Source organism: Pristiophorus japonicus, chromosome 1, assembly GCF_044704955.1.
Source record: "Pristiophorus japonicus isolate sPriJap1 chromosome 1, sPriJap1.hap1, whole genome shotgun sequence".
NCBI classification, from domain to species: Eukaryota; Metazoa; Chordata; class Chondrichthyes; family Pristiophoridae; genus Pristiophorus; species Pristiophorus japonicus.
In genome coordinates, this window is record NC_091977.1 from 202,248,606 (window position 1) to 202,536,963 (window position 288,358).

A 288,358-nucleotide genomic window follows, 5' to 3' on the forward strand; every position below is an offset into this window, starting at 1 on the left:
TCCAATAAATGAAACCCAGATCCCCATTGCTCACCACTTCCCCACCTTACCAGCCCTATATCATGGAACATCAGTGTCCTCTTCCTGGGCACAAAGCTGAAATAAGAGCCAACACAAAAGAAACATAATTTATAAATTTATCTATTCAAATTCAACATAACAAAGTCAACTGTGCATTCAGTTAGTGACTGTCTTTCATGTTCCTATTCCTACTCTAGTGCTCCTACACAGTGCTACTCCAGTGGCTGCAGCATGACTGGTAGAAGGCTGCTGACTTTCAATGGGGGAAAATACAGATGGCCTTGCAGGACAACCTTGAGCAGCTCTGGGCCTAGAAGGCCAGGCTGCAGACTGCACCACCTTGCATGGGCGGCAGCAGTCTGGGCTGGCTGAATGACAGGCAACAGCAAGGGCACTGGTGGAGTGGCAGTGGTGGGAGTAGGAATGCTGTCATCCTGAGAGAGGTCACCAGGTTCTTGCTCCACGGAGTCACTGCCGCTCACCTGGGGCGGCACCTCAGTATTCCTAGCCATCTGTTGAAGGAGAGATTGCTGGACTGTTGAGACACCCTGCAAGCCCTTTCCACAATCGTAAACCCAGCCACGATGACAGCTTCCCCTACAGTACTGGGACATTGGGTCACTTCTGCCTGTGCTGTAATGGAAGCTGCAAGATCGCCCATCACACGCAATATCATGATTGGGCCCACAAGTGTTCTAATGGAGTTACCCATCATTTCCATCCTGGAAAACATGGGCTCCAAGCTCTGCGGAAAACCCCGTGGAATGTTGGAGCCGGACTCCTCCATGCTCCTTGACACTGACATAAGACTCGCTGGCAGGTTTGCCATTGCACCAAGCATTTCCGTGTGCATGCCCATCACCCTTCTTCTGAAGGCCACCTGATCGAGGTCATCATCTGAGTCCTGTGCAGCAAAACTTATGCGCAAACTTGCTCTCCAGGGAGCTGGCATGCAAGCTACACTTGCCCCCTGGCATGCTGCAGCCCACTCATAACCAGTGACTTACTACATACAGATCCCACCTTTATACTACTCTCTAAAATCTGTGCTATGCCATTTTCTGAGCTGGTACCTGGGAGTGTCAGATCGAGTGACAGTGCCTCTTCTTCTCCTTCATTCTCCTCCTCCATAACATCAGGGACAGGTTTAGCTGGTGGAGGCTTCTTGGGTACCTGAAAGGAGAAAAGCACAAGATTCGGGTTGTGGTGAGTGGAGGTTGTGGGAGAAACAAGATGTGCATGCTTACACCATCAGCAGCTTGTAAGTGAGAAGAGATTGTGCCATGAAGAGGAATTGAGATGTGAGAAGAAGGATTAGGTATGCGCATACTGTCATCATCAACAATGCTTTCAACTTTGCCACTCGCAACAAACTTAGCAATGGCCCTCCAATTATCTCCAGCATTGTGTCCTCCAGCTCCAGGAGGTTCTGCAGTTGGGCTTCCCCTGCACCCCCTCAGATCAGTAGTCAAGGTCAGTGAATGCATCTTCAAAAGTCGTCTCTTACCAACTGTACCACTAGCCTCACACACTGTTCATTGCATGACTTTCCCACCCACCCCATCACTCACCTACAAACAATCTGTACCAAGCACAAGGCACATCTCCCATTCTTTGTTTCTCCTCACCTGCTTGGAGGACACGGTTCAGGCCATTCTTTTCAGTGGCATGGCTGAGCCCTTGGCCAGCGGCGAGGCTGAAACAATACAAGATGCTGGTTGGTATCTTCATACTTTATCTTCCTTCTCACATCCCACTTTCCCCTCATCCCACAATAACTTCTGATTTACAAGCTGCACATGGTGTAAACCTGCAGCTCTTGCTTCCCTGGCCTCCCCTCACCACAACCCTACCCCTTGTACCTTCCTCATTTCAGACACCCAAGAAATGCAGCCTACCCAGCCTGCGGGTGACCAAGAAGAGGGAGAGGAGAGTAAAGACGAAGAAGAAACAGCATCACTCGATTTAACACTCCCAGCTACCAGCTCCTTGAGGTCGTCCTGCAATCTTTCCCATTGAAAGTCAGCAGCCTTCCTCCAGCCATGCTGCAGCCACTGGGTTAGCACTGCTGACTAGGGTAGGCAAAGGCACATACAAGATATTTACTAAAAGAATGCATAAGGGTGATTAGTTGATTTCTTGATGTTATATTGGATAGATAGATGTATAAAGTTGGATTGAAAAGTTTGCTTTGTGGTGGCTTTTATTTTAGCATTGTGGCCAAGAGGACGCTGTGATGGTCAGTAACAGAGGGAAGGTAAGGTGTGGGACAAATGTTGAAAGGGGATTTGGGGTTGTGTTCACTGGTACAGCAGGCAGATGATTCAATCCTGGATATCTTGGCCAGAAAGAGGCTGTATGGGTTGCATCCTTCCTTCCATTTCATTCCCTTCTACTGCTTCCTCTTCTGCTTCTTCCTTTTCCCTCTGCTTCCTTGACAAGGTTCACTAATTACATGGCATTGGTTTAGATGAGCATAATAATTGATCATGTAGCATTAGCTTTTATCTTCCAAGCTTGAAATATTCCAATCATCTATAAGAAGCAATAAATAGTTAAGAATTGTTCTGCAAATCCATCAAGAGGTGTACCTAGTCTTTAAGGTCAGCATCATGCAGCTTCTGAATAGCTTGATCTATCCTTTTTTTTAAAATCACATTTGTTGTGTATCTGTAACGCATGCACTTCCATGTTCCGCCACCAGGGAGCGCATCCCCTGAAGTACCAAGGGATCCCAGCATCCCTTGGGAGCACTGTATATAAGCCGGAACCTAAAGCCTGTCCCTCACTCTGGAATGTCTTATTAAAGACTGAGGTCACTGTTACTTTAACCTCCCTGTGTGCAGCCTCATCTGTGTTAGGAACACAATAACTGGCGACGAGTATGCGAATCCAACGCAAAGATGCAACAAATTGTGGGCATCCTAGAGAAGTTCTCGGAGGGTTAGGACTGGGAAGCCTACGTCAAACGGCTAGACCAGTACTTTGTAGCCAACGAGCTGGACGGAGAAGGAAGCGTTGCAAAAAGGAGAGCGGTCCTCCTCACGGTCTGCGAGGCACTGACCTACAGCCCCATGAAGAATCTTCTGGCTCTGGTGAAACCCACAGATAAGTCGTATGAGGAGCTGTGTACACTGGTTCGGGAGAATTTTAACCCGAGGGAGAGTGTGCTGATGGCGAGATATCGGTTCTACACATGCCAGCGATCTGAAGGTCAGGAAGTGGCGAGCTACGTCGCCGAGCTAAGGCGACTTGCAGGACAATGTGAGTTTGATGGCTACCTGGAGCAAATGCTCAGAGACTTTTTTGTACTGGGCATTGGCCATGAGGCCATCCTATGAAAACTTTTGACTGTAGAGACACCGACCCTCAGTAAGTCCATTGCGACAGCATGGGCGTTTATATCATCAGTGATAACACCAAACAAATCTCTCAGCACACAAGTGCTAGCAATTTTCATAAATTAACTAGAACTGTGTTTGCGAGCAGAAATGTACAGGGCAGAAACCACAAGTCTGCAACTGCCAGCAGGCCTCAGGTGACCCAGATGACTCAGAGTCCGCAACAAAGGATGAATGCAAGGCAATTCACACCTTGTTGGTGTTGTGGAGGTTTCCATTCAGCCTATTCATGCCGCTTCAAAGGGTATGTTTGCAAGAGCTGTGGAACAATGGGGCACCTCCAACGAGCTTGAAAATGAGCTGCAAGCTCTGCAAAACCTGCTAACCACCACGTGGCAGAGGAAGATCGGTCCATGGTCGATCAAAGCAATTTCGAGCCTCAGAGAGAGGAGGCAGATGCTGAAGTACACAGGGTGCACACATTTTCAACGAAATGTCCACCTATAATGATAAATGTAAAATTGAATGGCTTACCCGTAGCCATGGAACTGAACACTGGCGCTAGCCAATCCATCATGAGTAAAAAGATGTTTGAGAGACTGTGGTGCAACAAGGCACTCAGACCAGCCCTGAGCCCTATCCACACGAAACTGAGAACGTACACCAAAGAGTTCATCACTGTCCTGGGCAGCGCCATGGTCAAGGTCACCAACAAGGGCACGGTGCATGAACTGCCACTCTGGATTATCCCGGGCGATGGCCCCACACTGCTTGGAAGGAGTTGGCTGGGCAAAATCCGCTGGAACTGGGATGACGTCCGAGTGCTATCACATGTCGATGTACCCAGGTTCTTAACAAATTTCCTTCCCTTTTTGAGCCAGGCATTAGAAACTTTTCCGGGGCAAAGGTGCGGATCCATTTGGTCCCAGAGTCACGAACCAGTCACCATAAGGCGCGAGCGGTACCTCACATGATGAGGAGAGAGTGGAAATCGAGCTGGGCAGGCTGCAACGTGAGGGCATCATCTCCCCAGCAGAATCCAGCGAGTGGGCCAGCCCGATTGTTCCTGTATTCAAAAGTGATGGCATGGTCAGGATTTGCAGCGATTATAAAGTAACTATTAATCGTTTCTCACTACAGGACCAATATCTGCTAACTAAGGCAGACGACCTATTTGCGACTCTGGCAGGAGGCAAGACGTTCACCAAGCTCGACCTGACTTCGGCCTACATGACGCAGGAGCTGGAGGAGCCTTCGAAGGGCTTCACCTGCTTCAACACACACAAGGGACTGTTCATCTATAACAGATGCCCGTTTGGAATTCGGTCGGCTGTAGCGATCTTCCAGAGAAACATGGAGAACCTACTCAAGTCGGTACCACGCACGTGGTTTTTCAGGACGACATATTGGTCAGGGGTCGGGGCACTGTCGAGCACCTACAAAACCTGGAGGAGGTCCTCCAGCGACTGGATCGCGTAGGGCTGCGGCTGAAGAGGTCGAAATTTGTCTTCATGGCAACTGAAGTGGAGTTTTGGGGGAGAAAGATCGTGATGGACGGCATTCGGCTCACAGACACCAAGACAGAGGCTATCAGGAACGCGCCCAGGCCACAGAATGGCACGGAGCTGTGGTCGTTCCTGGACTCCTCAACTATTTTGGTAACTTCCTACTGGGCACCCTCTTAGAGCCCCTATATGTGTTATTGCGTAAAGGTGAGAACTGGGTATGGGGAAAAAAACAAGTAATTGCTTTTGAGAAAGCCAGAAATATTTTATGCTCCAACAAGTTGTTTGTATTTTATAACCCGTGTAAAAGACTTGTGCTAGCATGTGATGCGTCGGCGTACGGAGTCGGGTGTGTGTTACAACAAGTTAACGTTGCGAGGAAGTTGCAACCTGTCGCCTATGCCTCCAGGAGCTTGTCTAAAGCCGAGAGGGCCTTCAGCATGTTTAAGAAAGAGGCATTAGCGTGTGTGTTCAGGGTAAAGAAAATGCATCAGTACCTGTTTGGCCTCAAATTTGAGCTGGAAACTGATCACAAGCCCCTCATATCGCTGTTCACTGAAAACAAGGGGATAAATAATAATGCCTCAGCCCACATACAAAGGTGGGCACTCGCGCTATCAGCGTATAACTATACCATCTGCCACAGGCCAGGCACCGAGAACTGTGCAGATGCTCTCAGTCGGCTACCATTGCCTACCACGGGGATGGAAATGGCGCAGCCTCCAAATTTGTTGATGGTGGCACAGCCCACAGACTTGTTGATGGTCATGGAAGTGTTTGAAAATGATAAATCAACTGTCACGGCCCGCCAGATTAGGACTTGGACCAGCCAAGATCCTCTGCTGTCCCTAGTAAAAAACTGTGTACTGCATGGGAGCTGGGCCAGCATCCCCGTTGAAATGCAAGAAATAATCAAGCCATTCCCGCAGTGAAAGGACGAGCTGTCCATTCAGGCAGACTGCCTGTTGTGGGGTAACCGCGCAGTGCTACCCAAAAAATGCAGGGAGACGTTCATCTCGGATCTCCACAGCACACACCCGGGTACAGTAATGATGAAAGCGATAGCCAGATCCCACGTGTGGTGGCCCGGTATCGACTCTGACTTAGAGTCCTGTGTACGGCAATGCAGCGTGTGTTCTCAGTTGAACAACGTGCCCAGAGAGGCACCACTAAGTTTGTGGTCCTGGCCCTCCAGACCATGGTCAAGGATCCATGTCGACTATGCGGGCCCGTTTCTCGGTAAAATGTTCCTGGTGGTGGTGGATGCTTTTTCAAAATGGATTGAATATGAAATAATGTCGGGAAGCACCGCCACCGCCACCATTGGAAGCCTGAGGGCCATGTTTGCCACCCACGGCCTGCCTGACACACTGGTCAGTGACAACGGGCCATGTTTTACCAGTGTCGAATTTAAAGAATTCTTGACCCACAATTGGATCAAACATGTCGCCTCGGCCCCGTTTAAAGCAGGCGGGCAGTACAAACAATCAAACAGAGCCTTAAACGAATCACAGAAAGCTCACTCCAAACCCGCCTATCCCGAGTACTGCTCAGCTACCGCACGAGATCCCACTCGCTCACAGGGGTGCCCCCGGCTAAACTATTCATGAAAAGGACACTTAAAACCAGACTCTCGCTGGTTCACCCCAACCTGCATGATCAGGTAGAGAGCAGGCGGCAGCAACAAAATGTAAACGATGGTCGCGCCACTGTGTCACGGGAAATTGATCTGAATGACCCTGTGTATGTGTTAAACTATGGACATGGTCCCAAGTGGATCGCGGGCACGGTGATAGCTAAAGAAGGGAGTAGGGTGTTTGTAGTCAAACTAGACAATGGACAAATTTGCAGAAAGCACCTGGACCAAACGAGGCTGCGGTTCACAGACTGCCCTGAACAACCCACAGCAGACACCACCTTTTTCGAGCCCACAACACACACCCAAAGGATCAACGACACCACCCAGGACCATGAAATCGAACCCATCACGCCCAACAGCCCAGCAAGGCCAGGCTCACCCATCAGCCCAGCAAGACCAACAACACGCCAGCCCAGCGAGGGCACATCCAACACACCAGAACAGACATTTGTACCGAGGCGGTTCATCAGGGAAAGAAAGGCTCCTGACCGCCTCACCCTGTAAATAGTTTTCACTTTGACTTTGGGGGGAGTGATGTTGTGTATCTGTAAAGCATGCACTCCCATGTTCCGCCACCAGCATCCTTTGGAAGCACTGTATATAAGCCAGCCCCTAAGGCCTGTTCCTCACTCTGGAGTGTCTTAATAAAGACTGAGGTCACTGTTACTTTAACCTACCTGTGTACAGTCTCATCTGTGTTTGGAACACAATAACATTGTGCAATGGGACTGGAAAATTGTGGACCAATGGCCAGTTACCTATCTTGTCAAGAGGACATCTCTTAGCTGCCTTGGACAAGATCCTGTCCTTGCAATGAATGTTAACTGTTAAGTTGGAGTGGCCAGCAGCCTCTGAGCTACGAGTGATCGGGCCGAATCGCTCACCCACAAGAAGGAAATTACCACCCACAATCCATGAAGCAAGGAGGCTTTTAAAGATTCAGAGAGAGGAAGTGAGACAGAGCAATTTAGAATCATAGAATGGTTACAGCACAGAAGGAGGCCATTCGGCCTCTCCATCAAAGCTCTTCTGCTAGTCCCACTCCCCGTCCTTTCTCCATAGCCCTACAGATATTTTTCCTTCTGATACTTATCCAACTCCCCATTGAAGGGTAAAATTGAGTTTGCCGCCACCACCCTTTCAGGCAATGCATTCCAGATCCTAACCACTCGCTGTATAAAACATTATTCCTCATGTCGCCTTTGATTCTTTTGACAATCACCTTAAATCTGTGTCCTCTGGTTCTTGACCCTTCTGCTAAGGGGAACAGTTTCTCTCTATCTACTCTGTCTAGACCCATCATGATTTTGAACACTTCTATCAAATCTCCTCTGCTCTGAGGAGAACAACCCAGCTTCTCCAGTCTATCCATGTAACTGAAGTCCCTCATCAATAGAATCATTCTCATAAATCTTTTCTGCACCCTCTCTAAGACCTGCACATCCTTCCTGAAGTGCGGTGCCCAGAATTGGACTCAATACTGTAGTTGAGGCCAAACCAATGATTTATAAAGGTTAATCATAACGTCCTTGCTTTTGTATGCCTCTAATTATGAAGCCCAGGATCCTGTATATCTTTTTAACTGCTTTTTCTACCTGCCCTGCTGTAGTGTCTCTACACTGTACTATAAAGTCACACAAGGCATGTACTGCAGACAAGGTCACTACATGACCTGCACCTTTATTCCCTGGACCAAGGAGTGCTGAGCCTGCGTGGAACCTCCCTTTAAGTACCTGGCTGACCAGGTGAGGAGTGTCTCCCACAAGTTCACCCCCTGTGGTCAAGGTGTGTATTTCACAGTTGTATACAGTGTACAGTGTTGTTACATATTGGTTACAGTTGTGTGAAGGTTACAAACATGACATCACCTCCCCCCTAATGTCTTTGGGTCAAAGATTGAGTCTTTCAGGCGGTCAACACTCTCTCGTGGAGCGCCGCAGTTGTGGCTCTGGTGGTTGAGCCGTTACTTGCGTCTCTGTGGCCTGAGTTGGTTCCGGCCTGTCCGGGCTCGCCACAGGGACTGTGCGTGCTGTTGACTGTCCTTGTTGCTCGTTCACTGGCAGTGGTGTGGTTGACATCCCATGGTCTATTTCAGGTACCTCAGTGTCCATGCTGAACCTTTTCCTTACCTGGTCCGGATGTTTGCGGCATATCTGCCCATTGTTTAGTATGAACCTATTCCCCTCTTTGCCTATTACAGTGCCCTCAAACCACTTGGGTCCCAATGCGTGATTGAGAACAAATACAGGGTCATTGATTTCTATGCATCTGCCCACTGAGTTGTGATCATGGCACTCAATTTGGGACTGGCGATGGCCCTCAACAATGTCTGACAGAGCAGGATGAATGAGGGACAGCCGCGTTTTAAGCGTGCATTTCATGAGTAGTTCCGCGGGTGGGACTCCCGTGAGCAAATGCGGTCTGGACCTATAGGCCAGCAGGAGGCGCGATAGGCGGTACTGAAGAGAGGGTCCTTGAATCCGGAGCATGCCCTGTTTTATGACTTGAACCGCACGTTCCGTCTGGCCATTGGAAGCCGGCTTGAAAGGCGCTGTCCTGACGTGTTTGATAGCATTACCCGACATAAACTCCTGGAATTCATAGCTAGTAAAACATGAACCATTGTCACTAACTAGGATATCTGGCAAGAATGTGGGTCGCGAATACCATGCGCAGACTCTCCACAGTGGTGGATGTCGTGCACGAATTCAATATGATGCATTCGATCCATTTCGAGTACGCATCAACAACAATCAGGAACATTTTTCCCATAAACGGGCCCGTGTAGTCTACGTGAATGCGTGACCATGGCTTGGTGGGCCAGGGCCACGGGCTGAGTGGGGCCTCCCGCGGGGCATTTCCCAGCTGAGCACACGTCGTGCACCTACAAACACTGTGTTCCAAGTCTGAGTCAATTTCCGGCCACCATACTTGGAGTTACCTGATGAAAGCTTTCCTTCCTTTCTGGGGCATGACTACCCGGCTGCCCCATAGTAGGCAGTTGGCTTGGATGGAGAGCTCGTCCATCCGTCTGTGAAACGGCCTGACCGCCTCGGGGCACGCTCCGTGTGCGGGCGCCCAATCCCCAGTCAGGACACATTTCTTTATCAGGGATAGGAGGGGATCTCTGTTGGTCCAGATTTTGATCTGGCGGGCTGTGATGGGGGAGCCTGCGGTGTCGAAAGCCTCAATGGCCATGACCATCTCCGCGCTTTGCTCTGACGCCCCCTCAGTGGTCGCCAGTGGGAGCCTGCTGAGCGCATCAGCACAATTTTCGGTGCCTGGCCGGTGCCGTATGGTGTAATCATACGCAGCCAGTGTGAGAGCCCATCGCTGTATGCGAGCTGACGCATTGGCATTGACAGCCTTGCTGTCGGACAACAAGGATGTTAACAGCTTGTGGTCCGTTTCTAACTCGAACCTTCTGCCAAAAAGGTACTGGTGCATCTTTTTTACCCCATAGACACATGCGAGTGCTTCCTTTTCAACCATTCCATATCCCCGTTCTGCCTGGGAGAGCGACCTGGAAGCAAATGCCACAGGTTGAAGTTGGCCCTCATCATTACTCTGCTGCAACACACACCCAACCCCATAGGATGATGCATCACACATTAAAACCAGTTTCTTACAGGGGTTGTACAAGGTCAACAGCTTATTAGAACAAAGCAGGTTCCACGCCCGATTGAAAGCCCGCTCTTGACAGTCCCCCCAAAACCATTCGCAAACCTTACGCAAGAGCACGTGTAGTGGCTCCAACAATGTACTTAAGTTCGGCAGAAAGTTCCCAAAGTAGTTTAAGAGTCCCAGGAATGATCGCAACTCCGATGTGTTGCCGGGCCGGGGCACACGACGGATCGCCTCTGTTTTGGATTCGGTAGGCCGGATCCCGTCTGCGGCAACCCTCCTGCCCAAAAATTTAACCTCTGGGGCCAAAAACACACACTTGGACTTCTTTAGTCGCAAGCCTACTCGGCCCAGTCGGCGTAGCACCTCCTCCAGGTTGTGGAGGTGCTCCTCGGTGTCTCGACCCGTGATTAGGATGTCATCTTGGAATACGATTGTGCCAGGAATGGATTTAAGCAAGCTTTCAATGTTCCTCTGGAAGATAGCGGCCGCTGAACGAATGCCAAACGGACACCTGTTGTAAACAAACAGCTCCTTGTGCGTAGTGATGGTGGTTAGTAGCTTGGATTCTTCGGCCAGTTCCTGAGTCATGTAGGCTGAAGTGAGGTCCAACTTGGTGAACAGCTTGCCACCTGCCAGCGTGGCAAAAAGGTCCTCTGCTCTCGGAAGCGGGTATTGGTCCTGCAGTGACACTCGGTTGATGGTGGCCTTGTAGTCGCCACAAATCCTGACCGAGCCATCCGCTTTAAGGACAGGGACGATGGGGCTTGCCCAGTCACTGAATTCAATAGGCAATATTATGCCCTCTCTTAGCAGCCTGTCCAACTCACTCTCAATTTTCTCACGCATCATATACTGGCACAGCTCTGGCTTTGTGGTGCACTGGTCTGGTATCCAGGGTGATGCGTATCACTACTTTGGTGCCCTTGAAAATCCCAACCCCAGGTTGAAATAGTGATTTGAATTTCTGTAGGACCTGTGAGCATGAACTTCGCTCCACAGATGAAATGGCGTGCACATCCCCCCATTTACAGTTCATCTCGGCTAGCCAGCTCCTCCCCAAAAATGCGGGACCATTCCCCGGGACAATCCAGAATGGCAGTCGGTTCTCTGATCCATTATGTGTGACCACCAAATTTGCACTGCCGAGCACTGGGATGATCTCTTTGGTGTACATTCATAATTGCGTCTCAATGTGTTCTAGTTGGGTCTGCTAGCATTGAGTGGCCATAGTCTTTCGAATTGTTGGACACTCATAAGTGACTGGCTAGCTCCTGTGTCCAGCTCCATGCGTACCGGGATGCCATTTAATAGAACTTTCATCATCATAAGCGGCGTTTTAGTGTATGAGCTGTGGATGTCTGCCACGTGAACCCGCTGGACTTCAGCATCCATGGCTGTGCCCCAAGCATCCAACTGCCTTGCAGACTCTTCATCTGGTTCCTCTGCCTCGTAAACTAACCTCGCTTCGGGTTTTCTGCACATTCCGGCCAAATGTCCCTTGAAATTGCAGCTTCTGCAGATAAATTGTTGAACCCTGCAGGTTTTCGCAGTGTGTCTGCCACCACACCTCCAGCATGAGCTGAGACTGTTGTGGACAAAGGGACTGTTACCAGGCATTCCTCTCTGATTGTCTCTTTGATTTCTCCTGATCACTCTGTTGCTGTGTGTCAATGGTCCCATCCCGGGACGCATTGTCCCTTATGATGGTGTGAATTGCTGATCCTTCTGCCATTGTCTCTGTTGCTGTCCCACCCTGGAATCTGTTGCTGCCTTGGCAGTGTCGAATTGCCCTTGCCTGCCTGCCTGGGCGGTGTCGAATTGCCCTTGCCTGCCTGCGGGGTTCTGTGTCGCTTTTACAACATTTACTTCCTGATTCATCGCCACGTTGGAACCAGGGCTGCGCATGTAAATTATCTTGGTCTCCTCTTCCCCTGCCAAGAAGGTCTGAGCTATCAAAGCTGCCCTTTCCAAAGTCAAGTCCTTGGTCTCAATAAGCTTCCTGAAAATCCCAGCATGACCAATGCCCTCAATGAAGAAATCCCTTAACATCTCCCCGCTGCAGGCATCTGTGAACTTACAGAGGCTGGCCAAACGCCGAAGGTCCGCAACGAAGTCCGGTATGCTTTGTCCCTCCCGACGTCTGTATGAATAGAATTGGTGTCAGGCCATGTGTACGCTGCTCGCCGGTTTGAGGTGCTCACTGATCAGTTTACTGAGCTCCTCAAAGGTTTTGTCCGCCGGCTTCTCAGGTGCGAGCAGGTCTTTCATCAGCGCGTACGTCTTAGGCCCACAGCTGGTCAGTAGGTGCCCCCTTCGCTTGTCGGCTGCTGCATCACCCAGCCAGTCCTTTGTGACAAAGCTCTGCTGGAGCCTCTCAACCAAATTGTCCCAGTCTTCACCAACACAGTACCTTTCATCTGTGCTACCGATGGCCATTCTCGTGAGTCGTTGATTCCCGTTTCCCGTCGCCAAACGTAGTGTCTCTGCACTGTACTATAAAGTCACACGAGGCATGTACTGCAGACAAGGTCACTCCATGACCTGCACCTTTATTCCCAGGACCAAGGAGTGTTTAGCCTGCGTGGAACCTCCCTTTAAGTACCTGGCTGACCAGGTGAGGAGTGTCTCCCACAAGTTCACCCCCTGTGATCAAGGTGTGTATTTCACAGTTGTATACAGTGTACATATTGTTACATATTGGTTACAGTTATGTGAAGGTTACATACATGACACCTGCCAGCTTCAACTGATAGAGAATGCATTTAGACAGGCTGTGAAAATTCACAGACAACAAGTCAGAGATGCTACATGAGTGGTAGCATGTTGCATTAAGTCATCAATCAACTTGACATTTTAGGACCCTTGGGTAGTGAGCCAATTAAAAGGTTAAAAGACTATTAATTGAGCCAATAAGGTCAAAGAAGGCGTGTTCTTTTCTGTAAATTGATCCAGGTATAAGTACAGCCATTTTGACCATGTGGTCTCAGAAGGACAAAGACCTGGCTTAAAGCCAGAAGCTTGTTGCTCTCTGCCAGAAATAAAGTTACATTAAAACTACAATCGGAGTTCGTATTTCATTGGAAATTAAGAGATCTAACAATTTTGGCGTCACAAACAGGATCGCTGAGGAAAGAAACTGAATTTTGGACATCGGACCGACATACTGAGGTAAGGACTCCTCTTTATAAAAATCGGTCAAAAGTCTAAATTCGCCTCTCCTTCTATGCGATTCCGAAAGCCTCCGGTTTGCGAATCCTCCGGTTGGTAGTCAGCTCGAGGTCCCATAGACGTCTAAACTTCGGCGGTGTGTTAGTTAATTAATCACCGACCTATTGATCGGCTGGAAAGCCTACGACTCGAGACCCCAGTAAATAAATCAGTATTATGGCAGTAGGAGATAAGAGCAAAGAATTGGCTACAACTGTTAAAGGTGGGCAGGCACCATCTGAAGTTTCGCTAGAGTTAATTCTCGAACAGTTGAAAGAATACATAGAGCAACAATTCAATTTATCTAAAACCTATATTAAGATCGAACAAAAGTACGGAACCTCCAAAGGACAATGGTCCTTGGACGAGATTAAAAAGGTCTGGGGAAAAACGACTCGTATGAAAAATAAGGAGCGAACTAGATGGTCCCTAGCGGTTATGGGAAAGATCCGAAACTGGAATGAAATTATAATGCCTTCCCAGCATGATTGAGAACTGACCAGTACAAAGGATCAATTGCAAGCTGTTTGTGCACAACTGCGACAGAAAAAACTTGAACTTGAAAAGCTGGAAGCGGAAGTTAAAGATATTAAAGGTGAAATTAAAGAATGGAAAAAATCATTAGGTCAAGAGACAGTAATAGGAAAAGGAAAATGTATCGGTCAATTCCCAGGGTACCCATGTTTGGATAAATTAAAAGCGCAAACCCGAAGACACGACCGAGGAATAGATACGGATTCTGAATCCTCCGACGATACAGGGTCGGAGGATGAAGAATTAGGGGTGCGCTTTGCCCCGTTTAAAAAAAGATGAGTTGTAGTCAAATCAGAAGAGACTGCAGATGAGGACGGAACCAAAAAAACGAAGAAAAGGGTGGATGCAGAATACTTATTTCATGATCCGGCAGACCCAGAGAAAATTGATAAATGGTCCAAGGAGTTGCCCAATCCAAAGAAAGGGGGAGTAAAAACGTGGGACTGATTGGACCGCTTAAGAAATATATATCAACTTCATCCCTGGGACGGAGTGCAAATTTTGACCATAATGGTGCCAAAAACACAGGGAAGAAAATTGCACGACAAGGTAGAAGAAGCTTTGGGGCAGGATGAGCAAGAATTAGATGCAGGATGGGAGGTGATTAAACACTGGCTGCAAGCCTTCAGTCCAGCTAAGACAGACTGGGGAAAAATTGCAGCCTGCCAACAGAAAGGAACAGAGGAGGTCCTGGAGTATGACGAGCGGTTTAGATGCACGCGGCTAGAACATTCGGGTATGAATAATACGGATGAGGAAATAGATGAACAAGTGTTTGGACCCCTGAAAGCAGCTTTCGTGGCAGGTCTAAAGCCAGAACTGTCCAAAATGCTTAAGGTAGTGTTAACGGACTGGGAAGGTAGAGGATGTGGACTGTGTTTTAGACACAGGGGCGGAATTAATATGCTTACCCCTACAATATGGAGACTTTTTGCCGTTGGATGGTAGGGCACGTACAGCCTATGGAGTTGGGGGCCATAAAATGGAAATTAAAAGGACAACCGGTACTTATAGGGCTGGGTCCAATGAACTAACCACGCCGGTCTGGATAGGCCCAGTAGATCAACCCCTTTTGGGAATGGACGTTCTAATCCAAGTAGATTCATCATTGCATTTCGAGAATGGTCGGGTGACATGGTCAATTAGAACTTTGAAGAAAGAAGAATTGAAGGAACACCCGATATGGGCTAAAGATAAGAACGATGGTGGCCAACTCCAAATGGAGCCTGCGTCATTTACCGGGACCAAGCCTCCATGCACTAAACAGTTAGAGCCCACCCTGGCCCCCCTCCTCACCTGAGGAAGGACATTCTTGCTATTGAGGGAGTGCAGCGAAGGTTCACCAGACTGATTCCTGGGATGGCGGGACTGACCTATCAAGAAAGACTGGATCAACTGGGCTTGTATTCACTGGAGTTCAGAAGAATGAGAGGGGACCTCATAGAAACATATAAAATTCTGACGGGGTTAGACAGGTTAGATGCAGGAAGAATGTTCCCAATGTTGGGGAAGTCCAGAACCAGAGGTCACAGTCTAAGGATAAGGGGTAAGCCATTTAGGACCGAGATGCGGAGGAACTTCTTCACCCAGAGAGTGGTGAACCTGTGGAATTCTCTACCACAGAAAGTTGTTGAGGCCAATTCACTAAATATATTCAAAAAGGAGTTAGATGAGGTCCTTATTACTAGGGAGATCAAGGGGTATGGCGAGAAAGCAGGAATGGGGTACTGAAGTTGAATGTTCAGCCATGAACTCATTGAATGGCGGTGCAGGCTAGAAGGGCCGAATGGCCTACTCCTGCACCTATTTTCTATGTTTCTATGTTTCTATGTTTCTAACAGTATCCCATCAGTCCAACTGCCATCGCGGGAATCTTACCGGTTGTTCAGCAATTGGAGAAACAAGGGGTGCTTATTAAAACGCATAGCTCCTCCAATAGCCCCGTGTGGCCGGTATAGAAATCTAATGAGGCTTGGCGATTATAGGAAAGCTAACCAGTGTATTGATCAAAAAGCTCCTTTGGTCGCAGATCCCTCCACCATTTTTAATGCCCTCAAACCGGAACATAAATATTTCTCGGTTATAGATATGGCCAACGGATTTTGGTCGGTGTCTCTGGCACCGGAGGTTCGACAGTGGTTTGCTTTCACGGTCCAAGGACAACAGTATACTTGGACCCGGTTACCGCAGGGTTTCCACAACAGCCCTACGGTATTCCACATGGCTTTACAAAGCCATTTGCGAGAATTACCTCCCCTGTCATCCACAGTCATCCAACATGTAGACGATATCCTGCTAGCTTCAAACACGGAAGACCAGCATGAACAAGATTTACGAGCTTTGCTGGACCACCTTCGGCTGAAAGGACATGAAGCCAGCATCGACAAAGCACAAATATCCCAAGAAGAGGTTGTGTACCTGGGACAAAAGATTTCACAAGGAAAGAGAGAACTTAGCCAGGATAGAACTGCAGCCATTCGGGCTGCTAAAAAACCCACCACTATTCAGGAACTAAGGTCTTTTTTGGGATTGTGTAACTTTAACAGAAATTGGATTGACTCCTTCACACAGCTTGCTCAGCCACTGAATGATATTTTAAAGGGGAAATGTGCCTCTAAAGAAGCCATCACCCTCACTAAAGAACAGCAAGAGGCCTTCCTGAGTTTGAAAAAGGTTTTGTGTTCGGCACCGGCTCTGGGAATCTCCGATAGTGGTAAGCCATTTGCCCTGTTTGTCCATGAGAAAGAAGGATATATGACAGCTATACTGACACAAGAACACGGGGATCGGCAAAGACCTATTGGCTATTATTCGGCAAAACTGGATGCGGTAGCCCTCGGATGGGGAAGTTACCGAGCGGTAATGTCAAGCGGTAATGACCACTGCGGGTCTAGTCCTCGACCAAAAGCTGATTGTCAAGTGTCCCCACACCGTACAAGCTTTGCTGTCTATGAATAGAATGTCTCAGGTGACGGCAGCAAGATGGACCCGCTGGACAGCAGTTTTGGAAGATCCTAATTTCCATATCTTCCGGGCCAGCCCGGTTAATCCCGCAACTATGCTCCCGATGTCAGAATCGAGGGAGCAAGAGGGGGGAGAATGTGAAGAGCATGACTGCGTGGAGATTTTAAAAGAAACAGAAGAAGCAGCATGAGCAGCAGAGGAGCCTCTACACAACCCAGACCTCATCCTGTTTACAGATGGTTCCTCCTTTGTTGACAATAGTACCAGAAAAGCAGGATGGGCAGTTACAACCTTATATGAGGTAGTGGCAAAAGGATGTTTACCCTCAGGAACGTCAGCACAACAGGCCAAGTTACGGGCCCTGTCAGAAGCATGTCGAATAGCAGAAGGACAGACAGTTAATGTCTACACAGATTCGCGTTATGCTTTTGGAGGCGCTCACGACTTTGGTCTGTTATGGCGGAAAAGAGGATTCCTCACTGCTGCTGGTACACCTATCCGAAATGGAAAAGAAGTCCGAGACTTACTGGAGGCCATACAATTACCTCAGGAAGTGTCCATCCTGAAGTGTAAGGCCCATACCAAGGAAAATACCACAGAAGCACAGGGAAATGCCCTAGCCGACCAGGCAGCTAAAGATGCCGCCTCACAGCGCGTTCCTCCAGAAGAACCAACACAGATGTGCAGATTGAAAGCACTCAGGACTCTGACACGAGACCTTCAAACAATGCAAGGCGAGTGCTCCCGAGAGGAAAAATGGACATGGATTGAGGCAGGAATTAAGCTATGTGAAGATGGTATCTGGAGACAAAGAGTTACGGACAAGCCAGTCACGCCACAAGCGCTTATGCCTTTTTTAGCCCAACAGATCCACTCGTGGGGACACTTGGCCTCACAACAGATGACGGCACGGTTCCAGAAAAGCTGGTGGGGTCGGGGATTTAAAAAACATGCCCAGCTGGTAGTAGACCGCTGTGTGGTCTGCCAGAAAAATAATTCTGGACCCATCACGGTAATGCCCCAACTGAGGCCCCCTGCCCCTGTCGGACCATTCCAGCATCTGCAGGTTGATTATATATCTCTTCCTTCATGCCAAGGATACACTAACATTCTTGTCATGGTCGACAGATTCTCCCAACTAAAAGAGCCACAGCCAATCACACTGCAAAGGTCTTGTGCAAGGATTACATTCCCCAATGGGGAGTCCCGAGAAGCATTGACTCCGATCAGGGAACACACTTCACAGGTGCTGTCTGCCAAGAAGTCTGTAGGTTACTGAACATTACGTGGGATTTACACTGTCCTTATCATCCACAATCATCAGGACAAGTAGAGCAAATGAATCGAACTCTGAAACAACGGCTTGCCAAATATTACCAAGAAGGAACACCATGGCCCCAGGCACTACCAATAGTGCTATGTGGCATTAGGGCAACCCCGAACAGAACTACAGGTCTAAGCCCATTTGAAATTATAACAGGAAGACCCATGTCGCTGCCAGGAACTATCGATTTATGGAAAGCTGATGTTCACTTAATGAGTGACACTTTGTTATCATACTGTCAGAACTTAACCAATGCTATTAGTTCTGTTTCCCGACAGGTATCGGCAGCTTGGGGTAATCCACCCGAAGGAGGACACAACATCATCCCGGGAGTCTGGGTGTATGTGAAAAAGTTGCATAAAGAACCTTTGGGTGCCAAGTGGGAGGGACCTTATCAAGTGTTATTAACCACCCAGGCAGCTGTTAAAGTCCAAGGAAAGAAAGCCTGGATCCACGCTTCACACGTTAAACGAGCACCCGTAACTGAAGCTGAAATCTAATAAGGACAATTACTTTTTGCGAAAATGTATAAATTTACTGTATTATTGATTGTAGGTATTCTAGGCATAGGCCTACTTCTTACTAGCCGACCCTCTGCACCAACGGGAAATAGTAGAGTAGCAAGGGAATTACATGTAAATACCTTTTTATATATGTCATACATTTATGCCAAACAAGGTAACATTTCTAGTTGTTGGGTGTGTGCGCATATTCCTATTCACTCAAAGGGAGGGATTCCCTGAGGCCAGTTCCCTTGAATATCTCGGAAATGGCTGAGTGGATAATTAATCAAAACAAAACAGGCAATGCGTTTCAGGATACGGAAAACTGGGCACGTAAATGGAAGTCAGCAGGTTACAATCTGACTACCTTTGAAGGGGGATACCAACCATGCTACAATAATTCCAAACGGCCCCCATTTTTTGTTATCACTAGTACAACGGGAATAGGAAGACCGGGGGAATCGGTCTGTCTGATTAGAAACATCAAAGGAGGCCAAAATATGGGGTATAGTAACTGCTCCCGGAATTATAACATAATCAAGCCACGGAACCGTCCAAACTGGGCTGATGTGGGAATTCTTAACGTAACGGGGATTCTGAATAAAACAGATGGAAAAGCCTGGACAGGCCCCGGAGTGTTGCTGACAAAGAAACAGCTAACATTCATTGCCTATAATGGCACCTATTGGGTGTGTGGCCACAAGGCCCACCCTTGGCTGCCCCAGAATTGGACGGGATCCTGCTATTTAGCCGATATTGTGCCATATATGTATCATATAAAGTCACTGTCGGAATATTTACACCGTCCTAAGAGAGTTATCACAGAATCAGAGAGGTTATTTGCCATTCTGATCCCCAGGTATGGGACCGCCAGACTGGCAAGGGAATCCATTAACATGGCATCCGTTGTGGAACGGGTAGCCAATGATACCTCAGAGGCCCTAGTTAAAATCAATGCAGAAATGGTAGCAATCCGCACAGTAGCCCTACAGAATAGACTGGCCCTTGATTACATCCTGGCTGAAAAGGGAGGTACTTGCACCCTACTCGGAACCGAGTGTTGCACATATATCCCAGATAGCTCCGAAGAAATTACCCACTTAGCGGAGCATATCCAAAAGGAGGTAGAAAAACTTAAGCAACCCCCATCATTCACTTTGTGGAGTGGAGCCACTGAATGGCTAGGTTCAATAAGAACTTCATTGGTGGAAGGTTTAATTCTATTTGTTGTAATTGTTTTACTTTTATATTGTTTGTTTATGTTGATTAAATGTTGTTGCAACCAGGCGGCTGTAGCTGCTGTCCCGAGGTGAGACACCTTGCAGGTCCCAGCATACCATCTGTACATGGCACAGGGGTATGTTATGCTTAAGGGAAGTTTGTTTACTGGTTGAACTAAGATATTGATTTGGATTAAATTGGAATAAGGTTAATTAACCTACTAAAACCAGACTTCCATTGTGGCCACGATGGAACTCGGGTTGGTGTAAATTTGTGTGGAAGCTACTAGTCCGGACATGTAGCGAAACACATCAACAAATTTTAGAAGGAAACTATATTAACATGTATGAAATTATTTTGTAGAATGTTTAACCAGTGATACCTGATGTTTTATGATTCAGTTTGTGAAAGAATCAAAGGGGGGATTGATAGAGAATTAAAACAGGCTGCATTTAGACAGGCTGTGAAAATTCACAGACAACAAGTCAGAGATGCTACGTGAGTGGTAGCATGTTGCATTAAGTCATCAATCAACTTGACATTTTAGGACCCTTGGGTAGCGAGCCAATTAAAAGGTTAAAAGACTATTAATTGAGCCAATAAGGTCAAAGAAGGCGAGTTCTTTTCTGTAAATTGATCCAGTTATAAGTACAGCCATTTTGACCATGTGGTCTCAGAAGGACAAAGACCTGGCTTAAAGCCAGAAGCTTGTTGCTCTCTGCCAGAAATAAAGTTACATTAAAACTACAATCGGAGTTCGTATTTAATTGGAAATTAAGAGATCTAACAATTTCCAGGACCAAGGAGTGTTGAGCCTGTGTGGAACCTTCCTTTAAGTACCTGGCTGACCAGGTGAGGAGTGTCTCCCACAAGTTCACCCCCTGTGGTCAAGGTGTGTATTTCACAGTTGTATACAGTGTACATATTGTTACATATTGGTTACAGTTATGTGAAGGTTACATACATGACACCTGCCAGCTTCAACGATTTATGCACACATACCCCCAGGTTTCTCTGTTCATGCACCCCCTTTAAGATTGTACCCTTTAGTTTATATTGCCTCTCCTCGTTCTTCCTACTAAAATGTATCAATTCCATGGGAGTCTAGCGACGCCGGTAACCAGTAATGCCCCACTCCGCTACGCCGGCGACGGCAATGTCATCACTGTGCGCAGCGACCCATTTTTGCCCCGGAGCAAAAATTCAGTAACACCCCCTGAAGATGCCATGGCTGATGCCTGCGACAGCTTCACGAGGCACATACCGGGCTGTAGGCTGCTCGTGGAGCAATATTTAAAGGGAAAGTGCTGAAGGAAAAAGAATGGCCAACTTACCAGTGGCGGCCCTCTTGATAGTAGATCGTGGGATCCGTGCCGTGATCTTGCAGCCCAACACTCCACCTGTGAGCCGGGCTGCTGCCACGGCACCCCGCTGCCTGGTGGTCCAGTGATGGCCCCTCATTTCCTGCCTGCAGAGTCGGCAGCTTGGCCCTCCCCTTTAATAAAGTGGGGGGAGGCCCTGTCCCATTGCATAACGTTGCAAACTTTGTGGAGGCTTTGCACCCCACTCCCGCCCCCAATATTTTACGCTACACTTCCTCTTGGGGGTGGTAACCTGAATATAGGTCACGGTGCGGGACTTCCACTGCTGACGCAGGAACTCCCGCCTCGCGGCTAGGGGCAGTACCAAATTTTGCGCCACAAGATTTCGGACCGGAAGCACATTCCACTCTCCATAATTACACAAATGATTAGCACTGTCCTCATCAGAATCAAATGGCAAACTTTCAGTCCATTTAAAGAGATTGCTTTGCTGTGTTGATATTTTATTAACATGAGCAGATCTCCCTCAACATTACTCATGTTAAGCTGTTGTGAATGCATTCTGTCGTGAGCAGTTTGTCCGCGATCTCCCAATACATGTGACTGATGGAATGACTCTTCCCCCCTGAACAAAGTGCATTTTTTAAATCGACCCTTGTAAGTGGAGCCAATACACCTATTACTTTAAGTTCTGTTCTCTGTGAGCCTGTCCAGCACGCATGTGGTACATGCTGTCCTCTAGTGGCAATTACAGTTTCAGTATCTTTATTTGTTTTGTGCCCAAGCCTTCTCAGGAAAAGCGACACCTTCAGTACTAGCTCTGTGACCTCGAGATCAAGCACAAAATACACTGGAACATTAATAATAGATAAGATAATAGATACCTCTCAAACAAAACTGCAAGATACTGAATACATTGATGGGTTTAAGTGGCATTTAATGGCTGATAATCATTGTCTGCATTTTGAGATTGTTTTGTAGTCACTGAGAAGTTTGCTATCATTTATTATATTTGTATTAGATTATATATATATATTCATTAAACCTCTGGGAACTTATTCTAAATAAGAGAGTTTAATTTTCTTTAAGCTTACTTGGTAAGAGCTATCAAATTTTAAAACAATGATTCCTTGGGATGTGGGCGTCGCTGGCAAGGCTGGCATTTAGGAACACAGCAACAGGACTGGGCCATTCAGCCCTTCAAGCCCATTCCATTATTCAATAATGTCATGGCTGATCTGTATCCGAACACCATCCACCTGTCTTAGCTCTATATCCCTTGATATCCTTGGCTAGTAAAAATCTATCAATCTCAGATGTAACATTATTAATTGAGCTAGCATCTATTGCTTTCTGTGGGAGAGAGTTCCATACTTCTACCATCCTTTGTGTGAAGGAGCTAGGAGCTAAATTAAAAAGTAGGACCTCAAAAGTAGTAATCTCGGGATTGCTACCAGTGCCACGTGCTAGTCAGAGTAGGAATCGCAGGATAGCGCAGATGAATATGTGGCTTGAGCAGTGGTGCAGCAGGGAGGGATTCAAATTCCTGGGGCATTGGAACTGGTTCTGGGGGAGGTGGGACCAGTACAAACCGGACGGTCTGCACCTGGGCAGGACCAGAACCAATGTCCAAGGGGGAGTGTTTGCTAGTGCTGTTGAGGAGGAGTTAAACTAATATTGCAGGGGGATGGGAACCAATGCAGGGAGACAGAGGGAAACAAAAAGGAGGCAAAAGCAAAAGACAGAAAGGAGATGAGGAAAAGTGGAGGGCAGAGAAACCCAAGGCAAAGAACAAAAAGGGCCACTGGACAGCAAAATTCTAAAAGGACAAAGGGTGTTAAAAAAACAAGCCTGAAGGCTTTGTGTCTTAATGCAAGGAGTATCCGCAATAAGATGGATGAATTAACTGTGCAAATAGATGTTAACAAATATGATGTGATTGGGATTACGGAGACGTGGCTCCAGGATGATCAGGGCTTGGAACTCAACATCCAGGGGTATTCAACATTCAGGAAGGATAGAATAAAAGGAAAAGGAGGTGAGGTAGCATTGCTGGTTAAAGAGGAGATTAATGCAATAGTTAGGAAGGACATTAGCTTGGATGATGTGGAATCTATGTGGGTAGAGCTGCAGAACACCAAAGGGCAAAAAACGTTAGTGGGAGTTGTGTACAGACCTGCAAATAGTAGTAGTGATATTGGGGAGGGCATCAAACAGGAAATTAGGGGTGCATGCAATAAGGGTGCAGCAGTTATAATGGGTGACTTTGATATGCACATAGATTGGGCTAGCCAAACTGGAAGCAATACGGTGGAGGAGGATTTCCTGGAGTGCATAAGGGATGGTTTTCTAGACCAATATGTCAAGGAACCAACTCGGGGGGAGGCCATCTTAGACTGGGTGTTGTGTAATGAGAGAGGATTAATTAGCAATCTCATTGTGCGAGGCCCCTTGGGGAAGAGTGACCATAATATGGTGGAATTCTGCATTAGGATGGAGAATGAAACAGTTAATTCAGAGACCATGGTCCAGAACTTAAAGAAGGGTAACTTTGAAGGTATGAGGCGTGAATTGGCTAGGATAGATTGGCGAATGATACTTAAGGGGTTGACTGTGGATGGGCAATGGCAAACATTTAGAGACCGCATGGATGAACTACAACAATTGTACATTCCTGTCTGGCGTAAAAATAAAAAAGGGAAGGCGGCTCAACCGTGGCTATCAAGGGAAATCAGGGATAGTCTTCAAGCCAAGGAAGTGGCAGACAAACTGGCCAGAAATAGCAGCGAACCTGGGGACTGGGAGAAATTTAGAACTCAGCAGAGGAGGACAAAGGGTTTGATTAGGGCAGGGAAAATGGAGTACGAGAAGAAGCTTGCAGGGAACATTAAGGTGGATTGCAAAAGTTTCTATAGATATGTAAAGAGAAAAAGGTTAGTAAAGACAAACGTAGGTCCCCTGCAGTCAGAATCAGGGGAAGTCATAACGGGGAACAAAGAAATGGCAGACCAATTGAACAAGTACTTTGGTTCGGTATTCACTAAGGAGGACACAAACAACCTTCCGGATATAAAAGGGGTCAGAGGGTCTAGTAAGGAGGAGGAACTGAGGGAAATCCTTATTAGTCGGGAAATTGTGTTGGGGAAATTGATGGGATTGAAGGCCAATAAATCCCCAGGGCCTGATGGACTGCATCCCAGAGTATTAAGGAGGTGGCCTTGGAAATAGCGGATGCATTGACAGTCATTTTCCAACATTCCATTGACTCTGGATCAGTTCCTATCGGGTGGAGGGTAGCCAATGTAACCCCACTTTTTAAAAAAGGAGGAAGAGAGAAAAAAAGGGAATTATAGACCGGTCAGCCTGACCTCAGTAGTGGGTAAAATGATGGAATCAATTATTAAGGATGTCATAGCAGCGCATTTAGAAAAAGGTGACATGATAGGTCCAAGTCAGCATGGATTTGTGAAAGGGAAATCAGGCTTGACAAATCTTCTGGAATTTTTTGAGGATGTTTCCAGTAAAGTGGACAAGGGAGAACCAGTTGATGTGGTATATTTGGACTTTCAGAAGGCTTTCGACAAGGTCCCACACAAGAGATTAATGTGCAAAGTTAAAGCACATGGGATTGGGGGTAGTGTGCTGACATGGATTGAGAACTGGTTGTCAGACAGGAAGCAAAGAGTAGGAGTAAATGGGTACTTTTCAGAATGGCAGGCAGTGACTAGTGGGGTACCGCAAGGTTCTGTGCTGGGGCCCCAGCTGTTTACATTGTACATTAATGATTTAGACGAGGGGATTAAATGTAGTATCTCCAAATTTGCAGATGACACTAAGTTGGGTGGCAGTGTGAGCTGTGAGGAGGATGCTATGAGGCTGCAGAGTGACTTGGATCGGTTAGGTGAGTGGGCAAATGCATGGCAGATGAAGTATAATGTGGATAAATGTGAGGTTATCCACTTTGGTGGTAAAAACAGAGAGACAGACTATTATCTGAATGGTGACAGATTAGGAAAAGGGGAGGTGCAACGAGACCTGGGTGTCATGGTACATCAGTCATTGAAGGTTGGCATGCAGGTACAGCAGGCGGTTAAGAAAGCAAATGGCATATTGGCCTTCATAGCGAGGGGATTTGAGTACAGGAACAGGAACGTGTTGCTACAGTTGTACAGGGCCTTGGTGAGGCCACACCTGGAGTATTGTGTACAGTTTTGGTCTCCTAACTTGAGGAAGGACATTCTTGCTATTGAGGGAGTGCAGCGAAGATTCACCAGACTGATTCCCGGGATGGTGGGACTGACCTATCAAGAAAGACTGGATCAACTGGGCTTGTATTCACTGGAGTTCAGAAGAATGAGAGGGGACCTCATAGAAACGTTTAAAATTCTGACGGGTTTAGACAGGTTAGATGCAGGAAGAATGTTCCCAATGTTGGGGAAGTCCAGAACCAGGGGTCACAGTCTAAGGATAAGGGGTAAGCCATTTAGGACCGAGATGAGGAGAAACTTCTTCACCCAGAGAGTGGTGAACCTGTGGAATTCTCTACCACAGAAAGTAGTTGAGGCCAATTCACTAAATATATTTAAAAGGGAGTTAGATGAAGTCCTTACTACTAGGGGGATCAAGGGGTATGGCGAGAAAGCAGGAAGGGGTTACTGAAGTTGCATGTTCAGCCATGAACTCATTGAATGGCGATGCAGGCTAGAAGGGCCGAATGTCCTACTCCTGCACCTATTTTCTATGTTTCTATGTCTGTTTCCTAACTTCTCTCTTGGATGGCCTGGCTCTGATTTTAAGGTTATTTTACCTTGTCCTAGACTTCCCCACCAGCAGAAAAAGTTTCTCTCTATCTATCCTATTAATTAATTTCAAAATCCTAACAACTTCAATTAAATTACCCCTTGACCTTCTATATTTCAGGAAATACCAGCCTATTTTATGCAATATCTCCCCTTGATCTAACCATTGGAGCCCTAGTAACATTCTGGTGAATCTTCGCTGCACTCCTTCAAAGGCCATTATATCCTTTCTAACGTGTGGTTCCCAGAACTTTGCACAGTACTCCAGATGTGGTCATCAGGGCTTTGATATTCTGCAGCAAAACATCTTCCCTTTTATATTCTAGCCTTCTAGTTATAAAGGCTAACATTCCATTAGCCTTTTTGACTATATTTGTACTGGACCACTACATTTTAGTGATTTGTGTGCATTGACCCTTAAATCTCTTTGAACTCCACTGTTCCTAGCTTATCACCATCTAAAAGATACTCCGATCTAACCTTTTTTAGGTCCAAAATGGATGACCTCATATTTACTTGCATTGAAATCCATCTGTCACAGTTTTACTCACTCACTGAATCTATCAATGTATCTTTGTAATTTTATTCTCCTTTCTTCACTATTTACTGTGCCACCAATTATTTGAATGGGGAGAAATTACAACATGCTGCGGTGCAGAGGGACCTGGAGGTCCTTGTGCATGAATCCCAAAAGTTAGTTTGCAGGTGCAGCAGGTAATCAGGAAGGCGAATAGAATGTTGGCCTTCATTGCGAGAGGGATGGAGTACAAAAGCAGGGAGGTCCTGCTGCAACTGTACAGGGTATTGGCGAGGCCGCACCTGGAGTACCTGGAGTACTGCGTGCAGTTTTGGTCACCTTATTAAGGAAGGATATACTAGCTTTGGAGGGGATACAGAGACGATTCACTAAGCTGATTCCGGAGATGAGGGGGTTACCTTATGATGATAGATTGAGTAGACTGGGTCTTTACTCGTTGGAGTTCAGAAGGATGAGGGGTGATCTTATAGAAACATTTAAAATAATGAAAGGGATAGACAAGATAGAGGCAGAGAGATTGTTTCCATTGGTCGGGGAGACAAGAACTAGGGGGCACAGCCTCAAAATACGGGGGAGCCAATTTAAAACCGAGTTGAGAAGGAATTTCTTCTCCCAGAGGGTTGTGAATCTGTGGAATTCTCTGCCCAGGGAAGCAGTTGAGGCTAACTCATTGAATGTATTCAAATCACAGATAGATAGATTTTTAACCAATAAGGGAATTAAGGGTTATGGGGAGCAGGCAGGTAAGTGGAGCTGAGTCCACGGCCAGATCAGCCATGATCTTGTTGAGTGGCAGAGCAGGCTCGAGGGGCTAGATGGCCTACTCCTGTTCCTAATTCTTATGTTCTTATGTATGTTCTTATGTTCTTATGTTCAATCAGCAAACTTGGACATATAGCTCTCTATTCTGGTATCTAAATAATAAATAAATATAGTGAATAGTTGAGGCCCAGCACAGATCCTTGTGGGACACACTAGGCACTTCCTTCCAATCTCCTAACCAGGTCAATAATTGGCCTTCAATTCCATGAGCTCTAATTTTACCGAACATTCTCTTATGTGGAGCCTTATGGGTAATAAAATAATCTTGTGGGCATTTAATTTTGATGTAGACTGGGCAACCAAATTTGCAGTAAGAGTGTGGAAGATGAGTTCATGGAATGCATTCAAGATTTTTTTTAGATTAAGATGTCGAGGAACCAACTAGGGAACAGGCTATTTTAGATCTAGTGTTGTGCAATGAGAGAGGGTTAATTAATAACCTTGTCGTGAAGAAGCCTCTGGGAAAGAGAGACACCATCCAGGACAAAGCAGCCCACTTGATTGGCACCCCATCCAGCACCTTCAACATTCGCTTCCTACATCACTGGTCTATTGTGGCTGCAGTGTGTACCATCTACAAGATGCACTGCAGCAACTCGCCAAGGCTTCTTCGGCAGCACCTCACAAACCTGTAACCTCTACCACCTAGAAGTACAAGGGCAGCAGACGCATGGTAACACCTTCACTTGCAAGTTCCCCTCCAAGTCACGCACCATCCTGACTTAGAAATATATTGCCATTCCTTCATCGTCGCTGGGTTAAAATCCTGGAACTCCCTCCCTAACAGCACTGTGGGAGTACCTTCACCACACGGATTGCAGTGGTTAATGAAGGCGACTCACCACCACCTTCTCAAGAGAAATTAAGGATGGGCAATAAATGCTGGCCTTACCAGTAATGCCCACATTCCAGGAACAAAAAAAAAAATTATAATAGAATTTTATATCGAGTTTGAGAGTGATTTAATTGAATCCAAAACTAGGGCCTTAAATCTGAACAAGGCAGATTGGGAAACTAGATTAAAATATATTACAGGCGATAAGTAATGGTAAACATTTAAAAAACATTATTCATAATTCTCAATGAATATACATTCCCTTAAGGAATAAAAACCCCACAGGAAAAGTCATCATCATAGGCAGTCCCTCAGAATCGAGGAAGACTAGCTTCCACTCCTAAAATGAGTCCTTTGGTGGCTGAACAGTCCAATGCGAGAGCCACAGACCCTGTCACAGGTGGGACAGACATTCGTTGGGAGGAGGAGGGGGGGTGGGACTGATTTGCCGCACATTCCTTTCGCTGCCCGCACCTGACCTCTTCACGCTCGCGGCGTTGAGATTCGAAGAGCTCAATGCCCTCCCGGATGCACTTTCTCCACCGAGGGCGTTTTTTGGCCAGGAACTCCCAGGTGTCAGTGGTGATGTCTCACTTTACCAGGGAAACTTTGAGGGTGTCCTTGTAACGTTTCCACTGTCCACCTTTGGCTCGTTTGCCGTGAAGGAGCTCTGCATAGAGCAATTGCTTAGGGAGCCTCGTGTCTGGCATGCGAACTATGTGGCCTGCCCAGCGAAGCTGATCGAGTGTGGTCAGTGCTTCAATGCTGGGGATGTCAGCCAGGCTGAGGACACTGATGTTGGTGCACCTGTCCTCCCAGGGGATTAGGGGATTTGCAGGATCTTGCGGAGACATTGTTGGTGATATATCTCCAGCGACTTGAGGTGTCTTCTGCCTCTGATCCATACAGGAGGGTGGGTATTACAACAGCCCTATAGACCTTGAGCTTGGTGGTAGATTTGAGGACCTGGTCTTCGAACACTCTTTTCCTCAGGCGGCTGAAGGCTGCACTGGCGTACTGGAGGCGATGCTGAATCTCCGCATCAATGTCTGCCTTTGTTGATAAAAGGCTCCCGAGGTATGGGAAGTGGTCCACGTTGTCGAGGGCCGCGCCGTGAATCTTGACTGGGGGCCAGTGCTGTGCGGCGAGGACAGGCTGACAGAGTATCTTTACTTACAATGTTAAGCGTAAGGCCCATGCTTTCATATGCCTCAGTGAATGCATCAACTATATCCTGGCGTTCAGCCTCAGAATGTGCACAGACACAGGCGTCGTCCGCGTACTGCAGCTCAACGACAGAGGTTGGGGTGATCTTGGACCTGGCCTGGAGGTGGCGTAGGTTAAACAGCTTCCCACTAGTTCAGTAGTTTATTTCCACTCCAGCGGGGAGCTTGTTGATTGTGAGGTGGAGTATGGCAGCGAGGAAGATTGAGAAGAGGGTTGGAGCGATGACGCAGCCCTGTTTGACCCCGGTCCGGATGTGGATTGGGTCTGTAATGGAACCGCTGGTAAGGATCACGGCCTGCATGTCAATGTGGAGCAGGTGAGGGATATTGACAAACCTCTGGGGGCATCCAAAATGGAGGAGGAAGCTCCATAAGCCCTCACGGTTGACAATGTCAAAGGCCTTTGTAAGATCAAAAAAGGCCATGTATAAGGGCTGGCGCTGCTCCCTGCAGTTTTCCTTGCAGCTGTCGCGCTGCAAAGATCATATATCCGTTGTGACATGTAGGGGATGAAATCCGCACTGTGATTCCAGGAGGAGCTCCTCGGCCACAGGGAGAAGGAGAACTCTAGCGACAACCATCCCAGTGGCTGATAGCAGGGAGATTTCCCTGTAAACATAGAAACATAGAAACATAGAAAATAGGTGCAGGAGTAGACCATTCAGCCCTTCGAGCCTGCACCACCATTCAATAAGATCATAGCTGATCATTCACCTCAGTACCCCTTTCCTGCTTTCTCTCCATACCCTTGATCCCTTTAGTCATAAGGGCCATATCTAACTCCCTCTTGAATATATCCAACGAACTGGCATCAACAACTCTCTGCGGTAGAGAATTCCACAGGTTAACAACTCTCTGAGTGAAGAAGTTTCTCCTCATCTCAGTCCTAAATGGCTTACCCCTTATCCTTAGACTGTGTCCCCTGGTTCTGGACTTCCTCAACATCGGGAACATTTTTCCTGCATCTAACCTGTCCAATCCCGTCAGAATTTTATATGTTTCTATTAGATCCCCTCTCATCCTTCTAAACTCGAGTGAATACAGGCCCAGCCGATCCAGTCTCTCCTCATATGTCAGCCCTGCCATCTTGGGAATCAGTCTGGTGAAGCCTCACTGCACTCCCTCAATAGCAAGAACGACCTTCCTCAGATGAGGAGACCAAAACTGAACACAATATTCCAGGTGAGGCCTCACCAAGACCCTGTACAGCTGCAGTAAGACCTCCCTGCTCCGATACTCAAATCCCCTAGTCGTAGTCGAATTTGTCCCCCTTTTTAAAGATGGTCATGATCACTGCATCCCTGAGATCTCCCGGCATGCTTTCCTCCCTCCAGATGAGAGAGATGAGGTCATGTATCCGCGCCAACCGCGCCTCTCCGCCAAACTTTACTGCCTCAGCAGGGATTCCATCCGCTCCCGTAGCCTTGTTATTCTTGAGCTGTTTTATGGCTTTTAGGGCCACATCTAACACCTTTTTGAATATATACAATGTATTTTTTGATTTTGACAAAGGAATTGAATGTAATATCTCCCAAGTTTGCAGATGACACTAAGCTGGGTGGCAGTGTGAACTGTGAAGAGGATGCTAAGAGGCTGCAGGGTGACTTGGATAGGTTAGGTGAGTGGGCAAATGCATGGCAGATGCAGCATAATGTAGATAAATGTGAGGTTATCCACTTTGGTGGCAAAAACAGTAAGGCAGAATATTATCTGAATGGTGATAGATTAGGAAAAGGGGAGGTGCAACAAGACCTGAGTGTCATGGTACATCAGTCATTGAAATTTGGCATGCAGATACAGCAGGCGGTGAAGAAGGCAAATGGCATGTTGGCCTTCATAGCGAGAGGATTTGAGTATAGGAGCAGGGAGGTCTTACTGCAGTTGTACAGAGCCTTGTGAGGCCATACCTTGAATATTCTGTACAGTTTTGGTCTCCTAATCTGAGGAACGACATTCTTGCTATTGGGGGAGTGCAGCGAAGGTTCACCAGACTGATTCCCGGGATGGCAAGACTGACATATGAAGAAAGATTAGATCGACTAGGCTTATATTCACTGGAATTTAGAAGAATGAGAGGGGATCTCATAGAAACATATAAAATTCTGACGGGATTGGACAGGTTAGATGCAGGAAGAATGATCCCGATGTTGGGGAAGTCCAAAACCAGGGGTCACAGTTTAAGGATAAGGGGTAAGCCATTTAGGACAGAGATGAGAAGAAACTTCTTCACTCAGAGAATTGTGAACCTGTGGAATTCTCTACCACAGAAAGTTGTTGAGGCCAGTTCATTAGATATATTCAAAAGGGAGTTAGATGTGGCCCTTACGGCTAAAGGGATCGAGGGGTATGGAGAGAAAGCAGGAATGGGGTACTGAAGTTGTATGATGATCAGCCATGATTATATTGAATGGTGGTGCAAGCTCGAAGGACTGAATGATCTACTCCTGCACTTATTTTCTATGTTTCTATATTCTATGACTGACAGTAACACAGGTGCAGTCCCCAGTCATAGGTTATAAGGTTGTGTATTTCCACAAAGGATGTGTTTAAGGTTATTCAATTAGTTCCGCCCTCAATGAATGATTTCTTTTTTACTGAAGCAAAGCCTATTTGTTCATAAACAGAGCACCTTATGCAGGTCTATGGGATATGGTTTGGGGGCCTTTTGCTGGTGAGGTATGTGTCATGTATGTAACCTTCATGTAAGAACACAGCAATATTGTATATACTTGAGAAATGTACACCTTGACCACAGGGGGTGAACTTGTGGGAGACACTCCTCACCTGGTCATCCAGGTATATAAAAAGGGAGGTCCCACACAGGATCAGCACTTCTTGGTCCTGTGAATAAAGGTGCAGGGAACAGAGTGACCTCATCCATAGAATGTGCCTTGTGTGGATTTGTGGTATTGTGTAAGAACTTTACAGTGGCGACGAGAAACGGGAATCAACGACCTACGAGAATGGCCACCGGTAGCACAGAGGAACGGTACTGTGTTGGTGAGGACTGGGACGATTTCATTGAGAGACTTCAGCAGAGCTTTGTCACGAAGGACTGGCTGGGAGATGCAGCGGCCGACAAGCGAAGGGCTCATCTACTGACCAGCTGTGGATCTAAGACTTACGCGCTCATGAAAGACCTGCTAGCACCCGAGAAGCCAGCGGACAAAACCTTTGAAGAGCTCAGCAAGCTAATCAGTGAGCACCTCAAACCGGCGAGCAGCATACACATGGCCCGACAGATTTTATACCCACCGACGTCGGGAAGGACAGAGCATACCGGACTTCGTTGTGGACCTCCGGCGATTGGCCAGCCTCTGTAAGTTCACAGATGCCTTCAGGGGGAAGATGCTAAGGGATTTCTTTATTGAGGGCATCGGTCATGCCGGGATTTTCAGAAAGTTAATCGAGACCAAGGACTTGACCTTGGAAGCGGCAACGTTGCTGGCTCAGACTTTTATGGCGAGGGAGGAGGAAACCAAGATAATATACGCACGCAACTCTGACTCCAACGTGGTGATGGATCAGAGGGTCAATATCATAAACGCGACTCAGAGCCCAGCAGGCAGGCAAGGGCAGTTCGACACACCCCAGGCAGCAATAGACCCCAGAACAGGTTTTCAACACAGACAATGGCAGGCTGAACGGACATTTACGCCATCCCAGTGGACAATGCAGCCCGGGATGGAGTCATTGACACCCACTAACAGGGTGCTCAAGAGCAGTCAAAAGGACAATCAGCGAGGAATGCCTGGTAACAGCTCTTTTGTTCACAACAATGGGAATTTCAGTCATGCTGAAGGTGTGGGGGCAGACATGCTGCCAGGACTTGCAGGTTTCAACAGTTCGCCTGCAGAAATTGTAACCTCACTGGCCATTTAGCTAGAATGTGCAGGAAGCCTGTGACCAGGCTAATTTATGAGGCGGATGGACCAGAAAAGGGGTCTGCGAGGCAGGATGACACGTGGGGCAAATCAATGGATGCTGAAGTTCAGCAGGTTCATGTAGCAAACATTCACAGCTCATATACCAAAACGCCACCTATGATGATGAAGGTCCTATTAAACAGCATCCCGGTATGCATGGAGCTGGACACAGGGGCCAGCCAGTCACTCATGAGCATTCAACAATTCGAAAAGCTATGGCCACTCAAAGCCAGCGGACCCAAACTAGAATGCACTGAGACTCAATTATGGACGTACACCAAATAAATCATTCCAGTGCTAGGCGGTGCAATGTTGGCTGTCACACACAATAGATCTGGATTGTCCCAGGCAATGGTCCCGCACTGTTGGGGAGGAGCTGGTTAGCTGAGATGAACTAGAAATGGGGGATTGTGCACGCAGTGTCATCTGTGGAGCGAAGTTCATGCTCACAGGTCCTACAGCAATTTGAGTCGCTATTCCAACCTGGCGTTGGGATGCTCAAAGGTACCAAAGTAATGATTCGCATCACCCCGGATGCCAGATCAGTGCACCACAAAGCCAGAGCTGTGCCGTATGTGATGCAGGAGAAAATTGAAAGCGAATTGGACCATTTGCTGAGAGAGGGCATCATCTCACCCGTTGAATTCAGCGACTGGGCGAGCCCCATTGTTCCTGTCCTAAAAGCGGATGGCTCGGTCAGGATCTATGGCGACTACAAGGCCACTATCAACCAGGTGTCCCTACAAGACCAATACCCGCTTCCAAGAGCGGAGGATCTTTTTGCCACGCTGGCAGGTGGCAAGCTGTTCACCAAGTTGGACCTCACTTCAGCCTATATGACCCAAGAACTGGCCGACAAATTCAAGCTACTGACCACAATCACCACGCACAAGGGACTGTTTGTTTACAACAGGTGCCCGTTTGGCATTCGATCAGCGGCCGTGATCTTTCAAAGAAACATGGAAAGCCTGCTCAAATCCATTCCTGGAATGATCGTATTCCAGGATGATATCCTCATCACGGGTCGGGACACCGAGGAATACCTCCACAACCTGGAGGAGGTGCTACGCCGACTGAACCGGTTAGGCCTGCGACTCAAGAAACCTAAATTTGTGCTTTTGGCTCCCGAAGTCAAGTTTCTGGACAGGAGGGTTGCTGCAGATGGGATTCAGCCTACCGAATCCAAAACAGAGGCGATTCGACGAACGCTCAGGTCCTGCAACACATCAGAGTTGCATTCATTTCTGGGACTCTTAAACTATTTCGGGAACTTTCTGCCGAACTTAAGCACATTGTTGGAGCCGCTGCACGTGCTCCTGCATAAGGGTTGCGATTGGTTTTGGGGGGACTGTCAAGAACGGGCTTTCAATCGGGTGCATAACCCACTCTGTTCAAATAAGTTGTTGACCCTGTACAACCCCTGTAAGAAATTGGTTCTGACATGTGATGCATCGTCCTATGGGGTTGGGTGCGTGTTGCAGCAGTGCAATGCTGAGGGGCAACTCCAACCTGTGGCTTATGCCTCCAGGTCGCTCTCTCAAGCAGAACATGGATATGGGATGGTTGAGAAGGAAGCACTCGCATGTGTCTATGGGGTGAAAAAAATGCACCAGTAACTTTTTGGCAGGAAGTTCGAATTAGAAACGGACCACAAGCCATTAACATCCCTGTTGTCAGGCAGCAAGGCTGTCAATGCCAATGCATCAGCTTGCATACAGCAATGGGCTCTCAAGCTGGCTGCGTATGACTACACCATCCGGCACCGGCCTGGCACTGAAAATTGCGCTGATGCGCTCAGCAGGCTTCCATTGGCCACCACTAAGGGGGCAGCGGAGCAAAGCGCTGAGATGGTCATGGCCGTTGATGCCTTTGATAGCACAGGCTCCCCCCTCACAGCCCGCCAGATCAAAATCTGGACCAACAGAGATCCCCTCCAATCTTTGATTAAGAAATGTGTCCTGACTGGGGATTGGGCGCCCGCACACGGAGCATGCCCTGAGGAGGTCAGACCATTTCACAGGCGGATGGATGAGCTCTCCATCCAAGCCGACTGCCTACTATGGGGCAGCCAGGTAGTCATGCCCCAGAGGGGCAGGGAAGCTTTCATCAGGGAACTCCACAGCGAGCACCCAGGCATCGTGCTGATGAAGGCCATTGCCCGGTCACACTTTTGGTGGCTGGGAATTGATTCAAACCTGGAACACTGTGTTCGCAGGTGCACGACGTGTGCTCAGCTGGGAAATGCCCCCAGGGATGCCCCGCTCAGCCCGTGGCCCTGGCCCACCAGGCCATGGTCACGTATTCACGTAGACTACGCAGGCCCGTTCATGGGGAAAATGTTTCTCATCGTGGTTGATGCATACTCGAAATGGATCGAGTGCATCATTTTGAATTCGTGCACGACATCCACCACTGTGGAGAGTCTACGTGCGGTCTTTGCGACCCACGGTTTGCCGGATATCCTTGTTAGCGATAATGGCCCATGTTTCACGAGCTACGAATTCCGGGAGTTCATGTCAGGTAATGGCATCAACCATATCAGGACAGCACCGTTCAAGCCGGCCTCCAATGGCCAGGCGGAACGTGCGGTCCAAATCATAAAACAAGGCATGCTCAGGATTCAAGGTCCCTCCCTTCAATGCCGCCTATCGTGTCTCCTGCTGGCCTACAGGTCCCGCCCGCGGAGCTCCTTATGAAATGTACACTCAAAACTCGGCTGTCCGTCATTCATCCTGGCTTGTCCGACATTGTTGAGGGCAAGCGCCAGTCCCAAAATGAGTACCATGATCGTAATTCAAGGGGGAGATGTATAGAAATTGGTGACCTCATATTTGTTCTCAATCACGCTTTGGGGCCCAAATGGCTTGAAGGTACTGTAATAGACAAAGAGGGGAAGAGGGCCATCGTGGTTAAACTTAACAATGGGCAGATATACCGCAAGCATCTGGCCCAAGTAAAAAAAAGGTTCAGCATGGACACTGAGGAACCTGAGGAAGATCATGAGATGGTATTCACACCACCGCCAGTGAACGAGCAACAAGAACATTCAGCAGTATGCACAGTCCCTGCGGTCAGCCCGGACAGGCCGGAATCACCACAGAGGACAGACACGCAGGCCAAGGCTCAACAGCCAGAGCCCCAACTGCAGCGCTCCATGAGGGAGCGCAGACCACCCGAAAGGCTTAACCTGCAATCCCAATAAGACGTTGGGGGGGGGGGGGGGGAAGGTGATGTCATGTATGTAACCTTCTTGTAACAACACTGCAATACTGTATATACTTGAGAAATGCACACCTTGACCACAGGGGGTGAACTTGTGGGAGACACTCCTCACCTGGTCATCTAGGTATATAAAAAGGGAGGTCCCACACAGGATCAGCACTTCTTGGTCCTGTGAATAAAGGTGCAGGTCACAGAGTGACCTCGTCCATAGAATGTGCCTCGTGTGGATTTTTGGTATTGTGTAAGGACTTTACAGTATTTAATAAGCTCACTTAACAAATTAACAATTTTATCTCTGCGTACTCCCAAAAAATAGACTAAACTCTTTTGTGGACCAACAGAAACATCCAAATATGTGGTTGTCATATAAATATGAGGCTATTAGTATAAACCATAAACATCATAATGTTTACAGGAGAATTGTCTATTATATGTAACATTTTATAGAACAGTATGTAATGATGGAATTTACTATTCTATTCAAGCCCATTGTTGCACTCCAGGAGTTTATATCTTTGCTCCGATACCTCTCCACCTATCTGTCCTGATGATCCTATTCTGCTGTTACATTGACCCAGCAAAAGATGCTGCATAATTTAAAGTGATTGTGACAACTGTGCCAGAGGTGATTGTGCATAGTGTGATACAGTCAGTCATTGTTTAGTGCACAGTATGATACAGTCAGTCAGTGTTTAGTGCGCCGTGTGATACACTCATAAGGGGTCAGCAGGCAGTGACTGTTGATTATGTGCATAATGGTATCGTTACCCATTCTTAAATATAATATTTCTAAATCATCTCTTTATTCTCCCAAACATCCAACAAGAGCCCCCCCCTCCCCCCCCTCCCATTGTCCAGCCAGAGGCGAAAGATGGCTCCTCAGAGGAGCCTCCCAGCCTCTGAGGGTGCAGCGTTATCAGACCCAAGTGCATCCAGCACCAATGCAGATAAGTGCACTTCGGTGGATCCTATGCGAGATGGATATAGTTGTCACCTGGTATCTTACACTTCACAAGTGAGCAAGAGCAGATTGAGTTGACAGGAACATCAGTGGAGACTCCTCACCAGAGGGCACAAGACTCCTCAAGCTCTGCTCAGCTGCATCATCATCATCATAGGCAGTCCCTCGGAATCGAGGAAGACTTGCTTCCACTCTTAAAATGAGTCCTTAGGTGGCTGAACAGTCCAATACGAGAGCCACAGCCTCTGCTAGAGGTGGGACAGATAGTCGTGGTAAAGGGTGGATGAGGCAGATTTGCCGCATGCTCTTTCCGCTGCCTGCGCTTGATTTCTGAATGCTCTCAGCAATGAGACTCGAGGTGTTCTGCGCCCTCCCGGATGCACTTCCTCCACTTCGGGCGGTCTTTGGCCAAGGACTCTCAGGTGTCAGTGGGGATGTTGCACTTTTTCAGGGAGGCTTTGAGGGTGTCCTGTAACGTTTCCTCTGCCCACCTTTGGCTCGTTTGCCATGAAGGAGTTCCGAGTAGAGCGCTTGCTTTGGGAGTCTCGTGTCTGGCATGTGAACAATGTGGCCTGCCCAGCGGAGCTGATCAAGTGTGGTCAGTGCTTCAATGCTGGGGATGTTGGCCTGGTCGTGGATGCTATTGTTGGTGCATCTGTCCTCCCAGGGGATTTGTAGGATCTTGCGAAGACATCATTGGTGGTATTTCTCCAGCAATTTGAGGTGTCTACTGTACATGGTCCATGTCTCTGAGCCACACAGGAGGGTGGGTATTACTACAGCCTTGTAGACCATGAGCTTGGTGGCAGTGTTGAGGGCCTGATCGTCAAACACTCTTTTCCTCAGGCGGTCGAAGGCTGCACTGATGCTCTGGCGCATGCAGACACTGAGCCTCAAGAAAGAGGGTGATCCTGGAGGGGCAGCAGGAAATGCAGGAGGCTCTGGAAGGTTTTGCAGCTGTGATGGCTGCAAATGCACAGCAAATGGAGGATATCTCCAATATGAGCAGCACCAAGTCGTAATCGATGATGACCATGTGATGTTGCATGGACAGGATGGCCACCTGCATGAAGCAGCTAATGTGCCACTCACATGAGCACATGCTTATTATGGAGAAGAGATGGCAGAGGCTCATCGACCTCCTCTATAGGAGGAATATAAATGTATACTTGTGCTCTCAATGTCCCTACTGCTGTGCACCAAGGTACTCTCCAGCTCCTTGCTAGCAGGGAAGTGTGTGTGGCCCATGAGAGATATGATGGTGAGAGGGAACATGGAAGTGGGGGCTCTTCTCAAAGCACTTCCACTTCTCCCCAGTTGCCTCCCCCTCAGTTAAAAGCCCTACATGCTTCCTCGGATCGCGATGGCCGAGTCTGCCCCTGCACAGTCGCAGGAGGAGCAGTCTTCGTCCGGGCCATCACAGGCTCCAAAACCCAGAGGACGTCCGGAAAAAGTGTTGAAGCAGTTGCAGCAGGGAAGTGAGCAAGGCTGCCTCTACCTCTGCTGAAGCCACAGGCGTTGCACCCTGTAGAAGCACATGGAAAAGAAAAATGACACCATCCTAGATGCACAAGGGTATGCAGATGGGTGTATGAAAAACATTTATTGTAAAGGTTTCGTTATTGTTATGGAACATATAAATGTCTTTATTTTCATTAATTTCTGGTCTTCTCCATTTTTGGCTACTACTTTGGAAGTGGCTTTGTGACTTGTAGTGAATGGTGCGGCATTACGTGACCTCGAGCAATTGGGCTTTGGGTGAAAGTAACGAGTTGGTCATTGTAGGGATGCTTTATGGTGTTGTTGGGGGTGGTGGACTTAGCACAGCATATGGCAGCCATATGGGTGAATTGGAGGAAGTTAAATAAATCTGGCCATGATGAGGCCATCCCTAACTTCCCAGGCAGCAATATGTACCGCTGCTGGTGCCATCTCCACCTCAGGTTGCTGCTCCTCCTCCTTTTCATCTTCCAGCTGTTGCTCCTCCTCCTCCTCCTCTGAAGAGGCTGTGCGATGTGAGCCTTGCTCCTCCTGCAGCTCCAATCCTCACTGCTGTGTTATGTTGTGCAGGGCGCAGCAAACACAGCATATGTGTTGAACTGTACAACATGGCTTCCAGTAAGAACTGCACTCTCCATGAATGTTATTGTTATATACATTAGCAGCCGCCAGGTGGCGCTATTACACTTCTCCCTCCTTATTGAATAAGTTAATCATAGCCTCAGCATTACTGTGATCACTGATCATCTGTACTTAATGTCATACGTATACACTGACAGAATCAGAGCCGATCTCTGCATTCGAGCTGCAGCTAAGGTTGGGACTGGGGACCATGGATGAAGGATTACTGTCAGGGGCTTATGGTAAGTAACTATGGTAAACTTATGACCAAATAAGTATTTGTGAAACTTCTTGACCCCAAAAATCAAAGTCAAAGCTTCCCTTTCGATCTGTGCATAATTACGCTCACCGGCACTGAGAGTGCATGAAGCAAAAGCGATCGGTCTCTCCTCCTCACTATGTAATACATGAGAGATCACTGCCCCAACTCCATATGGAGAGGCATCACATGCTCGCTTGATCTCCATAGATTCGTCATAGTGAACTAACATGGTACTCTCGACTAACTGGCTTTTACACTCCTTGAATGCTGCATCACCTGCTTCTGACCACTTCCAAAGAACCTGTTTTCTCAACAGCTCATTGAGTGGAAGTAAAAATGTAGCCAAGCTTTGGAGGAACTTTATGCAATAATTCAAATGATCCCAAAATGATCAAAGTTCAGAGACATTCTTGGGAGTGGGTGCATTTCTGATTGCAGCCAGCTTTCCCTTGGTTGAATGTAAACCAGCATTATCTGCTCTGTGTCCTAAATACTCCACTGAGCTTTGAAACATCTCACACTTGTGTGCAATCACTCATACTCCATGCTTCTCTAGTTGTTTGAGCACCTCATCATGGATTTGCCTGTTTGGTATTGAAATGATTATGTCATCTAAATAACACACTATCCCTTCAATCCATTTCAAAATTTGTTTCATCACTCCCTGGAATATGTCAGGGGCAGAAGACACTCCAAATGATAGCCTATTGAACTGATATAGGCCTATTTATAGTCAAGCATGACTTGGACTCTTCATCTAACTCAATTTGTAGATAGCCGTTTGTTAGATCTAACTTTGAAAAGATCTGGCCACCTGTCAGCGTTGTCAACAAATCTTTCACATTTAACAATGTATTGGGTAGATTACGTTCTACACAACCTTACCTGAACATTTGACTTAGGTACAACAACAATGGGTGTAGCCCAATTACTTAGATCTACCTTGGAGATAATGGGCTGGATTTGGGGCTTTTTGGGGGATTTCGGGGCGTTAATCGCTGTGGATTTTTAAGTTTTCTGCCAAATGAAGAACATCTAACAGTCCCTCCGTTGGTTGGCAGGATTATCCTCCAACAAAAATTTCAGCTAAGGAATCTGCAATGCCATCCTCGTTGACAATTCTGTGATATATTGAGACACAGCATATATATAGAACTGTATTGCCCATGAGCTTTATTATTATATACATCAGTAGTCACCAGGTGGCTCTATTACATTGGAGACCCTGGCTGATGCGTTCCGAAGGGTTCCTCCAGATATGTCAATACATCTGAAGCGCATCTTGAGCATGTCTATTGTTTGCTCTATAACACATCTGGTGGACATGTGACTTTCATTGTAATGCATGTTGGCCTCATACTTAGCCTCCTCAAGGGTGTCATGAAAAAATCAAAGAGCAAGTTATTATTTAAATGGAGAAAGATTGCAAAGTGCCGCAGTACAGCAGGACCTGGGGGTACTTGTGCATGAAACACAAAAGGATAGTTTGCAGGTACAGCAAGTGATCAGGAAGGCCAATGGTATCTTGGCCTTTATTGCAAAGGGGATGGAATATAAAAGCAGGGAAGTCTTACTACAGCTAAATAAGGTATTGGTTAGGCCACACCTGGAATACTGCGTGCAGTTTTGGTTTCCATATTTACGAAAGGATATACTTGCTTTGGAGGCAGTTCAGAGAAGGTTCACTAGGTCGATTCCGGGGATGAGGGGGTTGACTTATGAGGAAAGGTTGAGTCGGTTGGGCCTCTACTCATTGGAATTCAGAAGAATGAGAGGTGATCTTATCGAAACGTATAAGATTATGAGGGGGCTTGACAAGGTGGATGCAGAGAGGATGTTTCCACTGATGGGGGAGACTAGAACTCGAGGGCATGGTCTTAGAATAAGGGGCCACCCATTTAAAACAAAGAGGAGGAGAAATTTCTTCTCTCAGATGGTTGTAAATCTGTGGAATTCGCTGTCTCAGAGAGCTGTAGAAGCTGGGACATTGAATAAATTTAAGAAAGAAATAGACTATTTCTTAAACGATAAGGGGATAAGGTGTTATGGGGAGCGGGCGGGGAAGTGGAGCTGAATCCATGATCGGATCAGCCACAATCTTATTGAATGGCGGAGCAGGCTCGAGGGGCCGTATGGCCTACTCCTGTTCATATTTCTTATGTTCTTATGTTCTTATGAGCCACATCTTTAGTGGATAGCCCTTGTCTCCAAGCAGCCAGGTGATAAGTCTGTTTGGATGTGTGAGGAGCTGAGGGTGGATGGACTGGCGCATCACGAAAGTGTCATGACACCTGCCGAGGAATCTGACACACACATGCATGATCATCTTCCTATGGTTGCAGACGAGCTGCACCTTGAGGGAGTGGAAGTCTTTGCGGTTCACAAATACACCTGGGTGATGTGGGGGTGCCCTGATGGCCACATGTGTGCAGTCAATGATGCCCTGCACCTGTGGGAAGCCAGCCAGAGCCACAAAGCTGAGCACCCACTCAGTAACACTGGCTTTAGCAGTGGCAAAGTTCACATAATTGGCTGACTTGTTAAACATGGCATCGGTGATCTGTGTGATGCATCTGTCGGTGGCCAACTGCGAGATCCCGCAAATATCTGCTGCAGATCCCTGGAAGGAGCCTGAGGCAAAGAAGTTGAGGCTGCTGGTGACCTTTACAGACACTGATAAGGCATGTCCACCATGTCCTCTGGGCTGCAGGTCTGATTCCAGTAAACTGAAAATGTCTGCTACAACCTAGTGTTATAGCCTAAGCCTGCTTTGACACTGCTGCTCAGTTATGTCGTGGAAGCTCATCCTCTGCCTGTGTACCCTGTGTTGGGGGTATCGTCTCCATTGCGGTGCAGTCCTGCGCTGATTCCCTCTCTCCTGTGGAGCATCAGGTAGTTGAATCGAAGGCTGCTGTTATGGCTGCTGCTGCTGGTATGGGTTGCTGCTGGTGTGGCTGCTATTGTTGGTAGTGCGATTTATCGTGGTCTGATTCTGAGGACCAAGCTGAGACAGTATAAGCGGCACCCATGCTGATGTCATAGATAGCAGGTCAAGTAGCAATCAGAGGGCCAATCCCTCAATGTTCAAATACTGACTAACAATGTGCTGAGAGTGACTTCCAAGATTGCAGAAATGACCTGCAAACTCCAGAAACCTAAATCTGTGCACAGAATGGAGTCAGCAAGAGCCTTCCCCTTAGGTAATTAATGAGGTGTAAGGTGTGTGTATTTATGTGGTTTCCCCAGCTGTCAATTAATGCCCACATATAATGACCACTGAGCTTCCACCTCCCCATCACAGGCGAGGTTCCCGAGCTGCGTGTGTCCCGTGTTCATGCTGTTAAATTCAGAAGCTGCATTTAAAAAACTTGTTAATGGTCAGATAACAAGCAGTTAATGAGTTGAAATAGTTTGCCCGGCTCTGCCGATCGGGCCCATGGCATGCTGGGAAACACGCTCCAGTTAAAGGTGCGAGAAGGCGGGATGATGGCGGGTTCCCAACGCGCTGCCTAGTTCCCCAATTTTTACAGCCGGCCCATCACCAAACCACACACACAGCAATGGGAAAATTCTGTTCTTTGTACCTGTCTTCACGGTACAAGACACAACAAACATTCCAGAAATAATGGGGAACCAAGGACTACTGAGAATGAGGAACGTAAAGAAATTAGTGTTAATAAAGAAATAGTACTGGAGTAATTAATGGGACAAAACACCAACAAATCCACTGGACCCGATGGCCTACATCCGAGGGTTTTTAAAAAAGATGCAGAGATAGTGGGGCCAAAATTCACCGTCCCTGAAGGGATGGCTACAGCGGGGTTTGGGCGGCCGATCGAAAAAATTGATCGGTTGCCACGGTCCACTGATTTTCTCTCCCCGAGCCATATTCAGCTTGGGAGGGGTTTGAGTGGTGCACACTTCCACCAGAAACGGTGGGGTGAATCCACTGCAAAAGTAGATTTCCAGCGTGGAGGTCTGCATAATACGAGTTGCTGAAAAGCGGCCAAGATGGCAATTTTCACCTCCAAAAAGGTAGGACTTCTTCAGGCAGTGCCACCGCGAGCTATTCGAGTCAGTGCTCGAACGGGACACCATTGGGGTTTTGACGCAATCGGAGCTCTTTGGTAGGGAAATAGTTTTATTAATTTTAATGTTTTTATGTCATATCCCATCATTTGCAGTATTTAGCTTTTCATATAGTTTTATTAATAGAGTTTTTATGTCAGATTACATCATCTGAGGCATTTTACTTTTTAAATTGTTTAATGAATTATTTTGGCACCATTCAACTTGCTGAGTGCTGCTCAGAGGTTTGCACATACTTTTGTACAACTTTCAGGTCCGACTCATTAGTGGAGGCCTGTGGGCTGCAGAGACCTGCTTGTCAGGGTTCACCCTGAGGATGGGAGGAGTGTTGGGAGGGCGACACCAGTTACACCTGGTCAGAAGCAGGGCGGCCGCAGGAGAAGGTGTCGCCGTCAGCACCGTGCAGAGAAGCAGCAGGCAAGGGAGGCAGTAGCCATGATTCATTCATACTGCGACAGACCAGTGTGCTCGCTGCCTTCACCGGCCCGAATCAGGATTGCTGTTGGCTGCTTGGGGATAAGGGATATCCCCTGTCCACTTGGCTGCTCACTCCACTGTGGAACCCCAGGATAGTGTCAGAGCATGCATACAATGACGCTCATTGTGCCACCAGGTGCATCATCGAGCAGTGCATAGGCATTCTGAAACAGAGGTTCCAGTGCCTGGACTGCTCTGGTGGCACCTTGCAGTACTCTCCTCAACGGGTCTCCATAATCATCGTGGTCAGCTGCATGCTGCATAACCTGGCCATCATGAGGGGACAGCCGCTGGAGGTCGAGCCAGTAGTACCACCTGAGGAGGAGGAGGAGGAGAAGGAGGAGGAGAAGAAGGAGGCGAGGTAGGAGGAGGAGGAAGTGCAGGCGGAGGAGGGGGATCCCCGTCGCCCCAGAGCTAGGAGGCGTCGACCCATCGCCACCCTGGAAGGGTCGGATGCAGACTGGTCAGCACCCTCCTGAGAGGGTGCGTCCTCACATACATGGAGGTGCCTGACACCTCCCCTGCAATCTCCCTCCATGCATTATGTATTGGCAGTCTGCCAGGTCTCCCCACGTCAGGAAACAGTATTCTTCTTCTGTCCTCCACACCGTCCATCAGTGTCTCCAGCTCCATATCAGTGAACCTGTTGGCTCTCCTTGCATCTCTTACACCAGCCCTCCTTCCAGACTCCTTCCCCCCTCAGGGCCTTGCTGCAAACCCTGGTCTTTAAAAACACCAGGTAGCAGCTGGTTCATTAGAAACCCTTACCTACATGCTGAATTTCTCGGTGGTGATAACATTCAAATTAAGACAGCCACACCGCTGAAAAATCCACTTTGGGAGGGTTCATTAGCACTGGAACCCATTTGTTCACTTTTGGAGCTGAATATGGGATGGCCCAACCACGAAAAAATATTGCCGCTATTGGCCCCAAAAAGGTGGGGGCAGCACCAGCTTTCCAGCGGTACTGAATTTCAGGCCCAGTGGATGCATTGGTTTTGATCTTCCAGAATTACCTAGATTTTAAAATGGATTCCGCGGACTAGAAAGTAGCAAAGTAATTCTGCTATTCAAAAAAGGAGGGAGAGAGAAAACAGGGAACTATAAACCAATTAGCCTGACATCAGTAGTAGGCAAAATGTTATTATTAGGGATGTGGTAACAGGGCACTTAGAAAATCATAATATGATTGATCAAAGTCAGCACGCATTATTAAAGGGAAATTGTGTTTGACAAATCTGTTCAAGTTTTTTAAGGTTGTAACTAGCAGGGTAGATAAAGTGGAATCAGTGGATGGGGTGTATTTAGATTTTCAAAAAGCATTCAATGAGGTGCCACACAAGAGGTTAGTACACAAAACTATGGCTCATGGTGTTGGGGGTAATATATTAGCATGGATTGAAAACGGACAGAAAACAGAGAGTAGGATTAAATGGGTAATTTCCGAGTTGACAGCCTGTAACTAGTGGGGTACCGCAAGGATCAGTGCTGGGGTCTCAGCTATTTACAATCTATATCAATGTCTTAGATAAGCGGACCGAGTGTAATGTATCCAAATTTGCTGATGATACAAAGCTGGGTGGGAAAGTAAGTTGTGAGGAGTAGGCAAAGAGGCTGCAAAGCAATGTACCCTCTAAATTTTCTTTATACTGGGAGTATTATGTCCGTAATTTACTTATGAATGACTCCACGAGGCAATGTGTTGTACTCAAACTGTAGTGACCTTGGTCCTTTATTTCAAACTCCAGAGTGAGGCACAAGCATGGTGTGCAGCCTTTTATACTGGGCCCTGCCACCAGGGCAGGAAACCCCCGGTCTCCACCAGTTGCACCCTCTAGTGGTGCCAGCATGTATATACACAGTGTAAACCTTATTGATGGTACACCAGGTAAACAAGTCTCCATCTTATGCAACCGCACAGTGACTACACAGAGAATACATCCATAGTCTGCATATACAAAATCACTCTCCCCCAATTCCTTTGTGCCAATTACCTTTGCACTATGTGCTCTGGCTTAGCTCTCCCCAGACTTAAGTGCCAATAGACCTTGCACCTTGGCTGTGCTTTGGCTTGGCTCGCTCCTTGTTAACCCCCAAGCCCTTTTGCCACAACGTTGGGTAGTGGTTACCAGTTTGGATGGTTCGATGATGCAGTGGAGGTTCCAGTCGGTTCTAGGTGTGATCTATGTGTGTGTCCATGGTTACATACGTTCATTTCCTCCCCCTACCCCATCCTCCCACAGCGAGGTAATGCAGCTAGCTCGTTACATTAACATACAGGATCAGACACAGTGCAAGTAGAAAGGAAGAAGAAAAATGTTTGCAGTTTGTATTGTGACACCTTGGTTCAGCGACTTACATTCGTTACGTTTTACGGTCGTGCGCCAGGATTGGGTAGATTGCATTCATGGTTCAGTCATGGTCAATGCTGAGGTAGCAGTACAGATATGCGAGGACGCTAGTTCCAGAGCAACCAGACGTGTCCTAGTCGTCTGATGGTGGCGCTGCACCCTCTGCTAGCGGGGTGGGCTTGGTTCGTTCACCTAGCCAGGACTCAGGGCCTTTGCCGTTGCCTCATGGTGGGCAGAGCCACAGATGTGTGTGGCCTCCTTGTCCTCCTTTGAAGGCTGCAGAGTCTTCTGCCTGCTCTCTAACGGTGTTGGAAACCTGGATATTCCAGGTCCCGTTTGGAGAACTCATTCATTCTGACCTTTTGCTCCCGGACATGGCCGAGTTAGCGACTGGGTCTGGGGGCTGCGCCGTCACCACCCAGGTGGTGGACAACGACGGCTGACTGTGCGTATTCATTTCCGGGTCCATGGCGAATAGTGCCATCGGGCCTGCAGCGTGGGATAGACCTGGGGCAGGGTATCAGCATCAGTGCCTTCACCCTTCTAAGGTCACTCACTTGCTACTTTTGGGCTCATTCTATTCCCGACATCTCGCAACAACATTTTGTTCTTTACATTAGGAATAGTACCGACAATTCGCAACAACAATCTTAATCGGTTCGTTACGTTGATTGCCATGCATACAATGCCTCTTTAAGTTCAGTTGTTTGCAGGTCTCCTTTAAGAGAACCCTGCTGGCTTTACCCCAATCAAATCCTTTGTTAGACACCACGTGTTGGTCCCTGAGCATTGCACCTCGTGATATTGCCGTGGCCATCTTTTTTTTCAGCCAAGCTGCACCTCGCTGCAGCAGGGATGCCATCTTGCCCTGTCCCCGAGGTTGACTGCCTTGATCCTTCTCTCCCGCGATTCTGCCACAAAAGCTGGAAGAGTGCCTGTGAATTAGATCTTCCTCCCTAGCAGTCCTGCCACTGGGGCCGGGAATGTACTTTTAGGTCGTTCCGGTCGGATCATTGCCACGCAGTCGTGATAGATGGTCTGTTCTCTGGTGCCTGGCCCAAGCGAAGGTGAGGTTTTGCTCTGCCTCTGAGCATGGGGGACATCGATTGCTGGAGTGAAGAGGTCTTCCCATTTCCGCTGGATCTTCCCCATCCACCTTCTTCCGAGTAACGTTGGACCATCACCTGCAACAATCCACAGAGGTAACTTGTGCACCGCGCCATTATGGATTACACTTACATCCGCACTATCAAGGACTGGGATCAGCTCCTTGGTGTAGGTGCGCAACTTTTCCTGTACTGGAACCAGCTCGGGTCGTTTTGCATTCCATAGCCTCTGAAAGGCATCTTGGCTCATCACTGACTGGCTCGCTCCTGTGTCCACTTCCATGAAGACTGGAACGCCGTTTATCTCGACTTCCATCTTCATTGGAGGACAATTGGTGGTGCAGATATACACTCCATACACTTCTTCTTGGGACTGAGCTGCCTCTCTGGCCAAATCATCACACTCCCCGCTGGATTCAAAGTCATCTACCGACTCCTCTGCTAGATGGTGAGTCGTATTTCTTTTACACATACGCTGGAGGTGGCCCTTCGTGTTACAGGCTTTGCATACGTACTCTGCAAACCGACACTGGTGAGCCCTATGGTTTCCTCCACAACGTCAGCATGGTGCTACTCAATTAGCATCCCTCGGCAGACTCGCAGTTCTGGAACCCTGAGGTCTGTGCTCTCTGCCCTGAGCAGAGCCACGTTCTACAGTCTTGCCTGTGAAAGGCACCATTCTGTGTACAGTACTTGCTGGGTTTGAGTCCAAAGGATAAATAATTTGCTTGTTGCTGCAGGTCAAGGTCATGAACGCCTGACTGATGCTGATGGCCTTCTGCAGGTTGACTGTGGTGTCGGCAGATAATAGCTTGTGAAGGAGGCCCTCGTGGCCAATACCTATAACGAAGATGTCTCGGAATGCTTCGTTGAGGTGCGTGCCGAAATCACACGGTGCTGCAAGTCTCCTGAGGTCGGCAGCATATTTTTCAATCTTCTGGCCCTCATGTCTGCGGTGTGTGTAGAATCTGTGCCTGGCCGTGAGGATGCTCTCTTTTGGTTTCAGTTGGTCATGAATTAGTTCAGTCAGCTCATTGTATATCTTATCCTTGGCCTTCCTGGGTGCCAGCAAGTCCCTGACGAGGCGGTAGACCTCGGTCCCACAACTGGTCAGCAGTATAGCCTTGTGCTTCTCTGCCGATGCGTCCGTCTCCCCTGCCAGGTCATTTGCCACGAAATATAGTTTGAGCCTTTCCATGAAAGCATCCCAATCATCACCCTCTGCGAAGTCTTTTAGTGTACCTAAGGTAGCCATAATCGCGTGAAAGTCCATATTCTCGTCGCCAGTTATTATGTCCGTAATGTACTTTTGAATGACTCCACGAGGCAATGTGTTATACTCAAACTGCAGTGACCTTGTTCCTTTATTCCTCACTCCAGAGTGAGGCACACGCATGGTATGCAGCCTTTTATACTGGGCCCTGCCACCAGGGCAGGAAACCCCCCAGTTTCCACCAGTTGCACCCTCTAGTGGTGCCAGCATGTATATACCTTAGTGTAAACCTTATTGACGGTACATCAGTAAACAAGTCTCCATCTTATGCAACCACACAGTGACTACACAGAGAGTACATCCATAGTCTGCATATTACAACAGGGAGGGTTACAAACTCCTCTGAGCACTACTTTTTTGCCATGGGCAGTTTACATTTAAATGTCACTGAACTCCTGGGTTGCTACAATTGTATAAATGAATTGAAGATACTTTACAGTATAAAAAGTTGACTTTACTTAGGTGAAATGTTACACATACACCACTAGTTAAAGATTAAAAAACAGAAGGACATAATCTGCATTACAATGATAACCACTTAAAGCTTATATAGAACACGCTGCTCCCTCTAATGACCCGGCTTGCTGATGGTCTTGCAGGCTGGGACCTGGAAATCGGCACTGTCCCGGCCTGCAAGACCATCAGCAGGCCGGGTCATTAGCGGGAGCAGCGTGCGGCGGCATGCTACCGCAGGCAGCAGCGTGTGCTGCTGCAGGAGGGTGACGGCTGCGAAGCGGACGACTGGATTTGATGTCTCCCAAATCCAGGTCGCTGATTGCAGTGCGGGCAGGTACAGCAGGAGCGGCGAGGTCGGGGTGAAGGAGCGGCAAGAGTTCATAGAGGGATGTGATCAGAGCCCAGGAGAGGCGTGAGTTCGGGGCCCAGAAGAGGCAAGGGCCCAGGCACAGCACGGGCCAGCACACACTGCGTTATGTGTGCACTCTAGGTCCGTGCAGCAGAGCTGGTTTCCAGTCATCTTGGTTAATCCTTGCCACTGGAACAAGACCTAGCTCTGTCAAGCACGAGTGGTGGCTGGTGTGCAACGGCCACCACACATTAAAAAAATCCACCCACAGGCATCTTCCACCCTTCAAGATGTGGTTCGGGATCTGGAATATTAGGTCCTTTTTTGAAACACATGTGAACTCATCCCTTTTTCGCATGGAAGCAAGTCATCCTCGTTTCAAGGGACTGCCTATGACAATACAAAGATGGAGGAAAGCAATGTGTGAGAAGGACACAAAAAATCTGCGAAAGGACATAGACAGGCTAAGTGAGTGGGCAAAAATTTGGCAGATGGAGTATAATGTTGGAAAGTGTGAGGTCATGCAGTTTGGCACATCTCCAGTAAATGTTGGACAATGATACACAAGACACCAATGGCAAAGGATGAATCTTAAATTTCACTGCAAAAAAGTAACAAAAACTCCCCCCATCAAAATAAACCCAGACAACATACAACGTTATGTCGCAGGGCACTGAACAACAATGCAGTTCCTTAAATCAACAAAACTTTTTTAATGCCACGATTTTCGGCTGGGGTGCAAAAACTTCCTTATGTAATGCCTGATTTTGCACCCCTGATCATGGAACCTCAATTTTTGCCCAATTTTGCAGACGAGGGTGCAAACTTTCCACCATTACCACCCCAAAATCTCAAAAGCTGAAAATCCAGCCCCAAGAGTTTTAAAAAACAGAAAAATAGAATTTTATCAATCATTTATACATTAAAAACCTTTTCCATTATGCTAAGTTTATTTGTAGCCCCGTTAAAACATGTAAATTTATTTTTCAAAAAATTATATTTTTGTTTTTAATATTTAATTAAATGCCATTTTAATTCATTTTAAATATGTCATGTTTTTTTTATGCATTTGATGTTTAGAGGTATTTTTTATGTGATCCCCATTCATACTTATGGGAGTTCCATACATACGGAATCCCCGTAAGCATGATTGGGGATTCCCTTCTTTGATTGATTGAGCAAGACTACGTGATCCCAGGGGCGCTTGTGAACCACATGCATCCCTGGGATACGTGGGCCTTGACCCAGGCCTACGCATAGATGCTCGGTGCCTGAACCTCTGGGACTTTCAGGTAAGTTTGTAGATTTTTTGCTGGTCGGAGGCATCCGCCCACGGGAAGCCTCCAACTGCAAATTCAGCCCCACTGACACCGTGCCACATAAGGAGATATTGTAGAGCACTTAGTGTGTAGGTTTATTCCAACCATGCCATGGAGTTCCTAATCTGTGTTGTCCCACGAGAAGGCCCAGCAACTCCTTATTGTAAGAGAAGTTTTAAAATGTTCATCCTTGTTTTCAAATCTCTCCATGGCCTCGCCCCTCCCTATCTCTGTAACCCCCTCTAGCCTTACAACCCTTTGAGATCTTTGCGCTCCCCCAATTCTGGCCTCTTGTGTATCCCCAATTTTATTCGTTCCACCATTGGCGGCCATGCCTTCAGCTGCCTAGACCCTAAGCTCTGTAATTCCCTCCCTAAACCTCTCCGACTGTCTGCTTCTCTCTCCTCATTTAAGATGTTCCTTAAAACCTACTTCTTATGTTCTTATGAATATCCTGACTGGGCAGAGCAGTTTTCGCCGCAGAGGGTCAAAACGTGGCGAAAACCCCGGTCGCAAATCCCTCGATAATCTAGCCGCATATACGTACCTCCTGTGGGTTATATTTTTCACTATTTACTAGTTGTAAGAATATAAAGCCAGGTGCCCAGCATAGCATGTGTTATTTTAATATCGATATTTTCTGTCAGGACTCAGCTCAAGTTAATAGGGAATAAAAGACCAGTATGATATATGAGAAAATGTGGACAATGGGTGTTAACCTATTGATGTAATCTTGTTGACATATGTCTGAATTGCAAATGGTTGTGTGGGCTACAGTTTGGCAGACTTCTCCTCCCTCCCTTTCTTGTGTTGCTGCTCTATTTCCAGCCTTCCAACTGGTTGCATTTCCCCCCCCTTCTTTATTCTCACATTGGAGATCTAGAGGTACACCCTCTCCATTAAAGGGGGACACCACTAAAATGTTGGAGATTTCTTCCCTAAACCTCTCTACCTCTCTCTCACCCTTTAAGATGCATATGACTGCTTCTCTGGCTTGATGGCAATTTTTGTCTGATTTCCCGAACATTAGGGGGCTGAAATTCACCTCTGCCGGAAACGAGTGTGCACCTACTGTTTTTGATGTGTTTTGACCACCACGATAGATGCGGGGGCCTATCTTGAGAAACTGAGCACTTTGTCGGTTTATTTTGAACGGGGCGGCAGTCGGTCATAAGCGTGGTGGGACCGAATCTCCGCCGTTGTTAGTCATCAGCGTCGGGCTGGTGACTTCATCGCACTGGCACGTTAAAATGTCTCTCTCCTTCAGTTAAAGGGGAGGGCCACTGCTCAAGAGGGAGTGCCAGGGGCGGCCCGGGGGCATATTTGTCAGGCGGACCTGACAGTCGGCCGACACAAAAAAATAAAATGGTGGCCACGGCTGTGCACCCTCCCGCCATTTCAAACTCAGTGCATCGACAGAAAAAGTTATTGGCGGCACTGGCCGGTGGCCAAAAGACTTTCTCAGCTGAATTTCGCTTCTGGGACGGGACATATTTCACAGTGCTTTGGCTATTAAAATGATGTAGTGACAAAGGTATTTCTCCCCAGATTGCTAATCATTGTTGCCTGGTATAAGCATGCTCTCTCTTTTTTTTGGCACATAAATTTGATAATCTACCTTCCTCATTGAACAATTTCCTCATTCCTGCTGCATTCCAATTTACAGTAAGTGTATGAGAAGGAGGCAGAGCTTTCTATTGACTGTCGTAAACCTACTTTTCTTTCGGTTTCTCAATGCAGGTTTAACACAGATCTGTGATATAACAGATAGCAGCATGGTGGCACTGTGTCTGTGGATCTCGATTGCTTCACTTCTTTGTTAATACATAACAGTGACCTGGCTAGTTGATCAACAGAAATGGCTGCCTCTAGAACAAACCTGAGGTTAGTCTTTCAAAGACGTGAAAAGATTACCTCTTTGCCTTTGTATTATGCTGGGGTCCTATGGAAAAAAAGCACAAGGGATAAGGTAGGTGATAACCGTGTTTCTCTAACAAATGGACTATGAACGTGGTTTTCATTTTTCTTTTACATATTGTTCTGTAGTGTGAAGTAAGTGGTGTGCGTCAGAAAATACTGAAGTATTTTGTTTTAAATCTTGTGGATTGTAATATGCTGCTATGAATTCTTAAGCAAATACATTATACCTGTCATCTTCATATTTTGAGCTGAAAATTAAAGAATGAAAACTACTTGTGGAGTAGGGAGAAACTTAAGTACTGTCAAAACTTGTTAAGGCCACATCAGGACAAAAATATTATGATAAAAGTACTTTTATCTTGTAATGGCACTGCAGATTGTTTTATAGCACAGATTTAAGTAGTTCCATTTTAACTCCAGCACCTTAGTATAATTGGGGAGAGGGAACAAGTCTATTGTGTACTGCTTTAGATAGATACCATTTCACTGCCCATGAACTTGAACTGCTTAAAGTTCAAATTAAAACTAATATGATAGGTGTGAAACACCGAGCCATATAAAGAGATATTAAGACAGATGACCGAAAGCTTGGTGAAAGAAGCAGGTTTTAAGGAATATCTTAAATGAGGAGAGAGAGGTAGACAGTCGGAGAGGTTTAGGGAGAGAATTACAGAGCTTAGGGTCTAGGCAGCTGAAAGAACGGCCGCCAATGGTGGAGTGAATAAAATTGGGGATACACAAGAGGCCAGAATTGGGGGAGTGCAAAGATCTCAAAGAGTTGTAAGGCTAGAGGGGGTTACAAAGATAGGGAGGGGAGCGGCCATGGAGGGATTTGAAAACAAGGATGAAAATTTTAAAACTTCTCTTACAATAAGGAGTTGCTGGGCCTTCTCGTGGGACAATACAGATTAGGAACTCCATGGCATAGTTGGAATAAACCTGCACACTAAGTGCTCTACAATATCTCCTTATGTGGCACGGTGTCAGTGGGGTTGCATTTGCAGTTGGAGGCTTGGTGTGGGCGGATGCCTCCGACCAGCAAAAAACGCACAAACTTACCTGAAAGTCCGAGAGGTTCGGACACTGAGCCTCTATGCGTAGGCCTGCGTCAAGGCCCACATATCCCAGGGGTACATGTGGTTCACAAGCGCCCCTGGGATCACGTAGGCTTGCTCAACCAATCAAAGAAGGGAATCCCCATGTATGGAACTCCCATAAGTATGAATGGGGATCACATAAAAAATACCTCTAAACATCAAATACATTTTTAAAAAATGACATTTAAAATGAATTAAAATGGCATTTAATTAAATATTAATAACAAAATTGTAATTTTTTGAAAAATAACTGTATCTGTTTTAATGTGGCTACAAATAAACTTAGCTTAATGGACAAGGTTTTTAATGTATAAATGATTGATAAAATTCTATTTTTCTGTTTTTTAAAACTCTTGGGACTGGGTTTTCAGCTTTTGAGATTTTGGGGCGGTAATGGTGGAAAGTTTGCACCCTCGTCTGCAAAATTGGGCAAAAATTGAGGTTCCATGATCAGGGGTGCAAAATCAGGCATTACATAAGGAAGTTTTTGCACCCCAGCCGAAAATCGTGGCATTAAAAAAGTTTTGTTGATTTAAGGAACTGCATTGTTGTTCAGTGCCCTGCGACATAACGTTGTATATTGTCTGGGTTTATTTTGATGGGGGGAGTTTTTTGTTACTTTGTTGCAGTGAAATTTAAGATTCATCCTTTGCCATTGGTGTCTTGTGTATCATTGTCCAACATTTACTGGAGATGTGCCTTTATGGAGGCACATAGCAATTCCAGTAATAGTTCCATCCCTCAGTTTCCTCCATTTAGGAGAGCTCGTCCATTATGAGCTGGTAACATGCGATTCTTGGTCTGGCAGCATCTCCACGCTGCCTCCCTCGTGGATGGGGTGGCTATCCAATGGGGGCCTCACCAGGCTTGTCTTCGTCATCCGCCTCCTCCTGAGATGGGCATGTAACCCCACTGGCAATGCCTGGCCCCTCATGATGGCCAGGTTGTGCAACATACAGCACACCACAATGAATTGGGATACCTGTTGAGGGGAGTATTGAAGGTTGCCTCCAGAGCAGTGCAGGCATTGGTTTGCCTGCAGGTGATGGCATATCTCTGTCAGCACTTCCTTTCGGAGGCGCAGCTTTCTCACACACTGCTCCTCAGAGAGCTGGAGGTAAGAGCGTTGGTGCCTGTAAACCCGTGGGGAGGTAAGCCCTCCTCCACAAACATCTTCGGCCTCTCCTCATCTGTGGGCCAACATGGCCAAGAGCCTTTCCTCTAGCTTGATGCCACCTGGCAATAGCATGGAGCATGATACGCTGTCGAACTAGTAATGCCCCCATTAAATTCTCTCACTGAAGTAAAGGCACTGTCATGGCAGATAAAAGTGCCGTTTGCGAGTTGGAGTTGCATGCAGCCTGCTGTACTCAACCATTGCAGTCAATGTGACCTGCGATGTGGTATCCTCATCCCTCCATTTAAATACGCTGCTAATACCAGCTGCTGCACGCTGGGAACGTCTGGCGTTAACTGAGGCGTTACACTGGTAAAAGCAAGCCTTCCGCATGCTTTTATCAGACGTAAAAATTTCATGGGTATTCGCTGGGCAGAAGTTGGGCAAATAACCCAACTCTCCGCCAGTGAATACCCTTTTTCCAGGGATTCATATCATCTGTCAAGAGAATTCTTGACAGGTCGCAAGTTTCGGGTTTTAGCGCATGCCCAAACCCAGAACCTGCGCAGCCCCTACGGCGGTGTGCACACCTTGTACGCACCCATAGGGTCACAAATTATGGCCCATTATCTACAAAAAAGCTTTTATCTGTCAGTTTAAATATTGACTCTTTCACTACTCATGGAGATTGAGAAGAGACTTTTCACTCGAGATGTTAGCTTAACTCAGTGGTGGCACTCTGACCTCTAAGTCAGTAGGTCGTAGGTTCAAGACCCACTCCGAGGACTTGAGCACATAATCTAGGCTGACACTTTGATGCAGTGCTGAGGGAGTGCTGCACTGTCAGAGGTACCATCTTTCCGATGAGATGTTAAACTGAGGTCTGTTCAGATGGATGTAAATGATCACATGCCACTATTTTAGGCAGAGTAGGATAATTATCACTCAATCAATATCACCTTGCTGTATATAAATTAGTTGCCATATTCACCTATAAAACAATGGTGACTATACTTCAAAAGTAATTAATTGATTGTGAAGTTTTTGGGATGTCCTGAGGATGTGAAAAGGACTATAGGGATGCAACATTTTTCTTTTCTTTCCTTAAATCATAAGGTTAAAGTCCAGAGAATCATCTATTTCAAGGCTGGTCAGGTTCAGCAAATATGCAAAAGAAAATCTGGTTTTGCCTGGCAATGCTCTGGTGAAGTGCCTTGGGTCATTTTACAGTGTTAAAGGCGCTCTATAAATGCAAGTTGTTGTTGAACTTTGATGTGTGATGCTGCACAGCAGAAGAAACCATCTGTAATCTCAGTGATGTAGCAGTGTTACTGGCTGATGTGAGTGATTTCTTTAGTTGTTGCCTGGAAACACCCAACAGTCACTTCCCTTCAGCTGAGCTTGGCGTCCTGATATAGCTGGAGGTCTGGCTCCAGAAATTGAGACAAGTCTAAAATTGCCTCCCCATCAAGCTACATCTTCCTTGCAGATTATGTAAATTGGGCTGGAAAAGAGAATGTTGAGAGGTGATATGATAGATGTTCATCATTCTGGAGGTCCTGCGTGGCTGCCTCACTTCTGCCCACTTCCTGCGAGTCCCGCGGTGACCACCACTTTAGGCAGGTCGGCAGCGTGGCCATTGCCTGTGCGTGCTGGAGAAATGGTAATGAGGCAGAGTATGACGTCAATCAGTGCGCAACATTGATTTGACACATGACCTGCCATTTTTGAAGCCGTCGCTCCATTCAATGTCCTCTTCAAAACACAACCAGCTGAACATGCATTCAGCAGCAGGAACAACCCCCACCAGCGCTACTTAAAGGATCAGCAACAACTTGCAGCTGACTTACTTTTTGTGATGGTGCCTCTTTCTCTCCTTTACTATCCTCCTCCATAATGTTGGGGACAGGCTGGGCTGCTGGGACTTCTTGGGTGTCTGAAAGAAAAAAGGCCCAATGGTTGGGTTGTGGTGAGGGGAGTGGGGGAAAGAAAGGTGTGCATGTTTACATCAGCAGTTTGTAAGTGAGAAGAGATTGTGGGATGAGGGGTAAGTGGGATGTGAGGAGAAGAGTTGGGTATGAGCATACCATCATCAGCAGCAATGTTTTCAACCTTGCCGCTCGCTACAGCCTCAGTGATGGCTCCTCCAATTATCTCCATCATTGTGTCCTCCAGCTCCATGAGGTTGTAAATTTGGGCTTCCCCTTCGCCTTTTCCTGCAAGAGAAAAGGATATTTTGTCAGTGAGTGTGGTGCGATGTGTTTGGGTGATGTGCCTGCCATGGTTGAATAGCTGGAAGTATGTGAAAGTTTGGAAATGTAGGTGTGAATCTTGCAGCAATGGTAAGTATGTGAGGGTGAGGTGAAGCTATGATTGTGAGGTATGAATGGTGATTGCTAGAGATTGTTAGTAGGTGAGTAATGGGGATGTGGTGTATTGAGCAGTGTGTGAGAATAGTGGTGCAGTTGGTGGGATATAGCATTTGAAGATGCATTCACTCACCTTGACCACAAACGTGTAGTCATTAAACTTCTTGCAGCATTGGATAGGACCTGGGGACAACATTTTTAGCACTGTCAGCTTGAGCTATTTCCTCCCACAGCCTTCTGGCATGCTTCCTGGAAGGCCTCCAGTCCCCCTGTGGGTAGAGGGCCTCATGTCGTCTGTGAACCCCCAGACTAAGGCCTCCAGTGCAGCAACAGAAAGCGGCCTTGCCCTCTCGCTTCCCTGTTGGGTCATCGCTTTATCCAGAGTGATAATGAAGTGTTTCTGCAACAAAGCACCTCCCCTTTATGCAGTGCAGAGAGCCTAGGCCAAATTTTATTAGACAGTAGACTGCACCCGATATTGGCCCCTCTGGTCAGCGCTAAGGCAAACAGCTTTATGTTTAGCGTTGAGATCAGTGCTCCAATCATTATAATGAGTGGGCAGCATTAATTTAGTGTGCTGCCTGCACCACTTTGAACGAGCGCAGGCGCATCATGCTTTGTGCTCCCCGTGCACATTTTTAGGCTTTATCCAATTTCACTCCCTTACTCTCAGCAGCAAATATGGGCGCATGGGCTAAAGATGTGATGATGCTCTGTTAAAGCTAATGCACAATATCACTGCCCCTTTACACGGTCCACATGCCAACTTACATGGAAATAAAATCCCCCCACAAAAAACTGATGTACAGTGTGAAATGAAACATGAGTGTCATCCCTGGATGGCAAATACCATACAGGGCAATAGCCATATCATATAAACTTGCTGTACTAGAAAGGCACAATCACTGTATATCGTAATACTGGGAGACAGATATACAAAACTGATTTTCACTTCTCTAATTGTGGTAAGCTTGTTTCATATTTAGATCGGGAATATTGTGGGTTGTCAGAATATTCAAAGCAGAAACAAAACTGGTTTGCTTTGTGGTTGAAATCCATATCAACATTCTAATTTGCGCACTCATTGTAATGTCAGGGGGCCAGAGCTCACTATATAGTGTATGCTATTCCTTCTCAGTTCCTCCACAGTTCATACACTGCATTTTTGCCTATGAACGATGCAACACATTGGATTTAAAACCTTTGCCCTCATCTCTAACCCCCTCCACACCTTGCCCCACATTATCTTTGCAGTCTTCTCCAGCCTTACATTCCCTCCTGCCCCTTTTGGTCTTCCAACTCTAGCTTTGTATGTGTTTGCCATCCACCTCCCCCTCCCACCCCGCCCTTTGATACACCATTGATAGAGGAGTCTTCAGCCCCCTCCAGCCTTTCTCCCTAAACACATCCGTTGCTGCATTCCCTACATTACAAGTGACTACATTGGCTGTAAAGTGCTTTGGGGCATCTTGAGGTGAAAGGCACAATAGGAATACAAGTTCTTTCTTTCTTTCCAACACTTCACCTTTAAAAACTTATCTTCTCAACCAAACCTTTGGCCGCCTCTTCGAGCTCTGCCGCCATAGCTCAGTGTTGTTCCTGTCTTCTTGGGATGATTTCTATGTTAAAGACACTAAAAAGAAAGACTTGCATTTATTCGGCGCCTTTCATTACCTCATGATGTCCCACAGCCAATGAAGTACTTTTGAAGTTGTAATGTAGGAAACATGGCAACCATTTTGCACACAGCAAGGTCCCACAAACAGCAAGGAGATAATTACATAATATTTACAGCACAGAAACAGGCCAATTGGATCCAAAAGGTTCATGCCGCTGTTTATGCTCCATACGAGCCTCCTTCCATCCTCTTTCATCTAACTCGATCAACATATCCTCCTATTCCTTTCTCCTTCAAGTGTTTATCTAGCTTCAGCTTAAATTCAACTATACTAGTCGCCTCATCGTCTACCTTATGGTAGAGAGTTCCACATTCTAACCACTCTCTAGGCAAAGAATTTTCTCCTTAATTCCCTACTGATTTATTAGTGGTTATCTTTTATTTATGGTACCTAGTTCTAGTCTCCCCACAAGATGAAACATTTTCTCTATGTCGACCTTATCAAACCCATTCATAATCTTAAAGACCTCTATTAGGTCACCCCTCAGCCTTCTCTTTTTCTAGAGAAAAAAGTCCTAGTCTGTTAACTATTTTCTGATAGGTATAGCTTATCAATTTTGGTATCATCCTAGTAAATCGTTTTTGCACCTTCTCCAGTGCCTCTATGCCCTTTTTATAATATGGAGACCAGGCCAAAATTCGGCGTCCCTGAAGGGATGGCTACCGCGGGGTTAGGTGACCTGGCTGCCACGGTCGGGTGATTTACCCTCCCCAAGCCACATTCAGCTCGGGGTGGGGGGGATTTGAGCAGTGCACACGTTCACCAGAAACAGCGGAATGAAGCCACTGTAAAGGTAGGTTTCCAGCTTTGAGATCAGCAGCGTGCGGGTTGCTGAAAAGAGGCCAGGGCAGCGATTTTTACCTACTAAATGGTAGGACTTCTTCAGGCAGTGCCCCTGCCAGGTATTCAAGTTGGTGCTCAAACGTGACACCGCTGGTGTTTTGCCGCGATCTGGGCCCTTTGGTAGGGAAATAGTTGTTTTAATTTGAGTGTTTTTATTTCATATCCCATCATCCGCAGTATTTAGCTTTTCATACAATTTTATTAATTATTAGCGTTTTTATGTCAGATTCCATAATCTGCAGTATTTAGCTTTTAATGTAGTTTTATTAATTATTAGTGTTTAATGTCAGATTCCATCATCTGCAATATTTAGCTTTTCATATAGTTTTATTCATTGTTTTGGCTCCATTAAACTTGCTGAGTGCTGCTCAGAGGTTTGTACATACTTTTGTACAACTTTCAGGTCTGACTCTTTAGTGGAGTCCTGTGGGCTGCAGGGACCTGCTTGGCAGGGTTCACCCTGAGGATGGGAGGAGTGTTGGGAGGGCGACACCTGGTACACCTGGTCAGAAGCAGGGTGGCACACAGAGAAGGCGTCAGCACTGTACAGGGAGGCAGCAGCCATGATTCATTCATTCTGTGCCAGACCAGTGTCCAGCCCAAATCAGGATTTGAATTGGCTGCTTGGGGATAAGGGATATCCCCTGTCCACTTGGCTGCTCACTCCACTGCAGAACCCCAGGACAGCGCCAGAGCATGCATACAATGATGCTCATCATCGAGCAGTGCATAGGCATCCTTAATCAGAGGTTCCGGTGGTGATAACGCTTAAATTAAGACAGCCACACCACTGAAAAATCCACTTTGGGAGGGTTCATTAGCGCTGGAACCCATTTGTTCACTTTTGGGGCTGAATATGGGGTGGCCCAGCCACGAAAAATGTCGACGCTAATGGCCCCAAAAAAGTGGGGGGAGCACCAGCTTTCCAGTGGTACTGAATTTTGGGCCCCAGAACTGTTCACAGTACTCCAAGTTTGGTCTAACTCGGGTTCTATACAAGTTTATACAAGTTTCTATATAACTTCAATTCTATCCCTCTAGAAATGAACCGAAATGCTTTGTTTGCTTTTTTATGGCCTTATTAACCTGCATCACTATTTTTCGTGATTTGTGTGTCTGTACCCCCTAACACACCCACCCCCACTCCCACTTTCCTCCAGCCTATTTAGTTTCTTATTTTCCACATATTATGTGGCCTCCTTATTCTTCCTATCAAAATGTACAACCACACACTTAACTATATTGAAGTTCATTTGGCAATTACACGCCCATTCTGCAAGTTTATTAATGTCCACATCTATTTTGTTGCAGTCCTCCTCTGAATTAACTACACCCCCAATTTGGTGTCATCAGCAAATTTTGAAATTGTACTTTTGATACCTGAATCCAAATGGTATGTAAATGGTGATCCCTCTGCTCCTCTATCCCATTTAGACACTTATTTTACTAGATAATCTGCTTATAATGATGAGGGATAATTGCTGGCAAGGGCACCTGGGAAGATGCCACTGCTCTTGAATTCAAAATAATGCAGTGGGATGTTTTACACCCACTTGAGAGGGCAGATGGTTTAACATCTCATCTGAAAGATAGTACCTCAGACAGTACCGCACTCCCTCAGTACTGCACTAGAGTGTCAGCAAAGATTTTGTGCTCAAGTCTCTGGAGAGGGACATGAACCCAAAACCTCAGACTTAGAAGCAAGGGTGCTACCAGATGATCCATGGCTGACACAACACGAAGGCACCAAATGATTAGTCACAGACAGACAAATTTCACAGACTCTTGAAAATGAAACTCCAGTTTATGGTCACATAGCAGGAAACTGAAATATAGCAGTATGATTAACAGACTAATCATTCGCAACTTAATGGGAGTTGGACAAATATCCAACAATAAATTTAAAGGAGGCACATTCCTTTCTGGGGTCTTTAGGTCCTTTTAATAAAACCTACTTAAGATCAAAAGCCAATTTAAATGCAAACATTATCACTGTGTAAGGGGATAGGTGCAATTATTTGTAACTACTATGATTTCATGCACAGTTGCACTTCACCTGCAATAACACATTTCTGAGCTAGTCTCGTTGTTTTGGTAACCAGTCTGTAAATACTCTGTGGATCGAGATTTTATCAGCTAAAGGAGAACTGTGCTGTGTTTCCCAATACTGAACATTGGAGGAAATTAAAAACTTGTTTGGCAAGTAAAATTCCACAAAGTCAGTTTCATGCCACTGCTGAGCTGGGGTGATAATTTGTCCCAATACCACAGCAAAATACTGTGGATGCTGGAACCTGAACTAAAAACAGAAAATGCTGGACATGTCAGTGGGTCAGGCAGCATCTGTGGAAAGAAAAACAGAGTTAACGTTTCAGAACTGAGTTCTGACGAAAGTTTATTGACCTGAAACGTTAACTCTGTTTTTCTCTCCACAGATGCTGCCTGACCCATTGAGATTCCCAGCATTTTCTGTGTTTATATATGATAATTAGTCCCAATTGAGGGAGGGGCGAGGGGGCAGATGGGAGTGGACTGTGTAAAGTCCTTACTCTACAGTATGAAACCACACGAGGCACATTCTGTGGACAAGGTCACTCTGTGACCTTAACTCTTTATTCACAGGACTCCAAAGACGCTGACCCTGCATGGGACCTCCCTTTTTATACCTGTGTGATCAGGTAAGGAGTGTCTCCCACAAGTTCATCCCTTGTGGTCAAGGTGTGCATCTAGGTTGAGTGTATACAGTAATGCAGTGGTGTTACATTCTGGTTACATACATGACATCACCTCCCCCCCACAGTCTTATTGGGATCAGAGGTTCAGTCTTTCGGTGGTCTATGCTCCCTCGTGGAGTGCCACAGTTGGGGGTCTGGTTGTTGGACACTGACGTGAGTGTCTGTCACCTGTGGTGATTCCAGCCTGTCCGGGCTCACCGCAGGGACTGTGTATTCTTCTGATTGCTCTTGTTGCTCGTTCACTGGCGGTGTTGTGAGCTCCATCTCATGGTCTTCTTCAGGTTCCTCCGTGTCGATGCTGAACCTTTTTTTTACTTGGTCCAGATGCTTATGGCATATCTGATCATTGTTGAGTTTTACCACGGTGACCCTATTCCCCTCTTTATCAATTACAGTGCCCTCAAGCAATTTGGGCCCCATGGCATGATTGAGGACGAATGCAGGATCATTTATTTCTATACATCTCTGCCTCGAATTACGGTCATGGTACTCGTTTTGTGACTTGCACTTGCCCTCAACTATGTCGGTCAGGACTGGGTGAATGAGGGACAACCGAATTTTGAGTGTCCGTTTCATTAGTAGCTCTACGGGTGGGACCCCCGTGAGCAAGTGCGGTCGGGATCGATAGGCCAGCAGGAGACGTGATAGGTGGCATTGTAGGGAGGGTCCTTGAATCCTGAGCATACCTTGCTTAATGATTTGGACCGCACGTTCCACCTGGCCACGTGGTTGATGCCATTGCCCGACATAAACTCTCGGAATTCGTAGCTTGTGAAACATGGGCCATTATCACGAACCAGGATGTCCTGCAAGCCATGGGTTGCAAAGATCGCATGTAGGCTTTCCACTGTGGTGGATGATGTGCATGAATTCAGAATGATGCACTCGATCCATTTCGAGTACATATCTATCACAATAAGGAACATCTTACCCATGAACGGACCCGCGTAGTCAATATGAATGCGTGACCATGGCCTGGTGGGCCAGGTCCACGTGCTGAGCGGGGCCTCCCTGAGGTCATTACCCAGCTGGGTACATGTCGTGCACCTGCGAACACAGTGTTCCAGGTCTGAATAAATTCCAGGCCACCCAACGTGTAACTGGGCAATGGCCTTCATCAGCACAGTGCCTGGGTGCTCACTGTGGAGTTCCCTGATGAATGCCTCCCTGTCCTTCTGGGGCATAACTACCCGGCTGCCCCATGGTAGGCAGTCGGCTTGGATGGAGAGCTCATCCATCCGTCTGTGGAACGGTCTGACCTCCTCAGGGCATGCGCCGTGTGCGGGCGCCCAATCGCCAGTCAGGACACATTTCTTAATCAGGGATAGGAGGGGATCTCTGTTTGTCCAGATTTTGATCGTGGGCTGTGATGGGGGAGCCTGCGCTGTCAAAGGCATCGACAGCCATGACCATCTCGGCGCTTTGCTCCGCTGCCCCCTCAGTGGTGGCCAGTGGAAACCTGCTGAGTGCATCAGCGCAATTTTCAGTGCCGGGCTGGTGCCGGATGGAGTAGTCATAAGCAGCCAGCGTGAGAGCCCATCGCTGTATGCGAGCTGATGCGTTGGCATTGACAGCCTTGCTGTCTGACAACAGGAATGTTAATGGCTTGTGGTCTGTCTCTAATTCAAACTTCATACCAAAGAGTTACTGATGCATTTTTTTTACGCCATAGACACATGCAAACGCTTCCTTCTCGACCATCCCATATCCCCGTTCTGCTTGAGAGCGACATGGAGGCATAAGCCACAGGTTGTAGTTGACCCTCAGCATTGCCCTGCTGCAATCCGCACCCGACCTCATAGGACGATGCATCACATGTCAGAATCAATTTTTTACAGGGGTTGTACAGGGTCAAGAACTTGTTTGAACAAAGCAGGTTTCGCGCCTGATCAAAAGCCCGTTCCTGACAGTCCCCCCAAAACCAATCGCAACCCTTACGCAGGCGCACATGTAACGGCTTCAACAACGTGCTCAGGTTCGGCAGAAAGTTCCCGAAATAGTTCAACAGTCCCAGGAATGAACGCAACTCCTATGTGTTGCAGGGCCTGGATGCTTGTCGAATCGCCTCTGTTTTGGTTTCGGTGGGCCGAATCCCATCTGCAGCAACCCTCCTGCCCAGAAACTCAACCTCAGGAGCTAAGAACACACATTTAGAACAAATCGTTCCAGGAATGGATTTGAGCAGGCTTTCCATGTTTCGTTGAAAAATCGCGGCCACTGATCAAATGCCAAACGGGCACCTGTTATAAACGAACAGTCCCTTGTGCGTGGTGATGGTGGTCAGTAGTTTAGATTCGTCGGCCAATTCCTGGGTCACATAGGCTGAAGTGAGGTCCAACTTGGTAAACAGCTTGCCTCCTGTCAGCGTGACGAAGAGGTCCTCTGCTCTCGGGAGCGGGTATTGATCTTGTAGGGACACCCGATTGATGGTGGCCTTGTAGTCACCACAGATCCTGACAGAGCCATCCGCTTTTAGGACAGGAACGATGGTGCTCGCCCAGTCGCTGAATTCAACAGGTGAGATGATGCCCTCTCTCAACAGCCGGTCCAATTCGCTCTCGATCTTTTCCCGCATCACATACGGCACCGCTCTGGCTTTGTGGTGCACTGGCCTGGCATCCGGGGTGATGTGTATCACTACTTTAGTGCCTTTGAAAGTCCCGACGCCAGGTTGGAATAGTGAATCGAATTGTTGTAGGACTTGTGAGCACGAACTTCGCTCCACAGATGACATTATGTAAACATCCCCCCATTTCCAGTTCATCTTGGCTAATCAACTCCTCCCCAACAGTGCGGGACCGTTGCCCGGGACAATCCAGAGCGGCAGCCATTTCACTAACCCATTGTATGTGACAGCCAACATTGCACTGCCTAGCACCGGAATGATTTATTTAGTGTAAGTCCGTAATTGTGTCTCAATACGTGCTAATTTGGGTCTACTGGTGTTAAGTGGCCATAGCTTCTCAAATTGCTGAATGCCCATAAGTGACTGGCTGGCCCCAGTGTCCAGCTCCATGCGTACTGCGATACCGTTTAATAAAACCTTCATCATCATTGGTGGCGTTTTGGTGTATGAACTGTGAATATTCACCACATGGACCCGCTGAACCTTGGCATGCATCGATTTGCCCCAAAAGTCATCCTGCCTCAAAGAACCCTCTTCTGGTCCATCCGCCTCATATTTTAGTCTGGTTGCAGACTTCTTACACATTTGAGCTAAGTGGCCACTAAGATTGCAGTTCCTGCAGACAAACTGTTGAAATCTGCAAGATCTAGCTGAGTGTTTTCCCCCACACCTCCAGCATGAGTTAAAGTTTCCATTGTTGGGAACAAAGGGACTATGGCCAGGCATTCCGCGCTGACTCTTAAGTACCCTATTAGTGGGTGTCAATGGCCCCATCCCGGGCCGCATTGTCCACTGTGATGGCATGAATGTCCGTTCAGCCTGCCATTGTCTCTGTTGAAGTCCTACTCTGGGGTCTATTGCTGCCTGGGGAATGTCGGACTGCCCCTGCCTGCCTGCGGGGCTCTGAGTCGCATTGATGATGTTGACTCCCTGATCCATCGCCGCGTTAGAGGCAGAATTGCGCGCATATATTATTTTTGTCTCTTCCTCCCCCGCCATGAAGGTTTGAGCTATCAACGCCGCCGCTTCCAAGGTCAAATCCTTGGTCTCCATTAATTTGCGGAAAATTCCTGCATGACCGATGCCCGCGATAAAGAAGTCCCTTAGCATCTCCCCCCTGCAGGCATCTGTGAACTTACAGAGGCTGGCCAAACGCCGGAGGTCCGCTACAAAGTCCAGTATGCTCTGTCCTTCACGACATCGGTGGGTGTAGAATCTGTGTCGGGCCATATGTATGCTACTTGCCGGTTTGAGGTGCTCCCCGATCAATTTGCTAAGTTCTTCAAAGGTTTTGTCTGCTGGCTTTTCGAGTGCTAGTAAGTCCTTCATGAGCGCGTAAGTCTTTGGTCCGTAGCTGGTCAAAAGATGAGCCCTTCGCTTGTCGGCCACTGCATCCCCCAGCCATTCTTTCATAACGAAGCTTTGCTGAAGCCTCTCGACAAAATCGTCCCAGTCTTCCCCAACACAATACCATTCCTCTGTGTTACCGGTGACCATTCTCGTGGTCGTGAATTCCCGTTTCTCGTCGCCAATGTAAAGTCCTTACTCTACAGTATGAAACCACACGAGGCACATTCTGGGGACAAGGTCACTCTGTGACCTTAACTCTTTATTCACAGGACTCCAAAGACACTGACCCTGCATGGGACCTCCCTTTTTATACCTGTGTGATCAGGTAAGGAGTGTCTCCCACAAGTTCACCCCTTGTGGTCAAGGTGTGCATCTAGGTTGAGTGTATACAGTAATACAGTGGTGTTACATTGTGGTTACATACATGACACTTACAACTTGAACAAGATGAAGAGTCCAAGTCATGCTTGACTATAAATACTCATTTAGGCCTATGTCAATTTAATAGGCTACCATTTGGAGTGTCTTCCAACCCCGCCATATTTCAAGGGGTGATGAACCAGATTTTGCAAGGTATTGAAGGGGTAGTATGTTATTTAGATGACATACTAATTTCAGCACCAAATAGGCAAATTCATAATAACATATTGAATGAAGTCCTCAAACGGCTAGAGAAGGACAGCGTATGAGTGACTGCTTGCAAGCGTAAGTTATTTCAAAACTCAGTGGAGTACTTAGGGTACAGAGTAGACAAAGATGGTTTACATCCAACCAAGGGAAAGCTGGATGCAATCAGAAATGCACCCACTCCCAAGAATGTCACTGAACTCGATCATTTTTGGGACTTTTGAACTATTATGGGAAGTTCCTACCAAATGTGGCTACAGTATTACATCCATTGAATGAACTACTGAAAAAACAGGTCCATTGGAACTGGTCAAAAGAATGCGATACAGCATTCAAGGAGTGTAAAAGCCAATTGGTAGAGAGCACCATGTTAGTTCACTATGACGTATCTAAGGAGATCAAGCTAGCATGTGATGCCTCTCCATATGGAGTTGGAGCAGTGATCTACATAGTGGGGAGGCCAGACCAGTTGCTTTTGCTTCACATACTCTCAGTGCCAGTGAGCATAATTATGCGCAAATCAAAAGGGAAGCTTTGGCATAAATTTTTGGTGTCAAGAAGTTCCACAAATACTTGTTTACCATCGTTATGGACCATAAGCCCCTGACAGCAATCCTCCATCCAAAGTCCGCAGTTCCAACATTAGTTGCAGCCCGAAAGCAAAGATGGGCTTTGATTTTGTCAGCATATACATATAAAGAATAGACGATCAGCTAATCACAGTTATGCTGATGCTATGTTTAGATTGCCTTCCCCATCACGAGTTACATCCGATAGGGAAGAAGTGTTCTATTTTACATACATTGATGAACTACCAGTCACAGCTGAAGTGATTGGTAGAGCAACCAAAATGTGTTATGTCAAAGGTATATGATTACATCACAAATGGCTGGCCAAACCAAATAGCAGACAAAGATATTCATCCATTCTTCATTTGTAGGAATGAATTATCAGTCGATAAAGATTGTATCATGTGGGCTGCAAGAGTGGTTATACCAAATAAATTCAGGTCCAAATTATTAAGCGATCTTCAAGACCAGCACCTGGAAATGTGTTTGATCAAAAGTTTTGCACGCAGTTACTTATGTTGGCCAGGTCTAGATAAAGGTATAAAGTACATCATCAGTCAGTGTTCGACATGTCAATTGGTAAGCAAGAAACTACCATCAGTACCATTACAGCCATGGAAATGGCCTCCCAGGGTGTGGCAAAGGTTACATATCAATTTTGTTGAGCTAGAAGGACAACAATTGTTTAATGTGATTGATAGCCATTCGAAGTGGGTCGAGGTGTTTCCAATGCGGAAAATAACAACAAGTAAAACATTAGACATTTTGTGAAGATTATTTTCTTCATTTGGCCTCCCAGAAGAAATTGTTTCTGACAATGGCCCACAATTTTGTTCAGAAGAATTTGCATAGTTCACGAGCAAAAAAGAGTATAGGACAATCGGATAACCTAACTGAAATTTTTGGAGGTGGATGATTCAGCCATCTGATAGAGAGACTTTGAGAGCTTCTCTTTTGATTAACAGCTAAAAATCCAAGGTAAATTACAAGCACACTTGGCTAAACTGCCAGAGTGCAGATGGCCATGCCTATGGGAACAATAGGGCACTTGAGGGAGTTTCGACGTGACCGTGAAAGTTTTGGAGCGTATGTGGAGCGGCTAGAAATGTTTTTCACCGCAAATAGTATCATTGAAGTCTCCGATGATGAAAACCATAACCGGGTGCTGTTGAAAAGAAAATAGGCTATTTTCTTATCTGAAGCAGGGCCAGAAGTGCATGAAACCCTGGAAAATTTGCTTGTGCCTGTCAAGCCAAAGGACACATCACTTAAGCAGACAGTACTACAGTCCCGAGCCCCTGGAAATTGCTGAAAGTTATCGTTTCAGAATATGAGATCAGTTAACCAACGAAAGTATCAGTGAGTACATTATAGCAATAAAAAAGCTATCTATTCACTGTCATTTCAGAAACTTTCAGGACCGAGCATTGCGTGACCGCTTTGTTTGTGGGATGAAAAATGATGCGATCAGAGAAAGTTATTGACAACTTCTAACTTGACTTTTGATTTAGCTTGTCAGAAAGCTATGTCAATGGACATGGCCGACCGATATTCCTGAGAATTTTGTACCATTTCCAGTCATCAGACAACTGAGGTGAATCGCCTGCAGGTTAAAAGTAAAAGGCAGTTTTGCATGCAGTTACTTATGTTGGCCAGGTCTAGATAAAGGTATAGAGTGCATTGTCAGTCAGTGTACGACATATCAATTGGTAAGCAAGAAACTACCATCAGTACCATTACAGCCATGGAAATATCCTCCCAGGGTGTGGCAAAGGTTACATATCGATTTTTTTGACCTAGAAGGACAACAATTGTTTGTTATGATTGATAGCCATTCGAAGTGGGTCGAGGTGTTTCCAATGTGGAAAATAACAATTAAAACATTAGACATTTTGCGAAGATTATTTTCTTCATTTGACCTCCCAGAAGAAATTGTTTCTGGTAATGGACCACAATTTTGTTCAGAAGAATTTGCATAGTTCACGAGCAAAAATGTGAAACATACCAAGGTTTCACCGTACCACTCTGCTTCAAATGCTGCAGCAGAGCGCACAGTACAAATTGTAAAATGTACCCTCATCAAACAGATGTTGGATCCAAATCCAAAGAAATGACAGTTGTCATTGGATCACAAATTGGCTAATTATGACAGAAAGAGAATCATGATAGAGATCGAGTAAAAGAGAGAAGTGTGAAATTAAATCAGAAGGTGAGAGTGAAGAACCATCACCATAAATGGTTAAAATGGTTACCAGGAAGAGTGGTGAAGATATGTGGTCCTCACACAAAGGTTAGGTTTGTTCACATTGATCATATTTTACCTACAGATGTGGAAGGAGTTGAAAGTTTGAATGATTCGATTATTTCCGCCATAATGGAGAATTAGAAGGCTGTTAAGTGCCTGAAAAAAGGGCACTGCGTAATCAAATGTTTAGGCCTTATTTTGTTTCATGTCAGTCCTGTGTCAGCTGTGGTTCAGTGGGTAGCACCCTCATGTCTAAGTCATAAGGTTGTGGGTACAAGTCCCACTCCAGGAACTTGAGTACATAAATCTAGGCTGACACTCCAGATGTGGAAGGAGTTGAAGATTGGAATGATTTGATAATTTATGACTCATCAGATAGTTTTGATACAAGTAAAGTACTAGTAGCATATCCTACATGAAATGTACTGCAAATAAGTCCAAGACAAAGTCAAAATTTAAATCTGAGTCCGAGTCAGGCAGACAAACAGTCTGAAGTTGTAAAGTGTTCAAATGAAAATTAAGGGCATCCCTTGGAGGAAAACTTTCCTCAGGATCAACCTAGAATGAGTTTAAGTTCAATACCATGTTTAGAAGGTTCTGTTCAAGAGCGAAGGTATCCTCTTCAAAACAGAAAACAAGTGGTTAAGCTTGATTTGTAAATATGGCAAAATAAGTCCCTATCTTTTGTTGTGTATAACCATGCAAGTTATGTATGATGATTGTTTGTTATAATTACTTCTTCATTAAGGAGGGAGGTGTAATAGATATAGCTCCATCCAGTGGACTATTGTGGCATTGCAGCCATTGCTGTTTACAACAATAAAGAGGAAACAAGTCATGTGACTGGGTTCCTGAAGTGATCAGCCATCTTAAGCCTGTGTTTGTTTGTGAGGTCATACTGAAAACATAACAGGTGCATACTGATCTCCCTGACGCTGCATACCATGAAATACTTTATTTAGGATGTGTCAAACACCCATCATCAACGTTTCCATTAATTACCATCCACTGTGCACTCCCATGCAACTTGATATATGAAGAACTCTTTTCCTATGCCTTCTTTTTTCATCAGTTCCTAATCTGCTGAAGCCCTGCAAATACTTCACTCATAGTCTGATTTCCGGTGAATTAGTGGACAATAATGGATATAATAAAAGCATGATCTAATTGAATGGCAGAGCAGGCTCAAGGGGCTGAATGGTCAACTCCTGCTTCTATGTTCCTATGTTCAAACTTATTGTGACAAGTTAACAGAAATTGTTCCACAGAATTTTTTTCTCCAAAATGCATATTATTAATAACATTTCAGATATGAAATATACAAATTGAGCCAAAATCCTTTTTTTCCAGAATGAATGTACAGGAGTTTGGAATTTAAATGGGAACTTGTACATAATTCCTTGGGGGTTAAATGTTAGGGCTGTGAGCAAAGCAGAGCCGACATCAATCGCAGTCAAACAATTCTGGGTTTAGAAGTTTAAGATGCGATCAGATAGATGTAAAAACTTCTAACAGAGCCTGAAAGTTTTTCAATAAACATAGAATATAGGAACAGGAGTAGGCCATTCAGCACCTCGGGCCTGTTGCGGCGTTGAATTAGATTAGGATGGATCTGTAATTCAACACCATTTACTCGCCTTAGCTCCATATCCCTGGATTCTCTTACCTAACAAAAATCCACTGATCTCAGTCTTTCAATTGATCCACAGCCTTTTGGGGGAGAACATTTGTGATTTCTACTGCTCTTAGTGTGTAAAATGATTCCTGATTTCACTCCAAATGGCCTAGCTTTACTTTTAAGATTTTGGGAGTGAAAGTCCGTTCCGCCTGTTTGTGGGCAGTAACATCTGGGAGGCAGGACATTTTGTGTCAGCCTTGGAAGCCCCTCCCCACTCGAAAAGTTCCGGTTACCGCCCCCGAAAGGATGTGGAGCGCAAAATGATGCACTCCACTTCCTTTCTGGGGCAGGATTGCGGCGGACGCATCGGGAGCAAGGCACAGCACCAAGCATTGGGCCACATAGTGCTACTGTGTAGGAGGGCCTCTTCCCTTCATTAAAGGGAAGGGCCCAAGCTGTAAACTCCACAGGGCTGAAAAGGGCCTCCATGGACCATCAGGGAGAAGGGATGCCGTGCCAACAGCCCGCGTTCAAGCAGAGTGCCAGGCTGAATGATCATGGCACGGACCCTGTGATTGAGGCGCCAATGGGGCACTGAAGAAAAATGGCAGATTTTATTTTAACATGGCCACCACCTCCCCTTTAATTATCGCCCCACGAGCGGCCTGCCGCCCAGTTCAAGTCCCCTGAATATGTCGTTGGCATTGCCCAGCGCAGCTTATGGGGCCGATACCCAATTTAGGGTAAGGGCGATAACGGGGCACTGTGCACAGTGATGACATCATCATTTTACGGCGCCATGGAGCGTGGCGCTATGGGTTACCGCCGCCGTTAAAACCCCGCAGAATTTAGCGGGAGTTGCTAGTGGTGCCGTGCCCAGGTGAAGAGTCCTGAATTTTTAGGCCTATGTTTCCTTGATTTTGATTCTTCCACCAGAGGAAATAGTTTCTCTGCATCTACCCTTTTAACTGAATCCTTTTAACAATATAAACACCTCAATCATATTATCCCTCAATCTTCCATACTCATAGAAACATAGAAACATAGAAAATAGGAGTATTAGTAGGCCATTCGGCCCTTCGAGTCTGCACCGCCATTCAATATGATCATGACTGATCATCTATTTCAACACCATATTCCCACTTTTTCCCCATACCCCTTGATGCCTTTTGTTTCTAGAAATCTATCGATCGCCCTCTTAAATATATTCAGTGACTTGGCCTCCACAGCCTTCTTTGGTAGAGAATTCCACAGGTTCACCAGCCTCTGAGTGAAAAAATTCCTCCTCGTCTCAGTCCTAAATTTTCTACACCGTATCCTGAGACTGTAATCCCTTGTTCTAGACTTCCCAGCCAATGGAAACATCCTCCCCACATCCAGTCTATCCAACACAGTCAGAATTTTATACATTTTAATGAGATCCCCTCTCATTCTTCCAAACTCTAGTCAATTCAGGCCCAGTCGACCCAATCTCTCCTCATACGACAGTCCTGCCATCCCAGGAATCAGACTGGTGAACCTTTGCTGCATTCCCTCTATGGCAAGTATATCTTTTCTTAGGTAAGGAGACCAAAACTGCATACAATACTCCGGGTGCAGTCTCACCAAGGCCCTGTATAACTGTAGTAAGACATCCTTGCTCCTGTACTCAAATTCTCTTGCAATGAAGCCCAACATACCATCTGCCTTCCTAACTGCTTGCTGCAGCTGCATGTTTGCTTTCAATGACTGGTGTACAAGGACACCCAGGTCCCTCTGTACATCGACACTTCCCAAGCCATCACCATTTAAATAATAGTTTGTCCTTAAGTTTTTCCTACTAAAGTGGATAACTTCACATTTATCCACGTTATACTGCATCTGCCATGTGTTTGCCCACTCACTCAACTTATCTAAATCGCCTTGTAGCATCTTTGCATCCTCCTCACAACTCACAATCCCACCTAGTTTTGTGTCGTCAGCAAACTTGAAAATATTACATTTGGTTCCCTCATCCAAATCATTTATATATATTGTGAATCGCTGGAGCCCAAGCACTGATCCCTGTGGTACCCCACTAGTCACTGCCCGCCACCCCGAAAAAGACCCGTTTATGCCTACTCTCTGTTTCCTGTTAGTTAACCAATTTTCAATCCATGCCAATACATTACCCCCAATCCCTATGTGCTTTAATTTTGCACACTAACCTCTTATGTGGGACTTTATCAAAGGCCTTCTGAAAATCCAAATACACTACATCCACTGGTTCTCCCTTATCTATTCTATTAGTTACATCCTCAAAAAACTCCAGGAGGTTGGTCAAACATGATTTTCCTTTCATAAATCCATGTTGACTTTGTTTCATCTCATTGATATTATCTAAGTGTGCCATTATCACATCCTTTATAATAGACTCCAGCATTTTCCCTATTACTGATGTTAGGCTAACCAGTCTGTAGTTCCCTGTTTTCTTTCTCCTTCCTTTTTTAAATAGTGGGGTTACATTTGCCACCCTCCAATCTGCAGGAACTGTTCCATAATCTATAGAATTTTGGAAGATGACAACCAATGCTTCTACTATTTCCATAGTTACCTCTTTTAGTACTGTGGGATGCAGATCATCAGGCCCTGGGGATTTATCTGCCTTCAGTCCCATTAGTTTCTCCAGAATTATTTTCTTATTAATAATCATTTCCTTTAATTCCTCTTGCTCACTAGACCCTTGGTGAAGACAGAACCGAAGTATTTATTTAATTGTTCTGCCATTTCCTTGTTCCCCGTTACAAATTCTCCCGTTTCTGCTTGTAAAGGACCTACATTTGCCTTCACGAATCTTTTTCTTTTTACGTACTTGTAGAAACTTTTGCAGTCGGTTTTTATGTTCCTTGCAAGTTTACTCTCATACTCTATTTTTCCCCTCTTAATCAATCTCTTGGTCCTTTTTTGCTGAATTCTAAACTGCTCCCAATCCTCAGGCTTGCTACTTTTTCTGGCAACTTTGTATAACTCCTCTTTGGATCTAATACTATCCTTAATTTCTTTTGTTAGCCATGGTTGGGCCACTTTTCCTTTTGTGTTTTTACGCCAAAAAGGAATGTATAACTGTTGCAATTCATGCATTCATTCCTTAAATATTTGCCGTTGCCTATCCAGCGTCATGCCTTTTAATGATTCTTCCCAATCTATCACAGCCAATTCATTCGTCATACCTTCGTAGTTTCCTTTGTTTAAATTTAGGACCCTCGTTTCGGATTGGACTACTTCACTTTCCATCTTAATAAGAAATTCATTCATGTTATGGTCACTCTTCTCTAAAGGCCCCCGCACAACAAGACTGTTAATTAATCCCTTTTCATTACACAATACCCAATCTAAGTTAGCCGGTTCCCAAGCAGACTCAAGGAAATACAAGCCAAGTTTATGCAGCTTGTTCTCATAATTTAACCCTCTAAGTCCCCATATAATTCTGGCAAATATATCCTTCCTGAGATGCGGTGGCCAAAACTGAATGGCTTGTCAGCTGTGGCTCATTGGGTAGCACTCTGGCCTCTCAGTCATGAAAGTTGTAGGTTCAAGTCCCTCTCCAGAGACTTGAGCACAAAAATCTAGGCTGACATTCTAGTGCAGTACGAAGGGAGTGCTGCACTGCCAAAGGTGCTGTATAGCGCTTTGGGACATCCTAAGGTCACAGAAGACACTATTTTAATGCAAGTTCTTTCTCAGTTAGCCTCCGCATGGAAGAGAAATATCATGTTCCTGTTACTGATTGTAATCTGGCTATGTTTTCTAGAAACTGCAGTTGTGTGGGTATCAGGTGGAAACAAGATTACATTTAGTTCCAATTCCTTGCCCCATCATCAAATAGCTGGACAATGGCTCACTGTGCAGACTCAGTTGGGAAATATATTGGGGCTTTCCGGCTCCAATGGATCTAGCAACCCAGCCTGAAGCAGCAGCTCCAGAAGAAAACAGTAAAACGCTACCAAATATAGTGAGTTAGCAGTGTTTTGTGAGGCCTTTTTTCTTTCCTCCCTTTGATATGTTTTCTTGTATCTACTTAACAGGACTTCCAAAGATACTGGTCAGAAGTACGAGGCTCTTCAATTTTCTTTTACTGTGATGAAAACGAAGTGGTGGTAAGGAAGCAGCTGACGCATACTGGGATCTTCTGGTTTGCAAATGTAGTCACTGTTGTAATGTAGGAAATGTGGCAGCCAATTTGCACACAAGTAAGCTTCCACAAACAGCAACGTGATAATGACCAGATAATCTATTTTTTTTGTTATGTTGATTGAGGGATAAATATTGGCCAGGACACCGGGGATAACTCCTCTGCTCTTCTTCGAAATAGTGCCATGGGATCTTTTACGTCCATTTGAGAGAGCAGACGGGGCCTCGATTTAACGTCTCATCTGAAAGATGGAGGTTACTGGCTCTTCGCATACATGTGGCAGGTCCTGATATCGGCCCACAGGGCAGGAGATTGTGAACTCCCACCTAATACAGGAGAATGGTTGACTTGGGAAAAGAATCATCCATCGAGGATGGCTTGGCTTCATGTACAAGTTGATTGAGTTCCCTCACACAGTCAGCTTCTGTAATTCGTGTATGTTACTGCTTAAACAAAAACAGTAAAACATCAACAGAAGTATAAAAACAAGCTAAAGGGCCCAAAATTCCACATTGCCTTTTTTGGCACTATTTCAGATTAACAGCCGATTTTTTAAGCCGAAGTAGCGGCAAAAAAAGTCCGAAGTTTCGCCATTTTTCTCTTTGAATTTGGTGCAGCTCAGAAAGACCTTCGCTTCTGTGGGTGGAGCTTAACTTCTGCACCAAAAAACTGAGGTCCAGTTCTGCGCATGTTCAAACATTTAGGTTTAGAAACATAGAAAATAGGTGCAGGAGTAGGCCATTCGGCTCTTCGAGTTTGCACCACCATTCAACATGATCATAGCTGATCATGCAACTTTAGTATCCCACGCCTGCCTTCTCTCCATACCCCCTGATCCCTTTAGCTGTAAGTGCCACATCTAACTCCCTTTTGAATATATCCAACGAACTGGACTCAACAACTTTCTGTGGTAGAGAATTCCACAGGTTCACAATTCTCTGGGTGAAAAAGTTTCTCCTCATCTTGGTCCTATATGGCTTACCCCTTATCCTTAGACTGTGACTCCTGGTTCTGGACTTCCCCAACATCGGGAACATTCTTCCTGCAATCAACCTGTCCAATCCCATCAGTTTTATATGCTTCGATGAGATCCCCCTCATTCTTCTAAATTCCAGTGAATAGAAGCCTAGTCGATCCAGTCTTTTTTCATATGTCAGTCCTGCCATTCTGGGAATCAGTCTGATGAACCTTCGCTGCACTCCCTCAATAGCAAGAATGTCCTTCCTCAGATTAGGAGACCAAAACTGCACACTATATTCAAGGTGTGGTCTCACCGAGGCCCTGTACAACTGCAGTAAGACCTCCCTGCTCCAATACTCAAATCCTCTTGCTATGAAAGCCAACATACCATTCGCTTTCTTTACTGCCTGCTGTACCTGTATACCTACTTTCAATAACTGATGCAGCATGACACCCAGGTCTCATTGCACCTCCCCTTTTACTAATCTGTCACCATTCAGATAATAATCTACCTTCCTGTTTTTGCCATCAAAGTGGATAACCTCACATTTATCCACATTATACTGCATCTGCCATGCATTTGCCCACTCACCTAACCTGTCCAAGTCACCCTGCAGCCTCCTAGCATCCTCTTCACAGCTCACAATGCCACCCAGCTTAATGTCATCTGCAAACTTGGAGATATTACACTCAATTCCGTCATCCAAATTGTTTATATATATTATAAATAGCTGGGGTCCCAGCACTGAACCTTGCGGCACCCCACTAGTCACTGCCTGCCATTCTGAAAAGGACCCGTTTATTCCCACTCTCTGCTTCCTGTCAGCCAACCAGTTCTCTATCCACGTCAATACATTACCCCCAATCCCATGTGCTTTAATTTTGCGCACTAATCTCTTATGTGGGACCTTGTCAAAAGCCTTTTGAAAGTCCAAATACACCACATCCATTGGTTTTCCCTTATCCACTCTACTGGTTATATCCTCAAAAAATTCCAGAAGATTTGTCAAGCATGATTTCCCTTTCATATATCCATGCTGACTTGGACCGATCCTGTCACTGCTTTCCAAATGCGTTGCTATTACATCTTTAATAATTGATTCCAAAATTTTCCCCACCTCCGATGTCAGGCTGGGCGGTCTCTAATTCCCTGTTTTCTCTCTCCCTCCTTTTTAAAAAAGTGGGGTTACATTAGCTACCCTCCAATCCATGGGAACTGATCAAGAGTCCATGGAATGTTGGAAAATGACTACCAATGCATCCACTATTTCCAGGGACACTTCCTTAAGTACTCTGGGATGCAGCCTATCAGGCCCTGGGGATTTATCAGCCTTCAATCCCATCAATTTTCCTAATACCATTTCCTGACTAATAAGGATTTCCCTCAGTTCCTTCTTCTCTCTGGACCCTCGGTCCCCTAGTATTTTCGGGAGGTTATTCGTGTCTTCCTTAGTGAAGACAGAACCAAAGTATTTGTTCAATTGGTCTGCCATTTCCTTGTTCCCCACTATAAATACACCTGATTCTGATTCTGACTGTAAGGGACCTACATTAGTCTTCACTAATCTTTTTCTCTTCACGTATCTATAGAAGCTTTTGCAGTCAGCTTTTATGTTCCCTGCAAGCTTCCTCTCATACTCTATTTCCCCCCTCCTAATTAAACCCTTTGTCCTCCTCTGCTGAATTCTAAATTTCTCCCAGTCCTCAGGTTTGCTGCTTTTTCTGGCCAATTTATATGCCTCTTCCTTGGATTTAACACTATCCCTAATTTCCCTTGTTAGCCACGGTTGAGCCACCTTCCTTGTTTTATTTTTACGTCAGACAGGGATGTTCAGCTGGTGTAGCTTAATCAGGGTAACGTGTAATTGTAGAGCTTTACTCTGTAGCTAACCCATTCTGATTTTTCCCATGCCGACCCGCTGAGATTTCCAGCATTTTCTGTTTTTATTCCATATTCCAGCATCCAGTATTTTGCTTTTGTGTCCGTGCTGTACCTGCTCTGGGAGTGTTTTGATGCTGAAACTCCCCGTCCCAGCTGACGGCTCACAAATGGCCCCCCACTGCTGCCCCTATCCCTGGCCGAATGCCCCCCGCTGCCACCCCTATCACTGGCCGAATGGCCCCCCCTGCCGCCTCTATCCCTGGCCGAATGCCCCCCCGTCGCCGCCCCTATCACTGGCCGAATGGCCCCCCCTGCCGCCTCTATCACTGGCCGAATGGCCCCCCTGCCATCCCTATCACTGGCCGAATGGCCCCCCTGCTGCCCCTATCACTGGCCGAATGCCCGCCCCCCCCACCGTTGCCGCCCCTCTCACCGGCCGAATGGCCCCCCCTGCCACCTCTATCCCTGGCCGAATGCCCCCCCCCCCCACCACCGTTGCCGCCCCTATCTCTGGCTGAATGGCCCCTGCTGCCACTCCTCTCCCCGAATTGGCTTCCAGCTCTCACCCGGGTTTCTTTGAAAGCCGAACGCCGAGCTCCTGTGTCCGGCCGAGGGAGCGATTCTGCTGGCCGGTGCTCCGACCCTGTGTGCCCCGAGCCTGATGAGCAGCGATTTGGTGGTTGAACTTCAACTCGCAATTTACTGCAATAAATAAAGTTTTTATTTTTCCTCCGCACAAACAAACATTTTTAATTTGTTTGGATATAATATAAGTCTTGTTCCCTCCCTTCAAAACCTGTAACTCTGCTCCGATAAACAAGATGGCGCCTGCAACGTCCATTTCTATCTGACTTCGACTTGGTAAAGTAAGGTTTTATAAAGCGGTCCCGACTGCCGTTTTATTAAAAAATCCTTATAGGCGAAACTCGCAAAATGGCCAAAAATGGCGTCATGGATGGGTTTGATCCCGAGTGACGTCATAAAAACGTTAACTAAAAAAAATCGGCCGTTGTCTGTTAAGGACGGCGTTATAACATTGGCGAAACGTGCAAAATTAAGTTAGCTCCAAAAAACACTCTTAACTCCAAACAAATGGAGCTAAATGTTGGTGAATTTTGGGCCCAAAAGATGTTAATCAGCTTTCATTGTACTTTAAAAAAAATTTCTGATTTGGACCTCCTTCAAATAGAGGAGGCTCCAATTACATGCAGAGGGAATGTGGAACTAAACTCACTTGCATTACAGGTATAAGAAAGAGGAATCAGAAAACAAGAGCACCTGAAAAAATCTTTCAGACTCCGTTAATCAATGAAAAGAAGAGCAGGACTATAACTGAATAGAGGCTCTGCGAAGCTGACCAGGTTTTGTAACCAGGGAGATGTGTGTTAACTAGTCAAGCCAATTATCACACTTTTCTAGGTAGCCCCATTATATATGTTTACATACATCCTTTCCATTATATACTGCATGTTTAACATTGCACCATTAAAATTCAGAATAATAGCTACCTAGGAGTAATGAAAATAACAAGGTGCAGATTACATTGCGAACCACAAGAGCAAACCTTGCATAATTTAAAACTTTCTTTGGAGCTCAAGATTATTTGACAGTACGCAATGTTTTTGCTAATTACTGCATTAAACACATGCAAGCCTTTATCACCTTTGAGACTCAATTTCTCCCACACTGTTCTTGTTGGCATCTCTGCCTTCTCAAACTAAAACCTCTTCAATGCCCGTATTTTGCCATGCTTTGTAAAGTGCTTTGAGCTGTCTTTTTGTACTATGAGAAGCACTATAGGAAGCTAAGTTGTTAAGTGTACTGATGCCTTGATAATATATCCTTGTTCTGAAGATTGCTTTTAGTTTGACTTTGTTTTCTTCATTGACAATAACAACTTTTCAAGTAACATGGCCATATGATCAATACTCCAATTTTTAGAAGCCATCCCAGACTTCTATGGGGCTGGCTGGTAGACAGGCAGTGACAAATGTAATGGTGGAGTGGCAGTGGCGGGATCAGGAATGCTGTCATCCTGAGAGAGGACAGCAGGTTCCTGCTCCACTGACCCACTACCACTCCCCCCTGGGGCAGAACCTCATCATCCATACCAATCTGCTGGAGCACAGATTGGTGTCCTGCATCGACACGGTGAGATCCCCGGTGGACTGTGGTGGACCCAGCAGTCAGAGCACACGTGGCATCCAGCTGAGACTGCATGAGAACAGTCTGAGACGCGATGCCACCAACCATTGACTGCATGACAGCACTAAAACATTGCGTTGCTTCCGCCTGTGCTGCAGTGAATGCTGCCACATCAGCCACGACATGCGTATAAAATATAAAATATAAGATATATAAAACGGAAAAGAGTGACTAAAGTAAATGTTGGTCCCTTAGAAGATGAAAAGGGGGATTTAATAATGGGAAATGTGGAAATGGCTGAGACCTTAAAGAATTATTTTGCTTCCGTCTTCACAGTGGGAGACACAAAAACCATGCCAAAATTTGCAGGCCACATGAATGTGGGAAGGGAGGACCTTGAGACAATCGCTATCACTAGGGGGGTAGTGCTGGACAGGCTAATGGGACTCAAGGTAGACAAGTCCCCTGGTCCTGATGAAATGCATCGCAGGGTATTAAAAGAGATGGCGGAAGTTATAGCAGATGCATTCGTTATAATCTACCAAAATTCTCTGGACTCTGGGGAGGTACCAGCGGATTGGAAAGCAGCTAATGTAACGCCTCTGTTTAAAAAAGGGGGCAGGCAAAAGGCAGGTAACTACAGGCCGGTTAGTTTAACATCTGTCGTGGGGAAAATGCTTGAAACTATCATTAAGGAAGAAATAGCGGGACATCTAGATAGGAATAGTGCAATCAAGCAGACGCAGCATGGATTCATGAAGGGGAAATCATGTTTAACTAATTTACTGGAATTCTTTGAGGATATAACGAGCATGGTGGATAGAGGTGTACCGATGGATGTGGTGTATTTAGATTTCCAAAAGGCATTCGATAAGGTGCCACACAAAAGGTTACTGCAGAAGATAAAGGTACGCGGAGTCAGAGGAAATGTATTAGCATGGATAGAGAATTGGCTGGCGAACAGAAAGCAGAGAGTCGAGATAAATGGGTCCTTTTCCGGTTGGAAATCAGTGGTTAGTGGTGTGCCACAGGGATCAGTGCTGGGACCACAACTGTTTACAATATACATAGATGACCTAGAAGAGGGGACAGAGTGTAGTGCAACAAAATTTGCAGATGACACTAAGATTAGTGGGAAAGCGGGTTGTGTAGAGGACTCAGAGAGGCTGCAAGGAGATTTGGATAGGTTAAGCGAATGGGCTAAGGTTTGGCAGATGGAATACAATGTCAGAAAGTGTGAGGTCATCCACCTTGGGAAAAAAAACAGTAAAAGGGAATATTATTTGAATGGGGAGAAATTACAACATGCTGCGGTGCAGAGGGACCTGGGGCTCCTTGTGCATGAATCCCAAAAGGTTAGTTTGCAGGTGCAGCAGGTAATCAGGAAGGCGAATGGAATGTTGGCCTTCATTGCGAGAGGGATGGAGTACAAAAGCAGGGAGGTCTTGCTGCAACTGTATAAGGTATTGGTAAGGCCGCACCTGGAGTACTGCGTACAGTTTTGGTCACCTTACTTAAGGAAGGATATACTAGCTTTGGAGGGGGTACAGAGACGATTCACTAGGCTGATTCCAGAAATGAGGGGGTTACCTAATGATGATAGATTGAGTAGACTGGGTCTTTACTCGTTGGAGTTCAGAAGGATGAGGGGTGATCTTATAGAAACATTTAAAATAATGAAAGGGATAGACAAGATAGAGGCAGAGAGGTTGTTTCCACTGGTCGGGGAGACTAGAACTAGGGGGCACTGCCTCAAAATACGGAGGAGCCAATTTAAAACCGAGTTGAGAAGGAATTTCTTCTCCCAGAGGGTTGTGAATCTGTGGAATTCTCTGCCCAAGGAAGCAGTTAAGGCGAGCTCATTGAATGTTTTCAAGTCAAAGATAGATAGATTTTTAACCAATAAGGGAATTAAGGGTTACGGGGAGAGGGCGGGTAAGTGGAGCTGAGTCCACGACCAGATCAGCCATGATTTTATTGAATGGCGGAGCAGGCTCGAGGGGCTAGATGGCCTACTCCTGCTTCTCTTCTCCCACCTCATTCTCATTGGGACAGGCTGGTTATCTACTTGCTAATTATCTGAAAGCATAATTGGCACAAGACTCGCATTAAGGTGAGGGTAGGGTGTCAGAAAGGGAGCAAGGAATGCAGACAATATCAGGAGCTGGGAAGTGAGATAGGTTTCTGGTGTGAGGGGAAAGTGGGATGAGGGAAGGAGAAGGGATGAAGATACCGTTATTGGCCCCAAGGGGGTCGACATCGCCGACGGCCATGGCGCCCACCACCTGGTGCCAAATGAGTCAAAGCACTCGCTCCTCCAAGTCTGTAAGTTGCTGCATCTATGCATCACCCCTGCCTGTTCTCTGCTGCTCCCTCCGATTGTGGGCCATCTTAGCCGGCAAGAGAAACGAATGTGTGTGAGTGAGAATGCAGCAATGTGTTTGAGAGACGTGCGTACCATAGCTGTAATTTTAGGCAAGGCGTGAGATGTGGATGTGAGTTTTAGTAGGTGGCGATGCTTTGTGGATGAGTGGTGGAGATGTGCTGGTTTGTGCAGTGTGTACAGATGAGGTTCAGATGCTGGTATATAGGACCTGCTGAAGCAAACACTCACCCTGATCACCAGAGTGAGGTCGTTGAATTTCTTGCGACACTGTGTCAGGCTCCGGACGACCACACTGCTGGCCGAGACCTCCTGGGCCACTTCCCTCCACATTGCTCTGAAGTCCTGGGGCAATGGCCTCTTTCCAGTGGCCGGGAGCAGCACTGCCCTCCTTCATTCCACTCCCACGACCAATGCCTCTAATGCCTGGTTGCTGAAATGGCAAGGTCTCTCCCTGGGACTGGAATCGGCCATGAGAATTACTGGATTCAGTTGCTTGCAGGTCACCTTCACAGCCAGCAATGTTGATAATGAGGATCTACAGAATGATGGATCCTCCCTATTGTGTATTTGTAAAGCATGCACTCCCATGTTCTGCCACCAGGGAGCTCATCCCCTGAAGTCCCAAGGGATCCCAGCATCCCTTGAGAGCACTGTATATAAGCCGGCCCCTAAGGCCTGTCCTCACTCTGGAGTGTCGTATTAAAGACTGAGGTCACTGCTACTTTAACCGCCCTGTGTGCAGCCTCATCTGTGTTAGGAACACAATAACTGTCGATGAGAATACGAATCCAATGCAAAGATGCAGCAAACTGTGGGCATCCTAGAGAAGTTCTCAGCGGGTGATGACTGGAAAGCCTATGTCGAACGGCTAGACCAGTACTTTGTAGCCAACGAGCTGGACGGAGAAGGAAGCGCTGCAAAAAGGAGAGCTGTCCTTCTCACAGTCTGCAGGGCACCGACCCACAGCCTCATGAAGAATCTTCTGGCTCCGGTGAAACCCACAGATAAGTTGTATGAGGAGCTGTGTACACTGGTTCGGGAGCATCTTAACCTGAGGGAGAGCGTGCTGATGGCGAGATATCGGTTCTACACGTGCCAGCGATCTGAAGGTCAGGAAGTGGCGAGCTATGTCGCCGAGCTAAGGCGACTTGCAGGACAATGTGAGTTTGATGGCTACCTGGAGCAAATGCTCAGAGACTTTTTTGTACTGCGCATTGGCCATGAGACCATCCTATGAAAACTTTTGACTGTAGAGACACCGATGCTCAGTAAGGCCATTGCGATAGCACAGGCATTTATGTCCACCAGTGATAACACCAAACAAATCTCTCAGCACACAAGTGCTAGCAATCTTCATAAATTAACTGGAACTGTGTTTGCGAGCAGAAATGTACAGGGCAGAACCCACGAGACTGCAACTGCCAGCAGGCCTCAGGTGACCCGGATGACTCAGAGTCCCCAACAAAGGATGAATGCAAGGCAATTGACACCTTGTTGGCATTGTGGAGGCTTCCATTCAGCCTATTCATGCCACTTCAAAGGGTATGTTTGCAAGAGCTGTGGAACAATGGGGCACCCGCAACCAGCTGCAAGCTCTGCAAAACCTGCTAACCACCACGTGGCAGAGGAAGATCGGTCCATGGTGGATCAAAGTAATTTCGAGCCTTAGAGAGAGGAGACAGATGCTGAAGTACACAGGGTGCACACATTTTCAATGAAATGTCCACCTGTAATGCTAAATGTAAAATTGAATGGCTTACCCATAGCCATGGAACTGTACACTGGCGCTAGCCAATCCATCATGAGTAAAAAGATGTTGAGAGACTGTGATGCAACAAGGCATTCAGACCAGCCCTGAGCCCCATCCACACGAAAGTGAGAATGTACACCAAAGAGCTTATCACTGTCCTGGGCAGCGCCATGGTCAAGGTCACCTACGAGGGCACAGTGCATGAACTGCCACTCTGGATTGGCCCGGGCGATGGCCCCACACTGCTTGGAAGGAGCTGGCTGGGCAAAATCTGCTGGAACTGGGATGACATCTGAGCGCTATCACATGTCGATGAGGCCTCATGTACCCAGGTTCTTAACAAATTTCCTTCCCTTTTTGAATCAGGCATTGGAAACTTTTCCGGGGCAAAGGATCCACTTGGTCCCAGAGGCACGACCCATTCACCACAAGGCGCGAGCGGTACCTCACATGATGAGGGAGAGAGTGGAAATCGAGCTGGACAGGCTGCAATGCTAGGGCATCATCTCCCCAGTGGAGTTCAGCGAGTGGGCCAGCCCGATTGTTCCAGTACTCAAAAGTGATGGCACGGTCAGGATTTGCGGCGATTATAAAGTAACTATTAATCGTTTCTCGCTACAGGACCAATACCCGCTACCTAAGGCAGACGACCTACTTGCGATGCTGGCAGGAGGCAAGACGTTCACCAAGCTCGACCTGACTTCGGCCGACATGACGCAGGAGCTGGAGGAGTCTTCGAAGGGCCTCACCTGCATCAACACGCACAAAGGACTGTTCATCTACAACAGATGCCCGTTTGGAATTCAGTCGGCTGCAACGATCTTCCAGAGAAACATGGAGAGCCTACTCAAGTCGGTAAATGCATCTTCATGGCAAGAGACGTGGAGTTTTTGGGGAGAAAGATCACTGCGGACGGCATTCGGCCCACAGAGGCCAAGACAGAGGCTATCTGGAACGCGCCCAGGCCACAGAACATCACGGAGCTGCGGTCGTTCCTGGGACTCCTCAACTATTTTGGTAACTTCCTACTGGGGTTAAGCACCCTTTTTGAGCCCCTACATGTATTATTGCGCAAAGGTGAGAACTGGGTATGGGGAAAAAAACAAGTAATTGCTTTTGAGAAAGCCAGAAACATTTTATGCTCCAATAAGCTTCTTGTATTGTATAACCCATGTAAAAGACTTGTGCTATCATGTGACGTGTCGTCGTACGGAGTCGGGAGTGTTGCAACCTGTCGCCTATGCTTCCAGGAGCTTGTCTAAGGCCGAGAGGACCAACAGCATGATTGAGAAAGAGGCATTAGCGTGTGTGTGTTCGGGGTAAAGAAAATGCATCAGTACCTGTTTGGCCTCAAATTTGAGCTGGAAACCGATCACAAGCCCCTCACATCCCTGTTCACTGAAAACAAGGGGATAAATACTAATGCCTCAGCCTGCATACAAAGGTGGGCACTCGCGCTATCAGCGTATAAACTATACCATCCGCCACAGGCCAGGCATCAAGAGCTGTGCGGATGATCTCAGTCGGCTACCATTGCCCACCACGGGGGTGGAAATGGCGCAGCCTGCAAACTTGTTGATGGTGGCGCAGCCCGCCGACTTGTTGATGGTCATGGAAGCGTTTAAAAATGATAAATCACCTGTCACGGCCCGCCAGATTAGAACTTGGACCAGCCAAGATCCTCTGCTGTCCCTAGTAAAAAACTGTGTACTGCATGGGAGCTGGGCCAGCATCCCCGTTGAAATGCAAAAGCCAATCAAGCCGTTCCAGCGGCGAAAGGACGAGCTGTCCATTCAGGCAGACTGCCTTTTGTGGGGTAACCGTGCAGTGCTGCCAAAAAGAGGCAGGGAGACGTTCATCTCGGATTTCCACAGCACACACCCGGGTATAGTAATGATGAAAGTGCTAGCCAGATCCCATGTGTGGTGGCCTGGTATTGACTCTGACTTAGAATCCTGTGTACGGCAATGCAGTGTATGTGCTCAAGGATCCACGTCGACTATGCAGGCCCGTTTCTCGGTAAAATGTTGCTGGTGGTGGTGGATGCTTTTTCAAAATAGATTGAATGTGAAATAATGTCGGGAAGCACCGCCACCGCCACCATTGAAAGCCTGAGGGCCATGTTTGCCACCCACGGCCTGCCTGACATACTGGTCAGTGACAACGGGCTATGTTTCACCAGTGCCGAATTTAAAGAATTCATGACCCGCAATGGGATCAAACATGTCACCTCGGCCCCGTTTAAACCAGCCTCCAATGGGCAGGCAGAGCGGGCAGTACAAACAATCAAACAGAGCCTTAAACGAGTCACAGAAGGCTCACTCCAAACCCGCCTGTCCCGAGTACTGCTCAGCTACCGCACGAGACCCCTCTCACTCACAGGGGTGCCCCCGGCTGAGCTACTCATGAAAAGGACACTTAAAACCAGACTCTCGCTGGTTCACCCCAACCTGCATGATCAGGTAGAGAGCAGACAGCAGCAACAAAATGTGAACGATGGTTGCACCACTGTGTCACGGGAAATTGATCTGAATGACCCTGTGTATGTGCTAAACTATGGACATTGTCCCAAGTGGATCGCGGGTACGGTGATAGCTAAAGAAGGGAGTAGGGTGTTTGTAGTCAAACTAGACAATGGGCAAATTTGCAGAAAGCACCTGGACCAAACGAGGCTGCGGTTCACAGACTGCCCTGAACAACCCACAGCAGACACCACCTTTTTCGAGCCCACAACACACACGCAAAGGATCAACGACACCACACCGAACCAGGAAATCGAATCCATCATGCCCAACAGCCCAGCAAGGCCAGGCTCACCTAGCAGCCCTGCAGGGCCAACAACACGCCAGCCCAGCGAGGGCACAGCCAACACACCAGAACAGACATTTGTACCGAGACAGTCCAGAAAGAAAGGTTCCTGACCGCCTCAGCTTATAAATAGTTTTCACTTTGACTTTGGGGGGGGGCGTGCGGGGAAGTGATGTTGTGTATCTGTAAAGCATGCACTCCCATGTTCCGCCACCAGGGAACTCATCCCCTGAAGTCCCAAGGGATCCCAGCATCCCTTGGGAGCACTGTATATAAGTTGGCCCCTAAGGCCTATTCCTCAATCTGGAGTGTCTTATTAAAGACTGAGGTCACTGTTACTTTAACCTCCCTGTGTGCAGCCTCATCTGTGTTAGGAACACAATACTCCCCTTTAAGAGCTGGAAGGAGGCAGAGTGAATAGTGATTCCTGATGGCATTGCATCTGAAATTCATTATCACTCTGCTGGTGGAGCCCCTGTAGAGCCCTAGTGAGGTCATTAGCGCTGGATTTAGCACTTCAGTTCTTTCCTGGAGTGCTAACAGCCAATTTAGTGGAAGCTCAGAATCATTAGCATTTCAAAGTTAACGCCCCAAATGGGACGCTGACGAATTTCTAGCCCAATGAGGCAGATGAGGGATCCCTGAATGTATCATAGAATACTGATGATGAATAGACAATGGCTTCTGGGGACACAGCTGTAGGATGGAGGTCCTGTCTAACCCTCGTGAGGTATCTCAGCCTGCACTGCCAACAGCTTCTGCTTTCCAAGTGAGGATGTTGCAACATCTTGACCATGTTGCGGGAACATTTGAGACGAGGTCCACCATACTTCAGAGGATAGATTACTCGGTTCGAGTCTGGGATGGCCAGGAGGCACTAACGGGAAGTGCAAATGCCCCGAATTTCTCCCCCATGAAGTCTATGCGAAGTTTGCCTACATAAAAACAGTCAGTGTATTCCAATGATAATGCATTGTGCAAAACACTTTGAGACATTTAACGTAATTAGGCGCGTCAGATGCAAATATTTATTAAAAACTGTTCATAAGTGGGAGCCCCTTTCTGTGTTACATAAAATACAGACCTTTTAACAAAAATAAACCATTCAAAACTGTCCTTTACAACTCGATTAGGTTTGGTGTGACTTTCAAAGAACGTTATTTGAAATTGGACAGCAATTTACCAGATGGCAAATGCCGTTGAATTAAAGAACTATTTTTCAAAACATATGTAAATTATTTCATTGAAACAGTAAAAAGAAGCAATTATCTTGCAATAAGTGCGTTGAATTGTACTTAGGTTCAGGAGTTCATTGTGAGCAGTGAAAATGTTACGGTGCAACAGTATGCTTTTGACATATATATATATAAGTGCTAATTTTTCCATTCATCATTTCTCTATATTTTATATTTTCCCAATGTCGACAAGTTAACAATAAACTTTAATTTGTGCTACACATTGTATCCAACTAATAAGAACAAAAAAAAGCATGAAATGAGAACAGGCCAGTTGTCCCATCAAGGCCATTCTTTCCACAAATGTCAGCCATTGTTTAGTGGTAGCACTCATGCCTCTGAGTCAAAAGGTTGTGGGTTCGAGTCCCTCTCCGGAGATTTGAGCATATAATCTAAGCTGACACTTCAGTGCAGTGCTGACGGAATGCTGCACTGTTGGAGGTGCTGTCTATTAGTTGAGATGTTAAACCGAGGCCCATCTGCCCTCTCAGGTGGACGTGAAAGATCTCATGGCACGATTCGAAGAAAAGCAAGGGAGCTCTCCACGGTTTCTTAGCCAACATCTATGTCTAAAATATATAACAACTTGTATTTATATAATGCCTTTAAGAAACATAAAAACATAGAAAATAGGTGCAGGAGTAGGCCATTCGGCTCTTCGAGCCTGCACCACCATTCAATATGATCATGGCTGATCATGCAACTTCAGTACCCCATTCCTGCTTTCTCTCCATACCCCTTGATCCCTTTAGCCGTAAGGACCACACCTAATTCTCTTTCGAATATATCTAACGAACTGGCCTCAACAACTTTCTGTGGTAGAGAATTCCACAGGTTCACAACTCCCTGAGTGAAGAAGTTTCTCCTCATTTCGGTCCTAAGTGGTTTACCCCTTATCCTTAGACTGTGACCCCTGGCTCTGGACTTCCCCAACATCGGGAACATTCTTCCTGCATCTAACCTGTCCAGTCCCGTCAGAATTTTATATGTTTCTGTGAGATCCCCTCTCATTCTTCTAAATTCCAGTGAATATAAGCCTAGTCGATCCAGTCTTTCTTCATATGTCAGTCCTGCCATCCCAGGAATCAATCTGGTAAACCTTTGCTACACTCCCTCAATAACAAGAACGTCCTTCCTCAGATTAGGAGACAAAAACTAAACACAATATTCAAGGTGTGGCCTCACCAAGGCCCTGTGCAACTGCAGTAACTCCTCCCTGCTCCTATACTTAAATCCTCTCGCTATGAAGGCCAACATGCCATTTGCCTTCTTCACCGCCTGCTGTAAGGCCTGTCTATACCACTTGCTCCCAGTCATGAGGGCTTGACTTGCAGTACCGCTCGTGCTGCAACATATTTGACACCGAGCCACATTCATTACGGTAGATGATCAAAAGCTTAGTCAAAGAAATGCAGAGTTTAGTGAGGGAATTCTAGAGCTTAGGGCCTTGGCACCTGAAAGCATGGCCACCAATGGTGGAGCAATTAAAAGCAGGGCTGCTCAAGAGTGGAAATAGGCATGTCCAGCTGAGAGCCCTTCTCCCTCTGCGAGCAGCTTGTTTTCTTTGCTGCCTCTGCTGCATCTTCCTATCATGTTGCAGCGCGAGTGGGACTGCAAGTCGAGCCCACATGACTGGGAGCAAGTGGTGTAGACAGAGGCCTTACAGTAGGAGCTAACACCTTCCCATCATCCAGCAACACTCCCTGCACACTTTGACAATGTTATAAATGTCTTCCAGCAAGCCAGTATTCATCTAAACTCTGCAAGAGCCAGTGGGTCCCTCGTGCAGCTGTGTGTGTTTAGGACAGGGCGGTGATTGGAACATCTGTGTCCAAAATGGCAGATCGTGCACCAAATCAGTGTTACATACTGACTAACACCACAATCTGCCATACTGCACATTCCTCCCGCACAATCACCCTTACCAAGATGGCGGTCAGCGTGGGCCACATAGGAACTGGTCGTAAGCGAGGCGACCACCATTTTCTTCTTCAAACTGACCTTAACTATCGGCACTAAGGTGCCAAATTTCACAGCCATGATCTGGTCATTATCACATTGTGTGCACAAATTGTACCATGTTTCCCTACGTTACAACAGGGACAACACTTCAAAAGTACTTCATTGGCTGTAAAGCGTTTTGGGATGGCCTGAGGCTGTGAAAAGCACTTTAGAAGTGTAAATTCTTTCTTTCCTTTATAATATGCCTCTCTCTGTAACCTCCTCCAGCCCTACAACCATCTGAGGACTCTCCGTTGTTCCAGCTCTGGCCTCTTGTGCATCTCCCACTTTCCAGGCTCCACCATTGGCAGCTGTGACTTCATCCGCCTAGGCCCTAAGCTCTGAAATTCCCTTCCTACATCTCTCCACCTCTCTGTCTTCCTTTAAGATGCTCCTTAAAAACTACTGTTTGACCAACTTTTGGTCACCTGTCCTAATGTCCCCTTCTTTGGCTCAGTGTCAGTTTTTGTCTGATTTTGCCTCTGTGAAGCGCCCTAGGACACTTTACTATGTTAAAGGCAATATAGAAATGCAAGTTGTTGTTGACATTGTTGGATTTGTAATGATTTAATAATCAGGGAGGAATTTCCCTGTGGGATTACCTGATAATGGCGGAAGAAGCAAGTTGTTGTTGTTAGCTCTAGATGTCCAGTTTAAACCAGTCCTTGAAGAAGGAACATATTAATTGGCATCCCTCATTATAATCAAACAGTTGGAGGGAGAAATTCGGTTGCACCTCTGTTGTGGTGTTGTCCTGGGCGGAGCGGTAAATTTTACACCGGCAAATGGTTTGCATCTGCCGCTGCAAAATGTAATCAGCTGGGCCCTGAGTTTGGAGTGGAGCACTAAGGGAGGCATTGCACACTTCTTTTAGGGTGCTAGGCCAGCTGAACAAGTGAAAATCCTGAGCTAAACAGCTGGCCTCAGAGCTACCTGAGAGCGGCCTCAGAGGAAAAAAAAATCTGAAAAAAACACCAAAAACATTCCTAATAAATAACTCACACCACCATAACATTAATCGCAAAAAAAGAAGTTAAGCACACTTACCTCAGGTCGACATTACTTACCTCACCAGGGTGCTCTATGGAGAGCTATGGGTCAGGCGTGATCCAAATATTGAGCCAGTGTTGTAACCAGGGGCGTTGCACACCTGCTCGCCACTTCCAGGCGGTAATGCTCTGCGCCCCCACAAACATGGCACTGAATATCCCAGCGGGGCGCTGGAAACTGGCCGTCCGCCCGGAAGTGCTTACCATCACCATTGCCGCCCCTCCGGGCGGTAACAGGGGCGGCAGAAGACCGAAAATCCAGCTCTAAAAGTTTTGTTTAATTTTAATATTTAGTACTGATGACATAAATAAACAAAATGGCTTGAAAGTGTGAGATAGCTGAGTAACATCAGCCAGTTCTGCTAATAACCTAGGGACTTAAACTGTTGTTATCTATTTATCCTATGTATGTTTAAAGAGAAGATAATGCTACACATGCTACAGTAACAAGAATGGAATCTGTTCAATGATGAGCAATTAATCATTTGAAATATAATCAGGCTCTGCTAGTGTTAATGCAGCTCAACTGAGGAAATGCTTCTTTTGGTGAAACTCAAGGGGACAAAAGATGTCTTGTTGAAAATGATAATAATACACAAGGGAAGGTCAAAAGATTATGATTAAAATGAGACTCATCATAAAAACAGCTCACTCAAATGAAATAAAAAGTGTAATTAAATCACAGAATCATTAGAATCTTATCATACAGAAATGGGGGGCGGGGGATTTGGCTGATCCATGCCTGTGCCGGCTCTTTGAAGACCTATCCAATTACTCCCACTCTCCAGCTCTTTCCTCATAGCCCTGCAATGTTTTCCTAAATTGAAGAGCTTCATTTCTGACTGTAGATTTAATTTGAATATTATCATATAAACAGTGAGGGAATTGAATTAAAAGAGAAAGCAACTCTCTGGGTAAATTCCTTTGCGATCAGGTACTTACCGATTAATCTCCTCCAGGGGCTGAATTTGTTTTGTATTTGTTGCAACACCCCTGCCCTGTGTGGAACGTACAGTTTGCTTTGGTGTTGGCATTGTTTTAATTTGGTCTCCGGGACACCAGCTCCTAATGTTTACTTTACCCAGTCTTCTTCCCTTATCCTGGCAGCAGGCTCACAGGTTCACACTAAACCAGATCTGTGATTCTGCCACTGGGAGCTGGATTTAGCACTATAAGCACCAGGATAAGAACTGTGAATTAAAGGAAGGCCAATATAAAAGCAGTTCATAATTATGCATCTCACCAAGCCTGTGGAGGTTGCTTGTCAGCTGTGGGTGAACGACCTTCAATGGGGTAGAAATTCATCCTGGACGGTGGCGCAAAGCGGGCAGTATGCCATCGTCTGCCTGTTATACGTCACTCCGCTATTCAGTTCTACTGCAGTCAATGGAATTAGATATCAGGCATGGAATATAATGGGTGGCTGATACAATACCGCCCATATTGCGATACCATATAAGAAGAATTACTTCCCCATCGTGTCCATTCCACAGAACTTTGTCAGTCTCCTAACGATTAATTGCCTCTGTGTTTTGTTGTTGTTTCTTCAAACACTACCTGAGTACTGGGCAGTCCTTCAGGGAGACTTCTAAAAAAAGGAATCAAACATCATGCTGACAAATCTCTGCTCATGCTGGTCTAGGTATATTGAAGTGAGGCAGGGCCAGCTGCTGGTTTCTGGTCCTCCAGAGAATTAGCTACAGTTGGCAGCCCTGACCCTGGCACTCGCACTGTCATATGAATGAGGTGGTGGGGCTGAGGCCACAAGAGAATGGCACCAACTGAAGATCCACCTGTTCTCCTGGAGGCAGCACAGGCTGGGAATTTCCTTGGAGCTGCTCCCACTCCAGCGCTGTAACTTCGCTGGAAGTGTGGTGTAAACCCTGCTCCCTGGTGCAAGGGTCAAGGATGTCTCGGAGCGGTTGCAGGATATTTTGGTATTTTGGAGGGGGAGGGTGAACAGCCAGTTGTCGTGGTGCATGTAGGAACCAACGATATAGGTAAAAAATGGGATGAGGTCCTACAAGACGAATTTAGGGAGCTAGGCGTTAAATTAAAAAGTAGGACCTCAAAGGTAGTAATCTCAAGATTGCTACCAGTGCCACGTGCTAGTCAGAGTAGGAATTGCAGGATAGCTAAGATGAATATGTGGCTTGAGGAGTGGTGCAGAAGGGAGGGATTCAAATTCCTGGGACATTGGAACCAGTTCTGGGGGAGGTGGGACCAGTACAAACCGTACAGTCTGCACCTGGGCAGGACCAGAACCAATGTCCATGGGGGAGTGTTTGCTAGTGCTGTTGGGGAGGGGTTAAACTAATATGGCAGGGGGATGGGAACCTATACAGGGAGGCAGAGGGAAGTAGAATGGCGACAGAAGCAAAAGATAGAAAGAAGAAAAGTAAAAGTGGAGGGCAGAGAAACCCGGCAAAAATTAAAAAGGGCCACATTACAGCAAAATTCTAAAGGGGCAAAGTGTGTTAAAAAGACAAGCCTGAAGGCTCTGTGCCTTAATGCGAGGAGTATTCATAATAAGGTGGACGAATTAACTGTACAGGCAGCAATTAATTAATATGATATAATTGTCATCACGGAGACAAGGCTCCAGGGTGACCAAGGCTGGGAACTCAACATCCAGGTGTATTCAACATTCAGGAAGGATAGACAGAAAGGAAAAGAAGGTGGGGTAGCGTTGCTGGTTAAAGAGGAAATTAACGCAATAGTAAGGAAAGACATTAGCTTGGATGATATGGAATCTGTATGGGTGGAGCTGCAGAATACCAAAGGGCAGAAAACGCTAATGGGAGTTGTGTACAGACCACCAAACAGTAGTAGTGAGGTTGGGGACAGCATCAAACAAGAAATTAGGGATGCGTGCAATAAAGGTACAGTAGTTATCATGGGCATATTTAATCTACATATAGATTGGGCTAACCAAACTGGTAGCAATACGGTGGAGGAGGATTTCTTGGAGTGTATTAGAGATGGTTGTCTAGACCAATATGTCGAGGAACCAACTAGAGGGCTGGCCAGCCTAGACTGGGTGATGTGTAATGAGAAAGGATTAATTAGCAATCTTGCTGTGTGAGGCCCCTTGGGGAAGAGTGACCATAATATGGTAGAATTCTTTAGTACGATGGAGAGTGACACAGTTAATTCAGAGACTAGGGTCCTGAACTTAAGGAAAGGGAACTTCGATGGTATGAGATGTGAATTGGCTAGAATCGGCTGGCAAATGATACTTAAAGGGTTGACGGTGGATAGGCAATGGCAAACATTTAAAGATCACATGGATGAACTTCAACAATTGTACATTTCTGTCTGGAGTAAAAATAAAACGGTGAAGGTGGCTCAACCGTGACTAACAAGGGAAATTAAGGATAGTGTTAAATCCAAGGAAGAGGCATATAAATTGGCCAGAAAAAGCAGCAAACCTGAGGACTGGGAGAAATTTAGAATTCAGCAGAGGAGGACAAAGGGTTTAATTAGGAGGGGGAAAATAGAGTATGAGAGGAAGCTTGCAGGGAACATAAAAACTGACTGCAAAAGCTTCTATAGATATGTGAAGAGAAAAAGATTAGTGAAGCCAAACATACGCCCCTTGCAGTCAGATTCAGATGAATTTAATTTGGGGAACAAAGAAATGGCAGACCAGTTGAACAAATACTTTGGTTCTGTCTTCACAAAGGAAGACACAAATAACCTTCCGGAAATACTAGGGGACCGAGAGTCTAGTGAGAAAGAGGAACTGAAGAAAATCCTTATTAGGCAGAAAATTGTGTTAGGGAAATTGATGGGATTAAAGGCCGATAAATCCCCGGGGCCTGATAGTCTGCATCCCAGAGTACTTATGGAAGTGGCCCTAGAAATAGTGGATGCATTGGTGATCATTTCCCAACAATCTATCGACTCCAGATCAGTTCCTATGACTGGAGGGTAGCTAATGTAACACCATTTTTTTAAAAAGGAGGGAGAGAGAAAACGGGTAATTATAAACCAGTTAGCCTGACATCAGTAGTGGGGAAAATGTTGGAATCAATTATTAAAGATGAAATAGCAGCACATTTGGAAAGCAGGATCGGTCCAAGTCAGCATGGATTTATAAAAGGGAAATCATGCGTGACAAATCTTCTAGAATTTTTTGAGGATGTAACTAGTAGAGTGGACAAGGGAGAACTGGTGGATGTGGTGTATTTGGAGTTTCAAAAGGCTTTTGACAAGGTCCCACACAAGAGATTGATGTGAAAAATTAAAGCACATAGTATTGGGGGTAATGTAGTGACGTGGACAGAGAACTAGTTGGAAGACAGGAAGCAGAGAGTCGGGATAAATGGGTCCTTTTCAGAATGGCTGGCAGTGACTAGTGGGATGCTGCAGGGATCAGTGCTGGGACCCCAGCTATTTACAATATACATTAATGAATTAGATGAAGGAGTTGAGTGTAATATCTCCAAGCTTGCAGATGACACTAAACTGGGTAGCGGTGTGAGCTGTGAGGAGGACGCTAAGAGGCTGCAGGGTGACTTGGACAGGTTAGGTGAGTGGGCAAATGCATGGCAGATGCAGTATAATGTGGATAAATGTGAGGTTATCCACTTTGGTGGCAAAAACAGGAAGACAGAATATTATCTGAACGGCGGCAGATTAGGAAAAGGGGAGGTGCAACGAGACCTGGGTATCAGTCATTGAAAGTTGACATGCAGGTACAGCAGGTGGCGAAGAAGGCAAAAGGTATGTTGGCCTTCATAGCTAGGGGATTTGAGTATAGGAGCAGGGAGATCTTACTGCAGTTGTATAGGGCCTTGGTGAGGCCTCACCTGGAATATTGTGTTCAGGTTTGGTCTCCTAATCTGAGGAAGGATGTTCTTGCTATTGAGGGAGTGCAGCAAAGGTTCACCAGTTTGATTCCCGGGATGGCAGGACTGACATATAAGGAGAGATTGGATCAACTGGGCCTTTATACCTTGGAGTTTAGAAGGATTAGAGGGGATCTCATGGAAACATACAAGATTCTGATAGGACGGGACAGGTTAGATGCAGGAAGAATGTTCCCTATGTTGGGGAAGTCCAGAACCAGGGGACACAGTCTTAGGATAAGGGGTAGGCCATTTAGGACTGAGATGAGGAGAAACTTCTTCACTCAGAGAGTTGTTAACCTGTGGAATTCCCTGCCGCAGAGAGTTGTTGATGCCAGTTCATTGGATATATTCAAGAGGGAGTTAGATATGGCCCTTACGGCTAAGGGGATCAAGGGGTATGGAGAGAAAGCAGGAAAGGGGTACTGAGGGAATAATCAGCCATGATCTTATTGAATGGTGGTGCAGGCTCGAAGGGCCGAATGGCCTACTCCTGCACCTATTTTCTATGTTTCTATGCTCACGCACCTAAACAGTAGTCTCCACCTCACTTCCATCGAAGTTCCGTCAGAGGAGCAGGAGAAGCTTGGGGGACATTCACCTCCATGGTTATTAACAGAGTAATGTAATGGTCATTGAGCACAGAATGCAAGCTGACATGCCAGTGCAGTACTGAAGGAGAGCTGCAGTGTTGGAGGTGTTGTTTTTTGTCTTTAAACTGAGGTCTGTCTGCTCTTATAGGTGGACGTGAAAAATCCCATGGCTCTATTTCGAAGAAAAGCAGGGAGTTTCCCCAATGTCCAGACCAATATATATCCCTCAACCAACATCACTATAATACAGATTATCTGGCCATAATCACATTGATGTTTGTGGGACCTTGCCGTGTGCAAATTGGTTGCCACATTTCCTACTTTACAAGTGACTATGCTTCAAAAGTACTTCGTTGATTGTGAAGTGCTTTGGAACATCCTCATGTTATTCTTTCTATATTCAAATAGTTTACCAACTCTCAGAATTTGCACCTTCCATTACACCTGCATATAATAATTATCTGCACTCAATAAATATTAAAAGCAAATTTAAAAAGAATGACTACAGAAGTAGCAAGCATTTCTCAGGGTCTGGTTCTGTGCTAAAAGCTGCCAGACCCCAATAATATCATCATTCTGTATATGGTCCTCCCTCCTTATAACTGTTTACCTTCCTTTTCAGTACACAGAAAAACTGGACCTGCAGAAATTTGTGTCAATAGGAGATGACAACAGCAGAGATAAAAGCTCTCAGGTAGTTAACTTCCGACTGCAACTAGCCAATGAGGAGGTGAAGCTGAAGGTATCCCAACTAGAGTACTTATCTAAGCCTAGAAATTAATATTACTGTTTGTAGTAGATGAACTTTTAACCCATTTGTTTGAGATTCCTCACTCCGCTATTTTAATACAGGCATTTATATGAAATGAGTTAACTCCGTTGCTAAAATAGTGGACAAAAGGAATACAGGTGCAACGTCCTGAATCTGGACTTCTGAAAACCGGAATTGTCCGAAAACCGGACATTCCGGTGCATGACGAGGAGCGGAGGATCAGCGGACGGCGAGGTCTGAAATCCCACAAAACCCAAAATCTGGCACGGATTCGGTCCCAAGGATCCCGGATTTCAGACGTTGTACCTGTATCATAGACTGTTACCACAAAGAAGCAGGCCATCAAGTCTGTACTAGTGTTTTTCTTCACATGACCCACCTAGTCTAATCCCACTCTTACTTGTTCCCCATACCCTTTAATATTACTCTTTTTCAGGCAAATATCTATGTTCCTTTTGAAAGTACTTATGGCTTCAACAGCTGTCCAAGGCACAGAGTTCCACATTCCTGTGTTATTTCTTTCTGGTCTTTTTAATTCTATTTGTGATTATCTTTAAAGTTGTGCTCTCTTGTTATTATTCTCTGACCAATGGAAACCACCTATAATTTTTAAATTTTCATCCTTGTTTTCAAATCCCTCTGCGGCCTTACACCTTATCTCTGTAACCACCTCCAGCCCCACAACCTCCCGAGATATCTGCACCCCTCCAATTCTGGACCGATTCCCGATTTTAATTGCTCAACCATTGGCATCAGTGCCATCAGCTACAATGGCCTTAATCTCTGGAATTCCCTCCCTGAACCTTTCCGTCTCTCCACCTCTCTCTCCTCCTTTAAGACGTTCCTTAAAACCTACCTCTTTGACCAAGCTTTTGGTCATCTACCCTAATATCTTCTTCTCTGGTTCGGTATCAAATATGATTTGATGACACTCCTGTGTAGTTCCTAAGGATGTTTTACTATGTTAAAGGCACTATATAAATGCAAGTTGTTGGTGTTGTTATCATGATTTATCCTCTCATAACTGTTCAAGTCACCCTCAATCTTTTCAGCTCCAGTTAAAAAAATAGCTTCAACTACTCAAGTCTTTATTCATAACTTTAACCCCTCATCCCCAGTAACATCCTAGTGAATCTATACTTCATGTGTTCCATTACTTTTAAATCCTTCTTATACTGGGGAATCTAAAACTGCACACAATACTCCAACTACTCTAAATAACATTATCTCCTTGCATTTGTATTCTCTGCTTCTGGATAATAAATCAAGGATCCTGTGCTTGCTTACCTCCATTGGCACCCAGTCTACTACTGCCTCAAATTTAAATTCTAATCCTTGTATTCAACTCCCTCCATAGTCTCACCTCTCCCTATCTCTGTAACTTCCTTCGAGAACTCTGTGTTCCTCCAGTTCTGGCCTCTTGTACATCCCGCACTTCCTCTACCCCATCATTCTTGACCCTAAATCTGGACCTAAAAAGTTAACTTTGTTTCTCTCTCCACAGATGCTACCTGACTTGCTGAGTATTTCCAGCATTTTCAGTTTTTTATTTCAGATTTCGAACATCCGCAGTATTTCGCTTTTGTATTCAAATTGTAACCCCTGGTCCTCCCTAATCTATTTAATTGGCACAAACTGTCAACTCGAGCACAATCTAATCCCTTCATCATCTTATAAACCTCAATCAGATTATCATTAAGTCTATGCTTCTCTAAAGTTTAGTCTCAACTCTTTTAGATAAATAAGATGCTTTAAACTAGGAATTAGTCTAGTGGCCCTCCTCTGCACCCTTTCCAAAGCCTCAATATCACGCAGCAGATGAGGAGACCAAAACTGGAAACAGCATTCCAAGTGAGGCCTGACCCAAGTCCTGAACCTAAGTTCTTTTCACTCATCACCCCTGCACTCGTTGACCTATATTGCCTCCCAGTCCAGGAATGCTTCAATTTAAAAATTCTCATTCATGTTTTCAATCCCTCCCTGCCTTCGCTCCTCCCTATCTCTGTTACCTCCTACAACTCTACAAGCCTCCGAGATCTCTGCATTTATCCAAGTCTGGCCTCTTGCGTGTCACTGATTTTTGTTGCTCCACCATTGGCGGCCGTGCCTTCATCTGTCTAGGCCTTAAACTATGAAATTTCCTCTCCACCTCTCTCTCCTCCTTTAATATGTTCCTTAAAACCTAATTATTTGACCAAGCTTTTAGTCATCTGTCCTAATATCTCTTTATGTGACTCGGTGTAAATATTTATTTGCTAACACTCCTGCAAAATGCCTTGGTCTGTTTAACTACTTTAAGAATGCTATATAAAGGCAAATGCAAGTTGGGATCACCTGCTAGATCCTCTCCATGTCCCACACCATCCTAACTTGGATAAACATCAATGTTTGTTCATTATTCCTGGGTCAAAGTCCTGGAGTTCTCTACCTAACACCATTGTGGGATACTATCAGTGCTAGGACTGAAGCAGTTCAAGAAGAAGGCCCACCAAACATTTTCAGAACACCGAGGGATGGGCAACAAAGACAAGCTTGTTAGCGTCGCCACCACCTTCAGAACACATCAAAACATTTCTGAGTGAATTTTTCTGAGACCCTGCTCCACCAGTGAGGCCTCCCATGGGATCGGCAGCTTGTTGCAAAATAATGGGTGCACTGTCTGTAAATTTCCATTCATTTGAAGTCAATAGATTGAAAATAATGGGTTGCACACATGATTTTCCAATAAGACATCTGCTGCGAATATGGTCTCCATTGAAGGCGTGAAGTTGCAGAAAAGTTACCCCAATGACTGTTAACAGCATCCTAGAATCATGGAATCATATCCCTGATATGTACTCGGGGCCATGAAGAGAGGAGGGGGAGGATTTCTGGGCAGGACACCCAAAAGTACAGGTTTCTCTGGACGTCCTGCTGAAATTAACCACAGCACGTCTTTCCAGGTTTTCCACTGCAGGTGGGAGGAATTGGGGATCACAGTGGGATTTGGGTATCGCAGTAATATTTGAAGATCATTTGGGATTTGGAGATCGCGGGGGGGTGGGGGTCTTGAAGTAGGAGATCGCAGGGTGATTTGGAGATTGTGGGGGGAGGGGGAAAGATGTGGAAAGTTGGAGATTGCGGAAGGATTTGGAGATTGTGTGGGGAGGAGTCGGAGATCATGGCGGGAGGTGGAAATCGTGGAGTGGGGGCTTGGGAAATAGAGATTGCGGGCCAGTCGGAGCTCACGGAGGGATGGGGTGTTGGAGATCTCAGAATAATTTTGAGCTCGTGGAGGGTGCCGGGAATCGGAGATTATGGCGGGATTTAGAGATCATGGGGAACATTTGGAAGCCGTGGGGTAGGCGGGGAGTCGCAGATCGGGAGGGTGGGGGAGTTCAGCCGATCACAGGATCTGTTAAGAGGTTAGCTTGTTGGGCCTGGAGGAAATGCCCCTGTTCCTCCTGGCCTACAAGCAATGTTATAAATGCTAATGGATCCGCCCCTTTTTGCTTCCTTTTGTCTGCAGGAATCCTGAGTCCCGGGGAACCCGGCGTCCATGGGTTAAAAATAAAAATCCTGTTATAATGGAGGCACGCAGCCTCCTTAAAATATATTACTGACCTGAGAGCAGACTGGTCACTCGCCCCCGACTATCCTCCCTTTGAAAACAGAAGTGGACGGGTTGGGGCCGGTTTTGAGATTTCATTTTTTTACCTCCCAAGCGCCCCCAATCCAGCCAGTCTTGGGGCTGGGGGTGGTTAAAATTCCACCCATATAATCTTACAGTACAGAAAGAGGTCGTTTGGCCCATTTTGCTTGTGCTAGATCTTTGAAAGGGCTATACAACTAGTTCCACTTCCTTGCTCTTTCACCATAGCCCTGCAAATTTTTCCTTTTGCAAGTATTTATTCAATTCCCTTTTGAAAGTTACTATTGAATCTGCTCCCTCTACAATTTCAGGCAGTGCATTCCCGATCATAACAACTTGCTGTGTAAAAAACATTCTTCTCATTTTCCCCTCTGCTTCTTTCGCCAATTATCTTAAATCTTTGTCCTCTGGTTACCAACTCTCCTGAAACAGTTTCTCCTTATTCTATCAACCCTTCATAATTTCTAACACTTCTATTGAATCCTCCTTTAACCTTCTCTGCTTTAAGAAGAGCAATTCCAGCATCTCTCGTCACTCAAGGCTGCTCACTGCAGTTTCTGTTATAAGCTGATGGTACTATTTAGTCTTATCATAGTAGTATGACGTTGCTGAAAAGATAATGGCGATAATGATGTACGAGCGGTACATATACGGTTTCAAGCTGGATTACACATCTTCAGTTACTACAACACGAGGCAATTTAATTAAGCATTTATCAACAATATCTACTCTGTAATGATGTACACATAATGTGATTTTCCTTTCCCATTATCTCCAGGCTGAAGACCTTGAAACCAGAGAAGAATGGAAAGGTTATATTAGTGTGGTCTCTCAGGTATGAATTTTGCTTTTATATCTTGTTTCTGTATTAAATGTTGGCAATGTAATATTATGAGAATAATAGAATTTTAAATGAAGTATCGTTTACTTGGCAAAAATTATATTTTCACAAGAGTAAACTTTACCGGTGGACTGGTAGCTTTCTGGGAGCCCCAATAGTCTAGTGCTGACTGCTGGCATCATGACTGGACTACAGCATGGAAATTACTATTGGTGTTTGTAATGACTCAAGAATCTTGTTACTGTAAGCTGCCTTAAGTGCAAACGTGATCCAACTTTATTCGTGCCCAAAGTACCCATGTGACATAGTACCCGCGCTTATATACCAGTGACCGCGCACACATGCATACAGCCCGATGACCACCGACAGTGGCGCCCTCTGGTGTCTGGTGACTCCAAGCATCAGTACATAACAACATCCCCCTTTTAAGATCTTAATATCAGTCTCTTTACAAATTAAGACGGTCTGGGAATTTCCGCTCACAAGTTGATCGTCTCAGTTCAACTTTAATTCTGGGCGAACGTTCTGAGTCAGTTGTGACTGAAGGCTGAGTAATCAATCTGATGGGAGTGGCAATGAGCATGTCAGAGACTGTAGGTCCAGGTTCAGTAATGGCAGCAGAGTCCTTTGATGAATGAACATTGGTTGGTTGGTCACTGACTGCATCTTCCTCAATCGGTTCCAGTTCATCCATGTGCTGCAGTTTAACCTGATCAACACGTTTCCTGCATGTTTGCCCATTCTTGAGCACGACAATAAACACTCTGTTACCCTCCTTGGCTATAACAGTACTGTCGATCCACTTTGGACCTTGACCATAGTTCAGTACATAAACCGGATCGTTGACAGAGATGTCACGTGACACAGCAGCTCGATCATGATACCATTGCTGACTTTGACGTCTGTTTTCAACACGATCATTCAAATCAGGATGAACAAGAGAAAGCTTGGTCTTGAGATTTCTCTTCATCGGTAGTTCAGCAGGGGAAACCCCAGTAAGCGTATGAGGTCTTGTCCTGTAACTAAGCAATATACATGACAAGCGAGTCTGCAGTGAACCCTGAGTTACACGTTTCATACTTTGCTTGATCGTTTGAACAGCACGCTCTGCTTGACCATTAGAAGCAGGTTTGAATGGAGCTGACCTCACATGTCTAATACCATTGAAACTCAAGACTTGTGAAGCAAGATCCGTTATCACTCACAAAAATGTCAGGCTAACCATGAGTAGCAAACATGACATGAAGACTCTCAATAGTAGCTGTAGATGTGCTGGATGACATAATAATACACTCTATCCACTTTGAATATGCATCCACCACAACAAAAATATCTTTCCCAGGAAAGGGTCCGAAAAATCGATGTGGATCCTCGACTATCGTTTAGATGGCTACGACCAAAGATTCAGCGGGGATTCCGCTGGTACATTAATTAGCTACATGCAAGTATTGCACTGATGCACACATGATTCCAGATCAGAGTCAATTCCAGGCCACCATAGATGAGACCTAGCAATGACTTTCATCATGACAATACCAGGATAAGTGCTATGTAGTTCATGTACAAAATTTTCTCTACCTTTCTTAGGCATGATGACACGATTACTCCACAGTAAACAATCTGACTGAATAGACAGCTCATCTTTGTGACGGTTGTATGGTTTGGTCTCATCACACATCTCCATAGGTATTGCAGACCAATCACCACTGAGGACACAACATTTCACAACCGATAAAATAGGGTCATGTCAGGTCCAGATCCTGACTTGTTGAGCAGTGACAGAAACATAGAAAATAGGTGCAGGAGTAGGCCATTCAGCCCTTCAAGCCTGCACCACCATTCAATAAGATCATGGCTGATCATCATCTCAGTACATCTTTCCTGCTTTCTCTCCATACCCCTTGATCCCTTTAGCTGTAAGGGCCATATCTAATTCCCTCATGAATATATCCAATGAACTGGCATCAACAACTCTCTGCGGTAGGGAATTCCACAGGTTAACAACTCTCTGGGTGAAGAAGTTTCTCCTCATCTCAGTCCTAAATGGCTTACCCCTTATCCTTAGACTGTGTTCCCTGGTTCTGGACTTCCACAACATTGGGAACATTCTTCCTGCATCTAATCTGTCCAGTCCCGTCAGAATTTTATTTGTTTTTATGAGATCCCCTCTCATCCTTCTAAACTCCAGTGAATACAGGCCCAGTCGATTCAATCTCTCCTCATATATCAGTCCTGCCATCCCGGGAATCAGTCTGGTGAACCTTCGCTGCACTCCCTCAATAGCAAGAACATCCTTCCTCAGATTAGGAGACCAAAACTGAATACAATATTCCAGGTGAGGCCTCACCAAGGCCCTATACAACTGCAGTAAGACCTCCCTGCTCCTATACTCAAATTCCCTAGCTATGAAGGCCAACATACCATTTGCCTTCTTCACTGCTTGCTGTACCTGCATGCCAACTTTCAATGACTGATGCACCATGACACTCAGGTCTCGTTGCACCTCCCCTTTTCCTAATGTGCCACCATTCAGATAATATTCTGCCTTCGTGTTTTTGCCACAAAAGTGGATAACCTCACATTTATCCATATTATACTGCATCTGCCATGCATTTGCCCACTCACCCAACCTGTCCAAGTCACCCTGCAGCCTCTTAGCGTCATCCTCACAGCTCACACTGCCACCCAGCTTTGTGTCATCTGCAAACATGGAGATATTACACTCAATTCCTTCATCTAAATCATTCATGTATATTGTAAAGAGCGGCGGTCCCAACACTGAGCCCTGTGGCACCCCACTAGTCACTGCCAGCCATTCTGAAAAGTACCCATTTATCCCGACTCTCTGCTTCCTGTCTGCCAACCAGTTCTCTATCCACGTCAGTACATTACCCCCAAGACCATGTGCTCCGATTTTGCACACCAATCTCTTGTGTGGGACCTTGTCAAAAGCCTTTTGAAAGTCCAAATACATCACATCCACTGGTTCTCCCTTGTCCACTCTACTAGTTACATCCTCAAAAAATTCCAGAAGATTTGTCAAGCATGATTTCCCTTTCATAAATCCATGCTGACTTGGACCGATCCTGTCACTGCTTTCCAAATGCACTGCTATTCCATCTTTAATAATTGATTCCAGCATTTTCCCCACTACCGATGTCAGGCTAACTGGTCTATAATTCTCTGTTTTCTCTCTCCCTACTTTTTTACTGCCTTAAGTACTCTGGGATGCAGACTATCAAGGACCGGGGATTTATCGGCCTTCAATCCCATCAATTTTCCTAATACAATTTCCTGCCTAATAAGGATTTCCTTCAGTTCCTCCTTCTCACTCGACCCTCGGTCCCCTAGTATTTCCGGGAGGTTATTTGTGTCTTCCTTTGTGAAGACAGAACCAAAGTATTTGTTCAACTGGTCTGCCATTTCTTTATTCCCCATTATAAATTCACCTGAATCTGACTGCAAGGGACCTACATTTGTCTTCACTAATCTTTTTCTCTTCACATATCTATAGAAGCTTTTGCAGTCAGTTTTTATGATCCCAGCAAGTTCCTTCACTCTCAAAAGCATCCATTACTAACAGTAGATCTGCAGGTTGAGGCATCTCCATATCAGGTGTGCGCAAAGGCAGACGTCTCAGTGCATCGGCACAATTCTCAGGACTGGGTCTATGATGAATAGATATAATCATAGGCAGACAATGTCAACGCCCATCTCTGAATTCGGGACAATGCATTGGTATTAATACCTTTGTTTTCCAAAAACAATGAATTGAATGGCTTGTGATCCATTTTGTGTTCAAAATGAAGACCAAACAGGTACTGATGCATCTTTTTGACCCCATACTCACAGGCCAAAGCTTCTTTTTCTACCATGCTGTAAGCTCTTTCTGCTTTTGACAAACTTCTCGAAGCATATGCAAAAGGTTATAGCTTACCTGACTCATTTGCTTGTTGGAGTACACAGCCAACCCCATATTATGAAGCGTCACAGGCCAAAACAAGACACTTACACGGATCATAATGAACAAGCAACTTGTTTGAACAGAGCAGGTTCTTAGCTTTCTAAAAGGCTCTATCTTGAGACACACCCCAGACCCAGTTGTCGCCTTTTCTGAGTAGCATGTGCAGTGGCTCTAATAAAGTGCTCAGTCTGGGTAAGAAATTACCGAAGTAGTTGAGTAGCCCAAGGAATAAACGCAACTCCGTCACTTTCTGAGGCCTGGGTGCATTTTTGATGGCCTTGGTTTTCGAATCAGTAGGCCTGATGCCATCAGAAGCAATCTTCCGTCCCAGGAATTCAACTTCAGGTGCCATGAAGACACACTTCGAACATTTCAGCCTGATTCCCACTTTGTCCAGACGATGTAAGACTTCTTCAAGATTGTTCAGATGTTCAGCAGTGTCACGACCTGTGACCAGAATGTCATCTTGAAACACGACAGTTCTAGGAACGGACTTCAGTCCATATTCCTCTGAAATATGGTTGTAGCCGAACGAATTCCAAAAGGACACCTGTTGTAGACAAACAGTCCTTTATGGGTGTTGATGCAGGTGAGTTTCTTTGAAGTGCCGACAAGCTCCTGTGTCAGATCTAGTTTAGTGAATGACTTTCAACCAGCTAGCGTGGCGAACAGGTCATCAGTCTTCAGCAATGGATACTGATCTTGTTTTGAAAATCAGTTAATTGTAACCTTGTAGTCTCCACAAATTCTGACAGTGCCATCACTCTTCAACACAGGAACAATGGGGCTGGCCCACTCATTAAACTCGACCGGTGATATGATCCCTTCACGTTGGAGTCTGTCAAGCTCAATTTCAACCTTCTCCCTCATCATGTAAAGAACAGACCGAGCTTTATGATAGACAGGCCTTGCATCAGAATCCAGGTGAATCTGCAACTTGGCTCCAGTAACATTACCAATACCCGGTTCAAACAAAGAAGGAAACTTCTTCAACACTTGAGCACACGAAGTGTCATCCACCGAGGACCATGCTTTGATATCATTCCAGTTCCACTTGATTTTCTCGAGCCAATTCCTGCCAAACAGCATTGGACCATTACCTGGGATGATCCTTAATGGTAGATCTTGAACCACAGCATCATATGACACCTTGACTACTGCACTACCAATCACCGGTATGAGTTCCTTAGTGTAGGTACGCAACTTGGTATTGATTGGACTCAGCTTAGGCTTCACAGACTCAGTGTCCCACAGCTTGTCAAATGTCCTTTGGCTCATTATCGACTGACTCGCACCCGTGTCCAGCTCCATTGATACAGGCACGACATTCAGCTTCACGTTAACAATTATCGGCTGGCTCTTTGCCAAGAACAAATACAGATTATACACTTCCTCCTCGGGTTATGTATCCAGGCCAGCACTAGACTGGTCATCATCAACAATGTGATGAGCGGCAGCACGCTTATTCAGTTGTGGGCACATTCTCTGAAGATGCCCCACTTTCAAACAGCCATTACATGAGTACTGTTTAAACCGACACTGATGAGGCCGATGATTGCTCCCACAACGCCAACAGGGTGAAATCGGATTCGTACCAGTTGGCAGACTCTGAGCAGCTACAGGTTTCACATAAGCAGTCGAGTAGGCCCTGCCATAAGCAGCTCTGCCAGAAGACAACATAAACTTGTTTACAGTACCTGCCATGGAGCTCCGATTCTTCGATGATATCTGTCTCAAATTATTATCAGTCGTTATGCTTGCCTGGGCAGTCGCGATGGCCTTTCGCAAATCCAGCTTCTCTTTGGCCAATAACTTCTGGAGAATCACATCATGGTTGATGCCTATCACGAAGAAATCTCGCAACATGTCTTCCAACATATTCCTGAACTTACAAAGCTCAGCGAGACATCGTAGGTCGGTGACGAATCCCGACACATCCTGGCCCTCAGCACGGACATGCGTATAGAAGCAATAGAGTGAGATGATGATTCCCCTCTTTTGGCTTAAGATGGTCACACACCAACGCACACAAATCCTCGTACTCTTTGTCAGTTGAACCTAAAGGTGAGAGAAGGTTCTTCATGAGGCCGGAAATTTTTGGACCACAAACAGTGAGGAAAACCGCCCTGCGCCGAACTGCGTCAGCCTCTCCCTCCATTTTGTTGGTCACAAAATACTGATCCAGGCAGTCGATAAAATCAGCCCAATCCTCACCCTCCGCGAATCTCTCCAGAATTCCAATAGTGCCCATTGTACATGCGAAGGTTCTTAAGTTATCTCGTCACCAAATGTAATGACTCAAGAGTCTTGTTATTGTAAACTGCCTCAGGTTCAAACCTGATCCAACTTTATTCGTGCCCAAAATACCTGCGTGACTTAGTACCCGCGCTTATATACCAGTGACCGCGCACATGCGCATACAGCCCAATGACCTCCGACAGTGGCGCCCTCTGGTGTCTGGTGACCCCAAGCATCAATACATAACAGTGTTACTATTGAAGCCTGCACTAATGGGGCTGAATCTTCAGGCTGTTCGTGCAGCAGAAACAGGGAGGGGTTCAACCAGTGTTGCGAAAATAACTTATCGCCATGTCCCACTGTTGCTGTGGCTGCAGCAATCTTACCCCGAGGACAACCACTGGGTAACCGGAACGGCCCCTGAGTCAGGCAGTAGGCCCATTTAAAATGCTAATCGGGGTGCAATGGCATACATAGGATCCCAATTATAATTTTTGGATTGAATTTGGCAGAGTGCATCCCGTGCTTACTCCCGAAGGTAAGTTCTTCTTTCTTTTTGTGGGGCTGGGAGGAGTGGGGGTGCACCTTCTGAGTCCACAAATCCAGCCTGGGCCGCTGCTGTTCCAGTCCCCCTTACCCGCTAAACGTTGCCCCCACGGATCTACCTTCTTCGGGCCTAGAGGCCGGCCTGGCCGCCTGATATCGCTAGTGGGTTGCCCAAGGGTGGAGCGCTCCATCTCCAGCCACAACCAGCCATTCTGACGCTAATGAGGCCCGGTCCTCAAATTTCCTATTGGAGGTACAATTCCCACCACTTACACTGTCCTTGCTTATCACGGACAGCCACCTATATTGGACAAATGGCACAAATCATTTGTCATTTTCACTGGTCAATTACAAAGGCGCTGCTTATCATACACTAAGCACCCCGGCTACTTCGGGCAGATTTTGTCATGGAATCCTTCTTTCAACAGATTTTTCTGCTTCAGTGACAGCAGGATTTCATCCCTTATCTATTTCATGTCTTCTGGCAGCTGGTTGAGCATTTATTTTTCTTCTTCTCTCGCTTTCCTTTCTCGGTGTGCTCTCCGGTACGGTTGGATAAAAGGTCAGTGCTGCAGTCCCCCACGAAGTCACATGGATGGACAGAGTAGTTTTAATCAGCTTTGCTTCTGATATGTTCACAGAGCAAAAGAGCAGTGGTTAAAAATGCCATGGATGTTTCTAAGATTTTAAACGTCTGCTGTTTGTTGGATTTGCCTCCTGCCTTTCTGCTGCTGTACTTGTCATAACGTCCACTGTCAACAGTGGGCAAATTGTACTTGTCATAACGTCCACTGTCTACAGTGGGCAAATTGTACTTGTCATAACGCCCACTGCCTACAGTGGGCAAATTGTACTTATAACGTTCACTGTCTACAGTGGGCAAATTGTACTTGTCATAACGTCCACTGTCTACAGTGGGCAAATTGTACTTGTCATAATGTCCACTGTCAACAGTGGGCAAATTGTACTTGTCATAACGTCCACTGTCTACAGTGGGCAAATTGTACTTGTCATAACGCCCACTGCCTACAGTGGGCAAATTGTACTTATAACGTTCACTGTCTACAGTGGGCAAATTGTACTTGTCATAACGTCCACTGTCTACAGTGGGCAAATTGTACTTGTCATAACGTCCACTGTCTACAGTGGGCAAATTGTACTTGTCATAACGTCCACTGTCTACAGTGGGCAAATTGTGTCAACACCAACGTGCCTGTTATAAGCAGTGGGGACTGTATTAAGTATGATGTTTAGCTGCAAGGATTTACTGCTAGCTTGCTGGGATTATGGTGGCCCCTGCATATATGTCTAAAGCAGTTCTGGCTGTCTGGTCCTACAGTCTTTCTGGCACATCAATCTCACTTGTGTTGGGCTGCTTGACATCCTGAATGTGGCACTAACATGAGAACCAGCAAGCTGACCAGTGTAAGCTACTAACATGCTGGACAATCACTGAACATGACCAGAGCAGAATTCTGGAGAATTTTTGAGATCTGTGAATTTCTAGCTCTAGATTGTTTTATATCCATTTCCCAAGCATTTTGAAACTGACAAAGAGGCTGGGCCCAAAAGGGAGCACTTGTAAGAGATGTTCCTACTGAGCCTATGATTTGAGGGCTACAAAGGTCACTGAATTTGGCATCCACTCCTTGACAGATTGTAATGCAGACAGTCATTCGTTCATGACCATAGACCTGGATAGTGGATTCTTCCGCAATCCTCCCTAGGTCTTGCAGTGCATGCTCCATGCACACAAGGGATTCATGGGCATAATGTTGCTCAGATAGCAATCTCTGTTTTCAAGCACGCCCTGTGAGGTTGGAATCCGCAAGTGCCATTGCAGAGCTGATCCTCTGGCCAACAGATGCCAGGCCTTGAGTGGCCAACACCACTTGATGTTCCATATCTGGGACCCCTGACTCGTCCAATGCTCCCTCCTCAACTCACTATCTGCATCATTTGAGCTGTCTGGGCTGAAAGAGGTGATGATTGAGTCCTGAGAATTATGAGTTTGTTCCTGGACCCTGGTTGCTGCTTGCTGTGGAGTATGACAAAGACACTCAACACTGGCCTGTTATGGAGAAAATAATTGTTTAATTGCTTGATCAAGGGAGACACGGTCTACACCAGTTCCTTAACTGGATACCTTCCCAACCGTTCTCGTCTAACACATTGGAGCTGTTTCTTTTATACAGAATTCTTTGCAAAGTCATCATTTATATTATCATTGGTCAGTCTTTCTACCATGTGACAACTCTTTTCACTTTGTTACAGATTATTTCATTTCAACTTTGTTAATTGTTTCACATCCTCCTTGGGTATGAACATATGTATCCTGCATCCTGCCACACAGGAATTTAGTTCTAAGTTCTGAATACAACAGGAAGTCACTTCCTAGACCTATGACCTTAGCTCTGAATAACAGGAACTGTACCATTGTCCTACAGTTGCACCTGCTAATTCTGCCACTTCAGCAAATTGTGTTTTTGCCTTCCTAATCTAAAACGTGTTTAACTCCTTAATTCCCGCTTCAATCCCCACTTTGGTCACATGATTATTCTATTAACCCACCGTGACCAATTTTTTTACCTCACTAGACTCGTGTGTCTCCTGCCCCGATTTTGTTGATCAGGCGATAGGATTGGGACACTCACGACTCATATCAGGTATTCATGTTGGTTAGGTTGATCTCCCCTGTTACCTACTTTCAATGAAGGCTTCCTTTCGTATTTCTGAGTGGCTTTTACCAGCGCTTTCATCCTTCTCCTCCTACATCTAAAGCACCATTCAAACAGTAACATAAGTATAACCAACATCTGCACTATCACTAATACATGTGACATAATTTTTATCCAAGGGTGTACATGAACATTAAGTCAAAAACCCCATAGTTGTGTATACCAGGGTTGATGGACCAGCACTTTCTTTGTGCCCTTTTGCAGCTCAACAATCTCTTTCATCAGGATGATGTATTTTTGTCATTGCTCACAGACACTCTTCTCCAACACTGTTTGTTCCTCACTTAGTTTGGGAATAGGTTTTCCCTGAGGTGCTTCGAAGCCCTCCACTCCACTGATAGTTTCTTCTTTTAATTGTGGGTATATATGTCCCTGAATGTTAACCTCTTCTCTGGTCATAAAGCAAAAGTCGGTGGTAGTGATGGGGCAGTGCGTTACTCCTCCCACAGTCATGTTAGTGGCTGTGGTGCTGACACACCATTGCCCGTTACTTTGTGGTGCTGCTGTTGTCTCGAAATCCAGCACCAGCGGGGTTATGCTCAGGATACATCCTTCTGTGCGGCTGTATCCATAGTCATCTTGATCAAATTTGGGATGTTCTTGGCACAAAACAATATGGTTATTCTTATAACAATCTTTAATGCACATACTCTTGGTATCATTTCCCTTCTTAATAACGTATTGGTGCAGTTTGTGGTATCTGACCCGTGTTTGGTTTCTTATTTCTCCTATATTGTCAACTTTATACAGGAGGTTTCCCTTGGTCACATCATATTGTGGTATTGACAGTACAAATCGATTATATTCTGATGACCAGTTACACATTTAGTTTTAGGAACCCATGCATGGCTGTTTCGCCTGATTTCACAGGCGTCTATTTCCCTGTTTCTCAAGGTCCATTCCCTGAATACATCATTGGTTATCCAATCTGGGACCTCCCAATTTTGTAGCTGTTCGAAGTTATGTTCTACTGTACTTATCATCCATGCTCCATACCCGGCACATACCGCGGCATTTCGTCCGCTTTCGCTATTGTACTTTTGGTTTGCGTTTATTAAGTTAATTGTCTTGGCATGATCCCTTAGTGTGTGGGCCACTTGTAACAATTCTCGTTCGGCCCCATCTCCCAATTGGGCCTGCATTTTCTCATTATCATTTCCCCTTTCCAGCAACCCTCTTAGGGTTTGGTGAATGTGTCAACCTGCTCTTCTACCATCTGGAGATCTATAGCGTTTACCGTGGCTACGCCCGCCGCATATCCCGTGCCTATCATTTCTAATATCCCCCTTTTTCGTCTAACCTTCCCCTTTAATGTGATAAACCTCAGGGTCTTAGACTCGGGTCCATCTAAGGCCCACAGTGTCAGATTTTTATACATGCTTATTGTTTTTGACCCACAGGCACTGGGGATCGTTAGATCGGTCAGATTTAGAAATATCGTGATTATCTTCTGGCGTATTCCAAAGTGTATTTTTTCCTTCGTGTATTTCATTACTAACCCCCCTTTGGCCCACTTTGTTATATGAGGGCACCTTGGAGTTCTCCTCATACAGTGGGACATCGTTCCCCCTCATGTATGATTGTCACAACTTGGGGCAGGTGATGGGCTACCAGTTTCTTCCTTGTCCTTGTAGAATTATGAGGGCGGTGGTGATCACGTTTATATACATTCTGTTGATAAAACACATCCTGAATATTCCAGGATTTTAGTTAGATTCTTACCATTTCTACTTCTACCGGATTGTTTGCACCGTTTCTCCGGGCATGTGACCTTTTCCAGGTCCATTTTATTATGGCAAGTACCCCTAGTATTGCAAATATTAATCCTAGTCCCCCGAAAAGTCCATCTATCAATGTATCCCTCCACTCCTTATATTCTTTCAGCTGGGACCAATGTTTCCATCGGCCCCCACCTTTCATATTGACACATGCACACGTGTCTCCGCTAATCTGTACCTCATAGGGTCCGCTCTGTCGAGGGGTGAATCCAGGTTTTTCTGGTAATACCCTAACCATTACCCTTGCCCCCACCTCGGGCACTACCGCCGGGGGTTTTGTTCCTTTATCCTCATCTTCCTCTTCCTGCTTATCTCGCACTTCCTGTTGCATACCTTTCAACTGCCTACTCAGTTCCATCACATACTTCCTAATTCTATCGCGGAAAGGTCCTAACTCTACTCCTCCTGTAACTATTCCCTAAGAGAGTTTCATTGCTCGTCCAGTCATTAGTTCATAAGGGGTGAGTCCTGTTGTGCGGTTCGGTGTAGTATGCAGTCTCATCAATATGGTGGGCAGGAGTTCTGGCCATGCCTGTCCGGTTCCCTGGATTGCTTTACTCAGGGAGGTTTTGAGAGTTCTATTCATTCTTTCTACCATTCCCGAACTCTGGGGATGGTAGGGGATGTGGAATTTCTGCTTAATGTTCAGTATTTTACAAGTTTCCTTCCTTACCTTTCCTGTGAAATGAGTCCCTTGATCCGAATCTATCTGAATGGGAATCCCCCATCTAGGAATTACCTCTTCCGCTAGTATACGGGTTACCATGGTTGCGGTGCAATTGTGGATGGCGAATGCTTCCACCCACCTTGTAAACTGGTCAATAATCACCAAGCAGTACTTCCTTCCCCTGGAGTTTATTAGGGGCCCAGTAAAATCAATCTGTATGTTTTCCCATGGTCACCGTGGGCGGGGTTGGTGCGCCATCCTTGTTTTTAGCACTTTTCCCGGATTATGTTGGGCGCACGTAACACAGTGCTGACAATGTTTAGCAACGTCGCGCCCAATTCCCGGCCACCACCAATCCTGTGAGATATTGGATATCATGGCGTTACGCCAGCATGGTTAACTCCAAGATCATTTGCCAAATGCAGGAAGGGGCCAACACCTTTCCGTCTGTTCTCCATATGGCGTCTATACCAGGTGATCCTCCCTTCCTCTCCCATTCTGCTCTTTCTTCCTCGTTCGTATCTGCGTGCAGTTTAACTATGTTTATGTCCACCTCTGTGGTAATGCTACAGACTAACTCTATCTTTATGTCTGCGGAAGTGGCCGCTTCTCGAGCGGCATTGTCCGCAGCCTCATTTCCACGCTGTATTTCGTCCACTACTCGTTGCTGGGCCTTTACCTTTACCACTGCTGGTTTAGCTGGTTTGCTGGCTACTTCTAACAGTAATTTTATACGTTCATCCTGTTTGATGGCCTCGCCGCCAGAGGTAACAAACCCTCTCCTTCTCCATGGTACCATGTCGTCATGTACTACTCCAAAGGCATACCTGCTATCTGTATATATATTCACTGTATTTCCCTCTGCCAGTAATAAGGCTTCTGACAGTGCAGTTAATTCTGTTACTTGGGCCGAAAGGCCTCCGTCCAGCGCTCCCTGCATCACTACCTCAAGATGCTGGTTTAATACCGTCCATCCCGTACGTGGATGGCCGTCAACGTACTGTCGGGACCCGTCCACATACAATGTGAGGTCTGGGTTTTCGAGAGCTACCTCACTTACATTCTTGTTAAGAACATTATGAACAACAGGCCTGCTTTGCCATTCAATTAGATCATGGCTGATCTGCATCTGAACTCCATTTACCTGTCTTTGCTCCATATCCCTTGCTATCCTTACATAATAAAAATGTATCTATCTCAGTCTTGAAAGCTCCAATTGTCCCAGCATCCACACCCGTTTGGGGAATGCATTCCAAATTTCTCCTACCTTACATTCACCCTCTCCCACTACTGATCAGTATCCAGTTATTTTGTTTCCGTGAAGCACTTTGGGACACTTGATTATGTTGAAGGCATTATAAAGCACAAGTTGTTGGCGTTGCTATGGAAACAACTGGATTAGACTCATGGGAACTTTTTCAACATTTTAAGAGGCTGCTTAGAACTGTTAAAAGATTCTGCACATGGAAGAGTCATGTCAGCTGCCAGGGAATTGGGTGCACACATGCACGGTGATCTTCCTATGGTTGCAGACCAGCTGCACCTTGAGGGAGTGGAAGCTCTTGCGATTGACAAAGACTCCTGGGCTATGATGGTGTGCCCTGATAGCCACATGTGCGCACTCGATGCTGCCCTGCGCCTGTGGGAAGTCGGCCAGAGCATCAAAGCTGAACACCCACTCACTGGGCCCAATTTTGGCCATGACTTGCTCCAATTTTTTTGGAGTGAGTTGGTTTTTCTGGCGTAAGTTAAAAAACGCCATTTTCCCCAATAAACTTGCTCCAGAGTAACTCAGTTAGGTACGATTTTTTTTAGTTGAGTTTTTCTTTTTCCCAGACACTTACGCCAGTTTTGGCCATTTATGCCTCTTTGGCAAGCTAAAACTTATTCCAAATTGACTTAAGTCGGTGTATGTGGCCAGCTCTGAAAAACATTGTGGACAGTTAAGAATTTGGTGCAGGTTAGTACATTTAAAACACCAAGACTTACAAAGCACTAAACAAAGCACAAAAATAAGCATTCAACAACAAATAAAAAATACAAGGAAGCTGAGAGGACCTGCACCAAGACTTACAAAGCACCAAACAAACCACAAAAAGTAATAAGCAATCAATCAATAACAAATAAAAAACAGAAGTCCTACATTTAAGCCAGAACCAAGTTTTTTTTTTAAAGATCCCCCCCTCCCCCCGCATCAAAACACTCTTCCCCCCCCCATCAAACCACTTCCCCCCGCCCCATCAAAACTCTCCTCCTCCGCCCCCCTCCAATCAAAACTCTCCTCCTCCGCCCCCCTCCAATCAAAACTCTCCTCACTAAACAAAGCACAACCATCAATAAATAAAAAATAAAATTCAAGTCCTATCTCGGCCCGGGAAATCAGCGGGCTGGCCGGCCAGAGTGGGAGGCCACTCGGCCGGGGATAAGGTGCAGCGAACATCGGGAAGTCCCTTCGGCCAGGGATAGGGGCTGCGAGTATCGGATCCTCACAGCCCGCAGGACACGCTGGGAGGCCGAGGAGCATGCACGCAGACCCCACTACGCATGCGCGCAGCTGCCGGCAGTGTTTTCTGCGCTGGGCTGTTGCTCCGCCCCCCCCCATTTCACTATCTACGCCACGCTGGGATACCGGAGAGTCGGCAGAGCGGGCAGGATGGGGCCACTTTTTTCAGCGCCGTTTCTAGTGTGCAAATTCGGCGCATTTAAGGTAAGTGCGCCGAAAAAAGGATTTGGGGAAAATTGTGCCCATCAACACTGGCTTCATCAGTGGCAATGTTGATATAATTGGTTGACTTGTCAAAGAAGGCATCAGTACCCTGTGTGACGCATCTGTGGGGGCTGAATGCAAGATGCCGTAAATGTCTGCTGCAGATCCCTGGAAGGAGTCTGAGGTGAAGAAGCTGAGGGTGGTGGTGACTTTGACAGCCACTGGTAAGGCATATCCACCAGGTTCTCTGGGCTGTAGGTCTTGCTCCAGCAATCTGCAAATGTATATGACGACCTCACAGCCACGTTAGCCTGAGCCTCCTTTGGCACTGCTGCTCCGTCATGTTGAGGGAGCTCATCTATAGCCTGTATACCCTGCATTGGGGGTATCACCTGCAGCATGGTGCAGCCCCGCGCTAATGTCCTCTGTCCTTTGCAGCATCAGGTGGTTGATGAGAAGATTGGTGGTGTGCTTAGTACTGCAGGGGTTGGGGATCATCGTGGTCCAATTCTGAGGACCAACGTGAGAGTATAAACGGCACCCATGCTGATGTAATGGATGGCAGGTCAAGAAGAGATGAGAGAAGCAGCCTCTAGAAAGCTAAATCTGTGCTGACAATGCCCTCAGCAACTGCATCTGCCTTAGGAAAGTGACCAGCTGTCAGGTGGGAGTTTTATTGTACTTTTCATATTGTGCATTAATGAGCTAGATCATAGGCCACTCAACTCCCACCTCAGGTTCACAGATGTAGTTCCCAAGCTGCGTGATTCCCATGCTCATCCAGGGAAATTTGAAAGGTAAGGTTAAAAAGATGCTTAAGGGTCTGACAAGTACCTCTTGATGATCTAAATTACCTCGACCACCTCTGCCGTTCGGGTCACTGATGCACTGGCAAACGCGCCCGAGGGGAAGGCACGTGGGGAAGGGTTTCCGACCCGCTCCAAGGTTTTTACATTTCTCTCCCGACCCGCCTCCTACTGCACCCAGACGGACCTCAGAAAACTTTGTCGAAAGAGTGTGTTTACTTATACTGAATAGTAAAGGCAAGAACTATCTTATCTAATTTATCACACCCTTCACATTTAGACTTTGCAATGGCTTTCGAAGAACCTTAGTTTGGACCCTTCAAGCCCAGTTTGAATACAAAGTCCGAGTTTAGCAGACAGTTTATGCCTAGCATGCACTGCGTTTAGTTAATAATAAATAGTTGAATGTGTTCCTTTTAGCTTTTCAATCATGCTCATTCATCCATTTCAACTACTTCCCTACTGACATGAGCTACATTGTAACGGCTCTATGCACATTATGGAGCAATCATTTTCCAAGTCTTCTCAATTCACAAAGGCTCATTTTTTAATTTTGTTTAGATAGTCTCTAAATCCAAATAGGTGAAATTAAAACAATGCCCCTGCGTGCATCTGAGGATAAAATAGTGTGTGAATCCTGTGGGTTGTGTGAGTGTTATTGTTCTCTCTCGATGACTCAAATCTCCCCCACAGGCAAAAAAGTCCATCTGTGTCTTGTCAAGGAACCGATCCGTTTGCAGCCCATTTAACTACTATTCCTTATTGAGAAGCACAGTAAAGTGGAGTTGAGTTAGGGCTGCATTATCCCAGAAATCAATGGACAAAACAGAACCCCACTGAAAGGAGAAGGGGGTGCTTTATCATTTTAGCAAAGGCACTTTGCCCCCCGCCCCCACTGTTCCGGCCTCTGGAACTTGTGTGTGCATTTTGGGTGAAACAGGATTGGGCTTGACAGTGATGCATACCATAGTTGAATAGCTTGCTTATTGCCACTTGGGTGAGGTAGTGGAGGGCAGCACACATGGAACTATATCAGAGCATGAGCCAGTTCAGCTCTGATACTCAGGCAAGTACAGAATAATTCTTCACTCTTGTCAAGCAAAAAGTACTTATTGTAAGGTTTTAAGCTGGAACTATGGAAGTTTTCAGCGCAGTGTTTCAGCTCATCATGTCGATAATTTGATTCACAAGCTTGTTTTTTTTCAATTTTTCCAGCTGAAGGTGCCCAGTAACTTGTCACTGCTGCCTGGGCAGATGCTCCGCCTGAACGAGGTGGCAGAACAAGAAAAAGAACGTCAGTCAACCTCACCAGTGAGACCAGAATCAGAGAGTTATTTGGTGCAGAAGCCTGATCCAGCGATGTACGACAATATGTTGAGCACAATGCCAGCGTACGTAGAATCGATTCACTGGAATGATACCTAGACTTAAAGGGTTAAATTATGAGGACAGGTTCCATAAACTTAGCTTGTATTCCCTTGAGTTAGAAGGTTGAGGCGTGATCTGATCGATGTGTTTAAGATGATACAAGCATTCGATAGGGTAGATACAGAGAAATTATTTCCTCTGATGGGGGAATCCAGAACAAGGGGCACAGTCTTAAAATTAGAGCTAAGCCATTCAGGAGTGAAATCAGGGAGTACTTTTTCCACCAAAGCGTAGAAGACATGTGAAACTCTCTATCCCATAAGGCTGTGAATGTGGAATTTAATGGCAGGAGAGGCTCGAAGGGCTGACAAGCATCTGTGTCAAATATCTCAGGAAAAAAAAACACGGCAGATGCTGGAAATCTGAAACAAAAACTGAAAATGCTGGAAACAATCAGCAAGTCAGGCAGCTTCTGTGAAGAAAGGAAAATGTTGCCGTCTCAGGCCTGGCCCTTCATTTAGAGTCCTGATGAAGAGCTAGGGTTGAAACGTCAATCTTTTCCTTTCTTCACTGCTTGACTTGTTGATTGTCTGCTCTTGTTTCAAATATCCCAGGTTCAGATATAGCACCAAAAGCTCCCTCGATCCTGCCCCAACAAAGACCAACCTCAGAAGAGCAACCCCTACTGCACCAAGGTGGCATTTCCATTTATCACATCAGCTGTCCTCGTGATGCCTGACTGAGATTGACATTTTGTACCAAATTATGGTGTGGTCTCAAACCAACTTGGAACTGGGTTGGGTTTACTGAACTCATTTCACTTTGGATCTTTATAGACATCGAAGTGCTTTAGTTTTGGAAAAGTCACAAGTGCTTGATTTATGTGTAATGTAAGTTTGTTTTGTTTAAGTAAATTGTTTTTAATGATGTATGCATTGAAGTGCACTTACAAAGAGCCGACAGACGCACGATCTGCGGAATGGCCTCCTTCTGTGCTGTATGGAGCACAGAAAGCAAATGGCATGTTGGCCTTCATAGCGAGGGGATTTGAGTACAGGGGCAGGGAGGTGTTGCTACAGTTGTACAGGGCCTTGGTGAGGCCACATCTGGAGTATTGTGTACAGTTTTGGTCTCCTAACCTGAGGAAGGACATTCTTGCTATTGAGGGAGTGCAGCGAAGGTTCACCAGACTGATTCCCGGGATGGCGGGACTGACCTATCAAGAAAGACTGGATCAACTGGGCTTGTATTCACTGGAGTTCAGAAGAATGAGAGGGGACCTCATAGAAACGTTTAAAATTCTGATGGGTTTAGACAGGTTAGATGCAGGAAGAATGTTCCCAATGTTGGGGAAGTCCAGAACCAGGGGTCACAGTCTAAGGATAAGGGGTAAGCCATTTAGGACCGAGATGAGGAGAAACTTCTTTACCCAGAGAGTGGTGAACCTGTGGAATTCTCTACCACAGAAAGTTGTTGAGGCCAATTCACTAAATATATTCAAAAAAGAGTTAGATGAAGTCCTTACTACTCGGGGGATCAAGGGGTATGGCGAGAAAGCAGGAATGGGGTACTGAAGTTGCATGTTCAGCCATGAACTCATTGAATGGCGGTGCAGGCTAGAAGGGCCAAATGGCCTACTCCTGCACCTATTTTCTATGTTTCTATGTTTCTAGTTTCTATGTATGGTTCTATGATCTAGCCCATCTCCACTCCGTAGCCGTGCTCCTTGAAAGGATGCACATGTTACCAGTGTATGGTTGAAATAAATGACCTGTACTCACGGCTCACCTTTACTGTTTCTGCAGGTGTTTCTACAAAATTTCTCGGAATGAAGCTGAATCTATGCTGGAAAGGCACCCTGAGAATGGCAGCCTAATAATAAGGCCTTCCACTGAGAACACAAACTACTCAGTCACTACTCTGACCACACAAAACAGGTAGATTTAGTATGAGGGGAGGTAATATAAACTAAATGGTACAATTTTAAAGGGGGTGCAGGAACGGCAAGAATTGTGGATTTCACATCTTGGAAGTGGCAGAACAAGTTGAAAAAGCTGTTAAAAAATATTGGATCTATGTCATTATAAATAAAGTCATAGTGTACAAAAGCAAGGAAGTTATGCTATCTTTACAAATCACTGGTTAGTCCTCAGTTATCAGAGTATTGTGTTGAATTCTAGACATGGTACTTTAGGAAGGATGTCAAGGACTTGGACAGAGTGCAGAGGAAATGTATTAGAATTATACCGGGGATGAGGGACTTTAGTTGTGTGGAGAGACAAGAGAAACTGGAATTGTTCTGCTTAGAGCAGCCAAGGTTAGGGGGAGATTTAATAGAGGTGTTCAAAATACTGAGGGGTTTTGATAGAGTAGATAGGAAGTCTGTTGATTGCCTCATTTACTATGTGCAGTGATATTCAGAGCAATAAAAGGAAATGAGCATTGGAATTTCTAGACGATAAAACCCAAGGTCTGTCGAGTTTGCCTTCTACCTTCCTGGTAACTGCAAGAAACAATGAAAATGGAGTTGTTGACTAATCATTGCAATAAATCTTTATCAATTCGTCCACAACAGACTTAGATATAATACGAGGAAAATCTCAGTGGTGGAGAGCTTTCGGAACCATAGGTCCAAAGTCACCAAAATAATATTGCATGTGCAAATGTTATGAATCCTGGTCCATCATAGATGTCATCTCGGGTTCAATGGAGTAAGTCATTCCCATAAATGGTCTGAGCACCTTACCTTTATAGGATTTTGAGGGGCGGGGTAATTAACTCTGTTGTGTATGCTATAACTCAATAGACTGAATACTGTAAACACCGAACAGGTACAAACCTGGCTCTACTTTATTAGGGCCCAAAGTGATTACATTACAAGATGGCTTGCCTTTTATACCTGGGCCGCACACACGTGCGCACAGCCTAATAACCTCCGACAGTGGCGCCACCTGGTGGCTAGTAAAGCCAAGCATACATACATGACAATATCCCCCTTTAAGATGTTAGTAACGGTCTTTTTACAAATTGAGATGGTCCGGGGCTTTCCGCTCCCGAGTTGAATGTCTCAGTTCAACTCCAGCCTTGGGCGAGCATTCTGCGTCTGTTATGACTAGGGGCTGGGTAGCCGATCTTATGGGAGTGGCAATGACCACATCAGGGATTGAAAGTCCAAATTCGTTGACCATGTCAGTGATTGAAAGTCCAGATTCATTGGTGACAGCGGAGTCCTCTGAAGACTGAGGGTAGGTTGGTTGGTCACTGATTGTGTCTTCCTCAGACTGTTCCAGTTCATCCGTGTGCCACAGCTTTATCTGATCGACATGTTTCCTGCATGTCTGCCTATTCTTGAGCTTAAAGATAAACACTCTGTTAGCCTCCTTGGCCGTAACAGTACCGGCGATCCATTTGGGATCTTGACCATAATTCAATACATACACAGGATCATTGATAGAAATGTCGCGTGACACAGTAGCGAGATCATGATACCCTTGCTGACTTTGACATCTGTATTCGACATGATTATTCAAGTCAGGATGGACAAGAGAGAGCCTGGTCTTGAGACCTCTCTTCATCAATAGTTCAGCAGGGGAGACCCCGGTAAGCGTATGGGGTCTTGTCCTGTAACTAAGCAATATGCGTGACAAGCGAGTTTGCAATGAACCTTGAGTTACACATTTCATACTCTGCTTGATGGTTTGGACCGCACGCTCTGCTTATCCATTGGATGCGGGTTTGAATGGTGCTGACCTCACATGTTTGATACCATTGAGTTTCATGATCTCTTGAAACTCCATACTGGTGAAGCAAGATCCGTTGTCGCTTACAACGATGTCAGGCAGACCATGCGTAGCAAACATGATACAAAGGCTCTTAATGGTAGCTGTGGATGTGCTGGATGACATGATTGTACACTCTATCCACTTGGAATAAGCATCCACCACAACTAAGAACACCTTTCCCAGGAAGGGACCTGCAAAGTCGATGTGGATCCTGGACCATGGTTTAGATGGCCGCGACCACAGACTCAGCGGCGATTCCGCTGGTGCTTTACTAAGCTGCATGCAAGTGTTGCACTGATGCACATATGATTGTAGATCAAAATCAATTTCAGGCCACCATACATGAGACCTGGCAATGGCTTTCATCATGACAATACCGGGATGCGTGCTATGTAGATCATACACAAATTTCTCTCTGCCTTTCTTGGGTATAACAACATGATTACCCCACAGTATACAATCTGATGAATGGATAGGTCGTCTTTGCAACGGATGTAATGTTTGGTCTCCTCACACATTTGCTTGGGTATGGCAGACCAATCACCACTAAGGATACAACATTTCACAACCGATAATATCGGGTCCTGGCTGAACCAGGTCTTAAATTGTTGGGCCGTAACAGGGATTCCTTCACTTTCAAAAGCATCCATGACTAACAGTAGGTCTGCCGGTTGTGGCGTTTCCACCTCCAGTTTGGGCAATGGCAGACGGCTCAATGCATCGGCACAATTCTCAGTGCCAGGTCTATGGTGAATAATCATAGGCAGATAATGTCAGCGCCCACCTCTGGATGCGGGACGATGCATTGGTATTGATACCTTTGTTTTCCGAAAACAATGAAGAGTGGCTTGTGATCTGTTTCCAGTTCAAACCGAAGACCAAACAGGTACTGATGCATCTTTTTAACCCCATACACACAGGCTAATGCTTCTTTCTCTAACATGCTGTAGGCTCTTTTCACCTTTGACAAATTTTTTGAAGCATATGCAACAGGTTGTAATTTGCCCGACTCATTAGCTTGTTGGAGCATGCAACCAACTCCATATGACGAAGCATTACAGGCCAATACTAGACAATGTAAGTGGATCATAATGTACCAGCAGCTTGTTAGAGCAAAGCAGATTAGTAGCTTTCTCAAAAGCTCTATCTTGAGATGCACCCCAAATCCAGTTGTCGCCTTTTCTTAGCAGCATGTGCAGTGGCTCTAATAAGGTGCTCAATCTGGGTAAGAAATTACCGAAGTAGTTGAGTAGACCAAGGAACAAACGCAGCTCCATCACATTCTGAGGCTTGGGTGCATTTTTGATGGCCTTGGTTTGAGTCCGTAGCCCTGATACCGTCAGCAGCAATTTTCCTCCCCAAGATTTCGACTTCCGGCGCCATGAAGGCGCACTTCGAGCGTTTCAGTCTGAGTCCCACTTTGTCCAAATGATGTAGAACCTCTTCCAGGTTGTTCAGATGTTCAGCGGAGTCATGACCTGTGACCAATATGTCACCTTGGAATATGACGGTTCTGGGTACGGACTTCAGTAGACTCTCCATGTTCCTCTGAAATATGGCTGCAGCCGAGCGAATTCCAAAAGGGCACCTGTTGTAGATAAACAGTCCTTTATGAGTGTTGATGCATGTAAGTTTCTTTGACGTGTCGACCAGCTCCTGTGTCATGTAGGCTGACGTCAAATCCAGTTTTGTGAATGACTTCCCTCCGGCTAGCATTGCAAACAGGTCATCAGCCTTTGGTAACGGGTATTGATCCTGTTTTGAAACTCGGTTGATCGTAACCTTGTAGTCTCCACAAATCCTGACAGTGCCATCACTTTTCAATAATGGGGCTGGCCCATTCGTTAAATTCAACCGGTGATATGATCCCTTCACACTGTCCAGTTCGGTTTTGACCTTCTCCCTCATCATGTATGGAACTGCCTGAGCTTTATGATGGACGGGTCTTGCATCCGAGTCCACGTGGATCCGCACTTTGGCTCCCGTGAAATTGCCGATGCCTGGTTCAAACAGCGAGGGGAACTTGCTCAGCACTTGAGCACATGGAGTGATCTCGTTCCAGTTCCATTTGATTTTTTCTAACTAGTTCCTGCCCAATAGCATTGGACCATTGCCTGGAACAATCCATAACGGTAAATTATGAACCGCACCATCATACAGCAGCTTGACTACTGCATTGCCAATCATCATTTTGAGTTCTTTAGTGTACGTACACAACTTGGCATTGACTGGACTTAGCTTAGACCTCACAGCCTTAGTATCTCATAGCCTGTCGAATGTCCTCTGGCTCATTATTAATTGACTCGCACCCATGCCCAATTCCATCGATACCGGCACACCATTAAGTTTGACATTAATCATTATCGGTCGGCTCTTTGTTAGGAGCGAATATAGTCCATACACTTCCTCCTCTGGTATCTCGGATTGCATATCCGGATCCATGCTATACTGGTCATGATCCTCCACGTGGTGTGTTGCAGCACACTTGCTCAGTTGCGGACACATGCACTGCAGAAGCCCCACTCTCGAACAGCATTTACAAAGATACTGTTTAAACCAAACTGATGATTGCCCCCACAAAGCCAACATGGTGATGTCGGATTCATTCCCGTTGGCGGATTTTGAGCAGCCACAGGTTTCGCGTACGCAGTTGGGTAGGCCCTGCATATGCAGCTCTGCCAAACGACGATACTATCTTGTTTACAGTACTTGCCGAGTTCCGATTTTTCAATGATATCTGCTTTAAACTTTTGTCCGTCATCATGCATGATTGGGCAATCATGATGGCCTTGCTCAAATCCATCGTTTCCGCCGCCAGTAGCTTACGCAGGATCACCTCGTGGTTGATGCCGATTACAAAGAAGTCCCGCAGCATGTCTGCCAATGCAGTTTCGAACTTACATGGTCCAGCTAGACGTCTTAGGTCAGCAACAAATTCCGATACATCCTGGCCCTCAAAACGAACGTGCGTATAGAATCGATATCTTGAGATGATGATGCCTTCATCTGGTTTGAGATGGTTATGTAGTCCATAGATTTTCGGACCGCAAACCGTGAGGAGGACCGCCTGGCGCCGAACTGCGTCTGCCTCTTTCTCCATTTTGTTGGCCACGAAGCACTGGTTCAAGCGGGCTACAAAGTCTGCCCAATCTTCTCCCTCCACGATTCGCTCCATAATTCCAATCATACTTATTTTTGCATGCGAAGGTTCTTGTTACCTCATTGCCAAATGTTGTGTATGCAATAACTCAACAGACTGGATACTGTTAACTCCGAACTGGTACAAACCTGGCTCTACTTTATTCGGGCCCAAGGTGATTACATTACAAGATGGCTGGCCTTTTATACCTGGGCCGCACACAGGTGCGCACAGCCCAATGGCGCCACCTGATGGCTAATAAACCCAAGCATACATAGATGACAGACACCCACTTCCCGATATCTGCTTGTACTGTAGTGGGACTTAGGAGTGTAACAATGAAACTCCCTTGTGATCTGGATCAGATCTCCATGTTTCTCAGGAAACGTGTACTTCTTCAATCTCCCCAAAGCTCTGCTCTACTATCCATGTCCCATCCTATTTCCAAATACCAGGCTGCCTTCCTTAGTGTCAGTGTTTAAAGCATCCCATCATGTGACTGTGGAGCTCCTAATCAAACCCTGGAGCACATCAGTGAACACTGCCCTTAGAGGAAATTTGTAGGCAGCCTACAAGATATCCACGCTGTTACACGAGATGCTTTGGCCTGGATATCCAACTTAGATATTGATATTTGATACGCTTTGCTACTAGAATACAAAAGCAAGAGGGGGCAAAATTCTCCACCTGTGCATTTCCCATTAGCACCTCCGGCGGGTGCTACCAGCTCCCGCAAAATTGCGCGGGAGTTAGCAGAGGTGCAAAACTGGTCGCGCTATTCACCCAATAGTAACACCCTGGGCCGATGACGTCATCATCGTGTGTGGCGGCCCATTTTCGCCCATGGCAGAATTTATGCAGCGCCTCATGAGGCTGCCACAGATGATGTCAGCGCCAGCCTCGCACGCCACAAACCGGGTCGCACTTCTCTCGCGGGGTGAAATTTAAAGGGACGGTACGTGCCGCCATTTTGTGCCGCCCTCCGACTTACCAGTGCAGCCTCGGAGTCGATTTTCGCACGGTCTGTGCCGCAATTGTGCAGCCCAGCACTCCGTTTCGGTGCCGGGCTGCGTCCACCTGCATCACCGGTGGCTTCCCTCCCCTTTAACGGAAGGGGAGTGCCCTTGGAACACGTCGGTGCTACACGTAGTGTAGCGCTCTGACGTTCGCCTGGGTAGCGCCCCCAAGCATGCCCCAAGAGGAAGTGGAGCATCCGAAATTGCGCTCCACTTCCTGTTGGGGGCATTAAGCCCAATTTCACTTCCAGGCCGGGACTTCTGCGCCGGGCACAGAATTTCTGGCCTCGGAAAGGTTACCGCCCCCCAACGGAGTGATACATGATTTCGGCCCCAGAGTGTCTGCATTCAGGAAGATATACAAAACTCTGCCAATACAGTGGTTATAAGGTGTTTCTTTCATCTCTCCAAAGGCAAACACTAGATGAAGTGAATCATAGAATCATAGAAATTTACAGGACAGAAGGAGGTCATTTGGCCCGTTGTGTCCATGCCGACCGACAAAGAGCTATCCAGCCTAATCCCACATTCCAGCTCTTGGTCCATAGCCTTAAGTTTAGTTTGAATTACAAGATGCTTTATTCCAAAGTAAGGAAATCACACCGAGAAATAGATAGATTCATTGCCCAATCGCTGCAACTTATATTTTTGTAATGATATAAAGAATAGAACACCAAATGCTATCCCACTCCGCTGGGTCACTTTATTTAACTTAAACAGAATAATCTCTCTGCATTCAGTCCCACAAATCTAGGAGAGAAACACTCTTCCTTCAAAAAAAAGCACAAATTAGTTGTATGTAGAAGCTACTTGATTATCATCTAATATGTTGACAGTTAGAAAATGTTGGCATGTTGGGGTGTTAATCCAAAGCTAGAAGAAACGCGATTAATATGCTAATCGAAAATGTTTTGTCATAGAGACCAAACTATCAACAATTCGGTGTCTCTTCTCTGTCAGGGCTGAAACACCTTGCACCCATTGTGTTGGCAGGGTTATGTTGCTGAACACTGACACTAAGGTGGGCAGTCTGGTATTTGGAAAGAGAATGGAGCATGGGTAGGAGAGCAGAGCTTTGGAGAGACTGAACAATATAATAATAATAACTTTTATTTATATAGCGCCTTTAATGCAGTAAAATGTCCCAAGGCACTTCACAACAGTGTTACAGACTAACAGATAAATTTGACACCGAGCCACAGAAGAAATTAAGGCAGATGATCAAATGCTGGTTTAATGAGGTAGGTTTTAACGAGTATCTTGTCCTGGTTTAGGGAGAGAACATATGAAACAATGATGTACAGGTAATGAGCCTCTGGTCCATTGAGCCTGTCGCACACAATTGCGATACCTTGTGTATCACAATATATACTCTCCACCAATGTTCCCTGTAAGCTGTGCTTTGTTATTCGCAGCCTGTCTCTTTCAATGTGCGGTCCTTTTAAGTTTCTATCTTTGCACGGTTTTTGCAATGGAAAAGCTTGTGAGCAGCCTGCGCGGGACCTTGCAGATCACTGCATGGCTGCGCAAAAGTGCAGTTTAGAGGGAACATTGCTCTTCACCCCACCCAAAACCTTGTGATCTCCTGGGAGAGGTGAAAAAACAGATTTTTAAAAACCCAGGCCAATTGGGGTTCCATGTGCTGATAAACAAATTCCTGAGAAACAAAATTCAATTACAGCAAGCGTTAATTCAAAACACGTTTAAAACAATTCATATCTAGACTCTTTCTGTGGAAAAATGGCCAAAGAATCCTGAAATGTGAGCACTCATTAAAGATTGTGATGGCAGCTTCCATATTCTTGCAGTGAACTTTCCTTAATAGCTGGGCATAATAATTTGTGCAGACTATCAATGTGAAATGCAAACAGACAATGCAGAAAATACATGGCAGGACAGTCAGCATCTGTAAAGAAAAAAGACAGGCAATTGGTGCTTTAGGTGTGTAAACCTTCATCACAATGGTGAAAGTTTACACTCCTGAAACATTAACCTGTCTCTGAGCTGGGATAGGGGGTTTGAGTCTAATCCAAGACTTTCTGCTCATTGAGGGGTCAGTTCACAATTCCTGCTTAGTGAAGGACAATGGGAGTTCATCATTCCTACTCATCTGGAGAAGGGTCTTGGCCAGAGGGAGAGATGCACGTCATTTGAGGAGTTTTCTTTGTTGCTTATTTCAATCAAATGCTAGCGGTGCTTCTACTTCTATAGGGCGTAACATAATTTTTTCGCGTTAGAAGTGCTTTTTTGTTCTTAAAATGAAATGGTCAAAATTCCCCAAACCTTAAGAATGGCGTTTTTAAAATATCGACAAAAAGCGGATCGCCCTGGTGCAACACGAAATTAAAATGCGCCGCCTAAGTTTGACCATTCGGCGAACCCGTTTTTGGATGAAAAAAAAACGTACGAAAAAAGCAGGCATTGCACCCTCAGAAAGGTCAGTAAGTAGGACCTGCAAAAATGGTAAGTTAAAGTTTTTATTTTTTAATTCTTTTACAGCGATTACTTAGTTAAGGGTTTTGTGATTTTTGATTTTTTGTTTTTTGCAATTTTTTTTTTGTGTTTTCTGCCCTCCCAGGGCTTGTATTTTTGTCATTGATAGGCCTCGGGCTAAGGTTGGTGGCATCGCCGTTTTTAACGTGAATCATTGTGGACAAATTTACCCCCTTAAAAATGGCAAAATGTTTATTCTTATTTAATCACTAAAACAACGTTATTTATCAAATAACGACAGGCTGGGGAATTTCTAGACTGATATATGTTTCCTATGGTATGCTGAGTGTAACTATTGCTTTGAATACACACCACCACTAACTGCATATGAAAAAGAAACCACAGCCTCACATTTTGTCATGATCAGCACCCCTCCAATGGCTTAAAGATCCATTCCCTCCACTATCAGCGCACCGTGGCTGCAATGTGTACTATCTACAGGATGCACTGCAGCAACTCACCAAGACCACTTCGGCAGCACCTCCCAAATCCACAGCCTTCACCACCTAGAAGGACAGAAGCAATAGGTGCATAGGAATACCATCAACTCCAGGTCACATATCATCCTGACTTGGATATATATTGCCGCTCCTTCATTGCACAGGGTCAATGAATAAGTTTGCTAGTATTTACATTTAATCAAAGTTCAAACTTATCTTTCAGTAAAGGAGTCATAAAGCACTACAGGGTGACCTGTGAGGATAGTGAATTTATCATCTGGCTGGAATATCCGGTAAGTTTCTTCCTCTATTTAAGCTATAATCCTATAGTTTAAGATCTTCTGTATAGTTAATGGGCTCAATTTTCCCCGTTCATTGGCACCATTTTTTTGGCGTGCGCTGCTTTTTTTGGCGTATCTATTTTTTAAAGTTTCCCCTGCGATCTGCACGGGCGTAACTGACTTAGTTACGATCTTTCTAGGACAGTTTTTTTTAACGTCATAGGCAGCGTTCCCTCATGTCTGCGCCGTCTTTTTCAATTGTTTACAGTTTGGCCAACATTTTTTTCTCTTAGGTCGGCGTATCTAGCTACTCCCGAAAAACCTTCTGGTGAGTTAAGAAAACCAGCACACATTCACAAATTTGCGCTGAAAGACGCCATTGTTTTTAAATCGAAGATTTTGGAACGAGTTAAGAAAACTGTCAAATCAATAATAAAAAACTTTTTTTTACCTGTAAACATAGAAGTGTAAATTTGTTGGATTTCAGAAGTTCTCTCATTTTTTTACTCACTCACACGCCACCGACGAACGACTTGAAGCAGGGCTGGAGGGTCGTAGGTTTGGTCAGCAGAATCGGCCCTGTGCCCGGATACAGTGGCTCGGGGTTCGGCTACAAAACAAGCCATACGGGGCGGGAGAAAGGGGAGAGAGAGAGAGCGAGGTGCTGATCGGAAGGCTTGGAGCCCGGGGAAGGGGAGGGAGAGAGAGAAGTCACAAGACTCCAATTGGAGGGGGGGGGGAGGGTGGAAAGAGAGAGAAGCCACAAGATCTTTGGGTGTGGTCCATTCATACAGACCTGGAGAGACACAACTGAGAACCTGTGCTGCCTGCTTTCCTGCCATTTTGAGCTTCTTTGAAAGGTTAAATTTAAGCATGGGGCAATACTGACAATACTATACCTTGTGCGAGCCTTCTGCATCATGGTGCTACGTAGGAGACAATTGATTCGACTTCATCGCATCAAGAACATCAGAGCCCGTAGGATGCTGGGCAGGAGGCCTTACCCACGTCGGGTATATCAAGACAGGCATTTGTACCTCCCCCTGAGTGATGCAGACAGTGTCAGAAGGCTGCGTATCTGCAAAGAAGTTGTAAATGAAATCTGTGAGTTGGTCAAAGCAGACCTGCAACCTAGAAGCTTCAGGAGGCCTGCTTTTTCAGTTGAAGTGAAGGCTATAGCTGCACTTTCATTCTATGCCTCCGGATCGTTTCAAGTTACAACTTGGGATGTGTGCATCATCTCTCAACATGCAACACATGTCTCCATTCGCCAGGTCAGGCTGCACTGTACGTGCGTAGGAATGACTTCATAGAAATATAAAAACATAGAAAATAGGTGCAGGAGTAGGCCATTCGGCCCTTCGAGCCTGCACCACCATTCAATATGATCATGGCTGATCATGCAACTTCAGTACCCCATTCCTGCTTTCTCTCCATACCCCTTGATCCCTTTAGCCATAAGGGTCACATCTAACTCCCTTTTGAATATATCTAACGAACTGGCCTCAACAATTTCCTGTGGTAGAGAATTCCACAGGTTCACAATTCTCTGAGTGAAGAAGTTTCTCCTCATCTCAGTCCTAAATGGCTTACCTCTTATCCTTAGACTGTGACCCCTGGTTCTGGACTTCCCCAACATCGGGAACATTCTTCCTGCATCTAGCCTGTCCAATCCCGTCAGAATTTTATATGTTTCGATGAGATCCTTTCTCATTCTTCTTAATTCCAGTGAATATAAGCCTAGTCAATCCAGTCTTTCTTCATATGTCAGTCCTGTCATCCTGGGAATAAGTCTGGTGAACCTTCGCTGCACTCCCTCAATAGCAAGAATGTTCTTCCTCAGATTAGGAGACCAAAACTGTACACAATATTCAAGGTGTGGCCTCATCAAGGCCCTGTACAACTGTAATAAGACCTCCCTGCTCCTATACTCAAATCCTCTCGCTATGAAGGCCAACATGCCATTTACCTTCTTCACCGCCTGCTGTACCTGCATGCCAACTTTCAATGACTGATGTGCCATGACACCTAGCTCTCGTTACACCTCCCCTTTTCCTAATCTGTCACCAGTCAGATAATATTCTGCCTTCATGTTTTTTCCACCAAAGTAGATAGCCTCAAATTTTTGACATTATACTGCATCTGCCATGCATTTGCCCACTCATCTAACCTATCCAAGTCACCCTGCAGCCTCTTAGCTTGCTCCTCACAGCTCACACTGCCACCCAGCATAGTGTCATCTGCAAACTTGGAGATATTACATTCAATTCCTTTGTCGAAATCATTCATGTATATTGTAAATAGCTGGGGTCCTAACACTGAGACTTGCGGTACCCCACTAGTCACTACCTGCCATTCTGAAAAGGACCCGGTTATCCTTACTCTTTGCTTCCTGTCTGCCAACCAGTTCTCTATCCACGTCAATACATTACCCCCAATACCATGTGTTTTAATTTTGCACACTAATCTCTTGTGTGGGACCTTGTCAAAAACACCACATCCACTGGTTCTCCCTTATCCACTCTACTAGTTACATCCTCAAAAAATTCGAGAAGATTTGTCAAGCATGATTTCCCTTTCATAAATCCATGCTGACTTGGACCGGTCCTGGCACTGCTTTCCAAATGCGCTGCTGTTACATCTTTAATAATTGATTCCAACATTTTCCCCACTACTGATGTCAGGCTAACCGGTCTATAATCCGTCTTTTCTCTCATCTCCTTTTTTAAAAAGTGCGGTTACATTAGCTACCCTCCAATCCATAGGAACTGTTTCAGAATCTATAGAATGTTGGAAAATGACCACCAATGCATCCACTATTTCTAGGGCCACTTCCTTAAGTACTTTGTGATGCAGACTCTCAGGCCATCGGGATTTATCGGCCTTCAATCCCATCAATTTCCCTAACACAATTTCCTGACTAATAAGGATTTCCCTCAGTTCCTCCTTCTCGCTATTTTCGGGAGGTTATTCGTGTCTTCCTTAGTGAAGACAGAACCAAAGTATTTGTTCAATTGGTCTGCCATTTCCTTGTTCCCCATCATGAATTCTCCTTATTCTGACTGCAAGGGACCTACATTAGTCTTTACTAATCTTTTTCTCTTCACATATCTATTGAAGCTTTTGCAGTCAGTTTTTATGTTCCCTGCAAGCTTACTCTCATACTCTATTTTCCCCCTCCTAATTAATCCCTTTGTCCTCCTCTACTGCATTCTAAATTTCTCCCAGTCCTCAGGTTGCTGCTTTTTCTGGCCAATTTATAAGCCGTTTCCTTGGATTTAACACTCTCTCTAATTTCCCTTGTTAGCCACGGTTGAGCCACCTTCCCCTTTTTATTTTTCACCAGACAGGGATGTACAATTGTTGTAGTTCATCCAGTTGATCTTTAAATGTCTGCCATTGTCTCTCCACCGTCAACCCTTTAAGTATCATTCGTCAGTCTATCCTAGCCAATTCACGTCTCATAGCATCGAATTTACCTTTCTTTAAGTTCAGGACCCTAGTCTCTGAATTAACTATCACTCTCCATCTTAATGAAGAATTCTACCATATTATGGTCACTCTTCCCCAAGGGGTCTCGCATGACCAGATTGCTAATTAATCCTCTCTCATTACACAAGACCCAGTCTAGGATGGCCTGCTCTCTGGTTGGTTCCTCAACATATTGGTCTCGAAAACCATTCCTTATACACTCCAGGAAATCCTCCTCCACAGTACTGCTACCAGTTTGGTTAGCTCAATCTATATGTAGATTAAAGTCACCCATGATAACTGCTGTACCCTTATTGCACGCATCACTGATTTCCTGTTTGATGCCATCCTCCACCTCCTTACTACTGTTTGGTCGTCTGTACACAACTCTCACTAATGTTTTCTGCCCTTTGGTGTTTCGCAGCTCTACCCATATCGAGTCCACATCATCCGAGCTAATGTTGTTAATCTCCTCTTTAACCAGTAACGCTACCCCTCCTCCTTTTCATTCCTAAAGTTCCCCATGACCGCCCAAGCAATCCATGACAGAGCTGTGGGCTTCTCCAGGATTGTTGACTTCCCAAAGGTACCATTATCATCATAGGCAGTCCCTCGGAATCGAGGAAGACCTGCTTCCACTCTTAGCATGAGTTCTTTGGTGGCTGTACAGTCCAATACGAGAACCACAGTCTCTGTCACAGGTGGGACAGACAGTGGTTGAAGGAAAGGGTGGGTGGGGAGTCTGGTTTGCCGCACGCTCCTTCCGCTACCTGCGCTTGCTTTCTGCATGCTCTCGGCGATGAGCTACGAGGAGCTCAGCACCCTCCCGGATGCACTTCCTCCACTTAGGGTGGTCTTTGGCCAGGGACTCCCAGGTGTCAGTGGGGATGTCGCACTTTATCAGGGAGGCTTTGAGGGTGTCCTTGTAATGTTTCTGCTGCCCATCTTTGGCTCAAAGGTACAAGGCTGCATTGATTGTACCCACATCACCTTGCGAGCACCTTTGAAGGATTCCGAGATATACAGGACTAGAAAAGGCTTCCACTTCATTAATGTGCAGCTCGTGTCTGACAACATGCATCATATCATGTCCGTCGATGCAAGATACCCTGGCAGCACCCATGATGCATTCATCCAATGCATGAGCGCTATATCTGCCATGTTTCAGCAGCAGCCAGAAGGGCAGAGCAGGCTACTGGGAGACAAAGGGTACAGCCTCGCCACCTGGCTCATGATTCCCCTACGCGTAACCCAGACGCAAGCTGAACGTCAATACAACATGTCGCAAGTTGCGATGTGCAGCATCATTGAGAGGACCATTGGCATCTTGAAACAGCTTTTCCGATGCCTGGATCATTCCAGAGGCTACTTGCTGTACTATCCTGAGATTGTCGATCAGTTCACTGTTGTGTGCTGCATAATTTAGCCATCATGAGGCAGCAGCACCTGGTAGTGGAAGACCCACCTGCAGTGATGATAATGATGTAGAAGATGCAGGTGACGAGCAGGATGAGCAGGAGGAGGAGGATGACGAGGATAAGGAAACCATGCCAGTGCCTGAGGCTGGAGCACAACGGCGGAGGAGGGAGGGCCATCGTGCTCCTTTAACGATTGCTCGAGTCTTGCGCCAGCAGCTCATTCGTGAACACTTTCCTGATGCCTGAGGGCGCAGCGACAACTATTCCACATGGACATGTTTACTGTTTGTTCCATAATGTTGTGTTGTGTTAATGGAACATGATTCAGTTTTAATGTAAAATATATTTTATTCAAAAGTTTACAACGTACTTAACTTTAATAAAATTAGTCTTGTATCAAACTTTACTTTAAGATCACTCAAAAACTTTAAGATCACTTATAAACCTGAAAATTTACATAACTTACAAAAAACTTTTAATTTGAGAACAATTATAACAGTAACAATAATAATAACAACAGCAGCAGCAAAGAAAGGCTGCACCCATCTCTCATCCCCCTTATTCTAACACCGCCTGCTGCACTTAGTCTTGGACACTCTACCATCCCTGCCCGCAGGCGGTGGCGCAGTGTTTCTGGGCTTGATACCAAGCTTATTCTTTCTAACATCTCAGGTACTGTGCACCTCTTGAGGGTGGGGGGCATCAGCATCAGGCAGCAAGTTGGAGGGCCCGGCTTTGGGCTCTTCAGAGGCTGGTGTAGGGATTGGAGTGGGAATGACAGTTAATTCTGTCAATGGGCGTGGGGTCTGGGCGTGTTCCTTTATTGCAGCAGCTAACTCCAACATGCCGTCCCTCATGCGCCCTGATAGTGTCTCAACGACCTGCAACATTCCCTCCTCCCTCATGGTCAGTGACGTGGTTTGCACCATCTCTGACATTGCCTCCCTCATGGCCACTATTCCCTCACTGATGGTCCCGGATATCATTCCCATTTCTCATGTCATTGCTGTTAGTTCTCCTGACAGTCCTTCTACCTCATCACTCACCCCACTGATGGCGTCCAGGAGTGATTGGGTAAGGTCAATGCTCTCCGCACTCAATGGCGTCATCTTAACCACATCTTTTAGATCCTGCACTGCAGGAGAGCACAGCAGAGCTCTCCTTCCCCTCCTTCCCACGGGTGTAGCTCGCAGCCCTGTAACCTCGGAAGGTGGGGCCCTGGGTGTGCCTCGCTGCACCCCATCACTGGGACTCACAACCTCGGAAGGTGTGAAACCATGGAATGTCCCACCAACCCTCAAACCACTAGTCACGCAAGGGGCTGTCACCTCCATGAGCAGCACCTCCTGCAAAGTCAGTACAACAGTGGGAGCTTCATCCAGCTCCATCCCCTCACCCTCATCCCCATGTTCTTGGTCTGGAAGATGGGATTGGAAGATGTTCTCCTCTTCAGGCTCATCCTCATCTGAATCTTCTGCATTGACAGGATTGGCCTCAAGTTCTGCAAAAGATAACAGAACAGTCAAATGGTTAGTTCTTTCCCTTTTATTATGTGCCACCTTCCTCTGCAAAGAGAAAATGCAACTTTTTAGAGAGGGTGTCTTTCTGCTGGGTGGGACATATACAGCTGGTCACATTTACAATTGCAATTCCATTGAATAAATGAAAATATTACTTCCACTAACTACTTGACCAAGGTCCTGCCATTTCTTTTTACACTGGCTTCCAGATCTCGTGGTGTTCACCACTGCGCAGTAATCTTCTGCAACTTGGTTCCAGCGTTTCTTCATTTCTTTGGGTGGAACTTTTATGTGGCCTTTGCTGTTATCCAGCTCCTGCCATCTGGTCTCAATCACAGTAACTAGTGCCTCCACTTTTTGCTGTAAGAAATTCTTGGTCCTTGCACCGCGTTGCATCTTATATTGCTCCAGCAGATTTTCCCAATGCTCTCACACAGCACTCCTTCCCACGCACACAACTGGCTCTTTAAAAATGTCCGATTGCCAAATCCGAGCTGTACTGAGCATGCGCGTCCATTGGAACGACGTCAAAAACGTAACTTTTTTCCGCGCATGCGCAGAAGGTGCGACTTTGTTTTTTGGCGCAGACAGCAGGCTCCACCCCCTGAGGCGACTGGACAAGCTGCGCCGCACCAAATTCGAATTATACATCGGGAAAACTTTGGCAAAATATTTCTGTGGCATTTCTGGCCTAGAAAAACGCATAACTCTGGCAATACGCCAGAAAACAGGCTTGGGGAAAATTGAGCCCTATGAATGTACATATGACTTGTATGCAATGAGTTGAATGTTTGTTCTTAATCAATAATCTTTGAATTTGAAACTGGAAAGAGAGAACAGGTTCTATGGAGAGAAGTTTGGACCACATCAGTACAATCTTAAACATCAATAATTTTTAAATATTTCTGTGCAGAGTGCCCAATGCAAATATTAGTACAGTCCTTGGCATCCCCTCCAAAAATTGATACATTTCTAATGCCCCATCTTAACTTCTGAAAGACAGTGCTATCTACGCAAAGGTAAAAAGTGCTATGATTGCCAATAAAACAATGTTGATTTGTGCACTTCAACAGGAATAGCCTGCTGGGAATACAACAGGAGTTTCTGGAACAACTGCGCTCACCCTCAGAGAGATGGAAATCCATTCAACTCTCAGATGCCTTCATGGCCCCTTTACAGTTCACAGGCCCCAGCTTGATAATTCTATAGATTACTGTTTATGATGGACTCCTGCTGGAGAAACTCATCGGGAATTCTCTTGCAGGTTCTCCCACTTGCTGAAGACACCCTGTTTATGTAATTATTTGGAGTTTCCATTGATCTTCCACTGAAGTTAGACCCTAACTCTATTGAGAATTCAGTACATCCTCTGGCCAATGGGAATTCAGTACATCTGGCCAATGGGAATTCAGTACATCTTCTGGCCAATCGGAATTCAGTACATCCTCTGGCCAATGGGAATTCAGTACATCTTCTGGACAATGGGAATTTAATAAATCTTCTGGCCAATGGGAAATCAGTACATTCCCTGACCAATGGGACTTTAGTACATCCTATGGCCAATGGAAATTTAGTACATCCTCTGGCCATTGCCAGTTGCCTTGGGGGCATTGAGAGTCAACTACATAGTGTGGGTTTAGAATCACATGTAGACCAGATCAGCTAAAGGTGGCAGGCTCCCTTTTCTGAAGACCATTAATGAACCCATTGGTATCTTTGTGATATCAGACCCTCTATTAACATTTTTAGTACTATCTATCTCCAAGTTTTATATCCAAATGAGCATCTTCAAAAGTTATTTTGTCTCAATTTTTAACATAGATAACCCGAATTTCTGGAGGGGGGCAAGACTTTAGCACCTGGTGCTAAGTCTCGCACTTCCCGACTGTTACCGGCCCCAAATTTCTCCCCCCTTGTGTTTTAACCCACAAACCTTTTGGTCAGGACGCAAACACTCGAACACATTATAATATTGTCTTCCTGCAATACCGCTATCCCTAATCTTAAGGAACGTAAACCATTTCAAGAAATAGAATGCGTCAGTCTGTCAGGATGCCTGATTGTGTGCTAAACTGCAAAGATATAAATATCATAAAGCCGTGATTCTATTAGTACAGGTCCCCCCCTGTGCTTTGGCTATCAGTTAAGCCGAGTTTCCTGCTCTATTGCTCTAATCTTTATATCTATTGTGTGAAAGAAATAAGCCGTAGCTTGCTTACACACTATAGTTAGACTTTTCTTTCACTTGGGAGAACTAGATGAGGGTGGAGGCCTATAGGACAAGCTTCTCCTACAAGGAGAGAAGATGAGATAAATCAAGAATTAGTGGTTAAGTGACACCACTCATTGAGCTTTAAATTTCTGTATACAATAGGAAGTAGGTAAGACTGAGAGAGATAAGAATTGCACAGTTTGTAACTAAATAAACTGCCATTTGTTTTTTTCTGTCTAATAGGTCACATGCCGGACCCTTCAGGATGTTGTAGATCATTTTATAAAAGTGACCAATGGAGATTTGAAACCGTACTTAGAGTCCAATGTGTATGATAAAAACATTGGTATGTTTGCACATCCACACTGCATATGGGCCTAGGTATCTGAAATGTGTCATATTGTGTCTCAGTTAGATCATTCCAATTTAGACAAGTAATGGAGCATGTTTAAAGAAAGGAAAAAAAAATGACTTTCTCCTTTCACGACCACAGGACATCCCAAAGTGCTTTACAGCCAATAAAGTGTTGTAACTGTTGCAATGTAGGAAATGTAGCAGCCAATTTGCACACAGCAAGCTCCCACAAACAGCAATGTGATAATGACCAGATGATCAATTTTAGTGATGTTGGTTGAGGGACAAATATTGGCCAGGATACCAGGGAAAACTCCCCTGCTTTTCTTCAAAATGGTGCCATGAGATTGTTTTATAACCACCTCAGAGTGTTGGATTAATGTCTTATCTGACAGTGCAGCACTCCCTCAGTACTGCAGCAAATAAATGGGTTAAAGTAGCAAATACTATTTTTTTTTGAGTTGCCACTCATTTGTTGCCAAGCTGTCAAATATGTCCTCAAGATTTTTTTTTCAATTGTGGAACTATTTAATGACAGGTTGGTAGCATTCTGAGTCAGAACATAGTGAGTTCAAGCGCTGCTTCAAGAATTGAGCAAATAATCTAGGCTGACACTTCAGTGAGGTGCTGAGGAATTGCTGCACTGCCAGAGGCACCAGATGTAAACAAAATCGCATGGCATTATTCAAAGAAGAACTGAGAGATCTTCCTGTGTTTTGGGAAACATTCCTTCCTCAACCAACACCACCATTAAAAAAGATTAACTAATTGTTAATCTCATTTGCTGTTTGTGAGATTTTGATGTGTGCATTTGTCCATTTAAAAACATGTCAAAAGTAATTTGTTGGTAATGAACTGCTTTGGCTCATCCCCAAGATTTGATAAAAGAGCTAGATTAATTCAACTACTTTCTTTCTTCTTTGAAGATGTGTAATTTTTGCATCAATGGCCACAGAGCTAAAAATTGAGTTACATCGTGCCATTGTTTGGGCACTTATGGGTGCCATTTTGGGTCAAAAATAGCATCTGAACTGTGCTGTGGTGTGGGCCATGCCGGATGCCATCTTGGTGAGGGTGTTGCCTCTGACTTCAAGGGTCCTGGTCAGACCACTTGCTCTCAGTCATTAGTGATCTAGTTGTCAGCACCTTGGCCTTCAGCATGACAGGGAGATGGCAGCAAAGAAGAGGACAAGCTGCCTGCAGAGGGAGGAGGAGGGAGAGCAAGGCTCTCAGCAGGAGGCCTTACCCACCTAGGATCTTCCGAGAACCTGAGCCAGGGGCAGTGTGTGAGGTGTCTTCACTTTACGAAAGAGGTGCTCACAGAACTCTGCCACCTCTAGTAACCAGACCGGCAGCCTCACTCCATGGCAAGAGCAGCGCTGCCAGTGGCTGTGAAGGTGACCGTGGCTCTGAATTTCTTTGCATCAGAATCCTTCCAGGCTGGTGCAGGTGACATCTGTAACATCTCCTGGCATTGCCAGGATAGCAGGCTTCCCATGGTGTAGGGCGACATCGACTGCACTTATGTGGCTTTGCGGGTGCCGCATGTAAATGCTGAGTTGTACCACAACCGCCAAGGTTACCACTCGCTGAATGTGCAGTTGGTGTGTGACCATGCTCAGCCCAGCATGATGGTGAATGCCCAGTATCCTGGCAGCAGTCATGATGCTTTTATTCTGTGCCAGCCGACTTTCTCCCTTAGTCTTTGAACCACCAAGTCAAACCAGACAGTGGCTACTGGGTAACAAGGGTTATCCGCTGACCACCTGCCTCACGACTCTGCTCCACAACCCAAGCACATGCGGGGAGCTTTTTTCTGCCCGGGCTGTCCATGACTCATCTAACTGTGGTATGAAACAATGCAACCCCAATTCCCCATTCAACAATAGTCCCACACTTTACCTTCTCTCTGTTACTGACCATAACAGTGTCCTCTTGGCCACAATTCTGAAATAAAGGCCACCACAAAAGAAACACTCCAATCCAACTTTACCCATCAATCCATTCAATATAACTGAACAAAGTCAACTAATCACCCTTGTGTATTCCCTTAGTGCCTGTCTTCAATGTGCTTTTGCCTGTCCTATTGGTCCTATGCATTGCTACCCCAGTGGCTGCAGCATGGCTGGTGGAAGGCTGCTGACTTTCAGTAGGGAAGTCTACAGATGGCCTTGCAGGATGATGTTGAGCACCTCTGGGCCTAGAAGGCCTGACTGTGGATTGAACCATTCTGGCTGACTGGCTGATAGGCAACAGCAAGGGCACTAGTGGTGGGAGGATAATGCTGTCATCCTGAGAGAGGACAGCGGGTTTTTGCTCCAAGGAGCCACTGCCACCCCCTGCGGTGGTGCCTCAGCATTCCTGGCCATGTTAGAGGACAAATTGTTGGAATGCTGTGAGACCCTGCAAGCCCCTTTCCACACTGGTATACTCAGCCATGATGGCAACAGTCTGAGCTTGTGTGGCAGCAAGCTGAGCCTGCATGAGTGCAATCTGAGCTTCCACTGCAGCACTCAGATGTTGGGTGGCTTCTGCTTATGCTGCAATGGAAGCTGAGACACCGGCCTTCACAGGCTGCATGATGGTTGGGTCCACACTCATGCGCTAATGGATCTGCCCACCCATTCCATGCGGGAAAGGATTAGATCCAAGCTCTGCACAAAGTCCTGTGCCAAGTTGGTGCCAGACTCCTCCATGCTCCTTGACATTGCACTCAGGCAGGCCCATCAGTGTTCTGTAGGCCATCCCATCGAAGTCTTCATCTGAGTCCCCTGCTGCAGAACTCGTGTGTGACCTTACCCTCCGGGGAGCTGGCACCTGCATTGCCCTTTCCCCTTGCCCTGGCTACAGCCCACTTGTGCCTGGCAACTCCCCATGTGCAGATCCCGCCTCTAATCTACCTTCTAAACTCCCCGCAGTGCCAGTATCTGAGCTGGTGGCTGTGAGTGTCAGATCGAGGAACAGTGTTTCTTTTTCATCACTCTCTTCTCCCACAACCGCTGGCTGGACAGCTTGGATTTCCTGGGTCTCTGAAATGAGAAAGGCACAAGTGTAGAATTGTGGTGAGGGGAGGGGTGAAGCAAGAGGTGCATGCTTACACCATGTGCAGCTTGTAAATCAGAAGAGATTGTGGGATGAGGGGGAGGATAACATATGAGAATATCGGCATCTTGTACTCTTTCAGCCCCACTGCTGCCCACGGGCTCAGCCATTTCCCTGTCAAGAATACCCAGCACCGTCTCCTTCATGGAGTGAGTTGATGCAGGCTAACCTGTCCCCTGCCAATTAGGTTCTGCTGGTGCCGGTTATGCGCCACCTTTTCTGGCACAGAAAGGGAAATGTGTCAGTGAGGGTAGTGCAAAGTGTTAGGGTGATGTGCCTGTAATGGTTGTATAGCTGCAGTGTGTGCAAGCTGAGAGATATGGGTATGAGGCTTGCGGTAGTGGTAAATGTGAAGTATGTGTCATGATTGATCGAGGTTGTTGCTAGGCGAGTGATGGGGGGGGGGTATTGAATTGTGTGTGAGGCTAGTAGTGCAATTTGTGGGATATGGTATTTGAAGATGAATTCACTGACCTTGACCACTCTTGCGAGGTCATTAAACTTCTTCTTGCACTGTGTCCACGTCCTTGGGGCAACACTGCTGGCCTTCATCACAGTGGCTATCTGCTCCCACTGTATTTTGCTCTGTTGCCGAGAGGGCTGAACTCCTCCTGTACTATGGTATCCAATGCTGCATCGGAGAACCTTGGTACATGTTATCACCCCTTTTCTGTCATTATTCATTTATTTTTTCTACTGTCTTCCTCAGCCAGTTCATTGATCTGTGGCAGGCAAAATGCATCTCCCCTTTAAGAGGTGCAGACTGGCTTTAAGTCGTGCAGGCTAGCCTTAATTGGTGCTAGCCTCACATGAACTTGGGCCTGAGCACTCAGCAGCGTGTTCAGCACTGGACTGAATGACACAATCATGGAAATGAGCAGCCAGCACAAAGTTCACGTGCTGTCTGCAGTCCGAACGGGCACTGGGTGCTAGTGCATCGCAATCCCTGTGCCCACTTTCAGGGGCAAACGGATTTCTAGGCCACTTTGTTTGCAGGCAGTGCTACCCAATCTGGTAACAAAAATTCCTTCTCCATGCTTGAGAAATGTAGAAACTAGCATCCTAAATTGAAAGCTACTGTGGTACACAGAGCTATGGTAGTGGTCATGTTTCTGGACTAGTAATCAGGAGACCTAGATGAATAGTCCAGTAGAACTTGAGTTCAAATCCCACCATTGTAGTTTGAGAATTTAAATGTGGAAATCAAAAGCTGTTATTAGTGAAGCTTGTTAAAAACCCAACTGGTTCACGAGTGTCCTTTAGGGAAGGAAATATATGCTGTCTTTAGCTGGTGTCTCCAGTCTCATACCAATGTGGTTGACTCTGAAGTTATCTAGCAAGCCACTTTGTTGTGGAAGGGAAATAAATGCCAGCCGGCCTCAATTAAAAAAAAGGATTGTGACCATTATATGCTAAAACAAAAGTGTTACATATCTCTGCTATAAAACGCAGAATATCTCACAGATGAAGCATACTATTGATGGCACAGAGGTTCAGTACTGTCTGTCATTCTCTAACTGAGAAGGTGCATGTGTATTCTGTTTTTAACATTGCTACTCTGCAATCAATCTTGAGGAGGTGAACAAGATTTGCCCTAACTGATATATAGCTATTGTAACCAAGGTGGCGGTCTTCCTGTTCGCTATCAGTTTAAAGTAATCATGTTAAGCTATTGCCAAGGGGTGTTGGGCATTTGTTCGATATAACCCAAGCATTTCATTTTAGATGAAATTATTTTACTGCAGCAATTCTATTTACACTTCAGAAGCCTCGATACAAAAGTCAGAATGGCAGTAGTTCTCGTGGATATTACTAGTCAGTAACCTTGAAACCACTTAATAACCTGTACAGTGGGTCAGAAACATCAGAATTCTTACTTTTATACCTTTCCAAGTCAAATCTAAGCCAAAGTCTAAATTCATCCCAATGCTCATCCCAAGTTCCAATCCTGGGTTGTGGTTACCACAGAGTCAATGTTATATCCAGTTATTTCCAAAGTGTGACCTCTGTTTTTTTTTGTCTTTGTTCTTATTTCCAAAGGTCAAAGCATCAAGGCACAAATGAAGTCAGTGCCTATGTCAAGAGTAGCCCCAATTCAACGTTCCCTGGTGCCACCATCTGACCATCCTGAAGTCCCAGCAATGATGCAAAAATCATGCAAATCTCAACCAAAGCTGCCACTAAAGCAAGACCTATTAAAACCAGGCATGGCTCATTTATTTATCGGTCAATGTAGAAACATAGAAACATAGAAAATAGGTGCAGGAGTAGGCCATTCGGCCCTTCAAGCCTGCACCGCCATTCAATGAATTCATGGCTGAACATGCAACCTCAGTACCCCATTCCTGCTTTCTCGCCATACCCCTTGATCCCCCTAGTAGTAAGGACTACATCTAACTCCTTTTTGAATATATTTAGTGAATTCGCCTCAACAACTTTCTGTGGTAGAGAATTCCACAGGTTCACCACTCTCTGGGTGAAGAAGTTTCTCCTCATCTCGGTCCTAAATGGCTTACCCCTTATCCTTAGACTGTGACCCCTGGTTCTGGACATCCCCAACATTGGGAACATTCTTTCTGCATCTAACCTGTCTAAACCCGTCAGAATTTTAAACGTTTCTATGAGATCCCCTCTCATTCTTCTGAACTCCAGTGAATACAAGCCCAGTTGATCCAATCGTTCTTGATATGTCAGTCCCGCCATCCCGGGAATCAGTCTGGTGAACCTTCGCTGCACTCCGTCAATAGCAAGAATGTCCTTCCTCAAGTTAGGAGACCAAAACTGTACACAATACTCCAGGTGTGGCCTCACCAAGGCCCTGTACAACTGTAGCAACATCTCCCTGCCCCTGTACTCAAATCCCCTCGCTATGAAGGCCAACATGCCATTTGCTTTCTTAACCGCCTGCTGTACCTGCATGCCAACCTTCAATGACTGATGTACCATGACACCCAGGTCTCGTTGCACCTCCCCTTTTCCTAATCTGTCACCATTCAGATAATAGTCTGTCTCTCTGTTTTTACCACCAAAGTGGATAACCTCACATTTATCCACATTATACTTCATCTGCCATGCATTTTCCCACTCACCTAACCTATCCAAGTCACTCTGCAGCCTCATAGCATCCTCCTCGCAGCTCACACTGCCACCCAATTTAGTGTCACCCGCAAATTTGGAAATACTACATTTAATCCCCTCGTCCAATTCATTAATGTACAATGTAAACAGCTGGGGCCCCAGCACAGAACCTTGCGGTACCCCACTAGTCACTGCCTGCCATTCTGAAAAGTACCCATTTACTCCTACTCTTTGCTTCCTGTCTGACAACCAGTTCTCAATCCACGTCAGCACACTACCCCCAATCCCATGTGCTTTAACTTTGCACATTAATCTTTTGTGTGGGACCTTGTCGAAAGCCTTCTGAAAGTTCAAATATACCACATCAACTGGTTCTCCCTTGTCCACTCTACTGGAAATATCCTCAAAAAATTCCAGAAGATTTGTCAAGCATGATTTCCCTTTCACAAATCCATGCTGACTTGGACCTATCATGTCACCTCTTTCCAAATGCGCTGCTATGACATCCTTAATAATTGATTCCATCATTTTACCCACTACTGATGTCAGGCTGACCGGTCTATAATTCCCTGTTTTCTCTCTCCCTCCTTTTTTAAAAAGTGGGGTTACATTGGCTACCCTCCACTCGATAGGAATTGATCCAGAGTCTATGGAATGTTGGAAAATGACTGTCAATGCATCCGCTATTTCCAAGGCCACCTCCTTAATACTCTGGGATGCAGTCCATCAGGCCCTGGGGATTTATCGGCCTTCAATCCCATCAATTTCCCCAACACAATTTCCCGACTAATAAGGATTTCCCTCAGTTCCTCCTTCTTACTAAACCCTCTGACCCCTTTTATATCCCAAAGGTTGTTTGTGTCTTCCTTAGTGAATACCGAACCAAAGTACTTGTTCAATTGGTCTGCCATTTCTTTGTTCCCCATTATGACTTCCCCTGATTCTGACTACAGGGGACCTACATTTGTCTTTATTAACCTTTTTCTCTTTACATATCTATCGAAACTTTTGCAGTCCGTCTTAATGTTCCCTGCAATCCCTGTAGCGTCAATTAACTCCTTTAATAAGCAGCTAGTTATGAAAGAAGTTGAAGATTACAGGGAAAAGTACAGTAGAGGCAAAAAAGGTTTAACACTTTATAGAGGGCTATCATGCCGGCCTGGTCTGACAAAAGGAACATCAGTTATGGATTGCAGCTGTCAAGATTGGATTAATATCCTCAGGAGTTTCACTCAATTACATTTGGGATGTGGGGAGAAGTTTCAGAGTTTGACCTTTGAATGTTTTCTCTACTGTTCTACACTGTTTCAAAAGATTGGATAAATTACTGAAAGTTTGTGACTCAATAAATCATACATGGTATGTTACAAAGAGGGGACTGGATTGGCTGACTGGCCTTGTCTCATTCTATTCCATGTTCTCAAGACAAACTGCCAGCATCTATAACACTCATTGAAACCAATTACTACACATTATTAACAGCCTTGGAAGCCAAATACCAGGCATGCAGTGGCTCAGTAGATATAGGAATTCATCAGACAAACAAATTTAAAGTCTCATGTTTGGTCTTTGGTCTTTGATGAATTTGTTTAGATTCACCCAAATGACATTGGAAGTGCTAGATTTGAATGTAACATTCCCTTGCTGGGGGGGTTGCGGGGAGGGTGTGTTTGGAGGATGGGAGTCAAAGGAGAGGTTGAATCAGCTAAAGTTGTGGTCTTGGTGGATATTATCCCTGCACAGAAACAATTGTTTTTGTTTTAGTTCTAATTCAGGGACTGAATTCGGGTCTAAGGCATTTGGAACGGACAGAGAAATATTTGTTGACAGACTACAGGTGACATCTTCACTAATGTAACATCTAGACTGCTTGATAATATCTGTTTTACTTTTGCAGCAGAGGGGAGCAGCAGAAGCTCAGCCATGAAAGAATCTGAACCCAGTTACATGAATAATAAAGGTAGGAACTGCAATCTGTTCTGTTTTTCTTTTCTTTCGAATTACAGTTTTCCTTTTGGGAGACATTGTGTTCACAAAAAACTTTATTTCAATGTTACCAATATTATGGCCCTGAAATTCCGTTTTGGCCTTCCCGCGGGTATTTTAGATGAAAAAATACGCACCTACCTTAAGCTGCTGCCCATGTCCGACTTTCCGATGCTGTGGCCTGAGCTGACTGCGCGTCGCAGCACGTGCACGTCGGGACCTGCGCAGGCCTGGAGCTGGAGTCACATGGCTCTGGGCAGCCAATCAGGTATAGTATATTCTCATTCATAGTAATAGGAGTTCCGCAGGGTCCTAAACTCCTATTACTATGAATGAGAAACCCCCCACCCAAACACCCCACCCAAAACAGTAATAAAAAATAGAAAATATACACTACATTCATTTAAATTAAAGTTATTAATGTCTTAAAAAAATATATATTTTCCTGATTTTTAAAAGTTTTTTAAAATAAACTTACCATTGTGGGGAGGGTTTTTAATGATAAAATATGTTTTAATAACTACATTTTTATATGTTTTTGTGTTTTTTTAAATTTTTGAGGACATTTGTATGCATAAATATCAGAAATATTCACCTACAAATGTCCTCGCTCCCGATCTGCGGAGGACCTGTCAAGCCAGAAACTTGACAGATCGGAAAAGCCAGTTTTCAGCACATTCACATGGCGCGCCGTAAACCGGCTTTTCCGATGCATTCCCGGATCTATACAAATTTCGTACGGGCCCAGGGAGGCCGGAATTTCAGGGCCAATATCAATTTATAACACTATCCTAATGAAGTAGTGAGGTTGGGGATGACATCAAATAGGAAATTAGAGATGCGTGCAATAAAGGTATAGCAGTTGTCACGGGTGACTTTAATAATTGGGCTAATCAAACTGGTAGCAATACGGTGGAGGAGAAATTTCCTGGAGTGTATAAGGGATGGTTTTCTAGACCAATATGTCGAAGAACCAACTGGAGAGCTGGCCATCCTAGATTGGGTGTTGTGTAATGAGAGAGGATTAATTTCCAATCTTGTTGTGCGAGGCCCCTTGGAGAAGATTGACCATAATATGGTAGAATTCTTCATTAAGATGGAGAGTGACACAGTTAATTCAGAGACTAGGGTCCTGAACTTAAAGAAAGGTAAATTCGATGGTATGAATTGGCTAGGATAGACTGACAGATGATACTTAAAGGGCTGACGGTGGATAGACAATGGAAGACATTTAAAGATCAACTGGATGAACTACAACAATTGTACATCCCTGTCTGATGAAAAATAAAAAGGGGAAGGCAGCTCAACCATGGCTAACAAGGGAAATTAGGGATCATGTTAAATCCAAGGAAGAAACATATAAATTGGCCAGAGAAAGCAGCAAACCTTAGGACTGGGAGAAATTTAGAATTCAGCAGAGGAGGACAAAGGGTTTAATTAGGAGGGGAGAAATAGAGTATGAGAGTAAGCTTGCAGGGAACATTAAAAACTGACTGCAAAAGCTTCGATAGATATGTGAAGAGAAAAAAATTAGTGAAGACAAATGTTGGTCCCTTGCAGTCAGAATCAGGTGAATTTATAATGGGGAACAAAGAAATGGCAGACCAATTAAAGAAATACTTTGGTTCGGTCTTCACTAAGGAAGACACAAATAACCTTCCGGAAATACTAGGGGACCGAGGGTCTAGCGAGAAGGAGGAACTGAAGGAAATCTTTATTAGTCAGGAAATTGTGTTGGGGAAATTGATGGGATTGAAGGCCAATAAATCGCCAGGGCCTGATAGTCTGCATCCCAGAGTACTTAAGGAAGTGGCCCTAGAAATAGTGGATGCATTGGTGGTCATTTTCCAACATTCTATAGACTCTGGATGAGTTCCTATGGATTGGAGGGTAGCTAATGTAACCCCACTTTGTAAAAAAGGAGGGCGAGAGAAAACAGGGAATTATAGACCAGTTAGCCTGACATTGGTAATGGGGAAAATGTTGGAATCAATTATTAAAATTGTAATAGCAGCACATTTGGAAAGTAGTGACAGGATCGGTCCAAGTCAGCATGGATTTATGAAAGGGTTTATGAAAGCATGCTTGACAAATCTTCTCGAATTTTTTGAGGATGTAACTAGTAGAGTGGACAAGGGAGAACCAGTGGATGTGGTGGATTTGGACTTTCAAAAGGCTTTTGACAAGGTCCCATACAAAAGATTAGTGTGCAAAATTAAAGCACATGGTATTGGGGGTAATGTTTTGACGTGGATAGAGAACTGGTTGGCAGACAGGAAGCAAAGAGTGGGAATAAACGGGTCCTTTTCAGAATGGCAGGCAGTGACTAGTGGGGTACCGCAAGGCTCAGTGCTGGGACCCCAGCTATTTGCAATATTCATTAATGATTTAGATGAAGGAATTGAATGTAATATCTCCAAGTTTGCAGAGGACAGACACTAAGCTGGGTGGCAGTGTGAGCTGTGAGGAAGATGGTAAGAGGCTGCAGGGTGACTTTGACAGGTTAGATGGGTGGGCAAATGCATGGCAGATGCAGTATAATGTAGATAAGTGAGAGGTTATCAACTCTGGGGGCAAAAACAGGAAGGCAGAATATTAGCTGAATGGTGACAGATTAGGAAAAGGGGAGATGCAATGAGACCTGGGTGTCATGGTACATCAGTCATTGAAAGTTGGCATGCAGGTACAGCAGGCGGTGAAGAAGGCAAATGGCATGTTGGCCTTCATAGCGAGAGGATTTGATTTTAGGAGCAGGGAAGTCTTACAGCAGTTGTACACGGCCTTGGTGAGGCTACACCTTGAATATTGTGTTCAGTTTTGGTCTCCTAATCTGAGGAAGGACATTCTTGCTATTGAGGGAGTGCAGCAAAGGTTCACCAGACTGATTCTCGGGATGGCAGGACTGACATATGAAGAAAGATTGGATCGACTATATTCACTGGAATTTAAAAGAATGAGAGGGAATCTCATAGAAACATGTAAAATTCTGCGGGATTGGACAGGTTAGATGCAGGAAGAATGTTCCCGATGTTGGGGAAGTCCAGAACCAGGGGTCACAGTCTGAGGATAAGGGGTAAGCCATTTAGGACCGAGATGAGGAGAAACTTCTTCACTCAGAGAATTGTTAACCTGTGGAATTCTCTACCACAGAAAGCTGTTGAGACCAGTTCGTTAGATATATTCAAAAAGGAATTAGATGTGGCCCTGACGGCTAAAGGGATCAAGGGATATGGAGAGAAAGTAGGACTGGGGTACTGAGGTGAATGATCAGCCATGATCATATTGATTGGTGGTGCAGGCTTGAAGGGCCGAATGGCCCACTACTGCACCTATTTTCTACGTTTCTATGTTCTATGACTGACAGTAACATAGGTGCAGTCCCTAGTCATTGGTTATAAGCTTGTGTGCTTCCACAAAGGAGGTGTTTAAGGTTATTCAATTAGTTCCGCCCTCAATGAATGATTTCTTTTTTACTGAAGCAAAGCCTATTTGTTCATAAACAGAGCACCTAATGCAGGTTTATGGCATATGGTTTGGGGGCCTTTTGCTGGTGAGGTATGCAATAAGCTCACTTAACAAATTAACAATCTTATCTCTGCATACTCCCAAAACAGACTAAACTTTTTTGTGGACCAACAGAAACATCCAAATATATGACTGTCATATAAATATGAGGTTGTTAGTATCGTGAATCATAAACATCATAATGTTTACAGGAGAATTGTCTATTATATGTAACATTTTGCAGAACAGTATGTAATGATGGAATTTACTATTCTATTCAAGCCCATTGTTGCACTCCAGGAGTGTGCATCTTTGCTCCGATACCTCTCCACCTTTCTGTTCTGATTATCCTATTCTGCTGTTACACTGACGCAGCAAATGGTGCTACATAATTTAAAGTGACTGTGCCAGAGGTGATTGTGCATAGTGTGATGCAGTCACAGTCAGTATTTAGAGCACAGTATGATACAGACGGTCAATGTTTAGTGCACAGTATGATACAGTCGGTCAGTGTTTAGTGCGCAGTATGATACAGTCGGTCAGTGTTTAGTGCGCAGTATGATACAGTCGGTCAGTGTTTAGTGCGCAGTATGATACAGTCCGTCAGTGTTTAGTGCGCAGCATGATAGTCGGTCAGTGTTTAGAGCACAGTATTATACAGTCGGTCTGTGTTTAGTGCACAGTGTGATAGAGTCGGTCAGTGTTTAGTGCGTAGTGTGCTACACTCAGTCAGTATTTAGAGCATTGCTTATTACTGTATTACAACAGATTTTTCTTTATATGTTTCAGTTCTTTTAAATATCAACCAGATGAACTTAGCAGGTGAGTGGAGAAAGTTATTTTTGTACCTGAATTTGGGATCGGAGGCTTCCAATCCGCAAATAATATGTCCGTCTACCCAGTGGTCCAGGAGGTATGGAGATTCATGGTCCAGGGCCTCCCCGGGTACCCACGGGTAGAGACCCATGTATGCCCAGGGGTGCACGTAGTTCGCAAGTGCCCCTGTGATCAAATGGACCAGCACAATGACTGAAAGAAGAAAATCCCCTATCATGCTTATGGGGCTTTTGTATGTTCATGTACCCATAAGCATGAATGGGAATATCCCCAAAAAATTCCATCTACACTTCAAATTAAAAAAATATTACATATTTAAAATTGATTAAACAAACATTTAAAACAAAAATTAAATTTTTGGAAAAATAAATTTACATGTAACGGATCTAAAAGTAAACTTTGCTCATTGCCCAGGGACTTTAATATATAAATGATTGATAAAATGTTATTTTTATGTTTTTTTAAACTCTTACCCTTACGCCTTTTACCAGGTGTAAAAATTTCACGGACATTCACTGAGCACAAGTTCACCGTCCTCGGATGCCCTTTTCCCGGGGATGTGTTTTCTTGACAGATTGCAAGTTCCGGGTTTTCGCGCATGCACTTCGCACACAAATACCCAGAACTTGCGTGTCCGTGCACACCTCCTACACGCCAGTAGGGGCCTCAAATTACGGCCCATTGTCAAAGATTGTGTAAGTAAGTTACAGATTAAAAAGTGACTGTAATTTGCTTTTTGGTTTAATGCAGATGACAGGCCTCCCATTCGCACTGCTCCAAAACCAAGATCCTCATTGCTTCATTGCAGGTATTCTTGCAAGATTTCATTTTCTTTTCCAGTTTTTTATAAATTGTTTTATTCTTGACAGTTCAAAAGAGTCCATCTGTATCTGGGTCACACCAAAAAATTTAGACCTCTGGTAAAAGCAATTAATAATGATTCAATTGTTTTTGTATCCTATGGGCTGGCTATTATCATTATAGAAGGCAGTGTAGTGCAGACCATTCACTTAAATTCATAGCAACATAGGAACAGGAGTGGGTCATTCAGTCCCTCAGGCTTGCTCCACCATTCCATTAGATCATGGCTGATCTACGTCTCAACTTCATTTACAAGGCTTTGCTCCATATCCTGAGTTATCAATGCTCCCTTTAAGCTGTGCAGCCACGTGGCCGCGCAGCACTCCGGAAATCCCGCGCAGCCGGCTTGACGGCTTTTCAAAGCTAAAACCGCACATGCTGAGTATTTTGCTTGGGCTGTACAGCCCCTTAAAGGGGCCGCGCAGCGTTAAAACAATGACAGGGAACATTGCTTGCTACCGTTACCTAACAAAAATCTATCTATCACAGTCTTGTACGCTCCAATGTCCCGGCATCCACAGTCTTTTTTTTTGGGGGGGTGGGGAAATCCAGATTGCTACTACTGTTTTTGTGGAAAAAGTACTTCCTGATTTCGTTTGTGAATGGCTTAGCTCTCATTTTAAGATTATGCCCCCTTGTTCTTGAATCCCCCACCAGAGGAAATAGTTTCTTTGTATCTGCCCCATCGAATTCTTTTAACATTTTAAACATCTCGATCAGATCACCCCTCAATCTTCCATACTCAAAGGAATACAAGCTGGGTTTATGCAACCGATCCTCATAATTTAACCCTCTAAGCCCCAGTATTCTAGTAAATCTTGCTGCATCCCTCCTCGGCCATACATCCTTCCTGAGCTGCATTTACCCGTGAATAATGGTGAGCACATTAGCCTCACTGTTATTTTGAGAGCAAAATCTGGCCCATCATCTTTCCTCAGTACAAAGTGGATGACCTACACTTGACCACATTGAACTCCATTTGCCATAGTTTTGCCCACTCACCTAATCTGTCTGTCAAACAAGGAGGACTGGAAAAGACATGAGGAAGACACAGGTAGGTTGGTGGAATGGGCAGATAGCTGGCTATGCAATATAATATGGAGAAGTGTGAGACAATAATGCGACAAAAAAAGTCATTTGCATTTTAGGTTTTATGATGAGGTTTTTTGAATTATGAAGGGGTTTGATTGGGTGATTTGGGAAAGGCCGTTTCCTCTAATCAGCGAGAAGAGCATACGAATTTAACATTGTCAATAGGAAAGGAAGGAGGGAGGTTGGAAAAAAATCTTTGCTGAAATGGTTGTCAGAGCATTAAATATTTTGCCAAAAGGAATGGTTGAGACAGAGGACATTGCACCTTATAAGGAGATTTGGATAACTATCTGAAACAGAGGGAAACGGAGGAGAAAACAGTTCAATGGAATCAGTTTTGTATTGCTCTAGCAAAGAACCAGCACAGACATGACGGGTTGAATGGCCTCCTTCTATGTTGTAAAATCCTATGGTCCCACGGTTTCAATCGTGTCACTGGACATGTTAATAAATATACCAGTGTCTGTTGGTAATGTTATACAATACTGAGCTATACAGACCAGGACCGGCCCAGGTTCAATCTGTCATTTTTACTTAATTAACTAATCTCAACAAGATTGTTGGATTTGTTTAGGATATTGTCATATATCTTTATTACCTTACATGTAGGTATTATAGGATATTGACATATATCCCTAATGCCCTTACATATCGGTATTATGGGCTCAATTTTCCCCAGTGCCGTTTTTTGGTGTATTTGAAGAGTTCCGCCCGGTTTTTTTGGGCCCGACTACGGCAAAAAAATTGTTGAAAGTTTCCCCGTTTTAACTTGTGCATGTGGCCTGGCACACATTATCCTTAAACTCTGTGGGTGGAGCCTAAGATGTGCGCCAAAAAGATTGGGTTGCCAGGGTAATGAGGGACACACTGCGGGCTGAGGTTGCAAAGTGAAACATACAAGACATTCTGGCCAGCTCTTAGCAACCTGCACAAGAACATTGCAGTTTATCAATATGAAAATATTAAAGAGTCTTTGTGCCCAAAGTAAACTGAATTGGAAAGGCCTCCCTCCAACCCCCTTGCCGGTGCCCGATGCCGCTCCTAGCCCGGGTCGAAAGGCCTCCCTCCCCCCCAGGAGGTGGTACTGCTCCTAGCCCAGGCCGAAAGGCCTCCCTCCCCCCCTGGAGGTGGTACTGCTCCTAGCCCGGGTCGAAAGGCCTCCCTCCCCCCCAGGAGGTGGTACTGCTCCTAGCCCAGGCCGAAAGGCCTCCCTCCCCCCCCGGAAGTGGTACCACTCCTAGCCCGGGTCGAAAGGCCTCCCTCCCCCCCCGGAGGTGGTACCGCTCCTAGCCCAGGCCAAAAGGCCTCCTTCCCCCAGAGCCAGTACCGCTCCTAGCCCAGGCCGAAAGGCCTCTTTCCCCCGGAACCGGTACCACTCCTAGCCCAGGCCGAAAGGCCTCCCTCCCTCAGAGCCGGTACCACTCCTAGCCTGGGCTGAAAGGATGGACATACCAGACCAAAAGCCCCAGATTAAAGTTAATTCAAGATTAAAGACAAAAAGGAGATTGTTACAATACTATAGAACCCGTAACTAAAAGAGGTTATAATTACCCCCTCTCTGCCGCTGTTGTCCCTGCCGAGGAACTGGATCTTCCGATTCTCTTACCTGCACTGATTTTGTTTACTGCCCAGAAGGTTTTTCAGAGCAGACACATACGCTGTCTTAAGAAAAATCGTAATTGACCAAATTTGCAAAAATAACCAGAATTGGCGCGGCTCGCAGGCTTCGCTTCCAATGAGACAAAAAAATTGGAGACTAAAACAAACTAAGTGAAGTGAATTATTCTAATGCAGAAACTTTGGGGAAACTTGGAGATTTTAAATTTATTCCAAAAAAAAACAGTGCACGCCACAAAAATGGCGCAGATAATTGGGGAAAATTGAGCCCAAAAGGATATTGTCATATATAATTTACCTCGAATACAAATTCAAGGACTAGGAAACATTGAAATATCCAGTTAATACTCTGATTAAATCAAGTCAATGAGATAAAACATAACGCCTTACATGTAGTGCATATCAGATCGGTATTGATGATAACTCACATGCAAAGGACTCCTCATCAGTAGATCACTATTATGTTGTCTTGACTGCTTACGCTAGCCTCAGCAAGACAAGGTCAATGTCCCCGAGGAGCTCCAGTGTGTTGCACATTTGTAGGTTTAATTATGCAGGACAAATGTGGGTACAGTATGTCATTACGCTCTGTGTGTATGCTGTTAATACGTAAGCTCATTCACATAGAATTACATAGAATATACAGTACATAAACAGGCTATTCGGCCCAACCAGCTCATGCCGGCATTTATGCTCCACTTGAGCCTCTTCCCATCCTTCCTCATCTAACTCTATCAGCATAATGGTAAGGTTAGCTGCATCATTTGTTCTGCATACCCATTAATGTCTTAGATCGTTTATTAGACCCCAGACATTCCACACATGAGCACTCATTAGTTTTCTAGAGCATTCAAAGTCTTATCTCTTCCCAGGAAATCCATAACACAAACCCTATTTACACCAGGATACTCTCCTACAGTCTTCTAACTACCTGGCTAGATTTCTTATCTCCACTCATGGACGGGTAATGAAGTAATGTCTACTATACTTCAGGCCCAACCTTTGCAACCACCGCTGAATCAATTTTCAATATATATGAGTGTGAATATATTTATATTAAGAAAAGCTTATTGCGGCTATTCAACCTGGTAGACCTATATTTTCATAGATCACATAGTTGGCAATGCTACTGCTGGCCACAATACCACTGAGGTAGGGAAGGGAAATATCACCCAGGTGCTTGCTCCCGATTGCTTCCTGATTCAGTGACTGTGCAGAAAAATGTGTGTATTTGGACACTAAATGAAGATCAGGCTTGGATATGATGCCTCTCGTAGTTAAATGACCCACCACACAAAAACTGGCCACTTGAGCAATGTACCAAAAGGTGGCTGACCCCTGTGGGGACAAAATGGAGCAACTTTAGGAAAAGAGGGAAGAATTTTTTTTATTAATAATGGAATACAGATTTGCAGTGAGCAATAAAAACCTAAATACAGATTAATGGCATTGGGTGATGAATTTTGTTCAAACCTCTAACTAGTTTAAGATGGAGAATGTATAGCCCCTTCATGCAGTACACCAGTTATTAGAGGTGAGCCAAAATCCAACCAAAGGCACGCGGTTTTGAATTCAAGCCTCAACTGGCATGAAACGTTGTGGCAGTAAGAACTTCCAGCCAGCTCCTAAAAATCACTTGGTTGTGAAAAGTAATCTAAAAGGACAAAGAATGTTAAAAAAATAAGCCTGAAGGCTCTGACTCTCAATGCGAGGAGCATTCGTAATAAGGTGGATGAATTAACTGCGCAGATAGCTGTTAACGGGTATGATGTAATTGGGATTACGGAGACATGGCTCCAGGGTAACCAAGGCTGTGAACTCAACATCCAGGGGTATTCAATATTCAGGAAGGATAGACAGAAAGGAAAAGGAGGTGGGGTAGCGTTACTGGTTAAAGAGAAGATTAACGCAATAGTAAGGAAGGGCATTAGCTTGGATGATGTGGAATCTATATGGGTAGAGCTGTAAAACACCAAAGGGCAGAAAATGTTAGTGGGAGTTGTGTACAGACCACCAAACAGTAGTAGTGAGGTTAGGGATGGCATCAAACAGGAAATTAGGGATGCGTGCAATAAAGGTACAGCAGTTATCATGGGTGACTTTAATCTACATATAGATTGGGCTAACCAAACTGGTAGCAATACTGTGGAGGAGGATTTCCTGGAGTGTATAAGAGATGGTTTTCGAGACCAATATGTCGAGGAACCAACGAGAGAGCAGGCCATCCGAGACTGGGTCTTGTGTAATGAGAGAGGATTAATTTGCAATCTTGTCATGCGAGGCCCCTTGGGGAAGAGTGATCATAATATGGTAGAATTCTTCATTAAGATGGAGAGTGACACAGTTAATTCAGAGACTAGGGTCCTGAATTTAAAGAAATGTAACTTCGATGGTATGAGACGTGAATTGGCTAGGAAAGACTGGCAAATGATACTTAAAGGGTTGACGGTGGATAGGCAATGGCAGACATTTAAAGATCACATGGATGAACTTCAACAATTGTACATCCCTGTCTGGCGTAAAAATAAAATGGTGAAGGTGGCTCAACTGTGGCTAACAAGGGAAATTAGGGATAGTGTTAAATCCAAGGAAGAGGCATATAAATTGGCCAGAAAAAGCAGCAAACCTGAGGACTGGGAGAAATTTAGAATTCAGCAAAGGAGGACTAAGGGTTTCATTTGGAAGGGGAAAATAGAGTATGAGAGTAAGCTTGCAGGGAACATAAAAACTGACTGCAAAAGCTTCAATAGATATGTGAAGAGAAAAAAAAACATAGAAAAACATAGAAAATAGGTGCAGGAGCAGGCCATTCAGCCCTTCTAGCCTGCACCGCCATTCAATGAGTTCATGGCTGAACATGAAACTTCAGTACCCCCTTCCTGCTTTCTCGCCATACCCCTTGACCCCCGAGTAGTAAGGACTTCATCTAACTCCCTGTTGAATATATTTAGTGAATTGGCCCCAACCACTTTCTGTGGCAGAGAATTCCACAGGTTCACCACTCTCTGGGTGAAGAAGTCTCTCCTCATCTCGGTCCTAAATGGCTTACCCCTTATCCTTAGACTGTGACCCCTGGTTCTGGACTTCCCCAACATTGGGAACATTCTTCCTGCATCTAACCTGTCTAAACCTGTCAGAATTTTAAACGTTTCTATGAGGTCCCCTCTCATTCTTCTGAACTCCAGTGAATACAAGCCCAGTTGATCCAGTCTTTCTTGATAGGTCAGTCCCACCATCCCGGGAATCAGTCTGGTGAATCTTCGCTGCACTCCCTCAATAGCAAGAATGTCCTTCCTCAAGTTAGGAGACCAAAACTGTACACAATACTCCAGGTGTGGCCTCACCAAGGCCCTGTACAACTGTAGCAACACCTCCCTGCCCCTGTACTCAAATCCCCTCGCTATGAAGGCCAACATGCCATTTGCTTTCTTAACCGCCTGCTGTACCTGCATGCCAACCTTCAATGACTGATGTACCATGACACCCAGGTCTCGTTGCACCTCCCCTTTTCCTAATCTGTCACCATTCAGATAATAGTCTGTCTCTCTGTTTTTACCACCAAAGTGGATAACCTCACATTTATCCACATTACACTTCATCTGCCATGCATTTGCCCACTCACCTAACCTATCCAAGTCACTCTGCAGCCTCATAACATCCTCCTCGCAGCTCACACTGCCACCCAACTTAGTGTCATCCGCAAATTTGGAGATACTACATTTAATCCCCTCGTCTAAATCATTAATGTACAATGTAAACAGCTGGGGCCCAAGCACAGAACCTTGCGGTACCCCACTAGTCACTGCCTGCCATTCTGAAAAGTACCCATTTACTCCTACTCTTTGCTTCCTGTCTGACAACCAGTTCTCAATCCACGTCAGCACACTACCCCCAATCCCATGTGCTTTAACTTTGCACATTAATCTCTTGTGTGGGACATTGTCGAAAGCCTTCTGAAAGTCCAAATATACCACATCAACTGGTTCTCCTTTGTCCACTTTACTGGAAACATCCTCAAAAAATTCCAGAAGATTTGTCAAGCATGATTTCCCTTTCACAAATCCATGCTGATTTGGACCTATCATGTCACCATTTTCCAAATGCGCTGCTATGACATCCTTAATAATTGATTCCATCATTTTACCCACTACTGATGTCAGGCTGACCGGTCTATAATTCCCTGTTTTCTCTCTCCCTCCTTTTTTAAAAAGTGGGGTTACATTGGCTACCCTCCACTCGATAGGAACTGATCCAGAGTCAATGGAATGTTGGAAAATGACTGTCAATGCATCCGCTATTTCCAAGGCCACCTTCTTAAGTACTCTGGGATGCAGCCCATCAGGCCCTGGGGATTTATCGGCCTTCAATCCCATCAATTTCCACAACACAATTTCCCGACTAATAAAGATTTCCCTCAGTTTCTCCTTACTAGACCATCTGACCCTTTTATATCCGGAAGGTTGTTTGTGTCCTCCTTAATGAATACTGAACCAAAGTACTTGTTCAATTGGTCTGCCATTTCTTTGTTCCCCGTTATGACTTCCCCTGATTCTGACTGCAGGGGACCTACGTTTGTCTTTACTAACCTTTTTCTCTTTACATACCTATAGAAACTTTTGCAATCCGCCTTAATGTTCCCTGCAAGCTTCTTCTCGTACTCCATTTTCCCTGCCCTAATCAAACCCTTTGTCCTCCTCTGCTGAGTTCTAAATTTCTCCCAGTCCCCAGGTTCGCTGCTGTTTCTGGCCAATTTGTATGCCACTTCCTTGGCTTTAATACTATCCTTGATTTCCCTAGATAGCCACGATTGAGCCACCTTCCCTTTTTTATTTTTACGCCAGACAGGAATGTACAATTGTTGTAATTCATCCATGCGGTCTCTAAATGTCTGCCATTGCCCATCCACAGTCAACATCTTAAGTATCATTCGCCAATCTATCCTAGCCAATTCACACCTCATACCTTCAAAGTTACCCTTCTTTAAGTTCTGGACCATGGTCTCTGAATTAACTATATCATTCTCCATCCTAATGCAGAATTCCACCATATTATGGTCACTCTTCCCCAAGGGGCCTCGCACAATGAGATTGCTAATTAGTCCTCTCTCATTACACAACACCCAGTCTAAGATGGCCTCCCCCCTAGTTAAAGATTATTGAAGACAAATGTAGGTCCCTTGCAGTCGGAATCAGGTGAATTCATAATGAGGAACAAGGAAATGGTAGACCAATTGAACAAATACTTTGGTTCTGTCTTCACTAAGGAAGACACAAATAACCCCCCGAAAATACTTGGGGACCAAGAGTCTAGAGAGAAGGAGGAACTGAGGGAACTGAGAGAACTGAGGGAACTTCTTATTAGTCAGGAAATGGTGTTAGGGAAATTGATGGAATTGAAGGCTGATAAATCCCCAGGGCCTGATAGTCTGCATCCCAGAGTACTTAAGGAAGTGGCCCTAGAAATAGTGGATGCATTGATGGTCATTCCATGGACTCTGGATGAGTTCCTATGGATTGGAGGGTAGCTAATGTAACCCCACTTTGTAAAAAAGTAGGGCGAGAGAAAACAGGGAATTATAGACCAGTTAGCCTGACATCGGTAGTGGGGAAAATGCTGGAATCAATTATTAAAGATGGAATAGCAGTGCATTTGGAAAGCAGTGACAGGATCAGTCCAAGTCAGCATGGATTTATGAAAGGGAAATCATGCTTGACAAATCTTCTGGAATTTTTTGAGATGTAACTAGTAGAGTGGATAAGGGAGAACCAGTGGATATCGTGTATTTGGACTTTCAAAAGGCTTTTGACAAGGTCCGAAACAAGAGATTAGTATGCAAAATTAAGGCACATGTGATTCGGGGTAATGTATTGATGTGGATAGAGAACTGGTTGGCAAACAGGAAGCAAAGTGGGAATAAACGGGTCCTTTTCAGAATGGCAGGCAGTGACTAGTGGGGTACTGCAGGGTTCAGTGCTGGGACCCCAGCTATTTACAATATATATTAATGATTTAGATGAAGGAATTGAATGTAATATCTCCAAGTTTGCAGATGACACTAAGCTGGGTGGCAATGTGAGCTGTGAGGAGGATGCTAAGGGGCTGCACGGTGACTTGGACAGATTAGGTGAGTGGGCAAATGCATGTCAGATGCAGTATAATGTAGATAAATGTGAGGTTATCCACTTTGGTGGCAAAAACAGGAAGGCAGATTATCTGAATGGTGACAGATTAGTAAAAGGGGAGGTGCAATGAGACCTGGGTGTCATGGTACATCAGTCATTGAAAGTAGGCATGCAGGTACAGCAGGCAGTAAAGAAAGCAAATGGCATGTTGGCCTTCATCGCGAGAGGATTTGAGTATAGGAGCAGGAAGGTCTTGCTGCAGTTGTACAGGGCCTTGGTGAGACCACACCTTGAGTATTGTGTGCAGTTTTAGTCTCCTAATCTGAGGAAGGACACCTTGCTATTGAGGGAGTGCAGCGAAGGTTCACCAGCCTGATTCCAGGGATGGCAGGACTGACATATGAAGAAAGATTGTATCGACTAGGCTTATGTTCACTGGAATTTAGAAGAATGAGAGGGGATCTCATTGAAACATCTAAAATTCTGATGGGATTGGACAGGTTTGATGCAGGAAGAGTGTTTCCGATGTTGGGGAAGTCTAGAACCAGGGGTCACAGTCTGTAGATAAAGGGTAAGCCATATAGGACCGAGATGAGGAGAAACATTTTCACCCAGAGAATTGTGAACCTATGGAATTCTCTACCACAGAAAGTTGTTGTCCAGTTCGTTAGGATATATTCAAAAGGCAGTTAGATATGGCCCTTATGGCTATTGAGATCAGGGGGTATGGAGAGAAAGCAGGAGTGGGGTCCTGAAGTTGCATGATCAGATTGAATGGTGGTGCAGGCTCGAAGGGCCGAATGGCCTGCTCCTGCACCTATTTTCTATGTTTCTATGTTTCTATGTTTTCAACATCTCATGTGGTATTGTGCATGAAACATAAAAGGATAGTATGCAGGTACAGCAAGTGATCAGGAAGGCCAATGGTATCTTGGCCTTTATTGCAAAGGGGATGAAGTATAAAAGCAGGGAAATCTTGCTACAGCGATACAGGGTATTGGTGAGGCCACACCTGGAATACTGTGTGCAGTTTTGGTTGCCATATTTACAAAAGGATATACTTGCTTTGGAGACAGTTTAGAGAAGATTCACTAGGTTGATTCCGGAGATGAGAGGGTTGACTTATGAGGAAAGGTTGAGTAGGTTGAGCCTCTACTTTTTGGAATTCAGAAGAATGAGGGGTGATCTTATCGAAACGTATAAGATTATGAGGGGGCTTAACAAGGTGGATGCAGAGAGGATGTTTCCACTGATGGGGGACACTAGAACTAGAGGGCATGATCTTAGAATAAGGGGCCGCCCATTTAAAACTGAGATGAGGAGAAAGTTCTTCTCTCAGATGGTTGTAAATCTGTGGAATTTGCTGCCTCAGAGAGCTGTGGAAGCTGGGACATTGAATAAATTTAAGACAGAAATAGAGTTTCTTAAACGATAAGTGGATAAGGGATTATGGGGAGCGGGCAGGGAAGTGGAGCTGAGTCCATGATCAGATCAGCCATGATCGTATTAAATGGCGGAGCAGGCTCAAGGGGCCGTATGGCCTACTCCTGTTCATATTTCTTATGTTCTTATGGGGCCATCACATCTCTCATCAGATTTCTTGGCATGTTGGTTATGATGTTACAGCAATGGCCAGTGACGAACATCACAGGATAACTAAATAGGATTCTGAACTTTTTTTCTCATCTGCGTTTTGCAGGCAAAGGCGATACTAATGAACTTATGATGAAGCTGATGAAGAGACGGGCAAAGCTGGCAGAAGATCAGTGAACCCTCTTGCTTCCTATGATTCCAGCAAGCATCCATCTTACTAAATTAGAGAACCTATGAGCGCCAGCAATGCATTTCAGTCAAAACCAGTGATCCTTTTAATGTGGAAGAAAATTGAAGTATGATAAATGACAAAAAGAATGATTGGGAGAGTTCTAGATTTTACCAATCTGCTTCCATTTGGATCAAATCCCAGAGAGAGGGAAGATTATGCTCTCACAAGAACAATTTAATCTAAGAGTTAGTTCCGTTGTTGGAAAATTCTATCTATCACTTTGAAGGATTGACTGCATTGTTCTGTGCTATATTCTAAGATATACCAAAAGTTTAGAACAAATTACAGGACTTTAGTGATTGTTTTTAGTCGTTACTGGTGTTTAAAAGGTCAAACAACATCTAGGAGAACACTTTTAAATCTCTGCAATTGGAGTGGCAGTGGACCACCACCACAAGATTGGAATGGGAAATATTCTTGAAAATGGTACTTAAAGGGTTACAGGGTGCATTACTAATGTAGTTACAGAGGTGTATAAACAGAATTTTAGAAGCTGAACTCAGGCGATGCAAAAGCAGAAAGAACTTATATTTCATGAATTCAGGACGTCCCAAAGTGTTTCACAGCCAATGAAGTATCTTTGAAGTGTTGCCACTGTTGTAATGTGGGGACACACGGCAGCCAAATTGTGCACAGCAAAGTCCCACAAACAGCAATGAGATAATGACTAGATCATTTGTTTCAGGTGTTGGTTGAGTGATAACTATTGGTCAGGACACTTGGCGAATCTCCCTGCTTTTCTGCAAATAGTGCCAAGGGATCTTTTACACATTTGAGCAGACGGGGCCTTGGTTTAGTATCTCATCTGAAAGATAGCACCTCCGAGGGTGCTGCTCTCCCTTGATACTGCACTGGAGTGACGGCCTGGATTGTGCTTAATTCTGTGATGTGTGGCGTTGAACCCACGATCCTATGACTTAGAGGCGAGGGTGCTACTACTGAGCCAAGGCTGAAACATTGCAAAACCAAGGTGGGGGACTAAATGTTTGCAAGCACTTTACTTTCAGTTAGGAGCTGAGAGGAAGCTAAAGCCAGTAGTACTGCTAGTATCGTCAGTAAAGTCAGAAACGGGCAGAATGCATCTAAATTGACAGACTTGAATTCTGAAGAATTCACCTTGTAAATGCATTTCATCACTCAGTCATATTGGTGAGCCTTTACTTGTAAAATGACTTTATATTTATCAATCACTGACCAGACACCCCAAGGCCACAGCACTTAATCTTAACTTCTCATCCTCCACTTTCACTTTGCTGTATTCAGCAGTTGAGGTTTTCATTGGAAGTTTCTCTCTTTCCCCAGTCGCAGTCTCAAGATCACACAGCTATCTTGTTCATTGAATTATACAGTACAGGAGAAGGCCATTCGGCCCATCGCACCTGTGCCAACTCTTTGAAAGAGCTATTGTATTAGTCTCAGTCCCCTGCTCTTTTCCCCATAGCCCTGCAAATGTTTCCTTTTCAAGCATGCAATTTGCTGATTGGCGCTTTATCGACAAATGATTTACATCCCTGTCAAGGTTGTAGTGGGTGAAATACAATCTTACTACAATGGGAACAAAAGTAATCCCACATTAACATTGTAGTATGCTGTAGATTGGGGCTGTCCAACATGCAGCATTGGGGCCAGGAGCCTGGCAAACAGCTTCTCAAAGCCCAGGCAACTTGGTCCTGTTTGTGGGTCTGTAAGGACTGCCCTTTATGCGCTGTTTCTCTCACTGGTGGATAAATCCTAAATCAGAACACCCAGAACTGTTAGTATCGGCAACTTGAGATATATGCAAATTAATCGGCCCATGGATCTCACCTTTATAGGTCTTGAGGCTGTCTGATGCCTGGAGACCTTTTCGATAGATCACCAGCGTGCCTAATTATCAGATTGCTGCTTTTCTGTTTTGTTTTAATATATATTTTGAATTTGTATTAAGGGTAGGAATAGGTTAGTTCTGTTGCTCTGCTGTAGACCATATTTTGTGCAAAGATGTCTTACAATATATTGCACTGTACAAAATGCATGGGTTATTGCCTGCAACTTTCTACTTCACATAAAGCACCACTGTATCTGGTGAACTACTTAATGTTAATAAACCATTTTGAGCCAATGATTGTATATCTCATTTATGTTAATTATGCTGATTAAAATAAGGTAGACTGCATCTTGGCTGAGTAAGCAGATGGATTCTGTCTCTGCAGCGTCAAGTGCAAAAAACAGTGTTTAAATTGAGTATTGTTGGTCAAGTGTTAGTTTTTTTTGGATAAACATCATGGGGTCGAAATTCGGTTCCTAACACCAGCTGATAACGCCGGTGTTAGGTGTTAACTGGGAGTTAGGCATTAACTGGGAGTTAGGCGGTTGGGAGTGGCGCTTGGTGCTGTTCACGCCTGAGTATGAGGACGAGTGTGTGTGAGTACGAGGGCGAGTGTGCGAGAGTACGAGGGCGAGTGTGCGTGAGTACGAGGGCGAGTGTGCGAGAGTACGAGGGCGAGTGTGCGAGAGTACGAGGGCGAGTGTGCGAGAGTACGAGGGCAAGAGTGCGGAGAGGAGGGAGGGTGTGAGTGAGTATGTGGGTGTGAGTGAGTATGAGGGCGAGTGTGCAAATGAGGGCGAGTGTGCGTGAGTATGCGGACGAGTGTGCTTGAGAGTATGAGGGCGAGTGTGCGAGAGTATGAGGGCGAGTGTGCGAGAGTATGAGGGCGAGTGTGCGGGTATGAAGGCGAGTGTGCCTGAGTATGAGGACGAGTGTGCGAGAGTATGAGGGCGAGTGTGCGAGAGTATGAGGGCGAGTGTGCGAGAGTATCAGGGCGAGTGTGAGTGAGTATGAGGGCAAGTGTGAGTATGAGAGCGAGTGTACAAATGAGGGCGAGTGTGCGTGAGTAGGAGGGCGAGTGTGCGGAGAGTAGGAGGGCGAGTGTGCGGGGAGTAGAGGGCAAGAGTGCGGAGAGGAGGGAGGGTGTGAGTGAGTATGTGGGTGTGAGTGAGTATGAGGGCGAGTGTGCAAATGAGGGCGAGTGTGCGTGAGTATGCGGACGAGTGTGCTTGAGAGTATGAGGGCGAGTGTGCGAGAGTATGAGGGCGAGTGTGCGAGAGTATGAGGGCGAGTGTGCGAGTATGAAGGCGAGTGTGCCTGAGTATGAGGACGAGTGTGCGAGAGTATGAGGGCGAGTGTGCGAGAGTATGAGGGCGAGTGTGCGAGAGTATCAGGGTGAGTGTGAGTGAGTATGAGGGCAAGTGTGAGTATGAGAGCGAGTGTACAAATGAGGGCGAGTGTGCGTGAGTAGGAGGGCGAGTGTGCGGAGAGTAGGAGGGCGAGTGTGCATGAGTAGGAGGGCGAGTGTGCGGAGAGTAGGAGGGCGAGTGTGCGAGAGTATGAGGCGAGTGTGTGGAGAGTAGGCGGGCGAGTGTGCGGGGAGTAGAAGGGCGACTGCGTGAGTAGGAGGGCGAGTGTGTGGAGAGTAGGCGGGCGAGTGTGCGAGAGTATGAGGCGAGTGTGCGGAGAGTATGAGGATAAGTGCGGAGAGTATGAGGGTGAGTGTGAGTATGAGAGTGAGTGTACAAATGATGGCGAGTGTGCGGAGAGTAGGAGAGCGAGTGCAGAGAGTATGAGGATGAGTGCGCGGAGAGTATGAGGAGAGTATGAGGAGAGTATGAGGAGAGTATGAGGGCGAGTGTGCGTGAGTATGAGAGTGAGTGTACAAATGATGGCAAGTGCGTATGTGGGCGAGCGTGCAAATGAGGGCGAGTGTGCGTGAGTAGGAGGGCGAGTGCGCGTGAGTAGGAGGGCGAGTGTGCGGGAGTATGAGGCGAGTGTGCGGAAAGTACGAGGAGAGTATGAGGGCGAGTGTGCGAGAGTATGAGGGCGAGTGTGAGAATATGAGGGCGAGTGCGAGTGAGTATGAGGGCGAGTGAGTATAAGGGCGAGTGAGTATGAGGGCGAGTGAGTATGAGGGCGAGTGTGCGTGAGTAGGAAGGCGAGTGTGCGTGAGTAGGAGGGCGAGTGTGCGTGAGTAGGAGGGCGAGTGTGCGTGAGGAGGGCGAGTGTGCGGAGAGTAGGAGGGCGAGTGTGCGAGAGTATGAGGTGAGTGTGCGGAGAGTATGAGGATGAGTGTGCGGAGAGTAGGAGGAGAGTATGAGGGCGAGTGTGTGAATATGAGGGCGAGTGCAAGTGAGTATGAGGGCGAGTGTGAGTATGAGTGTGAGGTACAAATGATGGCGAGTGCGGAGAGTAGGAGGGTGAGTGTGCGGAGAGTAGGAGGGCGAGTGTGCGGGGAGTAGAGGGCGAGTGTGCGGAGAGTAGGAGAGTGAGTGTGCGGGGAGTAGGAGGGCGAGTGTGCGGGGAGTAGGAGGGCGAGTGTGCGGGGAGTATGAGGATGAGTGTGCGGAGAGTATGAGGGCGAGTGTGCGAGAGTATGAGGGCGAGTGTGAGAATATGAGGACGAGTGCAAGTGAGTATGAGGGCGAGTGTGAGTGAGTATGAGGGCAAGTGTGAGTATGAGAGCGAGTGTACAAATGAGGGCGAGTGTGTGGAGAGTAGGAGGGCGAGTGTGCGGAGAGTAGGAGGGCGAGTGTGCGGAGAGTAGAAGGGCGAGTGTGCGGAGAGTAGGAGGGCGAGTGTGCGGAGAGTAGGAGGGCGAGTGTGCGGAGAGTAGGAGGGCGAGTGTGCGGAGAGTAGGAGGAGAGTATGAGGGCGAGTGTGTGAATATGAGGGCGAGTGTGCGGAGAGTAGGAGAGTGAGTGTGCGGAGAGTAGGAGGGCGAGTGTGCGGAGAGTAGGAGGGCGAGTGTGCGGAGAGTAGGAGGGCGAGTGTGCGGAGAGTAGGAGGGCGAGTGTGTGGAGAGTAGAAGGGCGAGTGTGCGTGAGTAGGAGGGCGAGTGTGTGGAGAGTAGGAGGGCGAGTGTGTGGAGAGTAGGAGGGCGAGTGTGCGTGAGTAGGAGGGCGAGTGTGTGTGAGTAGGAGGGCGAGTGTGTGGAGAGTAGGAGGGCGAGTGTGTGGAGAGTAGGAGGGCGAGTGTGTGGAGAGTAGGAGGGCGAGTGTGTGGAGAGTAGGAGGGCGAGTGTGTGGAGAGTAGGAGGGCGAGTGTGTGGAGAGTAGGAGGGTGAGTGTGTGGAGAGTAGAAGGGCGACTGTGCGTGAGTAGGAGGCGAGTGTGCGGAGAGTATGAGGGTGAGTGTGAGTATGAGAGTGAGTGTACAAATGATGGCGAGTGTGCGGAGAGTAGGAGAGCGAGTGGAGAGAGTATGAGGATGAGTGCGCGGAGAGTATGAGGAGAGTATCAGGAGAGTATGAGGGCGAGTGTGCGTGAGTATGAGGGCGAGTGTGCGTGAGTATGAGGGCAAGTGTGAGTATGAGAGCGAGTGTACAAATGATGGCAAGTGCGTATGTGGGCGAGCGTGCAAACGAGGGCGAGTGTGCGTGAGTAGGAGGGTGAGTGTGCGTGAGTAGGAGGGCGAGTGTGCGTGAGTAGGAGGGCGAGTGTGCGTGAGTAGGAGGGCGAGTGTGCGGGGAGTAGGAGGATGAGTGTGCGAGAGTATGAGGCGAGTGTGCGGAAAGTACGAGGAGAGCATGAGGGCGAGTGTGCGAGAGTATGAGGGCGAGTGTGAGAATATGAGGGCAAGTGCGAGTGAGTATGAGGGCGAGTGAGTATGAGGGTGAGTGAGTATGAGGGCGAGTGAGTATGAGGGCGAGTGTGCGTGAGTAGGAAGGCGAGTGTGCGTGAGTAGGAGGGCGAGTGTGCGTGAGTAGGAGGGCGAGTGTGCGTGAGGAGGGCGAGTGTGCGGAGAGTAGGAGGGCGAGTGTGCGAGAGTATGAGGTGAGTGTGCGGAGAGTATGAGGATGAGTGTGCGGAGAGTATGAGGAGAGTATGAGGGCGAGTGTGTGAATATGAGGGCGAGTATGAGTATGAGTGTACGAGTGCGGAGAGTAGGAGGGTGAGTGTGCGGAGAGTAGGAGGGCGAGTGTGCGGGGAGTAGAAGGGCGAGTGTGCGGAGAGTAGGAGAGTGAGTGTGCGGGGAGTAGGAGGGCGAGTGTGCGGAGAGTAGGAGAGTGAGTGTGCGGGGAGTAGGAGGGCGAGTGTGCGGGGAGTAGGAGGGCGAGTGCAGAGAGTATGAGGATGAGTGTGCGGAGAGTATGAGGAGAGTATGAGGGCGAGTGTGCGAGAGTATGAGGGCGAGTGTGAGAATACGAGGGCGAGTGCAAGTGAGTATGAGGGCGAGTGTGAGTGAGTATGAGGGCAAGTGTGAGTATGAGAGCGAGTGTGCGGAGAGTAGGAGGGTGAGTGTGTGGAGAGTAGGAGGGCGAGTGTGTGGAGAGTAGGAGGGTGAGTGTGCGGAGAGTAGGAGGGCGAGTGTGCGGGGAGTAGAAGGGCGAGTGTGCGGAGAGTAGGAGAGTGAGTGTGCGGGGAGTAGGAGGGCGAGTGTGCGGAGAGTAGGAGAGTGAGTGTGCGGGGAGTAGGAGGGCGAGTGTGCGGGGAGTAGGAGGGCGAGTGCAGAGAGTATGAGGATGAGTGTGCGGAGAGTATGAGGAGAGTATGAGGGCGAGTGTGCGAGAGTATGAGGGCGAGTGTGAGAATACGAGGGCGAGTGCAAGTGAGTATGAGGGCGAGTGTGAGTGAGTATGAGGGCAAGTGTGAGTATGAGAGCGAGTGTACAAATGAGGGCGAGTGTGCGGAGAGTAGGAGGGTGAGTGTGTGGAGAGTAGGAGGGCGAGTGTGTGGAGAGTAGGAGGGCGAGTGTGTGGAGAGTAGGCGGGCGAGTGTGCGGGCGAGTGTGCGGGGAGTAGAAGGGCGACTGTGCGTGAGTAGGAGGGCGAGTGTGCGTGAGTAGGAGGGAGAGTGTGTGGAGAGTAGGAGGGCGAGTGTGCGGAGAGTAGGAGGGCGAGTGTGTGGAGAGTCGGAGGGCGAGTGTGCATGAGTAGGAGGGCGAGTGTGTGGAGAGTAGGCGGGCTAGTGTGCGTGAGTAGGAGGGTGAGTGTGCGGAGAGTAGGAGGGTGAGAGTGCGGAGAGTAGGCGAGTGAGTGTGCGGGGTATAGGAGGGCGAGTGCAGAGAGTATGAAGATGAGTGTGAGGAGAGTATGAGGGCGAGTGTGCGAGAGTATGAGGAGAGTATGAGGGCGAGTGTGCGAGAGTATGAGGAGAGTATGAGGGCGAGTGTGCGAGAGTATGAGGAGAGTATGAGGGCGAGTGTGCGAGAGTATGAGGGCGAGTGTGAGAATATGAGGGCGAGTGCAAGTGAGTATGAGGGCGAGTGTGAGTGAGTATGAGGGCAAGTGTGAGTATGAGAGCGAGTGTACAAATGAGGGCGAGTGTGCGTGACTAGGAGGGCGAGTGTGCGTGAGTAGGAGGGTGAGTGTGCGGGGAGTAGGAGGGTGAGAGTTCGGAGAGAAGGAGGGCGAGTGTGCAGAGAGAAGGAGGGCGAGTGTGAGGAGAGTATGAGGGCGAGTGTGTGAGAGTATGAGGGCGAGTGAGTATGAGGACAAGTGAGTATGAGGGCGAGTGAGTATGAGGGCGAGTGAGTATGAGGGCGAGTGAGTATGAGGGCGAGTGAGTAGGAGGGCGAGTGAGTAGGAAGGCGAGTGAGTAGGAGGGCGAGTGAGTAGGAGGGCGAGTATGCGTGAGTAGCAGGGCGCGTGTGCGTCAGTAGAAGGGCGAGTCTGCGGAGAGTAGGAGGGCGAGTGTGCGGAGAGTATGAGGGGGAGTGTGCGTCAGTAGAAGGGCGAGTCTGCGGAGAGTAGGAGGGCGAGTGTGCGGAGAGTATGAGGGCGAGTGTGCGGAGAGTAGGAGGGCGAGTGTGCGGAGAGTAGGAGGGCGAGTGAGTGGAGAGTAGGAGGCGAGTGTGCGGAGAGTATGAGGGGGAGTGTGCAAGAGTATGAGGAGAGTATGAGGGCGCTTGTGCGAGAGTATGAGGGAGAGTGTGAGAATATGAGGGCGAGTGCGAGTGAGTATGAGGGCGACTGTGAGTATGAGAGCGAGTGTACAAATGAGGGTGAGTGTGCGTGAGTATGTGGGCGAGTGTGCGGAGAGCAGGAGGGCGAGTGTGCGGAGAGCAGGAGGGCGAGTGTGCGGAGAGCAGGAGGGCGAGTGTGCGGAGAGCAGGAGGGCGAGTGTGCGGAGAGCAGGAGGGCGAGTGTGCGGAGAGCAGGAGGGCGAGTGTGCGGAGAGTAGGAGGGCGAGTGTGCGGAGTTTAGGAGAACGAGTGTGCGGAGAGTAGGAGGATGAGTGTGTGAGAGTATGAGGCGAGTGTGCGGAAAGTACGAGGAGAGTATGAGGGCGAGTGTGCGAGAGTATGAGGGCGAGTGCGAGAATATGAGGGCGAGTGCGAGAATATGAGGGCGAGTGCGAGTGAGTATGTGGGCGAGTGTGCGTGAGTAGGAGGGCGAGTGTGCGGAGAGTACGAGGGCGAGTGCGAGAGTATGAGGGCGAGTGCGAGAATATGAGGGCGAGTGCGAGTGAGTATGTGGGCGAGTGTGCGTGAGTAGGAGGGCGAGTGTGCGGAGAGTACGAGGGCGAGTGCGAGAGTATGAGGGCGAGTGTGAGTATGAGAGTGAGTGCAAAAATGATGGCGAGTGTGCGGAGAGTAGGAGGGCGAGTGCAGAGAGTATGAGGATGAGTGTGCGGAGAGTATGAGGAGAGTATGAGGGCGAGTGTGAGAATATGAGGGCGAGTGCAAGTGAGTATGAGGGCGAGTGTGAGTGAGTATGAGAGCGAGTGTACAAATGAGGGCGAGTGTGCGGGGAGTAGGAGAGTGAGAGTTCGGAGAGTAGGAGGGCGAGTGTGCGGGGAGTAGGAGGGTGAGTGTGCGTGAGTAGGAGGGCGAGTGTGCGTGAGTAGGAGGGCGAGTGTGCGTGAGTAGGAGGGCGAGTGTGCGTGAGTAGGAGGGCGAGTGTGCGGAGAGTAGGAGGGCGAGTGTGCAGAGAGTAGGAGGGCGAGTGTGCGTTGTTTAGGAGGGCGAGTGTGCGTGAGTCGGAGGGCGAGTGTGCGTGAGTAGGAGGGCGAGTGTGCGTGAGTAGGAGGGTGAGTGTGAGGAGAGTAGGAGGGCGAGTGTGTGAGAGTATGAGGTGAGTGTGCGGAAAGTACGAGGAGAGTATGAGGGCGAGTGTGCGAGAGTATGAGGGCGAGTGTGCGAGAGTATAAGGGCGAGTGTGAGAATATGAGGGCGAGTGAGAATATGAGGGCGAGTGCGAGTGAGTATGAGGGCGAGTGAGTATGAGGGCGAGTGTGCAGCGAGTAGGAGGGCGCGTGTGTGTGAGGAGGGCGAGTGTGCGAGAGTATGAGGGTGAGTGTGAGTATGAGAGCGAGTGTACAAATGAGGGCAAGTGTGCGTGAGTATGTGGGCGAGTGTGCGTGAGTAGGAGGGCGAGTGTGCGTGAGTAGGAGGGTGAGTGTGTGAGAGTATGAGGTGAGTGTGCGGAAAGTACGAGGAGAGTATGAGGGCGAGTGTGCGAGAGTATGAGGGTGAGTGTGCGAGAGTATGAGGGCGAGTGTGCGAATATGAGGGCGAGTGTGCACATGAGGGCGCGTGTGTGAGAGTATGAGGGTGAGTGTGTAAATGAGGGAGTGTGAGTGTGTGGGCGAGCATACAAATGAGGGTGAGTGTGCGTATGTGGGTGAGTGTGCAAATGCGAGTGAGTGTGCGAGTATGAGGGAGAGTGTGAGAATATGAGGGTGAGTGTGCGTGAGTAGGAGGGCAAGTGTGAGTATGAGAGCGAGTGTACAAATGATGGCAAGTGCGTATGTGGGCGAGCGTGCAAATGAGGGCGAGTGTGCGTGAGTAGGAGGGCGAGTGTGCGTGAGTAGGAGGGTGAGTGTGCGGAGAGTAGGAGGATGAGTGTGCGAGAGTATGAGGCGAGTGTGCGGAAAGTACGAGGAGAGTATGAGGGCGAGTGTGCGAGAGTATGAGGGCGAGTGTGAGAATATGAGGGCGAGTGCGAGTGTGTATGAGGACGAGTATGAGGGCGAGTGACTATGAGGGCGAGTGAGTATGAGGGCGAGTGAGTATGAGGGCGAGTATGAGGGCGAGTATGAGGGAGAGTGTGCGTGAGTAGGAGGGCGAGTGTGCGTGAGGAGGGCGAGTGTGCGTGAGGAGGGCGAGTGTGCGGAGAGTAGGAGGCCGAGTGCAGAGAGTATGAGGATGTGTGCGCGGAGAGTATGAGGAGAGTATGAGGGAGAGTGTGAGAATATGAGGGCGAGTGCAAGTGAGTATGAGGGCGAGTGTGAGTATGAGAGTGAGTGTACAAATGATGGCGAGTGCGGAGAGTAGGAGGGTGAGTGTGCGGAGAGTAGGAGGGCGAGTGTGCGGGGAGTAGGAGGGCGAGTGTGCGGGGAGTAGGAGGGCGAGTGCAGAGAGTATGAGGATGAGTGTGCGGAGACTATGAGGAGAGTATGAGGGAGAGTGTGCGAGAGTATGAGGGCGAGTGTGCGAGAGTATGAGGGCGAGTGTGAGAATATGAGGGCGAGTGCAAGTGAGTATGAGGGCGAGTGTGAGTGAGTATGAGGGCAAGTGTGAGTATGAGAGCGAGTATGAGGATGAGTGTGCGAGAGTATGAGAACAAGTGAGGGAGAGTATGCATGTGAGTGTGCAAATGAGGGTGAGTGTGTGTGGGCGAGTGTGCCTGAGTATGAGGGCAAGTGCGCAAATGAGGGCGAGTGTGTGAGAGTATGAGGGAGAGTGAGAGTATGAGGGCGAATGTGCAAATGAGGGCGAGTGTAAGTATGAGGGCGAGTGTGCAAATGAGGGTGTGTGCGCGTGACTATGAGGGCGAGTGTGCGGAGAGTATGAGGGCGAGTGTGAGTGACTATGAGGGCGAGTGTGCGGAGAGTATGAGGGCGAGTGTGAGTGACTATGAGGGCGAGTGTGCGGAGAGTATGAGGGCGAGTGTGAGTGACTATGAGGGCGAGTGTGCGGAGAGTATGAGGGCGAGTGTGAGTGACTATGAGGGCGAGTGTGCGGAGAGTATGAGGGCGAGTGTGCAAATGAGAGCGAGCGTATGAGGGCGAATGTGTGTATGAGGGCGAATGCGAGTGTGCAAATGAGGGCGAGTGTGCAAATGAGGGTGAGCGTGCATGAGCATGAGGGCTAGCGCGTATATGAGGGCGAGCGCATGTTTGAGGGAGAGCGTGTGTATGAAGGCGCGCGTCTACGAGGGCGAGCGTGGTAGAGTACGAGGGCGAGTGCGTGGGTTGAGAGCGCGATCGTGAGTCGGTTGTGAGGGCGAATGTGCGGAGAGTATGAGGGCGAGTGCACGAGAGTATGAGGGTGAGTGTATGAGGGCGCGTGTATGAGGGCGCGTGTGTGTGTATGAGGGCGAGTGTGTGAGTATGAGGGTGAGTGTGAGTGAGTATGAGGGCAAGTGTGCATGAGCATGAGAGCGAGTGTGTGAATGAGGGCGAGCATGTGTAGAGTACGAGGGCGAGCGTGCGAGGGTTGTGAGGGCGAGTGTGCGTGGGTTGTGTGGGCGAGTGTGTGTGGGTTGTGTGGGCGAATGTGCATGGGTTGTGAGGGCAAATGTGTATCTGTATGAGGGCGAGGGTGAGAGTATGAGGGCGAATGTTTGTGTGAGAGAGTATGAGGGCGAGCGTGCGTAGGTTGTGAGAGCGAGCGTGCGTGGGTTGTGAGAGCGAGCGTGCGTGTGTATGAGGGTGAGTGCGTGTATGAGGGCGCGTGTCTGAGTATGAGGGCGAGTGTGCGTGTGTATGAAGGCGAGTGTGCATGAGTATGAGGGCAAGAGTGTGAGTGTATGAGGGTGAGGGCAAGTGTGAGTATGACGGCGAGTATGTGTGAGTACGAGGGCGAGTGTATGTGAGTACGAGGGCGAGTGTGTAAGAGTACGAGGGCTGGCTGGATGGCGGTGTTAGGCGGGGGTGCCGCCTGATGGGAAATTCGGTTGTCTATTTTCAAGGGCGTAAAGATTTGCCGACTCGCTGACTACCGTCATGAAATTCCGACGTCAGTACGTGTGCAATACCTCCTTGGCACCGGTCTCGCCACTTTTGCCGCCTCACTTACCAGTTGGCGCGGAACACGCCACAAAAAGTTGTCATTCACAAGTCATAGTAAAGATTCTGGGGGCAGTATTTAAGGGGAGTTGCAGCCGGGCAACAGAGGTCGTGGTCAGTGCTGCCTGCGTTCTCTCCTCGCAGAGTGCGTAGGTGTTGGTGTACTGCGACTGCTCAGCTTCACAACTAGCATTTCGCAAACATTGGTGGATTTCAGGTCAGATGCATTGGCGACTAGCATATCGCAGCTACTTTCTGCAACTTAATGAGGCAGTGATGGCACACCACGTCGTTCTGCGAAGACTTGAAAGGCGCCAGATACAGAGACGGCTTCAGCCCAATGTGGGTCCACGCCAGAGAGGCACCAGACCTTGGGGCAGGAGGTCTTACAGACGTAGGATTTACCGGTCACATTATTCTTACCTTGATATATCAGAGAAGCAGTGCACAAGAAGGCTGTGGTTCCGCAAAGAGCTGGTCACGGAGCTCTTACACCTCCTGCAGACGTACCTCGAAGCTGACATTGGCATCAGGACCTCACTGTCAGTTGCCCTCAACTTCCAGTCTCCTGTGGGCAACATATGCAACATCTTGCAGTTTGCAGTACATTGCTGCATTCGCCAGGTGACCGATGCTCTCTGCAGCCAACGCATGTATTACATTAAGTTCAGCATGTCCAGGCAGAACCACGATGAGCACTCCCGTGGCTTCACCAGGATAGCGGACTTCCCCATGGTTCAGGGGGCCATTGATTGTACTCATGCGTACAGTGGACCCCGCCTCACCTGGCCATCTGCTAAAGACATCACGCCCCACCCTCCAAGCCTCAATGTATATAAATGGCAAGACAAGATTGTGAGCATTACATTTTTTTATTTACAACAAAAACCCATAGTGTACTGTAAAGAAGCACTGAAGGACGCCGTCATCCACAGCAAACAATAATTGAAACGATGACCCACAACCACATGTAACTATTCACACTAGTTCATAATTGAATAAGGACAGTATCTCTGGCCAGTATCACACAATTCTTTAATGGCTCATCCAAATGCAACTATTAACATGAATTCAAATTCGAGCTAGGTGACCATCTCTGGCCATTAGCACACACATATTTAGCGGCTCTTTGAGTGCTTTCCCACCCCTTCCCTTCTACCCCCTCTGACGCCTACTGCTCCTCCTCAATGGGGTCTCAGTGCCGGCAGCAAGGCTAGTAGAAGGTCGCTCTGTTGGCGGTGCTGCCACACCTGATGGCCTAGCAGGACGTTCCCCACCAGCTCAGGTCCTGGAAGGCCTGGCTGCGGACTACATCATCTCAGCATGGGTGGCAGCACTCTGTAGTGGATCGGTTGCAGAGAGCGGCAGGGGCAAGGGTGGAATGATGTCGTCCTGAGAGAGGACATCATATTTCAACAGGCCCGACACACTGCTATTCCCCTGGGGCAGAGCCTCAGCATCTGGAGCTATCTGGCTGAGTACAGATTGCTGCCGTGCTTTGCCAACGTTAGTTCCCTGTGCAACTGATGGGGCCCCAGACACGATGGCAGCGGTCAGTGCCTGTGTGGATTCAATTTGGCTCTGCATTATGGTAAACTGTGCCTGCAGCACACTATAGTGCTGATTGATGCCACCACGCACTGATGACATGACAGTCTGCAGGCCTACCATGGCATCAGCCTGCTGCTCAATAGCTACTGCCACGTCAGCCATAGCCCATGCCACCATGTCTGGGACTCCATGGTCACTTGAAGCATCCAACATCCGAGGATAGGCTCCATGGGCCGCTGAGACACAGATGCAAAGGTTGCGGCGGACTCCTCCATCCTCACAGCTACTGCATCGACACTCTCGGTGTTATGTATTTAACCTCTTGTACCCTGCATCACACCTGACCACCAGAGGGCCCACCTGTTGGAGTCCCAAGAGATCCCAGCATCCCTTGGGAGCACAATATATAAAGCAGGCTACCTACGAGGTACCTGCACTCTGGAACCTTAATAAAAGGAGTTAAGGTCACACTTGCTCATTACACACAGTACTCAGTCTGACCATTTATTTTGAGTGTAACAATTGGCGACGAGGTAACGAACAACTGCGCGAAAATGCAAAGAACAGTCGGCATTCTGGAGAAGTTCTCAGAGGGGGACGATTGGGAGGTCTTTGTGGAGAGACTCGACCAATACTTCGTGGCCAACGAGCTGGAAAGGGACGAGAATGCGACCAAACGGTGGCCGATCCTCCTAACAGTCTGTGGGGCAACAACCTATGGCCTCATGAAGAATCTCCTGGCCCCGGCAAAACTAAAATAGAAATCCTATGAAGAACTGTGTATGGTGGTCCGGGAGCATCTCAATCCTAAGGAAAGCAGTTTGATGGCGAGATATCGGTTCAACACGTGTCAACGATTGGAGGGCCAGGAAGTGGCGAGCTACATCGCCGAACTAAGATGCCTTACAGGACATTGAGAGTTTGAGGGATTCCTAGAACAAATGCTCGGAGACATTGTTGTACTGGGCATCGAACATGAGACAATCCTGCAAACTGTTGACTGTAGAAACTCAGAATCTGAGTAAAGCCATAACGATAGCCCAGGTATTTGTGTCCACCAGCGACACCACCAAGCAGATTTCACAGAACAAAGAAGTTTCGGCCAGTATAGTGCATAAAGTAACGTGGGTTTTGAGCAGAAATGTACAGGGCAGAACATTCACGGCGGCTGCTGTGGCCCGACTGCAACTGACCCAGTGTCGGCCATCATCTGTTAATGCGAGGCAGTTAGCACCCTGTTGGCGCTGCGGAGGTGATCATCAGACCCATCCATGCCACTTTAAGCACTATGCGTGCAATGTCCGTAGAACAATGGGACACCTCCAATGAATGTGCAGGCGAGCCTCAAACCCTGCAAACCACCACGTTGCAGAGGAAGATCGATCCACAATGGATCAGACAGAATTAGAAACTCGTACGGAGGAGGCAGAGGTGTACGGGGTACACACGTTTGTAATGTATGTTGCACTCAAATCACTGACTCCACACGGTCTCGTGTTGTAGTAACTGCTGTGACCTTAGTCCTTTATTGTGTAACTCCAGAGTGCCTCTCCAGGTGTGGTGGGCAGCCTTTTATACTCTGTCTTGCAGGTACTTTCAGGTCTCCCGCCAAAGCGCCCTCTGTGGCGCACCATTGTACTTATACATTTAATGTACCTGGACAATACATAACATCTCACTCCCCCCACCAGTTCCAAAAGCCATTGCCGGTAACCTCGGCCTTGTTCGTCTTGATTGGTTCGTGAGTGTGAGTCCATGACCATCCACTTCCCTCTTCCCCCCCATGTAGAGATTATGCTTGCGATCCGGTGCAAGCATGTGATATTTGCAGTCCTTCCATGGGTGATGAAGTACACGAGTATAACCTCCAACAGAAAGCAGGTATACATAGACAGTACATTTGTATGGTATATATGATATATGGTACAGATGTTGTCAAAAGGTTGCAGGTGTACTGAAGTTATTTAATCCCAGCTCCACTGGGTGAGGTACGGTGGTGGTATACTGCCCCTTTTTGCCCGAAGTGATGGCTATGCTGAGACAGGGTATCGCAACTAGTGCGTTGCCTCTGTTCTAAGTAGTCGCCTTAGCGGCTCATCTGCAGCTGCTGAACCATTGCATGAATCACATAAATTCGGAAATCGCATTGGCCCCTTATGCATGTTAGTCACGGACCCATTAACCATTTTACTTGTACCTCGTGGTATTAACTCATTTCGTAAATCATTCATATCCATCATTTTAAACACAGTAACCATTCAGCATCAAAATGTCAACTCTTATCCTCAATCACTACATCATACAAATCACATTACACATTTAGACTCGCTCTTGCCTTACAAAAGTCTTTTTGTGTGGACCGCCAATGTTGCAAGGCCCTTTTAAGGCTCCCGGATGCATTTCTCTTTTAAGACGCCATCTTGTGGTTCCTCTGAGGCTTCCCTTGGGTGCCGCCATTTTATTTTTTTTTGTACTGCTCGTCTTTGTTCTTTGCAGCCACGAGGCTCGCCACCATCTTGAGCTCGCTGGCCTGACATTTTGTTGCAGTTAAGAAGAGATAGAGGGGATAAAGAAGAGAGAGAAAAAAAAAAGGAAAAATGGCCAAGAACGAGTCGCGGACCTGACTGATGCTGCAGCCGCCGGAACGGCTCCTCCTTCCGCCGGCTGCCGCTCAAACCAAGGCTCCCAGCAAGAAGAGGAATGTGATGAATGGCTCCCTGAAGCAGATCAAGTTACTGGCGCCTCGGACTCCTTCCAAATCACTACGACAGATCCCCAGGGGAAAGAAGGTAAAGAAGCCAGCAGCTAAGAAATCTCCAGCGTCGAAAGCAACAGCCAAGAACGATTCGATTAGTCATAGTCCCCTGTGGCCTCCGTAACTGCTGCTGTGTCCACCGCTCTGGCTCTTATGCCCACCTGAGTAGCTGTCGCGTTCTCCCAAGTTACGCCGGCCGCCTCCGTAGCCTCCTCTGCCACCGTGGCCTCCTCTGCCGCTGCTGTCCCAGTAACTGCCACCGTGGCCTCCTCTGCCGCTGCTGTCCCAGTAACTGCCACCTCTCCTGCAGCCGCCGAAGCCGCCACTACCGCTGCCCAACTTTTCCTCCACACGCCCCCCCCCCCCGCCCCGATTTGTTGGCCGTTGATGGGTTTGCCGTTTAACGCCTGCTCTTCCAGGGTCTGCTCCTCTGTGTGTGGCTTCTTTCTCCACCAGCTTGGTTGGCGCTGCTCTTTGGGAACCCGGGGGACTGCGGTCTGTGGAGGAATGAAGTCTTCCCATGGACCTGCCCCATCCACCTCCTGCTGAGAAGCATCGGCCCATTGCCTGCAATGACCCACAAAGGTAAACCATGCGTCTTGCCCCCATGAGATACCTGCATATCCACTCTGCCAAGAACAGGTATCAGTTCCTTGGTGTAGGTGCGCAGCTTTGCCGTGACCGGGACCAGCTTGGGTCGTGCAGCTGAGTTGACCCACAGTTTATCAAAAGTTCTCTGACTCATCAACGCTGGACCCGATCCAGTGTCCACTTCCATACTCACTGGGACTCCGTTAATCTTGACCTCCATAATCACTGGGGCCGAATCGTCGGTACATATATATAGTCCAAGCACCTCATCATCTTCTGCCTGCTCCTCGTTGGATAGTAGATCATCTACCATCTCCTCAGCCACACGGTGAGTCAGGTTTCTTTTGCATATACGCTGAAGGTGGCTTTTCGTGTGCAGGTATTGCACGTATACTCCGCAAACCTGCACCGGTGAGCACCATGGCTTCCTCCGCAGCGCCAGCATGGTGCTACTCGATTAGCCCCCCTCGGCAGACTCTGAGTTCCAGGACCCAGAGGTCCGTGCTCTCTGCCCTGGGCAGAGCCACGTTCTGCAGTTTTGTCCATGGTGGGCGCTATCCTGTGGACATTGCCTGCCGGGCTCGAGACTGTGTGGATCATTTGCTTGGTGCTGCAAGTCGAGGTCATGTATGCCCTGCTGATGGTGATGGCTTGCTTCAAGGTGACTGTAGGTTCCGTGGATATTAGCCTGTGAAGGAGACCCTCATGGTCAATCCCCATAACAAAACCATCCTGCAATGCCTCGTCAAGGTGTGTGCCAAAATCACACGGCGCCGTGAGCCTCCTGAGGTCCGCAGCATATTTGGTGACATCCTGGCCCTCAGGTCTGCAATGGTGGTAGAATTTGTGCCGGGCCGTGAGGATGCTCTCCTTCGGTTTCAGTTGGTCACGAATGAGTGCAATCAGCTCCTCATATGACTTGTCCCTTGCGCTCTCAGGTGCCAGCAAGTCCCTGACGATACAGTAAACCTCATCGCCACAACTGGAAAGCAATATCACCTTATGCTTCTCTCTCAGTGCGTCCATGTTCCCCGTCAGGTCGTTTGCTGTGAAGTAGTACTCGAGCCTTTCCATAAAGGCCTCACAATCATTGCCCACCGTAAAATCCTTTAACGAGCCCAGAGTAGCCATGGTTGCGTGAAGTTCGTCCGTGTCCTTGTCGCCAATGTAATGTATGTAGCACTCAAATCACTGACTCTACACGGTCTCGTGTTGTAGTAACTGCTGTGACCTTAGTCCTTTATTGTGTAACTCCAGAGTGCCTCTCTAGGTGTGATGAGCAGCCTTTTATACTCTGTCTTGCAGGTACTTTCAGGTCTCCTGCCACAGCGCCCTCTGTGGCACATGATTGTACTTATACATTTAATGTACCTGGACAATACATAACAACGTTCACGACGAAATGCCCACCAATAATGTTGAAATTTGAACTGAACGGTATTCCAGTGTCTATGGAGCTGGACACGGGGGCAAGTCAGTCCATAATGAACAAAACGGCCTTTGACAGGCTGTGGGGAAAGAAAGCACACAGGCCCAAGGAGACCTACACAAAGGAACTAATCCTTGTAATTGGCAGTGCTGAAGTCAAAATCTCCTATGATAGAGCAGTACATGAACTCCCGCTGTGGATTGTGCCGGGGATGACCCCACGCTATTTGGCAGAAGCTGGCTGGGGGAAATCTGCTAGAACTGGGACGACATCCGAGCGCTTTCATCCGTCGACGACACCGCATGTACCCAGGTTCTAAGCAAGTTCTCTTCGTTATTCGAGCCAGGCATTGGAAGCTTCTTGGTGGCAAAAGTGCAGATCCCTTTGGTTCCTGGTACGCGACCCATCCACCACAAGGCTCGGGCGGTACCGTACATGATGCGTGAAAAAGAGGAAATCGAGCTGGACAGGCTGCTACGCAAAGGCAGCATCACGCCGGTGGAATTCAACAACTGGGCCAGTCTGATTGTTCCGGTACTCAAGGAGGATGGTACGGTTAGAATTTGCTGGGACTATAAAGTAATGATTAACTGTTTTTCGCTGCAGGACCAGTACCCGCTACCCAAGGCAGACGACCTATTCGCGACCCTGGCTGGGGGGGGAAGCTGTTCACCAGGCTGAACCTGACCTCGGCCTACAAGGCACATAGGAGCTGGAGGAGTCTGCGAAAGGCCTCACCTGCATCAACACGCACAAAGGTCAGTGTATCTACAACCGGTGCCCGTTCGGGATTCGGTCGGCTGCAGCGATCTTCCAGCGGAACATGGAGAGTCTGTTAAAGTCAGTCCCTTGCACAGTAGTCTTCCAGGACGACATATTGGTTACAGGTCGGGACACCATGGAGCACTTGAAGAACCTAGAGGAGGTTTAGTCGGTTGGATCGCGTGGGGCTCCGGTTGAAACGCTCGAAGTGTGTTTTCCTGGCACAGGACATCGAATTCTTAGGAAGGAGAATTGCAGCAGACGGCATCAGACCCACTGACGCCAAGACGGAGTCCATCAAGAACGCGCCGCGACCACAGAACGTGACGGAGCTGCGGTCATTCCTGGGACTCCTCAACTACTTTGGTTATTTCCTATCTGGGTTAAGCACCCTGCTAGAACCCCTGCATGCGCGACTATGCAAGGGAGACGACTGGGTATGGGGGAATTCACAAGAGGCTGCCTTTAAGAAAGCCATAAACTTATTGTGTTCTAACAAACTGCTTGTCCTGTATAACCCATGTAAATGATTGGTGTTAGCTTGTGATGCGTCATCACACGGGGCAGGGTATGTATTACAACAGGCTAATGAATCGGGAATTTTGCAACCAGTTGCGTATGCATCCAGGAGTTTGTCCAAAGCCGAAAGGGCCTACAGCATGATTAAAAGAGAGACTCTATCGTACATTTACGGGGCAAAAAAAATGCACCAGTACTTATTTGGCCTCAAGTTCGAGCTTGAAACTGACCACAAGCCGCTCATATCGCTATTCTCGGAGAGCAAAGGGATTAAGACCAATGCCTCTGCCCGTATCCAAAGATTGGCGCTCACGCTATCAGCATACAACTATGTAATCCGCCACAGAGAACTGCGCAGATACTCTCAGTCGGCTACCATTGCCCACCACCGGGGTGGAAATGGCACAGCCAGCGGACTTGCTCATGGTCATGGAGGCATTTGAGAACGAGAAATCCACCGTTACGGCCCACCAGATCAGGACCTGGACCAGCCAGGATCCTTTACTGTCCCTGGTAAAAAAAAACTGTGTCCTCCATGGGAGCTGGTCCAGTGTCCCAGTGGAGATGCAGGAAGCGATTAAGCCATTCCACAAACGCAAAGATGAGCTGTCACTGCAGGCGGACTGTCTGTGTGGGGCAATTGCGTAGTCTTGCCCAAGAAAGGCAGATACACATTAATTTGCGAACTGCACAACACTCACCCAGGCATCGTAATGATGAAAGCCATAGCCAGATTCCATGTGTGGTAGCCTGGCATCGACTCAGATTTAGAGTCATGTGCGTGCCAATGCAACACTGGCTCTCAGTTGAGCAACGCACCCAGAGAGACACCGCTATGTTTGTGGTCCTGGCCATCCAAACCATGATCGAAGATCCATGAAGACTATGCGGGCCCATTCCTAGGCAAAATGTTTTTGGTTGTCGTGGACGCTTACTCAAAGTGGATTGAATGTGCAATAATGTCTGGAAGCACATCCACAGCCACCATTGAAAGTCTACGAGCTATGTTTGCCACGCACGGCTTGCCTGATGTCCTAGTCAGCAACAAGGGGCCATGCTTCACCAGTACTGAATTCAAAGAATGCATGACCCACAACGGGATCAAACATGTCACATCTGCCCCATTCAAGCCCGCATCCAATGGCCAGGCAGAACGGGCAGTTCAGACCACCACGCAAAGCTTGAAATGCATGTCGGAAGGCTCCCTGCATACTCGGTTGTCCCAAGTACTGCTCAGCTACCGCACCAGACCCCACTCACTCACCGGGATTCCCCCAGCTGAGCTGCTCATGAAAAGGGTGCTTAAAACAAGACTCTCTCTGGTCCACCCTGATCTACATGATCACGTGGAGGACAAGCGGCATCAACAAAGTATGTACCATGACCGCGCAAATTTGTCACGCGATATTGAGATCAATGATCCTGTGTTTGTGCTCAATTATGGACATGATCCCAAATGGCTCTGGCACGGTCACAGCCAAAGAGGGAAGTAGAGTATTTCAGGTCAAACGCACAGAAAACATTTGGACCAAATCAAATTGTAGTTCACCATCAGCTACGAACAACCCGAAGAGAACACCACCAACTTTGACCCTCCAACACACACACAAGTGGCAACTGACATCATAGTTGACCACGAAACCAAACTCACCATCCCCAGCAGCCCGGCAAGGCCGGCTGCCCAGCAGCTCAGTGAAGAACTGACCGACCCGCCCTCACCAGCATTTGTACCGAGACGATCGACAAGGGAGCGCAAAGCCCCAGATCGTCTTGCCCTGTAAATAAGTGTACTGTTGACTTCACGGGGGAGTGATGTTATGTATTTAACCCCTTGTATCCTGCATCACACCTGACCACCAGAGGGCCTACCTGTTGGAGTCCCAAGGGATCCCAGCATCCCTTGGGAGCACAGTATATAAGCAGGCTAGCCACACGGTAACTGCACTCTGGAACCTTAATAAAGGAGCTAAGGTCACGCTTGCTCATTACACACAGTACTCAGTCTGACCATTTATTTTGAGTGTAACACTTGGTAGCCTTAACAATATACCCAGCAGATCGCTGTGCATCTGCAATGAATGTCTTGCGAGATCCTCTAATTTGGGCTCATCATCAGAGTACTGCTGAGCAGCACTCAGGCACGCATTCATCCTCCGGGGTGCTGGCTCGCTGATCTCCCCTTCCCTGTGGCATTGCTGCAGGACACTGGGGCCCGGAGCATCACCCACCTTCATCTCCCCAACCACGCCTTCTGCCAAAAAGCTGCTAGCCCCGCTCTTTGAGGACACTGGGTCTTTGGTCGCATCCACAGAGGAGTCCTCCGCCTCTTCTTCCTAGAGGCTGCAAAGGAACTCAACATACTGTCACTGCCCCGAGGGGATTGGTTTGACCCACCGCCACAATACCTACTTGTGTGCCCATCAAGGCCAATACACAGTTCTCAACAGGAGTGAGGGGTTGCACCTCAGAGTTCCCTCCTCCGGTCTGATTCTGGTCTGTTCTGATGTTTGCGAGCTTCGCCTGCACGATTAAAGAGAATGTCAGAGTTAGTGCCCTTCCATCCGTCTGTCCGAAGTGCTTTACATCGTACCATGTTCAGTAGACACCTCAAGTCGCTGGAGAAGTACCACCAACGATGCCTCTGCAAGATCCTACAAATCCCCTGGGAGGACAGATGCACCAACATTAGCGTCCTCAACCAGGCCAACATCCCCAGCATTGAAGCACTGACCACACTTGATCAGCTCCGCTGGGCAGGTCACATTGTCTGCATGCCAGACACGAGACTCCCAAAGCAAACGCTCTACTCGGAACTTCTTCACGGTAAACGAGCCAAAGGTGGGCAGAGGAAACGTTACAGGGACACCCTCAAAGCCTCCCTGAAAAAGTGCAACATCCCCACTGACACCTGGGAGTCCCTGGCCAAAGATAAGTGGAGAAAGTGCATCCGGGAGGGCGCTGAGCACCTCGAGTCTCATCGCCGAGAGCATTCAGAATTCAAGCGCAGGCAGCAGAAAGAGCGTACGGCAAACCAGTCCCAGGCATCCCTTCCCGCAACGACTATCAGTCCTACCTGTGACGGGGACTATGGCTCTCGAATTGGACTGTTCAACCACCTAAGGACTCATTTTAAGAGTGGAAGCAAGTCTTCCTCGATTCTGAGGAACTGCCTATGATGATGATGATGACATAGTTCAGAACATGCTCGTGTCTGACAGTCTTTAAAGTTCGATGTAACGTCCATTAGCTGCGAGTACTTAGTGTGGCAATGCTTGAATGAGGTGCCAAAGACCCAACAGTTACTCTGAGGATATCATCTTCCAGATGCATATGAAGACTGAGGAGGTAACAGAATGAGGGCTTGGTCTCCACAATGGAGTAGGAAGGTTCACCACGCATGCAGGTCCTTGCAGTGGGTGAGGCTGCAAATGCGAGCGTTGCATCTGTCCTCGTCCACGTAGAGCATGGGGTCAGACACATTGTGGAGAGACTTCACATTGAACACAGAGCATGATGTGCTCAGGTTAATAGAAAATATACTCACCCTCAGCATCGGAGTCATGTTGATCCACTTCTGGCGACATTGGGTCGCTGTCCTGGGCACCGTGTCACTCGACAACACGATTTCAGCAACTTCCTGCCAGAGCCTTCGAGATGTTTGGGCCTGTGGCCTCCTTCCAGCCTCCATGCTGAGTAATTCTCGACGCCTCTCCAGGGGATCAAGCAGTGCATCGACGGTGGTGTCGGAGAAGCGGTGAGCCGCTCGCAAGCTGCTGCTGCATCTGCCATCTTCACCCTGTGAGTGAGTGCGTAGGAAGGGTAGATAGGCATGAGCCAAATTATCGCCTCAATTGAACCCAGGTGGCGGCAGTACATCTATAGCGCAGTTATAAATGATGATCACCACCTGGATGTTATCGCCGCTTACCGCCTCCAGAGTAGAGTGCAATGCCTGATTTAACGCTGCAATCCCCTCTTCAGCAACTGCCGCCTAGCATTAAAATCTCCATTCAGATAGTGACACTGCCTCAAAAACAGCATCACCGAATTTCGACCCCCGTGTGTTGTCGGAAAGACTATAATACATAGGCATGATATTAGAGCATTATATATTAAACAGCTACGTACGTAGACACATGCAGATGCATTGATGTAAACTTTACCAAACTACATCATTGCCTCACTTGCAATGTGACATTATGATACACATGAATCACAAAATTTGTGCACTTTTGTATTTCTGGAGCAGTGTAAAGTAAATTGACTGCATCACTTAGCTTACCCCTTCCCCCAAACCAACAAAAGTTCAAAATAAAAAAGATTATCTTGAAAGGCACATAGATGGAGAGCTGCATCAAATCACTGTCAAAGGAGACAATCTCTTCAGCCTTCAAAGGAGATATACAAGAAAGAATGTTCGAGGTATACAAGACACTAAGTGAAATTGAAAAGGTTAATCCTGAGCACTAGGGCATGGAGACATCGGTACAAACCAGTGAAAGTTAAATTCAGATCTGATGCTAGGAAGCGCCACACAAAGAGTGATTAATATCTGCAATGGTCTCTGGGTGGGGGAGCAGAGGCTAAAGCGTAGAGTCATTCAGAAAGCAGTTCGACACCGTGGTAGGACTGTAGGTTCCTACTGAAGGGCCAAATTGCCTTCCCATCTGTACTTTATGATCAATATCCTTTTTTTATTTGTTAATAGTAAACAGAGGCATGATTAAAACTGGGCCTCACTTTTGAAATGGCTTAAGTAATTAACACAACCTGAATGTTAATTACGGTTGGAATTAGTGAAAGTGGCCTAGAAATAGGTCATAACCGACAGTGACATAATATTTTGTATTCACACATACAGACACACATATATACACCGAGTGATCAGTAGTGCAAATCTGCACAGATGAATTATCAATGCAGAGATGTGCAAAATATTTCTTCAATCCTTACACAAGTGTTAAAATCCTCCCGCCAACATAATTTATGTAATGGTATATCAAATTTGCAAAGATCAATGTTTGACCGATGCCTCAACCTCTGCATAAACATCTATTGAATTTTACTTCAAACATTGACATATCAAAGCCAATTTGCAGCTGCACTCACATTTTCCTGGCTTGGTCTCACTCTCCCAGCCCATCTCTTGCTCTGCTAGGCTGCTACAGACATCCCTGTGTTGTGACAACAGGTTCGCACTGTTCTGGTATAAATGGTGTGATAGACCCCTGAGTTACTGTTCAACTGGTGCTCTCCTGATCGACGTGTGGAATTTGTAGTTCAAGACTCGGAGTCAGAACAGTCAATGCTATTGCTCTCTATGCAGTTCTAACAAACATTGCTGGCACTGGGCAAGAACAGAAATGTTAATACATCCAGATGGATCAAAACTTCAATATGTGGTGACTCTACTGCATAATGTTTAATTTTTCTAAACATAGAGGCTGCTTTAATATTATGTAATGAGGGCTCTCAAACCCTTCTACAGATTACAGCACAGACTTATTAAGGTCCCTGAAGTGATTAATTTTTTCTTTAGTGCTCATTAAGATGAGTGGAAAATTCTCCAGTTCAGGCACCCAGTGTAAGCATCAAGTACTCCCAGGCCAGGTAAAGCATAGCTAGATGCAAAGTATCACTCTCTCTATTCTTCCCCAATAACGTGCTCCAACCTCAACATCAGAAAAGCATCCTTTACAGCAACAGCGTGGTATCGCTTCCATCTCCGACATTAATCATCCTAGCCCTCTTTGAGTGACATTGGCAATCGGTGTCAAATTAGGGGCAAATACTGGCTCGAGACTGCCTCAAACCTATTTCCCGTACCAGTGGCTGACAAGAGATATTCAACTTGTTAGCTAGAGCTGGATTTGAACCTAGGTCCCAGAGGTGAAAGGCCAGTTTCTAACCCTCTCCACCACCCAATTTATCCATGTATTACTTGTTTGTTCAGTCAAAAAGCACTTTCTATAAGTAGGCTGGATCTCCTAATTTGTGCCTTTATGTATTGTTGAAAAGTCGATAATGTGCCTCAGAAACCAACAATTACACCTTGTTATTGTATAATGCACGAGAGAGCATGTGCCCAGCACACTGCCAATTTGGGCTAAAACTAATACATTTATTTAGAAGTAAACTAATTACACAAAAGCTGAAAATTACAGCAAATATTTCAAAAACCAAAGATTGAAGTGGTCCAAAAGGTTAAAACATCTTTAAAAGTTATCTCAAACACAATCCAGTAACATGCAAGACATTTGGAGTTTTCATAACTTCCTGATATAATTAACGTACATGGGCGAGCCAATATTCCTGCCTATTGTCTGATGTCCAAATGCCAATTTCAGATGTTGCAAATACCATGGATACAGGCACTCCTTCTCTCTTGAAATATTCAAGACGCAGGGATACGTGCATCATATTATACCCCGAATCATGCAAGCCACTTGTTCATTGTGATCAGCTGCATGTTACACAAAACTCTGAATTCAGTGTACAGCACACAGCTCATGACAACTTTGTATTTCACAGCACCACTTGATCACCCGGATTGTGCCCCAGACTCCAGTTTCGATCAACAATTGTTTCCTTTACGTCCCACTTTATTGCACCTGTAACATTTGATCTCCTTTGAATCATCCCTGGATTACGGGGTGCCAACTGACCAATGGTTTGGTGACTGTCCACCAGTTGATTGGAATCCTACCCATTCGTTGGTTTGCCAACATTCATGAAGTTGCAAAATGATTGGTTCACTCAACCTTCACGAGTTGGGATCCTGAACACTTACTCATGCCAATTTTCTCGAACCAACCTCCAGAAAATTGTCTCTCAACTTAGTTCATGCACTTTTAAACATTCCCCTTCTAACTACAGTTCCAATACATCTTCCACTTCTATCACCAGTTCTCTGTGGCTATGGCTGAGCCTTCCATGATATTTTGAAGTTCCTCTGACATCCTCCTGGCATTAGGTCAAAGAAACAATCGTCACTTGTTCTCCATCACAATCCACACAATCGGCGATCCAGGCGCAAACTGTGCCCAAAATTGCACCCACTTTGAAAGATGTTTCTTTCTCCCAAGTTTCTGTTCAAACTCATTTACATATCGGCGAATGCAAAATCTGCCATGAACCAGTGCAACCAGGCAGCGTTGTAAAAACGTAATTTAAAACTATTTGATTAATACAGCTGAAAATGTGTATATCACAAAAAAATAAGCATTTTTAATCAGTGTTAATCCACTGAGTAATCTTATTTTAAATTACTGAATATAACAAAAAATATATACAGATTCATTTGCCAGTTATATTGGGGTAGTCAGTTTTTTAGTAAATTACATTCAAAAGCTGTTAAATCATGCATATTCGTGTCCTTGCGCCCAAAAAACTTATTTTTTAAAGCCTCCTTGAAGGTCTGCAAACGAGCACAATTGGTGGAAACTCGCAATGGTGATTGATTAATTCATCCTGGGTGCGAGGCCAGTTTTACGGGCAGGACTGGCTTCTAACGTGATGTTTTTTAAATTAGCGCAAAGGTTCGTGGAAGCTCAATTTGCACTGAACATAATCTGTGCTTAAAAATTTTGTGCTGGTAACGCCGATTTCGAGCAAATTGCGCCAAGAAAGTCAGCGCAACCTAGTGAAAACTCTACTCCCAGACGTATGTATGTGTGAAAATGCAGGAAGCTCTTTACCTACATGTGCTTTCACTAGGTTGCGCTGATTTTCTTGCCGCAATTTGCTCGAAATCAGCGTAACCGGCACAAAAACTGGTCACACACCCAGGATGAATTAATCACCATTGGGTGTTTCCACTAATTGTGTCGTTTGCAGGCCTTCGAGGAGACTTTAAAAAAATAAGCTAATTCTTTTGGGTGCAAGGACACGAATAGACATGATTTAAAAAGCTTTTGGATGTAATTTACTAAAAAGCTGTCTCTCAGGCCATACATCTCCATCTCAAAAATTCAGATTTGCTAACTATTCAAAAACCCTGTGTTTTCAAAGACAGCTGAGTTCTGGCCTCCAACTTGTAATTTAGTAGGGAAAAGCACTACTTTCTTAACTCAAGTCATTTCAAACAAATTTCTGCATCTATGCTCCCTATTTTGTGCAGGACAAAAAAAACATACTTTTGTTACTGTCTGGTTCATTCAATTGTCTAGAAAAGTCGCATCCACAGGAAGTAATTATAAAATTCATGGGGCCCGAATTTGATCAACCGACCGCTGGCTGCTGCCGAGTTTTCTCGGAGGTCTTCCCGTTTTTTTGGCATTCTCCCCTCCATGCGAGATTGGTGAGGTTCTCATGCCAGCGGTTTGAAAGGACTGCTGGCGGCAACGCCGAAAAAAGTCCTCCTGCCCGAGATTCATCAGACACTCTTCCTCTCCTACAGGAGAAAAAAAACGCTGCATGGAAGCAGATCTTACCTGGACGGTAGGTATGAAGACCTGCAAAAAAGGGCTAGTGAGATGTTTTTCTTTAATTCTTTTGCAGTGATTTTGTTTGAAAGGGTCCTCTGAAGGTTTTGTCATGTTTTGTTTTTTATTTGTTGAACATTTTTTTTTGCATTTCCTCCCTCCCTGGGCCCCCGACTCTAGCTTCGGCGTTATTTTGCCAAGGATTGCATTTGCTGCCTAGAATCCGACCTACCGCCCTCTACTGCCCAGAATTGGCGTGTAATGCTCATTTTTTCCGCCGGGTGTATTCCCCTTATTTTTTCACCAAACGTCTGCCCAAAGTACCGTCAGGATCTTAGCGGTCTTTTCAACGGTAAATGGGCGGAATTTGGCTTTGATTAAATTCGGGCCCATGGAATTACCTCAACCCACTACAACAAATGTAACTCTCTATAAAAACCCAATCTTGGTGTCATTTAATTATGATTTGGGTTTTGGCTCTTTCTGCATTAATAAAAAACCCTTCTGTAGTGACCAAGCAAGCAGGGTACATTTGGTGCCACAATGACGTGTAGGTATGTTACTACAAAACTAAAATAAAGACAAATGTTACAAGATTAACCTGTTGAAAGTTATTTTATTTCCTCATTAGATAACGTTTCCAGTTCACAGTGTTTGGTTTCACCCAAGTGAAAATCTAGGTAGAACACTCCTTAAGCAACCTGATTTGGTATGTGAAGTGAAAGGAATTTACGCTCCTACATGCTTTGCAGTATAGAAAACAAATTTAAAACCAGGTTTAAAATGTATGCATCTCACCAGGGTTACCATGGACAACTGGATTACAAAATTTTGAGATAGAATTTCAACTTGTCGCCAAGGCACAAGATTGCCATTGCGGATCGGCCGGCTTGTTACAGTAACCGCCTGATTTGCATGTCCATGGATTTAATTTCAATAGAAATTTGGACTGTTTCCATAACAGGTAGCCACACCGCAATGTCAATTTTACACAGGGGTGGCATGTTAAAAATCTACCCCAATACTTCTTGAATCCAAGGTTGGCAAACAGGTAAAAAGATAAGGAAAGAAAGAACTTGTGTTTATTTAGCGCCTTTCGCAAACCCATGTCGTCCCAAAGCGCATTACAAAGTGCTTTTGAAGTGTTGTCACTGTTGTAATGTAGGAAACGCGGCAACAAATTTGCTCACAGCAAGCTCCCACAAACAGCGATAATATAATGACCGGGTAATCTGTTTAAGGTGGTGTTAGCTGTGGGATAAATATTGACCAGGATATCAGGGAAAACTACCCTGCTCTTCTTTGAAATAGTGCCATGGGATGTTTCACATCCACCTGAGGGAGCAGATGAAAATCTTGGTTTAACGCCTCATCTGAAAGACGGCACCGCCAACAGTGCAGTACTTACCTAGTACTGCACTGGAGTGTCAGCCTAGATTTTGTGCTCAGATCTGTGGAGTGGGTCTCAGCAACCTTCTGGCTCAGAGGCGAAAGGGCTACCACTGCGCTACGATGAAAACACTGAAGAAAGAAACAGATTTGCATTCACATAGTGCCTTTCACAACCTCAGGACGTCCCAAAGCTCCTTACAACCAAAAGGGGGACTTTTATGTGCTTGTGGTAGGCTCGTACTGTAGCTCTCCAAATCAGTGCTCCTAAACATAATCACAATACTATAACTATATTTTAAACAAAAAGTTTAAAAAAATAAGTGAAGCTAAAATCTGCAATTTAGATTGCCGCATTATTTACAAAGAACAAAAAAAATTGCAAATATCAAAGATGTACAAATAGTGCTGATCTCCTCAATGTGACATTACAGCGACTAACAGTGAAACTCAGTGTGGTTTGTAAATATCAGAAAATCAGATTTCAACAATCACCACGCTAAATTACAGTTAAACTGACCTATAGAAACACTCCTCCCACAATCTTTTGCAGATTTAAAAAAAAAATCAAAAGTCTGTGATCTGAATGAAATCGCAGAAGTTATGAGAGCAATTAGTTTTATTTTAAGTTTCATCAGTCCAAGACTTAGGTTAACAGGGACTTGTATAAAAATCATGGCATGTAGTAGTTGAAAAAGGTTGTTAGCAAGGCCAAAACAACATCCAAAACCAAGCACATAAATGGGGAAAAAAAAATTCTTAAACATGAATTTTCAGTGCACATCAATAACTTTGACTTTTTAAAATCTGCAAAATCCATGGCTCGATATTTTACAGACGTAGGGTTGAAATCACTGGGTTTTTTTAAATGTTTTACATTGTTACACTAAAGGTTCAAAGACTACAAGATGGGAGATTTCTTTCATGGAAATGCTTGAGCAAGATGGAGTCTTTCAGCTATGGAGCCACAGCCTTTTCCTAAAGCAGAGCATGGTAGATATGCTGAACCTCTGTCTCTTACACTTGCTATACATCTTTGGTGCAGGACAACATGGAACCTTGTTCATTTTGAAACGGCAGCTAGCAAAGCACTTACATTAAAGCAATGAAAGGAGAGTCTATACAGAAAGACGGTATGCATCATGCTCATGGAACTGGACTGTCTTGACTGCATCAGAACACAATATGCGGACGATCATTTGAAAACACCGATTTTATTACCGCTATTAAGGCAGCCTGCATAGGGAGATATATGCAGGAGATTCGAGAGGCATTTACATCACAATAAAGCAGAACAATTTAGCAAATTAAGTGAGTGGTTCTCCATTTCTGTGGAAGTTGGTACAAAGGGCTGAAGCATCCACACAGCAAGCATGGGCTCAGTTCTCTTCAGGTCTGAAATAGTATCTCACTGGAGGACCTGGCAGGTCTTCATCTCCATCGAATTCAGGTGCAAATGAGACTGTCAAGTCGACATACTTCTTGTCTGATGTTGGTTTCACTAACTTCTGCATTCTGCAGTGGAAAAATATGTATATGAATGTAAAACTTTGAATGGCTAAGTTTAATAAAGGATTGGATCCCACCCATCCCTTCCCTCACTCAGCCAGTAATAAAAGTGGTCCTCGGTAGCTGGATTATCAAAGTGTTCCACAAGTGCATCCTGTAGTCTGTATAGATATTGACTGAGAAATAAAGATTGGTCAGGACACTGGGAGAACACCTCTGCTATTCTTTGAATAGTAAAGTGGGATCTTTTACATCTATCTGAGAAGGCTGATGGGGCCTCGGTTTAACTCTCATCCGACGGATGGTACCTCCAACACTGCAGCACTCCTTCAGTACTGGACTGGTGTAGTTGTTAAAGCTCACTGGTTGAGGTTTTCCACTTTTGCACTTGCCAACCCATCAATAAAGTGAATGGGCAGAAGATCATAGCTTGCTGAGTGCAGAAGTGGAAAACCCCAGGACATTATGTTCGAGTGGAAATTCTCAAGAAGCAACTACCAACCCTCCTTCTCCATGACAGGCCTGACGTGTCTAAATGGAGATGAAACTGAATTTGCAGTAAGCATAAGTACTAGCTTATAGTGAACTGTCACTATCAGTCTCCACTTTTCGTTCATCTCTCAGAGCCAGAGATTGCACAGTCAAATCCATTGTTGCACGGAATCAAATTGCCCTCTTTATTTTACTATCACAACTGTGTTGAGAAGAAAGATGAAGGAAAGAGTGATTTTCCACCTGTTTACAACTATAAACATCATGAACTTAGTCCATGTGGAATAGATAAAGCTGACCAGATCAGGTATAACCAGATTGGCTAAATTCCCCTCTATTACACCCTAACATTGTCCCCTAACTCCAAAATCAGAAAGACAGCCCAGCTACGCCATTCTGATCGTATTCATTTCTCACACCAGCCATTCTTGCACCTTTTCTAAGTGAGATTGTTCATTTGTGTTGATTTGAGGAACTGCTTTGTGTTGTGGGTGAATGCCCACTAGGTACTGGTGTGAAATGCTGGTGAGAGCGCTTATGACCATAAGGTGAAGGAAAATTTCATCCCATCACCCGTGGCAAGCCTAGCACGACCTGTGCCAAGCCTAGTTCGATCCGTGCCAAGGCTAGTTCGACCCATGATAGCCTAGTGTCCAATATACTGCAGCACCCATTCAACAGCTATCAATTATTTTACTAGTCAACACTCCCTTGCTATTTGGGATTTACTTACGTTAACTTCAATCGCTTGACGTGTCCTGGCATGACTGGTACATACAACATCTTCACTCCATGAACCACCATCGTGGGCTCAATGCTGTATGTTTCCTGCAATGAAAGAAAGCAGTCACCATTACACTGTAAGCAAGTGTCTGAAATCTGTAATCTATTAAAACCGTTGCTGCCTCCACTGTACCAAGGGTTAACTGTTTGGATTAGGTGTTAGCTATGGCTCAGTAATAGCACTCTCGCTTCTGAGTCAGAAGATTGTGGGTTCAAGTTCAACTTAGAGATGTGAGCACATAATTTAGGCTGACACTTCAGTGCAGTACGGAGCGAGAGACGATAAACTGAGGCCCCGTCTGCCCTCATAAAAGGTGGACATAAAAGATCCCAAGACACTTTTCGAAGAGCACGACAGTCCTTCCTGGTGGCCTGACAAGTAAAACCTAAAACAGATGATTTATTTCATTGTTGTTTGTGGGAGCTTGCTGTGCACAAATTGGTTGCCACAATTTTTACATTCATCATAGGCAGTCCCTCGGAATCGAGGAAGACTTGTTTCCACTCTTAAAATGAGTCCAATGCGAGAGCCACAGTCCCCGTCACAGGTGGGACAGATAGTCGTTGAGGGAAAGGGTGGGCAGCGTTTGCCACACGCTCTTTCCGCTGCCTGCGCTTGATTTCTGCATGCTCTCGGCGATGAGACTCGAGATGCTCAGCGCCCTCCCGGATGCACTTCCTCCACTTAGGGCGATCTTTGGCCAGGGACTCCCAGGTGTCAGTGGGGATGTTGCACTTTTTCAGGGAGGGTGTCCCTGTAACGTTTCCTCTGCCCACCTTTGGCTCGTTTGCCGTGAAAGATTTCTGAGTAGAGTGCTTGCTTTGGGAGTCTTGTGTCTGGCATGCGAACAATGTGGCCTACCCAGCGGAGCTGATCAAGTGTGGTCAGTGCTTTGATGCTGGGGATGTTGGCCTGATCGAGGACGCTAATGTTGGTGCGTCTGTCCTCCCAGGGGATTTGTAGGTTCTTGCGGAGACATTGTTGGTGGTATTTCTCCAGTGACTTGAGGTGTCTACTGTACATGGTCCATGTCTCTGAGCCAAACAGAAGGGCAGGTATTACTACAGCCCTGTAGACCATGAGCTTGGTGGCAGGTCTGAGGGCCTGGTCTTCAAACACTCTTTTTCTCAGGTGGCCGAAGGCTGCACTGGCACACTGGAGGCAGTGTTGAATCGCATTGTCAATGTCTGCTCTTATTGATAAGAGGCTCCCGAGGTATGGGAAATGGTCCATGTTGTCCAGAGCCGCGCCGTGGATCTTGATGACTGGGGGGCAGTGCTGTGCTGCGAGGACAAGTTGGTGGAGGACCTTTGTCTTGCGGATGTTTAGCGTAAGGCCCATGCTTTCGTACGCCTCAGTAAATACTTCGACTATGTCCTGGAGTTCAGCCTCTGTATGTGCGCGGACACAGATGTCGTCCGTGTACTGTAGCTTGATAACAGAGGTTGGGATGGTCTTGGACCTGGTCTGGAGACGGTGAAGGTTGAACAGGTTCCCACGGTTCTGTAGTTTAGTTCCACTCCAGCGGGGAGCTTGTTGACTGTGAGGTGGAGCATGGCAGCGAGGAAGATTGAGAAGAGGGTTGGGGTGATGATGCAGCCCTGTTTGACCCCAGTCCGAACATGGATTGGGTCTGTAGTAGATCCGTTGGGAAGGATCACAGCCTGCATGTCGTTGTGGAGCAGGCGGAGGATGGTGACGAACTTTTGAGGGCATCCGAAACGGAGGACGCTCCATAGACCCTCGCGATTGACAGTGTCAAAGGCCTTTGTAAGGTCGAAGAAGGTCACGTATAAGGGCTGGTGCTATTCCCTGCAGCTATCACGCTGCAAAATTCATGTCCGTTGTGCCCCGTAGGGGACGAAATCAGCACTGTGACTCCAGAAGGAGCTCCTCAGCCACGGGGAGAAGACGGTTGAGGAGAATTCTAGCGACAACTTTTCCAGTGGCTGATAGCAGGGAAATTCCTCTGTAGTTGCCGCAGGCAGACTTGTCCCCTTTTTTAAAGATGGTCACGATCACTGCATCTCTCAGATCTCCCGGCATGCTCTCCTCCCTCCAGATGAGAGAGATGAGAGAGATGAGGTCATGTATTCGCACCAGCAGTGCCTCTCTGCTATACTTCAATGTCTCAGCAGGGATTCCATCTGTTCCTGTAGCCTTGTTCTTAAGCTGTCTTTTGGCTTTTTCTACCTTGTGCAGTGCTGGGGTTTTATTAGGTGGTGATGGGTAGCATGCTGCGGGATGGAGTCGAGAACACTCGAGTCAAAGGCAGAGTCTCGATTGAGGAGATCTTCGAAGTGCTCCTTCCAGCGCGCCCTGACTGCCACGGTGTCCTTACTGAGTGTTTCCCCGTTCTTGGCCAGCAGTGGGGTGGGGCCTTGGGTGTTTGGACCGTAGGAGACCTTGACTGCGATGAAGAATCTTCACACATCATGACCGTCGGCCGGCTGTTGTACCACCTGTGCTTTCTCCGTCCATCACCTGTTCTTTAGGATTTTTTGTTGGACCTCAGCCTTGAACCGTCTGTAATGCTGCCTTGCTGCTCCCGAGTTGGGTTGTTGTTTAAGGCTCAGAAAATGCCCTGCGCTTGCGATCTATTAGCTCTTGGATCTCTTGATCATTCTCATCAAACCAGTTTCTACATTACAACAGTGACTACACTTCAAAGGTAGTTTATTGGCTATAATGCATTTTGGAATGTCCGGCGGTTGTGAATGATGCTATATAAATGCAAGTCTTCCTTTTTTTTTAAGCTGTTAAGTCTTCTCTCTCAGTTTTGGCCTATCGTATAAAGGGGTTTTCTTGCCTGCCTTACGCAGTTCGAGTGAAGGGTCTCTATTAACCAATCTCTTCCCATCTCATATGCTGACAGACCTTGAGTGTATTCCAGTTATTATTGTTTTCACTTCAGTTTGTGTAAGATTTCTGTTTGCCCATTATGGAATGTACACTCTCACCACAGAGAAACAAAATACAAGTGCTGGCTGGCAGAGACAAGGCTCAATAAGCCACAAATGAACACAGGGGCACTGCCAAAGTTTAACCAGCTAATACCAAGCGGTTTGCCACTTGGAAATGTTTGTAAGCTTTGCTGCTTGTCCAGCTAGGACTATCCTACTTTCTGGCCGGGAGTGTAAAGAGCTGGAGCTTCCAGTGCGAGCCGCTCCAAGTTCTCACCCCTGCCCCCCTCGACATACACACAAAGGGTAATTAGATTATGCTCTCCCTAAGCTTTGGGCTCATTATAGCAGTAGCAGGAAAGTCTACACAATTCAGACCTCATACCCTACTCCCCTCAGCTATAAAGTCGCCTCTTCCCATCTCCACTGTATGCCAGTGTCTATTGAAATTGGGTGAGTCGTTAAGAGGAAATAGATAAACACAAAGAAAAATATCAAACAGTATGGGAAAAGAGCGGGGAAGTGGGAATAGAGTAGTTATCTCTGATTGGGAGCAAAACCTGGCACAATCTCGAGGAATCGATTAGATCCTTTCTACTCATCGACATCAAAGTTTTCCACAATGTTTTAATAATTTTTGCCACCTCATGTTTTCTACACAACAGAAGAAAAAAAATAGGACAGCAAGAACAAAGTGCTGCAAGCTATGGAAAACCTTTATAATCACTGGTTCAGCCTCAGCTGGAGTATTGTGTCGAATCCTGGGCACCATACTTTGGGGAGGATGTCAAGGCCTTGAAGCGGGTGCAGAGGAGATTTACTAGGGGATGTGGGACTTCAGTTATGTGGGGAAACTAGAGAAGCTGGGATTGTTCTCTTTAGAGCAGAGAAGGTTAAGGGAAGATTTGATAGTGGTGTTCAAATTTATGAGATGTTTTAATAGAGTAAATAAGGAGAAACAGTTTCCACTGGCAGAAGGGTCGGTAACCAGAGGACACAGGTTAAGGTAACTGGATTAAGAACCAGAGGCGAGTTGAGGAGAATTTGTTTTACACAGTGAGTTATTATGATCTGGAATACATGGGCACAATGGGCCGAATGGCCTCCAGTGCTGTAGATTCTATGGGGGAGAAATTTGCATGGTTTGTGATTCCCGTTAACATCCGGAGGTACTAATGGAGCGCAAATGATTTCTCGCCCGGAGCGTGGATGATACCGGCTCCCGCAAAATTGTGCAGGAGTTAGCGGAGGAATAAAAACCAGTAGCGCCTGCTCCCGCCGGGGTAGCGCCCTGGGTCACAGTGCCACCAGCGATGATGCCATCGCCGTGCTCAGTGCCTTGTTTTCGCCCCACGGCGAGAATTGGGCAGCTGCCCATGAGGCCGTCACGGGCGACGTCAGCACCAGCCTCGCGAGTTGCAAACCGGGCAACACCCTGCTCGTGGGGCAAAATTTAATGGGGAATGCGTGGCGCCATTTTGTCCTTTTGGCCGTCTTACTGGTGGTCTTCCGATATTTTGTTCGCGGGGTCCATGTCACGATGGCACTCCACTTCTATGCCGGGCTGTGGCCACAGCACCCGCATTCCTGGTGGCCTAGTGGAGTCCCCCACTGCAGAGCTTGTAGCATGCCCTCCTCTTTAACGGAAGGGGAGTGCCTGTACTCACATCAGCGTCGTAGCGCTGCAACATTTGCGTGCATTCTGCCTCCGAGGAAGTGGAGCATCCGATATTGCGCACCACTTCCTCTGGGGGGCAGTAACCCCAATTTCGCTGCCGGGGCGAGAGTTCTGTGCAGAGTGCAGGAAGTCCTGCCTCACCAAGGTTCCACCCCCAAACGGAACAATTTGCAATTTCTCCCACTATTATTCCTAAGAAAATCTCCTGTGACCTATTTAGCTTGTTGTTGTACCGTGTTATTGGTCTGAGACCAGTGGCTGCAGAGAGTATTTCACAAATGTCAAGATCATGCTTGGCAACTGCCATGACAGAGTTCAACAGATGCGAGTGGCTTCAAGCCCAATTGGTGCGGGATGCACCTCCCAATATGGTCTTGTCCAGCTGCTTACTGGAGGCAGATCAGAATCAGATTGTGGAGCTACAGCATCACTTTTGCATTGCTCTGAATTAGAAAGTGCTTCACATCATACAAGTGATGGTATAACCACGTCTTTAAACTCTGCTAGCAACTTGATAATTTTTAAATTCACTGACATTGAATGACAAATTACAAACCATTTAAATAATTAAGTTTCTTACTTTTACAGCATTTATGAAATTTAACAGCGTGAAATCTTCCCTTCCATAAATGGTCCATCTATCCCAGATAGTAAATGATATCTCATTCCTATTTCAAAAGAAAAAGATAGTTTTCAGGATAATATTATTAAACCAGCTGTATTGAGAATGGTCAACGATGAATTAGCTCCAGTCCATTTGCTTACAGCGATAGTCATTCTTTCTCTGAAACATTTGAAGGAACACCTGGTATGTTGAGATGATGGAAGCAGACAGATCAGTTTGGTTTGGTGATATATTAGAGCTAGAAGTTTGTGAATTGTGTCGCCCTTGTGAGATCACGGAGCTACTTCTACTAGCATCTCGAACAAGCTCTGGGTTTTTAGCAGCACAGCATACTGCATCTCCTTACATGCACACACTACTCCTCCAATGGTGGGTTAACCAACTCTCTGCTCTACTTGTGGCATTGAGCCACTATTCCATCCTGTGCTGTCCCACCTTCACCCTCCCTTTCAAAAATCTGCTCAAAATCTTCAACCATGCTCTTACCTCCTCACAAATCTTCCCCCTCTTTTCTTCCATGCTTATAGTCCACTGTGCTTTTCTCCCCCTCTACCCTGTAAATGGCTTAGAGATGTTTTCCTTAATGTGAGGAATGTTATAGAAATGTAAATTGTTGTACTTCTCAGCTTTTTGGGAAAAAAAACACCTCGGAGCATATGTCTAGACACTGGGTTTTGCTCCTGCAGTTTGATAATGGAAGCTGCATCCTGGAATAAGGACGTGTTTATTTGTAACACCTAAAGCTCTGATTGGGTCCGTTTGATCACAAGACCTGATTGCTGATTGGTCCCCTTGGAGGATAAGACACACCCAGCAGTTTCTCTGGAATATGTAATGAGAACCACTTTGCCTACGTAATTAGTGACTTTGCAAAGTGTAATTCATGCCATTCTGAATGCCTACTCCAGACAGAACAGAGCTCACTTGGAACAGACGGGGCTCACTCTCATGGGTTGAGATCTTCTCCCACCGCCCCAAACAAGTTCTTGCCCCATCCCCCACCGCCCAAGTGCCCGACCTTCCCTTCACCCGCCCCGCCCCCCCCCCCCCGAGCCCAAGTTTCTGACCTTCTCCCCAATGAAGTTTCTGGCATTCTCCACCCACCCAAGTGCCTGACTGCTCACAGGTTTGTTGAGCTGGGAGTGGCTTAGCCAGTCACATGATGTTCACAAGACTCAATAAAACCCCAGCCAGTTGGCTTCAGGGGGAATCCACGAAGAGGCAGGTGGTTGAGAGCCTGGTGGATGAACTGGTAATATGTAGCGTGATTGTTAAACCTTTTGCTAATAAACCAATTAGTTCTTAATAGCAATGTGTTGCTATGAATTCTTAAGCAAAGAACCCATGAAGTAAAGGCATTATACCTGACCTTCCCCCCACCCGGCCCAAGTTCCTGAACTTCCCCCCCCACCCAACTGAGTTCCTGTCCTTCTCCCCTTGCCTGAGTTCCAGACCTTCTTCCCTCACCATCCCCCCCTTGGGTTCCTGACCATCTCCCCCTGACGAAGTTCCCCCCACCCGCCCCCTCCCACGGATTCATGAGCTTCTCCACCCCAACAAGTTCCTGAAAATGGGGCAGTGTGTGTGGGTCACCAATTGTTAACAGGTTTATTGGTTGAATAGTGACAGTGTCATGACTTACGGATTTCATCGAGTCCAATGACGTCACTTGCCACGCAGGCACCGAGCTTTCCAAGAAAACCACTAGGTATAGGGGGAGGAGAGGGAGAACGAGGTGCGGGTGTAAAAGGGGTTGGTTGGAAGAACATGATCAGTTTTATCATCTGGATCACGTTTCCGCTGTCAAACCCCCCCCACCACTTTATACCTGGATCACGTTCTTCCTCATTCCCACGGTGCTCTCAGTGCTCGTTACCTTACCCCCTCCCAGAGTTCCCTCTCTCTCTGCCCTTCTATTCTCTCTCTCTCTCTGCCCCCTCATTCCCCCTATGTCTCTCTGCCCCAATCTCACTCTCTCTCCCCCCCGCATGCATTAAAAAGTGGCAGAGTCCATGGCATGCATGCGCAGAAGGACACAAAAATGTTCGTGCACATAATCACTGTTAGGAATCAAGCACACGGTACAAAACTGTAATCAGTTGGCTGAAGGACATGAGTGAATTACTTGGGTTTTCACAAAGGCCACAAATTACCAGATTTATTGAATTCAGTTTCACACCTTGCCACAGTGGGGTTAAAAGTCTCAACATCTGGGTTGCTAGCCTAGTATCAGAACCACTAGGGCATGCTGTATATATGTTATCTTAAAAAGGCTTAACATAAGCCAGTGTGTCGACCCCGAGGAATTTAATAACTACTCTTAATGGGGAAAAGTGAGGAGGATGCTCCAGCTCGACCAACTGTATCTTAGCAATGATCATTTGTCTTTAATATTTTGGTGTCTGGGGGATCATTACTTGAGGAAGGAGGGCCAAAATGTCTGCCCTGTTTGAACAATTAATTTTTTCAATAATTTAAAACAAATTATACAGGAAAAGAGTAACAGAATTTTCTTCAATTAAAACAAAAAAAATTCCATATAACACTGCCGGGATCCAAATTTCAGTACCTGCACTATTTTAATGCAAAGTTAATTCTCTTAAGGGTAGAAAATAATTCTCCATGTTTGCAACCACACCCCAGAATATGTCCTTTAAAGTGACTATTCTCAGGCTATTCCAGCTATATCATATGGTACAGATGGTGAAGGACTAGTGGTAGGTGTCACACACAGAGGGGGGGGGGTGAAATTAATAGAAAGGAAAATTGGGCGGGGTATAAAACGAGAAGCCGGTTCACTGCCGTCCGATTTGCACCCCAGTGAAGTTAAATTTTACCCCCACAGACTCGGCAATCTTGACTACCCAGGAATGTCCCATGATGTAAAATGCACAATGTGCTCGTTAGCTCAACATTATTTGGGGGTTGATACTGCACCCACAGACTAAATGACTGAAACCAGCTAAGCAAAACTGCACACCAGACATTGCCCAGACTATATCTATCCTTCATATAACTGAAGGTTCAAAACCTTGTTAGCCTAGGATGTGGCCTTGTTATTTCGTAAGATGATAGCATTTTTGCACCAGCTGGTGTGTGTAGATTTGATGGAGCTGACCAGATACAGTTGAATATCACATGCGCAGATAGGATCATCTTGTACTCCAGATAGTCATACCAACCTCTTGTACCTTGAGATGTGTTTACTACATTAAAGGCGCTATATAAATGCAAGTTGCTGTTGTTGATTACTAGCTTTGGCCAAGTTCTCTGAGGTTGATTAAAAACAGCAAGTTACAAGAGTACAGCTCCCCAGTGTCCAGCTGGAATTAATCAGGCATACAGTATACTAAGATGCTTCATTGCACCCACGCTATCACTCATCGATATTTATTCCATTTTAACCTGTATTGCGCAAAATCACCAAACAGATGTAAGTCTCTTTAAGGAATAACTTTTAGCTCCCTCGTTCACTCAGCAGATGGAGTCTCTCTCTGCCTGTGAATATTACACCACAAGCATCTGTTTTTGAAGATAGTAAAAAGTTTGGTGTTTTAGCACTTTGTATGGCATATTGAAAAGATAAATTCCTAACACAATGATTCTGTCTACATCAGGCTTTAGTTTCCTTTACCTTATTTGTGATTTCTTTACTGCAGCTGGTTCAGTAAATACTATAACAGGAATAGCCAGGTTAAAGAAACAATTTCTGTATTCTTTGAAGAGAAGACCGCCAACGATCTTGATTAACTCTAGAGCAACCTAGAGAGAAAAGAGAATCCTTGAAATTGAATGCGTACATGCTATCAGTGTATTGGGATTGAATTACAACACTGCTTTCACCCCAAGAAATGGCTTTTAATTTGGCGTAGACCGATGAAAGGCTCCTGCTCCCGATGGCTGTGAGAGTTCTAAATTAAATAAGCTTGGGCTATATCACTTCCTGGAGGCCTGAACACAAAACTGGCATCCTCACTCGGAGATGATGTAGTGAATGAGAGGGATGAAGGGTTGCTTTTGAGATTGGGATGTAAGCTTTCTTTCTTGGGCTAGCATAGAGGGAGATTAATGCCTGCAATACTGCTGCTGTTTGTGTCATGCCTCAAGTAGGAAGTACCCGGTTATATCACTATGAAGGGGAAGTAAAGGAATTCCACACGCTTAGCTCTAACAAACACAATCTGCCCCCTGAAACTGCTGCAGTATTTTCAGCTCACTGTGAAAATCCAGTAGAATACCCAACTCTTCTGAAAATTAAACTTAGAGACAATGTTGGCCGACCTCATAACTAGCCTGGCATTAAAACATGGGCTGAGAAAATTCGTGGTCAGCCACGCAGTGCGATCGGGGCACATGTGGCTGTTTGAAAGTTGCTCATTGTCACTTGACATCTGGAGACTCAGGGCAGTGCCAGAGAATCCGGACCCAGAGCAGTGACAGAGACCCCAGACTTGGAGCAGTGTCGGAGAAGCCAGACCCAGAACTGTGCCTCATTTGGAATCCATAAATAGAAGAATGGAACAGTTTTCACCAATATACAGAGAGGACGCTCCTACTTTACACTTCATTCTTTTTACTTATCCATTATATGGTCAAACACTATAATCACCTTAAACACGTCAATGATTTTATTTGCTCTGGGGATGTGAGGGCTGAAAGCAAGGCGGTATTTATTGCCCATCTTTAGTTTGCCTGAGGGTATGAAGAGTTAACTATAAAAGAAAGACTTATATGTATATAGCACCTTTCACAACCACCGGGAGTCTCAAAGCGCTTTACAGCCAATTTGGTTCTTTTGAAGTGTAGTCACTGTTGTAAAGTAGGGAGCGCTGCAGCCAATTTGCACACAGCAACTCTCATAAACATCAATGTGATTATGACCAGATAACATGTTTTTGTTACGTTGATTGGGGAATAAATATTGGCCAGGACACCAGGGATAACTCCCCTGCTCTTCTTTGAAATAGTGCAATGGGATATTTTACATCCACCTGAGAGCGCAGGCGGGGCCTCGGCTTAACGTCTCATCCGAAAGACAGCACCTCCAACAGTGCAGCACTCCCTCAGCACTGCACTGGAGTGTCAGCCTGAATTTATGTGCTCAAGTCCCTGGAGTGGAATTTGAACCCACAACCTTCTGACCCAGAAATATGTAATGAGGGATTGGAGCGATACATAGGCCAGATTGGGTAGGGGTGGCAAGTCTTGTCTTGTACCGTTATCACCACACTACTGCACCCACTGATTGAGAACTTATACCAGAACCAGTAAGGAAGTTCCTACCAGTCCTGACACTGCTGCGGTTGCGGTTGCTATTGCAGGAATGATCCGTCCAGCGATCCTCTTCGTCTTTAACCTGTCTGCTGTATCGATGCTGTACATGTTTGCTCGTATGTTGGAAGCAGCTGTTATGAAGTCAATGTGTCCATTGCTGTCATTGTCTTTTTCAAAGGAGACTGGTATCATGTGGAGGCGATCTACCGTGCAATGACCAAAAAGTTTTGCAGTTATTCTGATCCATTTTGCATTTGTAAGTCACATATTGCAATCTGAGAGCATTCCTCAGCTTCCTTACCCCCTTCCCCCACCCCCTCTTGGTGAATTTTCTCTCCTTCCAAAGGAACTGACTTATTCCAAGGTCTGGTTCGGCGGGCAGTAGCTCTTCTTATCTTTATCCAGGTGGCCATAAACCTAGACTGTGAGTGTTAGCTGGCTATTTGGCCATGGGGGACAAGGGGGGATAGGATCACAACTGAGCCTACCCCTGTCTAAGCCTGACATCCACACAATATAGATGTCATTAGGCAGTGATCAGGACCAGAGAACCATAAGAGCTTACAACACAGGAGACTATTCGCCCCACAAGTCTAAGCTTGCTATTTGCAACAGCAACTCCAAATGTTTCAACTGCCCTGCTCTCTCCCTATAGCTCTGTATCTTTCTCCACCTCGAAACAGAACTGGGGGGACGGGGGAATATCCTGACTGATTTATCATTTCCCTGCTGGACTGCAGTACCCAATCTGCATTCATGGCTGAACTGTTAGGGTGGAGGGGGGGGGGGGGGGGGGGGAAGGAAACCTAAAGTAATTATGTGACATAATTAAAAGCACAATAACATTGCTATTCAGACCCTATCTGTGTTCAGTTTTGATCACATCATGTGGTGGGAATATCGAGTAGCTGGAAAAAGTTCAGACTCAATTGGGACTTTTTACTTTGGAAAAGCTGCAGACTTTAAGGAGACATGATTGAGAATTTTAAGATAATGAAAGGATTAGATTCTGTCCAAGTGCATTCGTCACTCAGCATGTGGAGTCCCTTTAAATAAACCAAATCACCCTCAAAACAGTGACCAACACATTGCACATAACATTGCACTCACTTTTGGTTGCCACTCCTGTTCTTCTGGCTTTGTTCAGCAGGTCGATGGCCACTCTTTCCTCTTCGCTGCTTACTGCAAGTTTTGCCTGGTCAGATTTCTTTACGTTTTCATCGGTTTCTATTTGCTAAAAAAAAATAAAAATGGCAGAATTTTCATGTGACGTGCTTTCATGCTATAAACAAAACTGCAGCAATAACATTTTAAACAAATACGATTGCAGTTTAAAAAGTTTGAGCTAAGTTTATCCCCTTATAGAGAACAGATTTTCTAATTATTGTAAAATCCTTTGAAATAATCACAATTGGTTTTATATCCTTTAGATATGAGTGATTTGTGTTTATTTTACTCTGCAAAATCAGCAATCATCAAAACAAGATAATGAATTTATGTACAGCTGTGATTTATAAGCTGGGTCTTACTTTATTTTATCATTGATATCATTCCCCATGAAATTCCATGAACTAATATTCGAGCATACTCTGTCAGGCAAGAAAATGGGCTCAGAACCTTGAAGGACAAGATCAAAAACGCGTTGGTGTCAGCCTTAAGCTCAGTTGTAGCACTTTCACCTCTGCATCAGAAGGTCGTGGGTTCTAGTCACACTCAAGGGACTCGAGCACATAATCAAGGCTCATACTTCAGTGTAATATTGAGGTGCCTTCTTGTGGAGCGATGTTAAACTGAGATACTGTCTCAGGTGGGCATAAAAGAAACCATGGCACTATTCGCAGAAGAGCATGGGAGTGTCGGGATCAATAATTATCTCTCATTCAACACCGGGAAAAAAAGGCAGATCACCTGGCCATTATCTCATTGCTGTTTATGGGTCCTTACTGAATGGACAAATTGGCTGATGCATTTCCTACTTTACAACAGTGACTACACTTCAAAAGTACTTCATTGGCTTTAGGACGTCCTGAGATCGTGAAAGGAGCTATATAAATGCAAGTTCTTTCTTTACTTAATCCGCAAAACTGAACGTGCTGCATGTACAAATATTTCAATACTAATAGATTTCCTGGGATATTGCTGACGGGTAGTCGAGGACCTGCTGCATGGTTTCTGATGCCCACCGTGGCCCTGCACAACAGACTAAATGCAACAGCAGTTTTCCCATCACTGCTATACAGCAAATTTACTGAAGCAATATATCGAGTGATACAAGGTAAAAATATTACATACTTTATTGAAACTGAAAATTACAGGCCTCACAGATATAAAAGGACAGTTCTACATGCAATGTTTACAATATACATAGATGACCTGGAAGAGGGGACAGAATGTAATGTAACAAAATTTGCAGATGACACAAAGATTAGTGGGAAAGCGGGTTGTGTAGAGGACACAGAGAGGCTGCAAAGAGATTTAGATAGGTTAAGCGAATGGGCTAAGGTTTGACAGATGGAATACAATGTCGGAAAATGTGAGGTCATCCACCTTGGGAAAAAAAAAACAGTAAAAGGGAATATTATTTGAATGGGGAGAAATTACAACATGCTGCGGTGCAGAGGGACCTGGGGGTCCTTGTGCATGAATCCCAAAAAGTTAGTTTGCAGGTGCAGCAGGTAATCAGGAAGGCGAATGGAATGTTGGCCTTCATTGCGCGAGGGATGGAATACAAAAGCAGGGAGGTCCTGCTGCAACTGTATAGGGTATTGGTGAGGCCGCACCTGGAGTACTGCGTGCAGTTTTGGTCACCTTACTTAAGGAAGGATATACTAGCTTTGGAGGGGGTACAGAGACAATTCACTAGACTGATTCCGGAGATGAGGGGGTTACCTTATGATGATAGATTGAGTAGACTGGTCTTTACTCGTTGGGAGTTCAGAAGGATGAGGGGTGATCTTATAGAAACATTTAAAATAATGAAAGGGATAGACAAGATAGAGGCAGAGAGGTTGTTTCCACTGGTCGGGGAGACTAGAACTAGGGGGCACAGCCACAAAATACGGGGGAAGCCAATTTAAAACCGAGTTGAGAAGGAATTTCTTCTCCCAGAGGGTTGGGAATCTGTGGAATTCTCTGCCCAGGGAAGCAGTTGAGGCTAGCTCATTGAATGTATTCAAATCACAGATAGATAGATTTTTAACCAATAAGGGAATTAAGGGTTACGGGGAGCGGGCGGGTAAGTGGAGCTGAGTCCATGGCCAGATCAACCTTGATCTTATTGAGTGGCGGAGCAGGCTCGAGGGGCTAGATGGCCTATTCCTGTTCCTAATTCTTATGTTCTTATGTCTGCGAAGATTTCCTATTTGCTATTCTAGGTACTTTTGTAAACATGTTCCAAATGAACATGTTTTATCTCTTCTTCCCTGGCTTCGTGTCTGTGCTCCATACACGTTTCTGTCACAGTTGTTGTGTTTTTATGCTAAATACTTCTTCAGGTTTGCGATCACCCGTCACTCCCATAAGCAAACCTCCACTGGGTGCTGCACTTATAATGTTCCAACACATGAATGCTCCTCTCTTTATGAACAGCAGACTGGAAAACATTTTTATCAAATCTCGAGACAGGTTTGAACTACTAAGTGCTTTTATTTATATAAAATATTTGAACAAAAAGTTTATAATATATATTTTCCAACACTCTTCGATATATAAAAAAATAAAGATACTTTATTGCTTTCTCTCGAAAGGTGAGCCCTAATACATAAGGCTATTTATCAGCTTAACTCTTTCTAGTTAAGCTGGTTCTAGTTTTTAAAAACACAGACAATCTTTTGGCTGCTGGCTGCGAAGTTCACATCCACTCAGAATGCCCTGTCTTATTTGGAGAATGACCATCAGTTTCAGATGAACTCTCTGCCCACAGAGTTATCGATCTCAAATGGCTCCAGTCAATAAGGAGTCAAGTCACTGCCTCAAGATTGAAGGCCTATCCTTTGATGTGTGACTAAGGGGCAGGTAATTGTCCGCAAGATGATTAACTAACACTTTAAACCACTAACAGTTGGGCCAAAACAAACCTACACCATGACCGAAATCTATAGACAAACAGATTAGTTCAAGCTGAAAACAATACAGTGTGTATAGGCTTGGGAGTTAACCCATTTTTATCCTCATTCTAGCATTACAAGAATGCGTTAAAAAAAAATCAACACAGGCAAAAATCCATTTTACATAAGAACATACAAATAGGAGCAGGAGCAGGTCATTCGGCCCTTTGAGATGCTCCGCCATTCAATAAGATAATGGCTGATCTTCTACCTCAACCCCACCTTCTTGCACTATCCCCATATCCCTTGATATTCAAAAATCTATCGATCTCTGTCTTAAATATACTCAACGACTGGGCATCCACAGCCCTCTGGGGTAGAGAATTCCAAAGATTCACAACCCTTTGAGTAAGAAATTTCTCCTCCTCTCAGTCCTAATTGGCCGACCCCTTATTCTAAAACTGTGACCCCTGGTTCTAGACTTCCCAGCCAGGGGGGAAAAGTTCCCAGCATCTACACTGTCAAGCCCTGTAAGAATTGTATATGTTTCAATGAGATCACCTCTCATTCTTCTAAATTCTAGGGAATATTGGTCTAGTCTCCTCAATCTCTTCTCGTGGGACAATCTCCTCATTCCAGCAATCAGTCTGGTAATACTGTGTTGACCTCCCTCTCAGGCAAGTATATCCTTCCTTAGGTAAGTAGACCAAGACTGCACACAGTACTCCAGGTGTAGTCTCATCAGGGTCCGATATAATTGCAGTAAGACTTCTTTACTTTTATACTCCAGTCCTTTTGTAATAAAGGCTAACATATCATTTGCTTTCCGAATTGCTTGCTGTACCTGCATGCTAACTCTGTGTTTGTGTACAAGAACACCCAGATCCCAACAATTCCCAATCTCTCACCATTTAAAAAATACTCTGCTTTTCCTACCAAAGTGGATAACTCCACATTTCTCCACATTATATTTCATATGCCTTGTTCTTGCCCACTCAGTTAACTTGTCCAAGGCACCAATTTTCCCCAAGCATAAATAATGGCATACACTTACCTGTATGCACGTTTCTTTGAGACCCGTCAGCACTGGGAAAAAAAATCCCTAGTTTCCGGTAAAGGAAATCTTCATGTCGCGCCGACGCTACCCGAGTCCATCTCGGGGAGCGGTGCTAAGAGTGTGCGCCTAAAATGCACTGCGCATGCGCTGAAAGAAAAAAAAAGACCAACTCATTGCGCATGCACAATGCGCATGCGCAGAAAAAAATAAAAATAAAATCACTGTGCATGCGCGGACAAAAAACTGCGCATGCGCTGTAAAAAAAAAAAAATCAGCACGTGTGGGGACTGTCTGGATCACCAGTGAGAATCCATTGGTGGCAGAGGTGGATTTCCAGGTAGTAAATACAACTTCAATCACGAGATGGCTGCAAGGGAAGGGCGCAGAGAAGGCGAAAGGGACAGAGACAGAGATGCAGAAGGGGACGTTGTAAGAGCCAAGTGGCTTCTCGTGGAAGAAATTGAGCCCCTGATAGACTTAATTGAGAGTAGATGGGAAGTTCTTGAAAACAAGGTGAGCTTAGGTAAAAATAAACTTGAACCCTTCACACTCGCAAAAGTTTGGGACCAGGTCGCAGTCGAGTTTAATGCAATGTCCATTACCCCGAGAACCGGTGCGCAGCTGAAAAAGAAGTGGCATGACCTCGGACAAGCAGTGACTGTAAGTAATAATTTATATTTAAATGTATTTAATTTTTAATTATATTTATGCACTGCAATAACATCTGTAAATGTGATTCGTGTGTGTGTGTTCAGAAGGACCCTCTTAAAAAGTTCCATTTTCATCTTTGCAGGAGATGATGTCACAGATTATCCGAGAACGGTCACAAACTGGAGGAGGTTTGGCAAGTAGGCTGAAACTAACAGCTGTGGAGCAGAGGATAGCTTATATGATTAAATCTTACAGAAGACCAACCATCAACGCGGAAGCTGGGCCAAGTTTTCCAATAGAACGTAAGCCCTGCAAATTGCACAGTCTAGGTTGGCTAAATGTTACGTACTGCGTGTGCTGCCTATGCTTCTCCTTCCTCAATGCTGCTAACTAAGCATCTTTCTTATGTTTCGCAGATGTTGCGCATCAGGAGGAGACATGAAGTAGAAGAGCATGTTCAGCAAACCGCCACTCCAGACATTCTACATCAGGAGAATGAAGGGCAGCATGAAGACTTCGACAATGAGATGGTTACCATGGATTTGGAGATGCTGAACCCCTCGAGGATTCCAAGTCCTTTCCTGAGCGAATCAACCGACGGGACATTTCTAGGTGTGCAGTCTGAGGCTGCGGGTTCCACTGTGTCGCAACAAGGCACATCTGCGAGACGCAAAGGTGGGTGGAAGGGAGAGCTGATGCAGAAACACAGGATGCAGAGAACAGAGGACATCTCGTGGGGATGACCGGGGAGAACATCCAACAATCGCGATTGCTCCTGGAAACCTTCGGTGGGGTGAGGGTAGAGTTAGGGAGACTGAGAGATGAAGTAGCAACACTGGCTGGAGGAATGGGTGAGGTAAGGGAAGAAATTGCAGGACTGTCATTAGAAGTGGCAGGACTTTTGAGACAGATGATAGAGGTAGTAGCAGCAATAGGGGGCTCACCCAGGCTGTCATTGTGGCCAGGAACATTTTAAACGCCACACTAAAATCAGGAGTTGATCCACAGGCTGAGGATGATTACGAAGAGGAACCCAGGCCTTCCACATGGACGCATGCTAGCTCTGTCCCGGTCGTAACCCAACAACAAGAAATGCCGCATCGGAAAAAATACAGAATAAACCTCGGGGTGGGGGGGCGAGGAAGCAGAGATCTGCAACAACGGGCACGTGCGGGGTAGCAGTGGTGCACAGCGATAAGGAGGATAGATGGCTTGTTGGTTTATTTGATTGTTCATTTAAAAGTTTGACACAAAATTTATTAAAGTTTTTAAAGTTACGAAAGTTTAAAGATAAATCATGTTAAGCTAAGTACAACTGTGCTGTACATATGTTTAATAAACGTATTTATTTTGGACTTTTAAATTGACTCCTGCACTTCATTTTTTAATGCAGCACTACTAAATATTTTGGGATAATGGAACAGACTCAACATGTCAAATGCCCTCACTCCTTGTAACCTATGTTTAAATGATACAGGGCAGGTTCCAGCACTACAGTGTTCATGGATCCTGACCTGTTTTGGATTACTGATGCATGCAACGCAGGTACATGTATCAGTGACCCTGACCAAGTCTAGATCCATTCACGTAACCATATAGGTTACAAGGAATGAGGCCATTTGACATGTTGACATCTTGAATCCGTTGACATCTGATTGGGAATCAATTTGTCATGAGGCACATCCTATTTTTAAAGAGCTTATCATGCAGCAACTAGCTTCTATATTACACCTTTAACATTGAAAAATGTCTCAAGGTGCTTCACACAAGTGTACTCAGACCTTAAAGGACACCCAGCCAAGAAAGAAGCTATTCGGAGGGATGACGAAAATCAGGGTCAAAGAGATGGGTTTACGAGGGTCTTGAGGAAGGCGGAGAGTAAATTCCAGAATGTGGGGCCTAGACGGCTGAAGACACGGCTGCCAATGGTGGGTCAAGGGAGAAAAGAATGTAGAGTTCTGGTGGGAATTTTAGGGCTGGAGGAGGTTAGAGTGTTAGGGCGGCAGAGGTCATGAAGGAATTTTAAAATAGGCTGAGAATTACAAATTGGAGGCGTTTTTGGACCAGGAGCCAATGTAGGGCAGCAAGTACAGGGATGATGGGTCAGCAGGACTATATGTAGCTGAGTTTTGCCCATCTAGCAATAGTTGAGTCGGACATGAACAAGGCACACATTAGGGTTTTAGCTGATGGGCTAAGGCAAGAGTGGAGGTAGGCTTTAAAACAAGGTACTAAACATACTTAGGAGGTTGATCAGACCCAATCCTTTATATAAAAGACATTTTTAGGCTAATTAAATATCCCTTCAAATATATTATCGTTTATTCTTGTCCACTTAAGCATTCCAGTACTGTATTGGAACATTAAACATTTTAGGAGGATTAGTTAATAAATAAAATTAAATGGCCAGTCTTTATTATAAATCACTGATGCTTTCCTATGTGTCTGGAGCGTGTTGCACTGTCTTGTGTGGAGGACCTTCGGCCTGGGATAGCAGCGGGTTGCGTGTGTCGAGGACCTTCGGCCAGAAATAGCAGCGGGTAGAGTCGGCTGTGTGGAGGATTTGAAAAAGGCTGCTCTTGGTGTTTGTGGAAAGAAGACTCCTGTTAATGTGCTGATTTTGGCTGCCGTGTGAATTAAGAAGGTTTTCCTGGACTTTAGGATTATCTTTTGAAGATTTTGGGCCACTTGGAACTTCGATGGAAAAGGCAAGTGGTGAAGATTTCTGTTTAATTTGCTTGCCTACAGTTGTCTCAACGAAGGAGGAGCATTAATGGTAAGTTTTCTTTTAGTTGATTTATTTTTAGAGTTGATTGAACATACCAGGGAGGCCCTTCGGCCGGGTATTGGAGTGGGCCAGCGTGGATTTCTTTAACTGTAGGTAAGGCTTTTTTCAACGGTGTTGCTTGTGTCTGTGTGCAGATTCAAAAAGAATCGTTACTGGGGAAAGTTGGTATTATGTTCCGTAAACTGTTTTTCAACGCACACCAGTGCCAAAATGTACATTCTGGCACTGGTAGTCAGCGCCGACATTAGGGAATCTTTTCACTAACTTTCAGCACTAGAAAAATCGCTGGGCGCCGAAAAAAATGGCACCCAGTGTTGGACAAAATTGGGGCCTATATCCCTTTGCAAGCTCTTTCATCCTCCTCACAACTTACTTTCCCACCTAGCTTTGGGTCGTCAGCAAACTTGGATACATTACACTTAGTCCCCTCATCTAAATCATTGATATATATTGTAAATAGCTGAGGCCCAAGCACTGATCCTTGCGGTACCCCACTAGTTACAGCTTACCAACCCGAAAATAGCCTGTTTATTCCTACTCTCTATTTTCTGTTTGTTAATCAATCCTCAATCCATCCTAATGTATTACCCCACCCTAATTCTGTGCAATAACTGGTGTGGCACCTTATCAAATGCTTTCTGAAAATCCAAATACACTATATCCACTGATTCCCCCTATCTATCCTGATAATTACAACCTCAAAAACCTCTATTAGATTTGTCAAACACTATTTCCCTTTCATAAATCTGTGCTGACTCTGCCCAATCATATTACCATGTTCTAAGTGCCCTGTTACCATGTCCCCAATAATAGATTGTAGAAGTTTCCCTACTACTGAGATCAGGTTAAACTGGTCTTTCGTTCCCCGTTTTCTCACTCCCTCCTTTCTTGAATAGCAGGGTTATACTTGCTACCTTCCAATCCGTCAGGACCATTCTAGCATCTAGGGAATTCTGGAAAATGAAAACCACATTTGCTGCTTGTGGGAGCTTGCTGTGCACAATTAGCTGCCACGTTTCCTACATTACAGCTATGGCTACACTTCAAAAAGTACTTCATTGGGCTGTGAACACTTTGGGACATCCTGAGGTTGTGAATTTCATGAATTTTGGCACATTTGTCTTGAGGTTCTCTTTATGTTAATGGTGCTCCATAAATGGGAGTTGTTATGATTTTACTAGAAGTACCAAACAAAGGAAATCACTATGAAAGCATTCACGCTGTGGGATATACATAGCAGAATTCTTGCCCCGATATCTGTATTATTATTGACTTATGTTAGAAAACTTGCTAATGATACAAGTAACTTTGTTATTCCATCTCCGAAACCTCTTATTCTCAGTTATTATTATATAAATGTTGTTGTTGTATCTCACACAGTAGATATTCAGCTGGGCCACAGATCACGATGCCATCTGCAACCACTTTGAAAAAATAAATTCAGTAATGTGATTTGTTCAAATTGGAGCAATGAATTAATTACTATCAGGTAGGACTTTTACTAAACTTTATTTTAATGAATCAATATATTTTCTTGGAGCGAATCAGAAAAGTGTGATTCATTTTGCCAGTGACATTTAATATGACACCCTACATTCTAATGCGTCATGCATTATATGTAAGACTTTTAATTATATATAGATATAATTTACTACGGTATGGTGTGCAATCTTGCATGTTGGATTCCCAAACTAATATAAGAACATAAGAAATAGGAGCAGGAGTAGGCCATACGGCCCCTCGAGCCTGCTCCGCCATTCAATACGATCATGGCTGATCCGATCATGGACTCAGGTCCACTTACCTGCCCCGGTCTCCATAACCGCTTATTCCCTTATTGTTTAAGAAACTGTCTATTTCTGTCTTACATTTATTCACTGTCCCAGTTTCCACAGCTCTCTGAGGCAGTGAATTCCACAAATCCACAACCCTCAGAGAAGAAATTTCTTCTCATCTCAATTTTAAATGGGCGGCCCTTTATTCGAAGATTATGCCCTCTAGTTCGAGTCTCCCCTATCAGTGGAAACATCCTCTCTGCATCCACCTCGTCAAATCCCCTCATAATCTTATACGTTTCGATAAGATCACCTCTCATTCTTCTGAATTCCAATGAGTAGAGGCCCAACTTGCTCAACCTTTCCTCATAAGTCAACCCCCTCATCTCCGGAATCAACCTTGTGAACTTTCTCTGAACTGCCTCCAAAGCAAGTATATCCTTTCGTAAATATGGAAACCAAAACTGAACACAGTATTCTACGTGTGACCTCACCAATACCCTGTATAACTGTAGCAAGACTTCCCTGCTTTTATACTCCATCCCCTTTGCAATAAAGGCCAAGATTCCATTGGCCTTCCTGATCGCTTGCTGCACCTGCATACTAACCTTTTGTATTTCATGCACAAGTACCCCCAGGTTCCACTGTACTTTGCAATCTTTCTCCATTTAAATAATAACTTGCTCTTTGATTTTTTTTCTGCCAAAGTGCATGACCTCACACTTTCCAAAATTATACTTCATCTGCCAAATTTTTGCCCACTCAGTTAGCCTGTCTATGTCCTTTTGCAGATTTTTTGTGTCCTCCTCACATTGCTTTTCCTCCCATCTTTGTACTGTCAGCAAACTTGGCTATGTTACACTCGGTCCTTTCCTCCAAGTCATTAATATAGATTGTAAATAGTTGGGGTCCCAGCACTGATCCCTGCGGCATCCCACTTGTTACTGATTGCCAACCCGAGAATGAACCATTTATCCCGACTCTCTGTTTTCTGTTCGTTAGCCAATCTTCTATCCATGCTAATATATTACTCCCAACCCCGTGAACTTTTATCTTGTGCAGTAACCTTTTATGTGGCACCTTGTCAAATGCCTTTACTTGGATTCTTATGGACATATGAATCCTGTAAGTTTGGTTTTAGTTTCAATAAACCTTTGGACAATTTAAGAACAGTACGAAATACTACAAGGATGTGATAGTAGAGGATTTTTGTTTAAAAACGGTCACAATATAAACAGAAAATCTCATTGCTCATGCTCCATGGTTAACAGTGCTGGTACACACTAAAGTACAATGTGAAACTGTGCAAACATGAACACTGCTGAAAAAAGACGCTTTACCATACTCAGCTCTAACCTGTTAATCAATTACTTACTTTTGCAGACGGTGTGAATTTCGGAATCTTAACCTCGGACAGTAGTCGGGAAATAAATTCCTTGGACTGGTCCTGCAATACGTTAAACAGAGAGGCATAATATTATCTCCCAAATTACAGCTCATTGTCTCTGGTGTTCCAAAAGCTAATTTACTGGGGACGTGTTCTTTTTCACTATATAAAAATCCTTATTTTACTACTACAGAAAATGGTAGGTCAGATTATAGTTTAGGAGCAGGTGACAAATACTAAGAACAAACAGTACACTGGCTAATTTCCTGTTGCCAGCATTATCTTGAGCTTTGGATGACAATTCTGTGCATCAGTCTGTACCAAGAATAGTAAATATCTATCCAAATTATTCAAAGGTACATCATGGCTAATAAAACATGCAGCAGCACGATTAGAGATTCTGTTCTCGAAATGTGAGCTTTATCTGGATTGTGTCCTGAATTATTTTACATTAAGATGAAGTAATGATGGTTAAGCATCAATCACAGGGATGTATAGTTTGAGGTGAGATAGGAGTATATCTCACAAGAAGTGTCTTGGTTAACAGAGTGATATTTATTCCACAGTTCCCCTTCCCTCCCACGTCCTTTTCTACACCAGTTTTCTCTTTTTAGGCGGTCCCTTGAATAGAGGATAACTTGCTTCCACACCAAAAAGGGATGTGTTCAATGAGTTCATAAGTGTTTCAATAAGGACCTAATATTCAAGGTCCCGAACTGCATCTTGAAGGGTGGAAGATGCCTGTGCGTGGATTTTTTTAACGTGTGGTGGCCGTTGCACACCAGCCACCGCACGGGCTTGACAGAGCTTGGTCTTGGTCCAGTGGCAAGGGTTAACCAAGACGACTGGAGAACAGCTCTGCTGCACAGACCTAATGCGCACACATATCGCAGTGTGGGATTGCCTGTGCTGCCCCTAGGCCCATGCCTCTTCTAGGTCCCGATCACATCACTCTGCAATCTCTTGCCGCTCCTGCACCCCGACTTCATCACTCATGCTGTACCTGCCTACGCTCCAATCACCGAACTGGATTATGGTGACGTCCAATCCAGTCACCCTCTTCGCTGCTGTCGCCATCCTATACCAGCTCACTAACCTCACCAAAGCAGACATTATTCGTGTGTGAGTCTTGTCAGAGTGCTGACACACTGCTCAACTAAGGGCAGGGGGGGGGGGGGGGGGGGGGGGGGAAGAAGGGTGCGGGGAAGGATGGCACTGTCATCGAACCTCCAAATCCTACTCCTCACTCAATGTCCATGCTTGAGCACTTTCAGCAGAGATTGCTGGATAATGATTAGTTGTGGGAACCCTGGCCAATTATCTGCTCCATGACCTAGGGTTGCCAAGTGTAATAGTAGTGCCTCTTACTGCTGTCCTCCCTGAGATCAGCTAACTCAGCGCAGGCTGGAGATTAAAGCTGAGACTTTCATGGACTGTATGGCTCAGCTTCTCACTGGATAAATTCATTGAGTCTCAGCCCATCTGTTGCTGGAACCCTCATCCATGCTTTTGTTACCTCCAAACTTGACTATTCCAAAGCACTCCTGGCCAGCCTCCCATCTTCCACCCTCCGTTAACTTGATCTCATCCAAAACTCTGGTGCCTGTGTCCTAACTCGCACTGTCCTGATCACTCATCACCCCTGTGCTTGCTGATCTACATTAGCTCCCAGTCCATCAACTCCTCACGTTTAAAATTCTCATCCTTATGTTCAAATCCCACCCTGGCCTCGTCTCCCTGTAACCTGCTCCAGCTCTACAACCCTCCAAGAATTCTGCATTCCTCCAAATCTAGCCTCTTATGCATCCCTGACTTCCTTCACCCCTACAATGGTGCCTGTGCCTTAAGCTGTCTAGGCCGTAAACTTTGGAATTTCCTCCCTAAACCGCTCCGTCTCTTTCTCCTCCTTAAATCCTACCACTCACCTGTTCTAATGTCTCATGGCTCGATATCAATGTTTCTGTCTGATTACGCTTCTGTGAAGTGCCTTGAGATGTTAAAAGTGCTATATAATGGCAAGTTGTTGTTGAAGACCTTTTCATCTAATAACCAAGACCTACCTGTTCCATATAAGGAATCTTGTAAATTGTTGCAAAAAGTCTTGCGGCACTTAATATAAAACTGTAGTGCCTAAAATAATAAGAAATATTAAAAGTTTGTAATTCTGATATGGATTATGTACCTTAAAACAAAACAGGATACAATACCATGTGATATCACCACTAAGGATGAGAGCTTAATCTGAGAAACATTGAAAACCAAGTAATTTGAATAATATATTCTGGTAAAAACTGCGCTTAACTACTGAATTAGATATTTACCCACTGAAGTGTGTTTACGAAACTTATAATACTTCATTTATTTAATTGAAATGTGAATGACAATTAAAAGGTAATTACGTATTTGATTTGAATACTCTCCTAATTGTTTATTTGGATGCAAATGACATAACAAGTTATAGTAAAAGAGGTTTAAGTAAGAGATTACAATTCTTCGAATATGCAAAAACAAATTCAAATGTGATCTTATATCTTGGTGATTATTTGTGCTTGAAAGTATTATTTGTGGGTGTTAAACTGGTCTGAAAACTGCTGCGTTAATAGGACACATCAACTTCATCCACCGTCTGTAAAGATGAAAGAATGCATGCGGCAGCACTTGCTATATTACAGCAGTTGGTATGCAAAGGAAGGGTTCTGTTTTAACCCCAAGGTCACACTATTGTTCAACAAGATATTGGACAGTAAAAAGTGTATTCCAGATCATAGGGGTTGCAAGGTCTGCTTACGCTAAACTCAAGATTATATCTAAGACCAAACCTGCAAATTGTGACAGAAGCCCATAAGGGAAAGTGAAATATAAATTCTGAAAGTTACTTACAATTCATCATTTATATCAAACTGCATTGGACAGGGTGGCCTCTTTGGTGACTGCCAAAATAAGCCTGTAATCAAAGAGAGTTTCAATAATTGCTGCACTTTAAAACAAAGCTTGTAAATACACCAAGCAACAATTTGATCAGTGTATCCTAGAAGGACAAAGGCAACAGGTGCAAGGGAACACCACCGCCTCCATGTTCCCCTCCAGGTCACACACCATCCTGACTTGGACATATATCGCCATTCCTTCGTCAGTGCTGGGTAAAAATCCTGGAACTCCTACCAGTACTATGGGAATACCTTCACCACATGGAATGCAGTGATTCAGGAAGGCCCACCACCACCTTCTCAAGGGAAATTCAGGATGGGCAATAAATTCAGGCCTTTTCAGCAACGTCCATATTCCAAGAATTAATTTTTTTTTTTAAAGTGTGGACAGAGAGTTCCTTACAAGAAACATTAATTTTATTTGTCCATTGTAGGATTGAAGGTTTTTCTTTTTTGTATTCTTTTAGTACCAATTCCAGCTCAGCAATGGTCCACTGCCCAGTGTGAAAGTGAGCTATTTAAAATAGGAAGGTACCAGACACAGTCTGTACTGAGTTGGCTGATCTCAGCCAGGTAGCATTAATGGGCCAGATTTTGCTGTCAAAGTAACAGTGAGGCAAATGGCACTCGCTATATGTTTAATAGGCGTGCCTGTGGCATCTAGTAACAAATCACCAACACTGCATAAACTTTCATTGGCATCATACTGGCAGACTCACTGGGGTAGATAACATGGGTCCTGCACCTATCTGGTAACTCACCCAAATGGGAGCCAGGAATGTGGATAGCTTTGATCATCTTCAAGGTGCTTAATATGCATGTGAATGGTGCACAACACATATGATTTGACATAGCAATGCGACTGTAAAAATGTTCACCTGTAACTTTAAGCTGATTTTGAAGGATTGGTGATTGAAAAAGCAAATTCTATTTTTTTATCCCAAAGCAGAGACATCTGCTAATATCAGGATGCCAGCAATGAGCACCTTTAAAACATAGGGCAACAAATGCACAATGATGAATGGTATCTGCTTGTTGCACAATTTTCCTCTCTGCTCTCCTGAAGGTGGTGATTCTTGTTGAGGGAGAACCCACGGGTCTGTGCCGATCTGGCAACTCATCAAAGTGTGAGCCCAGTGAGTGTTGGCAAGCTGGTCAATCGTTGGGTGGCATGGCTGTATCGCTATCCTCACCCATTGCCCACTCCTTTTCTGCAGAGTTCATTGGGCAGCATTCAGGAGTGGGAATCCTAGCTGAGCTTTTTCCCTCCGTGGCATAACTGTAGCACCTCTTGTGATCAAATAACTCAGAACAAAGCAGCAAATGAACACGAGACCTCCCTGGTTTGTGAAGACTCAATACCACAAAAGAGCAGTGCAGTTATCCATTCAACCAGTGGCAAAGCGGCTTGCCTTATGAAATATGATTGTGATTACATGTGGTAAAATCAAATGACAACCTTCACCAGAACAATACTTACTTCCATCCTTAAGTTTAGTATCCAGTGGGAATGAGTGCAGAAGTTGAACAGCCTGGAGGAAGACAAAGAATGGGTCACTACTGCTGCTCTGTAGTTTGATGCCTACATTGTTATATTTTTCTTCTGTGCATTCCCAATTAATCTGTCAGTTAGCCATTTTCCTTCAAAAAACATGAGCGGGGGGGGGGGGGGGCGTGGGGGCACAGAGAGATAGAGAGCCTGGGGGGTGGGGAGCACAGAGAGACAGAAAGCCTTGGGGGGGGGGGGGGGTGCACAGAGAGCCCTGACAATACACTGACTATAACAAAGATTTGAACTGGGCAAATTAATTTTTGATGCATTTGTTACAATAGAAGACAAATCAAAAAAAGTTCTTAAAATGTTCATAAAGTATGTGTTTACATTACTGATGTACTGACTAAAATATTATTATATATCCTACCTTGTGATGGAAATATTTTTCAAATTTTACTCGTGCCAGTGACACACACTGTCGCCAGTCTGTAGGCCATCTATTAAGTAATTTAATTGCTTGAAATGATCCTTCTAAACTCTCTCCAGTTTGCATTCGCTACAAAACATAATGGCAAGAATGAACAATGGTGCCTGCTCCTGGATTATATGCCAATTTATATCAAATAAACATTGCTAGCGAAAAAATCCCAAGAACATTGAACTGCAGCATGTATTATATAATCTATTTCTCCACTTCAATTACTAAACTTAATCAATTGTTCATTGACATTGCAAAATCAATAAGAATTCAGAAGTTTTGGTGCACATTATGGCTCAATGTTGTGGTTGTGAAATGGTGCAAACTGTAGTATAACTGGGGACTGAATTCACCGAGCTGATAGGCGAGGAGTATGAGATAATCTCAAGGAGATGATCTTGATGCTTTGGCTCCGCACTTGGTACGAGGTGAACTTTAAAAAATATATTTTAGTGCTTTAGTTTTAGCAAATGGCTGACTGTCTTATCAGCTCTTTGTTAATAGTTTAAAACAAAACCTGCCATTTGGACCCGGTGAGTGGGGCTCTGTGCATGCGTTATTAGTGTTAATTTTCATTTACAATATCACCATTATCATTATTTAAGGGGCCCACATTGCTCTTGACCATCCTCTTTATCCTAATATAATTTGAAGAAATGTTTGTGTTTATTTTGATATCTCTTGCAAATGTCTTTTCATACTCCTTTTTGTAGTTCTTACTATCCGGTTTATCAACCTTTGTTGTTCTTTGTATCTCTCCCATTCATCAGGATCTGTGCTATTTTTTGCATGTTTGTATGCTTTTTCCTTTTATTTATTTTGTTGTAGTGCTCTTATTCCTTAAGGGTATAAACTAGATCTGTATCACGTTAGTCTTCTTTCTACACCTTCCACTGATTTCTACACCTCCCTCTTCTGTTATTTTACCCATCAACATATTTGCCCAGTTTACTGTGGACAATCTCTCTCATCCCGTTGAAGTCACACACCCTAACCGGTCCTTCTGCTCCAATGTTGCTTTTCTCACACAACTTTTAGTTTTTCCTTTACCTGTAGTGCCTGACACAATTTCTGACTATTACTCTACTCTTGTGCTTTTTGCTCGTTTTAGAATAATTTACACTATCTTTTCAACCTGAACACGCCACACCCCCCCACCCCCCCACCCCCCCATTTACTGGTTTAAAGTCCTTGTGACCTTATTTATCCTTTCTGCTCGGACCAAAAATAAATAGGGTGGTCACAAGGATTTTAAACTAGGGAATAAATGAGCTAATAAAATTTAGATTTCAAAATAACATGCTATTGGAAAGTGCACATGTGATTGTTAGCTTTGGAAAGAATTGGGCTCAACTGCTAAGACTTCCACAGTTGAATATTCTGTTAAGGCAGGCTCTTTTAGGTTTTTGGAATCAAAGATCTACTTTGAAGAAGAAAACAAAACAAGCATAGTTGAGTGCACTGTATTACCAAGTAGTCCTGCAATGCTTAATTAACATACTGTGAAATCACAGACATTTTTCAAGTGTCTGGTTCTCTAGTTTGCATTTCAGTGTATTTATTCTCACCTGTAGAACATTCTCTGTTGATTTATAGCTATCCCAGAACTTGTTGTACATCGAGGGTTTGTATGAAAAGGAGCTTTCAAACTGGAATGAGAAATGGAATAAGATTTTCTATCAAACAAATAAGAGGACAGTATTTAAATTGACATGCTGCCTGAAAAGAAGTTAAGCTAAAAATATTGCATCTGTTGCATACCTTATCTCGGGACCACTGTATTGTGTGCTCAATTAACGCTGGAAAGGATTTTAATGTGCAAAACGGGATTTCTTCTTCAGGAGGATCTCGCTGTACAAAACCAACATCGAATTAGCAAAGTGTTAAAACGTATAAACATCTAATCATTGATATCACACAGGAATCATTTCCAACATATACTGCACCAATCTTTTCTTACCGAATGTACAGCTGTATATATAGTTCAGTAATGCCAATGTAACATAGAAATTAAGTCTTTGCCAGTCTTCAACTGCAGCGATCTACTTGAATTTAATTTTCTTTTTCAAATATTAATCCAATTCATTTTAATCATCAACATCATAGGCAGTCCCTCGGAGTCGAGGATGATTTGCTTCCACATTAAAAATGAGTTCCCAGGTGACTGAAGCTTCCAATGCGGGACCTGCAGTCTCTGTCACAGGTGGGGCAAGAAGTGGTTGAAGGAACAGGTGGGTGGAGTGCCTGGGTTGCCATGCACTCTTTCCGCTGTCGATGCTTTTCCTCCACGTTGAGTGATCTTGGACCAGGGATTCCCAGATGTCGGTGGGGATGTTACATTTTTTTCAAGGAGGCTTTGAGGGTGTCCTTGAAGCGTTTCCTTTGCCCACCTGGGGCTCGTTTGCCGTGTCGGAGTTCCGAGAAGAGCGCTTGTTTTGGGAGTCTCATGTCAGGCATACGAATGATGTGGCCTGTCCAGCGGAGCTGATCTAGCGTGGTCAGTGCTTCGATGCTGGGGATGTTGGCCTGAGCGAGGTCATTGACGTCGGTGCGCCTATCCTGTCAATGGAGTTACAGGATCATGCGGAGGCAGCATTGGTGGTACTTCTCCAGTGCTTTGAGGTGCCTGCTGTACATAGTCCATGTCTCTGAGGCATATAGGAGGGCAGGTATCACTACTGCTCTGTAGACCATGAGCTTGGTGCTGGGTTTGAGGTCCATGTCCTCAAACACTCTCTACCTCAGGCGACTGAAGGCTGCACTGGCACACTGAAAGCAGTGTTGGACCTCGTTATTTGATGTTTGCCCTTGTTGACAGTCGGCTCACGAGGTATGGAAAATGGTCCACGCTGTCCAAGGCCTTGTCGTGGATTTTGATAATCGGGGTTAGTGCTGTGTGGCGGGGGCAGGTTGGTAGAAGACATTTGTCTTACGGATCTTTAGTATAAGGTCCATGCTCTCGTATGCCTCGGTGAAGGTGCTGACGATGGCTTGGAGTTCGGCCTCTGAGTGTGCGCAGATACAGGCGTCGTCTGAGTACTGTAGTTCGATGACGGAGAATGGGACGACTTTGGATCTGGCCTGGAGGTGGAGAAGGTTGAACAGATTCCTGTTTGTCCTGTAATTTAGCTTCACTCCAGCAGGGAGCTTGCTGAGGGTGAGATGGAGCATTGCAGCAAGGAAGATCGAGAAGAGCGTTGGTGTGATGCTGCAGCCCTGCTTGACCCCGGTCCAAACGTGGAATGGGTTTGTGGTGGATCTGTTGGTCAGGATCACGGCTTGCATGTCATCGTGGAGCAGGCGCAGGATGGTGACAAACTTTTCAGGGCAGCCGAATCTGAGGAGGATGCTCCTTAATCCCTCACGATCGACAGTGTCAAAGGCTTTTGTGAGGTCGAAGGCGGCCATGTATAGGGGTTGGTGCTGTTCCCTGCATTTGTCTTGAATCTGCCGCGCGGTGAAGATCATGTCCATTGTACCCTTAGTGGGCGGAATCCGCATTACGACTCTGGGAGGAGCTCTTCTACCTTGGGATTCAGGACGATTCTTGCGATGACTTTCCTGATGGTCGACAGCAGGGAGATTCCTCTGTAGTTACCGCAGTCGGATTTGTCACCTTTCTTGAAGATGGTCACGCTTACAGCGTCTCTGAGATCTCCTGGCATGATATCCTCCTTCCAGATAAGAGAGAAGAGATCATGAATCCGTGCCAGTAGTGCTTCTCCGTTTTAGTGCTTCGGCGGGAATTCCATTCGTTCCTGATGATTTGCTGTTCTTCAGTTGTCGGATGGCCTTATCAATCCCGTGCCGGGCTGGGGTTGTGCTGAGATGGTGGCGGGTGGCATGCTGTGGGATGGTGTTGAGGACACTCACGGCGACGACAGAGTCTCGGTTGATGAGATCCTCGAAATGCTCCTTCCAGCGGGCACGACTGCCTCTCCGTTCTTGGCCAGTAGTGGGGTAGGGCTTGGGTGCTTGAGCCGTAGGTTGTCTTCATTGCACTTAAGAATCCTCGCACGTCGTGGTTGTCGGCATGCTGCTGGATTTCTTGAACTTTTTCCACCCATCTGTTCTTTAGGTCACGGGTTTTCTGTTGGACCTCGGCCTGCAGACGTCTGTAGAGCTGCTTTCATGCCCTCGAATTCTGTTGCTGCTTCAAGTCCAAGAATGCCTTGCCCTTGCGGCATATGTTAGCTCCTGGATCTCCTGGTCATTCTCGTCGAACTAGTCTTGGTGCTTCCTGGTCTAGTGACCGAGCGTCTCTTCGCAGGTGCTGATTATGGAAGCCGTGAGGGTTGATCAAACACTGTGAACATTCTGTGTCTCTGGGTCACTGGGAGTTGTCAGGTTAGTAGCGAGGCGGTGGCTGAATAGGGCTTTCTTAGCAGGATCTTTGAGTGCACTGTCATTGATTTTCCAACGGCGTTGTTTCTGTTGCCGTCGCTGTTATGGGGCAATGTTGATGGTGATGACAGAACAAATTAGGCAGTGGTCCGTCCAGCAGTTGTCAGCTCCTGTCATGGTGCGGGTGACGCGCACGTCTTTGCGGTCCCTTGCTCAGACGATGACGTAGTCGAGCAGATGCCAGTGCTTGAAGCGAGGGTGCTGCCATGAAGCTTTATATTTGTCCTTCTGAAGGAACAGGGTATTGGTTATGACGAGGCCTTGTTCGAAGCATTTCGTCAAGAGGAAGGTGCCACTGGAGTTGGCTTTCCCTACTCCCCCTTTCTGCCCATCACACCTCCCCAGAGGTCAGTATCCTTTCCGACTCTGCCAAGGAGGATCAGCTTGTCGCTGGTTGGGACTCGAGACAGGGATTGTTCGAGGTTGGAGTAGAATTCCTCTTTGGTCTCGTCTGTAGCTTCCAGTGTTGGGATATACATGCTGAAGAGTGTAGTGCACTGGTTCAGGGCTAGGGTGAACTGAAGAGTGATAAGGCATTCGTTTATCCCGCAGGGGGAGTCTCTGAGACGACCCACTAGTTTGTTTTTTACGGCGAAACCAACCCCATGGAGGCGGCGTTCTGCTTCTGGTTTGCCTTTCCAGAAGAAGATGTAGTCAGCACCTTGTTCTTTGAGCTGGCCTTCCCCTGCCCGCCAGGTCTCGCTTAGGGTGACGATGTCAATGTCGAAGTGCCCGAGTTCCCGGGTAACAATAGTGGTGCGGTGTTATGGTCTGTTGCTGTTACGGTTATCCATGAGGGTCCGGATGTTCCCGATCCCGAACTTCATCTTAAAGTGTGGAAGATGCCTGTGCGTGAATTATTTTAATGTGGGGTGGCCGTTGCACCCCAGCTACTACATGGGCTTGACAGAGCAAGGTCTTGGTCCAATGGCGAGGGGATCCAAGACGACTGGAGACCAGGCTCTGCTGTATGGGCCTAGTTCACACACACACGCATACTCCTACTGTCCTCCTTCCCGCAGGGTCTCAATCCCTAGGTTTCGTAGGACGCAATGGTGGTCTCACGGACTCGCTGTTGGCCTGTGCTGTGCTGCTCCTGAGCCACGACCCCGCTGCTGTCCTCCGACCTCCCGCTCTGCCTCAATTAGTCACTTGTATGTTCTAATGACACCCATATTAAAAACGATCTAACTTAAGATACATGTTAATGGAGTAACAGTCAGTTATGCAAAATGATAACTGACCAAAGCACGCCATGTTCCCGTTTCCAAAAGAATACCTAGTTATTGCTCTATATCTTAAATTAATGACAGAGCAAATGCCATTCATACATTACAACACATTTGATTCAGGTATGAATGCTGTAATGGAGTGCGTCAAAAAGTGATGAGAGTTGCTGAGCTTCAGTTTACGTAACCCATACTGAAATGCAAAACTTGCATTTATATAGCGCCTTTCACGACTTCATGACGTCCCAAAGCGCTTTGCAACCAATGAACTACTTTTGAAGTGTAGTCACTGTTGTAATGTAGTCACACTGCTGATACCACTCACTGACCATCAGTTCTGTTGTTCTTACCAATTTTCTTTCATCTGCTCTTGCCCTAAACAAATCAGATTCCGCGCTAGGGGATGAATCTGAGCACCGAGTGTCCTGTAATGCCTAGCTATGGTACGATTCCATGACTTCTAAGTTTCCTGCAGCAACTCCCTAGGGTTGGATTCCATGAGCATTGTCATCTAGTAACAAGTTACAGTCGGATTTCCATGCCTACTGGCTTTCCTCTGATACATTGCTCACAGGTCCACTTTTCAACTGTGACAGGGCCTGTCACAGGGCTTTTTGATTAGTAGGCATGGGACCCCCACCCTATCCCACCCTTATCCAATTCCAGCACTTATCACTGGATGATGATCTGAATGGGGAACCCTGGGTGAACATATGGGTGGAATATGCTATATAATAGGCTAAACTGAGTGGGCCCCAAGATGAAGAATACAGTACTCTATTTTATTGCAGTATACAGAAAGATTGCAGTATGGAGAAAGATTGTAAAGTGCCGCAGTGCAGCGGGACCTGGCTCTTTAAAAATAAATCAGGATATAAGACTTTTTCTTCAATGGATGAGAGGACTGCATATCGAAAGTCATACCATTCTGTCAGCTTTACATTTAGGGAAATTAATTTTAAATTCTGTGGTATGATTGTTACTAAACCTTCTCATTTTCCTATCTTGCACTAATATTTGCTTTCTTCAATTTTCCCCAATTTGATGGTGAGTTCGAAGCAAGCAAGTACTGTTTGAAAGTATTGCACTTACATGGCTATTGTAGCTCTCTGTCAGGTTTGGCACAATGACCTCAGTGTGTCCTTTCGTACCCATGGTTCCTGAATCTAGAAGAGGACACTGATTTGATACACATCGACTGTAAATGAAAAGACAGAGAGTCAATTTTGAACTAAATAAGCAACAGTTGATCTGTAAAAGTTAGTGTGATGTGTAGACATAAATGACAACTAATACATACGAGCTAGACAAAACTTGCACCTGGCGGAATTTACACAAAAGCAGGTAATTAACCCCACTTATACACAAACAAATCAAACCATTTTACTTAAAAGCTATGACTTAAATGATTAATAGAGTCGAATAATTGAATAGTTTGACTACTGTGATAGCCCTTCAAAAAGAAATTCAATGGTTGTGAAGTACTTTGGGATGTCCTTGCATTTTATAAAATCCAACGGAGAGAGTCTTTGCCCCAAATCAGCGTAACCTGCACAAACGATCACGGAAATTTAGGCGTAACTTATGTTCAGTGCAAATCAAATTTCCGCAGTCTTTTTTGCTAGTTTAAAACACATGAGCTAAAAGCCAGCCCCGCCCACAAAACTGGCCATGCCCCCAGGGTGAATGATACTTAAAGGGTTGACGGTGGATAGGCAATGGCAGACATTTAAAGATCACATGGATAAACTTCAACAATTGTACATCCCTGTCTGGAGTAAAAATAAAACGGGGAAGGTGGCTCAACCGTGGCTAACAAGGGAAATTAGGGATAGTGTTAAATTCAAGTAAGAGGCATATAAATTGGCCAGAAAAAGCAGCAAACCTGAGGACTGGGAGAAATTTAAAATTCAGCAGAGGAGGGCAAAGGGTCTAATTAAGAGGGGGAAAATAGAATATGAGACTAAGCTTGCAGGGAACATAAAAACTGACTGCAAAAGCTTTTACAGATACGTGAAGAGAAAAAGATTAGTCAGATTCAGATGAATTTATAATGGGGAACAAAGAAATGGCAGACCAACTGAACAAATACTTTGGTTCTGTCTTCACTAAGGAAGACACAAATAATCTTCCGGAAATACTAGGGGACCGAGGGTCTAGCGAGGAAGAACTGAAGGAAATCCTTATTAGTCAGCAAATTGTGTTAGGGAAATTGATGGGATTGAAGGCCGATAAATCCCCAGGGCCTGATAGTCTGCATCCCAGAGTATTTAAGGAAGTCTATAGAATGTTGGTGGTCATTTTCCAACATTCTATAGACTCTGGATCAGTCAGTTCCTTTGGACTGGAAGGTAGCATCAGAGGAGGAGTGGTGAGTCGAGGGGAGGCCCATAAAAGGCCTAGCAGTCGGAGGAGTGGCAGTGTCAGAGGAGGAGCGGTGAGTCGAGGGGAGGCCCATAAATGGCCCAGCAGTCGGAGGAGTGGCAGTGTCAGAGGAGGAGCGGTGAGTCGAGGGGAGGCCCATAAATGGCCCAGCAGTCGGAGGAGTGGCAGTGTCAGAGGAGGAGCGGTGAGTCGAGGGGAGGCCCATAAATGGCCCAGCAGTCGGAGGAGTGGCAGTGTCAGAGGAGGAGCGGTGAGTCGAGGGGAGGCCCATAAATGGCCCAGCAGTCGGAGGAGTGGCAGTGTCAGAGGAGGAGCGGTGAGTCGAGGGGAGGCCCATAAATGGCCCAGCAGTCGGAGGAGCGGCAGTGTCAGAGGAGGAGCGGTGAGTCGAGGGGAGGCCCATAAATGGCCCAGCAGTCGGAGGAGTGGCAGTGTCGGACGAGGAGCGGTGAGTCGAGGGGAGGCCCATAAAAGGCCCAGCAGTCGGAGGAGTGGCAGTGTCGGATGAGGAGCGGTGAGTCGAGGGGAGGCCCATAAAAGGCCCAGCAGTCGGAGGAGTGGCAGTGTCGGACGAGGAGCCAGCTACTGCAGCTTCAGCAGGGAGAGAAGGCAAAAAAGTAAAAAGAAATTGAAGTGTGACGTCACAGCCAAGGGGGTAAGTGATTAGCTGGTGGTTGGTGAGTAGTTTTTCTTTTTCTTTTCCTTATCAATAGGTAACCTTTGGCATTGTTGCCAAATTAAGTTAATTTAAGGGTTAAGTCATGGCAGGAGAGCCCAGACCCGTGTCATGCTCCTGCTGTGCTATGTGGGAAATCAGGGACACTTCTAGTGTCCCTAACTACTATGTGTGCAGGAAGTGTGCCCAGTTGCAGCTCCTGACAGACCGCATTGCGGCACTGGAGCTGCGCATGGACTCACTCTGGAGCACCCGCGATGCTGAGGATGTCTTGAATAGCACGTTTAGTAAGTTGGTCACACCGCTGCTAAAGGTTACACAGGCAGATAGGCAATGGGTGACCATCAAGAGCAGCAGTGGAAGGATGGTAGTGCAGGGATCCCCTGCGGTCATCTCCCTCCAAAAAAAGATATACCGTTTTTGATACTGTTGGAGATGGCTCATCAGGAGAAGGCAGCAGCAGCCAAGTTCATGGCAACTTGGGTGGCTCTGCTGCACAGGAGGGCAGGAAAAACAGTGGGAGAGCTATAGTGGTAGAGATTCTATTGTAAGGGGAATAGATAGGCATTTCTGCGGTTGCAACCGGACTCTAGGATGGTATGTTGCCTCCCTGGTGCAAGGGTCAAGGATATCTCGGAGCGGCTGAAGGGCATTCTGGAGGGGGAGGGTGAACAGCCAGTTGTTGTGGTGCATATAGGTACCAACGACATAGGTAAAAAACGGGATGAGGTCCTACAAACTGAATTTAGGGAGCTACAAGTTAAATTAAAAAGTAGGACCTCAAAGGTAGTGCTCTCAGGATTGCTACCAGTGCCACGTGCTAGTCAGAATAGAAATAGCAGGATAGTTAAGATGAATACGTGGCTTGAGGAATGGTGCAAGAGGGAGGGATTCAAATTCCTGGGACATTGGAACCGGTTCTGGGGGAGGTGGGACCAGTACAAAAGGGACGGTCTGCACCTGGGCAGGACCGGACTTGATGCCCTAGGGGGAGTGTTTGCTAATGCTGTTGGGGAGGGGTTAAACTAATGTGGCAGGGTGGATGGGAATCTATGCACGGAGACAGAGGGACGTAAAATGGGGGCAGAAGCAAAAGATAGAAAGGAGAAAAGTAAAAGTGGAGGGCAGAGAAATCCAAGGCAAAAATCAAAAAGGCCACATTACAGCATAATTCTAAAGGGACAAAGAGATTTGAAAAGAGTGTTAAAAAGACAAGCCTGAAGGCTCTGTGTCTCAATGCAAGGAGTATTCGTAATAAGGTAGATGAATTAACTGCGCAGGCAACTATTAACAAACTTGATACAATTGGGATTACGGAGACATGGCTCCAGGATGACCAAGGCTGGGAACTCAACATCCAGGGGTATTCAACATTTAGGAAGGATAGACAGAAAGGAAAAGGAGGTGGGGTAGCATTGCTGGTTAAAGAGGAAATTAATGCAATAGTAAGAAAGGATATTAGCTTGGATGCTGTGGAATCTGTATGGGTAGAGCTGCGGAATACCAAAGGGCAGAAAACGTTAGTGGGAGTTGTGTACAGACCACCAAACAGTAGTAGTGAGGTTGGGGACAGCATCAAACAAGAAATTAGGGATGCGTGCAATAAAGGTACAGCAGTTATCATGGGCGACTTTAATCTACATATTGATTGGGCTAACCAAACTGGTAGCAATACGGCGGAGGAGGATTTCCTGGAGTGTATTCGGGATGGTTTTCTAGACCAATATGTCGTGGAACCAACTGGAGAGCTGGCCATCCTAGAGTGGGTGTTGTGTAATGAGAGAGGACTAATTAGCAATCTTGTTGTGCGAGGCCCCTTGGGGAAGAGTGACCATAATATGGTAGAATTCTTTATTAAGATGTAGAGTGACACAGTTACTTCAGGGTCCTGAACTTAAGGAAAGGTAACTTCGATGGTATGAGACGTGAATTGGCTAGAATAGACTGGCAAATGATACTTAAAAGGGTTGACGGTGGATAGGCAATGGCAGACAGTTACAGTTCACATGGATGAACTTCAACAATTGTACATCCCTATCTGGAGTAAAAATAAAACAGGAAAGGTGGCTCAACCGTGGCTAACAAGGGAAATTAGGGATAGTGGTAAATGCAAGGAAGAGGCATATAAATTGGTTAGAAAAAGCAGCAAACCTGAGGACTGGGAGAAATTTAGAATTCAGCAGAGGAGGACAAAGGGTTTAATTAGGAGGGGGAAAATAGAGTATGAGAGAAAGCTTGCAGGGAACATAAAAACTGACTGCAAAAGCTTCTAAAGATATGTGAAAAGAAAAAGGTTAGTGAAGACAAACGTAGGTTCCTTGCAGTCAGAATCAGGCGAATTTATAATGGGGAACAAAGAAATAGCAGACCAATTGAACGAATACTTTGGTTCTGTCATCACGAAGGAAGACACAAATAACCTTCCGGAAATACTAGGGGTCCGAGGTTCTAGCGAGGAGGAACTGAAGGGAATCCTTATTAGGCAGAAAATTGTGTTAGCGAAATTGATGGGATTGAAGGCCGATAAATCCCCAGGGCCTGATAAGTACTCTGGGATGCAGCCTAAGGAAGTGGCCCTAGAAATAGTGGATGCATTGGTGATCATTTTCCAACATTCTATTGACTCTGGATCAGTTTCCTATGGACTGGAGGGTAGCTAATGTAACACCACTTTTTAAAAAAGGGAGAGAGAAAACAGGGAATTTTAGCCTGACATCGGTAGTGGGGAAAATGTTGGAATCAATTATTAAAAATGAAATAGCAGAGCATTTCGAAAGCAGTGACAGGATCAGTCCAAGTCAGCATGGATTTATGCAAGGGAAATCATGCTTGACAAATCTTCCAGAATTTTTTGAGAATGTAACTAGCAGAGTGGACAAGGGAGAACCAGTGGATGTGGTGCATTTGGACTTTCAAAAGGCTTTTGACAAGGTCCAACACAAGAGATTAATGTGCAAAATTAAATCACATGGTATTGGGGGTAATGTATTGACATGGATAGAGAACTGGTTGGCAGACAGGAAGCAGAGACGGAATAAATTGCTCCTTTTCAGAATGGCAGTCAGTGACTAGTGGGGTGCCGCAGAGTTCAGTGTTGGGACCCCAGCTATTTACAATATACATTAATGACTTAGATGAAGGAATTGAATGTAATATCTCCAAGTTTGCAGATGACACTAAGCTGGGTGGCGGTGTGAGCTGTGAGGAGGATGCTACGAGGCTGCAGGGTGACTTGGACAGGTTAGGTGAGTGGGCAAATGCATGGCAGATGCAGTATAATGTGGATAAATGTGAGGTTATCCACTTTGGTGGCAAAAACAGGAAGGCACAATATTATCTGAATGGTGACAGATTAGGAAAAGGGGAGGTGCAACGAGACCTGGGTGTCATTGAAAGTTGGCAAGCAGGTACAGCAGGCGGTGAAGGTGGCAAATGTCATGTTGGCCTTCATAGCTAATGGATTTGAGTATAGGAGCAGGGAGGTCTTACTGCAGTTGTACAGGGTCTTGGTGAGGCCACACCTGGAATATTGTGTTCAATTTTGGTCTCCTAATCTGAGGAAGGACGTTCTTGCTATTGAGGGAGTGAGGCGAAGGTTCACCACACCAGACTGATTCCTGGGATGGCAGGACTGACATATGTGGAGAGACTGGAGAGACTGGGCTTGTATTCACTGGAGTTTAGATGAATGAGACGGGATCTCATAGAAACATATAAAATTCTGACAGGATTGGACAGGTTAAAGGCAGAAAGAATGTTCCCGATGCTGGGGAAGTCCAGAACCAGGGGTCACAGTCTAAGGATAAGGGGTAAGCCATTTAGGACCGAGATGAGGAGAAACTTCTTCACTCGGAGAGTTGTTTAACCTGTGGAATTCTCCACCGCAGAAAGTTGTTGAGACCAGTTCGTTAGATACATTCAAAAGGGAGTTAGATATCGCCCTTATGACTAAAGGGATCAAGGGGTATGGAGAGAAAGCAGGAAAGGATACTGAGGTTGAGTGATTAGCCATGATCTTATTGAATGGTGATGCAGGCTCGAAGGGCCGAATGGCCTACTCCTGCACCAAATTTCTATGTTTCTAATGTAACCCCACTTTTTAAAAAAAAGAGGGAGAGAAAACAGGGAATTATAGACTGGTTAGCCGACATTGGTGGTGGGGAAAATGTTGGAATCAATTATTAAAGATGCAATAGCAGCGCATTTGGAACGCAGTGACAGGATCGGTCCAAGTCAGCATGGATTTATGAAAGAGAAATCATGCTTGACAAAGAGAGGGGGTGGGGGGGGGGGGGGATGGGGCGGTGGGAGGGGAAGAGAGAAGGGGGGGAAGAGGAAGGGGGGGAAGAGGGAGGGGGGGGAAGAGGGAAGGAGGGGAGAGTAATGGGGAGGGGAGAGTAATGGGGAGGGGAGAGTAATGGGGAGGGGAGAGTAATGGGGAGGGGAGAGTAATGGGGAGGGGAGAGTAATGGGGAGGGGAGAGTAATGGGGAGGGGAGAGTAATGGGGAGGGGAGAGTAATGGGGAGGGGAGAGTAATGGGGAGGGGAGAGTAATGGGGAGGGGAGAGTAATGGGGAGGGGAGAGTAATGGGGAGGGGAGAGTAATGGGGAGGGGAGAGTAATGGGGAGGGGAGAGTAATGGGGAGGGGAGAGTAATGGGGAGGGGAGAAAGGGAGAGCAGGGGGGGAAGGGAGAGCAGGGGGGGGAGGGAGAGCAGGGGGGGGAAGGGAGAGCAGGGGGGGGAAGGGAGAGCAGGGGGGGGAAGGGAGAGCAGGGGGGGGAAGGGAGAGCAGGGGGGGGAAGGGAGAGCAGGGGGGGGAAGGGAGAGCAGGGGGGGGAAGGGAGAGCAGGGGGGGGAAGGGAGAGCAGGGGGGGGAAGGGAGAGCAGGGGGGGGAAGGGAGAGCAGGGGGGGGAAGGGAGAGCAGGGGGGGGAAGGGAGAGCAGGGGGGGGAAGGGAGAGCAGGGGGGGGAAGGGAGAGCAGGGGGGGGAAGGGAGAGCAGGGGGGGGAAGGGAGAGCAGGGGGGGGAAGGGAGAGCAGGGGGGGGAAGGGAGAGCAGGGGGGGGAAGGGAGAGCAGGGGGGGAAGGGAGAGCAGGGGGGGGAAGGGAGAGCAGGGGGGGGAAGGGAGAGCAGGGGGGGGAAGGGAGAGCAGGGGGGGAAGGGAGAGCAGGGGGGGGAAGGGAGAGCAGGGGGGGGAAGGGAGAGCAGGGGGGGGAAGGGAGAGCAGGGGGGGGAAGGGAGAGCAGGGGGGGGAAGGGAGAGCAGGGGGGGGAAGGGAGAGCAGGGGGGGGAAGGGAGAGCAGGGGGGGGAAGGGAGAGCAGGGGGGGGAAGGGAGAGCAGGGGGGGGAAGGGAGAGCAGGGGGGGGGAAGGGAGAGCAGGGGGGGGGAAGGGAGAGCAGGGGGGGGAAGGGAGAGCAGGGGGGGGAAGGGAGAGCGGGGGGGGAAGGGAGAGCAGGGGGGGGAAGGGAGAGCAGGGGGGGGAAGGGAGAGCAGGGGGGGGAAGGGAGAGCAGGGGGGGGAAGGGAGAGCAGGGGGGGAAGGGAGAGCAGGGGAGGGAAGGGAGAGCGGGGGGGGAAGGGAGAGCAGGGGGGGAAGGGAGAGCAGGGGGGGAAGGGAGAGCAGGGGGGAGAAGGGAGAGCAGGGGGGAGAAGGGAGAGCAGGGGGGAGAAGGGAGAGCAGGGGGGAGAAGGGAGAGCAGGGGGGAGAAGGGAGAGCAGGGGGGAGAAGGGAGAGCAGGGGGGAGAAGGGAGAGCAGGGGGGAGAAGGGAGAGCAGGGGGGAGAAGGGAGAGCAGGGGGGAGAAGGGAGAGCAGGGGGGAGAAGGGAGAGCAGGGGGGAGAAGGGAGAGCAGGGGGGAGAAGGGAGAGCAGGGGGGAAGGGAGAGCAGGGGAGGGAGGGAGAGCGGGGGGGGAAGGGAGAGCAGGGGGGGGAAGGGAGAGCAGGGGGGGAAGGGAGAGCAGGGGGGAGAAGGGAGAGCAGGGGGGAGAAGGGAGAGCAGGGGGGAGAAGGGAGAGCAGGGGGGAGAAGGGAGAGCAGGGGGGAGAAGGGAGAGCAGGGGGGAGAAGGGAGAGCAGGGGGGAGAAGGGAGAGCAGGGGGGAGAAGGGAGAGCAGGGGGGAGAAGGGAGAGCAGGGGGGAGAAGGGAGAGCAGGGGGGAGAAGGGAGAGCAGGGGGGAGAAGGGAGAGCAGGGGGGAGAAGGGAGAGCAGGGGGGAGAAGGGAGAGCAGGGGGGAGAAGGGAGAGCAGGGGGGAGAAGGGAGAGCAGGGGGGAGAAGGGAGAGCAGGGGGGAGAAGGGAGAGCAGGGGGGAGAAGGGAGAGCAGGGGGGAGAAGGGAGAGCAGGGGGGAGAAGGGAGAGCAGGGGGGAGAAGGGAGAGCAGGGGGGAGAAGGGAGAGCAGGGGGGAGAAGGGAGAGCAGGGGGGAGAAGGGAGAGCAGGGGGGAGAAGGGAGAGCAGGGGGGAGAAGGGAGAGCAGGGGGGAGAAGGGAGAGCAGGGGGGAGAAGGGAGAGCAGGGGGGAGAAGGGAGAGCAGGGGGGAGAAGGGAGAGCAGGGGGGAGAAGGGAGAGCAGGGGGGAGAAGGGAGAGCAGGGGGGAGAAGGGAGAGCAGGGGGGAGAAGGGAGAGCAGGGGGGAGAAGGGAGAGCAGGGGGGAGAAGGGAGAGCAGGGGGGAGAAGGGAGAGCAGGGGGGAGAAGGGAGAGCAGGGGGGAGAAGGGAGAGCAGGGGGGAGAAGGGAGAGCAGGGGGGAGAAGGGAGAGCAGGGGGGAGAAGGGAGAGCAGGGGGGAGAAGGGAGAGCAGGGGGGAGAAGGGAGAGCAGGGGGGAGAAGGGAGAGCAGGGGGGAGAAGGGAGAGCAGGGGGGAGAAGGGAGAGCAGGGGGGAGAAGGGAGAGCAGGGGGGAGAAGGGAGAGCAGGGGGGAGAAGGGAGAGCAGGGGGGAGAAGGGAGAGCAGGGGGGAGAAGGGAGAGCAGGGGGGAGAAGGGAGAGCAGGGGGGAGAAGGGAGAGCAGGGGGGAGAAGGGAGAGCAGGGGGGAGAAGGGAGAGCAGGGGGGAGAAGGGAGAGCAGGGGGGAGAAGGGAGAGCAGGGGGGAGAAGGGAGAGCAGGGGGGAGAAGGGAGAGCAGGGGGGAGAAGGGAGAGCAGGGGGGAGAAGGGAGAGCAGGGGGGAGAAGGGAGAGCAGGGGGGAGAAGGGAGAGCAGGGGGGAGAAGGGAGAGCAGGGGGGAGAAGGGAGAGCAGGGGGGAGAAGGGAGAGCAGGGGGGAGAAGGGAGAGCAGGGGGGAGAAGGGAGAGCAGGGGGGAGAAGGGAGAGCAGGGGGGAGAAGGGAGAGCAGGGGGGAGAAGGGAGAGCAGGGGGGAGAAGGGAGAGCAGGGGGGAGAAGGGAGAGCAGGGGGGAGAAGGGAGAGCAGGGGGGAGAAGGGAGAGCAGGGGGGAGAAGGGAGAGCAGGGGGGAGAAGGGAGAGCAGGGGGGAGAAGGGAGAGCAGGGGGGAGAAGGGAGAGCAGGGGGGAGAAGGGAGAGCAGGGGGGAGAAGGGAGAGCAGGGGGGAGAAGGGAGAGCAGGGGGGAGAAGGGAGAGCAGGGGGGAGAAGGGAGAGCAGGGGGGAGAAGGGAGAGCAGGGGGGAGAAGGGAGAGCAGGGGGGAGAAGGGAGAGCAGGGGGGAGAAGGGAGAGCAGGGGGGAGAAGGGAGAGCAGGGGGGAGAAGGGAGAGCAGGGGGGGAAAGGAGGGGAGGGAGGGGGGCTGAAGGGGCCCCGCCGCCGCCGGCCTCCCACGGAGGACTTCGGGTTGGGGCCCGCCCCCAGCGAGAGGCCCGGAAGGCGGACCTCGCTGACGACGTCGTGGAGGGAGGGAGGGGGAGCGACTGAACAGGAGTGGGAGGGGGGTGGGGGGGGGAGAGAGGGAGATGAACAGGAGGGAGGGAGGCCCGAGTCCAATCTTCGCCTGGTAAGCCCATTCGGCCAGGGCTAGGGGCGGCATGCTTCGGGCCCCTCCCATGCAGCCTCGGGGGCCTGGAGCTCATGTGCAGAGGTCCCGGCACTGTTTTCAGCGCCGGAACCTGGCTCCTCCCCCCACGCGTTCTGCTGCGCTGTGCCAAGGGCCTGGATTGACTGGACGGAGGGGAGAATACCTAAATAATAGGCGCCGATTCTGTTCCAAAAAGTCGCCGCACCTCACGGAGATGCGCCGTTCTAACCCTGGGGGCAAACTTGGGCTCTAGGAGACTATTGTTACAGTGTTACTATACGTGTTCACCAAAGTTTTCATAGGCAAAGCCAGGCTTCCTAAAAAGCAAAAGTGGAATAGCAGGCCACAGGGTGAACAATGAACGTTTATATTATTGGGAATACACCGCGTATGGGATGCCACCATATAGAAACATAGAAATCTATAGTGCAGAAGTAGGCTATTTCAGCCCATCGTGTCCGCGCCGGCCGACAAAGAGCCACATGGCTCTCGGTCAGCAGCCCCAAAGGTTACATATAAACCTATGAACAATGAACAATGAACAATGAACAATGGCGGAAAGATAAAGAGCACCCAGCCCAACCAGTCCACCCCACACAACTGCGACACCCCTTGCACCGCAACATTCTACACTCCACCCCAACTGGAACCATGTGATCTCCTGTGAGAGGCAAAAACCAGATAAAAGCCCAGGCCAATTGGGGGGAAAAAAATCTGGAAAAATTCCTCTCCGACCCATCCAGGTGATCGAAACTAGTCCAGGAGATCACGCTGGCCGTATTCGATTCCCTGCAGTACTAACTATCGTATCCGTACCAGCCAACAAGAGGTCATCCAGTCTAATTCCACTTACCAGCTCTAGGTCTATAACCCTGTAGGTTACGGCACTTTAAGTGCCCATCCAAGCACCTTTTAAATGTGGTGAGGGTTTCTGAATCCACCACCCTTCCAGGCAGTGAGTTCCAGACCCCACAACCCTCTGTGTGAAGAAGCCTCCCCTCAAATCCCCTCTGAACCTTCCACCAACCACCTTAAAACTATGCCCCCTCGTAATTGACCCCTCCACCAAGGGAAATAGGCCCTTGGTATCCACTATATCCAGGTTCCTCAAAATTTTATACACCTCAACGTGGTCTCCTTTCAACTTCCTCTGTTCCAATGAGAACAAACCCAGCCTTTCCAATCTGTCCTCATAGCTAAGATTCTCCATTCTAGGCAGTATCCTAGTAAATCTCCTCTGCACCCTCTCTAGTGCAATCACATCTTTCCTATAATATGACGACCAGAACTGCACGCAGTACTCCAGCTGTGGCCTAACCAGAGTATTATACAATTTAAGCATAACCACCCACTGCTCTTGTATTGCCAATAAAGGCAAGCATTCCGTATGCCTTCTTAACCGCCTTATCCACCTGTCCTGCAGCTTTCAGAGATCTGTGGACAAGCACTCCAAGGTCCCTTTGTTCATCTACACTATTAAGTGGTCTACCGCTTAATGTGTATACCCTTTCCTTATTAGCCCCCCAAAGTGCATTACCTCACACTTCTCCAAATTAAATTCCATTTGCCACTGCTCTGCTCACCTGACCAGTAGATTGATATCCTTCTGCAGTCCATGACTTTCCTCTTCGTTATCAACCACACAGCCAATTTTAGTATCATCTGCAAACTTCTTAATCATACTCCCTTTATTCAAATTTAGATCATTGATGTATACCACAAAAAGTAAGGGACCCAGTACCGAGCCCTGTGGAACCCCACTGGAAACATCCTTCCAGTCACAAAATCATCCATTAACCATTACCCTTTGCTTCCTACCTCAAAGCCAATGTTGGATCCAACTATCCACTTTGCCCTGGATTCCATGGGCTTTAATCTTCGTGACCAGTCTACCACGTGGAACCTTATCAAAAGCTTTGCTAAAGTCCATATACACTCCAATCATACGCACTACCCTCATCAACCCTCCTGGTTACCTCCTTAAAAAATTCAATCAAGTTAGTCAAACACGATCTTCCCTTAACAAATCCGTGCTGACTGTCCCTAATTAATCCTTGCCTTTCCAAATGTAGATTTATCCTGTCTTTCAGGATTTTTCCCAATAATTTTCCCACCACTGAGGTTAGGCTGACAGGCCTGTAATTACTCGGCCTATCCCTTTCTACCTTCTTAAACAAGGGTACCACATTAGCAGTCCTCCGGCACCATACCCACATCCAAAGAGGACTGGAAAATGATGGTCAAGGCCTCTGCTTTTTCCTCTTTTACTTTGCTCAACAGCCTGGGATGCATTTCATCCGGGCTTGGGGACGTATCTACTTTCAAAGCTGCTAAACCCCTTAATACTTCCTCTCTCACTATGTTTATTTCATCCAGAATTTCACACTCCCCCTTGATAGCAGTATCTGCATTGCCCCTTTCCTTTGTGAAAACAGACTCAAAGTATTCATTAAGAACCATACAAAGTATTCATTAAGAACCATACCAACATATACAGATCTCTTTGGCAAATTGTAAAACTCCACACTGACAGACCATGCCAATCAGGTTAAACTACTTAATCAAACTTATTTGTCAGACAAACGTTTTACAGAAGCAAGAATAAACCAGCAGATAAGATTGTCTAATCCTCACTGGCACTTTCTAACAGTTTTCTGATAACAAACATAAGCAGGATTTGCTCAAAACCTTGTCATGTCACTTCGAATCATAGAAATGTACAGCACGGAAGGAGGGCATTTCAGCCCACTTAAGAGTTGCCTTTTTGCCAATGGAAAAAGACTAACCCCCTTAACAGGCCTGCTATCATCTCGATTGCCTCCAGCATTTGCTGGTTAATAGTCCAATTTCTTAAAGATCAAAATCCTTTTGAATTTAGTTGCCCTGCCTCCAACCATGGTATTGTTTTTATATTCTTTTCCAAGTCATATGGATCTCAAGTCAATAAAGCATACTTAAGCAAGAGATGTGAGGTGTTCTCTTCTAGCTTTGGTATCACACACAGAAATATAACCTCACTGTATACCCTCTTAGCAGAGAGCCAATTCAATTCAAGACAAATTTAACCAGCATTTGAATGCTGGTAAGTGGAGCAAGTACCCATGAAGAGTTCTATTTTCCAGCTCCAGCAGTATGATTTGGGTCTGTTGGTCTGGTGTTGCCCTCAGAAGGCACCAGTGTCATAATAATGACCTAGGAAGCAGATTCCCAATTCTCTGAGAAAAAATGGGCAGAATTGTGGAGCTTGATCGCAAACAACTGGTTTAAAAACCCTGGAATCCCACATAATATAAATACAATGTACTTATTCAGCTACTATAAACCAGTGGTAAGGACACCAATCTCCACTCCTTTACAGTTGTCTGAAAAAACATATTTTACAATTTTAAAACAAATGGGCTCAATTCATGTTACATAATGGTGCTTGATAATCAGTAAACTAATGCCAGTTAGGTGTCAAGACTATTCTTGGACACCAACCTTTATATCCTGTCAACAGACAACTTTTCATTTATACATTACCTGTCGACGTATCTCCTTGCTTCCACATTATCCAGTGCGGTGACCACAACATCTACTTGGGTGTAAAAGTTATCACTGTAAATGTTCTCTGTAGATGGACACACTTTGTTTAGGTGAGAATCTATTTTAATCTGGGGATTTATCACCAAGGTGGCTGATGCAGCAGTGTAGCTCTTTGGTTTCTGATAAGGAAACAGAAGAGGCAGATTAATTGTGTGAGAAAAGCACTGAATACATTGGTAAACTGACAGGAGGCTGATCACTATGGGACTGCAATTTATTGATCGAGCTCAACCATAACTGCAGCGGACAAGAATCCCAATGTGCAGTAGCACCACCACCAGAATGGGCATGGGAAAAGCACAAGATGCTATGCACAACAGCCATTTGGGAGAGAAAGTGGCTGAAAATTGCCAGAACAGTGGAAATTGGCCTAATTTTAAGAGGACTGATTTCACTGATGTTGTCTATATTCTGCTGGTTTGTTTCAGGCCAAGTCCCAGGCCTGGACGCCCCAATACACCTCACTCCTGCCACTCCAGTGACCTAGATACTATCTGGTATCTCGCTAGCCTCCAGGTGGATCGGCACAGAGGAGGCCAGAACCACCGGGAGAGAAGGGTCAGAGGTGGTGGAGGATGCAGATTAGGAGCCATGATCTCCACAAATATAAAAGACACAAGGTGACTGATTCTGAACTCTTGACAGTAATATATACATACGAAGACAAGTACTTTGTCACCTAATTTTTCTTGTAACACATTGACAAGAGAACAAATGCAGTTGGAACGCTTTAAAATCAAAAGGACAACCCAGGTATTCCAAAGTATGTCACAAAAACGGCACTTTTACTACAACAACAACTTGCATTTCTATACCACCTTTAAGGCAAAAAAAAATTCTCAAGTTGCTTCACAAGGAAAAATGCATGCTGAGCCAAATGACATTAGGAAGGATGACTAAAAACTTGGTCAAGGTGGGTTTTAATGTGGAAGAGGGAAGTGGAGAGACAGAGGGGTTTAGGGAGGGAATTCCAGAGTGTGGGGCCAAGGGAGCTGAAGGCACAGCTGTCTACACAGTCTGCTTATTGCCTAATTTTGATGTCAACCGAGATCACCAAATTTTCTTTTTTTTCTGCCTCTGAATATTTTGGTGTGTTTTATAGGAATATTAGTGCTGGGGAATGGAACATGTCAACATGAGATCTTCCTAGGTCTGCTTCAACTGCCAACAGCACAGGTAAATTCCCTCTACTCCAAAAAGCGACTTTATCCCTAATCTTCGAAGCAGTGTGACATTTTGGAGAGGAGATGGGAGCAGTTCACCTCTGGGGAGTGCTGCAGAAGGGAAGGTAGCATTGTGGTGACATCCAGTGATGGGCGTGATGGAGGTTGCCAGATTGGAGCAGAGGGAGGCCATGGGCCTGACTAGCAGAAACGAGAAACTGGGCTGACAGCATAAAAGGTGCAATGTGTCAGTGAGGATGAAGGGAAGCATGAAAGAAGGATCTCGGGGACTGCAGACAAGTGGCACAGAAAGGTAGTCGAGAGCAAAAGGAGCAGCTATTAATTACAACTCAAATGATTCAATTCATGTGTTGTGGGAGGTTGTGAATGTTGTAGTTGGTGCAAACTTTGCTTTAGTTTTAAATTCGGTTTACAGCGAAAACGGTATTTTTACGCCAAAATGACTGTTTTCGCTTCGCTACTGTTAGTAGGCCCGCTTTTCGCCCTTTAATTTGCGCAGCGGTAAAAGTCAGCGGCGCACGAGGATTCGCGTGCAAACCACGAATTTCAGCAACTTTAGTACGGGGCCGGTAGCGCTGTGAGAGGCGCCTAGGGAGGGGGGAAATTTTTTTTAAAAAATTGCAAAAAACATTTACAAAACATTCACAAAACCCTTACCTACTAAATCGCTGAAAAAGAATTAAAAAATAAAAACTTTAACTTACCTTTTTTGCAGATCTTCATACTTACCCTTGCTGGCAGGGCTGCACAGCAGGTGTAACCCTGTCAGTATTCTGGGCGCTGAGTACAGCTGTGAAGAGAGCCAAATATCGGTCGAAAATGCTCTCTCAGGTGTTGCACGTTGGCGCTCCTCTCCCCGGCGATACGTGGAATGTGCCACTGCAAAAAGGTCACCGAAGATCCCGGTAACCAGGTTTTCGCCGTAGAGGGTGAAATATCAGCAAAAACCCAGTCGCAAAGTCGTCGAATTTCTAGCCCTATAAGCTTTAAATATTACAGTACCTACAGTTCAAAAGCACTTAATTGGCTATAAAGTCTTTCAGGACATTCTGAAGTCACGAAAGGCACTATGTAAATGCAAGCTCATTCCTTTTTTATTTCACATACACATTTACTTTCAAACTGACAAATCGCCTAGATATTAACCCCTCCACGCCCACGATTGTCAGGAGAGGTTCAGCAGAGGGGCGGGGGGTTAAACTGTCAAATACATGAAAGCTGAGCCTAATCCACCATGCATGTTGCCGTTTTTCCGGCGGCGGGTTTCACGGTCTGAGAGGCAGGGCAGTATATTAACATATTTGAATCAGGTTCTCAGTGCAATTGGGAGCCCAATTTAAAATTTATTGTTGCTGCATGAACTTCCCGGCAGTGAACGGGAGACAGGAGCTGCCAGCTCCACAAAGTAAGTGCCTTTTTCAGCACTCCTCGTGGGATGGGAGTGCGCCTCCCTCCCTCAAAGGAAGCCTTTGTTCTCCCCCTCCCCCGCAAAGGAAGCCTTTGTTCTCCCCTCCCCCAAAGGAAGCATTTGTTCTCCCCCCCCACCCCAAAGGAAGCATTTGTTCTCCCCCTCCCCCCCCAAAGGAAGCATTTGTTCTCCCCCCCCCCCCAAAGGAAGCCTTTATTCTCCCCCCCCCCAAAGGAAGCCTTTATTCTCCCCCCCCCCCAAAGGAAGCCTTTATTCTCCCCCCCCAAAGGAAGCCTTTGTTCTCCCCCCTCCAAAAGGAAGCCTTTGTTCTCCCCCCCCCCAAAGGAAGCCTTTGTTCTCTCCCCTCCCCCCGAAATAAACCTTTGTTCTTTCCCCCCCCCAAAAAGGAAGCCTTTATTCTCCCCCCCCAAAGGAAGCCTTTGTTCTCCCCCCTCCAAAAGGAAGCCTTTGTTCTCCCCCCCCCCAAAGGAAGCCTTTGTTCTCTCCCCTCCCCCCGAAATAAACCTTTGTTCTTTCCCCCCCCCAAAAAGGAAGCCTTTGTTCTCCCCCCCCCCAAAAGGAAGCCTTTGTTCTCCCCCTGCCCCCCCAAAAGGAAGCCTTTGTTCTCCCCCTCCCCCCCCAAAGGAAGTCTTTGTTCTCCCCCTCCCCCCCCAAAGGAAGCCTTTGTTCTCCCCCTCCCCCCCCAAAGGAAGCCTTTGTTCTCCCCCCCCCCCCAAAGGAAGCCTTTGTTCTCCCCCCCCAAACGAAGCCTTTGTTCTCCTCCTCCCCCGTAAAGGAAGCCTTTGTTCTCCCCCCCCCAAAGGAAGCCTTTGTTCTCCCCCTCCCCCGCAGGAAGCCTTTGTTCACCCCCTCCCCCAAAGGAAGCCTTTGTTCACCCCCTCCCCCCCCCCAAAGGAAGCCTTTGTTCTCCCCCCCAAAGAAAGCCTTTGTTCACCCCCTCCCCCCCAAAGGAAGCCTTTGTTCTCCCCCTCCCCCCCCCCCAAAGGAAGCCTTTGTTCTCCCCCCCCCAAGGAAGCCTTTGTTCACCCCCTCCACCCACAAAGGAAGCCTTTGTTCACCCCCTCCCCCCCCAAAGGAAGCCTTTGTTCTCCCCCCCCCCAAAGGAAGCCTTTATTCTCTCCCCTCCCCCCGAAGGAAGCCTTTGTTCTCTCCCCTCCACCCCCCGAAGGCAACCTTTGTTCTCTCCCCCACCCCCGAAGGAAACCTTTGTTCTTTCCCCCCCACCCCGAAGGAAGCCTTTGTTCTTCGCCCCCCCCCGCCCCGAAGGAAGCCTTTGTTCTCCCCTTTGCCGATCGCGGCATCTCTCTCCCTCTCCTGTCGTGATCACCAACCACCTCCCCCAGATTGTGATGTCCTCTCTCCCCCCACCCTGTACCACCCCCACCGCCAATTTTCCAGGGATTATCCCCAATGGACCCCGGCTGCGGCCTGCTGCCGCTACTTTTCCTTACCAGCCACACTGCCCATTCAATCTGCTGCTGGGCAGGAAATGCGTCCAAAAAATGATAATGAGGTCCTGCCATTAAATTCGGCAGGACCTCCGCATCCACAGCCTTACCGGGTTCTTCGGCCGTTTCCGGCCTCCCTCGCACCCTCCCCCTAAATATCAAGGACAACTTGTGTATATAATATATACTAATTACCCAATTAGTAAATTAATAAAGGATTTTGTACAGGACTGCGTAACATCCTTTGACTTTTGTAGAACATCTTCCAAGTCTGGCAGAGATACACTGACTAGCTGTAGTTTGTTCATTATAATACCTGTATGTGTTGAGGTCGGAAGAGAAACTGTCGGTTCAGATTGGATTTTTCAATTAAATCAGGATCTGTGATAGTGATCTGTAAGGGAATCACACCAAAGATTAGCTTGGAAGATTGACATTGTACATGCCTTTGATTAAATTAACCACTTCTCCTCCCTCCTCTGCTGCAGATGGTGTCAACACATGACTGATGGCTGAGGGCCCAGGGGCAGCATGGGCCAGCCCACACTGCCATATGTGTGCACACTAGGTCCTTGCAGCAGAGCTGGTCTCCAGTTGTCCTGGTTCAACCCTTGCCACTGGATAAATGCCGAGCTCTGTCAAGCCCGTGTGGTGGCTGATGTGCAACTGTCCCCACACGTTAAAAAAATCCACGCACAGGCATCTTCCACCCCTTCACTTGGAGTTCAGGTCCTTCATTGAAACATCTGTGAACTCTTGTGGAAGCAAGTTATCCTCGTTCAAGGGACCGCCTATGATGTACAGTTGATGTGTGATGTGATAATTCCAAGTGATACCAAAAACAGAGGCTAAACAGCAACGTCTAGCTATAAACAAAGTGGCTGATTTTCAAACGTAATCGGTTCAAGGTTGCTGGCACTGCTTTAAGACCCACATAAATCTCAAGTGCAAATAGCATTCAATTCTCCAGTCCAAGCTCATTTACATGATTATTCACAACTTTGTGCAAACTGAAAGGGATCCAGGGATGACACTAATAGTAGGAATGAAAAATTATGTGCAAGACAGGATTAATTAAATCAATTAATGGGAAGCGTCAAAAGCGAAGGATAAAAGTTTGGAAAACTTCGAGAGCCTTGAAAGGTTTCTCAACCCATCAGTGGCCTTTGCTAAGGCTGAAGGGGCAGGCAATTAAAAGATGGCAGCCAAGGTGAGGGGAAAGGAAGGTGCAGTCACATAACAATGCACCTCAGCACATGGCCTCCTGTTGGATAGCTGCTGAAATCAAGTACTGAGATGCTTGCAAGGATTGCCCTCTGTGTCACTCCATAGCATCAACCCCATAGCTCAGCATTGCAGCATGTCTGCAAGGAAGTACAGCCACAGTTCAGGCCTTAACTGGCCATTACGATCACTGCATGTACAAGAAATCTGCTGCATTGCAGCTGCAGGTATCCTTTCAACATCCGCCTATCTGCTTACCCAGACTCAGAGGACAGATTGCCACTGTTGTTATTTGGTAGGTTTGCCAGGGCTTATAGAAATGGTTGGTGGCATCTTAGTGGGCGACAGAGAGCGCTGGGACCAAAAAATAAATAATGAAATTGGCGCAAAGCCTCGATACCAGCCGTTTAAAAAAAATTACAAGGAGGGCTTATAAAAAGTCTGAAACACCTGCTGTTAAAATCTGTGTACCCTTTTAAAAGGTCCTCCTCCTAGAGATCTCCTTCCCAACAGGCTTTCAGGCCATGCTGCCGACTCGGCGCCCAAGACACAAGAGAGCCATAAGTCGGGGGATGCGCCTTCCCCTGTCACTTTTTACATAAATGCAGGACAAGAGCTTCATGCAGCCTTCCAAGGTTCGATTGGAAGAGACTTTGGGCCCAAAATCAGTGGCAATCTGGCAGATATCTGTACTGCCGGATTTCCCAGACTCTAATGTCCTGTTGCTACCTCAAATTAAGGAAAATAGATGATGAGAATCAGTCTTAAACTGTCTGCAAATAGGGAATATTCTTTCGCTTACTGCGCAAATCCTCAACAGATTTAATCAGTCCAGCATGTCTCACTGTGTGAAATTAGAGACACAAAATTTCTGGCCAGCTGGTGAAAGAATACATAGTATTACATAGAAATTGTAATACAGAAACAGGCCATTTGGCCCAACCAGTCCATTTTGTCATTTATATTCCATATGAGCAGTACTGCTAATCCCATGTGCACACCCATTTCCCTTTACCTGCTTTGCTTCAACCACCTATCCTAACCTGTTGACAGGGTCTCTGCCTCAATCATTAACTCTGGTAGTGCATTCCACTGCCTTACAACCTACTATGTAAAAAAGATATCTCCTGTGCTAAATCTCTTGGGCACAATCAGTGATCCGGGTGTAAATTGCACTCAAAAGTGCGCGAGTTTTACAAAGTGAATTTTTTAGTCAAGTTTCAGTTCAAACTCATTTGCATACTGCCGAAGTCAAATCTTCCAAGAACCAACGCAATTGGGCAGAGTTTTGGAATATACCTTTTTAAAAAAAAATTTGCATAAAAAATATTCCTTGGCATATTTAAGACTGGTAACCTGATGCAGTTGTGTTAACACAGTTGGAAAACAAATCACAAAATATAAGCATTTTTAATCAGAATGCCCGCTGATTTGCACTAGACGTAATTTACGCTTGAAATTCCTTGATCTTTCACACTGGTTTGGCCAATTTCGGGCAAATTGTGCTGGAAGTTCCAACAGTACCTAGCGGAATCTCCAGGTTCTTGTATTGAATCTTATATCTGTGATCCTTTGTTCTAGATCCATCAATCACTGAAAACAGTCTGTTTCGATCTACTCTGTCCTATACATTCATAATTTTAAACACCTCTGTTAAATCACACCATAATTTCCTGTTCTAATGAAAACTACCCCAGTTTTTCCAATTATTTCTTCATATTTACATTTCCTCATACCAGGGAATGCCTTAGTGAATCTGTACTGTACGCTCTCTACTGCCTCAACAACCTTTCCATAGTGTGGAGCCCAAAGCTGCAAACAGTGCTTTAATTGTAGTCTCGAGGTTTTCTATAGATTCATCCTACCTCGCATTTACAACTCTTCCAATAAAGCCCAGTATTTGATTAGCTATTTTACGGCCCTAGCCAGTTGAGGTGCTGTTTTTAATGTTATTTTGCTGGACCATGATAGAGGTCCCTCTGCTCTTCCACATCACTCAGCCTTTCCCCATTCACCTCACATTTACTGACTGCCATCTGCCATTCTTTTGCCCAATCCGCCATCTTAACAATTTCTCCTAGCAGCTTCTTTTACATAAGAACATAAGAATTAGGAACAGGAGTGGGCTATCTAGCCCCTCGAGCCTGCTCCGCCATTCAACAAGATCATGGCTGATCTGGCCGTGGACTCAGCTCCACTTACCCGCCCGCTCCCCATAACCCTTAATTCCCTTATTGGTTAAAAATCTATCTATCTGTGATTTGAATACATTCAATGAGCTAGCCTCAACTGCTTCCCTGGGCAGAGAATTCCACAGATTCACAACCCTCGGAGAAGAAATTCCTTCTCAACTCGGTTTTAAATTGGCTCCCCCGTATTTTGAGGCTGTGCCCCCTAGTTCTAGTCTCCCCGACCAGTGGAAACAACCTCTCTGCCTTTATCTTGTCTATCCCTTTCATTATTTTAAATGTTTCTATAAGATCACCCCTCATCCTTCTGAACTCCAACGAGTAAAGACCCAGTCTACTCAATCTATCATCATAAGGTAACCCCCTCATCTCCGGAATCAGCCTCGTGAATCGTCTCTGTACCCCCTCCAAAGCTACTATATCCTTCCTTAAGTAAGGTGACCAAACTGCACGCAGTACTCCAGGTGCGGCCTCACCAATACCCTGTGCAGTTGCAGCAGGACCTCCCTGCTTTTGTATTCCATCCCTCTCACAATGAAGGCCAACATTCCATTCGCCTTCCTGATTACCTGCTGCACCTGCAAACTAACTTTTTGGGATTCATGCACAAGGACCCCCAGGTCCCTCTGCACCTCAGCATGTTGTAATTTCTCCCCATTCAAATAATATTCCTTTTTACTGTTTTTTTTTCCAAGGTGGATGACCTCACATTTTTCGACATTGTATTCCATCTGCCAAACCTTAGCCCATTCGCTTAACCTATCTAAATCTCTTTGCAGCCTCTCTGTGTCCTCTACACAACCCGCTTTCCCACTAATCTTTGTGTCATCTGCAAATTTTGTTACACTACACTCTGTCCCCTCTTCTAGGTCATCTATGTATATTGTAAACAGTTGTGGTCCCAGCACGGATCCCTGTGGCACACCACTAACCACCGATTTTCAACCCGAAAAGGACCCATCCCATTTATGCTGACTCTCTGCTTTCTGTTAGCCAGCCAATTCTCTATCCATGCTAATACATTTCCTCTGACTCCGCGTACCTTTATCTTCTGCAGTAACCTTTTGTGTGGCACCTTATCGAATGCCTTTTGGAAATCTAAATACACCACATCCATCGGTACACCTCTATCCACCATGCTCGTTATATCCTCAAAGAATTCCAGTAAATTAGTTTAACATGATTTCCCCTTCATGAATCCATGTTGCGTCTGCTTGATTGCACTATTCCTATCTAGATGTCCCGCTATTTCTTCCTTAATGATAGCTTCAAGCATTTTCCCCACTACAGATGTTAAACTAACCGGCCTATAGTTACCTGCCTTTTGTCTGCCCCCTTTTTTAAACAGAGGTGTTACATTAGCTGCTTTCCAATCCGCTGGTACCTCCCCAGAGTCCAGAGAATTTTGGCAGATTATAACGAATGCACCTGCTATAACTTCCGCCATCACTTTTAATACCCTGGGATGCATTTCATCAGGACCAGGGGACTTGTCTACCTTGAGTCCCATTAGCCTGTCCAGTACTACCCCCCGAGTGATAGTGATTATCTTAAGGTCCTCCCTTCCCACATTCCCATGACCAGCAATTTTTGGCATGGTTTTTTTTGTCTTCCACTGTGAAGACCGAAGCAAAATAATTGTTTAAGATCTCAGCCATTCCCACAATACCCATTATTAAATCCCCCTTCTCATCTTCTAAGGGACCAAATTTACTTTAGTCACTCTTTCCCATTTTATATATCGGTAAAAGCTTTTACTATCTGTTTTTATGTTTTGCGCAAGTTTACTTTCGTAATCTATCTTTCCTTTCTTTATTGCTTTCTCAGTCATTCTTTGCTGTCGTTTAAAATTTTCCCAATCTTCTAGTTTCCCACTAACCTTGGCCACCTTATGCGCATTGGTTTTTAATTTGATACCCTCCTTTATTTCCTTGTCCACGGCTGGGTTATCCCTTCTCTTACCGCCCTTCTTTTTCACTGGAATATATTTTTGTTGAGCACTATGAAAGAGCTCCTTAAAAGTCCTCCACTGTTCCTCAATTGTGCCACCGTTTAGTCTGTGTTTCCAGTCTACTTTAGCCAACTCTGCCCTCATCCCACTGTAGTCCCCTTTGTTTAAGCATAGTACGCTCGTTTGAGACACTACTTCCTCACCCTCAATCTGTATTACAAATTCAACCATACTGTGATCACTCATTCCGAGAGGATCTTTTACGAGGAGATCGTTTATTATTCCTGTCTCATTACACAGGACCAGATCTAAGATAGCTTGCTCTCTTGTAGGTTCTGTAACATACTGTTCTAAGTAACAATCCCGTATGCCTACTATGAATTCCTCCTCAAGGCTACCCCATGCGATTTGATTTGACCAATCGATATATAGGTTAAAATCCCCCATGATTACTGCCGTTCCTTTTTCACATGCCTCCATTATTCCCTTGATTATTGCCCGCCCCACCGTGAAGTTATTATTTGGGGGCCGATAAAACTACGCCCACCAGTGACTTTTTCCCCTTACTATCTCTAATCTCCACCCACAATGATTCAACATTTTGTTCATTAGAGCCAATATCGTCTCTCACAACTGCCCTGATATAATTCTTTATTAGCAGAGCTACCTCACCTCCTTTCCCTTCTTGTCTATCTTTCCGAATTGTCAGATACCCCTGTATGTTTAATTCCCAGTCTTGGCCCCCCTGCAACCACGTTTCTGTAATGGCCACCAAATCATACCCATTTGTAATGATTTGTGCCATCAACTCATTTACTTTATTTCGAATGCTGCGTGCGTTTAGATACTAGTTTTATAACCATGATTTTTAGTTTTGACCCCTTATGCAGCCCCTTTATATTCATACATATTGTCCCTTCCTATCATCTTGTGGTTTACACTTACCCCAGTGCGACTCTGCTCTGTTGCCTCCTGCCTTTTGAATTCTTTCTTGGGGTCCTGTTCATCTGAGCTCTCACCCATTCTAACTAGCTCAGAGCCCTCTCCTGGGTTCCGAATACTCCTTGCATTGAGGAACCGAGCTTTCATGCTTGCCTTTTTATTACACTTTGACCCTTTAGAATTTTGCTGTACAGTGGCCCTTTTTGTTTTTTGCCTTGGGTTTCTCTGCCCTCCACTTTTACTCATCTCCTTTCTGTCCTCAGAATAACTTACTATGCCCCCAAATATGATGATGATAGTAATAACACCATTTTCTCTAATCATTGATGCACGTTATTGATTGCTGCTATATTTTCTCATCGCTAGCAGTTTTTTTTTACAAGTTCAGTCGTGAAACAGCTATTAATAGGGACATAGGAATTGCGAGATGAAAAAAGACCAAGGTCCATTTAGTTCACCTGCTACCATGGTGGTAGTCATATGATACAATGATAATAGAGTTGTTAACTAATCATAACAATCAATCTCTGCCAATTAGACTACAACTGATCCAGACATGACACAAGGAAAACCCCTGTGGTGGAGCGCTTTGGAAAATAGGTCTAAAGTCACCTGTTCCTCCCAAGCATGCTATTCTAAATTGGGCCAAGTTATCATCTTTGTAAGAAGGAATTCACCAAGCATTCCGACTTTGCCTCATTTTGAAAGAGGATTGAAGCAGGTTTGGGATTCAAGGGGAATGGGCAGTCTTTTTTTTCTACCGAAAATTTTTAAATAGCTCTTTCAAAGAAAGGCTATCATGGTCCAGCAAAATAACATAATTGCAGTCAGAAATCCTTGAACAGAAGCACTGGTGTGCTTAGAATGTCAAAGATGGGAAACAGGAAAAGCAGATTGCCCACAGTCTTGACACGAAAGCTTGTTTCTTTTTGGGTTTTTTGAGAGGTACAAGCTTCATGAAGGACATGTATGTCGCCAGCCTTAGTTTAGTTTGAAGCGTACAGGTTTGTCAGGATACCCCTTTTCTATCTTGTTCCCTGTGGGCAGCAGCTTAAGTGAAAGCAGTCCGCACTGGCCCGATGTAATTCTGGTTCGAAAGGACCGGCCCGCATCCATCCCGGGCCGAAAGAACTCCACACCGGCCCCGGGCCAAAAGGACTCCACCGGCTCGCTGCAATCCTGGGCTGAAAAGACTCCGCACCTGCCCGCTGCAATTCCGGGCCGAAGGGACCAGCCCGCATCCATCCCGGGCCGAAAGGAATCCACACCTGCCCACACCTATCTCTGTGGTCGCACACCAGCTGTTCATTGTGCTGACAGATTCGGGGGAACGTCGAACCGGCCGAAGGGACTCCGGGGCCGGCACTGAACCGGCAGAAGGGACTCCGGGGCCGGCACTGAACCGGCAGAAGGGACTCCGGGGCCGGCACTGAACCGGCAGAAGGGACTCCGGGGCCGGCACGGAACCGGCCGAAGGGACTCCGGGGCCGGCACTGAACCGGCAGAAGGGACTCCGGGGCCGGCACTGAACCGGCAGAAGGGACTCCGGGGCCGGCACTGAACCGGCCGAAGGGACTCCGGGGCCGGCACTGAACCGGCCGAGGGGACTCCGGGGCCGGCACTGAACCGGCCGAAGGGACTCCGGGGCCGGCACTGAACCGGCCGAAGGGACTCCGGGGCCGGCACTGAACCGGCCGAAGGGACTCCGGGGCCGGCACTGAACCGGCAGAAGGGACTCCGGGGCCGGCACTGAACCGGCAGAAGGGACTCCGGGGCCGGCACTGAACCGGCAGAAGGGACTCCGGGGCCGGCACTGAACCGGCAGAAGGGACTCCGGGGCCGGCACTGAACTGGCAGAAGGGACTCCGGGGCCGGCACTGAACCGGCCAAAGAGACCGAGGCCGCTGCGTTCAACTCAACATCTTAAACTTCTAACCAACTTTTAAACTTTTCAAACAATTTGGGAGAACTTTTAAAACTTACATTTTAGACTTTTAATCGAATACTTTTAAACACCTAGAATTGATCTACATCTTTGACTTTTTAACAGCCTTTAGAAACTTTTTAAATAAATTGCGAATTTGTGTCAACTTTTAACTCTTAAAATAACTTTGGAAGTGGCCTTCCTAATGCCTGCCCCCCAACCTAGCCTCGGGCCATCTACTTGGTGCTACTTGGCACCGAGCTTGCGGCCAACATTTCGCCGTAAGCAAGTAGGCTTATAGAGCTGTGCCTGGTCTCCAATTGTCTTGGACACCCTTGTCACTGGACCAAGACCTTGCTCAGCTAAGCCCGTGTGGTTGCCGGTGTGCAGTGGCCACCCCACATTAAAAGAACTTGCGCACAGGCATCTTCCACTTCGTCAGTATGAAGTTCGGGACCTGGAACGTCAGGACCCGGAACGTCAGGACCCTCATGGACAATTCCAACAGCAACAGGCCAGAACGCCGCACTGCCATAGTCGCCCGGGAACTCAAACGTGTTGACATTGACATCGCCGCTCTAAGCCAGACCCGGCAGGCAGGGGGAAGGCCAGTTGAAGGAACATGGTGGAGGTTATATCTTTTTCTGGAACCAGAGGAAGACCGCAGCGTTCATGGAGTCGGCTTTGCCGTCAAGAATGAGCTGGTCGACCGCCTCAAAGACTCCCCCTGTGGGGTTAACGAACGCCTCATGACTCTTCGTCTCACCCTATCCCGGAACCAATGCATCACAGTCATCAGTTTGTACGTCCCAACACTCGATGCAACGGACGAGGCTAAAGAGGGTTTTTATTCCAACCTCGAAACATCCTTGTCCTGCGTCCCCAAGGACGACAAATTGATTCTCCTGGGTGACTTTAATGCCAGGGTCGGCAAAGACTCTGGGAATGCGTGATTGGCAGAGAGGGGGTAGGGAAAGCAAACTCCAGTGGTACCCTACTCCTGACAAAATGTCTGGAACATGAACTCATCACCAGAGGGACAAATACAAAGCATCGTGGCAACACCCTCGCTCCAAACACTGGCACCTGCTTGACTATATCATCGTCTGAGCCAAGGATCGCAAGGATGTGCGCATCACCGCGCCATGACAGGAGCTGATGACTGCTCCCGATTGGATAGACAGTTCACATTTAGCTCAGTTGGCGAACCAAAGGGGGACACTGGATAATTGTACTCTGAAGGGACTGACCCGAGTATACCCCGCAATTCCAGATTGCCAGATGGGTAGGACTACCGGGATAGGGATAGTCCTGTTGATCCCTATAGCAACGCCGGACTCAGGGCCGTTCCCCTTATACCAACTAGAGAATATCGGAGTAATACGGGAAAATGTCTCCATACGCTACTACCTGACCACCACCTCTGCCGTTCGTCGAAACAACATACTTACTGGGATTTCCCTAGCAGATTGCAAGCAAAGGGGGGGAAATCACAGTATGCCCTCACCCGGTGGGCCGAGGTGAACTAGACGAGTGCGGGTTTAACCGAACCAACGGGTGTGTACTAGAAATAGTGCCCGCACACAGGCACTTCGCGAGGGCAGGCTACGGAGGGAGGGGAAGATACTGCGTCTCTACCACAGAGCGTTCATACCAGTATAATGACCTGCAGTGCCCTATACCGCAGCCAAACTTTTGCTTTACACCACGACGACCTGTCGCGATCGGGCAAGCGCATATCACCCAGGTTAGGCGCCGGAAGTCCGAAGTTACTGAAGTAACTGATCAGCTCCATGATCATTTGCAGGATTATGACGAGCCAGAGCAGGTCCCTATCCCACATCTCACGGAGGTATTACGGGAGTTAAGGCTCAGAGTGGGGCAATCCGTAAAACTCTATCACCAGCTACAAACTAAAATCAAAGAACTGGAAGAAGATACCGAGGTAGACTTACAAAGTCAGAGTTGGTGGAGAAAGGTCTGGGACTGGGGAATAAATGTGAACATCCACCCATGGATCCGAATTATTTCACACACACTGGTCGGTATACAATTGATCTTAGCAATAACATGGGGCGTAATGGCCTGCCAGGCATGCAGACACCACGCACAACGAAGACGGACAAATCACCGTTCCCTGGATACTAAACAAGCCTGTTTTATAAGGGGGCAGGAGGATTTGGCCTTTGTCAATTCGATTTAAGCAACCGGGACTCCTGAAACCGCGTGACTGGCCAGCACGTTGAGGCAGGGAGTACCGGGCCGTGCACAAAATCTAATAAAGGTCGAATGATCGGTTAAAAGGGGACTAGGACTAGTCCCTTTACCGAAAGGGGGAGTTGTTGTAGGAGGTAGGCACCTTTAGAATATACCAGAATACTAGGCATTAGGCACCTGCTAGATATATCTAAACGCATATAAGTTTAAAGTGGCCACACATAAAATGGCTGCCCAGGCATGATGGGAAATCAGGTAGTCAAGCTGTGAACTGTTGAATGTTCAATGACCGAGCAATAACCCTGTGAGGCCCACTATAGGAATGCCTTGGATGCAGGATAAGAATAATGAGGAGAGAACCCATCTCCCATATTCAAGGCCATAAACCAATTAATTCCCCAGGAAGAAAGAGATAAGAGAACCCATCTCCTGTAAACAAGGTTAGAAACCAATTATTTCTCCAAGAAGAAAGAACTAGTGAGAGAACCTATATCAATCAGCCCAAGCTGACAAAAGACGAACACATGGTTCCTGAGACATAAGGGGAATTCTATTGGGTTAAAATAACCTATATGTAATCTATAATCATTGTGATTGGCTTGTGTCCAGCCGTGATGGGCTGTGTAGCTGTAGTAAAATGTTTTGTAACTGTTGTGAAACATATAAAGGTGCATGTAATCCTTTGTTCTGTGAAGAGAAACCTGGATACGGTCCTGAGTTTTTCCTTCCCGCTGAGCGTAATAAAAGCTGCTTCAGCATTGGAACCGACCCTGAGTGTTGAGTGATTCTTCTAAGAAAACACTAACGCTAACACCGATCCATCATCAACATTAACATAGCCCCAAAGCAGAGGGGACAACAGAAGCAGTGCCGCAAAAAAGTTAATGCCGGGGCACTGAGAGACCCAGCTAAGAGAGCGCTATACAGCCAGCGCCTCACAGCCAACCTGGCGTGCCTTGATGACCCTGAGATGCTGAATGCCCGCAGCGCTTGGTCTGCCCTCCAGGCCTCTATAACCAGTGCCTGTGATGAGACACTTGGTCACTCAACCAGAAATCATCAGGACTGGTTTGATGAAAATGATCAGGAGATCGAAGAACTAATAGCTCGCAAGCGCAAAGTATTTCTGAGCCTCAAGCAACAACCCAACTCGAGAGCTGCAAAACAACATTATAGATGGCTCAAGGCTCAGGTCCAACAAAAAACTCGGGACCTAAAGAACAGTTGGTGGATGGAGAAAGCACAGGAGATACAACAACTGGCCGACAGCCACGATATGCGAGGATTCTTCATTGTAGTCAAGGCCACCTACAGTCCAAACTCCCAAGGTCCCACCCCACTCCTGGTTAAGAACGGGGAAACACTCATTAAGGACACAGAGGCTGTCAGGGCCCGATGGAAGGAGCACTTTGAAGATCTCCTCAATCGAGACTCTGCCTTTGACTTGAATGTTCTCGACTCCATCCCGCAGCATGCGACCTGCCACCAACTCAGTGAAACCCCAATGTTGCACGAGGTAGGCAAAGCCATAAAACAGCTCAAGAATAACAAGGCTATGTGTGCAGATGGAATCCCTGCTGAGGCGCTAAAGTACGGCAGAGAGGCGCTGTTAGCATGGACATGACCTCATCTCTCTCATCTGGAGGGAGGAGAGCATGCCGGGAGATCTGAGAGATGCAGTGATTGTGACCATTTTTTAAAAAGAGGACAAGTCCGACTGCAGCAACTACAGGGGAATCTCCCTGATATCAGCCACTGGGAAGGTTGTCGCTAGAGTTCTCCTCAACCGTCTTCTCCCTGTGGCCGAGGAGCTCCTCCCGGAGTCACAGTGCGGATTTCGTCCCCTACGGGACACAACGGGCATGATCTTTGCAGCGTGACAGCTGCAGGAAAAATGTAGGGAGCAGTGTCAGCCATTATATATGGCCTTCTTCATTCTTACAAAGGCCTTTGACATGGTCAACCGTGAGGGTCTATAGAGCGTCCTCCTCCATTTCGGATGCCCCCAAAAGTTTGTCAACATCCTTCGCCTGCTTCACGACGACATGCAGGCCGTGATCCTTACCAACGGATCCATTACAGACCCAATTCACGTCCGGACCGGAGTCAAACAGGGCTGCATCATCGTTCCAACCCTCTTCGCCGCCATGCTCCACCTCACAATCAATAAGCTGTCCGCTGGAGCGGAATTAAACTACAGAACCAGTGGGAAGCTGTTTAACCTACACTGCCTCCAGGCCAGGCCCAAGATCACCCCAACCTCATTCATTGAGCTGCAGTATGCCGACGATGCCTGCGTCCGCGCACATTCTGAGACTGAACTCCAGACTTACTACTAGGGGATCAAGGGGTATGGTGAGAGGGCGGGAGTGGGGTACTGAAGATGCATGTTCAGCCATGAGCTCGTTGAATGGCGGTGCAGGCTCGCGGGGCTGAATGGCCTACTCCTGCACCTATTTTCTATGTTTCTATTGTAGGATATAGTCAATGTATTCACAGAGGCATATGAAAGCATGGGCCTGACGCTTAACATCCGTAAGACAAAGGTCCTCCACCAGCCTCTCCCTGCCGCACAGCACTGCCCTCCAAGCATCAAGATTCATGGCGCAGCCCTGGACAACGTGGACCATTTCCCATATCTCGGGAGCCTCTTATCAACAAAGGCAGACATTGATGCGGAGATTCAACATCACCTCCAGTGCGCTAGTGCAGCCTTCGGCTGTCTGAGGAAGAGTGTTTGAAGACCAGGCCCTCAAATCTACCACCAAGCTCATGGTCTACAGGGCTGTAGTAATACCCACCCTCCTGTATGGATCTGAGGCATGGACGATGTATAGAAGGCACCTCAAGTCGCTGGAGGTATATCACCGATGTCTCCGCAAGATCCTGCAAATCCCCTGGGAGGACAGGCGCACCAACATCAGTGTCCTCGTCCAGGCTAACATCCCCAGTTTTGAAGCACTGACCACACTCGATCAGCTTTGTTGGTCAGACCACATAGTTCGCATGCCAGATACGAGACTCCCTAAGCAAATGCTTTATGCTGAGCTCCTTCATGGTAAACGAGCCAAAGGTGGGCAGCGGAAACATTACAAGGACACCCTCAAAGCCTCCCTGGTAAACTGCGACATCACCACTGACACCTGGGAGACCCTGGCCTGAGGTGGAGAAAGTGCATCCGGGGGGGGCGTCGAGTTCTTTGAGTCTGAACTCAAAGAGCATGAAGAGGTCAGGCGGCAAACCAGCCCCGCCCACCCCTTCCCTCGATGAATATCTGTCCCACCTGTGACAGAGTCTGTGGCTCTCGTATTGGATTGTTCAGCCACCAGAGAACTCGCTTTTGGAGTGGAAGCAAGTCTTCCTCGGTTCCGAGGGACTGCCTATGATGATGAGTTTAGAGCGGCGAGGTTAGGGCGCAGGAGCGGCGAATGATTGTGGAGCGACGTGATCGGGACCCAGGAGAGGCGGGGGCCCAGAAGAGGCGAGGGCCTAGGGGCAGCACGGTCCAGCCAATGTGTGCACGCACTAGGTACATGCAGCAGAGCTGGTCTCCAGTCATCTTGGTTAATCCTTGCCAATGGACCAAGACCTAGCTCTGTCAAGTCTGTGTGGTGGCTGGTGTGCAACGGCCACCACACGTTAAAAAAAATCCATGCACAGACATCTTCCACCCTGCAACATGTAGTTCGAGACCTGGAATATTAGCTCATTGAAACACCTGTGAACTCATCCCTTTTTGGCGTGGAAGCAAGTCACTCTCGATGAGGGACCGCCTATGATGTTGATGACACTTCCCACACGTCATGTCTCAAATTACTCATATACTGTATCCCACAATGTTATTTTCTGAACTAAATATATCTAATTTGCATTTGAATCAATTAATACAAACTGCTTCCACCATCTCCTAATCCCTTACTGCTGCTGTATGTTGTGACTGGCCTACAAATACTATAGCAACATGATATAACTACTTCACCTGTCTATTAGGAGAAAGATACATACCACTCCTCTTTCACGACCAGTGGCAACACCAAGTAGAGCAAAATTTTTAAGCATTTCACAGCCAATTGCACCACATCCAACCTGAAAGGAAATAGCAGTTAGTTTTACACACCTTGGTTTGACATGTGGTGCATTTAACGGAGAAAAATATTAAATGATGGCAAGGTCATATCTTACAAACACAGTGCAAAAATTAAGTAGGAACACATGCACTTTTGAATCAAGAGAATCCATTCAGAATCCTGTGTCCACATTTCAGGCATGCAAAATTGGAATCGAAAAGTCAAAATAGATTCCAAGAGAAAGGCAATGATGTTTACCTATAGATGCCTATAACAAGCATTGCAAATATGGTGGTGTTTACAGAGGGTGCTAATGTCACTGAGTAGTGGAACACCAATACTGCACCATCCTTCATTTGCATTACATTCACAGGATGTCCAAATTTGGGTACTTTTGACTTCTTCTATGATATCTAATTGGACAATCAACACTCCACTGGACATCTGGTTAGCTCCAACACTGCTTACGTGTCCGCACACATGCAAATACATTAACCACTGTACAAAATATATAGCTAATTAGAGTAAAGTAACATGTACAGACTGCATTCTAAAGAAGCTATGAGCAATTTCATAAAATTGTAATTATTACACATCAAAAAACAATTTGGTTGGACTGAGCTCCAAGATATATGGGCACTGATGATGGTCTCAAACAAGGAAAGCATGAAGTTCAGGTGGCTTATGTAGCCATTTGGATCAAGAGATTGCATAACAGTACATGGCTCAATCCAATTCCAAAATAAAACAGTGTAATCCAGGCTACTGAGTCCTCACTATAGTGGGTGCAGTAGAGAGTTATTAAATAAATCCTCAGTTATTTCACTTCAAGTGACATGAAGGTTTTTTTTTAAAAGTGTAAAATTGCTCGATTGCTATGCTGTATATATTGTGGAGAGACGCGTTTTCCTTGCTAATTTTCTTCCCCTCTCCTGAACACAGGTAACTTTGAACAAAATAAAGTACTGCATGCTCTTTGTTCTTGATCTTTATAAATGCTGTCCATGTATATATTTTGTTCCAATTCTGATAATGGGTTATACCTGAAACATAACCATGTCTGTTTTCTCCACAGATGCTGAGGGATCTGGCGTGTTGCCAGACTTTTCTCATTTTGTTAAAAGAACTTTGTGGATTTAGTGCTTGGTTGTACATATGCCATCCATTGCTGTGACATGGTTCTAAAGGCACTGTGTGCTCTTCAGTATCTCCCCGTGTGTGAGCCTGGACAGTGGTTACTGACCAGTTATGGTGGGGCTGTCTAACTGCCAGCACATGGGCAAAATTGGACCCAACATCTCAATCTATGCAGGGCCACGAAGTTCTGCCTTTCAATCCCTTCCACTGTCTGAAATGACTGAACTTTCAGGAGGGAAGTGAGAAGAAATAAATAGTGGACAGTGCTGTTGATTCTCTCAGCCAGAGTGCAGTAGGCTGATGCGTGCATCGTGCTCCCAGCAGCTCTGCTAATCCTCTTCAATTGATATCAGAACACTGCTGCTCCCAACTGAGGAGAGCGATTCTGCTGGCTGTAGGAGGTGCAAGTCAATCCTGCGGGATCCGACTGAAAAAACCCAAAGCAATTAAAAAAATATCCCAAGCCTCCACTGAAGGATCAGCTGTTTATACTGGTGTGTTTTCCCCAAAGGTGAGCATTTTTCAGTCATAGCACTCACTTTAATTCAGCTTATCTTTTACTCTGTTCTATGTTTTATTGTGGGCTAAAATGGTACAACAGATATGGTAGCATAGTGGTTATGATAATGGTCTGGTAATCCAGAGCTCATGGCAAGTCTTGTTTTAAAATTCCAACTGGAAAAGGAATCTGCCACCCTTACCCCATGGAGCTCTCTATGTGGTTGACTCTTCATGCCCACAACTAGGAATGGGCAATAAATGCTGCCTTACCAGTGTCAAGCACATTCCAGGAACAAATCTAAAACAAGGTATATTTATCTACATTAAGGGACTTTTGAGGATGAAAGCAGTATTAGCAGTGTGAAATCCTGGTGAAACATTTGGGACCAAATGTTCAAACGGTTCCTGTGAGATATTGTTTCATGCACATGGGAGAAATTCCATAAGATAACACAATTTCCTGTCATGTTTTTATGGCTTTGCTGTATATCAACAGTCAGATACAGCTTCCCGATCCGTGCCATAATTTTGAGATATATCCCAAATCGAAAACCATTCTCCTAAGTAAGTCCTAAATAAGTGTACGTCGATGTGCAAACAATGGCATGTACAGGACTAAACCTGTACAGGAATTCCTGTTTAGCTCAATCCGCTGAATAGAATGAAGGTGAATTTACAGGTAGAAAACCAGTAAGACAACAGGGTTTTGGATTGAGAAATGCGACAAACATTTAGGTCACAATATTTCAGAATGACAAATTGAGAGAGGAGGTAATTATAGAGCCAGGAGAGAGATTAAAAAGCAGGACCTCAAAGGTAATCTCCGGATTACTCCCAGTGCCACGAGTTAGTGAGTACAGAAATAGGAGGATAGAGCAGATGAATACGTGGCTGGAGAGATGGTGCAGGCGGGAGGGCTTTAGTTTCCTGAGGCATTGGGACCGCTTCTGGGGGAGGTGGGACCTGTACAAGCTGAACGGGTTGCACCTCAACAGAGATGGGACCAATATCCTCGCTGGGAGGGTTTGCTAGTGCTGTTGGGGGGGGGGGGGGGGGGGGGGGGGATTTAAACTAGCTTGGCAGGGAGATGGGAGCCTGAGAATAGATTCAATAGGAAGGGGAGTAAAGCTGGAATTAGAAAGCAAAAATAAAGAAAGTGAGTTTGAAGGAGAGAGGAAACAAGCAGGAAAATGGGGGAAAAAAATCAAACTTAAAGGCACTTTGTCTAAATGCACGTAGCATTTGTAACAAAATAGATGAGTTGACAGCAGAAATTGAGACAAATTACTATGATCGGATAGTCATTACAGCGACGTGGTTGCAAGGTGACCAGGACTGGGAATTAAATATTCAAGGGTACTTGACAATTCAGAAGGACAGACAGAAAGGAAAAGGAGGTGGGGTAGCTCTCCCGATAAAGGATGGAATCACTGCAATAGTAATAAAACGAAATAGGCTCAAACATTAAGGGTGTTGAAATAGTTTGGGTGGAGATAAGGTACAATAAGGAGAAAGAGTCACTGGTGGGTGTAGTCTAAAGGCCCCCTTAACAGTAGCAACTCTGTTGGTCGGAGCATAAACCAGGAAATAGTGGGGGCTTGTAAAAAGGGAACAGCAATAATTATGGGTGATTTTAACCTCCATATTGATTGGACAAATCAAAGTGGTCAGGGTAGCCTTGAGGAGGAGTTCATAGAGTGCATAAGGGACTGGTTCCTTGAGCAGTATGTAACAGAACCAACCAGGGGGCAAGCCATCTTAGATCTGGGTCCTGTGTAATGAGACAGGATTAATAAACAATCTCTTAGTAAAGGATCCCCTTGGAATGAGTGATCATAGTATGATTGAATTTCAAATTCAGATGGAGGGTGAGAAAGTTGGATCTCTAACCAGCATACTAAGCTTAAATAAAGGAGAGTATGAAGGTATGAGGGCAGAGTTGGGTAAAGTGGACTGGGAAAATAGATTAAAGTGTAGGATGGTTAATGAACAGTGGTGTACATTTAAGGAGATATTTCACAACTCTCAAGAAAAATATATTCCAGTGAGGAGGAAAGGGTGTAAGAGAAAAGATAGCCATCCGTGGCTAACTAAAGAAATAAAGGTCAGTATCCAATTAAAAACAAGGGCATACAAAGTGGCCAAAACTAGTGGGAGGACAGAAGACTGGGAAGCTTTTAAAAGCCAGCAAAGAACTAAAAAATGATTAAGGGAACATAGACTATGAAAGTAAACTAGCACAAAATATAAAAACAGATAGCAAGAGTTTCTATAGGTATATAAAAAGGAAAAGGGTGACTAAAGTAAATATTAGTCCCTGAGAGGACCAGACCAGGGAATTAGTAATGGGGAATATGGAGATGGCAGAAACTCTGAACAAATATTTGGTATCAGTCTTTATGGTGGAGGACACTAACAATATTCTGACAATGGATAGTCTAGGGGCTATGGCAAGGGCGGGGGGTGGGGGGAGAGGAACTTAACACAATCACAATCACTGAGGAGGTGGTACTCAGTAAGATAATGGGACTAAAGGCAGATAAATCCCCTGGACCTGATGACTTGCATCCTAGGGTCTTAAGAGAAGTAGTGGCAGGGATTGTGGATGCATTGGTTGTAATTTATCAAAATTCCCTGGATTCTGGGGAGGTCCCAGCAGATTGAAAAACTGCAAATGTAACGCCCCTATTTAAAAAAGGAGGCAGACAAAAAGCAGGAAACTATAGACCAGTTAGCCTAACATCTGTGGTTGCGAAAATGTTGGAGTCCATTATCAAAGAAGCAGTAGCAGGACATTTGGAAAAGCAAAATTCGGTCAGGCAGAGTCAGCATGGATTTATGAAGGGGGAGTCATGTTTGACAAATTTGCTGGAGTTCTTTGAAGATGTAACGAACAGGGTGGATAAAGGGGAACCAGTGGATGTGGTGCATTTGGACTTCCAGAAGGCATTTGACAAGGTGCCACATAAAAGGTTACTGCACAAGATAAAAGTTCACAGGGTTGGGGATAATATATTAGCATGGATTGGCTAACTAACAGAAAACAGAGAGTTGGGATAAATGGTTCATTTTCTGGTTGGCAACCAGTAAATAGTGGGGTGCCGCAGGGATCAGTGCTGGGACCCTAACTATTTACAATCTATATAAACGACTTGGAAGAAGGGACTGAGTGTAACGTAGCCAAGTTTGCTGATGATACAAAGATGGGAGGAAAAGCAATGTGTGAGGAAGACACAAAAATCTGCAAAAAGACATAGACAGGCTAAGTGAGTGGGCAAAAATTTGGCAGATGGAGTATAATGTTGGAAAGTGTGAGGTCATGCACTTTGGCAGAAAAAAAATCAAAAGAGCAAGTTTTTATTTAAGTGGAGAAAGCTTGCAAAGTGCTGCAGTACAGCAGGACCTGGGGGTACTTGTGCATGAAACACAAAAGGATAGTATGCAGGTACAGCAAGTGATCAGGAAGGCCAATGGTATTTTGGCCTTTTTTGCAAAGGGGATGGAGTATAAAAGCAGGGAATTCTTGCTACAGCTATATAAGGTATTGGTGAGGCCACACCTGGAATACTGCATGCAGTTTTGGTTTCCATATTTACGAAAGGATATACTTGCTTTGGAGGCAATTCAGAGAAGGTTCACTAGGTCGGTTCCGGGGATGAGGGGGTTGACTTATGAGGAAAGGTTGAGTAGGTTGGGCCTCTACTCAATGGAATTCAGAAGAATGAGAGGTGATCTTATCGAAACGTATAAGATTATGAGGGGGCTTGACAAGGTGGATACAGAGAGGATGTTTTCACTGATGGGGGAGAATAGAACTAGAGGGCATGATCTTAGAATAAGGGGTCGCCCATTTAAAACAGAGATGAGAAGAAATTTCTTCTCTCAGAGGGTTGTTAATCTGTGGAATTCGCTGCCTCAGAGAGCTGTGGATGCTGGGACATTGAATAAATTTAGGACAGAAATAGAAAGTTTCTTAAACGATAAAGGGATAAGGGGTTATGATAGGGAGCAGGCAGGGAAGTGGAGCTGAGTCCATGATCAGATCAGCCATGACCTTATTAAATGGCGGAGCAGGCTCGCGGGGCCGTAAGGCCTACTCCTGTTCCTATTTCTTATGTTCTATGACCGAAGATAATATTTATAAAAGACACTTACTATAAAAACATTGAGGTTGCTGAGTTTTTGGCACATGGATTCTCCAATACATGCACGTAGAGCATCATATCGATCTCCCCTGTATGAAAACATAGATCATGTATAATTACTATTAAATAACTCAAGAACCATGTGCACATATGGTAATGTAAATGGAAAGCAGATACACTCCAGAAAGTGAAAGGAAGGGAGTGAGGGAAGGGAAGGGAAAGTAAGGGAAGGGAAAGTAAGGGAGGGAAAGTAAGGGAGGGAAAGTAAGGGAGGGAAAGTAAGGGAGGGAAAGTAAGGGAGGGAAAGTAAGGGAGGGAAAGTAAGGGAGGGAAAGTAAGGGAGGGAAAGTAAGGGAGGGAAAGTAAGGGAGGGAAAGTAAGGGAGGGAAAGTAAGGGAGGGAAAGTAAGGGAGGGAAAGTAAGGGAGGGAAAGTAAGGGAGGGAAAGTAAGGGAGGGAAAGTAAGGGAGGGAAAGGAAGGGAGGGAAAGGAAGGGAGGGAAAGGAAGGGAGGGAAAGGAAGGGAGGGAAAGGAAGGGAGGGAAAGGAAGGGAGGGAAAGGAAGGGAGGGAAAGGAAGGGAGGGAAAGGAAGGGAGGGAAAGGAAGGGAGGGAAAGGAAGGGAGGGAAAGGAAGGGAGGGAAAGGAAGGGAGGGAAAGGAAGGGAGGGAAAGGAAGGGAGGGAAAGGAAGGGAGGGAAAGGAAGGGAGGGAAAGGAAGGGAGGGAAAGGAAGGAAGGGAAGAGAAGTAAAGTGAAAGGAAGGGAGGGAAGGGAAGCAAAGGGAGGGAAGGGAAGGGAGGGAAAAGAAAGAAAGACTTGGATTTATGTAGCACCTTTCACGACCACCAGACATCTCAAAGTGCTTTACAGCCAATGAAGTACTTTTGGAGTGTAGACACTGTTGTAAAGGGAAGGGGAGGGGAGGGGAGAAAGGAAAGGAAAGAAAGGAAAGACTTGCATTTATATAGCACCGTTTATGTCCTCAGGACATCCCAAAGCACTTTACAGACAATTAATTACTTTTTTTGAAGTGTTGTAATGTAATGTAATGTCACTGTTCTAATGTAGGAAACATGGCAGTCAATTTGCACACAGCAAAGTCCCACAAACAATCTGAACAAATAATCTGTTTTAGTGATGTTGATTGAACAATAAATATTGACCAGGACACTGGAGAGAACTCCCTTGCTCCTCTTCAAATAGTGCCTTGAGAGGGCAGATGTGGCCTCGGTTTAATGCCTCATCCGAAAGAGGTTACCTCTGACACTGCAATACTACCTCAGTACAGCATTGAAGTGTAAGCCTCGATTTTGTGCTCAAGTCTCTGGCATGGGACTTAAACCCACAAGCTTCTGATTCAGAGGTAAGAGTGCTACCACTGAACCAAGGCTAGCAACTTTGAATTACATTGTATAAGCAACTGAGTTCTGACAGCTTTCAGGTATTCTTAAGTACAGGCAGATCATGGACTGACTATTCACAAGTGACAATTAAAATATCGATAGCTCAGTTTTGCAGTTTCATTTCATTTATACTTGTTCTGCTGCAGGCGACGAGCCCTGAAAATGCAATTTGAAAATTCCTCATCCCCCAAACTTGGTCTCCAACTTCAGTGCATTCCAAGAGCTGACAGGAGGTTTAAGCTTGCATTTGCTGTCATTACTCCTCTGAAACCAACAGCCAGCAACTTCTGGAGTCCGCACAGGTGCAGATAAATGTGGAAATCCAGAAGTTGCCGTCAAATCAAAATAGGTGCCGAAATTTGACTGCCCAACAATATATATGGGCCACATTTTCCCATCTGCAATGCTTCTCCAGAGGCCGTGCTGTTGAATTCCCTAGAGCCGGCAATCAATTCAAATCAATGAACTGACGAAAACTTCCCCTTTTACACAGGAATATCGTTGTTAAAAAACCCAAGATTAAACCCTGTTAAAAAGAGGTGTAACTGAGTTTTTAGGGGTGTACTGCCTGCTGAACAACCATTCTGAAAAACTAATTTTATATTTGTGAAATGTTAAATTTTTCTATTATGACAAAAATTGCATGTTTTTTTTATAATATATATTTTTTTATGTTTGCTTATGATATTTCTGCTTCTACTTTAATCCCATGTATATGTCCCAATCTTTGGGCTCAAATTTGGCCAACCCCTTTTTTCAGTGCACTCACCGGAGATGCGACGACTTTGTGGGCTGAAAACGGTGCCTAAAAAATCTCCCCTGATTCTGGCCACTGTGTTGCCTCTCCCATGGCTTGGCGCGGCGTGACCAGTCGATTGAGGGGTGGAGCTAGGGGCCTGCGCCAGAAACAGTGCTGGCTGCTCTGCACATGCAGGTTGGAGCGTGCGCGCATGCACAGTAGCTCCTTCCCCCAGCCTCTGTGTGCGTGCTGCAGCGTGGGACCTGATGTGTCCCGCCCCTATCCTGGGCTGAGTGGCCTGCCGCACAGTAACGAGACTTTGATAGAGAAGCCTGCCTGCTTCCAAAGCACTTGGTTCTTTTATTGGCTGCCTGCATTATTGCCACTTTGTGTCAATTCTACACACAACTTGAAGACATTCCCATGGAAAGGTTCAGGTAGAATTGTCTATTTTGAAATCCATCTCAAAAGTTATATCCAGGTATTTTTGTAGAAAAACAATTATAAATGTCATTAGGTTGCCAGTTTAATTTTCCACACACTCAATTACATTTTTCCTCGGGGGGGGGAGAGAGGATGATAACTGTGCAGCCAGTAATTTTAATGAGTTTACTCAAGACTTTCCTTAACCCTGTTGATGAAAATATTTTCCTAGCCAAGTTAATAGAAAATGCTTTCAAATACATCATAATCAATTCTTGAACATTAGATTTGGTGGAATAATTTTACTTGAGTTTTCAAAATATTTAAAAGCATAAAACAAACAGTAAATTCCTTGGCTATATGGTGTAAAATATTTATATGATGGTGGGTGAGCTTAGGCGGCTGGGAGAACATAAGAACATAAGAATTATGAGCAGGAGGTACTTCTATTTTTTATTTGGATATTTTGAAAAAATTATGTAAATATGTTTTGTTTCTACTTTTTATTTTTGTAGTTTAAGCTTCCATGAATGCTTATGTTGTACAGTAAATTAACTTTGCGAAGTTTGTCATATGATGTCCTGTATAGCTGTTTGATCCTATTCACATTCTTTAGTCAAGTCATTAAGTTCTGCTGGTCTCCGACATACCTACCTGCGCTAATTTCTTAACTCTCCACAAGGGTTTTCTGTGCGGCCACTATATGTTGGCCTAAGTTAGTTTGGAGTAACTATTAGCAGTCCAAAGTGGCCTAAATGGCCAAAACGGGCGTAGGTGGCTGGTAGCGCCCCCTTTTGAAAAAAACTAAACTAAACTAAAAAAATCCTAACTAACTCACTTACACTGGCACAAATTGAATGTACAAAATGAGGGATTTTTAAGATATTCCAGAAAAATCAAGTTGCTCCAAAAAAAACAATTCTGAGCCCCTTATTTCGCTCTCTGTAAAATGATTAAAAAGAGAAAGAAAATCAGTGCATTTTATACCCTGATTTGTTATCTGTGAGAATTATTCAATGTGATTGGTTGCTTAGCCAGTCTGATCACTGTTGCTGGAAAGCTCTAGACTTAGCGTCACGTTCAATTTAACGTCGGGAGAGGTCAAATCGATGCCACATAGATCGTTAGATCTTTGTAGGCAGCTTTCTTTGAGGTCAGTGGCGAGCGCCATCACTTCACCGCTGGCCGCAAAATCCGGGCCATAATGACAACAGGAGTTCCTTGTGCATTCTGCAGTTTTGAAAACAAAAATGGCAGTTGAATAAGAGTTAGGAAAATATTGCTGTAAATCTTCTCCCATCAGTTGCAAGCTTCCAGCATTCAGCAGCAAATTGCTACCTTGGTTCCACTAATTCAGGGCTTCCAAGTAGATGCTGAAGTTTGACTGTCCAGCAATACATGTAGGGCTACATTTTTCCATCTGTAATACCCACACACAAGCACACAGCAGATCTTTCTCACCTACCTTGGTTGGAACTGATCACTGCTAGTATCTTCAAGATTCTGAAGAATCTCTGTCACATCATAATATAGCTAAAAACAAAAGAAAAATGATTTTCTGTAAAGCAATAAAACTCCTTAAAATTGTTTTAAAAAATTACAGTCAACTGCCTCGGAAACAAACTAACCCATTGCTGAAGAGGAGAGAATTTGCCCGTGAGTGCCTTCAAGGCTTCCTGGCTGATGATTCCGCCAAACGCAGCAGTGAGAGGAGCCAAACATCCTCTTGCTGTCCGTGAAAGCCACTTAACAATCTCTTGATTAACAGCAGCCTGTAATACATGCACACAACAAAGAAAAAAAATTCATGCTGGCACTACAAAATATGAAGCCACTGAAATTTGGCTATACGCCTAAAAAAATCAGGTTTAATTTCACTTTGTCAAAGCATTAACTGGTTAGCAAGCTTGGGCAATGCTTGTCAACGGGTTTTGTGTTCAAGATGTTTCACTCGTTGATCTGGCTTGATTGACAGCCCAGAGGTCTCTTAATTTGGCTATGTTTTGTGGGCTGCTTCATTCCAGTTTTGACTGCAGCAAAGACAACGCTGGGCTCCCATGTACAAACCCTTTTAGACTGATGTGTCTTTTTGTTGTTGTAAGTTATAGTACCACTGGGTTCTTCATGTTTTCATCTATTTCTGTGTAATCACGATTCTTACAATAAATTCGACTCATAGTTTAAGCCTGAACAATGCAGTCCGCCTATATTGGGTAACAATTTTGGGTGTAAAATATCTCTGTAAAAGGTTCAGTTAGCTCTGTGGCGCACTACATTTCAAGGCACACCCAAGATTATAAAACGTTGACTGGGGGTGTGACAGCATTACTCATTGATTTTAAAGGATTGGGCTAATGACAGCATTATCCACTGATTTCAATGGACAGGAGGTGTTGACAGTGTTACCCACGGATTTCAATGGACAGGAGGTGTTGACAGTGTTACCCACGGATTTCAATGGACAGGAGGTGTTGACAGTGTTACCCACGGTTTTCAATGGATTGGGGGTGTCACAATGTATCAATTGTGACAAATTCAAAAAGCTCAAGGAATTTTAAGACCCAAGTTCATTTACTCAAATTCCTTCCTGTTGTAAACCTGCAATAAATCACATAAATTAAGACTACTTTCCACTGTAAATGCTGCACAAAACTTCAAAATCATCCAGTACACTGCTGATGAAACAGGAAATGCATATGATTGGTACAGCAAATGATGACGTGAATAACTTTTGGCACTAAAAAGGACATGGCTTTGACAGCAGCAGCTAAATATATTACACTCCCTGTTATTACTGCTGATTAAGCAAAAAAAAGCTCTTGTTGAAAGATTACTCACTTTAATTTTCAGTGTTTCATTTACAGCAATAGCCAATCGCAACAGTTCATCTGCGTCTTGGAGACACCTTGTTGCAAAATAAAAAACATAAACCATCTTTGGTAAGTATGCTACGGTCCGTGCTAAGGTACGCTATTGCAAAGCAAAATGTTTGAATCAGTTAGTCAGCACTTACACAAGAAATATACTAGTTCTCTATCATCCCGCCCCCCCATCCCAAGCTTCTCTTTGAGATATCCTCCCTCTGACTCTACACTGAGTGACGACTCACTTTTGGGGATTTCAATCTCCATCTCAACTCACCTTGCCCTCTGTCCTTTGATTGCACTGTCCTCCCCCTTAACCTCTCCCTCAATATAAAGCCACCACCCCCCCCCTCCCCAATTTTGCCATCTCACGTGACCTCTTTACTCCCATGACCTCGATTACAGACAAGGCCATCGCTGGCCACTTCTTTGTGTCCCTCACCACCCACATCCCCCTACCCTTCCAACCCCATCTGTTCTTGGAAAAAAAATTCTATCTCAAACTCCCAACTGTCTAGCTTTTGCCTCTCTATTTACCACGATATTTCTTCAGCTGTTAATCTGCTCACCGACTCCTTGCACTCCCCTCCCCTGCCTTCTCCAACAATAAGATCATGGATTTCCTTGCCACTCAGATTGAGACCATCCGTTCAGCTGCCTCTGCCGCATCCCTCCATGCACCTTGCCTATCGAGCCAAACTTTCCTCAAGGCTCCCAACACCCTGGCCCTGCATGTGCGTCTTTCTCTAGCTTTTCTCCTTCATGCTATCTCCGAGCTCATCCTGTCCATGAGACCCACCTCCTGCTCCCTTAACCCCATTCTCACTAAACTACTGACCACCAACCTTCTCTGCCTGGCCCCCATATTAGCCGATATTGTAAACAATTCCCGCTCCTCAGGTACTGTCCGCCTCCAAACTTCCTTTCTTCTCCAAAGTCCTTGAATGTGCTGTTGCCTCCCAATTTGTCTTTCCTGGAAACTCCATGTTTGAATCCTTTCAATCAGGTATCTGCCCCTGCCACTATACTGAAACGCCCACACTCAGTCACAAATGACATCTGTACCATGGCGCACTATCCCTCCTCATCCTTCTCGATCTGCCTGCAGCCATTGACATGATAGACCGCACCATCCGCCTCCAATGCCAGCACAATTGCCTTGGTCTTCGCAATGTTTAACTGGAGGAAATTGCGACTCATTCAAAACTGGAGTCTGACAACACAGAAGTAGTGGAAGGGTGGTAAAGGGGTACAGCTGGGTATCATCGCTGTACATGTGGAAGCTGATCCCATGTCTTCGGATGATGTTGCCAAGGGGCAAGGTGTAGCTGAGGAGGAGTTGGGTGCCTAGGATAGAACCTTGGAGGACTCCAGAAGTAAAAGTGCAAGGACAGGTACAGAAGCCAGTGCTGGAGATGCTCTGGCTACGTTGTATTACTAGTGTTTTAACCTTGCACAAACTTCAAAGCAATAAAACTCCCTCATCTGGGGAGCCTTATGCCACATTGTTCTAGTGGCAGGTCAGGCCCCGACGTCAGAATTGGGCTGCATTTAGATTATAACTCTACATTATTTACAGGCCCTCCAACATTTTGTATTGCTGACAAACCGAGCCAAAGTTCAGTTCCCATATCCAAATTATTGATGGAGAACATAAATAACACTTGCCCCATCATTGAGCCTTTCGGCATCCTGTAAATCATCCTACATTCAATGTAGCTCCATGTACAACTAAACCTTTGCTTCCAATTTCTGACTGACTTCAGGAATTCCCCCACATCCCCTCCCCTCCTCCAACCGTATCAACCAATCACCTGTGCCACATTATGCCAAATGCTTTGCTAATTATCTAACATCCAAGTTCCCTGATCCATTGGGCCCATTGTCTTCTTCAAGGAATCCAACAGATTTTATATTCAAGAAAAGTACACTGGAATAAATAGCACCAAACTCTCAGAGCATTTATTTGTTTTGAGCCTTTTTAGCCTGTTTGGAACCTGCTTCTCATTTATGCCAAAGTCTTACATGGATTATAACCAATATGTATGGAAAGCTTGTTACTCACAATTGTCCCTAGTGAATATTTGGAGGAAGTAATTATTTATTGCATTATTGTATGCTTATCCTCAGTTTCAGACTTCGTTAGCATCTTATAGAATTCTTAACTCTTCTCTAATAGCCCTCTTACTATTAGGTTGCTTATAATGTCAAACAAGAGCAGGCAAAAGATGGAGGTCTCAAGTATGCTGCAGAAAATTGGCCAACATCTGTCGGCTACCCTTCTGGTCTGGCCATATACATTTCTATGCTTCTTTATTGAACATAAATATTAGTCGCAGCTCAAATGGAGATAAAGTGAGCCCTTATTTGACCTTATCTATACTGACATTTATGATGGCATAAAACAAGATGTCGTAATACCCATAATACTAAATCACTCCGATTTTTGTTGCATATATCCATTGAGTATTGGTGCTGTAATACTATTTCACTTACATGATTTGGAAGGTGTAGAATATGGCAATATTGAAATATTTATTTTGCACCTGTGGCAAGAAAAGCAATATCCCCTTTGTTATTTGCAAAGGGTTAAAATCAGGCTCATAGTATGGAGAAAGTAATAAAGAAGCATTTAATTAAGTCTGGCATGGGCTATTCTGGACCAGAGAATGTGATGTACTGTTTAAATTGGGACAAAAATAGTCCATTAGCATAATATTCCACCTCAACAGGTAGAATCGTACAGCACAGAAGGCAGCCATTTGGTCCATCGTGCTTGTGCAGGCTCTTTGAAAGAGCTCTCCAATTAGTCACATTCCCCTGCTCTTTCGACAACCCTACAAAATTTTACTTTTCAAGTATATATATCCAATTTCCTTTTAAAAGTTATTATTGAATCTGTTTCCACCACCCTTTCAGGCAGGGCATTCCAGACCACAACAACCCACTACGTAAAAGAAATTCTCAACACCCCTCTGGTTCGTTTGCCAATTATCTTAAATCTGTGTCATTTGCTTACCAACCCACTTGCCAGAGGAAATAGTTTCTTCCTACTTACTCTAGCAAATCCCCACATAATTTTAAACACCTCGATTCAATGTCTTTTTAACCTTCACTGCTCCAAGGAGAACATTCCCAGATTCTCCAGCCTCTCCACATAAATGAAGTTCCTCATCCCTGGTATCATTCTGGTAAATCTCTCTGCACCCTCTCCAAAGCCTTGACATGGTTGCTAAAGTGTGGTGCCCAAAATTGGACACAATACTCCAGCTGAGGCCTGACCAGTGATTTATCAAGGTTCAGCATAACTTCCTTGCTTTTTTACTTTATACCTCTACTTATAAAGCCAAAGATCCCATATGCTTTTACAATAACTTTATCAACTTGTTCAGCCCCTTTAAAATTGTACTATTTAGTTTATATTGCCTCTCCTCATTCTTCCTACCAAAAAATTTCACATCACTATTCTTTGCATTAAATTTCACCTGCGACATGTCTGCCCATTTAACCAGTTTGTCTATGTCCTCCTGAAGTCTGACACTATTCTCCTCATTGTTTACTACATTTCAAAGTTTTGTATCACCTGTAAACTTTGAAATTGTACCCCCTATACACAAGGCTATTAATATATATATAAAATGAGCAGTGGTCCCAATACCGGCCCCTGGGGAACACTGCTGGAGATTTCACTTCAGTCTGAAAACAACCTTTCACCACTACTCTCTCTTTTCTGTCTCTTAGCCAATTTTGTATCCATTCTACTACTGTCCCTTTAATTCATGGGCTTAAATTTTGCTAACCAGTCTATTAAGTGGCACTTTATCAAATGCCTTTTGAAAGTTCATATACACAATATCATCTACACTATCTCCATCAACCCGCTCTTAAATGAACTAAAATGGTCCATTAGCCTAGTATCCCAGACTTAACAGGCAGCAACACACATCATTAAATAAATTTTAATAATCAAAATACCATACCTAATAGCAGTGTGCCATAAGCACTTGGGTAAACTTCAGTTAGATTACTACATGAAATAAAGTCAGGCATGAACCAGTGCATCAATAACCTTGAAGCACTGCATCAATGACAATGGCATGAGCTGGTATTTTACATATTTACTGGCTCTTTCGTAATGTACTAAATGACAGAAGCATGCCATTACTAGAAAGCCACTTTCGTCTGTCCTTTAAGATGCCTTGTTGCACATAATGAATACAATGCAGGAAATACCCAACAGGTTAGGCAGCATCTGTGGAGAGAGAAGCAGAGTTAACGTTTCAGGTCGATGATCTTTCGTCAGAACTGGAAAAACATTAACTCTGCTTCTCTCTCCACAGATACTGCCTGACCTAATGAGAGTTTCCACCATTTTCTGTTTATATTTCAGATTTCCAGCATCCGCAGCATTTTGCTTGTGTGCAATTCTCATTTCCTGGTCACAGTTTTGACGGTTAGACTCTTTATCTATCTTTAACCATGTAACACAATACATTAAATAGTCACCCTATGTTTGGCAGACGTTTGTGTTGCTCTTGAAATCTATCCAAAGCCAGCATGGCTGTATGAATCTGCAGGGGTGCCTGTTTTTAAAAAAAAAGTATTAGTTAAAGTCTATTTTGTACACTGCAAGAGAATATTTTGGGTGAAATTGGTTTACATCAAACACAACAATATTAAAACATAAATTCTTGGCAGATCATCTACTTTTCCACAGTTTGGATTGAATGTGATCACTCAACTGCACAGTTGCTGCAAAACAGATCCAACAACCGAGATTGATTGACTACTAGTTACAACACAGTGTCTATATGGCAAATATATTTGTAATCATTAAAAATAAAATCCATCAAATTTCCTGCTAGATAGAGACTGGTTATTTCAGGTCTCCTTCCATCCAGGGCTGCTCTGGCGACGTCTATGAATGGGAGGAGCCACCTGCGATCTAAAGTGGCTCCATTCGTTTGGTCTGCTGTGAGTTGTTCTAGAACCACTCAGTTGTAGGAGAACATGCACTGTGACTGGGCATGCTGTGTACTTCGCCTGTAGCGTGTTTCCCGGGATTGGGTCATCTCGGGTTTGGCTTTGAGGCCGACTCAAAGTAGCGACTCCTGTGAGCTGCTCCAGACAGTGGCAACTGCTTGCCATCAGTAACAACTGTCGAGTGATGCCGAGGAAGAAAGACCTGAATTGACAGGGCAAGTGTTTCTCGACTGACATTTAGGGAGTATTCTGAACACAAGCACTCTCGCTCTCCTTTATTTTCCTTTTCGGGTTCAATTTTCAATTTTATAATCGCAATTCCAAAAATGGGAGGTTACTTGTAAGTTGCAATGAAATACTGCAATTCACCAACAAAATCTACTTGTTGCAGTTGCTTTATTATTTAAAGCATCTTAAAATATTTTCTGATAAGAAATGTTACTAATCAATCTCAGTTTAAGGAGGTTTAGATTTCATGGCAAGCTAGATGCCAAATTGTGCAATTAAAGTTCTCTAGAATGGTATGATTTAGCTGTTCAAATTAATGCCTTCCTCAAAAAGACTATAGTAACAACTGTACCAATAAAAATCACACTCACATCATGTTTAAACATTCATTCCAAACTTCACAGGAGCCATGCCTTTCGTGAATGAGATGCTAATTTAAACTTAAAGCGTCAGCCTCATCAGTGGAAGCACTCTTGTCTCTGAGCCAGAAGATTTTAGATTCAAGCCCTATTTCAAAGGCTTGAGCACAAAATCTAGCTCGATACTTCAATGCAGTACTGAGGGAGTGCTGCACTGTCAGAGGTGGCAGCTTTTGGATCAGACATTAACCCAAGCCTCCTTTTGCCCTCTTAGGTGGACTTAAAAGATCCCATAATTGCATTTGAAGACGAGCAGAAGAGTTCTGGCCAATGTTTATCCCTCAAACATCAATAAATCCAAATTATCTGGTCATTTATCTTATTGCTGTTTGCAGGAGCTTGCTGTGTGCAAATTGGCCACCGCATTTCCTACATTACAACAGTGACTACACTTCAAATGTACTTCATCGGTTCTGCTGCATTTTGGACTTTCCTGAGATTCTGAAAGGTGCTATGAAAATGCAAGTTCTTTATTTTAGGTATCTGAATTTTACACATTCTTTGTAAAATGGTAAACAAAACACTTTAGTTTTCTTAATTTTACTGACAAATCAGAAAGGCAGAGCAATCTGTAGCGTGTTCACTGATACATCATTGGACAAAATCAATGGGACTAGTAGTTTGACAGAATTTGCTCTGCACACTTCGATCACTATTATTGTTTACTCCTTTGCCCTAGAGTTCTACCTAGACCCAAAGCATTATCCTTGTAACCCCAAGCCATTTTTTAAGGAAAAGGCATGGACGTTAAGCTAGTCGTTTTAAAAACACATTTCACCATAATTTTAAAAAGCGATATGTTCAAACATACATTTCTAAGACTCTGTTGGAAATACAAACTCCAGGATCAAACAATAGCACTCTATAAATATCACCAACCTCACAAAATGCAGGATCCTAGACCAAAAGGTTTAAGTGGCATTTCATCATCCTTACCGTTTAACGCATAACAACTATACCACATTATTGATTCAACGATCGCATTACTCTGGAAGCTCAACGTGACGCCACATCCAATGACTTAGCCGTCTGAAATTCTATTCCATGCCTAAGATTGACAATGCTGTGCCCTTTAACAAGGTCAAATCGATAGACTGCAGTATAATATGCAGCCAGAGAAGGTTTCATGCAAACTTTGTTACACTAACATTTCATATCTTATAATTAAACAACATGCATTGCGCACTGGTGTGGTACAAACATTGTACTTCTTGTCTCTGCTACTCTATTTTGCTGCTGTACAATGCAGCATTGGCTAAAATCTTAACAGTGCAAATATATCTGCCACAAGGGAAACAATCTTCTCATTTGATTTGTATATTTCTCCTTTTTCAAAATGATTAAGTAACTAAAACAGATCAGTTCTGTTGACAGACCATCACAGAGCTGGTAAACAGATAATTTACTAACGGTCTGTGTCGCTCTGTCTAACTCCACATTCGGACTGCATTCACACTGCAAGAGCAATAGCTGCAACTGCTTTGTACCAATGCTACAGCTGTAGTGGGAATGCACCTGAATGATGTTCAGCATATATCGCCATGTCACTAGTTAATGCACATGGAAGCTTCGCAGTGAAGATACTGTTTCTAAGAAGGGACTCAAGGTCTGACTGGTACGGTTGACCAGGGAAATACAGCTGCAGTTGGTTACTTCATTCAGCTCTCTCACTGACTGAGCCCTATTTAAGTGATACTAGAGGCTCCAAGCCACTGTTGGTAACGGGAGAACATCAATCCCATTAACCTTGGCTCCTCGAGCTTTTTGAAGTCATAAGGAGCTGCCTGGTGACTGATAAAACTTACTTTCTCTCTAACTAAAGGTCAGATTGAAGGGCATGTGTGAAAATTCTACCCGTTGAAGTCAACATATCTAAAGTAATTAAAAACACCCTGCCCCTTCCGATCTTCTTCACTTATCAGTCCTCTCCTAATTCATGCTGGAGTCCTGCTCAATGGTTGGCAATTACTTTCCCCAGGAGGACATTCTTCACAAGTAATCGAGGACTAGGAGTAAGCTCTTGCAGCAAGGGATCACTGGAGCATACGTTTGTTATGCAGAGGATAACATCAATGAATGATATACTGAGTTGATTATAAAGAACCCCCTGACTTCCATCAAAAAACAAGAGCAAACCTTGGTTAAAACTGCATGATCAAGCTTACCATTTCACATCATAAGCACCTCAAAATTCACTGTGATCTACACAAACATAACTTGTCATTCACTTCTTATTTGAGTACACACAACTGGGCAAGTCTCAAATGAAGAAAAATACATTCCCAAAGATCTTCAGTTCTGATCAAAAAATATCTAAATGTTATTTGATATTTAATGTGGCACTGCCAGCAGATCAATTAGAGGCTGCATTAGTGTAAAATGGAAAATGCTGACATCAACACAATTTGCCCTCTGGAGAAATTTCAAGGAGTGAAAGGTTAAATTCATAAAATATCAAAAGGTGAATACAATTGTCTTATAAAATATGCGCATAATTCCATTCATCACTGTCTACACTCAGCTTTTGCAAGGTTTAAAATAGATAACTGCCAACCCTATCACTACTGGTGCATGGGACCTGAAAATAAGTTCAATATTAGAAATCTATGTATCCCATATAAATGGAGTTAATTTTGGAATATCTAATCTTTGATACTGTGAAAATTCTGTTAAAAGGAAGGAATGGGGGGAGGGGGGGTGGTGGAGGTGGGGGATGGTGGAAGAGATTAGCCCAGTTTTATCCTGATTGTGGGCAAAAGAACCTGAGAGGAAAACAGGACTGGGCTCAGCCATGATGTTCTCTGTTGTATATGAATAAAAGAGTCTGACTGGATACTGTGAGCTCAAAGCAAAGTCTTTGATTGCAGGTCTCCAGAGTGCCTCTCCAGCCTGTGAGGCCTCCTTAAGTACCTGTGCTCCCAAGGGATTGTGGAATCCTTTGAGTCCATGGGATGAGCCCTCTGGTGGCTGTACAAGGTATATACAAGTTTACATACGTAACATTCTCCATGGTTGAATAGCTTGCTGTCACTCACTGTTTATTTTACACATGAAGAACTGCAACTTGGGCAAATTAGTAGAGGGCTATTCGTAACTATGGATCTGTGAGAGTCAAAGACTTCAGGAGAAAAGGGGGCGTGGGAAATAGGAAAAGTGAAATTTAAACATATTGTAGAGCCGTAACAGGAGTTCAACAATATATTGGGCCAGTAGAGGGAGTGAAATCCGGACCCATTTGGTCATCAGATCTTTTAGCATGGCCAGGGATGTTCATTATGCACATGTTCAGTTCAGAAGTGACCTTTCCGCTTGAGTCAACTTCAACATAGAAACCTCTTTTAAGGGTAGGTAATGTAGAAAGTCAATTAGAATTCGTATGTAACAAGCTCAACAAAATTAAATTCTCCTATACCCTCTCGCACCAACCTTTTTTCTGTCAAAATTCCAACACAACTGTCTGCATTTCCTATCAGAGACTTTTGTATTTTCTTCATTCAGCTGGTACCAGCTGAATATGTTCTACTGGCCAGATGTACTTTGGAGACATATGTTTCAGTCAGACTATCAGAATTCCAAGGTTAGCACTACCAAATAGTGTTTGTCTCTTTAAAAGATGCCTTTTCTGGGACCAATGACACATGACAACAAAAACTCAAGCAGATGCAAAAAAAAGAAATCTTGCCTCAGGTTTGCTGAAGTCTACTGTCAAGCACTGAGGATTTACAAGCTGTGTCTCCATGTTTTCCTAAAACAAGGGAAGAAATGGGGAAAAAAATCAATGAAATTAGAAAGATAGAGACAGTTAGAGAGAAGTGTTCAACTAATTGCAACTGGGAAAATAACATCAAACATTGGGTTCAGACTCTGCTCTTAGCCTGGGCCAATTCACTAGGGTAAACAGTTATTTGAATAGAGAGCCAAATGGTAGTATATGACTTATTGCAATATTATGCATGGTGTGCCCTGCTTTGTATGCAGTTACTAGCAGATTGGTTTTGGAGATTACCATGCAACCATCCTCCACACAGCACATCTGACTGAACAAGAAGGAAGCTCTGAGCCCAGAGGTTGAAGCGGGGAAACCATAACTTCCGTCAGAATCACACAGGCCCTCCACTACTGCCCCGAATGACATGGACAAAATGAGGCATCTTTGCAATTCCTGCAAATGGTGCACTCGTCTAACTACCAACTGGAAAAATTAAACACACAAATAGAAATATTGTACACTTTGGAGAAATGGTAACAATCCATACAAGTCCCAATATATATGGTCAGGGCAATTCTCAGTGAAAACCTCGGTATGTACATGTGATGTTGCCTGCTTCGCGTGTTGTATTTAATAATGGAAGAGACTATTTTGATAACTGATGGGTCAAGTATTTGGGCACATATCATCTCAGATGGGGCAAGAGATGGTACTAAATCCCATTCAAGTCTCTCATATATATGAGGCAATGTAAAATTCGATGCTGTTATGTGCTGCATCTCACAAAAAATACTTACAAATGTAAATTTTTTGGGCATTTTCAGCTGCATAGCAATTCCTCCATGTAAATATGGCGTAAGGTTTGAAGTATCTCCAATTCGAAAGGAATATGGGGATAAAACTGAAAGAAAAAGTCACAATGATTGTGCTGATACACTTAAAAATGTACTTTACAACAGAAGCAGTACAAGTCACAAAAATAATACACCTTAATTACAAGGATGTGCTAATGATTTCCACAATTTTAACAATGAAAATTTAAAACAAAAATCGTGCTCAAAGTTGGCTCAGTTGTAGCACTCTTGCCTGAGTCAGAAGATTGTGGCTTCAAGCCCCACTCCAGCGATTTGAGCACATAATCTAGGCTAACACTTCAGTGCAGTACAGAGGGAGTGCTGCATTGTCAGAGGTGCCATCTTTCAGATAACACATTAAATTGAGGCCCCATATGGTGGATGTAAAATATCCCATGGATTGTAGTAGTTATGTTATTAGATTATCCAGATGCCTGAACTAATAATCCAGAGAAAGCGAGTTCAAATCCCACTCTAGCAGTTTGAGAACTTGAATTCAGTTTAACAAAAAGTCTGGAAATAAAACAAAAAGCTAGTATCAGTAAGTGACCATGTAGCTGTTGGACTGTCGTAAAAACCCAACTGTTTCACTACTGTCCTTTTGCAAAGATAACCTGTGGTGGTTACTCAGTCTGGTCTATATGTGACTCCAGTCCCACACAACGTAGTTGACTCTTAGCTGCCCTCTGACGTCGCCTAGCCAAGTCACTCAGTTTTATCAAACCCTGCAAGAAGGCAGCACAAGACCACCTCCCGAGGGTAACTATGGATGAGCAATAAATGCCAGCCTTGCCAGCGATGCCCACATCCCGAGAATTAATTTTTTAAAAAGGCGATTCAGTCACCTGGGATTAGGAAATGAGTGCATCTGATCAAAACCGTGAGAATCAAGGGTCAGTTTTACACTTTGCCTACAAAACAATAGTCATCATCATAGGCAGTCCCTCGAATCGAGGATGACTTGCTTCCACGTCAAAAAGTTCACAGGTGTTTCAATGATGGACCTAAAATTCCAGGTCCGAACTAAATCTTGAAAGGTGGAAGATGCTTGTGCTTGGATTTTTTTAACGTGTGGTGACCGTTGCACACCAGCCACCACACGGGTTTGACAGAGCTAGGTCTTGGTCCAGTAGCAAGGATTAACCAAGACGACTGGAGACCTGTTCTGCTGCACGGACCTAGTGCGCACACATATCGCAGTGTGGGCTGGCCCGTGCTGCCCCTGGGCCCTCGCCTCTGCTGTGACCACACTTCAAAAGTAAGTCGTGGCTGGAAAGCGATTTTGAACATCCTGAAGGCGTGAAAGGGACTTTATCAAAGGAAGATCGTCTGTGTTCATAAACTGCACTGCTGTAGCATCTACACTATGATCAAACTACAAGGGAATTAACACTTTAGTCGTAACAGACTACGAAATATTTTTTACGATTTTGATTGTAAAGCCGTCAGGATGAATGGCCCAGATTTTCCTGGAGACTAGCATCATTATAGCATCTAAGTCGTGGGGACCCTTGAATGGTGCAAAAGGAGGAAATTAAGAAGTAAGTGGCTTATGCCATTAGTTGTCGCACTCAGTGTTTCCCTTGGAGTTTTCCACATCTCCGCTGTTACCCTTGCCGAAAACAGTTATCATAGCCCCGTCCCTGTTTTCCTGCATTTTAGCCCCACCTCTATTTTCCTGCATTTAAGTTGTTTTTCTCACAGTTGTCACTTAGACTTAAAAATAGTGGTCGCAGTAGACTGGCAGCAGTGTGATCTATTGCTCCAAGATTGGTTTTAAACTCCCAATTGTTAAAAATGTATTACTGCTACAAAGGTTACTATTATAACTTCTTGCACCTGCAATTTTCAATTTTAATATTGCCATGCCACATGTCCAGGGCCTATTTCATTTGAGTTTATTTTCAAAATGTAAATGACCCCTTCTCTGTTTTCTTCACTGTGCTCAGCCTCTCTAAAGCCACTAACACAAGCTTATCATTTCTAATTACTCTAAATTGCATATTAATGCATCTATCAGTTATGCATCAATTAATATTCAAATACCTCAAAAACATTTCAAGCCCATCAACTCAGAGGAAAGTCAGCATGTCATGTAAATTTTTGCCATCCAAAGATTTGCAGTCTTCAGCCGCATGCAAACACAGAACTTCTCAATAAATTTCCATTCACTCAAACCGGCTCATGGCTCTGGATGGTGAATGTGCCATCAGTTTAGCTCGTAGATAGGTACTGAGTGTCTGATTCGCCGCTATGCTTTCTGTGCCATTTTCTAATTAGAAAACCAGCAATATCTGAAGCAAGTTAGCGGCAAGGTCGGCGTGCTAGACAGCGAGATTTATATTGCCAATCTTCCCGTTGCCGGAAAATCCAGGCCAGTCGCTAGCCAGTACTTATTTTTTTTCCCATCTGTTGACATCTCCAGGACTGAGAAGGATGCCAATCAGAAGGATGACTATCGATAGATCTGGGGCTCCTTCTGGTCTTTGCCTCACGTGGAACCAGTGTCCATGTGCGACAGCAACACACATTTATATAGTGCCTTTAACGCAGGAAAACATCTCCAAAGTGCTTCACAGGAGTATAATCAGGCAAATATTGACACCGAGGCAAGGGAAGAGAAATTGGGACATTTGACAAGAGCTACGTTTTAAGGAGTATCTTAGAGGAGAGAGTGGTGGAGAACACCAGAGCTTAGGGCCGAGATGGCTGAAGGAAGTGGGGGGGATGCGCAAGAGGCCAGAACTGGAAGAGTGCAGAGATGTTTGAGAGCTGTCGAGCTACAAGAGGTTACAGAGAGAGGGAGAGGCGAGGCCATGGAGGGATTTGAACAGAAGAATGAGAATTTTAAAATCAATACTTTGGTGGATCAATGTAGGTCAGCTAGCAAAGGGGGGGGGGGGGGTGGGGGCACGAGGTATGGGTGACCTGGACTTGGTGCAGGTTAGGACACAGGTAGCAGAGTATTGGATGAGCTCAAGTTTATGGAGGGTGAAAGATGGGAGGCCGATCAAGAGAGCATTGGAATAGTCAATTCTGGAGATGATAAAATGTAGATGAGCAATTAAACATAAACTTTCTCCTACTATGTAGGAGAGTGCGTGGAGCACTTTCTAAAAGCTAACCACAGGTTCACGGTTATGAAAGCACAGATGTCAAGATGTGTCTCTTCCCATAGAGGTCAATCAATAGCTGGAACAGATTGCCAGGAAGGTGTCAGAAGCCAGCACACTGGACTCTTAAGAAATAGCTGGATCCTGTCCTGAGAAGACAGGGGAGTTAGTACAATAAATGGGTGAGATCACAATCATATGGAAAAACTAAAACAAAATGGGTTTGGTGGGGAAAGAAGTATTTCACATTAAAAGTACTCCATTTTACAGTAACATTCCCCTCTAAAATAGCCACCATTCAAATTGATATCACACATGTGAAAGAGCATACCAGTCACTTGCTGCATCGAATTATTTAACTCGGTCATCCCGTTGATTTCCCGAAATGTCACAAACTGTCCCGTTTCTAACCCATGGTTACGATTGTCCATGCATGTAACGATTCCAGGACTGGACTGTGAATGAAAAGGTCAGAGGCATTAACATGTGCATCCAGCTGTGCTGTCTTTAGATAGTATGTAAAGACTCATTATGACAACCTCATTCTCCAAGGGCTTATACTATATTTTTTATGTTTGAGCCAGGCTTACAGTCTCATGGAATGAATGTTTTACTTTATATAAATAAGTGTGGCCAACAACATGAGAACTGTCAGGATAGGCGCACCAACATCAGTGATCTCGCTCAGGCCAACATCCCCAGCATCGAAGCATTGACCACGCTCGATCAGCTCCGATGGACAGTCTGCATGCCCGATACAAGACTCCCAAAACAAGCACTCTACTCGGAGCTCCGACACAGCAAGCGAGCCCCAGGCGGGCAGAGGAAACGCTTCAAGGACACCCTCATTGCCGCTTTGAAAAAGTGCAACATCTCCACCGACACCTGGGAATCCCTGGCCCAAGACCGCTCAAAGTGGAGGAGAAACATCTGGGAAGGCGCCGAACACCTCGAGTCTCTTCGCCGGGAGCACGAGGGAGCCAAGTACAAACAGCGAAAGGAGCGCACGACAACCCAAGCACCCCACCCACCCGTCATTTCAACCAACGTCCCTTCAACCACCGTCTGCCCCACCTGTGACACAAGCTGTAGGTCCCGGTTCGGATTCATCAGTCACCTGAGAACTCATTTTTAGTGTGGAAGCAAGTCATCCTTGACTCCGAGGGAGGTACATGGAATGCATGATTTATTCCATCCAAGAAACTTTGTAGCATTATGGAAATTACTGTAACACAATTATTGTGCAAATGCTCAACAGACTTGTATCACATTACTCTCTGTGATTTTAAAATAGGTTAAAGCCGCCATTGAAGAAGAGAGGAATTTGATGCCTGTGCAGTAAACGTTCATGTGGCAACATCACTACAATAATATCTGGCCTCTAGTTTTCTACAAGCTCCAAAATAGAGAGAGATGTTCTTATTCTCAGCGTCAGCACAGCAATTCGTGCCTAATAACGGCCATTGAACATATCTCAGATCACACATCCTTGTATTATACAGCTCATCAATAAAACACTTCCTCATACAGTGATCAGCTACAGAGCAGCGGCTTGGGAGAAGGTTGCCTACATGTAATTTCAGCTGAAAATGCTGCACCAT

At 45.9% G+C, this 288,358-nt stretch overlaps 2 protein-coding genes across 6 annotated transcripts in view; one reads left to right on the plus strand and one right to left on the minus strand.

Moving 5' to 3' along the window:
* The first annotated feature begins 53,184 nt into the window (after positions 1 to 53,184).
* LOC139241001 (signal-transducing adaptor protein 1-like) lies at positions 53,185 to 165,644 on the plus strand. Of its 2 annotated transcripts, XM_070869711.1 has the most exons (13): positions 53,185 to 53,309; positions 76,179 to 76,250; positions 98,570 to 98,689; positions 103,129 to 103,185; positions 119,851 to 120,026; positions 121,809 to 121,940; positions 131,097 to 131,166; positions 140,019 to 140,121; positions 145,272 to 145,436; positions 148,207 to 148,269; positions 152,589 to 152,621; positions 153,387 to 153,444; positions 164,028 to 165,644. In XM_070869711.1, the coding sequence occupies exons 1-13, from the start codon at positions 53,199 to 53,201 to the stop codon at positions 164,041 to 164,043; spliced, it is 1,176 nt and encodes a 391-aa protein (XP_070725812.1). In that variant the 5' UTR covers positions 53,185 to 53,198; the 3' UTR covers positions 164,044 to 165,644. The 2 variants fall into 2 exon arrangements, with proteins under 2 accessions (XP_070725812.1, XP_070725870.1); XM_070869769.1 differs by lacking the exons at positions 152,589 to 152,621; positions 153,387 to 153,444.
* A 29,111-nt stretch (positions 165,645 to 194,755) lies between these two features.
* Positions 194,756 to 288,358, minus strand: part of uba6 (ubiquitin like modifier activating enzyme 6) — a 180,739-nt gene continuing 87,136 nt past the window's right edge. For all 4 annotated transcript variants that reach the window (XM_070886180.1, XM_070886172.1, XM_070886154.1 and 1 more), the window contains 25 exons: positions 287,089 to 287,212; positions 283,588 to 283,691; positions 282,764 to 282,826; positions 277,958 to 278,034; positions 273,426 to 273,492; positions 272,216 to 272,359; positions 272,053 to 272,120; positions 268,035 to 268,113; positions 262,180 to 262,260; positions 248,044 to 248,121; positions 243,604 to 243,785; positions 230,152 to 230,257; positions 225,188 to 225,277; positions 224,995 to 225,075; positions 223,376 to 223,504; positions 222,934 to 222,985; positions 221,407 to 221,470; positions 220,587 to 220,656; positions 218,515 to 218,586; positions 207,933 to 208,056; positions 206,832 to 207,025; positions 205,183 to 205,310; positions 201,504 to 201,591; positions 196,292 to 196,386; positions 194,756 to 195,072 (listed from right to left, as the gene is read on the minus strand). In XM_070886180.1, coding sequence (XP_070742281.1) covers positions 194,937 to 195,072; positions 196,292 to 196,386; positions 201,504 to 201,591; positions 205,183 to 205,310; positions 206,832 to 207,025; positions 207,933 to 208,056; positions 218,515 to 218,586; positions 220,587 to 220,656; positions 221,407 to 221,470; positions 222,934 to 222,985; positions 223,376 to 223,504; positions 224,995 to 225,075; positions 225,188 to 225,277; positions 230,152 to 230,257; positions 243,604 to 243,785; positions 248,044 to 248,121; positions 262,180 to 262,260; positions 268,035 to 268,113; positions 272,053 to 272,120; positions 272,216 to 272,359; positions 273,426 to 273,492; positions 277,958 to 278,034; positions 282,764 to 282,826; positions 283,588 to 283,691; positions 287,089 to 287,212 — 2,496 coding nt within the window. In that variant the 3' untranslated portion in view covers positions 194,756 to 194,936. The remainder of the gene's footprint in view (positions 195,073 to 196,291; positions 196,387 to 201,503; positions 201,592 to 205,182; positions 205,311 to 206,831; positions 207,026 to 207,932; positions 208,057 to 218,514; positions 218,587 to 220,586; positions 220,657 to 221,406; positions 221,471 to 222,933; positions 222,986 to 223,375; positions 223,505 to 224,994; positions 225,076 to 225,187; positions 225,278 to 230,151; positions 230,258 to 243,603; positions 243,786 to 248,043; positions 248,122 to 262,179; positions 262,261 to 268,034; positions 268,114 to 272,052; positions 272,121 to 272,215; positions 272,360 to 273,425; positions 273,493 to 277,957; positions 278,035 to 282,763; positions 282,827 to 283,587; positions 283,692 to 287,088; positions 287,213 to 288,358) is intronic.

What these genes read in the sequence shown, in the direction of transcription:
- LOC139241001 (XM_070869711.1), top strand. Translation starts at nt 53,199, where the DNA reads ATGGCTGCCTCTAGAACAAACCTGAGGTTAGTCTTTCAAAGACGTGAA. An exon ending in ATGTTGAGCACAATGCCAGC is followed by an intron (nt 120,027 to 121,808) that starts GTACGTAGAATC and finishes CTGTTTCTGCAG; the next exon opens with GTGTTTCTACAAAATTTCTC. An exon ending in CAACCAGATGAACTTAGCAG is followed by an intron (nt 152,622 to 153,386) that starts GTGAGTGGAGAA and finishes GGTTTAATGCAG; the next exon opens with ATGACAGGCCTCCCATTCGC.